Below are 210,051 nucleotides of genomic sequence, written 5' to 3'. Positions count from 1 at the left end.
CCCTTAAAAACAGTTGCATCTTTTCTCAGCCTTTAAATACGTCTCCCTCTTTGCTGGCACTGTGGTGTTAAAGAAAGGGGCCAGTGTGCTGAGGCACAGTCGGGTCACAGCTGAAGGTAATAACATCACTTACAAGCACATCATCACCTGCAGCTCATGGAGCAGCCTGCGGGCAATGGAATCTGGTGGAAAAGCCAACATCCACCTCATAACGCCTGTCTCAATACGTCAGTTCCTCTGGTTAGTAGTTTCTTTCAACTGTTAAAAATACCATAACAGGGATGTGTATATATATATATTAATACAATTTAAAACTCATAAAATGGAAATAACTATATAAAATCTCTGGGTATATTTAGAGTCTAATTTTACAATCAGGATTTAAAAATGCAAGAACAACAACAGAGGATAACCACTATATTAAACACATATTCCTCAAATTTGATGCATTAAATTTTACTTCTCATCAAAATGTGCTCAAAAAAGAAGAAAGTACACATTTAAAAGCAGATATTGCATGTGCATGAATTCACAATCCAGCCTTATCAGGTACATGAAAAGACATACACCAGCAGAAAGCACAAAGCACAAGATATATGTCTTGAATCAAAACATTACCAGCTTTTAAAGCTGCTTTTATTTTGCTCTCTGTACATGAGGGATTAAAACATGGATTAGAAAGATTAAACCAGATATGAGAATAAGCAAGTCAGTTCTATTCCTGGCCTTACCACTAACCTGCTCTGTGGTTTTGAGGAAACAACTGTTTTATTTCTTTTTTAGTTGACTCATCTGAGGAGGGTTATTTTTCCTAACCACTGTGCTTCAAAAAGTCATTAGACTCACTTATGTAATGCCACTAAAATGTTTATATGCCACTGATGTGTCTTATAACACTGGACTAAAGATCATATACAGAAGAAGAATCCAGACACAGTACTTATTGGCAGACTGCTTGCAAAGTAATCACACAACACGGCTATCGCTATTTCACACTTCTGCTGCCACCTGATGGCTTTTTAGAGCATCACCATTAATTTTTGAACAGGAGGGAAGCAGGTGCTTCTCCACTGCTCTCGTTAGTCATTTTGCCGATTACAGAGCAAGCTATTTCTGCCTAAACGGGGGCCGGGGAAAGATTTCTAGTTCATTCTACTGAGGAGTCGTCTGAGTACAACACTACTGAAATCCCTTTCTAGACCTTCTTACCCCTGTCTGTTGGTGACCTGTAGCTTTATTATATTAGGAAAATAAGTCTTTGATTTAAAAGAACATATAATACTTAGAGGAAATTATTATTTTTATACATAAATATTTATTGTTACCCGAAGAAACAAAAAAGAAAAAAAAGCACAAGACAGTCCTTTTGCATCTAAGACATACTTGTTATCAAACTGATAACCAAATTACTAAACGGTTAGTATCTTAGACCTTTGTTTTTGCACCAAATCTTTATGACTGTCATTCAGACAGCTATATATATATATGTTGTATATATGTTTTAAAATAAATAAATAAATAAATGTACACCAAAAACCCTATTTCTGGAACACCTGGAGCACCCGTCCCACCTAGACAGGAGGAAGAGTCTGTAGCATCCTGTGCTTGCTCTTTCATCCTGGTTTTACGCACAGAGCAGAGCTGATCTTGCAAAACATTTCCTCCAGCTGAAATCTGCCCAAGATACCTTATTCTTCAACCCAAACCCTGCCATGCACTTGAACATATCCTTATCTGGGGCACTGAAGAATAAAGCAGTAGGGCTTCACTGGACTAATTAGAACTGAAGCACACTTTAAAAAACAGGAAAAGAAATCTACAGCGTTGGTCGGTGGGAAGGGGCAGGCCCTCCCGCGGCCGCAAAGGCGGGATTCAGCGCGCAGCTAACGCGCGCGCCGGGGCCACGTCACCGCGCGGAGCGGCGCACCCCACGCGCACGCGCGGCGCACGCGCGCTAGGGGCCGGGAGGGGGGCGCCGCGCGCCGCCATGGTCTACATCGCCAACGGTGAGGGGCGGCCGCGCGCCGCGGGGAGCGGGCAGGGCGCTCCCGTGGGGAAGGCACCGCCTGACCCGGCCCGGCCCGGCCCTGCGCTGCCCGCCGGGCTCCGGAGGGGTCGCCGCGTCGCTGGCGCAGCGGGAGGGCGACAGCCGCGACCCGCGCGGGCCGCCGGGGCCATGGCGAGGTGCGAGCCGCGAGCCGGGCCGGCGGGGGAACCGGGCCGGCCCAGCCTGGAGCTTTCCCGGGAGCCGGAGAAGGCCCCGCACCGCGCGGAGGAACCGGAGCCGCCCGTGGGCCGTAGCTGTAGGGTGGGTTGTGCAGAGGCTCACCTGGCCCGAGAGTGGCGTTCGGGGCGTTTCAGGCACGTTTGGCCTTATTGCTCAAAACGAATCATGCCCCCGAGGGAACAAAGCTTACTCACAAAGAGCAGATCACCCATCCATTTTGCCACCTCGAGACTTACTAGATACATTTTTATGTAAGATATTCTGCTTATGTACTGATATATAAGTCACGGTGTAACTTACTGAGCGTTACAAGTAATCTATCTTCATATACTACAGGACAAGTGTTGGATAACCGGAGTCGGGCTCCTTGGCGTTTGTCATCAATAACAGATTTCTTCTGGTCAATAGCAGATTTTATAGTTCTTTTGTAAGTAGAAACTAATTCTTCTGATTCATCTTAACTTAAATTCATAATAGATAGAAGCTACTCACCCGTATAAGTAACAAAATGCACCGAACTATTAGTTTTGCTCCTTAGCACTGCATATCTACAGGATGAAAAAAGAAAAAAAAATATATGACTGGATGGCATTAGTTGTTAATCACTGGATTTGGAGAATTTCTAGTGACAAGTTTCTGGTTATGTATGGAAAATTACACAGCAGCAATCACAAGCTTAGATTGACGTTCCTAAGGAACTAAGAGTTCTTTTCATGTCTTTAATAGTCCTTCATTATTTCAGTTACCAGTTTGTATTTCAGTTACCAGTTTGTTATCAGTAATGTAGTTACCACTTTGTTTGGTAGAATACATCTCATAGTTTTTGAATATTCAACATTTGTGTTTTGTGTTTACTCCAGGTTTATTGGAGGGGGAAAAAATTACAAAGATTTATTAAGCTGCAGTAGTAAATTAATTGAGAAATTGGAAAGACACACTGTTCATTTCTGGACACTTTTTTTGTCCTGATTCTCATTATGCAGTCCATAAATGCTGAAACTCTATTTCTAGCAATCAATTTACATAACTCCTCCTGTTTTATTTTTCAGTTTCCAAAGCATCATTCAACCAGATTTGAGAAGGAGAGGCTATACATCTTCCTCCTATACTGGATCTGATGACAGAAGAGGGTAAATTTCATAGACCGTGTGAATTTCATATTCACACATCAGTCTGTCTGAGCAGAATGCCTTAATGTATTCAAATTATGGTGTGATTTGTTCTGAATCAGGTCACATACAGAGACTAAAAATGTTATATTTCCTGTGGCCTTTTCTCTGAAAGTTGTTGAATACAATGTATTTGTTCTAAATGGTTGAGGTAACAGAGTATAAGTCTAACTCTCAGTAATACAATGTTTCCAAACTGCCTGGTAAGTGATAGCATCTCTATCACTTGAAAAGTTTGTTAAACTTACTTATACTAAGTATTTAGTATGTACCACATCAGTCTTTGCATCTATTAGTTTAGCATAGATTATACATGAATTGTAGGGAAATGTTCTGGATATCATTTCTATTGCTTCTGAAGCACTAGAAGCAGTGATTTCCGAGTAGCTAGTTTATGGGAAACGCTCTGATTGCTGCATTTTTGGCATTACGTTTCTATAGAGTTACATGAAAGCCTCAGTTATCTGGTTATGAAACTAAATAACCTTTCTAGATGACCTAACTTTCCAATTACTATAATTTAAAGGTAGTGGGTTTTGTATTTAATAGTTGAACGGTGGATAAATAGTTGTGTTTTTTTTTTCTTTCCTTTTAAGAGCTCCAGGATACCCTCGCCGCAGGATGGGACGAATAAATCACTGGGGCGGGGGCCCCAGTCCGCCCCCGATGGCAGGAGGTGGATGAGGAAGGTAATTTCAGACCTGTGGATGCGCAAAGTGTGCTATAGATTCTTGAACACAGACTATAAAATAGATGAATATATATATATACATGCACACACATACATATATATATATATATACACACACACACATACCCCTGGAGCTTTTCCTTTCTTTTTTTTTTTTTTTTGCTAAGTTAGAGTTCAATTCAGATTACTAGTAGCTGAAACTTTTTTTTTTGCCTTTCTTTTGCTTGATATACAAAAAAAAAAACAAGATTATTTATAGCAAACATTTGCTGATGAAAAGGATGATTAGCAAAGACAATAAAAGATGCTTTTCCTTCTCCTAGTGACAGAGCTGTGTAAGCCTTGTAGCATACAAACCAGAATTGCTTAGAAAGGGGGAAGACCTTTTAGAAATTCCACTTTTACCTTGAATTTCTTGCCATTGATTCAAACTGTTAATTCAGTGTAAGCCTTGTTCAGTTAGTTAATTCAGCTGGGGCGTATTTCATCTGATGTTGAATTTATATAGCATGGTTCTAGCTCCTTAGCAGTTGTCTCTGACAAGTCCCATTTAGCCACATTAAAAACACAATTTATTTTTAAATTGTTACTTGCATAGTTTTATCTCATAAGGGAAGGGCATCCTTGTCGTTTCTGACGTGCCACCTCTTTCCTATGTCCTGCAGGTAAACGCCTGCTGCGAGCGGCAGGCGATGGAGCGTGCGCGGAGGAGCTCGGTGCCGGACCAAACGCGTTTGTTGTGGACGCGCACGCCAGCCGGACGCTGCCCCGCGGCACAGGCGGGCTGATGAAGCTGTGCTGGGAACTCCCGCAAGGATCCAGCGCAGCCGAGCTGCGGTGTTAGTGGAAACGTGTTTCCTGTCCGTCTAACGTCTTTGTATAGTTTCTGAACATTTTACTGTAGCTGTGAGATAATAACTAAATTATATTTGGCTTGTCACAGCGCTGACTTTCTTGTCCTTGTTATTAAGAAAAGCGGAATCCCCGGCGCGGAACGAGCCGCTGAAGGGGAGCGGAGCGGAGCGGAGCGGAGCGGCTCCTCCCGCGGCGCCGGAGCCAGCGGCGCGGCCCGCCCCGGCACCGCCCGGCCCCGCCCTCCCGCTTCCGCCGGCGCCGCGGCGGCTTCCGCCGGCGCTGGTGGCGGTGCCGGTGGCGGCGGGCAGCATGACGCAGGCCGAGAAGGGCGAGGCGGAGAACGGGAAGGACAAGGAGCGCGAGCGGGAGCGCGAGCAGCGCGGCGCCAAGCGGCCCATCGTGCCCGCCGCCGTGCCCGAGTCGCTGCAGGAGGTGGGAGCCGCCCGGGCCGGGGGGCGCGGGGCCCGGCCGCCGCCGCTCGCTCACTGCCCGCCCGCCCCTCCTCTCCTCTCCTCTCCCCTCTCCGCAGCAGATACAGAGCAACTTCATCGTGGTCATCCACCCCGGCTCGGCCACGCTGCGCCTCGGCAGGGCCACCGACACGCTGCCCGTGGGGCTGCCGCACGTGCTGGCGCGGCGGCACCGGCAGCCCGGGCAGCCCGTGTACCGCGACGCGTGGCTGCTGCGCGACGGCCTCAGCGTAAGCGCCGCGGGCGGGAACGGGGCCGGGGCCGGGTCCGCGCGGGGGGAGCCCCGGGCACGCGCCGGGCCGGGCCGGGCCGGGCCGAGCCGCGCCAGGCACTGCTCTGCAACCCGCATCCGCACTGAGCCCCCCGCCAAAGCCTCTGCCACGACACGGCCGCTTTGAACCTTCGAGAGCTCTTTGAACACTGCTGCTCGCAGTCAGTGCTCCACGCAAACACACACTACCCAAACGCACCAGCCTGGAGAGCAGCCTTTAAACCTTTAAAATCACTTAAAGCACTTGAGCTGACCCGGACAGATACGCATTGAAAGTTGTAATATGCAAAAAACAACTGATTTAGAAAGCTGTGTGTGTTCACCATACCAAGCTCCCCTTTCCCACAGTGTTGTTTGTATTTTGTTTGTTTAGAAGCCTGAAAGTACTGAGCAGAGACAAAATGGTCTTAAAATGGTGGACCAAGCAATATGGTCCAAAAAGATGTCAAATGGGGCAAGACGCATACCAGTGTCACCTGACCAGGTAACTCGTTCCTAAGAGTTTATCAAATTGTTCGTTCATATCATCATCTGGTGTAATACTCTATTTTAAAGGATGTGAATAGGTACATCCTGCAGTATAGAACAAATGCGGTTGATGCAGGTGTCTGCCTTAGCTCTAAAAACCCAGAAGAAAATGCAGACTTACCTCAGGTCTTCAATGCTGTTTTTTTACTTTTCTTGCATAAAAAATGACTGATTAAATATTTCCTAGTAACATTTGGCCTAATTACGTTTCAGGCTAGGTCATACAACAGACAGATGCGGCCAGCTATTTTAGATCACAGCTCTGGGGCCAAGTGGACAAACACGTCAAATCATCCGGAATATTTGGTAGGAGAAGAGGTAAGACACATGTTGAAATGAGGCTTAGCATTAAGTTTTAATGCAGCTATTTATTCACTGGTAATTTGCCACATGGTAGCAGCCATAGTATAAGGTTGCTATAAATGAGCTTTTGTGCAGGGACTCGTGGAGAACTTTGCATATGTGGGATAACTGAAGGAAAAGCCAAGAAACCATGAAACAAAGACCAGCGTAAGAAAAACTGCATTCCTCAGCTTGAAAGAACTTGTGAATTATTTTACTTACTCATTTGAGGTGATGCAAAAATATGCTGGTATGTCCATAGTAGATATCTATGGATGCAAAAAGTCTTTAAACCATGTTTTTAATATCTTTTAAAAATGCTTTAAAATGCAGCCCTGTTATAAAGAAATCCACTGTTTGTATTGTAACATCAGTCAGGATGCTGCCCTGTACTTTGTTCCATCTGCTTCTGAAATGACTTTCTAGTATTTGCTATTAACCTTTTGGAAAAGACAATGCACAGAATACACAGAATTTTCTTCCTTATTTCCAGGCACTATATGTTAATCCACTTGATTCTTACAATATTCACTGGCCTATTAGAAGAGGGCAGTTGAATCTCCACTCAGGACCTGGTGGCTCCCTCACTGCAGTATTAGCTGATCTAGAAGTTATATGGTCACATGCAATACAAAAATACCTGGAAATACCATTGAAAGACCTAAAGGTGAGCTATGAACAGGTTAACTTGGACAGTATGCACTTGAAGAAATGTCATTTTTAAAATTCAAAAGAGAAGCAACTTGATGTTATTTTAAAGCCTCTTACTATTGATTTCCTTAATGGATAAATTCTTTTTGCTGGTGATAAATGCTTTTTGCATGGTTCCTAAGATTTCATTTAGATTGGTGCCTTTGAAGACAAAACTTGATGATAATACATTTAACAAAGAGGTTTGGTCATCCGTTTCTGGAAATGTCACTGTCTTACCCCGTATTGACTACAAAGGAGGGGACAGAGGAATATACGCCTAACACTTTTGCATAATTTTTCTTCCTCGATAAGTGGGTGTTGATCTCCTGATACACTTTTAAACGTTTTAACAGGCTAGAAACTCTTAATTTGGTACTTATTCTGAACTGATATTTAAATTATTGAAAATGCTGTCCCCATAAATTCTCCTTTTTTATTTTTTTTCACACCTTCTATATTATGGTTTCTTCCTTGGCATCAGGTATTCAGTCATACAAAGAGAATTTTTAGCTTGAGAGCTGGCATTAATTCATTGTTCTTATCTCCAGTACTACAGGTGTATTTTACTAATTCCAGACATCTATAATAAGCAACATGTGAAAGAACTGGTAAATATGATCCTAATGAAGATGGGCTTCTCAGGTACAACCATTGTCACGGAACGAGTGGTGGTGGGGGGGGTGAGTGACACAATGCACTTCACTCGTGGGAAAGAAATAGGAATAGGTTTTATTGGTAATGACAATGCTTTCACGAGATTCTATGGCAAGGTCACTTATTAGTTACTGCATGGAGGTTCAAGATATACACAGAATTATCAAGGACACCCTCCCCTTGGGTCACGAGGTTCAGACTGGACCCCCTTGCTTTCCAAACTCCTTCTGAGAGGAGTCTGGGTGCGGCTGAATCCAGTCCTAGTCCCAGACCTGGTCAACGGTTTATGACTAAAGGATTTGTGCACAGTTACAAAGTAAAGTTTACAAATTCAGAGAGAGAAAGGCGCGCTATAGTCACTTACCACGAATCTGTAGTGGGAAGGATCTCTTAACCTCGAGGAGTATCCTTGAGAGGCGTCCCTGCTCAAGGGGAGATCCCGGCGTGCAGCCCGCTGCCGTGCAAGGAGAGCTCAATGGGCTCTTGGGCTGTCTCCGTATTTATGGGATAAGATGATTGACTGATAGTCATTCTTTCAATTCAGAAATGACTGTTGGCTGATGTACTCACAGTTAGCCTTATCTCCCCATCAGGATAGGGCCATCAGGACTGTTATTGATGGTTGATGTCTGGGTGGGGGAAGAAATCAGGGAGGCAACTACCAGGATCAGATAATGTGGTAGTTAGCACCTGAACAGGGCTACGTGTGAGAAGTCAGGATGAGCTGGGGAAAGAGCATATCCGTCACACTCCACCCCGTGACTATAGTCAATTCATCTTATCACAGAGTGGTGGTACGGTCACCTCTTGCCTCTGTGCCATAAATAGTGTGTTGATAATTTTTGCATTTACAGGTCCATGGCAAGTGAAGATAGTTAGCATAAAGTATTGCTATTACGTACTAATTTATACATTTTGGCTGGTTGAATTTTGGTTATTTGTTTTGTCATGTACCAGACCTTTACATACAATATGATTATAAGTAATAGACCTAATAACACTAAAGTTAGTAAAATTACAATTGGATGAAGCATGAGATTAAAAATTCCCGTTGCTGTTGGTGACCATCCGAGAAGGGTTTCCCACCAGTGGTGTTCTCCATCCCTTTTCACTCTTTTCAGAACATGGTGTATTTCTTCTGTACCGTGATGAACAGTGATCAGAGTCCTTTGTCCATTGTCCTGGATGCATTTCTGTACTTGATGCAGGCCATCATGGTGTAGCAGATTTTTTTCACCAACATAAGGTTCATTCCAATGGGGGCAGGCATTAGAATCAATTTCTGTACTTGCAGTATACTTAACACGAGCATGTGACCATGGCCACACTGGGGTTCTTTGATCACAGGTCAGTAGTATTGCCAGCGTTTGGAATAGCAACATGAATACAGCATTTCCATCTCTCGTCCTGCGTGCTGCTGCAAGAGAAAATAGAAACTTGTTTCGGTGGGGTGAGGCCGAACAGGTTACCCCATTTTAAAAAGAAGGAAAAATCCATCGTGCGCTAATTCTATGTTTTGCACCACTGTTATCAGTAGCTTCCCAGGCAAGTGGGCCGTGAGGTTTAGTTAGAGTCATAGGCACAGTACCAATGGATGGTAAATTGACCATCACAGGCTGTCCTGGCTGTAATGTTGTTGGACATTCTCTTTTACCTCTAGGTTGAGCACTAAGCTCAGTTTTCACAAAGAATGCTCTGCTTACAGGGCTTCCAGTAGGCCCATAACGATTATTTAATTGTTGGAGCACTTTGGGAAGTCGCATATCCCATTGGGTCTTGTGTGGGTTGAGGCTCCTTTTCAACAAGCCATTAGCTCTTTCTATCATCCCATTTGATTGGGGATAGTAGGGGGTGTGAAATACCCACTGAATTCCTTCTTGCTTTGCCCAATCTTGCACTTCTTTACATGAGAAATGTGAGCCATTATCACTTTGGATAAAATCAGGAGTAGGTAGGTGTGAGAACCAAGACAATAGTCCTTGCACAGTACTCCGCCCATTGGCTTTTCTACACTTAGTTGCCAGAAGCAACCCAGAGACCACTTCCACTCCTGTGAGGATATATTGATATCCTGCAGAGGATTTGAATGGTCCGATATAATCAATTTGCCATGTAGACCACAAAGGCTTTCCCTCATTGATATGTAGAGGTGGAGCTTTAGCAGGATGATCTGCTTGCAACCTTAATCTGCACTGAGGACATTCTGTGAGAATAGTTTCACAAGTTTTCCTGTTTATGGGCCAGCCTCTGCTCTGTGCAGCAAAGTAAAGTGCTTCCTTACCCGTGTGACCTAGGTTTTGATGTAACCATTCTCCCAACCGATACCACTCAGGATCTAAGGTGATTTTCCTAATTTTAGTCAACTCATCTACTTTCTGGTTCCACTTTGTGGCTGGTTGATTATCCTTAGCATGAGCTTTCACCCATCCCATTTTAAATGGTGGTTTTCTCGCTATACCCAGAAATAGCTGCCAGTCCTGTTTTCTCCAGACTGGGGTTCTAGAGATAATCTGTCCCTTCTCCAAGTCAGCTACGACTTCAGAGATGCCATTCCGTGCCGCAGCAGAGATTGGGTATTGCGGTACATTAGTAATTTTTGAATCAGGGAGTGCAGGGGCTGTGCGAAGTACACACACTGTAGCCTCCCAATTTCTACCCAGGTTGGGGTAGATGTTTGATCCAAATGACCATATACTGCCATCTGGCAAATGCCAGGTTCGTCCATTTAAAACATCAAAGCCTAAAATATTTTCATAATGATCTTTAACTGCAAAGCGAGTAGCCAACACACGCCTCTCACCCGGGAGCCATAGATTAACCTTGGCAGTTTGACACACAACACTTGCTCCATTCACACCAGTAATGGTAACTTTTTGCCGTCCAGGTTGCACACCCAGCTTTTTGGCATTCTGTGTTGTTAGTATTGAGATCTGTGCTCCTGTATCTATTAAAAACTTCACTAATTGTCGCTGAGGACCAACAGGAATTAGGATATATGGGCCATTATCACTTATCCACTGATAAGCCTCCACTCGCCGGACAGGCAGGCCCAATTGTCTCCCCGGCATTACTCGTTTTTTGAACTCATTTCTTGTAGTTCTTCTCTAAGGTGAGAGAAGGGATTGTTTCTTTTTCCAGGGTCTGGCACTGGAGGAGTCGATGTACGCTCCTTCCTTTCGCCATTACCTCGTTTCTGGAATGCTTCAATGAGACTGAGAATTACACCTGTGGGTTTACCTTGTATAGCAGCTCTTGGAATGCCTAGAGCCAGAGCTTTTCTCCATACTTCATTCCTACATTTCTTAAATTCACTGTGTGAGGGCTGCTGCTCTTTCCCTTTGAGCTTGTTTTCAGTTCCCTGCTTTACTGGTCTCACTCTGTGATGTTCACTTTGGGGTTTAGAGTTTGCATTGTTGTTAGGATCACACCAACCCATCTCACGGCCATAATTAGCTATGCCGTGCATTAGCTCAGCCCAAGTGGGAAGCTGTCGATGGGGATCATTAATACCTAATTGCTCATTGTGTTCGGTGTCCCGCCTTATCTCATCCCGTTTGGCCACCAGATAGTGCTTAAGGATGGCTGGGGCACCTCTTACCAGTGGTTTTAGCATTGCAGGATTCACTATAGCAGATATGGGCGCATTGTCAGGCCCTCGTTCATGCATGGCCTGGATACAGGCAGCTTTTGTGACAGCAATAGATATGTCACTTAATGATTTGATAGGAATTATAGAGGGTTCTCCCCGGTCCATTGCATCTATTCCTCCAGCCCAGTAGGCCACTCGGCTAGTGATTGAGTGGGGAGTAGCTGGTGGGTCAGGTCCTAGGTTTAGGAAAACACCAGGGCCCCAATAGCCGTTTGCTTCATCTCCACTCAGCATTATTCGATCTCCACCACTCAGGCAGATTCGCCACAGATATTCAGTTTCTGTTTCACCTGGTTTCCTGCTATACTTCTCTTGTAGGTTGGTTAGTTGTAAAGGGTCCCAGGGAATAGTCCTGGTAGTGTATCGCGGAGCACCACCTCGGGGTCCGTCAGTTCTTTCTGTTTTCACTATAGGTCGAGCCTCATATACAGGAGGTTCGGGGGGATATGAGGGGTCATTGTCATTGTCTGAGCTACTATCCTCAGAACTGAGGGAACTTCCCCAAATGTCCCCATCCCAATCCTCAGGGGATACTATCAGTTTCTTTATTTGTACCACATCAGGAGGGCGAGGAGCCCGTAAAAGCATCATTTCTACCTTTTCCTCCAATTTTTGCCTCTTTTCCTGTTCTTCTTGTAATTGCTTTTGTAATTGCTGGATCTTTAAGGATAACAGCAATTCAGTGTTTTTCCTTCCTTCTACTTCTACTCTAAGATCCTGTTCTGTTTTAGTCCTCTCTTTACGTTCTTGTTTTGCGGCTTCCAGACAAGTTCCCAGCATCTTACAAATAATACCCTTTCCTTTACCATCCTTTAAGGAACCTCTAGCCGACTTTAAATGTTCTTCCACAGCTTCCCAATCATGCCAGTTATCACGAGCCCACTCCTCTGAGAAGTTGGGACTCGGGTTCACTCCATGCCTCCGTAAATAATTAGTGATACAACTTGCCATCCTGCCGACTACGCCAATTTTGTCACGGAACGAGTGGTGGTGGGGGGGGTGAGTGACACAATGCACTTCACTCGTGGGAAAGAAATAGGAATAGGTTTTATTGGTAATGACAATGCTTTCACGAGATTCTATGGCAAGGTCACTTATTAGTTACTGCATGGAGGTTCAAGATATACACAGAATTATCAAGGACACCCTCCCCTTGGGTCACGAGGTTCAGACTGGACCCCCTTGCTTTCCAAACTCCTTCTGAGAGGAGTCTGGGTGCGGCTGAATCCAGTCCTAGTCCCAGACCTGGTCAACGGTTTATGACTAAAGGATTTGTGCACAGTTACAAAGTAAAGTTTACAAATTCAGAGAGAGAAAGGCGCGCTATAGTCACTTACCACGAATCTGTAGTGGGAAGGATCTCTTAACCTCGAGGAGTATCCTTGAGAGGCGTCCCTGCTCAAGGGGAGATCCCGGCGTGCAGCCCGCTGCCGTGCAAGGAGAGCTCAATGGGCTCTTGGGCTGTCTCCGTATTTATGGGATAAGATGATTGACTGATAGTCATTCTTTCAATTCAGAAATGACTGTTGGCTGATGTACTCACAGTTAGCCTTATCTCCCCATCAGGATAGGGCCATCAGGACTGTTATTGATGGTTGATGTCTGGGTGGGGGAAGAAATCAGGGAGGCAACTACCAGGATCAGATAATGTGGTAGTTAGCACCTGAACAGGGCTACGTGTGAGAAGTCAGGATGAGCTGGGGAAAGAGCATATCCGTCACAACCATGTATAAGAAAATCATTTAAAGGCTAACATATAGCACAAAGGTTTCTTTTTCCTCCTCTAAGGTACATTTTTGTGGGCCAATCCCAGTCTACTGTTCTAACATTAGCATCTTTTATCTTCCTATAACTTGTCTTTTTTACCTGGGCAAAATGATTGGCTAGTGATGAAGCAAGTTCCTTCTTTGCTGCTAAATACTCCAACTGTGGGCTTCTCACTTCAGCTGAGGTTAAAATGCTATATCAACAGACAAGTATTAATAAGCTAAAATGATAAAGAATAATTACAGGATGCTTGAAAGTACAACTGCTATCTTTTAATTTTAAATAATAAATACATAAACCTTCACTGCAGAGTTAGCCTGTTAGTAAATTTAAAAGATATTAAGATGTACTTTAAATGTCAGAAACATGACTTTGAGGTTTGACATGAATCTTTTTTTTTTTTTTTTTTCTTCCCTGTCTTGCTAGGGATTGTGGTACATCAGGAGTCCGTGTGTGCTACTTTTGGAAGTGGTTTAAGCAGTGCATGTATAGTAGATGTAGGAGATCAGAAGACAAGTGTTTGCTGTGTAGAGGATGGTGTTTCCCATCGCAACACCAGGTATCTTAATGTGCAGAATTATTACAAGCCTGTGCTTAGTTACTTATGCAAAAAAAATACTATAAAAATGAGGAAAATGTTTTACAAATACAAGGACTTTTTTGCTTTGATTTATGTAACAGACATTATTATGTCACAGTAATATGAACCTAAAAAAAAAAACATACACACACACACCACACGCTTCTGCCAAGTTCAAAAGAAAAATGCAGAACTGACCCTGCGCTCTGCAAAGTACATGGAAGTTGTGATCACTGCATACTTGAAATATTTCTTGTTTTCCTAGGCATGCTACTGTAGAAGGCTAAGATTCCAACAAGGTAGCAAGATGATTTTTTTTTTCCTCCATGCTTTAGGCTGTGCCTTGCATACGGAGGATCTGATGTGTCCAGGTGTTTTTACTGGCTTATGCAACGAGCTGGGTTCCCCTATAGAGACTGTCAGCTGACTAATAAGTTGGATTGCCTGCTGCTTCAGCACTTAAAGGAAACCTTCTGTCATCTAGACCAGGTGACAAGGGAATATGGTGTTTTTTCCAAGTTTCAAAATTTCTTGTGGTTAGTGGTTAAGTAAAATCATGCAGTGGTTTAGAGATGAGGTGAATGTGCACAAGGCTTGAAATGATGTGTTTTTTTGCATGGCATAGTTTATTTTTAGGTGTAGAATAATGGCCTCATATAGGCCTCTAATGTACATGTTTTAATTTACTAGATGAGTTGCAGGAAGTAGGTTTCAAATCATACAAAACATGATTTACTCAAGTGAATACTGGTATGAGTTGGAGAAGGCTTAGATTAAAGTGTTTAAAATTTATTTTAGCCTACTTTAGAAATAAAGTGGTTGGGAGTTTCTTTGTTTTTAGAGCAGCAACATATATATGCTGTTTAATCCAGCAGATTACCTGCCAGCAGGTCTCATCTTTCCACACAAAAACTTATTGTAGAATGTAATGCCTATAGAGAGGTGTTGTGGCAGATCAGACTATAAGGAAAAGACTTCAAAAATTTAGAGAATAGATATATGAAACTGAGTCTGAGGAATAGTTTTAGCTTTTAGGTTGTTGCCCACAGGTTAAATAGGTTAACCAGTTTGATATAGTGATATAAAATATTTTATTTTGTTACTTTTGAACCTCAGGATATTTCTGGACTGCAAGACCACGAGTTTCAAATTCGTCATCCAGATTCACCAGCTTTATTATACCAGTTCCGATTAGGGGATGAAAAATTACAGGTAACCTCCCTTCCCTTCCTCCAGGAAAAAAAAAAGCCTGTGGGATTTATAGGTTGTCTGCAAAACTAGCAGGTGCACGAGACTTTAACTAGCCTTAGTTAAAATGAGAGTTCTAACTAGCCTTAGTTAACATGACAATTCAATGTGGTGTTTATCCTTCAAGTATAAAGAATGAATGCTGATCTTGCAAGTTTTTCTAAGTTCTTTTAATTTTTTAACAAACTGTATATGACTGTCTTCATTATGCAATACCATAACCTGTAAGGATGTACAAGTGTTTGTTGTACTTCTTAAATAAACTACACAACTGGCACACTTCAGACTATAACAAACCTCTTTGAAAAAAGTACATTTAATTTTGAGTTGTTGGAAAATAGAATAAGCTTTTTTTCTTTCTTTCTTTTCAGTAGTAAGTGATAAAAAGGAAAAGCTATTCAGTACAGTCAAACCAAATCTCTTATTCTTCAGGCTCCAATGGCTCTGTTTTATCCAGCAACTTTTGGAATTGTGGGACAGAAAATGACAACTTTACAACACAGGTCTCAAGGTGACCCTGAGGATCCTCATGATGAACATTATCTCTTAGCCACACAGAGTAAGCAGGAGCAGGTATGCGAATGCTTGTTTTGATTTTCATAAAGTGTTTTTTTAACTGGAAAATGCAAACAAAACTGTTTACTCAGTTCTGAAAATGAAGTTTGTTAACAGCAGAGAGGAATAAATTTTAATTGCAGATATCTAGAACAAGTTCTTAATTTTCAGAGTCTAGGATGTCTTCATATATGATGCTAATGCATTTGATGCATTTCAAAATAGAACCCTTACTTTGAAAGTGAATTTTAAAATAAAAATAGGTGGTAATGCAGGTAGCAATGCAATGTTAAGCATTGCTGTTCAGTAACATAAAGAGAAGTGAAGTGCTTATTAAGACTTTGTATCATTTTTGTAACCTGCTCAACATCTTCATCCATCATAGTTTAAAGATAAGCTTCTTTTCTTATTTTTAAGTCTTCAAAAGCTACAGCTGATAGAAAATCTATGTCCAAGCCTGGTGGATTTGAAGGAGACTTGCGAGGCCCGGCCTCAGACATTTCAGAGAGAATCTACCCTCAAGAAGTGGAATTGGGATCTTCTCAGGGTGATTGTATGATGTCTGGAAATGACTCAGAGGAACCTTTAACTGCACACATGTCCAGGAAAACAGCTATCTCTCAGTTTGAAGGCAAAGCCTTGGGCCTTGACAAAGCCATTCTTCATAGTATTGACTGCTGTGGTAAGAATCCTGTTTTGTATACTCCTGTAAAATATGTACTAGACAATGTGGATTTGTAGTAGCACCCTGTATTTTACCAAAGTAATATCTTCTCTTTTCTGTAATATCTATTCTACGTTTGTTATATTTGAACTTTCGTAAAGTTTCTTTAGCTAGATCTTTTGATGCCTGAGAATTAGAAAAAGAGTTGTACGAGTAAATGCTTCTTGGTTTCTATATGGTTGGACCTGTACTATAGTCTTCATAAGTGAAGTACAAGCCTAATTACTAAAAATTAAAAATATTTTTTTGTATCAATATATTCCAGCATCTGATGATACAAAAAAGAAGATGTACAGCTCCATCCTAGTAGTAGGAGGAGGCCTTATGTTTCATAAGGCTCAAGAGTTTCTTCAACACCGAATTCTCAACAAAATGCCACCTTCTTTCAGAAGAGTTGTTGAAAATGTTGAAGTCATTACAAGACCTAAGGTACATCATTAACTGGGAGATAAATGGTTGAGTTAATTATGATTGGTCTACACCTTCAAAAGATGGTGTTAGTTTATTTTTTTCCCCTCTCCTTATTAAGGCAAAGGAAAGTATGGATTAAAACCAGCGAGTTTAATTTGGCAATTATCAGTTAAATCTGTAAAGTAAAAATCCAAGTATTTTTCAAAGGCTGAAGGAAGGATTTTTCATGTAGGGCTGTAAGACATGCTATAAAAAACAGTGACTCCTCAAAACATTAAATGGTCTCTACTTATATTTATCATATTATCATGGAAGAGTCTGAGTAAGTCTAGGAAATTTTGTCTTCTCCTAACCCCCAAGATTCCATGCAGCAGGGAATCCTGGAAGAATAAATAGGATGCAGGTTTTGAGAAATAAAATGAGTATAGACAGTCTGTGTTTTGTATTTAGGACATGGATCCCCGCTTAATTGCATGGAAAGGAGGTGCAGTTTTGGCCTGTCTCGATACAACTCAGGAGCTGTGGATTTACCAGCGAGAATGGCAGCGCTTCGGTGTCAGAATGCTGCGAGAGCGAGCTGCCTTTGTGTGGTAATTCACGGGTACAGCGGAGCATGGCTGTCTAAACATTCCTTTCCCAAACTGCTACTTTTTCCAGCACAGAGGTATACATCTTCTGCTGATGGGTGTTTTTCACTGAAACTTAAGTCTTGAGATTTTCCAGTAGTAATGCAAAAATCCCATCAGGTGAGAAGGTGTTACCTTCCACATTGCTATGATGCATACAGTCTAGAAGTTGGAGTAAAGTCTCTGTGTACAGTGTCACAGTCCTCTCCAAATTCACACCTGTGTAATATAGGTTTTTTTGTATATTAAAATTGCACAACACAGGTATTTGATATATGAAGTACTCAAATGGCAGATGTTAAGCCAGGATTCATTGTGGATGAACATAGGCACCACAGAAGTGGGATGCGGGCTGCACCCTGTGGACTTTACAAGTTACTGTGATGCCTATTCTGCAGTTATTGAGAGAAAAAAAAAAAGGAGTTCTGCAAGTGATCACCCTCATGTCAAACTTTTAATAATAAAAGCAAAAATAGTGAAGACAAAATATTGCTTTTGGTATTTTCCTTCTAAAATATTTTTATTATTCATTAAAAAAAAAAAACAACTTTAACAACAAAGTATTTTTCCTTGCCTGTTGCTGCCCTCAAGAACTCTTGATAACTTCTCACTATCCACTCTTCTCACTATTTAGAACACACAATACAGCACACCCAAAATACCACACACTGGTCTCAGTCCTGACATGAGCATACCAGCATTTGCCCCTTGCCATTAATCATCAGTTACAAAAGGAGTCAAAGACCAGGATAAGACAGGGTAAGAAACTCTGATAAGACAAGTCTAAGGTAGCATAGCCAATTTCTATAAGGTAATAAGCCCATCAACAAACCCAAAGGGTAATCTGCAAAAATTCTTCAAATGAGGTAGGAAACTCCTCCTTGACGGCAGTGTTCAAAGCAGGGATATGGTCAGATTTACACAGGACCCATGCTCCTAACTGAGGAAACTTCTCTTCTGCATCCTTCATAAAACTTAGAATTTTGGTTTTTGTTTGCTTTTAAAACAAACGGTTCACCAAAGGGAAGTTGTTAGATACCAGAAAGGAGGATACAGAAGCACTAGTGGAGGACTCCTAGGATCACTAGCAGATAGGCATTTCCAAACTCAAGAATTGTATCTGAGCAGTCAATTCTAGTAACTATTTCTAACTGCCTTCAGTATTGATACTTTCGATTATTTAGTTGATAGATTTTATAATGAAACTAAAATGATTTTTTCAAAGAAGTTTTTGAAAAGTCTGAGAATTGATTTTTCCAATACCTGTAAACATAATTATTGTACTAAATTACACAAAGTTTAGCTTCAATGGTGCTTTTTTCATGACATTTTACATGTGTTGGGAAAATATTCATAATTTTGGAAAGCTGTAGCTCATTTAAATACTGAAAAGCACCATCAGAAAACACTACACAGAAAGAATGCACTGCACTTGCAGAATTCTCAATTTCCTTTCCGGTTACATTTTTATAGCCTTGATACAGAAAACATGACATTAGAGCAAGTAAGTTAGGATGAATTAATTCTTGTAGTTCATTTCCACCAGGAGTCAATTATGGAACTTGTGTGTTTTTGACAGACATCAATAGCTTTGTAGATTAACCTTTGGCTTTTCAACATCTTTTTTTTTTCCTTGCACACAATGGCTAGAAAGAGTGTCCGAATCTTTAGTTATGATTTACCCAACATGAAAAGGGAAGAATAGGTGTGATATAATAACTTTCAAGACAGTCTTGAGTCTGTAGATACCAAATTAATCTCTGTAAAATATTTCATTGAAGTTCTACTAGCCAAGTATGCTACCATAGCAAGTGAGAACAAGTATACTAACAAGCAAGTGAGTTTAAGACATATTCTGGAGTAGCAATTACTACACATTACTAAAAAATGCAGCAAAATGAGGGCAGAATATGTTAAAGAAAATCCTGAATATACACTAAGCTCAGTGTACCTCTATAACTAATAAAGCAAGCTCAGTTTTCACTCATGCTGCTTTATTCAGAGCTTCTGTAGCTTTTATCCTGGTAACAATGATACTGTCCTGCTTTTGTTCAAGTTTCCGATACAGAAGATAACATACCGAAAAAAAGGAATAGAGGGGTAGAGGGATTCACATGATAAAGTTTTATAGTCATCATTTTTCTTGAAAATAGATGAGCATAAATCAGGATTATCCTCAATTTTATTCCCTCCAAAAAATGCAAGTTTGTTAGCTTGCTCTTCCTGTGGCTGTGCCCATTTATATTTCTACAAATCAATATATTATTTCTATGATGTATTTTAGGGCAGAACTCTCCCAGATAGTTGATTTCACTTTGCTGCAGGAAGCTTATCATCACTATTGATCATTGCTAGTATCATCATAGTGCTACAGAGCTCTAGTTAGGGAGCAGGACCTCACCAGAGTCAGTGCTATGCAATCCTCATTAAAAAAAAAAAAAAAAAAAGTCCCTGGCTTCGCTAAAATAAATGGATAATTCTCAAAAATGTATTGAGCACATTATATATATACACATATGCACTTTAACTTGACTGTTAACTACTTACTGAAGCTCTGAACACACATTACAAATTCTGGGAACACCTATGAGCTTAGTTTCAAGCACTGTTAATCACCACATAAAGGCCAGTTAAAATCGCTTATCTATTGACTACACATTCAGTGTAGTCCCTTGTTCCTTGTTCCTCAGTTACTTTGCAGAAGTTTACAACTAGGTACTCACTTCTTAATAACCAAACATCTAGTTACTATCCCTTCTTTTTCTGCTTATCCAAGAGCTAGAGTACTACCAAGCAATTAGGAAAAAATAAAAATAATTATCCAGTATATTTGCAACAGGGCTGTAAGGACTGACTTAGAAAAATAACCATCATCTACAACCCACAATGCAGATAAAGTAACAAAGAAAAGGGTCATCCCAAGATTTGTAGATAAAGTGTGCATTCTCTGTTTCAAGATAATAATTTTCTTGGTTAGTCGTCACTCCATCTGTGTTATGCTACCACAGACGGTGGGAAGAGCAAGGCAAGTGCATGCTGGAGCAGCCGCACTACCTCTTCACTGGATACTGGCACTTGACACGGGATTTTACAGGCCATGTCCCCCCTCTCAACAAGAGTTACTTTTGAGCACAGCTTGCCCTACGCCAGGATATTTACCGGGTCACAATCCCTTAGATAAGGGGTTCTGACACACCTTTCTGGCCAGACACCTTATACGGGCAGCTGGAGGAAAGAGCTGAGCATGCTGGCCACAGCCAGCACCCGAAATTAAGAAATAAAGTACTTAAATAATCGTCAGGAGCTAGGAAAGATGGGTATCCGTACTGAGCAAAGTGGTCCCTGTGCAATTATAAAGTGGGAGCCCCTTCACACTACATCTTAAGTGAAACATCCCACCACTATCCCAGTCACCTGACGTTTCCATTGGGAAAATAAATCAACAAATAATAGAAACAGTCATAAGAACAAACCAGGACAAGCGGCGGCGCCTCGCGGCGGGCCCGGCCCGGCCCCAGAGCGGCGGTTTGTAACGCGCCGCGGAGGCGGCTGCGGCCCCGCCCCAACGGCCGCGGGGGTCGCTCGGCGGCGCGGCCGTTGGGGCGGGGGGCGCCGGACTTTGCCCGCCTTGCGGCGCGGCCGAGCGCGGAAACCGCCGCCCCCGCCCGGCCCCGCCGCCCGCCCCGCGCCGAGGGACGAGCCCCCAGCTCGCGGGCAGCGCCGGGGAGAGCGGCCGGGCCGAGCGCGTGAGTGGGACCGCGGCCGGGGCGCGCGGGGGCCCGCGGAGCCATGCGCGGGGCGGGCGCAGGAGTTAGCGCGTGAAGGGGCAGAGCGGAGCGAGGGGAGGGCGCCCGCGGAGCCCCCGCGCGGAGCCGAGCCTCCCGCAGCGCTTTCGCGGGCAGCGGGTCGGGTTTTGCTGACAGAAGTAAAAACCGCTTCAGCTTTGAAACCGTTGAACCGCTTCGCCTGCGTTTTTACTGAAGTGAAACTTCGCTCCCGAGGTGCCCGCAGCGGGTCAGCGGGAGCTGCGCCAGCCCGCGGTCCTCCGCGATCCCTCCCGGCTCCGCTGTGCACGCAGAGAGCCCCTTGATCATTATTTTCACCCCGGTAAATTACAGAGGGTGGAAACAGAGCTTGGCAGCATCGGTGCTTTGTCCGGGGCGGCTGTGCAGGAGGGCAGCTCAGACACAGCTCCCAGGCAGGCCCGGGCTTGCTCTCCCAAACCGGCCTTTCCCCCAGGCCCCTGCGGCGGCCGGGTTCAGATTAAATCAGTACGGGTCGGTTTCTAGCGGCCACGCTTGGTTAAAGCCGCAGACATTCATGAACTACCTACGTACGAGGCTCTAAGCACTGTTAAACAACTTCACTTTCTACTCACTTTTTGAGCATTAAAATATAATTATCTCAGGTGCTAGGCTGCCACTATGGTTCCATTTAGTATTTTTCCAGCTTAGATGAACGTATTGATATGCAACAAAACAAAAACATGAAGTAGCATTTAAAGCTAAGTCTGATAGAGGTACGTGATGAAGTAGTCAAAGCCCTGCTCCACTTTCTTAGGGAACATTTCGGGTACCGCTCCTAGCTGGTGGCTCTGCCTTCTCGCCCAGGCAAGGATGGCTGTAACAGCCTAGACATGGACTTTTTTGTTTCAGTCTTATCTCCAGTTAGACTAAACACCAGGGCAGATCTGCTGGGCTAAGCACAGTGCTGCCCAGTGTCTTGTAGCTTTCCTAGACCTCCTCATTTGCCATGCAAGTCTGATACTACATTCAGTATGATAAAACTGTTTCCAAACATGTCATTTTGCAACTCCATAGCCCACTTCCAGTTACATGGCTTAAAACTGCACACATCACTCTTGTATTGCAGCAACTGAATTTTGTTGCTACTTGCTTTGCTCTTTCAAAACCACTGTCTTCAGGCCCTGCCTAGAAGCGTGGCCTCAAAGTTAAACCTCCTTACTGGCTAAATTCCCCAGGCAGCCGTCCCAGCACACCTGGGAGCCCCAGGGGGCTCTGTTTGTTGGGATAATAACCCCATGTTTCCAGGCCGGAAACCAGGAACGGGGAAACACAGATACAGCTTCTACAAACACTGCCACAATTCTTGACAAAAGAAACAAGTAAATCTGGACTTAGCAGCCAATGCCTTGGTCAGGAGTTAAGGTAACTTTGAACAGCCTTATGGAGCCCACATCAAACTGGACAGGCTGAGTCTGGTCCTGGAGTTTGTGAACTCCAACTATACAAACAGTAAGCACTAATCATCTTTAGAACCAAAATCTGAAAGTTCTTCCTTCCTCAGGGAAGGAAATTTGAGCACTTTACCTCTCAGAGTAAGTCTTCACCATCACAAACACCACTCAGCTTACAGAGCTAAGGGATCTTTTCCACATTACAAGAGCCCAGGCCCCTATGCCCCAACACTATAGACCCTACACCTGAAGCAACAAAATACCACAATCTGTCAATTCTGCAGTTAAAACACTATAGAAATGTACCACTCCTGAACACAAGTGAAATAAATTAGAAACAAGTAAAAACACCCTACCTTTTACGATTTTCTTCTGCTGTGTCACAAGGAGCCACCAAACTTTTTGCACTACCAAACTACCATGTTAAAAGCAGCCCCCTACCTTCAGCTGGGATCCATTTTGAATCTGCCATGTGAGAATCAGGTGTTTTCAATTTTCACTCTGAAATCAGACCGCTCTGCTGAATTTTTTTTAGCAGAGCGAACTCTTTTCCAATGCATTTGTTTGTTCACTTTGTAGAAGTCTCAAATATTGTATTTGCCTCAAAAAAATCATTTTTCACTTTTGAGATAGTTGAAAATGAGGTTCATTGTTAAGCATGTATTTTGTGGTGACATTGTCTCAGGTGAGGTCTGGCATTCTCATCATTTCCACTGTCGTGAATCGGCCATCCAGTATCACTGACTCCAGAGATCTTTTCTTAAATTCACTTTTACTAGAGGCAGATGAAGTGAGACTACTGGATAAGTAAAGGTTCCCGTCATTTATGGTTTTGGCAAAGGCTTGAAAATCTCATGGTGCCTCCCGTAGCCACCTCAGGAACCAGAAGCAAGTCAAAAGTCTGGGATAACACAAACCATTATGGAAAGATGTTTTGACCTGCTATATCTTTCCAACATCCACTGCCCTTTGCAGCAAAACTACTGTATTTTACAATAGATTAAATAGCTGCCAAGTGGCTAAGAAATCATTAGCACACGCACCTTTCATGTAGAAAACAACTGATATTTTAGACATCATACACTGCAATGAGTCTTACTTCTTCTTTGGGACTTTTCTGTTGTTTTTCTAGGAAAAAACATTGGATTTTATGACAGAATTCCCACAAGAGTGATGCTATTAGTAAGGATGTCGTATCTAATGAGAGTTAAATGTTACAGCCCTGTGAGTGAAATGCCCCAAGTAACAGGAGCGCTGCTGAGAGCGCGCAGACTAAGGCCCGTCTTGGGCAGCAAGTTTTCAGCGTTGCGCGCGCTGGCTCAGCTCAGTGCTGAAAATGCAGCTTCTCACGACTACGTCATCGTTGGAGCTGGCTCGGCAGGCTGCGTGTTGGCCAGCAGGCTCACTGAGGACCCTCTCAGTACCGTGCTGCTTCTGGAAGCAGGCCCTAAAGACACCCTTCTGGGGAGTAAAAGGCTGATGTGGAAGATTCACATGCCTTCTGCGTTGACATACAACCTCTGTGACGAGAGCTATAACTGGTATTACCACACAGTGCCACAAAAGCACATGGACAACCGAGTTATGTACTGGCCCCGCGGCAGAGTGTGGGGCGGCTCCTCATCCCTCAACGCTATGGTCTACATCCGCGGGCACGCGGAAGATTATAATCGATGGAGCAGGGAAGGGGCTGTGGGATGGGACTATGAGCATTGCTTGCCTTATTTTAAGAAGGCACAGACACATGAACTGGGACCGGATCAGTACAGAGGAGGAAATGGACCCCTGCATGTGTCAAGGGGGAAAACAAACCATCCTCTTCACCGTGCGTTCCTGGAGGCAGCCCAGCAAGCTGGGTATCCGTTCACAGATGACATGAATGGTTATCAGCAAGAAGGATTTGGCTGGATGGATATGACTATACACAAAGGTAAATCACAAAGGGTTCCTCAAGTTGTGTGTCTGAGGCATCAGTAGTATTTCAGAAAGCTCTGTGGAATACAGACCTGTAATCCGCACCAAATGCCATTTTGTTGTTTGGCTTAGCAAAGAACTACTGCACTCTTAACTATATTCTCTACTCATCTTGCAGCAGCTTCCTATCAGTGTAGTGTGTGTTTCAGTGAATATTATATTGGCTTGCAAGTCTCGATCTATAGTTAATTTTAGAAAGGAGGGTAGCTTTCAGAATGCCTTTGGGAAGTTCAACATGTTAAAATCTTTACTTATTACATTGCATCACATTTGCTTTGAATGCTACACAAGAATGTTTTCTCCTTTTTCCTATATAATTATCCTGATTGCTATGCAGGAAAATCTTGAAGATGATGAGCATGGCTATTTTGATATTTAATGTAAATATGCACTGCAGGTCAAAGATGGAGCACAGCCAGCGCTTACCTTCGGCCAGCCATATCACGCCCAAATTTGTCAGTCACAGAGAAGACGATAGTAACAAAAATCTTGTTTCAAGGAACGAAAGCCATTGGTGTTGAGTATATGGAAAATGGGCAAAGGAAAAAGGTAAGAAATTTTACTTTTCTGTATGAAAAACATTTGTCAAAACAAAACTGAAACACTGTTTTGAAGAAAAAAAGAGGTTTGTTAAAAGTGTTATCTTACTTCACAAAATGTGTGAGATCTTCTTTTAGGATGCTATATTGTAAGTTTTTTTTTTTCCAGGAGGTTATTCCTTGTGAATTATTTTACAGTAGGTGATATTTCAGTTGTATTGATTCAGATATTAATCTCCCAAATACATTTCCCCACATTCCTTCTTTCAGAACTGAGGGACAGGCTGTATCTTGAGATTACTCAAGAGTGTTTGGGAGGAACCTATCTGTAATCACACCCTGTCTCAGCATATTCACTGTTGTGCTGAAATGCTGGTCTTTCTGAAAAATAATTCTGAAAATTGATTTATTTTCTTTTGAGATTTTAATTTGATTATGAAGAAAAATCTCATTTGCCATCATTCCATATAGATGTGGTGTCATACAAAAATAAGAGAATTATCGCAAGTTAATATGCTTTCCTTGGAAATCTATTAACTGTCACTATACTACAGAAACAATTAACACTTCTCTTTTTTTCATGTTGCTTTAGAAGCTAAATATCCTAAAATAAAAACAAGGAGCAACTCAAGATAGCACCTTAAATTCTGCAAAAGAGGAGAAGCAGGCAGCTGAGCAATGCAAGATCCTTGCAGCCCTGTGGGTTTGGCTGGGTAATGAGAGGAGGTTCAGAGGCATCGTCGCATGCCTGGACTGCTGTGTGCCTGCTGTTACCTCTGTGTGCCTGCTGTTATCTCTGTGTGCCTGGTGTTACCTCTGTGTGCCTGCTGTTATCTCTGTGTGCCTGCTGTTACTCCCTTCGAGCAGGGAGAGTGGAGTGCATTGAATGTGAGTGTTCATGAGCCCTGTCACTGGAAAAGAAAGGGGTAGTTTGACAAAAGGCCAAGTTCACCCACATCCCCTTCTTTCACAGCAAAAGGAAAGGGGTGTGAATATGTTTTCACTGAGCACATATTTTTCTCTTTTAACAGTGAAAAGCACAACAGAGGTTTGTTTGTTTGTTTTTTTCCCTAATCCTAAATTTAGGAGTTGTAAGAAAAGGGAAAATGTAGTAGCTCCCCAGGTGTGAATGACACAGGGGACGATTTTGACAATGCAAAAGTGAGAAAATATCTTGACAAAAGTGGAAGGAAGATGTACCAGAAACATTGCAGAGAAGGTTTTAGAAAATGAACTGTGAAGCACAGAAAAGTCTGTTAACAAAACAGAATATATATATATATATATAAATAAAATATATGTGTGTATGTTTACATATATGCATGCATGCTGCCAGAGATTTTACAGTCGCGTGTGAGGGACTGATGGGCTTCTGAGGACTTAAATGAGCAGAGAAACCAAACATCAATCTTGGTTCAATGGAGGAAATAAGCTCTTGAGGATTTTTGAGCTCTCTTGTCTCTGAATTCAAAGTGTCCCTGAGAGTGTCAGTTTATGTTTAATAACTCTTACAGAAAATGCAGCAGACACTGGGCTAACTGATCCAAACATCGATACTTTTTTTCCTGGCAAGTAGCACAGGAGTTGCTGGCAGCCCTATTACTGACTGAACTACAGTTTGAGCATGTTATAAACATGGGAATAAATATGGAAATGTTCAAATTGAAAGCCTGATCATTTCTTTCTACAGAAACTTCTGTAGAAAAAGCACCTAGAGTGGGGAGGAGGAGTGGGGGAAAGGTGTCTAAATTGAACCCAAGTGGCATAGCCTAACAGGGCCTCCTTATTTGTTGCCTGTCTTCAGATCAGGCTTAATAACGTTAATTTTTTTTGTGCTCACTTCATTTTAGGCATTTGCCAGTAAAGAAGTTATTTTAAGTGGTGGTGCCATAAATTCTCCACAGCTGCTTATGTTATCTGGAATTGGCAATGCAGATGATCTAAAAAAACTGGGGATCCCTGTTATTTGCCACCTTCCTGGTAATATTCTTATTTCTTTTCACCTTTTACCTTTCTAAGGATGCAATTCAAAGACCACTAAGTAACGGAGTTGAGCCCAGGGGTTTTTGGTAGTCAGGTTGTGTGGACTGAAACTAACTAAGTTACAGCAGAAACATTCACTGGTTCATCTGAAAACTGACAGCAAGCAGCCCTAAGGAAAAGCAGCTTAGTTATCATTTGGAAATTTGAAGGAAGAATTTTCATCTGCAGCAGGTTGTCCCATCTATACTCAAACATGGAAGGAATAGCATAGATTTATGAAAAATATCCTGTAAACTAGAAAAACCGATACTATATTCAGAAATCATATCTGGCCTTTCAGAACAAATCTCATAAACATATGCCATTTAGCTTTCTATTTTCATCCTATTTATGTTATTTTTGTGTAAAACCTTATTCTGATATGAGCAAAAGACCATTATGATTCATGATTTTGGTGTTAGTCAACATTGCCTTTGTAAGGGGTTAGTTTAGTGCCCATTTATGCTGTTTTCTGGTAGCAATATTGTATATAGTTTTTCTGTGTGAAATAACTCTGTTTTTCTTCCTTTTTTTTTCTCTCCTCACCCCATTTTTAACCTTTTAATCAGGAGTAGGCCAGAACCTCCAAGATCACTTAGAAGTGTACGTCCAGCAGAGGTGCACCAAGCCTATCACTCTGTATAATGCACAAAAGCCAATTAACATGGTGAAAATTGGTTTAGAATGGCTTTGGAAGTTTACAGGTAGGAAATTTCCTCTGTGAATATCAATTATTTGTAGTGGTGAAGCAAGGGTTAAGAAGCAATTTCCTTGGATTTTTTTGATGTCTTTAGTGGCATTTTCCCTCTTGTTTACACTCTCTAGGTGAGGGAGCAACTGCACATCTGGAATCTGGTGGTTTTATCCGAAGCCAAGCGGGGGTTCCTCACCCTGACATTCAGTTCCACTTTCTCCCCTCTCAGGTGATTGATCATGGCCGGGCTGCTTCCACCATGGAAGCTTTCCAGGTGAGCTGCTGAAAGGCCTCCTGCACTAGTGTCCTGTGGCAATTAGCAAGGAGGCCTACACTTTATTATGAATGAGGATAATTTGGCTATATACTGATTTTTTCTGTATTATAATAAGAACTTGGCTGATCCCCTTCACCGGGGGAAAACTATGGACTTACTGTTTGATATGCTATCAAAATTATCTTGCCATTTATCTCTGGTAAAATACAGCTGTGTTGTCCTGTTTGCACTGTGCAGCACTGTGCCATAGTGCTGTGGATTTGGTTGCCATAGTGCTGGATACTGCACAAAACCCAAACGAGGTGGTCCCTTTTCCACCACCGTTTAGGCAGAGGTTTATGCTGGGGGCTGGATGTGGTGTATCTATTACTCGATGCAAATGCAAGACCTGTTTTAGAATCTTGTCTGTGTATAATTTTATCCATAATTTGTAATACCTTTATTTTCTTTTATATCAACTTTTGTATGCAGATGGCAAAAAATTCTGTCCTAATGCCAGGAAACTGTTACTGAATGTACTTGTTCATTCTTGCTAATGTATTTTCTACAGTGATGAAAGAAATTTGGTCCCCTGAATACTGAGCTACCACTAAACTGGAATGATTGATTTTAAATTTTTAAATTAAAAAATGTAATTTTTCATTTAAAAGACAATTGCAAGCATAAGTATATTTCTCCCTTCTCAGCATGCAATATCATATTTACAGCTTCTATATATAAAATAATGTTCACATTTTGGGCTTTTTCATTATCCTAACATTTGATTAATTTATAAAGGCAGTTTGAATTGCAAAAAAAGAGGCATATTGAGTTCTGAAATGTGTCGGGTCGGACTGAGTCACAGTGTTGCGGATGTTTTGCAGGTGCACGTGGGGCCCATGAGGAGCAGCAGCATAGGCTGGCTGAAGCTGAAGACTACAAACCCAAACGACCATCCTATCATTGAACCTAACTACATGTCAACCGGTAAATGCAGCTTCTCTTAGCTCTCATGTCAGCTTCATTCCTTCCTCTTTCCCTAGCAAATTTGCCTATCTATTCAAGACCAACTAGGAAGTGCTGGTTGGTACATTGTTATTTATTTTCTGCTTATAAAAGTCAGTATTAAAGAGATCATTGTGCAAAACACTGTGTGAGTCAAAAAGAATTCAGGACTGCAGCACCACCCTCTTTGCTCATCCCTCTGCTCTGGAGCAGTGGGTCTTGGTTCCCTGTGCTCTGACTAGTGTTCTTGGCTAGAAAGTGAGTACAGGGAAATAAAGAACAATTCTTAGCTCACTTAACCTTGGGGTGTGTAATGGAACAGACAATGAATAGAAATATCTGTGATTCTGAAAAAAAAGTTCTTTGATGTTATTTTTCATGTTATGTACAGGGAAGTATTGTTAAGTGAAGAGCGTACTTAAACTCATCTTGTTTTCTCTCCGTACAGAAAAAGATATTTGGGAATTCCGCCAATGTGTCAAGTTGACCAGAGAGATCTTTGCTCAAAAAGCGTTTGAAAAATTTTGTGGGCCTGAAATTCAACCAGGAGACCATGTTCAGTCTGACAAAGAAATAGATGCTTTCATAAGGCAGAAGGCTGATAGTGCTTATCACCCTTCCTGCACCTGTAAAATGGGCCAGCTTGCAGACAGCAGCGCTGTAGTGGATCCACAAACAAAAGTAATTGGAGTTGAAAACTTGAGAGTAGTAGATGCCTCCATAATGCCTAGTGTTGTCAGTGGGAATTTGAACGCCCCAACTATCATGATAGCAGAGAAGGCTGCGGATATGATTAAGGGGCTCCCCCCACTTCATGAGAGAAATGTCCCTGTGTACAGGCCCAAGACCCTGGAAACGCAGCGATGAACAATGTTCTCATTCTCGCACAGCCTTTGCTACTTTGCCTTTTAGCAGCATGTTGGGATCTCCTGCAGGAGATGCCCAAAAATAATTACCATGCAAAACAACATCTCATTGTTAAAATAATTATGAATTTGATCCACTAGACTATCACTAGGCTACCTAATGAATTTTTAAATCATTTGGCTCAAACGGTTCATTTTAGTTAAACATGGCTTTGGGGGAGAGGGGGAATTTTTTTTTTTTTTTTTTAAGAGAAACTATTTCTAAATGATGGGTGAGTTGCACATGTAAGCCAGATACACTGTATAATTGCATGAAGAGATGAATGCATATTGCTTTGAAATCACTATGTTATGCTCTGTTAGTCAAAGGAAGGATTTTTAACTCTTGTAAGCAGGTTATCCAGGATAACAGCTAGCCAGTAATCCCCACATCCTGCCAAGACTGGCTAAGGAATTGTAAGCATATATTTAAAACTCGCCCAATCCTGAGACAATGCACTTTGTTAGCATTCCCAGGAGAGCGAGGACCTATACGTGCCCAGAATTTTTATTTTATTTTTCTAATGGGAGCAATGCAGAGTTTACAAACCCTCACTGAAATTCAACTTCAGCCATACTCAGCATTCTTAGCCTACAGAAAGAAGATATACACTGTACTTACCAAACACTTGAATTATTTCTCTAAGAAGGGCAGAACAGGAGCTGAAAAAGTACATTGCAAAACTTGAATTTCTCCTGTCCTTTTGGTACGCAGCTTAGCAGCATTCCGTTCACCGTTTGAGCTGCTTTGGTTGTGCCACTTTATCACTGACTGCAGCGCCTGCACTTTCCATATCTTCCTTAAAGTTAGTGGCCTTTGCTCAGAGATGAGTCTCATCAAAAACAATTTCTGAGGAAGTATTCCGAATGGTGCCTGACTATTGCACGAGCTTTATTAAAACAAAAACAAAACAACAAAAAATTAAAGCCAAGATAGATAGGTTTAAAATAAGAAGTTACTCAAAATCACTGCATCAGATTAGATACAGATGATCTGTGGGTTTTTTTTTTTTTTTTTTTTTTTAAAGACAGGTAGTTTAATGAACCAATGTTTATACTTTAGTTAGGAATTATGTCTTTGTTTAAATATTTTCAGATGTGTAAAAGATGACATCATCTTTCATGGCTGTTTTCTGTGCAAGTCTTAACTTTCATATACCGAATAAAAGAAACTAAAGAAATTGAACTCAGATTTGTATGGGTTTATTAATTATTCTGAAACAACTAGTGACTAAGCAGTTGTAAAATCATAAAGCAAATGCTTCTGTGGCCTGAGTCATTACACTAGATAATGTAAATCCTAATCAAGGGACTGTTACCAGCCCACAGAGGATAACAAAAAACTCAGCATCCAACTTCTAGAAAATGCTGAAAATACTGTAAATACGGAATTTAGAGCTGTGAGTAACCTGCTTATAGTTTGCTCAGGCCTTTCAATGAATGGAAGAATAAAAGTTTTTTTTCCCCAGAAAAAAAAAGCATGGAATTTTACACTGTTAGAGCAGATTGTAAAAAAACTGCTGACTCAAATGCTGGCTAGAGGGACAACTGCAGATGTTTAAGGCAGATACTTCTACCTGGTGCTGCTGCAAAGCAGTAGTGGAAAGCCCTGCTATTAACTGAGGAGAAAAACTTAATTCACTGGAGTATCTGCAAAAAGAGTAAACGGAAACACTGAAGACAGAAAGCGACAGCAGTGAAGTCTGCCCCAGGAGGAGTCAGGTAAACCTTTTCTGTTTGATGTATTCCTTAGGAATCTAAGATGCAGCAAGAATATTTAAGTAATAGGTGATTGATTAGCTGTGTCAATAAGATACCTCATCTGATGCAACTGCTTTTGAAGAGAGAATGAACTTGTTTAGTCTTCCTTTCTATGGAAAATAGCTTTTATTTAGGACTAATGCTTTTATGATTTTCATTTAAGGTATCTTAGTCTCACTTGATTCCAAATACCAGGGTACTCAGAATAACACAATCTGGCACGACTTTCCAAAGTTCAGTTCAGTTGAAATGGGAAGTGGTTTGGAAAGAGTGACTATTGGAGTCTCTGTGTCTGCAGGTTAATAACATGGGTTTGCACACTAGGCATGCACCATGGGAATTGCTGTTACACAACTGCAGAGGAGTAACTAGCCCCTGGCTTACATAACTACAGGACACACACAGAGCCACACACATTATGTCAAGCCTTAAAAGATGAGGAAATTGCAAGCTTACGTATACATGTCAAACTGCATGCACAGGTACACACTGCTGCTCTGTGCAACCACGTAACTAGGCATTTCTTTCAAAATATCATTACCTTTTCTAGCAGTTCTAGAAATATATAGGTACCTGGCAAATTCTTCCCCTTCAAAATACTTAAATTATTTTCAGTGCTGTGAAGCTCCAGTTGCTTTATCTGTTTAGGTCCCACTGACACTGCTGAGTCTCCATTATATCATTCCTTTGATGCAGTCTTACAGAAACAGCCCAGTTATTTGGTAGTTTCAGCTCCCTGGGGAAATCTTTAGGTGTCCCAAAACCACAGACAGTTTCTCCTGCACTGTGTCTGTTGGCTGCTGCACATTTCCTGCTAAAACTGTTTGCCTCTGGGTGAGATGAGAACTGCTACCAGGCACTGTGCCCAGTTCTGTGCAGCGCCTGCAGCCTGCTAGCTCAGAGTTAGCTGCTTTGCTGCTGTTTTGCTATTGTGCAGAGGACAGGAGGAATATTTTAGAGTCTTATCTATTTAAGAAATGAGTATGGTGTCTAATTCAATCTTATTCTGAATTTTATCCAGATACTATTTTTTTTTTTTGTAAATGAAGAGATGCTTACATTAAGTATTTGAAAACAGTTAACTATAAAAGCATTTTGCCTTAAGAATTTGGAAGTTACTAGACCTGCCAGTGTGACCTGAGCCAGCAGCGCCCTGTAAGTGACAGTATCTGTGTTTCCATGGCAAGGGCTTCTCGCGGATGTTCCAGGCAGTTGGAGGGCTCCAGCTGGGGACAATCAGATTAAGAAAGAAAAGCTGACCAAAACAATTTTTTTTGCACACACAGTTCAAGTTACTTCAGTATAAGAAACACTTCCTTTTCTAAGGATTAACTAAAATATTTTCTGTCATTATATACACACACATAAACAGTCTGAAAACTCATGAAGTATGTTTTAATTATACAACATCTAGTTTTTCTCTATTTTGTAACTTCTATGACTTTTTTGGTGGGGGGAGGGAGAAAAGGGTTCAGCTTCAAGCTGCCATAAAAATGGTTGAATTTTCAGAAATCCACAGCATTTCAACAGTGTGTGGAATTGTGAACACTACTCACTGGTATTTCACAGTCATGTCAAATCTGGAGACTTTATTTTGCTCTCGTAAAGTTTGTTTTTGTAAGCTTGGAAAATGTAACAAATCAGAAGTGACTAATGCTGGGCCAGCTACCCACGTGTTTCCTCGCAGAAGGCAAGAGAGATTTGGTTTTGATATTTTTCAGGGGATTCATTCAGGAGTTTCCTAATTATTTTCATAGATTTGTATCTAGGGCAGTGATAGTGGTACCCTTTTTCATACCAAAACTCTAATCACTTTTTTTTTTTCTGGTTAATACCAATTATTCATAAAATACTTACTCTGAGAATGTAGACTAATAACTATATTCCACATATTCCCTTCCTCTGTCCAAACACTGCAAACAGAATTTAACTTTTTGAACTTCTTGGTGAAGAACTATTAGTAAAAGGAGTCCCATGTAAATAAAATTATTACACAGTTTTATTCTGAAGAACATTTTGCATTTGTTCTAATACAAAATGATGTAGGTCAAGAAATAATTTACAAACCTTTAAGTACTTATCCTGGCATTCGAAATAAGAATGATTCCAGAGGAAGTTTGTAAGGTATTCATACGAAATCATTATTATGTACAAAATGTTTATTGACATGTGTTAAACATCACATTTTTTAAAATGTGAGCTGGATTGCTTTCTAGCATATGAACTACAGGTAAAACCTGATAAGACAACTTGTTAGAACAAGTCATTGTTATCCAGTGCTAACAAAATAGACAGTAGTTTTCAACACTTTTGATTTTCCTCCAAGGTTATATTAGCCTCAAAGTCATACCACGGTTCTACTGCATTGTGAACAATATCTAAGCCCTCTTTTGATTGCATAAAAATAAATCTTTGAAATAGTATACGTAGAGCGACAGAAGGGTAGAGGCAACAAAATAGTATATTTTTCACATAATAAACTTTTTTGGTTCTGTGAAGAACTTTTCTACCATATTTTTTTTCTGAGCAGAGTAGTACACAGCACTCAATAAAGTAATGTCACTTACCTGTGAAGTAATTTCTGCCCTAGATGTTTCACATCGGAGTAGGTACCTCAGGGTCATACACTTGGTCAAAACTAATTCTGTAATGGCCAGTGATACTCTGGCATGAACCTGCTGATTTTTTTAAATGATTTTTAATATTTATAGCATGGGATTAATACAAAAATAAAATCACAGCTTGTCGTCAATCAAAAAGTTAAAATAATTTCAAATCTTTCACGTTTCGATTATAAGACTGCAGATAGTCAACTGTACATCCCTTATGTACAACGATGCAATCGACTCAAATATTTAAAAAAAAGATGTTGTCAAGTTTAAACTTGATAGTTTATCCCAAAAAAGAGATTTATACTGAGAAGTGGCTCTATTTAAATATTTATGCTATAGATCTATATATTCCAAGTAAAAATACTTATATCTAGAATTCTGTGGAGAGTTACAATAGTCAGGGTCCATAAATATTGCTGCAGTTCAATTACGGTACAATAATTACAAAATATAGAACATCTCTTTACAAATACAAATCATTGTATATTACAATTCATTTACAATAATTTCTACTATATAATTTTTAGCAAACTATCTTATCTAATTCTACTATAACCTGGTTGCAAGTGCATTAGTAAGAATGCAATTATTCCAGTATATTTTGCCCTTAACGTGATAGTCATAAAACAGACTATCTGAATGATATTATCCTATGTAAACTGGTGTTACATATGACAACAGTATCGAACTTCTTTTTTTCCATGATCTCTAACAGGTAGAGCATGACAAACTATTTTAGAAGAGCATTAAGAAAAGAAATCAGGAGGCAAGTTTGAAAACAGTATTAGGATGGATATGCAATGAATAGCTGATATGCTGTTGAGTGCTGAGGTAATGACACTATTGGTTGCCATCACTTATGTAGTCGTTCCCCACACAATTTTTTGCTGAACTTATACAGACATTTTCATTGACAACATCCTGCTCTACTATGACAGACAGCAGCACAAGTTTGAAGGACAGGCAAGATATTACACCTCAAAATCCCACTCTAGCCCTCAAAAAACTGATTGTCAGAATCTGCATGGTTTTGCAACAGCCTTTTCTTCCCATAGAGGAACCAAAGACTCCGTGGTAGGAGACTCGATGCACTGCAGCTCTCATCCCATTTCAGCAGCCTGGAGATAATCTGGTTATTAGTTATGGCTTCCTTGAGGTGTGACATCGCTTGTACAAAACTCAGTTGGTTCTTAACTCCAGCTAGTGCCTAGCATCTTTAAACTGTGAGGCACTTTTTTTTTTTCTGTTATTAAAATCATTTTCCTCACTATAAATACTATAAGCTTGTAATGCATATCATTTCATCCGCTAAGTCTTCTTCATATTGTCCAGTGTCTGGTTCTTCATCGCTGTATCCAGGACCAAAATCTTGAAGTTCATAATCTTGTCTGCTTAAAATGGGAAACATATCCCCATTGGTCCCATTGCTAATATTCCCATTGAGAAGATTGCTTGCTGCACTTTCCATCTCATCAATAGTCATGTCACAGGCATCAGCAATCTCATGTTTTGTAGCTGAAACAAATTTAGGGTCCTTTGCATACCTTCCTAGGCCTTCAGATATAAGTACCTGGTAGGCAGAGGGATGAGGGGGAGAGAATGAAATATTCAGTGCACTTACAGAGGAACAGCTAAATCATACAAATGTTTCTTATTTATGGAAAACTCTGGAAACTCCGTGTAACTCACTACAGAAACCCACAGCAAAACTGCATAAACGAAGAACAACCAAATAGCTCCAAATTGCACTGTATCAATTTAGCAATAACCTAACTGAACAACTTCTGAGCTAATATAAACGCAAGACACTTTGTTTGTTTGCTTAGAAACTTAGGAATCTCAATAAAATTCAAATGTCAGCTTGATGTACTGAAGACAAAAGTTTATAAATCTCAGATATTGTAATTGGGGCAACTGGCTGAATTGTAGAATTCTAGGTTCATTCTAGGTACTTAGGAGTTCATGAAAGCAAACTCCTGCAAGCAAATCCCATTTATAACCAAAATTAAACAGAAAGAAAGTGATAGATGGAAGCAAGAACAGTAATTAGGACCCTTAGAACTTCTATATACTTTTATCTTAAAAGCCCCCTCCCTCCTTCGAAGGAGGAATTCCTAATTTTCTTGAATACATCTATAAAGCAGACCTTGTGGTCCTCCTCCACTCTTCTCTTATTAACTCACAGAGTTCTTGTTCTTGATTAGTGCAAAAACAGTCATGAATTTGGACCCTGCACAGAAGGAGCAAATCTCCATCTGTGATACAGGAAATCTGACACTAATGTTAAGATTTGGATTTGGTGGAAAACCTTTACAATGGACAAAAAGTTCCCTTGTCTTCACCTAAAACATTTTGGCGTTGAAATATCACATGCTCAAAGAGGTAATGTGGACTGAACTATAAGCTTTTTACAGTTAACAACAATAACAAAGAAATAGAACAGACAGGCACTCTATTCAGAGATTTCTGTAACACTTACCGCTTCCACCAAACTGTCCGCACTCCTCTGTTTGTCACTATGTTTATGCCTAAAGTCATTAGGTACAGTTAAATTGGCTGGTGTAAATGTTCGGTAGGAAATATCAGGGTCATCTGTGTACCAAGAGCTCCTGTGCAAAGACGGCAGGCTGCCATTCATCTGCTCCGTGGATTCAGCCCTATCCACCTGGATCAGGGGTGTGTAGTACGGCGAACGGTCCCTGACAGGAGGGGTTGCAGGTGGGGTAGCCCAGGAACGCGTTGAACGACTCGGTGAGTGTCTGTGAGCTTTACTGGAATCCAGACCTGCAACAGCCATGACCTGGAAAGGGGAGGAATTTTCAAAGTTAGTCAGCCTCAAACCGCCAAGCTGAGGTTCGTTTTTCATTTCAGCAGTTAGTTCAAAACAACTGTTTAGGCAGCAATATATAAAGTGACACTTTCTGATATTTAATAGTCATATAAAGGAGAAACAGGACTGCAATTGCACAAAACACATGAGTTTGCCTAAAACTGCTAACTTAAAGATCTTGGTATTTCCCCTGAAGCAGTAAATCGGTGCAGGATCTTCAGGAATTCACCCAGGTGATCAAGTCAAAGGCAGCTGACTTAGTAATGTAAGTTTTTATGCAGGTATTGATGATTTCACAAGCATTCTGTGTGGATTCTCCAGGCTAGTGGAAATCACTAGCTTTTTAAAGATATTCAGAGCAGTTTGATGAGCCACGGAAGACGTGCATGTTGTACTTGCAAATTCTCACAAATATGACTAACTGGGGATAACCTCTTTGCTTTCAGTGTATTTTGGAAGGTATTTGAGAGCCTTGCAGCCAGCAACTACAAGAGCATGCCATACACATGCTTAGCAGCAGCGCATAGGCAAACAGCATAGCCCAATAGCACTGTTTCAAACTGCTATCGAAGCGGTACAATAAAGAAGCTAAAATGACATAATTATTACTTTAAAAAGGTCTTGGATTTACCTGCTGTTGCATTAAGTGAAGTGGTAAAGCAGTGCGGTGGTGGAAAGAAGGAGAGAGTGGTATTTCATCTTGACTACTTTGTCGGCGGAGGCATTCAAAGTTAAAGGAAGATCGTCTATTTGCTACAGGAGAACCAGAATTTATTAGAAAAATAAAAAACTTTTTTTTTTTCTTCTCAAAGTCCAGTATTTCAATAAATCTGGTGTGGGTCAAATGTCACACAGACAAAAAGATATCTCCCCATCCCCGATAAGAAATGTTAATAAATTATGTTGATTAACAGAAGCAGGCAAAAGACTACAAGGGAGAGTACAGATTCCTCATGAGCAAATATAGCTGCAGGGAGAAACCATACGAGCACCCAGCACAAGAATTTGAAGCAGTCATGTTTTGCAAAGCAAGCATTTGTTAGGCAGCAGATTGGCTCAGACACTTCCAAGTTTTGCTGTAAAATGACCTAGGGTTCCCAGAAGATATGCCAAATCCCCAGTTCCTTGCAAATATCAATAGGGAGAATAACAAAGAAATTTTTGCAAGTCAAAGGCAATTAATGTTATAGTTTCCTGATTTCTGTTCTGTTACTTATGACAACAGCAAACTACGATTTGTGCTGTTATGAAGGACATTCACTATTCATGTAAATGCTGGAAAGGAAAAAGCAGAAATCCTAAACAGATCAAGATGTTTGACTGATGCAGAAATGTTTCAGTTGGTCTCAGTGGGACCCTCAACACTGACTGGGGTGGGGGGTGCCCTGCAGCCAGCTCCTGGGTATCATTTCTCTGTGTCATTTTCAGCATGAACAAAATCATGATGTTGAACAGCAGCTGAAATCCCAATACAGCCTTGCAGCCTCAAACCCCATACTGTGAAACTGGAAAAATGCACAGCAAATAAATGAAATTGTTCTCTCTTGAAGCTATTGAAAGTATTCTTGCTGATTTTCAACATCCTGAATTTGTGAGAAGTATCACTACTTTGATTCCTCACTTATAGTCATGACGTTTATCACTAGACCTGTACTGCTGGACGCTAATGAGGAAATCTCTGAGGCTTTACAAGCTAAACCAAGAGTGTTTCCTATCCATGATGTATCAAAAGTCAAAGACACAAATCCAAGAGCTTTCAGTCTTTGCCTATTCATAAGAGGTTTTGGAAACGCAGATAATACAGTACTGCACTTGAGATAATGGGAAGCCAAAAATCTGAGAAGGAAAATTAAGGAAACAGGTGAAAAATCTGAACACTGCCCAGAATGTATACAAGTCTATTAGCTCATCCATGCAACAAGACAGGTCACTAATGCAACCTACAACTTCACGATGGAAATGTTTTCTCTCTCAGAAGGAATGTCCAGAGTTTTAAGCAGAGATGTTTCTGAGAGGGCAGAATGAAGTTCAGTGTGAACCTGAAATGGAATGCTTAGCCCAGGATAACAGTTTTATTTTTCACAGGAACTTGAGAAACTCCCATTAAAACCTAATGGCCTCTCAAAAGTACCAGGAGAGAGAAAAAAAACAATCACCATTAAAGTCACTCTTAGTTCTGCTTTCCCTGAAAATTATCATACTTCAATCTCTAGTGTTTGCTAAAATAGGTTGAGGTAAAGATGTAAATGGGACCAATTACAATGTCACTAGAAGTCTGAGTTAAAGAGCAATGGGAAGTGCCAGCAGGTGAGTCACTAGAGAGACAACAGCTCTGGCTGACACATTCTAGGTATGAATAAAGAGCATAGAGATCAAAAACCTCTGATAAAAGTTTTGAAAGAAACCACTATTGCATTCTACCTTGTTCTGTCTTCATTTATCAAATCAAGTCAGAACTACCAATTAAATATTTTTATATTATTTGATCAGTGATGCAAGAAATGTTAGAAAGATTCCCTCAGATGCTGGTGCAGGCCTCTGGCAGTCCGTCTCCCAGGCAGTTTCAGAGCAGAGCTGTGGTTCTATGAGCACTCTCCCATGGTGGTAGCTGCTTCTGCTGCATGCAACATTCTGCTAGCAAAGTTCATCAAACAATGTCATGCTTAAAATCAGAGGCACAAAGAAGCCTTTTGAACGAGAAGCTCTCAATGAATTTAAATTATTCTAGATTTGCAAACAAGCTGATGCCAAGCTACTTACGTGTTGGTGTTGGAGGTAGCAGACGTCTCCTAGGAGATCTTTTTGTATCATAACACATCTGTGAATCATCTTCCTCAGAAAACCCATGTGGATGATGATAGCCTTTTGGTCTCTCGAAATCTGAGTCACGACAGTGATATCTACAGTGGTAGTCATACATATGCCTGAGTTAAAATACAGTAAATAAAATATTATTTCAGTGAGTTTCCATAAGTTTACTTATTGGTATTTTTCTAGATAACTTTGAAACATTTCCTCTACACAAGATAAAGAAATAGAACCAGGCAGACCCATGTGGCTTAGTCATAAACATCTCATTTCTGTATGCAAACTGATTTTGAGAAAATGAAAGTTGATACAGCTTAGTTTCTAACTTACATAGACCGATTTTGAGAAGTCTGCAAAACTTAGCTTTTATGCAAACCAATAAGAGGCAGTTTAGGGAGCCAATCCTGTCATAGCCAGGTGGCAAAGAAAGATAGGAGGAGACACATGGCTGGGACATGAGCACATGCACTTACAGATCTAATACAGAATGGAAACAAGTTCTTCTTCTGAACTGGACCTCAAAGTAGAAAAAAAAAAAAAAAAAAAAAAAACAAGATAAAAGTGAAGGACACTCGTGTGGAGTTGTTTCATTTATTCTGCAAAGATGAAGCATATTTATTGCAAAGGAGGTGAGTCTTCTCATGAATCTGCAAGTGCAAATATCTTTCACTTCATAATGAGAAAGGGAATATTATTGAATTCAAAATTCATCAGGTATTGGAAGAAAAGGGGCATATTAAAAAAAAAAAAAAAAAAGAAAGAAAAACAAGTAGAGGTTCTGTTTCATAACAGGTATGTACTTCAAAAATACCAGAACAATCTCACTCTTCAAGACATAATCAGAGACTCCCAATCAACTGCAGATTTTCTTCTAAGTTTCTCCAAACATTTCCTGGACGGCTGCAACTGAATGGCTGAACTGCAAAGCCAGGACCTGCTGTTGCAGAAGCTGTGGCTTCCTGAAGGCAACGTCACAGTGATAGTGCTAGAGCCAAGGTTAACAAATGTCCTCACCTGTTTCCTGGCAACATACTGTCTTCCTCATAATATTCTTCTCCACTGAAATAATCCTGCTCTCCCAAACAATGATCATCATTGCAGTAGTCCTGAACTTCACGTTCTTCACGGCAAATAGTAGGATGACGCCCATCACCAGAGTCAGATCTGAAAGTGGCAAAGAAATACTTGGGACTAATTATATTGCATTCACAATTCTATTAGGCGCTTTCCAGGAAAAAAAAAAAAGAAAAAAAAACATTAAAAAACCTCTTTCAGTCAGAATGCAGTTGTACAGTAAATTCTGTGGAATGATAGAACATCATAGAATGTATCTAATCTCTTAAAGATCATCTCCCTTAATTTCCTTACAATACAATTATGAAAAGCATTAGTATGGTGATGATGAGTAAGGCAAATATATTTCAGACATTTTTGAAAAACACAAATTCAGAGTACTGTGAAGAAAAGTAGCCTCTATCAAATGCCTGAAGTTTGGCAACTTATTTTATTTTGGCAAGTTATTAAGGAGCATTCAATTAGGTCTTCCAAGAAAAATCTGAAACAGATGTCTAAATTCAGCCATTAAAAACTACCACAGGATGTAGATTGTTATATACTTCAAATAGGAGAACTATTAAAAACTCATCACGTATGTCTTGCTAAATAGTCATTTTTGAAAGTTATACTGCTTTTTCTCCCAGAAATTCAGAAAAAGGTGATTTTTAGTTATGTCAGGGTAGTTTAACTCACCTTATGTAGGTTTCATAGTAGCGAGTTCTGTCCAGGTGAGCCATGAAAATATGGAGAAAGTTATTTTTAAAATCAGGTAGTTCCCAGAAATTCACTGGTAATGACAGTGGCTGAGCTGCAACTAATTATTTTGTCTTAAAGAAAACTATTTTCAAACTTTAGTATGCCAATATAATATATACTTTGCTATATACTTTCTCCATACATAGTATATTTTAAATAAGTTACATATAACATAAGCAAAAAAAAAATAAGTACACCTATAAATTTATTTTCATGTAGCATACTATCTTTTCTTATAGCACAGTTTATGTAAACAGAGCAAGTATCCTAGGTTTACCTCCTACTGCTCGGCCTTCTACGCTTCTCATGCTCAGCTCTGGAGTATGAACGGTAACCGTTTTCCGATCTATGCTCATGATTTCCAATATTGATGTGTTTTCCGTGAACAACTTTGGACATGTTGGCATTATTAAGATTGGCATTTGTTGAGTTTGGAACATGCTTTCCTACAGAGTTGTGATTGTGGTATACAGAATTTCCTGCCTGAGAATACATGTTTTTCTCAATATCACTTGCAGAATGAATTGAAGGTCGCTGAACATGTAAGGGACGGTGTGTGGTGTTGATCTGTTGAAATGAATCTCGTCTGTCGCTGCTAATATGGTTTATGTGGTTGCCAAACAGGGCACCATTTCTCTGTTTTGGGAAAAGAGAAAAAAAATCAGATGACAGAACATATTTTTCACAGTGGTAGCTTATTTTTCATTCCTACATGCATACAAAAGTAACCGATTCGTGTGATTTTTCATTCTAATTTTATAATGCTTCAGATGAGATCTCCTAGAGTGATATCGATGTGATGGTGATAATGACGGTATTCGTACCTCAGAGTCAAATCAACACTATGAAGTGATCATTAATCTTTTTGCTTACAAGTAAAAGTGACACCCAGCTTTTTCCATGTCTGCATTGGCTGGGGAAGCCTAGATTCCCACACATGCACTAGCTGCCTCAGAAAAGAATGTGTCTGCTCAGCTTTGGTAACACCCTGGGGGATCCTTTCCCTTCCCTGGGGGCCTTGCTTTGCTGAGTGTCGCTCAGACAGAACCAAGTGCCATGCAACAGCTCACGAGTGTCTCTGCAGTAAACTAACTAAAGCTTCAGTGGTTCCACTCCTTCTCCTCACTGAGGTACAAGACAGAGCAGTAACTGCTTAGCAGCCCTGAGAGGGTAAAGGAAGGTGTGAAGGAATGAAGTGGTAAACTGTGTTGTCAAAAATACAGCTACGACATGCAGCTCTGTTTTACATCTGACCCAGATTACGTAGCCTCCCTGTCTAGCCAGGTGTGGGTCTTGGATGACAGCAGTCTGTCCTGAAGCTGAATATAAAGAAGACAGGAGGTAAGATGACAGTTGGCAGAGAAATGCATCTACTGATGGTAACTGGGGCACTGTCTCCACACCCTCGTCCATAGTTAAGGAGCTTGGAGACTTCTGACTTAGCTGCTGTACTGATTTTACATCTTCTTCTGAATTGCTTGTGGAAAACTATGCTTTCTTGCTGGCTAATGCCTTGCAATAGCTCCTGGTTATAATATTGACTTGAAACATTCATTGTTGGATTGAAAATCTAGAATGTAAAAAGAGAAGAAAAATATTTTTCTGTGATAGATTCTTACTGATATCCCTCACAGGAAATCAAAACTGGCCCTTATGTTTAGTTGGCTTCAGTGTAATTCCAGGCATTTGTTTTAAACTATACAGCCCTACAACTGTTGTGATTTGGCTGCCCAGAATTTCTTCTCTTGACTCTATCTACCACTGCAGAAGATAAGATACCAGCAGCTTCAACCATGCCACTGTCACAGTCTGAGATGGCTAATTTTCTAGGCTCATATTTTAAAAAAATAAATAGAGAGGAAAAATAGTGAAAAAGAATTAAGGGCAGGAGAATGACATTACACTTAAGAACTACTTTCTAAATTGTTGATGAAATGCAGGTGTATTAATGACATCATATGTGTGTGCATACATACACACGTACATATACATATGCCTTTGTTATTAGTATTTCATATTCAGGGATGATATCGTTCTAGAAATATCTTACTATATAATTAAATAATTCATCATGTAATTATGTTCTGACATTACTTTATACACATCTTCTTCTTCTTCTGGGTTGTTTTCTTCTGGTTCATCATCTTGCAAGTCACAGGATATAGCTCGGCGTATTTCAGGGCCAATATCATGAAGTGTCCTCAGTCCCGCCTAAATCAATGACAATATCATAGCATGTAAGGAGAACAGAATATTTTTCTAACCTTAATCACAGGCATGTATAATTTGTAATGAATAGTCAACAAGGGTTTGTATCCTGACATACACACAATAACTATATGTCTCTTTAGTATTATTAACAGCAGCATTATTTTCCACTATAACCCGTTGAGGTGGTCATGTCTTCACTATTGCAGTGAAAAGTCTTAGTAAAAGACCTCTGATGTTTATGGACCACTGTGGGGAAAATAATCTTACAATAAAACATCAAGAAATTGTCATCAAGAACTATAATAAAACATGTTTCAATGAGATGTATATTTAACTAAAAAAAAAAGAAAAGGCGCTAGCAGTCTCTCCGTCCATAGAGGAAGCACCAGGAGATTTTTGCTAGAACAGCAGCAAGTTTAACAGAGCTCAGAGGAAAAAGGAAGGAGTGAATAATTCCAGCTCATCTACACTGCACTGTGGTATGTGGATGCTTGATTTAAAGCTTCGGTTTAGGACATGAAGCAGTACAGCAGCAGTAGCGTGGACCTCAGCACATGCAGTTCGTTATCCTTCTCGAGCCCAGGATGAGAGCTCGTTCACACTGCCCATCACGTTCCTGGAGCACAGCACAGCATGCGGGCAGCTTGCACCCCAAAAAGGAAAGAGCTCTTTTGAGGGACAGCAAAACAGCATCAGGACCTGGAAAAGGATGAACCAACAAGCTACATATCCAGCAGTATAGATTTACCTTAAGTTCCTCTTCAGGTTTCATTTGTACCAGTATTTCACTTCCTGAAAATGGTGCTCAACTAAGCATATCAGTCTATGTATTTTTGGGAATTGTATTTTCTTCCCTGGGGATGAGCTCTGAGATTGATATTATAATTGAACATATCACAGAATCACAGAACGGTTAAGGTTGGAAGAGACCTCTAGGGATCATCCAGTCCAACTCCCCTGCCCCAGCCGGGGTACCCAGAGCACACGGCACAGGGTGGCATCTCTCTCAAATTTTTTACCAGTGGCAACATACAACACAATTTTCATGAATCCATTGTGCTTCCTCCCACCTTATGAAAAGACCTACCAAAGACTAGGTAAAACACATGCAAGAGACATGTTTAAACACTGTTTCTACAAAAATAACACTAATCAAAACTGCACATTGAATTATTCATACTGTTTTGCAGTAGGGCATCTGTTGTTGCCTCTCATTTTTTTTTTTTTTTTTTTTTTGGAAATAGTGAAAGAAAAGAGATTCATGTTACTGTGTTTGACAGCCTCTAAATAAATTTCTGAAATTTTACTCTACATTTGAAAAAATTAACATGTTTTCTTATTCAGACACCCTCTGTATGATGTATCCTTGATGCCTTCCGTGCTTAAATTTTCCTCCAGACATAGAAAAGATGAGATGGATCAGTCCAGTGGCTAGTTAGCAAACTGGGGACACTGAGTACAATGAAAAACATAATTACATAATCAAAAAACCTCATGTCCTTAAATAGACTTTCTTTTAAATGCACAAGATCAATTCAAATTACCACGATAATTCCATGCAGCTGTGCTTTACAAGGCGTAATAGCACCTGCAGTGTTTTCAAGATGGCATAAGGCATTAATACACCAGTGCTGTGTGCTAAATAGCATCTCGAGAGACAACTAATGATGCCCCTGTCTCTGACAAGGCATTGGGATGACACACATGTTCTTTTAAATGCTAAAATAATAGAACTGTAGGAGTCTTAGTGAAAAAAGTGTCATATGAGTAAGAGCTGTTTTTTCTGAATTGGTCATTTACAGAGAGACTATAAAGATACTTGAAAAGAACCTCGCTCAATAATACCCAGAACATTTAAAAGTTACATTTAAAAGTTACATTTAACACACCCCAAATAACTATTCATAATCAGTTTTATACATTTACAGTATGCATAAAGTAAAACCATTTTGTATATGCATTTTTTTACAATGTTTTGTAATATAAAACTGTACAATGCAAGTTTCTAATCAAAAAATCTTAGATGCTTATAAACACTAGAAGGACTCTAAAATGCAAAAAGATAATTTTCAACATATCTAAAGTAAACCCACATCATTTTTAAGATATGGTACAACCTAGATATAGATGGAGTTTAAGCTTAAGAAATATAATCACGATACTCTAAATAATAAACACTATCACCACAGTATTTTAAAATCTATCACCACATTCAATTAGAATACAACATAAGCAGCCCTCTCTCTTTCAAAATGTTCTATGGTGACATCAGGAAATTAAAGAAATATTTGAAAGCTTTAAGCTAATATCAAAAACCACAAAATGAACAAAATCCCCAACACTACAGAAACTTAAAAAGTAAGCTGAAGTTACTATGAACAGAATACCACGCACTAAGAAATTCAAAGAAAATAATCATGCAGAAAAATAGCAGAATAGACCTACGCTGTAGCAGTGAACATAAGAGACATAGTAATCAAGTCTCGATTCCCCGGTGTTATTCATCTTCACAGAGCCCATCTCCCAACACGGCGCCAAGCGCGCGCTGCTCTGCAGCCACCCCAGAGCGCTGCGCTGCCCGTCAAAGGCAGCTCCCTGCAGCTCAGCCTTTCTGTGAACAGTTCCATTGAAGTTGAGCAATGTTAACCCCTCAGCTGATGCACACGAGAAGTCTGTGGTGATGTTTTTTATTCTTTTTTTCTTTTTTTTCCCTTTTTTTTCTCTCTAAGCATAATGTTGAGCCAAAAGTTGCTTACCAAATTTGCATAGAAGAAAAAAAAAAAGGCTTAAATGAATCCAAAACATGCCCCCAAGATCAAGCTAAACTCAATCAGTGTTTTGTGAATTTGTGCCATGAAGGGAAACATCTATTGACTTTTATGTATTAACAAAGAGGGATACATGTAAATATATATGAAATACTTGTTTTACCCAGTACAGAGAAAATTATCTTTCCTAGGAAAAATAGAGTGAATGAATTAATTCCACACTGTGGAATTAGATGCAAGTAATTAAAGCTGTTCGTGCTTCACTTAACATTTATTTTACCAGCAATGTGACTGCTGTTAGGCTCAATACAAATTTCCATCACCACAAAAAGTCACCTCCTAAACTACTGCTACAAATATAACTTGTTCCAGTTTTGCTCTCACAGTGTATTCATAGCATAAAAAAGCACTATAAGCAATTCAGTCCAAAGGATTTTTTTGTCTCATTTCCAAACAGCATCTCTAACATCATAAAAATGTCAGTTGGTGCCAAACCAGGTAAGTTCAGACTCATGTCCCATCACTTCAGAATGACCTGCATTTATTCCTCCCGTAAGAAGGGCTGAAAAAGTGCTAGGCCGGCACAAGGCACTCAGATGGCTCCAAGGGTTTTGGCTATTTGAATTCTGAACATGATTTTGGTGCTAGCTGAGACAAACCGCAGTTGGTTATAAATTGAAGTGTCCTCTTTTGACTGAGGAAGAGTTTGAGACATCATGGCATTAAGGGAAGAATTCACTCTAGCCTGAGCAGATAATCCTTTTAGAGCCACCTCACTTTATAAAGTACTTCCTCTTCTGAGCTATGACTTTAAGGAAAACTAAACTATACAAAAGTAACATCGCCCTGAATGCAATTACTGTCAAGTAAAAGTGAGACCTCTGCCTACCACAGGATGGTATTTATGAAACAAATAGAATCCTGCAGGTTATTTGGTCCTGATTTCCTGACTCAAACCCAACTTTGATTCTCCTCCTCAAACACAATTTTCCTGATCCATTTTTCCCTGCTTCATTTGGGCCAAGGCTCTGACCCAAATGCAGTGGGACAGCAGCCAGTGCAATTCTTTTGAAAGGGTGGCAAATATTGGCCTCGTGTAAACAAGCAAAATTCAGCCAAAGAATGAGATTTGCACAGGCTTGCACAGGTCTAATTGCTAAAACTCTTAATGCCTTAATGATAAAACTAAGTATCTCTACTATCATATTTTCATTTCTTTCCCTAGATTAGTTTAATACATTAGCATTACATTATTAGCACAGTGCAAGGTAAGTAATTTATCAAAATAAGAACAAAGTCTCAGTATCTTGTAAAGGGAAAAAATCATGACAAATTATAGAGAAATGGCAGGTGGAGAAATAAATCTTTTAAAACATGTTTTTTAAACTTTTTTTGTTTTCCTCCTAGGGAAATCCAATACCTATTTCACATATATTCAATCATATTAAATAACCGTCACTGATCAAGATAATCTATAACTTCCTCTTACTAAACAGCTCTCAAAGGGCAAAGGCAGCAGTTTTAAGAGCACTGCATGAAGAGTAAAGCCCAGTTAGCACAAATTCAAAGTGAAAGAAGAATCAACAGCAACAGCTTTAAAGAATTGGTTCAATTTTGTTTGTAGTAAGGCAGGGTAAATCCCTGTTATCTATAATGCTCTCTGAACCTGGAGAAAAAAAACTTGCTATCTCTTCTTGATGTCTCGCTGTGAGGCCAGAGAAGCAGCAGCCAAAAGGATCCTCTTTATCCAATTCCTATAGCAATGAGGATTTCAGCACAGACCTCTCTCGATCAATATGTTTTTCTCTTTCTTTGCCCCAGAAGGTCGGGTATTGCTCAAAATCTTCACTGGACTATCCTGAGCTCACAAAATTTTACCTTGTTTTATGTACTTTTTTTGAACTAGCTAAAGAAGATGTACTTGACTCCTTATCTTTTACACTAGTATATTTCAAAGTGTTTATTTAAAGTTGCTGACATGTCTTTTTATGACCTTTAACCTTTGTTATGAAGATGTTGCTCTGCACTTCTGCAGAATTTTTATCTCTGATATCAAAGTCTTAAAGTTCTTAAATTATTGCTTATCGTTTTTCTCTACTGAGGTTAACAGTAGTCATTCTATCAGGAAGAGTAGCATGAGAAGTAAATATTTTAAGCAGGTTTAGCTAAGCACTTGGTATCCAAATTAATACCCCAGAATACAACTAAAGGACCAGTAACAACAAAAGTAGGCCTAATTCTCTTGTAAGAAGCAGTGTCTTGGACCATTTGACATTCACATAATTTTATCTACTATCTTCAAAAGTACCAAACACAAACCTCTTAAATATATATATATAAGAAGGGATCACAAGAACAAAGAATGACCCTATGTATGAAAATTTTGTCTCACACAGTTGCACAAAATAGGGAAAATGGCAACATGCATACATTTCTTACCTCAAAGTTGCCCTGAGAATTAAGGCAAGAAATATTCTTTTTTTCATAAGAAACAGGCACCTTCTTTCTCAAAGGGGAATTTTTCACTTTTCAGGCAGTTAACATCCACTTTGAGAAAGGATAGCATGGCCAGCTTCAGCAATGTGCATATTATAAACCTCTACCTGGCCTCTTGTACCATTTAATGGTTAGGAATGTGTTATAAAGCTTGATAGCATGCTGTTTTCTCCCTTTCCTGCAACAAAAATGAGATAAGGCCAGATTAGATAACTCAGTGACTGCAGGATTTATGACATTCTTAGGAAGCATGTTCTTAACTATTAATTGGTTTTGTGGGCTCCTTCCAGCTGTCCCGAGTGAAAAACTACTGATGGCAGCAGAAGTACAAGAATATTGATTGCTTGTATAACTTTGGCCACAAGCTGGAACAGGTGATGGTGTTTCTTATCTGCTCAGTAGTTTAATGATCTTGCAACAAGACAAGCGGTCTGCAAGAGAGTGAAGTGTTCACAAGAATGTGAAAATATAGCTCACCTAGTAGTTACAGATCCTATCGATAAGCTTTCTGAAAAGTCTCAGCTGCAAGGTGCTACATGACTCTTCATGTTTAGTAGTGGGTAGCAGCAGTATTCAATAGCTGCTCGGTGCACAACTGCTTGCCCTTGGTGCAGTGCCACATACCAACCCCACACGCCAGCACCATGAAGTTCAGACCTCAGACTGGTGTTTTTAGCCAGAGTCTCCGAATAACAGTTCCATGAAAATCCTCTTATTGTTCATCATCTTTTCAAAAAGCCTATCTAAGTAAGTGAAATAGAGTGAGGAACCCATAAAGTGAAAAAGCTATAACTTCCAGCTCTATTTAGTGCCTGCTGACTATTGACTCTAATCCTTAATGCCAGAGTAACTAACCACAACTGAAGATTTAAACTGCGTCTAGATCCTCTTCTATGAATTCTCCACGAGTAAGTAATTTCTTTTCCTCTTGACCCACTCTTCCCAGGCTATGGACAGTATTTCCCAGAGGTCTAGCCAACACTGAAATTAAATTCCCCCAGAAAATAGATGTGCTCAAGGCATTAATATGAGAATTCTATTTGTTTAACTGATAGCTAAAAATCTAGAGATACACAGGGTAGGCAGAGATGCCAGCCCTTTAAGGCTGGACTCAGAAGCTTTCTTTAAAATTAGAAGAAATAGCATAGCCGTCATTCAGTAAGAGCTCTATTTCTGCAATCAAAAAAGATGCTCTAAGAAGATTTACCAAGTTATTTTATTCTAGCAAAGAAATTCATAGAATCATAGAATGCTTAAGGTTGGAAGGGACCTCTAGAGATCATCTAGTCCAACCCCTCTGCACACGCAGGGTCACCTAGAGCACGTGGCACAGGACTGCGTCCAAGCGGGTTTTGAAGATCTCCAGAGAAGGAGACTCCACAACCTCTCTGGGTAGCCTGTTCCAGTGCTCTGTTACCTTCACTGTGAATAAATTTTTCCTTACATATATTTATTTTGGACATACATGTCCAGCATTTTCTACTTGCGAGGCGGTGCAGAAAGGTTGAGGTTTTACTGTGGCTATAGGATCAATTCATAGCACATATACATCAGCTCAACTGATGTGAATGGAGGTATAGCAATTGGCTTCTGAATAATGCTTTTACAACTAGTTTTGTCTGCTTTCGCTGTAAATGAAAAGTTATCAAGAACCACTCCTAGGCTAGTGATTTCTCAATACTGTCTGCCAAAAAATGCTGCATCTTAGATTCCTCTTAGGAGGTTAAAGATGAGTCCGCTTGCTTAAGATGACATGTTTGCAAATTATCAGTGTTCATGAATTAGCTTTACTCATCTGCTTTTGTAAGGGAAGATGAAGAGAGACTAATCTTATCCAGCTAGAAAAGGATGAATATTAGTTTCTTCATAAAATACTGAGATCGAGTTCAATAGCAAAAAAACAGGCACAGCAGCTTGAACACGTTAGGCAACTATACAGGCTGTCTCAGAAGCCTTCTGATAGCAAAAAGAGTAAATTCTCCTGCAAATTTCACTGGTTAGTCATGCATAGCAGTTACTATTATTAGAGAACACAGCAGAGCTCTGGCAACCTGGGCATTCCTAATCAGTAGGTCATCTCAGTGCTCCCCTCAGTGTTCTAACACATAGTTTGTGACCATTGTTTAGATATTACTTTTACTTAACGTCATTTATAAATCCTAAATAGCAAAAATTCTTACAATGGGAAGACAAGTAAAAAGCCCTTATTTCTAAGAAGCTTAAGAAAAAGGTAGATTTTATGAAAGCAGATACATGTTTACTATCCCTTACAAAGGAGTGGGAGCTGTGCTCTGTATCCACATTATGCTGGTATGTTTACAACTACCTACATACGTGTCCATTAGAAGCAGTTCACAAGATCTTGGTGAAAAGCCACTACACCAGGTGACTCACACATACTGCAAACTGCAGACAGCCCTGAAAATGACGAGAAAAATCTGAAGAATAGAACTCAGGAATTTTAAAACAGTGACTATAGAGTTTTACTAGTGTTATTACATGGATACATTACTTTAGATTAAATGAAAATTTAAAATGATTTTTAAAAAAAAACAGCCATTCCCTATCAAATAACACCATTTGCAGACACTTTTATTCTCACTAAAGAGTGTTCATTGATTGAGTGTACTGATACAGAATACACCATTCTTATTTTGAAAAGAGAGTGCCCATGTGTCAGGAGTCCACAGCATCACTAATCATAATTACTTGCATAAACAAGTCCCATGTTTACCAACAGATTTCCTTGACAGGAACATGTTTTCTTCAGAAAGGAGAGTGGGCATTTGTGAAAATAAAATAGCTGCTTTCAGTTCTTTACAGAGAAATAACATCCTCCAAACAAATATCCAACAAAATCTTTATAGTTGAAAAAACAAATTTGATGACAATGGCATATCCATAAATTATGTTGCCAAAGGTATAATTACGGACATAGTTTTTTGAAAACATTAGATTTTGATATAAATTTTAGAAAAAGACTGAAAATGAAGAGACTTTTTTATGCATTAATAGCCTAAAAGGAATCACTTGTGCTATTTTTTTTGTAATAAGTCCCGTAGAACTGCTCTAGGAGGCACTGCTCAAGAGAAATCAATTCCTCTTTGAAGTAGAACAGGCCTTTTAGAAGGACACCCAGACCTGACGTTTATCTGCATCCTCATAGAATTAATTAATCCAACGTACACGGCATTTTGACTTGGAATTTGAGTTGCTGTAGCTTTCAGCATTGAACTGTATTACTCTTTTATATGCTGTATTGAAAGCTATTAAGAAAGGGCTTTCCCCCAAATATACTCCTAGGTGTTTTGAAATAGTATTTATATTTTTATTTGGTAAATCAGATTGAATGACTACATGTTAGTTCAAAAAAACAAATGTTTGTTTAAAAAACAAAGGTAGAACAAAGCGAAAGGAAGAAAAAGAGGGCAAGGATCTCCCATCCACCACCCTGGATCATTTCATTACCATGGGAGTACTGTTTGAATCAGCAAAAACTAAATACCAGTCTTCAGGGCCAAATTTTTAGCTCTTGTGAACTGAGAAACATTTATCAAAAGAAGACCTAATTTATCCCAATTTCATTTTTCCATTCAGTATGGAATGGGGAGCAGGAACTGATAATAAACAACTGAGCACATTCCCATGTTTGGAAATTTAGTGTTTGTTTCTATACTGTTACATGTGCAACTTAGAAAACACAAGTGGAAAACCATAATGCTGTGGCTTAAAACTTACTCTGAGCTCCTTTTTATCAAATGCTTCTCAAATAAGAATGACAGAAGTTGCAAAGTTCCTACAAGTCTCTGGTGTCTTTCACTGTCTTCTCAACTCTTGTTTCTAGTCTCTTTTTCTTTTTATCACTTTTAGTCCCCATAATGTTTCTTTTCTGATATACAAATACAGCTCACACTAGGCTGGAAAGCCACTCACCCACACATCAATACCGTAAAGAATTTTTCTCTTCCTATTGCATGTCTTATGCTTATGGAGGGGTGGAACAGAAGGTTTTGGGGTTTGGAACAGACACATTCCTAGAAATATGAACGAAATGAATAGCCATTGGATACAAGTACAAACCAGTAACTTTCTTAACCAAAAAAAACCCTTCTGAATCAGGATGACATATTCCTGTCATAACCAGGTTCTATCCATTTAGAAAACGCTCCATAACATTCTCCTAACTTTTGACATTAAAAGAAAAAAAAAGCTATCAGAAACATCAAATATGTTTACTACTTGTAGAAATCTACTCAGTGTTAAGTGAAATTCAGAAAGTCCTAATCCAATACAAAAGGTGCAGTGTATGATGTCTGGAATTATTTGACAATAGCCTTCCATTCACCTGCTTCAAAGTTCATAACACAAAGGATATCAGAGGATAGCAATTTTCAGAATATAATCCACGAAACACTTATGCTCTATGGACCAATTGCTGCAGGACTGATGAGAGGTAGAGAACCAAGTAATACTATCAATTGTGACTGTTTCCATTTGATAGCTTGTTTTAAAAGACAGCAGAAGACATCAATGTAGGTGCTAATGTTACTTCTAAAAAGTAGAAAATGATGAAAATGAAGTACAAAATGTGCAAACATTAAAAAATACTAAAGGAAGATATCTTACAAGTAATTATGAATGAGAGGAAAAAAAAAGAAAGAAAGAAAAAACACGGAGAAAAAATACTCCACATAAAAACCTCTATTATGAGGCAATGCATGCATATTACAAAATCTTTGCAACTGAGAATGGACTTAAAATTGTAGGAACACAAGAAATCAAACAACTAACATAAAAAAAGAGAAACAATAGCTCTGAAGTATTTATTTTATCTGATTTTGTACAAGCAGCATTAAACTGTGAAGTTCTGCTGAAAAAAAAATGCTGTAATTGTTGCTACAGTTTGAGGAATCCACAAAAATTAACTTTTTGCACTTACCTTGTCAAAGATTGAAAGCAGAATTACTTTTTACTTTTCTGATGAATAGGGCCAAATGTGTCCCAGTTAAGTAAAATCCTGGCAGCACTGCACAATCATGAATATTCATCTCCCTGCTATTGCAAGCAAGCTCATAAAATGGTTAGTTAAAAAGTAAAAACAAAATCACCTGCAGGGCAATCGTGGTATTCTTCGCAGGATATTTCCCCACCAGTCCTTGTTCTTTGCGTTTCTTGAATTTCCTAAAGTAGTCCTGTATCAGGAAGGTGGCATAGAACTTCCCCACGGTTACCTCATCATCTAAATGAACAGACCAGACAGATCTCTCCCAAGTCAGCGCATTTTTCAATAGCCTGTACACTCATATCTGATTTGGGGGCAGAAAATGTGACGGTGCACTAGGCACTTCGCTTTCAACTTACAATAAATGGACCTGCCGCTAGCTTAAAGCAATGTTTTAGCAAGCGCTTTAGGCTCAGTCAGCTAAGTGACCATGAACATAACACTTCACCAAGTTTCACGTACCTCCAAGTAAGCTCATTTAAGTTTTTAATAAAACCAGGAACAAGTTTGTATATGCGTAAAAGATGAACTACTGTCTTTAGTTACTGGGAGCAACTGGATTAGCATCAGAACTACTGCGACTTGTATGTACTAATGTTCATAGGAGTGACTCTGGAAAAAAAAAAAAGAGGAGAAAAAGAAAAAGGCAAAAAAAAAAAGCAGCCCTGCTTGCAAAATATTTTACTACTAAACCAAACCTTCCTTGCTTTATTTTCCTACTAAACCAAATTTTCTGAGCCAGCACTCTTATCACACAAGATCTTGCCATCTTTATGGTCTTTTCCACTTTAAAGTTTTTGTATCGGTGTCATACCCTCACAATAATACCTGAGCATCTTTCAGATCAAATTTGCTCTGTGTCTCAGACACTCATGCTGGGCTAGTATCTTCAATTACCTTATTGTCATCAAATAACAGAGATTCTAGACTCAGTTCTGAAGCAAATCCCATAGCCTTTACAATTTCACATGTTTTTGTGAGCTTCTAATTTGACTGAAGATTTAGTCCTTAGTTACTTTCTAGAGAGATGATGGTGATAACAGGAAATACAAAATAGACATGGCAATTTCCCACATAATTGTATTGTATCAGCTCTGAAATGCTCACAGAAATGAAAACAACTTCTGTCAGTTAATTTGGTTTAAGTCACAATACACACAAACAATGTGTAAAGACCAGCACTTTTTCTTTTTTTACAGAGTTACTTCTATGAACAAAATACAAATATCTAAGTTTTTGAAGTTTAAAGACAGTTACCATAGGAGGATATTGAAATCCCCTGGTTCATAGTACATAGGTGCCTGTTTTACGTGTCCCGTTTGCTATTCAGCTGTACCGGAGGGACTTTGACAGGAATAATGCTTGCCAGAAAACCAGGAGCAGTTTTCCTTTCAAAAACATTGCTTTTATTTTCACACGCTCTATTCCCCTAAAGCTATCTTGCACGAAGTCAGCTTTTTCACTCTCTGCTGTGTTGCCTAGTCTCTTCATGTCAGTACCACACTGCCGTAGCTACTTGCAACGCGGTTACTTGTTCCCTAGTGGAAGCTGAAGAAATTGCTGTGCTCTAGGTGTCTGCGCTCACCCCGTTGTTAGGGCCCGTATCCTGACGGATAATACAGTCCTGTCATTCCGCTTCTCCTTGCTGTGACAGACAGGTGCTTAGTACATTTCTGGGTCACATTGTATTGTTGAGACTTATTAGGGCAAATACAGAAAAACTAATACATACCTTTGATAGAAACTACACTATTTTCTTTTAGTTTTATGCCATTTTCTTTATCTTTATTTGAACTAACTAATGAAACTTTAATAGAGAGCTTTTTTTAAAAAAAAACATATGAGCATCTCTTAAGCAAGCTTTTCTTTGTTTTAGCTAACTGAATTCTTGCTTACCATCAGGTGTACTCTAGGCTTAAAATTATTACTGCCTTGCCTTTCATAGTACTGGTGATGTAAGTAAATTCTCTAACTGATTATAATACAGAGTATTATAGAGTAACACATCATACAGTAACAGTTGATAAAAAAGGGCCTCCTATGTCTTTGCTTTACCCATGATATGTTCCACTGTATCTCACTTACAACAGCATTTTTAATATTTTTACCAGCAACATAACAGTTTTTGCTAATTTAAATTTAATTAACTTTCTTCTTTTAATAATGATTACTATAAAATTTCATTTTCAGGTTCTGCTTTCATGGCAATAAAAAGGATGGGGAAATCCAATCTAAGTGCATTACTGCTTAAACTTCATTGTATCTCCATGACAAAATCTGTTTCACAATGGATCCTCTACCATTCCAAATAATCTCTCTTCAGTTCATGGGATGTTTTTCAGTCTAATGTGTGAAGTGGGTTCTATTCATCTGAGGAAGCATGACAGCATTTAGCTTCAGTAAAAATGGAGATGGAGTCTCCCAGCATTGTATTTGTCTTTAAACATATCAAAGCAAAAAGAATTATGATAATTGTCTTAAAATATCTTAATTGGGAGACCAATCCAATACAGAAAATTATTTCTGGCATTAAGAAGTCTGCTTGACAAATACTTACAGAAGTATCACATGTCTTGGTCTCCCCAGCTCCCCCGGGAAGTAGCAGGGGTTAAAGAGCCCACAAGAAAAGCTCAGTGCTTTTCTTGTGCAGATTCAGTCTCACCACTAGAAAGCTTTCTAACTGACTCCTCAAATCTAATTTTTAACCTTTTGGTGAGCATTCCCTTTGATGTAATCTCTCTGTAATCTCTCTTGGCAGCTGCTCAGGACACTAATGGCTCTTTTTTATCAGGAAGATCTCTTTTACGCAGAATCTAATCTCTGCCTATTTTCCTTAGCTTAACCAAATCCACTGATTTTTGCAATGTATTCTTGGTCAAAAAAAAAGTCTTTCCCCATCCTTTATTTTATTTTCTTTTTGAAGTATTCAAAACAAACTTTTCAGGAAGTGATATAGCAAATTGCTCCTAGAAAGAACAAGCACACAGAAGTGACAGACTTGATAAAACGAATACTATGGGTTGCACTGAGAGCATGTCTCAAGTCAGGCTATGATGTCGCATGACTACTGACTGTACCTGAGATGACAATACCTGCAAAATTTCAGTGTGCATAAATGAAGGTCCCTTCTTGATCACTGTGGACATGCACCATCTCTTTTATTATCATATTAGATGAACGTAGTTCCACTTTCCTGAACTGTGCACACCAAGGTCTGAATGCCCCAACAAGAAGCACGTGTGCTTCACAGGCACAGTCAGTTGTACTGCAGACACGTGCACACAGGAACTGAAGCTTGGTCAAGGGAGCTTGACTTAGTTTTTTGAGTAACACACACATAGCCAGACATGGACAGATAGGGAGGCAGCTAAGCAGAACTGATCACAGTATAGACAGATCTTTAACTACAACTAGTGGCAGCAAAAGGAATCATTTCAGTAGGAAGTTTTCAGATGAGGGCAAAAAGTATTAGACAGGACTAAATGGGCTGGCAGGCAGAGACTGGGAAATTTAGAGAAGAGAAAGCAGGTGAATCTTTAGTTGGTGGTATGAAATTCTCTTACTCTGTATTCTTCTAAAATCACTAACTCTTTCAGACATTCACACATTTTACCCACATTTTTTTTCTGCTTTTGAAAAGCAGTTTCAGCTTTCTATAATGGGAAGTTGTTGCTATTAACAATTTAACTACAGTTACGACTTACTTAACCAATACCAAAAAATTAGCAAACTGTTCATTTCTAGTACGTGTATCCTTAATTCAGTAAAAATACTGTAAAGATTATTTTCCTTCTGCTCTGCATATGTTTCTGTTCTGAGGCATAGTCATGAGCTCATGAAGGATCTAGTGCTCAGTAACACAGCAAAAGTAATACTGGACAAAACCACTACACACTAGTCAGCTCAAAGCTTGTAAGTGCAAATGATTTTAGTATACTGAATTTGGATGGTTTATTTATTTTTATTGAAGACGGTTTTCTGTCTCCTAGCAGATTTCTACTTATTATCTGGTTATATACCTGTGTTATTGTTGTATACAATTTTCTGTTGAGTAGTAAGCTTCAGTAGAAACTCTGACATATGTATTTAAAATGGTAGTGGGGCTTTTTGTTTGTTTGTTTGTTTTAGATAAGATGAAATACTTGCAATTTTGAGGTAAGTCATATCAAGGTCTACAGAGAAATAGATTCAAACTGAAATAGAAATTTCATGAATCTTAAGCATTTTCCAATGTGTTCTTACTTATACTAGGCCACTGAAGCAACAACTCTTTCTATCATTTGAGCAATGGTCCAGATTTTCAGACTTCTAGCTACACTGGAGAGCTATATTTGCAGAATTAATATTAGCAATGAATTTTAGTATAACTGAAAGTAAATAATCAGCTTATATTGAGCAGCAAAATGAAACTGAAGTTAACGGTGAGTTATTATATAAGATTAATTCCAGGAATGTAATCTTTAACGATTCTGTCAGATTGATTTAGGCAGGCACAGCTTGCTATTCTGAAGCATGCATCTCTATTTCAATAAAAAAAAGTAGGGGAATGAAGTTGGCAAGAGGCAACACTAATTCCATGCCACCACCCTAAAACAGAATTGCTTCAGAATATTCGGAAAGACTGAGAGTTGAAAGGAACAGAGGCTGCAGAAAAAGCTCAAGCACATAGTTACAACATTAACAAAGCAGTTCATCTATGCCATGCAAGCACTTGGGTGTAAGGCTAAAACAACAGAGTAGAACAGAAAAAGTTGTTTTAAATGTGCAGTATCAGTTCCCCTTTGGATAGTCAAATTTGCTAGATTTTTGTCTTCACCCCCACTCTGAGCTGGCAGCGACACCAGGAGCCAGGGGCTGCCCCCAGCGACAAAGCTGATGCTGCTTCTCGGGGCATGCTGAGCAGCAGGGCAGCCAGCATGCTCCTTCTCCCCCAGAGACTCAGAGCATCACCTTCAGAAAGGGAGCAGCCTCCACCACCATCGGGCCTGGGATCTTGAGTCTGCTTCCAGACCTGAGTCTGATCAGTCTTGAAAGCTGCTGTAACACTATAAAAGTACAATAAACTACAAAAAATACCAGATGGTTACAACGGATAGGCATCTTGGAGAGCTAGGTATGCAGATATAGCCTGGGTGTGGATGACACCATGCAACAGATCCTGCACCTTTAAAACTTGAAGAAGCAAGTAAAAAACAGTCACTTAAATCTATACTACAGCATATTAATAAAAATGTATATAGGCTAAATATATTCATTAGTGTACATATATATATATTTTAAAAGTGATATAACCAAATATTTGATGTTGCATTTTACAGCACATAAGAATGAGTAACATACATGCCCTGTAGTTCTTGCAAACATATTAACACCATTGGAATTTAAGTATCTGTTTACTTGGGCCATATTTATATCTCAATCATACTGGCATAAATCAGAACTAATTCCATTTTCCTTTGGCAATGAAATTACTCTGGTTTAAACTAGTATAACTGGAATAATGTAGTCTCTTGCTTTAAGGATTTAGCAAAAATGTTATTTTTAATTTGGCAAGTTTTTTTTTTTTTTTTTAGGTTTCTCACAGAATTATTCAATATATATAAGCTAAAATGTGGTGCACATTGTCAAGCTTAATTAGTACAAAACAAGGGTAAGTGTAGGTGTAAGAAGGCATTTTTTTCAAGCAAGCAAATAAACACAAAATATATCTTCCTCTTTTTATTTAAGAAAGTTGCATTAATCAGCCCTATATATATTATCTAACCTGGCAGGATATAACATTCTCTATATTTATTGTTGTTTGTTGTCTTTTAATGGTATTACAATTTAAATCTTAATAATTATATTTCTTTGACTCCTAACCATCTGTAAAACCCAAAATGCACAGAAAATCGCACATTGCAAAGTATCACACTCACCGCCAGCTGGAGGGACAACTTGATCAAGTAATTTCATGCTGGTTTTCTTCCATATCTTCTTTATAACTGCTCTAAGTTCTTCATTTGCTTGCTCTAGGTTACCTGTTGCAATGAAATAAAAAAATGGAGGATGGCAATTATGTTTCAACCAGATGCAGTAATGATCCCTTGGACATTAATAGCTGAATAGAAATAAAGGCTGTGATAAGGACCTTTTGCAGCAGCCTAAGCTACCTAAACACATACAGAAATAATATGACAATAATTAAAGGAAGAAATAGTAAAAGAAAGTGTGCACCTATGAGATTACCACCTCTGTCTGGAGGATTGCAGAGGTCAACAGTTAGCTGCAAATCTTGACTCTACTTTGTAATTGCTTAATATTTGCACCCTAAATAGGGCATGAAGTGGTGACTTGATCTTTGTAAGCTATTCTGCTTCCAACCCAAACCAAGTCATTATTTGTTTAACCACAGTTAATTATTAGCTAGTATAGGCTTGCAAGTTCTAGCAACCAACTATTGAGGAAATATTTTCTGCTTTGCTTTGCTTTCACCTAAGCCACAAAGACATCTGGGAAACCGGTTCTAGTCAGCTTGTTACTGGCTGTGGAACACACAATCTGCTGAGAATAGAAGAAAGGAAACAGAGCAATAAGAGAGAGTAAAATAATGAAGAAATATGTAGTGACAGAAACTTAAGTTCTTTGAAACATAGCATTTTTTTAAAAAAGAATTTCTCTCTTTGATGTAAATAATAAGTTTATCCAATTAGGTAAGAACTGGCCTCTGTCAAACAGGGAATTTAGCATTCAAGTGTGAAAAGCTGCCATCCTAACCCACTAACACTGGGCTCCCAAGCTAACAAGCTAGAGCGCAGTGAGGAAGCAGCATCTTGGCTGGACTCAAAGGGAACCCCATTCACTCCTTTCAGTAGAATTCCTGCTTTGCCACTGTTAAATGTTTTTACCTGGCCAGTTAAAAGCATGGAATGATTTCTGAGATTAGTTAGGTTTTGGCATCAATGTCTCTCTTCCCTTCCTTTTCTAATTAACTATTCCCAGCAACAGTAAAGACAATCCATAATCCAAAAGCAAACCAAATCCAATTAGAGGAAGACAGCCTCACTCACACCCACTCCCACAAAAAAAAAAAAAATACAACTTCTCATTGCACCTTTTGACAAGTGCAGTGAAGACTTCACATGCAAGAACCTTACCTTCTGTTTTGATCTTTAGAGCAGTCCTAACTAAAGCAAACAAAGTAGCATTGAACATGACGGTTCCATCACTGTTCAGTGGCATATTCATGGCTACTAACCTCTGTAAATGAGAAAAGGAAATTTAACTTTGATGGCTATGTTCATTCCGCAAAGCTGATGTGCCCAAAGAATAACACCCAGTGAGAGACCTAATAATCTTGCAACTCTTCAAAAAAAATGATAGGTCTTCCATCCCATCCTTCAATCTCAGCAAATGGCAGCAAAATTCTCATGGTTGATTACTGTATCAGAATGTAATAGTGAATTAAAGTAAAAAACTACCCCTTTTCTCCCTAGGATCAAAGAGAAACCAGAAAGACCACTGAGGCTCACAGGACCAATGCTGGATTGACAATTCATTGACAATGAATTAGCGGCAGATTTACAGATCACCTCCTTTCCTTTTGATCCTCTATAAACTATGAAATAAACTCACAACTGGAATAGAGCAGAACCTACCTTGCAGGCCACTCGGTGAGGACATAATTTGCCAAAACCAAGTGGGGGCTGAATACGTCTTAGTAATGTCACTACATCAAGATGTTTTATTCTTCCCCTAGAATCAATATATGCCATTTATTAAATACACATGCATTCCCAAAGAACACACTATATTCTGCTTTTATCATTAAAAGCAAAAGTTTTATCAGAGAAATGATCTAACTTACTTGGCTTCAGGATCATATTCTGACCATATCCTTTTGAACTCATCCAAATGATGGGGACCCAAAATAGACCAGTCACGTGTCAAATAATCAAAGTTATCCATAATAACAGCCACAAACAAATTGATAATCTAAAAAAAGCATGTGAGAACACAGATTTACCTTCCTCTTCTTTTTCTTCATGTACAAATATTTTAGCTATTCTAAAACATAAAGCAGCAGGTTTAGAATTCAAACAATCAAATAAAATGATCTTATAAATAATGCTTTTTGGCAGATGTTATCAATTACCACAGAAAACATTTGCTGATCATTTAACTAACTAGTCCTCTACCAAGTACTTACATGACAAGAATATTATTCTGTCATATAGCATTCAGTCACTGACAGAGGCTATAACATGATTTTGTTTCTGTTCCTGAATTTGTTAGGCTAAACTGCATTAAGTTAAAATATTGAATGATATGAATACATATATCCAACAGTTAGGAAACAACTTTTGACTTTTGTATTAACAGGATTCCATGCCATGCCAATAAGACCTCTGCATATGCTTTTTTAACATAAAAGATTTTACAGAACAGAAAAGATCTTACAGAAAACACATATGCTTAGGGTAGTTCAGAACTCTTTTCAAACACTCTCCTCTCGCAAGGACAAGAGTACTGCGAGTAGAACAAATAAACCAACCTACGCCAGGCACTTGAGATGAGGAAAGCATATATCAAAGACTATTTCCATACAAATAATCCATCTGCCATAGATTAAGAAGAAAGTTTTTAAGTTCACATCTCATGTGTCATAATTTGAACACACTTATAGATACATACATCTATCCAAATTTGGCTAAGTTTAAATAATTCTAATAAAGATTAAATAATTCTAGTAATATTAGCCATAAGTCAAAGGACCCACAAGTTTATTATTAATGAATAATGATCCTATTGCAAAATACCTGAAACAATAGTTGATGAAAATACTGTTAAATTAGCTTTCAATTGGGCAAACAATCATTCCTGCATGCATGGAAGTACACAGCCAGAAGAACATCTTGCACATAAGTAAGAGCTATGGGATTTAGGCATGCATATGACAAATATAACGCTGCAAGATATTATTTCAATAAGGGACTTAAAATTATTTTCTCACCCAAATACTTTGTTAAGTCAGACAAAAAAAAAAAAAAAAACCAAAATGACCAAAATGCTAAAAACTCACTTCTAATAAGCACAAGCTGAACTCACCAAAAACGCACAAAGCATATAAAAACTGATAAAATAAATTATGGCAAAATTGCTTCCACAGGTGTATTCTTCCCCTGGATTATAATCAGATTCTGGATCACAGCGTTTTCCAGGCAAACATGCCAGCATGATTTCCTGCCAGGCTTCTCCAGTTGCACACCTTTAGGTCACAAAGAGAAAGTAAGTATTATTACCTCAAAATGAACTAAAGATGAATTGATTTCTTAGGTTCTGACAAAATGCTTGCTGCTGCACAAGGACAAAGCAAGATCGTAAATTCCAGAGAGCTAGAACTAATAAAAAAGTACAGCAAATGTTTCATAAATGATAAACTTAGATTTGACATTGTAGATCCATTTCATAGGGCACACCAGAAAGATGTAAAAACTGACCCCCAAACCATCATTTTCAAATTACATATTTATAGCTATGGCATATGGTTATGTACAAAAACATGAAACAGAAGTTAAAAGCACCTGCTGGTACCTACTGGCACCTCTGCATGATTAGAGAAAAGCTTGCCTAATTTCTGTTATTGCACTTTTGGCATAGCTGAGTAATGCTTGTGCAAGGACCTATAATTTTGAATTTTTACAAATAATCACACACCTATGACATTTTTGGTTGTGTTCATTACCTAATTTCAGTTATGGCTAAAGTTGTGGCTATAAGCATAATGATCCCATTGGGTGACGCCCTTGGGCTGAGAGAAAGAATGACCTTTCAGTTTTGTTAACCAGACCAAGATAAGCGGAGGTAGGAGATGGTTTCTACTGCACCCTCTTCTGGCTATACCATAACACCATGAGAGACAAAAAGCCAGTACTACTTCCATTTTCAGGACTGAATCCCACAGGTCAGCAGTCTTCAATATCTAAAATCTGCATCATTGTTGTGGACTACAGACGTTGAACCAGTGGGATTCTCGGTTCATCTTTTCGGTAACGTACTCTCTTCTTTTTCTGTTTTTACTCAACTCAGCTGTAATGGGGAAGGTTGTGTGACAGAACAAAGGTTCCTCTTCCTCCTCCTGGTCCTCCTTGGAATCTATCCTAGAAATTCAAAATGACTCACAGAACCGAGCACAGAACTGTCTCAGATAGGCTAGCTCCAGAAATACATACACCGTTAATGCTGTTAGCTGTACTGCTTTTGAAGTCTGTACTCTGCACTACACCATGCAAACACATCTACTTACTTCTGGTTTTGGTATCCTCACATAGCCCTGAATTGTATCTGCTATCTTTTGATGTTCTTGCCAAACATCTGCTGCAAAAGAGGATCCCTCCTTAGGATAGGCTAGCAACAACACATAGGAACCAAGCAGAGTTACAGAATCCCTGCAGATTGAGTTCTCCAGATACTCACTTTTAGAGGCATTCCTGACCCAGGTCATTCCCTCTCCTTGATCCAGGGCATTTTGAAGCACGCCTGGCAAATGTTTACTCTGTTCTTAAATTCTTTGGTGATGAAGATGCCATCATCTCCCAAGATTATCTACATAAAAGCTTAGCTACCCTTATTAGGAGAAAGTTTTTCTTACTGCTTCTCTGAAATTCCCCTTCTGCAAGTAAAACCTACTATTTCTTGTCATAGTTTCAGCAAATGTAAAGAGCTTATTTTCTTCCAGCAACCTTTCACATTTCTATTTGTAAAGCTAGTTGGCCTGTATTTATGAAGAATAAAGTGAGCACACTGTCTTTTTTTTACTTTTCCTAACAGTCACACAGTGACATCAGAGCTGACCATATCTGGGTTCTGTTTGATGACAATTACTCTAAAGATGACACGCTTCACTATAACTGTTACAACTTTAGGTCTCTATAACCTGGTTAGAATTCAACTGTCTCAATGACCTGTATCTACACAACTGAAGAGATCCTGTACTTGTTATATTAAATTGCTTCTAATTTGAAAATACATTTTGAGCAAATTTTTGGTGCAAAAGCTTCAGTGTTTTTCCATAGATCAATTAAAAGAGATGCATTAAGCAAAACATTAAGCTTTGCTCACCTGAAGAGAAGCAGTACAGCTTGAGGAAAAGTCTGAAAATTGTTGTTTCTGTTTATTTGATTGTTGTCCCTCATGGCCACTTTTCCAAATACCTACAGAAACAGACAAAAATTTGACTTTCAGCCCAGTCAGTTAGAGCGTCTTATGCTGTAACCCTCACTTCAGTATGTAGGAAAAACACTGTCACAAATATCCTTTCTACTCTCTTTAGGATTTTTTTCCTTAGAGTAATGCAAATGCATTAAGTATATCACATTTATAAGACAATTTTTATGCCTTTAAATTCACCACTGCTACTTAACCATTATAATAATAATACACAAGCCTATATTTTAAGATAAGAAAATAGTATTTGTTTTAAACTAGCACCTACAGCGGCCCACTCAGACTAGAGCCCCACTATGCTAGGTGTTGTGCATACTTGTAGTAAGATATTATCTACCATCACTCTCCTGAAATCTTTGAATCTAAATAAACAAGAGATATAAAGATGGAAGCCAAACACGGAGTGTCAGAGCACCTAATCCTAGTCAGACTTGGGAAGTGAGTTCAGATCTCTAAAATTCAATTGCAATTCCTTGCAAAGGGCACATTTGTTTTTTAACATATCACATTTATATACTGTGCTTACTTTCAAGATTAAAAAAGTAATTACCTGCATTCCAATGACAGCATAGATGAAGAACAGCATGGCTATCAAAAGGGCAACATAAGGCAGAGCCTAGGAAAGGGACAGGTTCATTGTACTTTAATACTTTCACAGCATAATTCCATTTCCACTTACAAAAATAATTTCTCTATGAAACAGAGGTTTTTCCAAGGTTTTTCTTTTAAACAAGTGCTTAAAATATTATCGCCTGTCATACTTAATATTCTCCCACACATAACTAACGCAAGAGCTATCGTTATAACCCCATTATGTTTTAATTTATTTCTGTCAGGAATCCAGTGGGAAGAGCCCTCTTCAGCAATTTTATATTTCATTTTTAGTATTGATTCTGGCAATATGAAATACTTCCTGCAATACAGTTACAGAGTTCCATTAACTTCCCATTCTTTAGAGTTGTCAGGGGCAGGGATTCAAAGATCTGTTTGCTATATTCATGAAATTACTTTTATAAAATCAGATTAAAATCCTCTCAATTTCTTCTGTAGCCATTCAAGATGTCTTCCATGTATAAAGCCCATCTTTTAAATTAAAAGAAAATCCTATTTAGACTTACAAAATAACTTTGTTGAGTACTGTAAAAATATCATGGTAATATTACATGACCCTTGGACTCTCAGAAGCAACCGGTAATGTTTCTTAAGGAATTCATGTGAAGCTATTTTAAATGTCTAACTGTGTGTAGCATTACTTTCCAAAGAAATATTATTTGCTTCATAAAATGTAATGCATACATGCTTGCAATTCCGAAGCAAATGTAAATGAAATTTACTAACCTGAAATGACTTAATAAATGTCCACAGTAAAGTTCTGATTCCTTCTCCTCTGCTAAGCAGCTTCACCAACCTCATCACCCGGAAGAGACGGAAAAAAGTGATGGAGATTCTAGCGCTGTCTTCGGAGTTCTGAAGAGTATCATGGAGAAGTCAAACCAAATACAAACCCAAACATGCAACACTTCCAGAAAAACAACATCAAATGCAAAGGTGGAAGAGGTAAGATTTGAAAATGTATCTTGAGGGCCTTTTCACCTTGATAAGCATGATATGAAGGGAAAAATTACATGCTAAAAACACAGGACCTGTAGAAATGCTTCACACATCACATGCATTTCCAAGTTTTCTGGTTTGTTAATAAGGATCATGTTGGGTTCATTTGTAGTAGACTTCAATAGTACATTGACAACAAATGTAAACCACTGCATACACCTTTCTAGTAAGACAATTATGAAAAATACAGAAAAATTGGTGGAAAATAGAGACATGGTAAAAAGAATAAACTCAAGTAGAGGTAAAACCACTGGGGTCCATTTACTAATCTTACCCCAGACTCATCAGTTGTGACTGTTTCAGTTGGCTTTGGCTTTAAAAAATTAAGAACATTAAATATTAAAATCAAATAAAAGACCAAAAAATCAGCTTCACTATAAACAAAAAGGAAGGACATTTTCATTTCTAAATGTAAATGAACAACTTAAACTCAATATACTTTCTGAATAAAACAATATTCCTATTAAAACTTTCTCTTCAACATTTCATGTTTGTTGACTCATCATAAAACACTATTGGCTGACTCATTCAAAACTCTACAAACATAAGACATCTTTGAAAGATTTATTGTAGACTAAATATAAAATAAATACCCTCTCTCATGTAAGTCAATCAAAATTAGCTAGTAACTTTCGCTGAATGTTGGAAATTGTAGCAGTAAGCCTTAAGTAAGATTCAAGAACAAAGCTTAAGATAAAACTAAGTTTTCAAGATTCCTTTACTGCTGTGCTTAATTTACTTAGGTAATTAGATACTGCTGTGCTTAATTTACTTAGGTGAATTACTCTATCACTAGAACCCATATTCAAGTAAGTGTATTTTATATTACATGAGGAACTCCTTTAAAATGAAGTACTTGTGTGAACCTCACTTCTTTTTCAAAGTTTGCCCTCTTTCTTTGGAGAAACTGCCTCAACATACAAAATAGTTGGACACCCAGGCAAAGCAGCTAGCAGAGTTAAAGGATCAAGTGTCTACACTCCTTGTGTACCGAGCCATTCACAGCAGCTTCCTCCAGACTGAATGGGAAAGTCCTTAAAAACTTTACAGCACTAGTCAAGTGTTTTGCCTAAGTCTGTTGCTTCAAACATGTGCAGCATCCTTTGAAAGTAGCATTGTTGAACAACTCTTGTCACATATTGAGGCTCCCCTCAGTGCTGCATGCAACACGCTGACTATATGAGGCAATTTCTCTATGTCAGCCTTTACTGAGTAAAATCTTCAATATCAGTGCCAGGTAGCACCTGGGGGCTTCCTAAAAAACTGTTTTGTCTATTACTTTTTTTGGAAAACATATAAAACATAAATGTACCACTAGGTCAGAAGTACTCTTTGTTCAACTAAATGCAATTTATTCATATATTAATACCCTGTCAAAATTCCAGTGATTTGTAGGGTGGGAAGGAAGGGGTTTAAAACTGTTTAAGGGATTATGACTGAATTGCTGCATTAATGATAATCAAAACCCAGATCTTCCAAATAGACTTCAGTAAGAGTATCTGTAAAATCAGTCATAACATCTGAATTTTGTAAGCATTTTTATGAAACTTACAAATATAGGTGGTACTGATAACAGTTGTTGCATTAGAAATTCTCTGAATATTTAAACAATTTTTAAAAAAATCAAAACATAGATTGAGAAATTCATAATCACAAACACCATAAATGTCAAAACAAACATATCACATGGAAACAATTTACAATGCTGTTTACTTGCATCAGTCACAAACCTGTACTATAATATACTGACCCATACTATTATTGGTTTTTTAAATTATTATTCTGCAGAAATAATTGCTTTTTATCTGAAATTTTTAAGGAAAAAGTGTTTCATTTCTACTTTCTGCAGATCTGGCATGAAGCTTCACATTAATCTCTGGCAACTCACTCTCTGAGATAGATACTGTTTTAACAAAGGGACTTTACTAGCACTGACTACTTTTTGTTACAGAAAAAAGTAGTATTTGAAAGAATACAAAGAAAACAAGGTAAGTTACAGTATCAGTACATGTGATATCATCAGGATGAAATAAAACAATAGGTTTTTCATTTAGGAATTTTTCCACTAGCTTTTAAAGCAGCATTAGGTCCCAAATAAAGGAGCAAGAGTGTAAGGATATCAGTGTGCAAGGGGATATATAAGAACTTTTTTTCTACAGATTTAAACTCAAATTCTTTCTCAAAAAAATTCACAAAGGGGGGCTATGCAAAAATCAGTATGCATTATGATAGCAGGATTTCATTAAAAAGCTGCTAATAATCTCAATCAGGTATTTATTGCCACTCACGAAAAAAAATGTGCATATAAAAGACATGGAGCTACTGCCATGAGTCCAGCAAAGGGCTACTGTAATGACCATTCCTTATGAGTAGAGGCCAAAAGATGGCTGAAAAGAGAAGGCCTAGAAGGATCTTATCAATGCATCCAAATAGCTGTAGAAGGATGTAAAGAAGATGGGGCTGGACTCTTTTAGAGGTGCTCAGTGACAGGACAAAAGGCAACAGCCACAACCTGAAACGGAGGAAGTTCCCCCGAGCACAAGAGAGCACTTGTTTAGTGTGGGAGTGCCTGAGCACTGGAGCAGGGTGCCCGGAGAGGTTGTGGAGTCTCCATCCTTGGGATGCTCAAAAGCCACCTCACACAATCCTGGGCAACCTGCTCTCAGTGACCCTACTGGAGCAGGGGGTTGGACCAGATGATCTCCAAAAGTCCTAGCCAACCCCAACCCTTCTGTGATCTGGGCATTTCTTAAGCAATAGCTCATTGTTACACTGCTCACATTGCAATGAAAACAAAGTTCCAAACAAACGTCCTAGCTTTGGAAAAAGTCACCAAAAGTCAAAACTGTGACCAGTGTCAAGCTGATTGCATCATGCATTAGAAGCTCTGTGGTTAAGAAAAAATAAGCATGGTACAAAACCAGTGGATATTAGTGTACTGTGTTGATCAAAACCTTCTTGATAGAGATCGTGCCACAGGGTACTAGCACATGCCAAGATAAATTAACATGTAATAATGATGCAGTTGTGATTGCAAATATAAAGGAAACATCCGAATGACAAGTATGACAACAACATAGATGGGAGAATATTCAGGTTGCCAAAATATCTTTAGAAACACGGGTGTGTGTGTGTGTGTGTGTGTGTGTGTGCGCATGTGCGCACACATACACAATTTGCTCAGGGAATAACTACTGGAATTCAGTGTGCTAATAAGCATTCTTTTTCATAATCTAATGACAGCTCTCTATATTTCCATCTCAATATGAATCAAATACTCATACAAATCATTTAATACAAATTTTGAAAAGATATTGAGTACCCAAAAGTAGCTTTAAAATTGCATTTTTTCTAGTAAGAGATGTACTCTCTATTAAGAGATAATAGATTATGTTCATGACATGACATAGCACATTATTTTGGTTACTAACATAGCCTTAGTTGTATAATCAAATTACTAAATTGTCAATACCTTCATGGAGGCAACTCAGAAATTTACCTCTATTTCCAATTTAATACTTTGACACCAATTAAAGCAGAATATTTTTCTCTGAACTGGCCTGAGGTTTTAAAAGATACATTTGCAGAAGTCTATAAAATGTATTCACAGTATTCACAAAAATGAATTTGTATCAACAAAGCACATGATCTAACAGGTGATAGTGATGCATGAGGTGTGATCCAAACCAAATGCAGTGTTTTTATTCAAAACTGGAACCCAAAAATCTCTCGCTGAAGGTGGAAATGAGGGCCTGTACTCCATGTAAGCAGTAGCATGAACTGTGCCACCAATTACTGCGCAAGTGGGAGGTTACAAAAATCCCAGTGTACACTGCCTAGCTGTCCAACCAAGAAAGGAAAAAATTAAAAAATTGTGTCCCACTGTTTGCAAGTCAGTACTAGTGATGAGGTGGTAACGATGGTGCTTCTTCATACCAACTCACAGAAGATCCAATTCTGCTTTTTTCTGAGAAACATTTTTGATTTATCACATTGCTACTAACCAATATTAGTTGTTATGGATGCAAAGGCTTTTAATATTTTTTTCGTGCTTACAATGGTGAGTTCAAGACAATTTGATATTCCAGAGGACTCAGGAAGACAGTACCAGTGCTGTTCCTTTAAGTTCTGTTTCAGCAAAGAATTTGAGTTTTACTTAATTTCAAGATAAGAGGAGACCCATGGGGTCTGCATAAAATTTTTACACTAAAGAGGAGGAAAACGAACTCGCCATTTCTTGACATTTTGGCAGCACATGAATGTTAAAGAGATGAAAATAAAAACAGTGAATTAAAACCTTTGTATCTATTACTGTAACAATGTGATCATGCTGTTAAGTAATTCATTGTTGGTCATCCAAATGGCTTTTCAGCAAACATGAATAGGCCAGATTGAAACCTCTGTTATTTCCATTTAAGTCTTTCATTTACGTATTTCATTTCATTTATTTATCTGTCATCCTCTTATCTGTAAATTACATACTTTAATGTTCCAGAATGACCATACCTTCTGTCTCACAATCACTACTCTGTTTTTTTTTTTTTTTTGGAAGGAGCCGTTTTATGACCATTTTTATGACCACATAAGATATTGTGTCATGTGAAACTCTCTGAAAACAAATGGTTACCAAAAAGCAAAAGTAACTATATGGTTTTTAGTAGTGCTTTTAAATTTTGTATTGCTATACCATATATGTATTTACTTGTATATACTTGCCTCTAAAAATTTCTAAAAATAAAATGAACATGAAAACCAATTAGATTCAGAAAAGAAGAACTGGTTAAAGGAAGGGATATTAAATGACAGAGTAAATAAATTAAAAAAAAACAATCATAGCAAATGATGCACTGTCAACAATACATGTTGCACTGAGGTGGAATTTATTTGGAATAAGTCATTGATCCAGTCCTTCAGGATGCTGAGCAGTCCTGTAAATTGCTGAACATATTAAACCTATTGGCTTCCATGGAGTTTGAGAACATTCAAAGGACAGTAATTTCCTAGATACTGTGCAAATGGGAAGTTACTGGATCAGGAGAATCAGCCTCAGGGCACCATATACATTATTATAAAGCTTTAAATAAAAATAAGGATAGAACAAGAAAATAAAGAGATGACATTTAATTTCCTAGATTTAATACTGAAATTACACTGATATGTAATTAAAAAGTCCAATCCATTTGCTTGAGGAGAGAGAAAAAAAAAAAGAAAGTCAGACACAAATGCAATAGGTATGAGAGCAACCTGCTGGCTATTGGAAATAGTCTAAAGTTACACAGCTACAACACCAGAACAATGTCTAATTGGTTCCACCATGAGGCAATTTTATATGCCAACCTATAAGAATGTTTAGTTTATCTTAAAGTTGTGTAGGTTATTTTAAGTATTTACATTCTTTAAATTCTAATTTACATTGATCAACTTAGATGGCTCTACCAGTGCAATTACAAGTCCAACAACATATGATTTTACATTAGTGCTAGCACTTTACATTGTTTCAAATCATCCCACTTTCAAACAAGACTGAGCATCCTCAGTTTAAGTCATTTCTATAGTGGGTATTCACATAGGTGCCATTTCAATGGTGCCTGAAATCCTATTGAAAACAAGGCCTTGTTAGCATCTTAGTGGGATTTTCCAGGACCGCTGTTATTGTTAGATAAAAAGTACAGGTAGAATGGCACCTTTTAGAAGGTCAAAGAACAGATTCTAAAATATCAAATTTGGATGGTACAAATTTGCACAAAACTAACAATGTAGGAATAATTCAACAGAATCAAAACAATAAAAGTCATGTGCAAACGCACAGACTTCCTTAAACAGTTTGAAGAATACCCTATTTCATGTTCAAAATGGGAAAGCAAGCCCAGGAACACATTGAAACTACGGTACAATGTTGATTCACACAAACAAAGCACAATAACTTGGAAAAGACCAGAAATGAACAATATTTAGTACACAAATAGAGGAATCTGCTGTGTGGTACCAGCAAACATCAAAGATGAGTCTTTTCTCTAGCGACTATAGCATGAAAAACTAATAAATGACAGTGTTAGTTCTTGTTACCTAAAATCCAGAGTGTGGTATATATTTTAGCTGAAGATCACTACTTGGATCTTCAGAATGTCTTCAAGACAACTGTGTGAATTGCTAAAAAGACAGTGTTCCTCATAGCTGAGTGCTCTGCAGTTGTTAGTTCCTAGTAATGCTGTCAAATCAACACTTAAATACAGTTAAGTATAGGACCAAGGGAAGAGACATCTTGTATCATAACTGGAACATCCCTTCACCACGAGTTATATTTTTCAGCTATTAGGGAAAGTGATATTCTCCTCAAATACTCTTTCCAGTAACACAGTCATGATATTCTCAGTTTAACACAAAATCAGAAGGAAATTTTAAGGTGAATCAGCCTTACAATTGTTTTGGTCATATATATTTATTGAACTGTCAGTTTGCAAAATTTGCATCTGAATAAAGAAATCTGAAGTCTTTAGAGTTAGTAATCTGTGTATACTTGAAGGCATTTTGCCATCTTCAAAAAAAAGTCAGAGCCTGTTAAAAGAATATATACCTTTTTCATATTGGGTTTAAATATATTGGTAACATGTATTACTGTGCTTACCAAACAGACTAGAACCCAAGAAGATTAAAAACTCTTCACATCACTGTTTCTCAACAGCAGCTACTGCAAGTAATGGATGTTGTCCAGACCAATGTTAAAAGGCTCTGAAGGGAGACCTGTATGGGCACAGTATGAGAAGTATTTCTTTTGGCAGCAGCCCCATCCTCCTCGCCTTGTCCGCTCATTCTTGCCCCATCGTGCCCCACACGTGTGCCAGTACCTTGCGGCCAGTACCCCGATCCAGCCAGCTCCAGAGCCCCACAAACGCTTGTGGAAACACAGTAGCCAGAAGGGCTGCAAGTAAAGGCTGCTTAAACTTACAGAAATGCCAAAAGAAATCCTCATCAAACCATAGCCTCAATCTAGATCAGCCTGACAAATCCAAGCTTCTGGTCATGAGGTTTGTTGATCTGAACCAAGCACTGAAAGCCTGGAACTGTCTTCTAGATAGATCTTAAGAGTATTGCCTTTTTCTTCTTTTCTGATCCTGGAATCCTTGGAACAGATCACAGCCTATTCAGCTACAATTCCTATTCCATGTTTTGGGACACCAGTATTATCCTCGTAATTCACAGCTGCACAACTCAGTGTCCAAGGGAATTACAAGCTATTGTTTCTGCTCTTGACTGGAGTGATAGGATCCTAGGATTTGGGTTCCTGACACAAAGCACTGTGGAAAACAAATTTTAAAATGTGTTTTTTTCCTGAGAAATTGTTCCAATAAAATGACAATGCTAATGACAAGATGGATCTGGATCTTTAACTTTTAAAAATTTACAAAGGCTTGTGACCAGTCTTTGCATACTTTCTAGTTAGGCTTTACAGAAATGTAGGCATAGTGTTGAGGCTTTCCTCTATTGTTTTTGGATAAAATGTGTTTAGAATCAAAATCTTAAGACTCTGCGGACTCCTTCCTTGCATTGCTAGGAGTTTTTTAATACATAGGATTTACTAGTGACTGGACTTAACTGAATTCCCCTACTAAGAGTTGTAGGGAAAGTTTTCTGCCATATTTCCCCTATATAAAAAATATCTACCATCTGAGAATATTATTTATTTAATATTTAGGTTATTTTGGGAGGATAATAAATAATAAATATTAAATACCTTGCCCTTCTCTTTTTTTGCTAACTTTCATTTATCCTTTTCATCATAGAGTTCTCCTTGTTAAAGCCAGCAAGCAAGGCAGAAAATAGCAAAACTAAGTGTCTCCTTATTTGTTTCTTGGAAAGGGATCTTGCCATTGTCCAAATGTCTAGCATGTAAATATATTACTACGAACTTTGGTGAAAAGATGCAATTTTGAAAGCAATTCTACATCAACTGTCAGAACATTCACTGCAGGGGGGAAAAGCGAGACAAAAAATAATTTTTTTTTTTCACAGTATGGAAAGCCTATTTTTTTTGTGCACACTTTCTGCTACATGTCATAAGACATGAAAGCAACGATCAAGCTAAAATCCAGTTTTCCTGCAGGAGGGTAAAAAAATTAGACAATTGAACCTTTAAAATAACTTTATGCTTGAATTACCAGGGTCAAGCTACCTAAAGAAATCACTGGACTTCAAATAAAATGATAACAAAGGTCTAATATTTCCTCTTCTATACATAAAATGAATTTAAAATATTTCCTATATGTCTATAGAAAAATGTCTTTTTCATTGTTTCACTATGCTGTGTGTAGGCGTATAAAGTGTATACTGATCTATAATAAACTGCTTGTATAAACATCTATACCAACAATTTGGCCTTTGATTTCAGAATATAACAGATTTCTTTCAAAAAAAAAAAAAAGGAGTTTGGGGGATAAAATTTACATTTTCTGTATTTTCTGTTGACAGCAATTACTTTTTTAGTGCATGAACAGTTGCTACTTACATTAACTTCTGTTATAGCAATATCAACGACGCTACCAACAACAATTAAGGCATCAAAAGTGTTCCATGCATCAGTGAAATAGTGCTGTTAGGACAAGCATTCAGCAGAAAGAGAGCAAGAGAAAAACACAAACAGAAAAAGAGAAGAAAAGGACAGTGTTATAACACAGAAACATTCTAGGCTTCTCCGATGTACCACTACACAATCTTTCCCTTTCATAGCTAAAAAGAAATTGGTAGAGAAAAAGGCTATTTATTTCCCATATCAACATAATTGACCTATGACTGGTCTGTATTCAAAGTTTAGAGGTATCAGATCAAAATCTGTGACTTGTCCAGATGATGGAAATAGTGGGGAGACAGAGAAAGAGAAGTAGGGACTGAGGAAAGTAAGCTGGGGTATACTCACATCAGCTTCACTGAGAACGACGTCTACTATGCTGCCAATAACGATGAGGGAGTCAAACGTATTCCAGGCATCACTAAAATAGCCCTGAACAGAGCAGGCAGGGTGCAAACGTTTGTGATTACACATGAAATGTCAAATATTTGCATACTTCTGTTTAGTTTTGCATAAACAGAAATTAGTTAAACAAAACCTGTGGTCTAATGAGGAAACAAAACAAAACAAAAACAATATTGCCTACTGAAGGAAAAGCAACATATGTGTACATGTGTGCATGTGTGTGTATATATATTTGTATATATATACACGCACAGACACGCACAGCCACACACATACAAACACACACATTACACATGCATAACGCACCATCATGTAAGCACAAAGTTGGCAAGCAAGCCATCATCCAAAACCCTGTTTTGGACTCCCAGCAGTGCTGAAAACTCCTCACCTATAATATACGCTCTCAATAGCACAACAAAGTCGCTCTGATAATATTTCTAAAGGACCAAGCCAATGGAAACCTCCTTATTGTCAGTGACTTTGTCACAGCCCTATATATGTGACTAATACAGTCTAATGGTCTAAGCTCATCACTGGTTAATCACACACAATTATTATTCAAGTAAATGAACTGTGCATAAATATTAGAGGATTAACAATCTTTTATTCATAAGCTTTTATTCATAGGCTTTATTCATAAGCATTCACAGGCTTAAAATTTAGGAACTTGCACTAAATTTGTGGTTAGGGCCTGATTCTATAGCCAGTGAAGACAACGCTATAACCCACAGGAACTTGAAAAAGCTTGTGGTGATATAAATGCTATTACTCCAGTGCCTGAAAAGTCATCTTCATAAACTATCTATTCCTCCTTCTGACACATTCTGTCTTTAACTATACTCCTTAAGTGCATGTTATGAGCACACTGCTAAAATGGTCATAAAGCACTATTACCAAGAAGCACATTCAGCACTGTCTTTTGGCGTCAAAACTGTGCATGTTTGAGCAATATTTGGAAAGAAACTTTCAGGTTCCAGGAGCAAACAGTCATCAGTTATGAACACTGGAAGCAAATCCAGATTATTCATTTGTTGAGGGTGACTCTATAGACACAAGGTATATAGGTTTTCTTCAAAATGTGAATTCTGCCTAGTTGCTACAGAATTTCAGAAATGCAGGTATTATTATTATTTTTTTTTTTTCCTTATTCACATCCTGATTTACCAGCCAACTATGGCTAAGGGACATTCCTTAAGTAACAATAGCTAAATAGTAAATATTGAATATGCATTTTGCCTTCCTAGTAATTCATTTTAAAATATTACCTTGCCAGTTGCTATTGCAATTTTTCAACATATATTTACAAAGAGTTTAAAAAGAAGCACGTAAATCTAACATTAGGTCTTGTTACACTTTTAGACTCAGTATGTTTTTTTGCTCAGTATATTTTCAGTTATTTCTAGCACAGAAAAGCAAAATCTGCTAGAAAGTTGTAGAACTGGACAATTTTTTTTCAATATTTTAAACTATCAGAATTTCTAACAACTTTACAGTTTAAAGTTCACTCAAGTGAATGATGATTCAAAAACGCTAATTTAATATGAAAATTTGCTCTTGGAAGCTACGAAAGCACAACTACAGAAGGAGACAGCTCTACACAGTATTCTAAAATGGTTAGAACTGGGCAGAGTATCAGGAAATTCTCATTATATTTATATGCTCCTCTGTTTCCCAGACTTACTAATACTATCCTATCATTAAGTTTCACCTCCTTTAAAGAGGGGATTGCTATAACCCCTTCTTAAATTAAGGAACTGGGGGAGGTCAGACTATTGCTACAGCCCTTGTTGCCGCGTGCTTTGGTTCTTTGGGATTAGACATCAGTTCCAGTTTGGGGGCAAAAGGCAATTTTCATTGATTTATCCTCCTAAACAAAAATATCCACTTCTGAGAGCTTCTGCACAATTCCCTATCACTCCTCTTTTCAGCTATCCCACTTCATCAGAACAAGCCATTCCTGAAGTTTCTGCTAAACATCAGGATGGACCATCTCAACAGTCCTGAGATGCAAGATGCTAAAAATGTTAGTCGTTGCCAGCTAAGCAAGGGAAGCTACTCTCACAGTATTCATTCATATTCCCCTACTTCTCTTGCTTAAAAGAAATTTACTTCTTGCCTTTTAAATAACGATAGCTATTCATAAAAGATAAACAACTACTATCAAGCAGATAATCAACAAAATTCCAAGGCGTGCTACCCTTCTTCCCCTACAACAATGGGAACCAAAGAAAGGTCCTCCAAAGAAAGGCTAATTTCACCTACAGAAAAAAATAACTTTCCTAGACATGCTACAATATAAGGCTCTTAAATAACATATTCGCATTCTGTTTCAGTACTGCTAAAATACTTTAAACATTTAGGAAACCTTTTCCATCAGTACGGACAAATATTGTTCAAATAGTATGTAAAGCAAAAGCATACAAATAAATAAAAAAACTAAGAGAAAATAAAGATGGTTTTTGGAAAAGGGAGGAATGGACAAGTCACAGCAAATAAACATCATGCAAATAAGTTGTTTTCACCACTGCAATGACCCAAGATCAATTCACTTACTAGCCATCTTTCCTTTTTTCTTACAAAAATCTGATACAAAATGACATTGAAAATCATTACAAGTTTAAGTAACAGTTGGCTATCATGAAGCTGTATATATGGTATGTGCTGATGTCTTAGATTTCATAGATACATTTTATAATGTACTGACCATGCTAACAGATTTTAGCGTATGTGAAGAACAACATGGATAGAAAAAAGCCTTTCCTTTTAACTTGCATTGTGAAAAAGTTAACAACTGAGAAATGCCAAAGAGGAAATCACAAATCCTAGGGCATATACAGGCATACAGAATTACATACAAAAATATGTTTTGGGGTTTTCTTTATATATAAATATTTTAGTCCTTGTAATGCTCTGTTGAAAACTTTCCATCTCATCCTTCAAAGTTATGTATGTTCCAATCTCACTGTCAATAAATATGGCACACACTAAGCATCATATCTGCCACTTATCCAAGTTTTATATATTTCAGAGCTGGATGGCTGTCTTCAGAACCTTAGCTTTATACAACACAAAGTCACGCCAGGAGTATCAATACTGATAAAAGTCCTAGGTTTGAAGGAACAGCAGAAACAAGAGATCACATTTTTAACAGGATTTTTGACAACATATTAAGGGGACACTGTCAAGCAGATCAGATAAAAACTGGTTTTTGTATACTTTTAGTTTTACACATTAAATAACAGAGTTTTCATTTGATGCCTTGAGCACCTTCAAAATAACTTTTAAAATATATTAAAAAAAAAAAAAAAGAATAAAACTCTTAATTGTGTCAGACTAGACTAGGCAACCCAGCAGTAGCACAAACAGAATTTCCTCATAGACCCTAAAGCAAAAGGTCATGCTTGGTTTCAGATTCTTCTTAGTATTAATTCAATTTAATAATAATTAAAACAAGTCACTATTTTGTTAAGCATATATCTTTAAACTTTTAAACTGACTTTAAACTTGCTAAAAAACATTCACTTTGTGCTTAAGATTGCTGATTTGCAACTATTAAAAAATTATACATGGTAATATACATTGTTAATAGGTGTGTTGCTACAAAATACTTCACAATAAAAAGTTACAAAGAATATCAGGAAACATCTTAAATATAATTAATTCCATTCCCTTTCTGCCGATTAACCTCTGGCTTTAAAAATCTGATTAATATTATGTTTTTTTAATCCTGTCCTGCTGATTGATAAGTTTAAGGTCTGCAGCACCTAGGAGGGAACATAATGAGGATCTTTCACTGACAGGGTCTTCCCTTCAACAATCAACGCTCAGATCCAGAGATCTGCTACAGTAAAGGCATCTGATCAGACAGGAAGCACATTGCAACAGTTAGAACCCCAATTGTACCAAGTCTTTGAGACTAGTTTGACAGCATGAAATATCATTCAGTACTGAGTCCATAATACCACCGGAGCACTGTGCTTTATACACCTATGATCAGACCACTGTATTTTGCATTATCTGCTATTTTAGGACTGTAGTCAGAAGTGCATAGAGAACCAGATGGCAAAATGCAGCAAAATCTTCAGTGTGAAACAAGGATACAGAGGAGGAAATGCAATCATGAAAAACAATCAGCATACTCATGGTGATGAAGGCTCTTAAGTATCTCCTCTGAGGTTTCATTATTTTTGGTGTGAAATCCTTAGCAATTAGGTAAAATGGGTGATATAAAAATATAAATAAATTCATCAGAAATACATATAGTGGTTTGGCCAGGGTAGAGTGAGACCAATGAGACTGGGTAAGCATTCACCCAAAGTTGCACACTTCACATCCCAACACCAAACCTCAGGGGAAGTATAACTTGTTCACTTATGCAAGCAAATACATAAAGCTAGCTTTAAATCAAGTAGCTCGGGCTCCACAGCAGAGCTAATGGCTAAATGCAAGCTCAATAAGTAGTCTTGAAAGCTGGATAGTAGTCACACATGTACCCCATGCTGAGCTCGGGGCTGCCAGGGCTCTGAACCACCAGAGCTAATTAGTTTAAAGCAGCAGCAAGTTTGCCCAGCCGGCCTGCAGCCAGCCAGCCTCCTGCGACAGCAAGGGCAGGGCCCAGACCACGTTCACATCATGGATGCAGAAGTCCCGATTACTTTAAAAGAAGGGCAGCAAAAAAAGAAAAATGTCAGGCTTAGATAGTGAGATCAGTTAAGAGCATGACTGACTTTTTTCATATCATTTGCACAGCCAATGACTACATTTTACTTATTTACATAGATATACGACCAGAATAAATATTAATTCTATTGTAACCGAAAGTGAATTTCGGTTTAGTTTTTCTTTCTTAAATTTCATATTCTCATAAATGAGATGTGAGAACTGAACAAATAAGACTGAATGAACTATCATAACTGATTTTCATCATTCCTTTTCTATGAGTAATTATAGTTAACAGTATCTTTATAAAAATCTACTTCAGAAAACATGCTTGCATGCTCGTTGCTTGTTCATTTTGACAGTGTCCCTTTAAGGCAAGGAATCTAAACTGCTTCATTGTGGGTCCCTCTGCCAAATACCATGCATACAGAGTTGAAAACAAAAAAATTAAAAGGTTACTTGAAGATGTGAAGTTATCTATTTTCATATTTGTAGTACGTGGCTATATTTTATTAAAAAAATACAATTTTGTATTTTAGAAAGTGAAGTATAACACAACATATAGGTCTTTACCCTTGATTAACTTGGTTTAAGGTTATGAATGCAGGACCATGACTAGGAAAAGTGCTAATGCTTGTAACAGGAAATGACTTATCTGATTTAGAAAGGGACTTTTTCATTACCTCTAAGTATTTCAGATCTCATCAACTACTTTGTTATATTTTTCTGATATTTGTATCTCATTTCCTGGAGTTACATATAAACACATAATCAGATGGACACCTTCCACAAAGATGTCACCGAGAGCTGAATGTAGGAAACACGTAGGTTTTTCTTGTTATTTGAATAATATATAAAGTGAAACTTGTTATACTTATTTTTTTTCGTAATAACCTTATCAAAGCACATCTAAAACTTACCTTGGGCTTGAACGCAATCAGTTTCAAAACCATTTCAACAGTGAACACTCCTGTGAAAACCATATTCATAATGTCCATTGCATCATTAAAGAGCTTTGACTGTCCATAGTGCTGTGAATGAAAAATATGACACTTTTAAAAGTGAAGGATTGTAAATATTAAATGCAAATAGGATATAATAGGACATAGTTGGCAAAACTGCAGTCCAGGAAGATTATTTCCCTTGGTATTTATTATGGAGGCTTATATGCATGATGACTAATTGAATAGTGCTGGTCAATAAATGGAGTTATCTAAAATTGTTTCTATTAAGATACTTAGTTGAACAAATTTGCCATTCCTCCACATACAAAGAGGATCTCCAGAGGCGGTTTTGAGAAGAAAACTCGTCCCTCAAAAATAGGGTATTAACAATCCCATGTTGTCTATGATACACTTAAAAATTTTTAACTTTGTGTTGCACTTATTCAGAAAGCCTGCAGTATGTTAGTCAAAGAATAATTTGTATTGTGTAGTAATGATATTTTTAAGGGATAGAGCTCCCACAAGCTCACAAAAAAAGCTAGCAGAATTAAGCTATTTTTTTTCTTATTAAAATCTAAAGTATTGGGGGAAAAGAAAGAACTGCAAAAAGCAGATTGGGAAAGTGGTCAAAGATAGAGCATGTGTAGTGCTGAAAAAAACAAAAAGCGAAAATTAAATATATATACACACAGAAAAAACATACATGCAAAATATGCTCATATATATACAATGAATATATGAAGAGAGATATTTGTATGAGATTAGCATTATCGTATAGTTCTGCAAATAGTTTTAAGTTTCTGAAGAAGATACAAACACTAGAGGTATAAAGATGGTATGCTACATATACAAAAAAACACAGAACTAGTACAAAAGTTACAAGGAGGTGAGGTAATTCTTAAATGCATTATGTAAAAGATGCATTATGTATTAGATAAAAGATCTAATTCACTAGAAATCACAGAAATGTTTGTTCACAAAACCAAACGTTTATATGCTTTTTAGATTTTCTTGCACATGCATGGTCTTGGGAATACACAAATGGAAATTATGTTATGCTGCAGTATGGCATAAAAAGCTTGATTTTAACATAGTTAAATCCAAAAAGAAATATTTCTACACAGTACTTTTTAGTGCAAATAAAGCATTTAACCAAACAAGTGGCATTAAAAGTATCTTCCAAAGGACACTTGGGCAAATATTGATGTTTCACATTTTTGAACATATAGGTCAGAGTACAATGTTACCCTTTGTATATTCAGTGGTCTTTCTATAGGAAAGGACTGTGGAATCCTGCATGAAGTTACTCTCTCCATTAATTGCTTTCAAACACTGACTGATGCATTTCACCTTCAGCTGCCCAATATTATTTTGAGATTTTATTAGTATGCACTAATTATAGTGTTTTCTTTATTGTACATTATTAATAAGTATAATCAATTACTATTTTGATCTATCATTAATAACACAACTGCAGAGCATGACTGGGGAGCAGTATTGTGGGGGAGCATTATATACATAGAGAGAGAAACTTTGACAGAACTGTAAAAAATAGCCTGTTCAAATCTTTGAAGCTTATCTAGTTTTCAGGATACCTCTCCTGTACTTCACCCTTTTATCTCCAGCTGCTTCATCAGCTATCTCTGATCTACCATCCAAAGGAAAAGTAACCTTAGAAATGGCAAAAGCTTAGAAAAAGAATAGCACCCAGTAATTTTCCTTTGGAATGCTGTCATGAGGGAGGCAAGTGAAGGGAGGGAATCTTTTCTCATTCTCACAATTCCTGTTAGGAAAACCTTTATTAACATCAAGCAGTATTTAGGAATTCTACTTAACAGAGCTAATACATAGATTGGAACATGTCATAGAAGAGTACTATGACCAGAGCGATTTGTTGTTGTTTAATTTTTCTCTACACTTCAACGGAATAAAAAATTAGATGTTGTCATAAATTAAAGGCACTCTATCTCCCATATTCTTCCTTGCAGTTCATCTCAAAGGCTTCAAAAACTCCTCTGGTTTTCCTACCTGCATAGCCAAGCAAAGTGTGTTCAGCATGATGAGGACAAACATGATATATTCAAATCCAGTAGAGTTCACCACATACCAGAACTTGTACTGGTAAGGATTTTTTGGAATATATCTACGAAGAGGGCGGGCTTTCAAGGCATATTCTACACACTGACGCTGTAAAAAGTAAACACATCAAAAATGATTAGACTGTACATAACAGTGGATCATTATAAAATATTGCTTATGATAAGTATAAACTGTTAAATAGAAGTCTGGAAAACAGGCAGTCTATCTACTTCGTAGAATTTTTTTTTTTTTTAAAGTATTAATCAAGTAGCTTTCTAATTCTGACTTGGTCCTTTACAACTGCAGCTAACCATGTGCACTGCTTCTCCACATACCAAGAAGTCAAATAATGTGCATGGAAATTCTGAAATGTTCCCTTCATATAGTGTAGTAGTACACTATAAACTGTGTGCATGCATATGTCTATGTGAGTGTATATATGTATAGTGTATATAGGATAGACATATTCTGTAGCATGGATATTACTCACCAGGGTGCTATTCAGCCATCCTAACTCTAATGAATTACTTAGAATTAATTCCAAAGAATCTTAGCTAAATAATAAAGATGAGTTAATAAAGCGATCTATACGCCATGCTTTGCCTTTACTCAATTTTCAATCACATATGTAGTAGCACAGCATAAAACCATGTACTCAGAAAATAAATACTGGATGAGTGTTATGAATAACTGTTAAATTGACCAATAAAATCATGTTATAGAGATGGAAATTTCATGGATTCACCTCCAACTCTTACAGGTGTTTGAAATCAAAGAGGATGGGTCTTTCCCTTTGCTTTTGAAGGATGCTTACTGGATGCTACTGGTAGATCACAAACTGAAGTATGAATGCTACTCAAAGTTTCATGGTTAACTTCATTTAAATATGTGTTACAATAGAATATGAATACCTGAAAGATCATGACCTGACTCATGAGCTTGAGTCAAAGGATTAAATAAAAAGTCCACAATTTATTTAGACCTGAATATAAACCATGATATAATTTTCTTTATAAATACAGAAAAAAAGCATAAATATCTACTTTGAACATTTTCCTTAGTATTGGATAAATATTAGGAAGGTAGTATTTATATTTCTATCTTACTGTAAAAATACATAACACCCTTCATAAAAAAAATAAAATAAAATCACGGCTGATAGGTTAGGCTTATAGAGAGAGCAACATAGTGACTTGTAGACTTATTGGCAGTAGTATTTACTTGCTGTTTCATTTGCTAAGATATCTGCTTGGTGCCCTCTTCTGACCCAAGGCAGAAAGGAAGCTCTTCATGCACAAACAAACAAGGATACTTTCAAAAATTAGAGAGTTCATTATTTATTTTAACCTGATTTTTGTCCAGCTCACAGTTCTTATATTCTTGCTCTCCCTGTTCTTGGAATGTAACAATGACAAAACCAACAAATATGTTCATCATAAAAAAAGCAATAATGATGATATAGATGATGAAAAAAATGGAGATCTCCACTCTGTAATTGTATACAGGTCCTACATTCTCGCCATTTGAGTCAATGGCTTTGTACAGCAGCCTGAAAAAGAAAAAGTGTAACTTTATTATCATAAAAATGGCAAAAGACAGTAAAACATACCAATTCAGAAGATGAATTTTAGGAAGGGCCTATTCTTTTACAATTTTTGTAGTACAGTTTTTACTCAAAGGCTAAAATTTTCAGAATGAACATCTAAATGTATTACTTCCAATTAGAGCTGAAGAACAGTCCATCAAAAGTAGTTGAAAGATTAGGAATCAAACAATATAACACTAAAGAGTAGATGGATTTTAACAGGTACACACACAGAAAAAAGACAATACATATCCAGAAACCATATAGTGCTTTTATGTTATCCTTTGTGGCACTCAGATTTTAAATTGATTTTACTGGCAAAAGGATGCTTCAATGATGAGTATTGTCAGTATTCAGTTTAACTAATATGCACTAATCTTGAGTCTCAACAGGATACTTGGCATACTTGGTCTATTCTGTATCCATAATGAAATTCCAAAATATAAAATGAAGACTGAACTCTCATATTGTTGAATTCCTGAATCCAATATTGCTCACTCACTGCTCCATTACACACCACAAAGGCAACGAATTGCTGAAATACAATTGCAGGAAAAGTGCATAAAGACTTTATAAAAGAGCACTAAATTCACAATGATTATATGCTTTTTTCTCTTCCTCCATTAATAAGTTTTTAATGTCATCAATAAAGACTATTTTGCTCTCCAAGGAAGCCTGGTAAATTAGAGAGAACTGTTCTGGAAAATGTAACTGGGTTAATAATGCCATGAACACAAGGAGAATTCACTCACGCTGGCCAGCCTTCAAAAGTAGATACTGTAAATAGAGCCATCATTGCAGACAGAACATTGTCAAAGTTGAAATCACTGTTCTGCCAGACCCTCTCTTTGACCATTGGATTATCAACATCTCCATCTTTATAAACAATATATATCCCCCTGTGGGAAAGGGAAAGAAACAAACTGTGATTAGTGAAATATTAAGGGTAGCCTCAGAGTTATTACATCTTCCTATTCAGAATAGCTGATTTTATGCCATCACTTACTTTATTTATTTTTTATTTATTTTTTTAATTCCCTTGATGACCTTGGCTGATCACTTTATGTTTTAGTTTACTGTTGGATTTTAAGATGATTATTCAATGGCTTGAGACATGCCAGCCCAACTGCTACAGTCTAAACTATTATGTGCAACATTCATAAATCAAAGGAATTCTTACCGACATTCCTCAGGATTCTGTTTTGCCTCATCAGTGCACTTATAGAATTTTCCCTGCATATAAAACAACAATAAAAAAAGGTAAAAATGCAGAACATATAAAACAAACACATTTATTCTATGACAGGTTCAAAACAGAACCAGCCCTAGCAGCACCAAATCACCAAGAAGTCTTTGAGCTTTGTTGTTCTTGATGCAATGTAAATTGTGAGTCTATTTACCTTGAACAACTGCACTCCAATACAAGCAAACATGAACTGCAGCAGAGTTGTAACAATCATGATATTACCAATAGTTCTAATGGCCACAAAGACGCATTGAACAACATGCTGCAAAAAAAGAAAAACAGGTTCAAACACAAGTTTTAGTAGTATCATTAAATACATACCATAAGAGTATAAACACATATTCTTACACAGAGTATTTTTTTTAAATAACTATTTGAGTTATGACGGTTTTATAGCTAGACTTATTTTCTATTTTTTTTCAGAAGTCTGTTGAAATATACCCATTAACATCCACTGATTAAAAATTACAAATGCACAGTGGAGCAACAATAAAAATATGGCTCTGACACATTGGCTCACACCAAGTGCAATGCCCCAAACATGTGCTCAGGGGCAAGCCACACAAATTTTTATAACTGTGGATAGAATCTGGCCTAGCATGCTTCAGAATCAGGAACTAACTTCTAGCCCTGCCCTATGATCTCTTTTTCAGTATGCTTTTTAGCCTGAGGCAAGACTGAAGAGACAGGCCAAAGTAAATAAAAATTAGAAAAAGATAAAAGTAAAAACCTTAAGTCCTTTTGCTCTGTTTATCGCTCTTAGAGGCCTCAAGACTCTTAAAACTCTGAGGATCTTCACAACTGAGATAGCGCTTGACCTAAGGAAAAAAGAAAATTTATTTGGTTACTTTTCAGTGGACATTCAAATTCAGGAAAGTCTTAAAATTTTTGAAGTCCTTCTTTATTGATCTTTTATTAATATTAAAAAATACTATTAATCTTGTAATATTGTAAGACTGATTTTGATTTCTGGAGCAACTTGGGAATTAACAGCTCAAAGGCTTGTCCGATACTGTAATGCAGTTAAGTTAGGTCACAAGCAAAATACTTGTTTTTTTTTCAGTGCTGACAAGTCTATCAAAGACATAACGCAAGCCCTGTAAAGCAATGAATGCCTTAATTTCTAATCAAATAAAGACGAAAAGATCTCAAATGACTCATACGTTCTTTGTTTAAGTAGCTAGGCCTGCATTTTGAGAAGAAATAATAGCAGATGGCCTTTTAAAGAACATACTGCAAAATTGAAAGCTTGCATAATAGGTGTTCTAGTACAAGTACAATACAAATTGGGAAACAGCTGACTGACACTCAAGGAAGAACTGCTCCTTTAGCGAATCAGTAAGCACCTTTATACTCTTAGATTATCATGCTTTGCCTGATCAAAAAAAATTTAGCTACCAGTCACATAATCAATTCTGATAATAGTATAAATTTTCCCCCCTTCAAATATTGTCAGGTTATATACCACATCATGGCAATGCAGAACGCACTTAGGTTCTTTGAAGTGGATTGTACGTTTGGCGGTAGCAAAAAAGAGGGAATCTCAGCCTCCTGAAAATCCAGGAATTACTTGCTATACAGTACAGAGACATGGTATTCTTCCATGTTCTCTTGGTAAAAGGGCATAGTAGTAATTTGTTTCCAATCTGTAGTATTAATGAGCTACAACACTCTCCATATAAAGCACATCTCTTCCCATTCCCAATGCAAAATACTGCACTTGCACCCCTACATAGAACAGGGAATAAAAGAAGCTGAAAGACCAAGCTAACTTTAAAACCCCAAAGTAAAAAAAAAAAAAATCACATTACAATTATCATACTTACTGAATACCAAAGGATACCAGTGAAACACCCACAACCAGCAAATCCAGCAGATTAAAATAATTCCTGCAGAAGGACCCTTTATGAAGGAATGCTCCAAAAGCTGTCATCTAAAAGAAGAATTATTACACATTTATTCTCTATCTATATTAATTGAAATTCACATTTAGGCTGTTTACAAGACACTTGCCTAGAGTGTGAATATGTACAATAGTATCTCACCTTGCAATTAAGATACAAAACAATTCCACTATATACATAGGTAAGTTTCATCTAACTAAACAGTCTACATGTTCAAACAATGTTGTTTTGTTTCAGATATCAATAAACTAGTTATTCTTTTGTTTAAGAACTGATTAGGCTGAGCTGTTTGAGTCTTTGTTAGAAAAATGACTAGCGGAACCATAAAACTTCCAAGCTTACTGAAATACTAAAATTTAGGAACAGATTCTGGCTCCTGATGTTTGTATGATCTTTGGAAGCAGCTGAAGAGCTACTCCAACAACCTGAGAGCAAAATCTGGTGTGAGTTCAGTTCAGGCACATGGATTCGAATATCTCCAGCTTTAAGTGCATTTTAAGAAGAGCTGAGTCCTCTCAGCTACTTGTTTTCCAGAGCTAACTAACTCAATAGCACTCAGAAAATCTCATATCAACTGAATAATGAAATAATAAAGGGCAGAAAAGATCTCAAAGGGATATATTGTTCTGTGATTCCTGACATATAATTTGGCTAAAATTTCCACTTTAGACAATCAAGATCAGTCTTACTAGCTTTGCCATTAAAAAAGCTCATTTTTTTTCCCAAAAACTTTCTCTAAATCTCCTCTGCGTCTTTGAAGCCTGTTACTGCTTCAACTTTTCTCTCCTGCAATACATATAATAAAATTTCCAATTGTTGCCTCTTACTGCCTTATAGAAGATGGCTACAATTCTGAAGGCAAGTGCCTAGCATTCATTAAAACTGGTGGAAGTTAAAGATCAAAATAATCTTGAATAACACACCTACAATTATTCATTTATACTGTATGTGATCAGTTAATTGTATGTAAATGTCAATGTATAAATGCTCACAAATGCTAGGATACACTGAACTAAAAGTACTGGTGAAATTTTTATTTCCATGCATTCATATGGTTATTCATGCTTTAATTATTATAAATCACATATATAGCATCTGACTAAAAGTCTGCTACAACAAAATCATTCTAACTGTCCTACTGATCAAAGGACAAAACCAAGTCCTAGCCCACACCTGATATGGTGAGTGGTGTTACAGCCTTCAGTGGAGTAGATGCTGGAGAACCCTCCCTGCTTCACAGCTGTGGATGCACCAATACTGCTCTTTTCCTTATGACCACAATTCCACTTGAGTGGGGGCTGCTTTACGTGGTTGGAGATTATCACAGCTTGTATAAGGTTAAAAGCATAAGGCCCTAACCTGACCTTCACTTGGATGTTCTCACATTTCCCAAGTACTGCACACTAGACAGTAAGCTGGATTTAAAAGCCATCTATGAGTTATGTAACAGAATTCTGAAGTGCTTTAAATTGCAATTGCAGCTTTTCTGTTATTCATATTCTCATTCGTACCCTGACCCCTGCCATATGAAAATCCTCATGCCTACAGAACAGCAAATAAAATACAGCATAGAGAGACTGTTTAGATGTCGTGTTGTTTTGTTTTGATGCTTGCTTTTTGGACATTTACAAGTTTCCTCCCAGCAGCTGACAATACTGCCTCTGGTTATTTAAATACAATTCCACACACTTTTTGTCTTGAATTTTAGGAAAGCTGGTGTCACTACATATCTAGTGCCACTACACATCTAGCCTTGAATTTCTTCCTTGAAGAACACACACAACTTCCATAAGACCAGGTACTGTGGAAAGTACAGCACAAAACCCAACACAATCAAGGACTTCAGCCATAAGCGAGCAAAGCCAGTGTCTCAAACATTAGTAAAGCAGATTAACTTCCTGTGGTAGGGTTAATTTTCCTCCATAGACACGTATGACTGCTGAGCTTCCTAGACAAAGCAGTCAGGAGCACCAACACTTTTGGCTATGGTGGTGCTTCCTGTTTCTTTGTATTATTTTACAGTGTCAAATTTCAGTAGCCTCCACTCTAATCTTTCTACCTTCCTTGAATAATTTTGAGTTACTTGATGTTAGAATCCTTTACAGTTTGCAGGTATGTTTTCTATACAGTTACAGCTTGTGCCACGCTTAACTCCCCTGGCTGCTTCACAAACGCAGAGCTGGGAACTAGTTTAACCCAACAGTACTTCATTCCTTTTAGTACTTCATTCTTTCCTTTAGTTTGGCCATTCTCTAGCTGAATGCTTATTCTAGAATAACACTAAGGCCAAAGATTAAATAAGTCCTTAGAAAACTCCTCACACGGGAAAAGAGAAATAAGGGCATAACACAAGATAGATGTAAGCTTGCAAGCATAAAAATAGTTTACAATTGATAGTACAGCTTATCTTGTAAACAGCCCAAATATTGCTTTAATTAGTATTAATCAAACCACACTGTGAAGAATATGCATAGCAATATGAGCAAAAGCTGGGAAAAGAGTTTTTGTTAAGCTTAATTCTCAACAGGAAATGCAAAGTTTATGTACAGATTCTTGGTGTATTAGAAATTTGTAAATATATATACTAGGGTTACTCAACCAAAAATTCACGGCACGTTTGTACTGCATGAAACTTTTAATAAACACATGTAGATCTCCGAAAAAAAAGTATTTCACCTGTTTTCAAAAAAATTTGATTTTGTCCTGCATTTTCCCATATGTGAACCTAAACCTCAGTTATATGGCTACTTTGCCAGAGTAAGCCTCATACAGCCCAAGTGTGAGTAACCCCAATGGGTATACTTAATAATCAGTACACAAACTATACATTAAAATGCCAGTTTTGGACTCATGCATGGGTAATACATTTAAGCAAGCATATTTATGCCTTTCTGTGTAGTTAAATGTATGCCCAAGTTAAGATCAATGCAAAGTATCTTAGTATATAGATAAACGCAAGATATCTTGCAAGTCCTATTGCAAGAAAATAGTTATCTACTATTTTAGCTCTATGAGTATAGTTCAGCAAGAGTAATGAGAAGTTACATGCTCCCTTCTGAAAAGACTGATTATCTTTTTTGGAAATGCCAGAGCAGGGAAGAGGAAAAGCTCATGCGCAGTGAATAACTTTTCCCTTTTCTGACAACTGTTCAGTTTAAAAAGGGTAAAAAGTGAGTTGATGATACAAAAATCAGCTTCTACATGCACCCAATGGTAAAAAAATGACCAATAAAAATTATGAGAAACTGTCAAATTAAAAAAAACAATCCTTTGGTTTAAAAAAAGTTTGGCTTTGATCATTTAGAGAAAAGGCGAAGAAAACTTTGAGTGCCTTTTCTTGGCAGGTGACACACAAGGAAAATCCTTTTAAACAAACTTCCTTTAAAAACCTGTTACCTTCAAAATGATCTCAAATGTAAACATACTAGTGAAGACATAATCTGCATACCCTAGGATCTGGAAGGTAAACAAAAAGTTACAAACATTATTGCTAAAGCTGCTTTTGCGCTAACAAGGATCAATTAACAATGCATTACCTTTAACAGGATTTCAACAGTAAAGATGGCTGTGAAAGCATAGTCAAAGTAACCAAGTATCTGCAAGGTATAATATGTGCCAGAGTAAGAAATTCATCTATGAATCAATTTATACAGTTTAGACCACAAACAAAAACTAATACATCTAAGTAGGCAGATAGGGAATTCAGACAATTTAGTTTAAACTTCCAGATGTTGTACAACCATTTTTGTTTACTTAAAAAAATTATCAGATGCCGCTGTGCTTAGATATAAGATTTCTGCACCAAGAGGTTAACAGTACCCAATAGGCAAAATTTTCTTTCAACTCAGATTTTCTTCCATCAGCTTTCACAGGAACTTTCTTCACTTTTAGCAAAGATGGAGAATCTTCCACAAAGAAAAACTGCTTATTAGTAACAGCTTTTTTTTATCACAAAAATGCATCAAAAATTAAATTTCAGTGGATGTTTCTAGACACTACATCTGTCTACTTTCTGCTGCATTATACTGTTCCTGCCTAGATTTGGCTTCAGTGTCACAAAGCAGATAATGAATAAACACATTATTTGAGACAAATCCTACAGCTAGTTTTTCCTGAAAATTGAAGTGATTTATTGGTTGAAGATTTAAAAGAATCAATAATAGTTGCATGGTGATATGCAAACTTTTAAAAACGATCTACAGTTGATATCTACTTTACTGCTGTCGGTAGAAACACACTGCTGTCTATATTTATGTTGAACCAGAATCTCACCCTTTCAAGGTTGTAGTACTGTTAGTACCTAATTTAGTGCACACCATATAGTGCAGTGGTGTACTAGTTTTATTTTCAAGGGAAGTACTCTACCAAAGAGCTCTGCACAGAAACATCACATGTGCAGTTTAACAGAGAATTAAATGTGAAAGAGAAATAAGACAATGGACAACAGACAGCAAAAAGTGTTTCAAATGCATGAAATTTTTTTCTCCTCATGAAGATCACATCCTTTGGTGTCTTGCTGAAAAAAAACAGGTAAATATTAAAATCATTCAGTAGAGATCAATCAGGATGGAATTCATTTTTAAATAAATATTCAAAGAAAACATTCAAAACCATTCCAGCTTCTAAATCTGTTTTGTTCACTCCTGTTCTGTGTGAATGAATTTACCAGAGAAATGATGTTGAAACTAAGAGACTCCTCAAGACGGGTACCACCATGTTCAGCAGTGTGTTCAGCACAGTGGGATTTGGGCTGTGGCCAGCAGCTTACCATGGTAGGATGGCTGCAAACAACACAATCTTCCGTGAAGAACACAGCATATTCAGCATGAAAAGCCCAAGATTCTACACAGTGACTCGTAGGAGTAACTCCTGCTGTTAGCAGGAAGCAGGGATTTTTACAGAACAGATCACATCTGGAATAAGCAGAACCAACTCTTGCAGAGACAGACCAGCCAACTGTTGACATCAACTGTTGACACTATTTTTGAGCCTTCCAGCTTCCAACTCAAGATCACCTCTAAACTCTGCCCACTGCCATTCCACAGCAAACTCTCTCCCTTGCTGAAATGGTCAGCTGAAGAAACCATGATCACTCCAAGTAAAGATAAGAAAAATATGAAAGTCTAGTGCATTTGTGAACATCCTTAGCAAAGGCTCTTTCTTTCTTGAAATCACTCCTACATTTAACATGTCTGCGTCACAAATAAAAACAAACACTTCCGTTACTACCACTCTGGAGTTAAATACTCGTAGAATTCTTCTAGTTATGAAGAAGTAGTATCAGCTCTTCAAGTCATACAATAACAATTGCTTTTCACCCTTTAAGAAAGTTTTCACTTTTTGACATTTAGTGTTGCTACTGAACAATGCCCAAAGAGGAGTGCAGATGTTTACTTATCACACCAACTACTCTTTTACTGAAATAAACACATTTCTCAAATTGATATTCTAATACAAACATTTAATTTCTACAACTATATTTGTATAGAGGGATGCAGAAGTGCCTCTAAACTTTCAAGTCCGTATATAGACTGAAACTGCATTTTGACTCTGTAGGACCTTGTGCCCAGCAAGAGTGGAGTATGCTCTGATTCTCCTCCCATGCACAAGTTCAAACAGAATGGAAACTTGACTTGTTTGATTTATACAGCCATCAATTCAGGATGGTCAGGCATGCTGTGGTACTAAAACAGCAGTGTGGGTGCATCTTAATCTACTACAGATCTAAGTATTTACAGTACTGTGGAGTAAAAAATAAAAAATAATTTTTTAAAAAAGGAATATGATATTCACAGCACCAGACACTGGGAAAACTAATTGTGCTCTCCTCTTTGAAAGGAGAGACGATATCCTTACAAAGACATACACTTTCTATCTGAGCTCCTCAAAATCAGGTAATAGAAGTAGTGATGGAGAAGAAAGCACAAGCCAAAGACAACTCCCAATATGTTATAAATTGATATTTTTACTATTGCTTTTAAATCAGTGTCAAACATTGATAAGCAGGAAGAATGACTCAGAAAATGCACAGCAGGAACAGCCAGCTGCAAAAATTATGCTCAGTTGGAGCATAATTTTATGCTCAGTCATAATTTTATTCTGTTATTTTAATATGCAACATAGAAAAAAAGTTCTGCAGACAATAAATGGTAGATGGTTCTAATATCTCTGCCGCTTCAGCAATAAAGTTACCTTTCTTTAGAGATCTAGTGGAGTTTAGTTGGGCTTTTTTGTTTTGTTTTCAGCAAAATATATAAATTTATGACTCAAAAAAGGAGAAGGAAAGTTTCTTTCTTTGAAACTAAAAACCAGGCACTAATTCTGAGACTTGTTACTGTGTGAGGATACATTTATCTTCAGATATAAAAATGACACACTTACATTATTTCGAAAAGAGTGGCTGCGAATTGGATCTTCTGCTGCTAGGGAAACACTGCTCAGCATGATGAAGACAAGGATGAGATTAGTAAAGATGTGATGATTGATGAGCCTGTGACATCCCACTCGAATTCTGAAAAAGAGATACAAAAATACATGCATACATGCCAAAAAAAAAAAGTAGATGGATTTTATACAAAATGTTTCCTATTGCTCTGCCAACAATGACAGAAGAGAGCAATTATCAGTTAAAAGCAGGGTAAACACTATTGCCCTGGCTTCTGAAAATGTAAATGATTCACACGTTGTGAAGGTGGACTTACTAAAGGAGCTCAGGAGAGAGAACCTCACAGCTCCTATTGGTTTTCAGCGCCTTATGAACTGTTATTCTTGTTGCTCCACAAAAAATATCTTCTTAGTGCTACTAGGAATCCTATGTTATGTAAAGAACGCTCAAATCTTACCTCGTGCTGTTTAATTACACAGGGCTACCACACTATATAATTAATATAACACATTAAATGGTATTTTCAGATATTTGCAGGCCTGACAGACTATGTGCAAAATAACCTAATAATCAGGAAAACCAATCTCTCTGCTTTTGAGGACTTTGGAGTTCTACCCATAACCTCACCGAGAGCCTGTCCCTTTCTTCAGGGCTGAACCCCAAGGGGCTAAATAAGTACTTTGGTAAACGATACATACGGATTGGTGCTGCTGAAGATGAAGAAGGCACTCCCTTCAGGAATCGGAGTTATCTTCTCCTTCATATTTAGTTCCGAAATTCTTCGGGGACGTGGGCCTGCTGGTACCTCTGGTTCATCCTCCTCATCTTCCTCATCTTCACCTACTTTAAATTAAACATTGTTTTTACTATAAAATAAAAAAGATTGAGTTTTTGTTCATAACAGTATAAAAACATGACTTGTATTAAAATATATGTATATAGCATGACTTTAAAGATGTATGACTCAGTATCCATATAGTTGTCATGAACTTATTTACTTACATTATATATATCTATATATATGGGTGAGTATGTCAGTATATATTTGATTTAATATTAGGATCTCTGGAATGCTCCTTTTAACCAAACATACGCAAGAAATTTATAAATATTCTCACATACAGGTAAGTTCAATCACAACAGTCTTCAGGCTTACGGTATTAAATCCCTTACACTGTTTGTATTGCCTAGTGAGCTGCAGAAAAATATAGTATTTTGCGTCTTACAGGCCCAGGTACAACATCACTGACTTCAAAGGAATTAATTCAGAATTTAGTGAGATTAAGCTTAGCATGTTTCAGCAGACAAATGTTTGTTTTCTGGCTGGTAGGTCCCATACCTGGTACATCACAGGGTGGATAGGGATCTTTATCCTCATCCTCTCCTTCTCCATATTCAGCAATTGTCACCTATGGCAATGAAAGAAACACATCAAAAGAAAAAATACATTTCAATATAGCTGGAAGTAAAAAGTAATCCCCTTGTTTACTCTCTGAGATTCTCAACACAAGATAATTGAGAGAATAGAGAAGAGTTGACATTTCAATATATATATTTTTAAAAGATTATTTAAATAATTCTTATGGCTGTGTAGATTACACCAAGAATATAACTAACAAGCTTATTTGGAAATTACCTAGAGCATTTAAATAAATCTATAACAAGTTTATCATTCATTAATCTCTTCCATTAGATTTTTTGGCCAAAACGCAAACAGAGCTCTTAAGGTTATGTCAAATATGCCCAACATTAATTACTCCATACTCTAAAAGCTCTTCTTTTCAATATTCTTTGATTCTTTGAAACCAAAAGGTTAAGAGATTCTTTGAGGATATAAACTACCAGAATAAGTTTCCTGAGCATTGCCTGAGGGGAAAAAAAAAAATCCTTTCTTTTATTTCTTTTATGGATTTCTTTTATGAATCCATCTAAGTGCACTGTAGACTTAAAGTCTTCCTTAGCGGAATTACCAAAACAGCGTCTTAACTAAGATACAGTTTTTAAAATAAACACCTTACTATCCTTGGGTTTCTTCTGATCGCTTTCTGACTTCTCACTTTTTTTATTTTCCAGACTTTCTTTTCTACAAAAGAAGCACAGCAGATTAAGACAGATTAAGTGACCTACACCATTTCATGAAAAAAATATATAGTTAAGTATCTTAAGTGATTTGAAATGTGGTAAATACAAGAGCAATAAAATTCACAGCATTTGAATGCACTTGATCCATTTAAAACATTATCATTTTGACTGAAATTCCAGAAGTTAATCCTCCCAAAAATGTGGGGATACAGACAGATACAGGACAGTTGGACAGATACAAATAAATTGTATTGATTTCAATAGGTCAGGACTCATTTTAAATGAAGGTTTTCTTCTTTTCTACTTATATGATAAATTCCCAGGGAGTGTGCACCAGCAACAAAATATCTTGCACAATTAGAGCAAGAATGTAAAATCCTACCATTGCCATATGAAAATATCACCTGGCTTATCATTATGTCCTTTATTCCTACTATTTTCCCACTTACTAGCCAATCTTTACCTAAAATCATATTGTCTCTTGTTTAACGCTTAGGTAAATTCTTTTCAGACTTTAGTGCTCTCCTCCTCCCCTCTCCTCTTTCAGTGCATTTGTGCAACTTTACCTTGCATTCTTTTTCCGTTCCTTTTCTTCTGCTTCTTCTTTTTGAGCTGTATTTAGACTTTCAGCATCTGCTAAGTTATCCACAGCAATAGCCAAGAAGACATTTAGCAAGATATCTGTTTCAAATCAAATTAAGGACATTATGTGTTATTATATATTTTTGGTTTATTACCAATGTAAACACTGACACTATGAGAGGCATAAAAACCATGTTTCCAGCCTAAGTGTACACATATGTAATGCTAAAGTGTAGTATGAAAAACACTCACTTAATGATGAGATTAGTACTGAGTGTAAACTAAGCAGAGATCCAGTAGAGTCACCAATTTTAAAATAGATGTATAAAATAAAACCTATTTAAGGAGCCTAGCATGGGCAGAATGAGCATGCACATCCACAGCAACTTAGCCCTAGACAAATTCTGCCCATGTCCTTGGTGTGGTTATGCCCTGGCAGACAACCCCATCTGGAAATGTTTTCATGAGTGCAAAGGATACAGTTACCACAGATGAAGAGGATAATGAAATATATACAGACTATCATTCCTGAGGATGATGGGCCACCATACGCCATGATACCATCATACATAACAGCATTCCAGTCTTCACCTGTTAGAATCTAAGCAATAGAAACATGTATTATTAACAACTCAACAAAAACAACAAAAAAGGATTTTCCTCTGTCAACAATACACAGTAAAGCCGGCCTTTTTATTCAAAAGTAATGCCATAGTCAATTTATTGATATTGGCAAACAGCAGAAGCCTGATTTTAGTAAGGCAACATATCTAGTGATACACCACATTCATCTATCTTGATAACTGTTTTAAGCAGAATAGAATTCAACTGCAGTGAGAGAATTACATGATTTTCTTACTTCCTGTGGCTTCACACAATTTTACCAAAGTCTAAAAGAAGAATTTTCTAAATTTGCTAATCCATTAGAAGAAGGAGAGTTTATATTTGGGCAATTTCACTTTTTTTCCTGTACTACTCTTTTGTACTACTAGGATTCTGAATATTACAACTTATAAGATATAGAGATATAGTTATAAGTTATAGAGATACTCCATATACTTCTAAGTAATTTCTTAAAAATCACTAGCTCTACCTTGGCTAAACATGTCATAGTAACTATCCTTCCAAGTAATTACATAGCTGATCAAGAAAACCATAGGCATGTCATGTTCCGAAGTTCATCCCTAGAGATCTAAACTTATCATCCGATTTTCATAGCTGCTGGGTACCCAGCAGGTCGTTCCAGAGCATATTCTGAAGACAAAGGAAATTTTCTCTGAAAAATCAGCTGATATAAAATTGTACCACCTTCGTTTCTTAAAAGGGCAATTTGAGGTCTAATGTGGTTACTTTTCTTCTTAAGGAAGTTTGCTCATGTTAAAATGAGAGGAAAGATTTTTTGCTTGTTCCACAAGTCACCAGATAAAAATGATATGGAGATGATGGGAAGCTGACAGAGTCAAGTCTTGCAAGGTCAGCTCCAAACACACACCCACAACGTCTGAAACCAAATATTGTGGCAATGTGCAATGCCTGCGAAGCTGAACATGAACATGACTACAAAGATAAACTGATCAGCTTGATTCCGGTGTCCAAACTGAGAAGGTTAAAAAAAGGAAAAAAAAACATGAAATAGTGAAAACTGCAAGCATGGCTCTGATTCTAATAATCTTTTCAAAAGAAATAGAGATGTTTTCAAACATTAAACCTGAGAGTGTGTCTTTAAGATATTTATACTTATTTTATGGTACAGTAAGTGATATGACCACATGTAATTATGGACTCTGAGCGCTTCGCAGTTTTTCCTGCTTAGGAATAGCTGAACTTTTAGATAGTTAATGAACTTAAAGAAAACATTTCAATTAAAATAAAATAACATTCCACCTCCTTGATGGACAAAGAATTAATTTAATGAAATAATATGACAGCTATGTGGCATAGATAGATCAAATAAGACATGAAACAAATGGTACAAATGGTGTGGAATTACCAGAGTACTAAATTTTATGAGCAGAATGCTACTTAAATGTAAATTGAAAAGAGTATTTGTGATTTTTTTTTCAGGAAACATGATCATTTAAACAGTTTTGTTGATCAAAGGTAAAATGTTTCATAGGGGGTGAAAGAAAGTTACCTGGAATACAGTTAAAAGAGCTTGTGGAAAATTATCGAAGGTGCTCCGTTTTGTTTGAGTTTCATCAAAATTAAATTTGCCTCCAAACAGCTGCATTCCAAGCAACGAGAAGATTATGATGAAGAGGAAAAGCAGAAGCAACAGTGAAGCAATGGACTTCATTGAGTTTAACAAGGATGCTACCAAGTTGCTCAGGGATGCCCAGTGCCTATAAATTAAAATGCGTGTGTTAGCACACACACACACACACACACACACACACACACACACACAAAAAAAGAAAAGAAAAAAAAAAAAGAAAAATAACAGTAAAAGAGCAGTGCGTGATGAAGTATTACAAAAGAATTGCTGATCACCATTCAACTATCCTTAAAATCAGCAGTATTAATCTTACCTTGTTACTTTAAAAATACGCAGGAGACGAACACAGCGAAACACCGAAATTCCAAGGGGTGACATAATTTCCAATTCCACCAGAATGGTTTCAACAATGCCACCACAAACAACGAAGCAATCAAAGCGGTTAAAAAGAGATACAAAATAAGCCTGCAGGCCCAAGCTGTACATCTTTACTAACATTTCACAGGTGAATAACGCCAGGAGAACTTTATTTGCAATATCTGAAACACAATATTAAAAAAAAATGATATTTTTGAATTGGCCTACAGACTCCATTTTCCCTTTAACAGACTATTTCTACACTTTTGCCTGGGAGGGAAGTAAATCCTGCTTCTTTGGGCAGTAATTTTGAAGCAAGGATTTACATTTCTTTGCAGCCTCCTGCCACCTAAAAACTGTGCATCTTTCCAATTTATTGTACGGTATGTTCACAGCTCAAGTCCACACTGGATCTCAAGCAATACAGCCCACAGTATATTCTGCTGTGCCAGTTACTATTCCTTTTCCCATCCTTCAAGCATGGTTAAATGACAAAAGTACAGGTATTTATAATCCAGCATTGTCAGATTTTTGCTAGTATGTCATTAAGCTCTGTTACAGTTGGGGAAACATAATGTGTTCAGTCATTTTTTGCATCTCTCTGGCTAAATATGCTTTAGGACAGCAACAAATAAACAAACGGCAAAGTGTAAAAGTCGGAATTGATGGAATGTAACCACCATAGTTAAGAACAGGACAAATAAATTTTGATCATACCTTGGATTTGGGTCAGCCAGTCAGGTTGATTATAATGCTCCGATGAGATAGTTAATGTGTTCAGAAAGACCAAGACAATAACAAGCCAATAAAAAGTGACAGACTTTACTGCAGCTCTACATTTTCTTCGATTAAATCGATTCCAGCGACGCCAGCGTCGACTGAAAGTTCAAGTAAGAATAAATGTATTAGCATGTAGAAAATGTGCATCAACTTGGAAAGGGCTTCTTCTATGCAGAAAATATAGTGCAAATACATATGCATGCGTGGGTGTATTTACATAAATATGTACACAACACTTACACAAACCGCAGATTAAGGGGCATTCATTTCTTCATTTTCTATATTTGATTAAATCAAGCTACAACTGTTGGGAGACTCAAATTGCCTGTGACATGACTAGATTAGGTAGTACTCAGCACAACGTTGAGCAACAAGATAAACTTGCCTTCCCAGGCCCCATACAATTAACAGCCATAAAAAAAAGCCCAAAAAGCACTGTGATCTGAATTTAGATTAAATTTGATTGGAATGATCTGAATTTAGATTACATTTAACCTGTAATAACCTGTTGGCCACAGGTTAATTCATGGACACAATAAGGGTAAGATTAAAGAAGGCAGAAATGTTGAAGTGAACTTTTCTAAATCTACCCCATAATGTTAGAAGTATCATACAGTGACTCCTAAAGGTTTCTACTGATACGCCTTGAAATAGTATCACTGGACAGGCATTTGTGAGATGACAATCAAGGATGAGAAAATAGTCCCTATCTAGTTATGAGTTAGATTCATAGAGAGGACAATAACTCGGCTCTCATAAAACTGGATCAAATTTCTACTCCATCCCTGGGAACTTTGGGAAACTAGCTAGTCTCCTTGGGCTGTATTTCCATTTGTGAACTCTTTTGCTGGCTCATAGGAAGCGGAGAACTAGGAAGTACTAGATGTTACCCAAACAGTGGGAAACAGGGACCCAATCCAGTAAAAAAAAAAACAAAAAGCAATTACATGCGATCATCATGATATGTAAATAGTAACATGCAAAAGTAATGAAAAGAGACAGGAAAATACTGACCTGAACTTGGATTTTGAGATAGTTTGACTAAAAAAAAAAAAAAAACATTTTTAGAAAATACACTGAAAAAATAATGAACACAAATTCACTCTCTTTAGAAAAATGCAACTGAAAACACACTAGAATTATTCAAAGCTTATGCATAAAAATGAACTTGCAACAAAAACCTTGAAGAATTGTGACTGCGTTTGTACTATTTTCTCTAATACCATTCCAAAGCCTTGTAAATTTTCCAAGTGAAACAAAACAAAAACCATAAAGCCAAGCCTGATGCTAAATAAATTGCTCATGTAGAAGCTGCTTGGAAGCCATGAAAATTTAAACAATTGAATGGTTAATAATGTGGAATCACAGAAATACTCGCATTCATTCAGTTATTGCTAACAAAATACGTATTCTTCAGAGCAGGCATAAATATGTCATAGGTGACTTCTGTATTTTTCTTTATTACCTATCACATACTACAAAAGCTCTCAGAAAAATAGGATCCAACTGTAAAGTTGGTGGCATTTATGTCCATCTACCTTAATTGAAATTTTATTTCAGTGTTAATGTAATAGTGAAATTTTGATGTGCGTTAATACTGTATAATTATCGGTCTAATATAAAAGTAACAAAGGCAAATACCATAGGTCACACTTTGTCTTTTTGTGTGATTATTTGAAATTGAGTCGTTTTTTTCACTATTTGAAAGCAATTTCGGCTCAAAAAGCAATGGGCTAATTCCCTTTTATTTGGAAATGCTGAGAGCAGGTGGGTGCAGTCTTTCAGGCTGCCCGTACTCACCACAAGCTCCCGCAGCAGGCGGGGTTCTCTCCTTCCCCACTCACGTTCTCGGTGTTCACTGACTCCGTCTCGCTGGTGGGCATGCTTGCTGTGGGGAGAGAGGAACCGCTTTAGACTGAGCGCTCAGCACAGCGAGGGACCGCAATCTGCTCTCCCATTCTATTACCAAAACGCCTCCAATTTGTGCAGATCTAATGAGTACTCTGAAGGGCTGAAGAATATGAAAGGTGAAAAGATCCTTCATCAGTCTGCCTCTTATAACAAAAGAAACACAATTCCAGAATGTATTACAGGTTTCTTTTTTTTTTTTTTCTCCATTTTGCTTTAATGATTCAACATAACTGTTGAAAACGTACTGCAGAAAAGGCACTTCTACAGAACATAATATAGAGGAATTTCATAACAAAAAGCATGCTGTCCCTAATCAAGATGGATTTTAGACCTCTTTTATAGGACTTTCATTAACACTTTTGAGGCGCTTATTAGTCTAAGTTGTCTCACTAGTATGCCTGCCGATTCCCCGAAATGCCACCAAAGTTCCTCTGAAAGCAGGCACTATCATACTCTGATCATACTGAACACTCTATGCTTCTCTTACCATTACAAAACATTGAGGCTAGGAAGTAATTTTGCAGGCCCATATTGTAGGAGTAAACAGAAAGTAGCACTAGGAATGAGAGTAGGTAGTGTAAATGAGGATAATGAGGATTACTAATAACAACAAGGGGACTACTGCATTTTTTTACATATCAGGGAATTACTGTACATAGGGTGGAATAAAAGCTGAACAGTTAGCAATTGTGGCTAATGGTTTGTTACACAGAACTCATTTGTACATTGGCCTTTTTTTGTCTCTAGATCAACTGAAACACACAGAAGGACATCTTGTCAAAAGGTGTTAGGAAAGTATGAACAGACTTCTCAGCACTTTCTGGGGAGAATAATTCCATGTCTGCAAAGCATGAAAGGAAAATCATGCTAAAAAATAAACAAAAAAAATACAGTTCGCTGTTGGTTTTATATAAGAAATATTATATAAAATAGGATAAGGAAGATGAAGAATGTGCACCAAGAGTGTAAGTGAAATAGAGTATCTTAAAGGGATGTTCAGGGATGTACATGCTACTGTTTAGTTTTTTTAAGTTCCTGTGTCTAGAATGACAGCACTGAAGGCTGAAGGGCTATATGCCCATTTTTACTTCTGCTTTCTACTGTGGTAGCCTAAATGAGCCTTAAAGTAGACTTAATCACACACACCATATAAGTGAAAATCAGGCCCTGAATTTTCTGACTTCTTTATCTATGGGTCAGGTACAAAATGAAAACTGAGGGTAACAGCTTCTCCCCACAACCTGTACATTGCCTCAATACTGATCTAGAGATGCAAATAAGCATTAAGTGGTAGTTCGGTTTCCTTGCCCATTAATTCCCCACCGAATGCCAGCAGACCGATAGTTCTGTGCAGGCCAGATGCCCAGCTGGGATTTGCAAAAAGCTGAGAATCCGTCCCCACAAATGTAAGTCTGCATGACATGAAATTTCAAACACAGAATTGGCATAACAGAGAGAAGATGCAAGATCCAAGATGCCCATGCAGGTAGTTACATAAAACAAGGCAGTCCAGGCAGTAAGCACAGCAAAACCTTCATTCACAGTGTTCTTTTTCATTATTATTCTTTTAAAACAATACTATAGTTGCTTTATTCTGAGATTGCTGGTTAGCACCTGCAAGTACCTTAACTAGAGTATCAATCTTCTCTTTATAAACCCAAATGAAAAGAATGAACACTGCTAGCCTTTTGCGAACTTGATAGTTTGCAAGCAGATTTCAAAAGGCATTTTATTTTAATGCTTATCATTAAAGCAAGCAGTCTTTGCTAATATCCAAATCCAAGAATGAGAATTCTAAAAGCTTAAGAAAAAAATGACAGAACGATTTTACACACTGTCTCAGATCTTCAGAATTAATACATTTTACTTAAAAATGAAAGGGTCTTTTGCAATGAAAGCAATTGTTTTGCCTCTCTGAAAAAAAAAGTAGAGAAGCGTAGAGAAGCGAAAATGTTTCTCTTGTCTTTTTTGAATTGCATGCAGATAAGAAACAACAATATAGCCACCTATCAATGAACTTCCCCCCACACACACACATCAGCAACTCTAAAATACAAGACCAGAGGTCTCCTTTTGTACATTATTAGCTACTGCTACATGAACACAGAAGTATGCCCATTCCTACAAAGAAGTATTACATATGCAAAGTGTTGCACTTGTGAAATCAATCCTCCCTTAGTCTAAAAGCAGTATCTAAAATTCAATTCCTCATAAAGCGTGACTCAATATCATATAAGTGTTATTTGCTTTTAATAAATGCCAAATAATTTAAGTGTAATGAAATATTGTTTTAATTCAAACCCACCCAGACTTCATGACTTAATCTAAAATAAGAAAGATCAGCCCTTTTGAGCATGACTGTATTAAGGAAAAACAAAGTACCAAATCAAAGGAATTTTATTCATGAGGCCAATGTTACTATTGTTAATTATTAAACACAGTCAGAATGTCACCCTCTATTTCATACTGCTGGACTGCTGCTCTAGTTGTGCTAGTGACTTGCAAGTACTCCAGAACCATTAAAAGTTCATTTTAAATTAGAAATCCATCTATTTTATACTGTAATTTATATACCAATAGAAAACTTGACAGAAATACTGTGAACATGAGAAAGTCTAGCTCCATGCTAGTAAATTATCAGCCAGAAAAGAACAGGCACAGCACTGCACCACATCCACGCCAGCTAATGCAAGCACTTGACAAGCTTTGAAATGACTCAGAACTAACAAATTTTAATACGCAACTTTTTAAGGCAAAATATATCACATACAATGAATTTCTGAAAAAAACATCTGATCTCAATATGACAAGTGTTAAGATTGTTAAACTGGTGCTCCAGTATTCAGAGATAGATATCAATATACAAATCTCAAATTAAAATTATCTTTATTCTTCTCTTTCCCCTTGTTTTTCTGGTGGTATTCTGGAAAGATTATCTACGAACCCATATAATATCAACCTCACTTCAAATTTGTTTTAAAAGAAAAAATGCTTGCATTAGCAATATAAACAAGACACATGCAACTTGATACTTTCCTGAGTATCTATTAATTAGGTCGAGCACACTGGCTACTGTCAGGTGCCTGACTGCTACTAAGCTTCAGGTTGTAGCACCTTCTTCAGGAAAGCTGACTGCTCCAGTTGTGTTGTTACATATGGGATTTTCAACAGTGTTCTTTTCTAATAGCACTTTAATAAGTTACTATTTCTTTCATTTTTCTAAAAAAGAATATTTTAAGGCCAAGCTTATTTTGTTGACCTAATATTTTTGACTGACCACGTGTGGGCAATTTACATCATTCAGAATTGAAGCATCTTGTAACTCTGAGCAATTTTCTGGACAGCCTTCCAATACCCGCATATCTCCTAATTTCTTAGATTAAGAAATGCTGTTCAAAGCATGGGTGAATTGGTCAAGAAGAGCTACTTGCTTGATGGAGGTGTAATGTTGCTATGCTTGTCAGTTCAGGGCCATCTCTTCATTACCTCTTTCCTGCCTTTGAAGGTAATGGATGTTAAAAATCAGAACAGAAGACAGTTCTGAATCTGAAATCCTACTCAATATTAAGTGCAATAAATGCAACACTGAGCCTAGCTAAAAGGAGTTACTGCTTTCTTTGAGAAGTAGTGCCTATTAGTAAAGTTGTTGAACACATTCCAGGAGTAGTCTGCTTATAGCCTCAAACCAAACTGTAATATCTTAACTGTGAAATTTGAATGCTGGGTACTTGGAGAGAATTTCAAATGAAGCATTGTATTTATGATGATAAGACTTTTTTTCATGAAAAAAATATTCGATCTTTAAGCTGCTTTCAGCTTTTGGAGTGGGAATCTCAAACTCCCATCCACAACAAAATAGTGCCTAACAGAGTAGGACAGTGTCCATCAGAACTGATATATCTAAGCTGGCTGGAGGCAGAAAAATGAAATCCAAATCTTCCTACTATGTGACAGTTTAGGGTCACTATGGAACTATGACTAAACTACAGTCTTAATCACTAAGTCTGGTCATATATATTTTTGTTGCAAATGTTCTCCTCTAGAAAGCATATCATTTTTATTTTACTCGGTTTCAACATCACTTATGTATTCTTCATCCGTCAGCTAACCTAATTTCCACACTGACGTGCCATGCTGGTAGCTGACTAGTGATTATGTGCTAAATGAAAGAACCTGCACAAGTGCAGTGATTGCAATGATCTGTACATATAATACAGAGTGGTAATAGCTACCTGAGAGTGATTTAACTATGATGCTATACTGGCATCCTTGTATATTTTGCAAACGGCCTTCTTTTGTCCTCTACTAATGTACAGTTACTTCTATGAGCTACAAAATTCTTTCTCAGTTCAGTACATTGATTTTCTGAAATCTGTACACAGATCTTGTGAGTAGTCGGATAAGAAAGCATAATAAAAAGATACACAATCCTCAATATTTTCATTACAAATTCATCACACATTTTCTTAAATGTGATGTATCTCCAGAAAATACACATCAGGAAGAAGTGGTTCTATATACACTGACTGTGAAGCTCTTCAGGATGAATTCAATTCAAGGGGAAGCTGCTTAGAAGGAAATATTCCACATGATATTCCATCTAGGCATCTGTTTAAACAGTGCAGACTTAATTTTGATCCTATCAGCACTCATTCTACTTTTTTACTGGTATCCCATGGAAATTCAAGATACAGTTGAACAGGCTTGGCTGCACAGCAGTGGATGTAGCATGAAATAATCAGTTCTCCTTGCAAAAACATCACTGAAGCAACAGCTTCTAGCTTGAAGAATGACATTATAAATCTTAGGAATGTTGTATAGCCATTAATATGGACAGTTCTTTCTTATATGGAACTGGCTTAGAAAAGTTCTTCCTGCACGTACCCGCAATTTGCTTTTTTTTTTTTTTTTTTTTTTTTTTCTCGATATAGAAATAAAGATACAGATAATATGAAGCTGGATGGGACTTCTAAGGACATCCCATGTCAAACAAAGTTTACACTACTCAGATCAGCAATAATAGTCTCAACAAACAGAAAAAGGTTTAGGCTTACACTGATGTGTAGTCTGGAAAAAATCCAACTCACCAAATGGATGCCTGCGCTGCAAGACACAGGTGAAACTGTAGAGTAGGGCACATGTGCCTCTGAATAGACTTTTAAAAATCAAGGGCAGGTTTTGGCAGCAAGACAGCCTGCAGATATTTAAGCAGCAAGTACTCTGCTGGGCTCCACACTACTTCACAGCTCTCACTAGAACCAGAACCTGATTGTTTAAAGGCTGTGTTGAGATAGAAGTAGTACCTAATGCAAAACTGCTAGCACTGTCTTTCAGCAATTTGTATGGAAGAAAAAATCTGGTCTATAAAGCTGTGCAAGCCATTAGACAATATATGCAATAAGTACACTAGCAATTTTAAGCAGACTCAATATTTGTGGAAAATCAGACCGCCAGACAATATCAGTTGCCATATTTCTGATGTAATGTTTTGCATTCTCTAAAATAACTGGGTCAGATTCAGCCTCAGTCAGTCTTTTATCTGCTATTTAACAGAAGTGATTGTCTCACTACAGCGTGCCAGTCAGTTGCTCCGATAATTCTGTTGTAGGAAGGTTTAAAACTAGATCTCCTAATTGCTACAACTGTGATTTTGTCAGATCTATGTTTGTCATTATTAAAGGCTGCAGATTTGAAAATAATTTCCTCATCCTAAAAGCTCTGTCCATTCCCATTGTGGATGACAGAGAATCACAAATCGAAAACTATCAATTTAAGAAAAAAAAAAGCAGATGCACAAGAAGCTTATTTCTTTTGTTAGATTCTACATGAAAGATGTAATCAAAACAATAAATAATATATTCATGCTGTTCTAACTTAACACTATGATCAGCTACATAGCTTGCGAAGCACTGAAGTGGACTTCTTCCCTTGAATTTGAGACACGGTTGCAGATCTGTTTCACCTGAATAGGAAAATCTACACTTAAACAAGAACAGTCACAAAGATAATTCAGTGAAAATCTAAATCAATTAAGCAAGTAGAGCACTGCACAGTCTATATGAAACATGCACTTGCAGCAGAAAAACTGCATGCATTACTGTTTACATGCTACAGACGTTTATAACTCTATTTTAGAAAATGCATACAATATGTGCTTTCAAAAGCTTACATATCAGATGCATTATTGGTAGAGAAGTTCAACTGCAAATCAGGACATGTTTTACCATGTTTATTGGAAGAACGGCCAAAGCAGCTAAACCTGCTTTTCTTCTTTTCTTCCATTAAGTCAGCCAATGTAACCCCTTCGTGTTAAGTACATGTAATCCCAGCATTTACACAGGAGATGGCAGCAGTTACAATGCGAAAAATAAAAGTGTCCATATACACAACACAAGCAACGTTAGGTGAAACAAATTGAAATTACCAGCAACATAATCAGAACTAATAAATCTTTCATCTCTCACATTGATTTCTGCATTCTGAACTAACTTCTCATGTCTTTTAAGTCAAAGAAGTTTTTCAATTATTTCAAGGGAAAAGAGCTGCTAATAGTAAAGACAACAGCTTACGATTTTTAGTAGAGTCATGTCTGTAATTCTAGGTTAAAAGGTTCAGCATTCTCTGCCGACCAGCAGCAATATGAACATGCAAATACATGAATTCCATATATAAATTATCTAGTTTAGTGGCAGTGGAGTTCTTTAGTTAGAATGTCTAAAATGCTGAGGACACGGGAACTTAAACTACATTTTTAAAGGTCATGTAAGAAAGCAATAATTACTAACTTAGTTACCTTTAAAATCTGTACCTTTTCTTGCCATAGTGAGAAGAATATTTTATATCTTAAAGCTGGACCTCTTGCATATCAAGAATTATCTTTCATCCTCATAATCATCTGCAAGCTTGACTTTCCACAGCTTTAGATATTAAAAGTAGGGTCATTGCTGTTTAGCAGCTGGCATCTGCTTATCTTTCCTGTCTTTGGACCCAGACCACCTACTTTATGAATCAAACACAATCCTAAAAAAATATTATTAGTGTATTTGGAGAAAAAAAAGTCTTTCTTAAGTTTACTAATCTGGTGCTAGCTAAACTTCACCTGCCTCCCAAATGAGCAGTTCATTATCAGAACTGCCCTCCCAACCCAAAAGCTTTTTGTGGAATAACTGCATAGAGCGCTTGTGCTCTCTCTCATCACAGCTCCTCTTGCCCTGCGACAGGTAGCAGAGCACTTTCTTGAATGCAAGCAGCTGGAGCAATTGAGCAACCCTTCCTCTGTTAGACCCTGTTGCAGGTCACATTAACAATGAAATTCCATGCAACATTTTTAAGCACATGTGCAAGAGCCTAGAGCCATGCTAGGAGATTGTCTGTTCATTCAAAACTGCAGCTCAACATACATGTGTGTGCTTGCTCAGCGCCGAGAGAACACTGGCCAACGGATAGACCAAGCAGTGAGCTTGTGCAAAGCGTGTCAGGAAACCTCTGTGATTCAGTCAGAGGACACCTGGTTTCTACAAGGTAGCTGAAAAGTGCAACTTTCAATCCATCCCAGAAAGTCACATGTGCAGTGCCTGCTTTGCACAGGAAAACTGATTTGCAAGAAACAGATCACCAAATCTTGAGTCTCTGAGGATCTAGTATATTGATGCCTTCATCATTCTCGTTTTTTTCGCTCATTTTTCTTCTTAGGACAACATCTACAATGCTAGCAGAGCTAGGGAGGTAGGATTTCCACCAGGTCTGTCAGCTTTCCGTATACTCTCTATTGCTAGCGTAGTGCAAATCAACTACTTGATAGTCAATGTATTATGGCTTGAAAGATTTAACTACACATTAAGTGTTCATTAGAGTCTACTACACTGATTTAAACCACATCTACCATTTCTTGGCATTTCTCATGTTAATGAATTGGTTTTGATACTGGATGTTTAAAATAGAAACAGTGATCTAAAATACAATTACGTATTTGCCTATTATTTGTTTTAATTATATTCTCTAGCCTATTGTCACTCTCAAAGTATCCCCGATATGATATCTAAAAAGACAAAAACTTTCTGACATTCAGTCACTATGCAAACAAGTATTTTGGATTCTTAAAAGACCTACACAAACTAGGAGCTATTCAAGGAGTGCTAGGGCAAAAGGTTCTGTGCAACACATTTAACAACCTGCAGTATGCACAGAATGCAAAAAATCCATGGGATTACAGCTGCAGACTTGCAAACCAACTCCCTAAGCACTGCAGGTTGTCTAATGCTTTGTCTAGCCTGGCATCAACTACAGCCCTGTTTGTCTTTCAGTCAGTAACACAGATTCTGCTCCTATTTATATTGTGAGCTAAAAGGGTAAATTTCTGAAACTTAAAGCTAAGACTTTCAATAAACAGATACAATAAAGACGTGACTCTAAAAACAGCTCAGTGTCAAACCACGTAATTTTTACTAGCTTTTAAAATTGTTGTTATGCCTAGATATCACTTTTAATTGCAATATTGATACTGATGCTCAGTATCTTCAATAGTCAATATTTAAACTTCTCATAAGTATATTGATTAAATGAACGATTTATCACAATCAAGTAACATCACTAATGCAATAAAAAATGATTAATTATTTTGGCAGACAAAATTATTTTGGCAGACAAAATGGTGTTCTAGTCTGCCTTTGATAAACTACTTGTAGATACATTCTATAACAGTATCTATTTGTATAAGCACCAGTACCTTTTAGCCTAACCACCTGAATAACAAGATGCTACTCAACATTAGCATGCATATTTTTCCTTGGTATTAAATCATAATACACATTGTGAATCTATGCTATCATTCACATATATAGAATGACAAAACAGTTCACAGGAAAATTTTAAACGCTTCTATGTAAACACAGATAAAATGTTCAAATTCATCTACTAAATTATCATATAGAAATACTGCTGGTTACTTGAAATTTCTGACATACAGAAGCCAGGTGTAATATCATGAAATTAATTTGTTCTTTTGTTTAGGCCTCTGTTCAGAAGCCCCAGAGGCCCATTATTGAATAAATTGCCTTTCCCTTAACACAATGTATATTAGTCATAAATAAAAGTGACAATGGCATCTCTTACTGCTGACTAGAAGTCCCAAAAAGTTTCATGTATTTCACATTCAATTCATATGTATATATAATAAGAAGAATAATAAAACTTTTCATAGTTCTCTTGCATAGTAGAACGAAAGAAAGATCTATAATGTTATTTGCTTGTTTAAAAACTCATGACAGTGCTATCAGCATAAGCATATTTCTTGACTGGAATTTAGAATGCTTTTAATGGATATTTATAACTTATTAATTTCTAGGCAAATAAACATTCTCCTTCATCAAGGAAAGTTTAGACTTGAGATGTCATTTAGTGCTACATAGTTGGAATGCAGTAACTTTTTAAAGAATAAAAATAAGAGTAAATGTTTAAATCTTTAGTGATTTATATCAGAAAATAATTTTCTCCAGGCAATGATTTGTACATTGACAACTCAGCAGAATTTAGTTGTATGATTCTAAATCCTCTTCCATGACTGTAAGCAACAGTAGATAAACCGAGGTTCTGGTTGCTCTGGTAACAAACACTTTTTGCATCCTGAAAATCAGACAGGCTTCATAATCCCCTAGTGTAATTTCCTTAAAAGCAGCCAAACTGTCCCCCATAGAAGTAGCACAGAGTAAAGAATACGTACTGTTCCGTTTGCCTTCTTCATCAACCTCTTCATCATTCTCAGGGTCAATGTCTTCTGCCTGTGTAATCCAATCTAAATATCCCTTCAGATCTTCTTCAAGCTGCTGCTTTTCACGTAGCTTTTGAAAGTCCCCTCGGGCTTTGGCTTTTTCTCTTTCCTTGGAAAATTCTCTATCAAATTCAGATAAACAGATAAAACACTGGTTGTGAGACCACCAGACATTTTGACCTAGGTTTTCACATTGCACTAACGTAGAAAAATGAACTAAAGAAACTACACAGAAGATTTGAGAGTCTGAGAACAAGACAGTGGTGCAGAGAAGCCACGGCAAATTCCTACCATATATAATATCAAAACTTTCAAAGCTTTTACAACTTAATTGAATGTTAACCAGACTCTGGACTTTTCCCACACAATTTATATGCCAGCATTTGGTTATGTGCTCCTAATTGATTTTAATATCATCTTGTCTAATGGTTATAAAAAGAAGCTGGCTTGTAAGAATGTAATGAAATCAAGTATTTTCAGAGAGCTTATGCTGAGCATGGCTTTCAATGCAAAGGAGATTCTGGCAACCAGTTCTAAAGGCTTCCTTCCTCTTCCAAGTGTGGCTTACTGTCCATGTCCAAAAATACATATTTCAGTGCACGGTCCACACAACTTCATTAAAACCTTCAACACCTGTGCTGGTTAAGATCTGATATTTTGTCCTTTTTCTCTACAACTGAACCAAAAAATCCTGCTGCTCACATATCAGTTTTTTTTTTCCCTTTTTCCTTCTTTATTTTTTAAACAAACTGAATGCCCTATCTGCTTTCCCACTTCAAGACAAATGAGGTATTTGACCTTCTTGACTTTTCTAAAATACTACCCTGCTATGAACTTAATTTCTGAAATTTAGTAGTATTTATTTCATTGTCCAGAAACTGAAAAAAATAGATAATCCAAGCTAACTAGTAGTTGTATAAGGAAGTACCACTCCAATATTCTCATACCAGGAAAGTTATTTTAATTTTCTCTTTTAATTATTACAAAAAGATAATTATCAATAACATCTTCTAAAGTTACAGAGAGTGAGTAGGCACTATGAAAATGGTCAAATGAAGCTTTTCTGCTAATTCTTTGAAATCCTTTTGTTAGCCTAGGAAGAAATCTATTAAGACTATTAAGGAACTTGCATTATTTGAAGCTTTTATGACATTAAAAAGTATAATCAAGCAAGCATATATATACCTATCCCAAACCTGTATCAGAATTCAACTCTGTATTAAGAGATGTAGGATCTGTTTTGCCCTCATCTCACTTCACTGCCTGGTCTCTCAAAATATTTACTGAACTCCCTGAGAGGGCAAGCATTGTTGCCGGTTTCAAAACTTAAACTTATTTAAAAGAGAATAAGACAGAAAACAGAATTAAAAGAAAAAAAAATAGAGCTAAAGCAGGAAGTAAACAAGTGACAAATTAAAAAGACTCAGACAAATAATATGGCACAGATATTTCGCACTCAGGCTCAAAGCCCTCCTATTTGTAGTATATTTTATGAACATGACCCTTCTATATATTTGTGAATCCTCAATGCTTAGGCTGCATTTTTTTCAAACTTATTTATTTGAAAATTATCACCAGTCAAGCATGGCACAAAAACTTCTGTTTATACGTTTATACTTGCAGACCCACCCTTCCTCTAACTGACGGCGCTCCGGTTCAGGTTCTCTACTACAACTAGTGTGGGCTGAGACTGCAATGGCCTCTCTGAACGTGCACTCTGAAGTGCTGGAGCACCTTTCACTCTCTTCATTTACATACCTCTTCTGAGAGGCACCTAAAGCAGTACAGAGAGCTATTCCATACTCTCTACTACCCATATCTTCAATCTTGCTCTGCAGAATAATTCACTGGTGTGAGTCTGCTCAAAAACCCTTCCTCCAAATATCTTTTCTCTGAAAAACAGCAACTCAGATGGTAATCTCCCTGATAGGCTGTTATCATATTCCTGTATTGATATGAAAATTTGCTTTTTCTTTTCAGAGCAAATCTTAGTTACACTTGGTAGTCTAGATTTGTTTTTTAAAACTAACTGCTGTTATTATCTTGTTTAACTTTCCATAAGGCTGAAATTAAACAACAACAAAAAAAAGGAGCTACAGAAATTCCTTTTAGTATGAATTTGATAACTATTTCCTGTAAACATTCACTTGAAAACATTCCCTGATTAATATACTGCCAGGGGAAAAATTATTAAAGCACTAAAGATAATACACTATTTCTAATATAAGAAGATATTAGGAAATCAGGGGACTCAAAAGTGTAAAATTTTGGAAAATATTTTAACCAAGTGAACACAATCATCATTGTGATGGTGCACTAATAATGGAATATAACAGAATAATGAAAAGTCAGATAATTGTTCAACATACTATTTCACTTGGGTGATAGAAATTACTTATCTGGAACAGCATACAAAAAACTTCTCTAAATTTTGAGATGTTCATCTTACTTGCCATCTTCAAAAGTCTGTCTTCTAAACATTGAATTTCTGCTTCGACATTAGTAAATTTAAAAATTAATCTCTTTTTACATGCAACCATTCAGGCCTGTTTTTAATGTTCTGTTATAGAATTCAACAACTTATGTTGCAAAGTCAAAGAGACAGACACCGCACTTTTTCTTATTACAGTCTTATTTCAACAAAAATTAAGTTCAACATCCTGTTTTATCTGACAACATCTTCATGAAACTGAAGAATACCAGCTTCAAAATACCAGAATGCTTATATTGTATTTGCTGCCCTTCACCTGCTATCCGAGCACAACGTCCTGCAAAAGGCCATCTCCTTTCACGGAAGGGCTCATGACAGAGTTCAATAGATTTCTGATCTGCTCCATCAGAAACATGAAGAGGGGTTGGTCATTCATGTTTTTTTTGGTAGAAGATGGCATAAGCCTTTAAGAAACTGCTTGCTTTACGGAATACTGGTTTTAGATTTATCTCAGACACAAATTACAAAAAATACTGCCCTTTACATGGAACTGAGGCAACACCTACTAGCTCTCCCGCCACAGGCAATATCTTGGAACAAAAGAACTACCATGGTGTAGTATGAGCTCAGAGGTAACACTCCTCTCTAGCTCTTATTAAGCATTCCTGCTTTGATCAGTTAAATCCTTTTGCTGTTTTTTTTTTTTTCACTAGAGTGAATAAGATCTGTGTGGGTAAAATCAAATGAAAGCTACTGTTATTATATGTACTGAAGTAAAAAAATCATTTAAAAATGAAACAGTTTGCATGGTTACTACTTCCAATAGCACTTCACCCATGACTGAACCCCCTTTTAACTTTAGCTTTTTATTAAAACATTGTATGCAAGAATTCGATATAGTTTTCTATATATGCAGCTAACTACTGCCTTTCTTTTAATACAAAAGAGAAGCCAAATGTTCTCAGTAAAAATCTGCTGCAATTTATTGGCAGGGAAAGATGCAGTTGTGCTTAATTCCCACAGTGTTTGTAAGTTTTACTTTTAAAAGCTTTTCTTTAGGATCTCTAACACATCTGAGAAGACTGCATATTCAACTGCTCTCCCTGGAAGGGAGGAATCTGGCGCTATGGTATTTTTTTTAAACATCTATACACTATGTGAAAGCAGAAGTAAAGATGGTTAGAGATTAAATATTATTCTGCTTGTAGAACAAAAGCATTTTTTTCTAAGAAACAAACAGTTAATCGGAAAAGGTACCAGTGAAGTGACAAAGTAATGACAGAGCCTCTTTCTGGTTGCTGACAAAGGTATGCAGACAAGTGCACTGGCTTTCTCCTGGGAGCAGGAGCAAACAAGGTGGCACTTCTTGGCTATGGAGCGTTAGCTCTGTTCTGGGCAGAAGCAAAAAGCTTTTGGCTATCTAGGCACCAGAGCAGTGACAAGTTAGACTGGCCTTCCTTCTTCCTGACCATGATCAACCCAGTTCACAAGCTTATGAAGCCAACACATTTGGGAATTTGTACATTAATTATAATTACTAGCCTTAAGCTGCACAAATATTCAGTTTCACAAGCACCTATGCTACAGGCCAATTTCGTAACAAGTATTTCAGTCTTGTTTGACAAAAAACACTTGAATCTCTTATTCAAAAGCATACCCTTGAGGTTTTTTGCTCACTGACTACTAGAAGGTTATGATCACACTGCAGGCAGAACCATCACCCAGACAGCCTAGACTCATTTATTCAGAGCAACAGGAAAGCATTCACTTCAAAACATGAATGTTTCAGGGTAGGACTATACTCCACAGACTCCAGCCCTACCACTGTGATGGGCACTTGTCCAGTTCTGGAAATTGTTGTGGTTTGTTATCTGCCAGGGGCTGCTCAGCACTTCACAGGAACCCATCCCTCAGACACCCCAGTGCAGTGGGTACGGACAGGACATGAAATGAGAGTTCCCTTCAAGTCCAAAAGTGTTTTCCAAATTATTCGTCAGTGTTTAATTCGGCAAGAATACTGTTTCCTTTTTTTTTTTTTTTTCTCTCCACATCTGTGTGCGTTTGAGCTTTCTTTTTGCCAGCCACACAGCAATCAAAAGAATCCACTTTAGATCTTAATCTACTGAGTTCTACAGCTGAATTCCTTTCCCTCTTTTTTAATGTATACTATGTTTATTCATATCAGGTAGTTGAATTTTTATTTATTTACTCTTTTTGGACTACGCCTTCCCTCTCCTTTGAAAAGGAATGCTGTCAAAACCTTCCTTTCCCTTTTGCTGAAATGACAGTTCACTGCCATTTTCTACTTTGTGCATCATTATCTCAGTGTTTTTTTCCCCCACATATAATGCAGACAACAGTTCCTAGGTATATAATCTTATCTGCACTAACATATTTTACCTTACATTGACTAATGTATATGGCTGGTGAGATTAGCATAGATGAGTGTGTGCTCTTAGCTTTTAGGATCATCATATATGTATACTGCAAATAATATTGTGAGATTGAAATGGAAAAATCTCTTAGTAAGTGACAAGACTTATACGTAGGAGGATGTATATAAGGACATGTCAAAACTTACGCTTTAGTGTCCTTTAGCGAGGAAGTAATTCAACTTATAGAGATTTATTAAAGTATATTTGAAAGATCTTATTTGCTCCCATGGCTACCCGAAGAAGTACTAATGCCTTCAGGAGAAAAGGCTGTCAGTGGAAACCAGCTTCTAATGATAAGGACTGTCTTGAGGAATAGATTATCATGTACCATTAAAGGCATGCCTCTTGAAAAATATATTATGAAGTTTCATCATTTTTTTTCTCTTTTCATAGTAGAAAAGTTTAATGTATACTGAATTACTGACAAATTTATTTTAAATTTCAAGCACTTTAAAAGATACTTTCAAGGTTGGTGGGTTTTTATGAATGCTCGTCTCTTATTTTCTTTATTTATTTTTTTTAAGAGATAACCTCTAACTTTCTAATTCCTAAGATAATTGAGCTGAACATCTTCTGTACTGATGGCGATTATATTACATTCTGGTCTTTTATCCTGGTATATCCTGGAACCCTGCTGTCATGTCCCAATTTCTGCTCACGGTATTTTTTGTGGTTCAGCATAAGCCTGGTAGACAAGCACTGGAGCAGGTTGTCCAGAGACATTGTAGAATCTCCTCCCTTGAAGATGCTCAGAATTAGAATGGACACACTCCTGGGCTCTTGCTTTTTCTATAAGGGCCTTTTCTAAAATTGTATCCAGACCCTTTCCTGACAATCTTCTCCAGAGCCTTTCACTAAAGCTGTGACTAGAGCTATTTCTGGAGCTGAATCTATTTCTAGAGGCCACTCACCTTTGAGCTTATAGAGACTAGAGCCAATTCTACAGACCCTTTCTACAGATCCTTTCCTTTTTTCCAGTACCGTGTCCAGAGACAGATTTTTCTAGATGCCTCCACCCTCTAGAGCAGCACAAATCACTATCTGTACAGCACTGCAAACAGAACTGGTTTGCCGTCTTTTTTTTTTTTTTTTAAACTTCAGAATTCACTTTGAGAATAACGTGAATGAGTGTTTAATATGAAAATTTAAAAATGTAATATTTTGAATAAGGTGAATTCCTTGAAAACAGTTTATACTGATAAAATCTTTAGTCCATCAATTTTCCTCATCCTTGTTAATAAATGGAATATTTAGAAGAAAAAAAACCTGTCAACTTCCATCTAAAATTAGAATATTTACTAGATACAGATTCCACACAAACATTATTTCTGTTATTTTACACATCTACTACTAAAGATATGAACTGAATTTTTATGAATATCTCCTAACACAGACAAAACTAGCATCACTGGGACTGACATCACTGATCACCAGAAAATACTCACCTTCAGAAAGGGCTAAATGTAAGATAAAAGATCTCCCAAATCATCAATGCACTATAAAATATATCAAACATGCAATGCACAGGAGGCAGTACAGAAATACAAAGGGGCAGACAGCCACAGAGTACCACAGGAGTGCAAAGAGAATGAATATTTTAAAACAGCAAACAGATCAAAACAGCAGACAGATTCAAACATATGCAGCATAAGGTAACACTACAAGAAATATTATTGTCATAGGAAAAAGGTGTATATTAAGCATTCAGATTCTACTTCCAAAATCTGTATGCACAGACATGCTTTTCAGGTAAGCTGGCACACTTTTGCATCCTCAGACTTTAATTTGTTTAGTAAAATTTGACTTGCTTTGTCAATTTACCATGAATCAAGTTTCATGATATGGTTTGAAAAGCATAAAATGTAGAAGTTAACAGCTTTTAAATAAAAGCAAAGAATGCATGTGTTATACATTCTATGCCTTGTTCAGAATCAAAAAAAAAAAAACAAAAAAGCTTTATGACAATACCAACACATTAACTAGCACAAGTTTTCAGATGTAGAATTTAGACAGTTTGTCTAAACAGAATTCATGTGGAAAACATTTAGAATTTATATATAAAGACATTCAGTGATCAAAATAAATCAGTGTAACAGCATTCCATACTGGCCCCTGACAGTTTCAAACAAGTAGGCCAGAACATTTTCTTTCCTTGTGTACCAAACTTTAGCATAGTACAATAGCTGTCTTAGAGGAAAATTATCTTTTCCTTTCTTCTACGTGTTCAGTTGCAATCATTGGTGGTATTTATCACTATTTATCATGAACAATCCATTTCACTTGCATCATTTTCCCCTCAAGACAGAAATCACAAACTGGATATTGGGAAGGCCCTCTCACATGTTTGGGACAAGCACTGATTCTGACATCCCACAAGTTTTCCAAGTGCTAAAATGACACTGTAGTTCCATGACAATGTGCAAGAAAATTAATTTCAGGAGAGATCACATGATACCTGCCACCACCTTTCAAGTTCACTGAAAATTGATAGCAAGTGGGCAACGACTCAAAAGAGAAAGATCCGGATTTATGAATCAAGCAATATTTAGAAATCAGTGGTCATTTCTCATCCACAGAATGGAATCAAAGGATAAACAAGCACCTCCTGCTTTGCATTATAGCAGTGGCTGTAGAATAGCTCCATATTTCAATAAATTTTGCTTGATGAATTTGAGAAAATGGGAACAAGGGAAAGTTCTCAAAATAGTACCAGCACTGATGCCCTAAAATTCAATTCAAGACCTGTGGATCACTAAATATAACGCAACCGTGAAAGAATGCATTCAAAACCTCTACTGTAATGTCTGTTTGTACGTGTAAAAATGGCTCTTAAAAACATGTGATTAAAAAACAGACACTATGCAGTCAAAACATCTAACTAAAGTATTATAATATTGGAAATCCTTTAAAATATTTTAAATATTATATATATATATATATGAGGATCTCTCTAAATTTCTAAGATTTCACTGGAGGAAATGAATGTGCGCCTCCAAACATAAAAACTGGAATTACCCCCTTCCCCCCAGTTGCTTTCTTTTATTTAAAAAAAAAAAAAAAAGGCAACCAAGAGCTATTAATTTGAGCCATGGAAGAAAGAAGGGAAATACTTAGCCAACTTTTCCCACACCTTCGCAGCAACAGGAAAAAAATTAATTGCTGCCTATAACCTGCTTAAGTGTCAGGCAAAACGAACTGTGAAAATCTAACTCTCTGGTGACTTCAGTGGGATATCTAGTCAAATGACTATGTTAGGAGACAGGATCAAAACTACAGAGATAAACTAGACAGCAACCAACCTTGTTGATCTTTTCGTTCAGTGTAGTTTTAGACACGAAAACTGGACCATTATTTTGCAACAATACGCATATTTGCCCATATATAAAATAAAGCTAATTTAACTGTGTAAATAGGCCTTTACAGGGTGGATGCTGGTTGCAGAAGAAAGTTTAAATCCATAAATCAGCAGTGTTCTTAGCAATCTCTCTCTCTGCTTTTAAACATTCTATTTGGAAAGTAATTCTGACAATAAGGTAACCAAAGACCATAATTTACCTGGTGTCCTAAGAGTAATAATAATAAAAGATAAATGACTTGTGAGTCAAAAAAACACACTGTAGAGCCTCTTATTAGATAAAAATGCCTCCTTAATATAGTTATCTTATCAGCACTTGAAAATTTTGTTTCTGATTGCCTGGTTCCCCAGAATAGAATAAGACATTATAACAGGTTTCACTCCAAGACAGGGCAAAGCCCTGAAAGGGCTGTGCACCCTTATCAGCAGTTTGATGACACCATCAGCTGTAAGGCTGCTTTTATTGCAAGCAAGAGAGGTTTTTCTGTTGGTTGCAAAGGCGGCACAGATACTCTAAGGTTGCTACAGCAATGTCAAATGTTTCATAACTCATAGCATTTTCTGTTAAGGCCTCAAATGCTTGCAGGATTTTTTTGTTATTTATCAGAAAATATCTTTACCACAAACTGAAGCTAAATCCAAAATGAGTAACCAGGAAAAGGCAAAGGAAATAGCCAAGACCTCAAAACGGATTATGTAAAAATAAAAGCTTGCAAATTGTTGCCCTAAATTACAGTTCTAAGTCGCGATGTACAGCTACAACTGCCATCAGTTCGGCTCTTGGCTGGAGTGAAACTGCTGTGACAACTTCTGCCGCTGACAAGTGTATTGCACTGTCACTTGATTACTGATCAATACATCTGCTCGCCAGTTTAAGTCATCTTAGCTCCTACTTTAATCAATTGGAGCCAACAGTAGCCAGCTCAGCAGTATGGGAAACACTGTACAATTTGTCTCATGGTATCCCAGTCACACTTTCTCTGTAAGGCCTTGAAACACTCTTTAAAAATATTTTGATACATGAGCAGTAAATACAAATAACGCTCTGCCTTATCTATGTACAAAAGTGTAAGTTGAGCTTTCAGTAAAGGACATTGACCTATAACTAAAGTGGGGAATGTTCGTAGAGGTGCCATCCATCTCACACTGAGTGCTTTATGTTTCTCCCTGCTAGAATATTAAACAATGAGAAGAGTAGTGTCTCTAAGGACAATTTTTGGCAAGCATGGTGAATGTGATGTCAGACGGATACAGGCACTAGGATCACACGGTTCAGTCAAAAGAGCAAACATCGGTAAGATGACATAAAAATCTCAAGTGCATGCAGAAAAGCCATCACTGAGAAGCTGGAGTAAATGCAGAGGCCGTCTCACAAATAGCAGTAGCAGGCACAATGTTAACTCAACTGCTTACCCACTAAGTACACCAAGAACCAGGTTAAGTACGAAAAATGAGCCAAGGATGATAAGACTAACAAAATAGATCCATGGCCATTCACATCCTATTGCATCATTTACCTGTAAAATGTAAGGAAATAAGTTATGATACAGTCATTCATTAAACAGCAGAGTCCTTTTTGCAGCTGCCAGATCACGTAGGTTTCAACATTGAAACTTTTGGCTTACTTCATTCCTAAAATCACTGTCATTTAATTTCTTTACTTACCAGACTAAGTTGCATATGTAATGCCTCATAACAGAAGATACAAATTAACATATTTAAGTACAGCAGAATTACCTGTCTTTTTCATCATTTTGCCACAATTGTAGACACGAAGAATATATGCTAAATATGTGTATATTTAAAAGATTTTGGCATTTATCTGTTATTCTCATGAAAGCTACAGAAAACTGTTTCTGTTTTAATTATAGGAGGAAGAAAATGAGTTTCATTAAGAAATGTCATCACAACTGAAGTCTCACCTGTATAAGATAACCTGTGTGTTCATGGCAACTGTATTCAGGACTCTGCCTTCATGATGAAAAAGGTGTATGCTTACCCGCTCAATACACCAAGAACAAGATTTAGTACGAAAAATGACCCAAAGATGACGAGACTGACAAAATACACCCATGGCAATTCAAATCCCATAGCATCATTCATCTGCAAGAAATAAGATGATCTTATAGAGTAGATCACTGTAGTAATAGTAATGAAGAGTCAGAGAAAAAATAATTTAATCATTCAGGTGAGATAGCGTTCTACGCATTCCTTCAGTATTCATTAAAGAACAATATAAGCAAAGGCACTGACGACATTTACTTTGTGTTCCTAATAAATGTCCTAAAAGGAAAACAAATGAGGCAACGTAGCATTCAGATTAAAAATACAAACATAAATAAGCACAGCAACAATTCTGCTCTTTACCTTCTAGTAAAATAGCTGAATTTGAAATATTGTTCAATTAAATGACACAGCGTATACTGAAATTTTAGAATTTTAGATTACATAGCTATATGAATGATCCTTTGAGAAGTGGCAGAAATATATCTCAACAGTACAAGTAATACTATTTTTTCTGTAACCAAAACTTCAATAATTTTTTCCTGAAATACTAAATTTGTATGCAGTTAGTTTACTAATCACAACAGAAACATGAGAATTCATTTGTACAAAAACATGAATGCAAATGAAAAACTAAAATCAATTTTTAGAAATATAGTGGATACAAGTCAATATTCCAGAAAAATTTCTGAACCAAAATTATACCAAAATAAAGTTGTCCCTGGCATATTTTATATAAGATTAAAATGAGTGATCTTTAAGTATATTATTATACACTCGCACAACTTATATAAAGACATTTTCCACTGTCAATTCTTAGAAGCTCATTACACATATCAGGGATTTAAGAAACATACAGAGAAATCTAAAAAGCCCTATTCAGGAAAGAGGGAAAAAAAAAGGAGAGAGAAATTTTGAAGCACAGAAGACGGTTGGTGTATGAAAGGCATTTCATAAGTTACCAGTCACTTTTGACTTGTAATCTCTTGGACATTTCTCTTATGAGAGGGGAATTATTCTGGCTTTTTTTTTTTTTTTTTCATTACATGGGCAAGTTGGCATTAGATTCTTCTAAAGCTGTTTTTTAGCCAGGAAATTCAGCAGACCTAAAAATGATGTGAGGATTACAGACTCGATATATTATTTTGAGACAAGGTTGGACGAGCTTTTTCCTCTTCTGTGAAAGTCACTGTATATCTGTATGTTGCATCTCGAGTTTGCAATTCTACTTTTATTTTTGTAAACACATGAATCAAGTTCAACTTCAGTCCTTAACAGCTCTGTTAGAACATACAGTCCCACTGTAAATACGGGAGCAAACATCTGACAAACAATACTTCTTTATATACATGATGATACAAGTACACGCATTAAGTCTTTGCAGGTTAAGGCCCACAGATACTTTCCTTCCATGGTGAGCTGCCATGACACCCACTATTTTACACTAAACTGGTATTTCCAAGCACTAAAAAAGATGGTTAATACACAGTCTTCATGTTTCTTTTAAAATAATCCCTATGTATATCATCTATTACAAGGCCTTGGTAATTTACAGAGGCATGGAGAAGTAATCTACAGTTAGTAGACTTGCAGGAAAAAGCCAAAAAACTAAAAATGTGTATTTGATTTGGATGTTTTCCCCTCAATTTCAATGAAATTGTATTTTGGGAGAAATTCAAGTGGAGTAGGGCTACAGCCTTTTGGAAAGACAAGAATCATTGCCTTCAATTTAAAAGGACATCAAGTTTCCACTATCCAACCCTACAATGGAATGTTTGTGTGAAAAATAAGCTGGAGATATTTACTACTCCAATCTAGATACTTAAATTCTAATCAAATAATGCATTGTACTATGAATAATATTTTCATTACAGTAATACCAGGGAGGTGATAGTGTAAAAAGAAGCCATATCCATTTGGAAAACTTTAATATTAATTTCAGGGATACTAAGAGGTATTTTCCATAAATATCAACTACAGAAAGATTAAAGAAATCAGTTTATCTTCTGATTGAGAATGGAAGCAGTTTAATTAGTATGTGACCACAGAAAGATCTTTCTCCTCAGAAACAAGGCATTTCAGTTGAAAAGATTAATGCTAACTTCTCACCTGAAGTACAGAATAAGAAATTAAATGGAAACAAATTCTAGATCCATTGTAAGTTGTAACTAAGAAGCATAAAACAATAAAACTCCTTAAAATATGTTATAAATAAAACTAAATTGTCTTGCACATATGAAGTCTCAAATCCTCAAACCAAAAGCCTTGCAAAAATCCCACCAGCCCTGGCTCATTGATGTACTACATCTCTAATGCCTATCGCAAACACGTTCCTATGTGCCATCCCTCTTGCCCTTCTCTGTGTCTTTTCCAAATTTAATGTTTTAATTCCATTTCTTAGTTTGCATGTTATGTCACCAAACAACAGGTTAGATGCTAGGAAAGACAAAATGAGTATTTTTCATATCATTTAATTTTGTTTCACAGGAGTGAAAGGACATCTCTGGCAACATCTTAAAATGACTAAGAATTACAAACTCAGTCTCTTGAGGGGTCCTTCAGAAATCAGTGTTCTGTGAAATTAGAGTGATCCTGCTTTACTGCTTTTTTTTTTCTTTCAAGTCTGCACTGTAGATTAACAAACCCTTAGATCACAAACTATTCATTCTATTCATTTTACAGCATACCAGGCAGCTTTTCAAAGTCTGCTAGCTTCAAAGATTGTGTCCTGATATATTCTTGGCTGAAGTGGAGTTAACTTAAAGCAGGCTTAAAAGGGGCTGTGCTTGAAGCATAGCAGCCTCCAGACTGGTTTGTAAAAACATGTGCTTTTATCTTCATTCTTCTGTGGGTTCTGGAGTTGCAGCATAAATTCCCTGGCGCTCTCCTGGTTCGCCAGGCTCACTTTTATTCTTCTTCTGACATAGAAACATGCCCAGATATGCACTAGTTGTGTGTGAACTCTTGGATCACTGCTCTGTTAAGCATCTCAGCTCATCGGCAATTAGTAAAACAACTCTATGGCTGGAGCATTAAGGCTAGCTAAAGAGAAATACAACCCCTGAAGAAGTGGAAAAATTTGTTTACAGTAACTACAGCCTCATAACTGGTCAACTTTCAACTTGGCCTCCATCATCAGTAAACACACTTAATATGTCATGTTCTGTATAATACACACAGAGATGAGCCCTTCAAGTTAATCTTGTAAGAAATGGCTTCAGTTTTATTAATTTGCTTTTATCTACCCAAACAGATCTTTCAATCATTTTTAACTGCTGTTAGCTACTATAGCATATAATCATTTATTTCTGAAAGATGAATAAAAAAAAAAAAAGGAAAGTTTGGTCCAAATCATTACCTTAGAGGTGCTTCTTTTAAGCTACATTTTAACATGAAATTGAATTCAAGTGATCAACACCCAAAATTCAAAAAAATCAAGTTCATGGCTCTTAAGCGTGATTTATGCAATATACTGTCATCCAGAATTTCTATTGCTCTTTCTCTAGCTGGATATCGTGTGTTAAATTTCTGGTTACTTAGTCATCAAAGGCTGGGAGTACAACGCAGCGAGCACAGCAGTGCCTTTGGGGATGAACTGCCTTGTTTCACTCGAGACTCCCTTAGATGACCTGGGAGCCATGATGACAGATACCCAGAGAAGAATTAAAGCTAGTCTCACTACATAACCAGCAAATGCATACAGAAATCAAAATTTTGTAAGATTTCCCCAGCATATTCCCTCAAATATCTTCATGTTGTCTATTGAAGATTTGCAGCTAATCTACACAAGGGCAAGGGACTGCCAAGCATCCTTTGTCTTCTGTCGGAATACAAGCTGAAATTCCTTGCTGACAAGTACAGTTTGGATTCAATAAGCAGCCATTCCTTCCTGGAGCTCTCTAATATCACTTAGCTCAATCTATCTCTAGATCATTCAATTCAAGATTTTAGAATTTTGGTGCTTATTAGAGTGTTAGTTGTAGTTTTTTGATTTTTTTTTTCATAAGAGATTCCTGCTTATCACCTGACGACAATTTGGATAATGCCTCAAATGCTGTCTGAAGAATTTGCTTATGGGCTGACAGTACACTTTGTGCACAGTCAGAGGGTGGTCTTATGAGATATATTTGCAAAATATTTGTTTGTTCTTTCAAGTGTATTATATTCCCTAACAATTCTTTTTAGTAGGCTGTCCTTCAAGATTCTTAAGCACAGAACATACTAAAAAGTGTCATGATCATTTGATTTCTTGATTATTGATATTTTGAAAAAAAAAAATTAAGTCAGTCATTTCTCTTAAGGAATGGTATACTTCTAGTATGCATCCTTGAGAGAATATCTTGTTAAAAAAATAGTATTTGCATTAATAGGCAAGAGCATCTAAGACAGCATGTTCCATTACCTGGCAATGCAAGCCTGAGGGTGCATCCCCCCACCCCTCTTCTGCCCTAAAAAATCACTAGATAAACCTGACTGGTGCTTTCAGGGGAATGACAGTGACTTAGAAAGGCATTAGCTGCTAGTATAACTGCATCTCTGCTAATGATCTGTCATGCCAAGCAGCTTGACTCTCACAAGAGGCAGCCTCTACTTTAAGCTACAATAGTTAGCATGTACATAACTACCACCACTACAGAGAAAAATAATTTAATACTCTAATAGATTTTGTAATTTTTGAGTGCTAAGGTAAATTGAAGAGGAGGCAAAGACCACTAACCTCTCAGCTTTAGCATGTGAGCTAGAATGTTAAAGTGCTCAGGTACAGGGGAGCTGCCGTGTTGCCAGCACAAGGGCTGCACTGGGCTCCAAAGCTAACGGCACAGGGCTGCAGCTGGAGCTAGAGAGCAAACAGACAGCGATCTGACTGGGAGCCAACAGGGGCCTGATATAAATGGAGATGCACAGATGTGCATCCACAAACATATTGCATTCCTCTGGAATACATATGCTGCACTGGCTGGTGAGAACAGCAAGGACACTAACCCTTAACCTCATATTGCAAGTCCAGAATTTGCCAATAAAATTCAGATTTTTCAATAGATGAAGTATGTACTACACACTAGGCTGTGGGTTGCTGATAGATTAAAGAAGTGGCCAGACACATGGGAATTGGATGCAAATTGGCAGGTAGCAGAATGTCCAATGCAGTCACCAGAATCCAAAGGATGCCCAGCAGTAGCAGGATCAGGTCTGCAGTCCATACTGGGTGTTCAGAAGAGGAAGATCAGTACTGAAGTTTGGGGAATTCTGAAGCAGAGTTTACTGTTGCTGGCCAGGTGCTAAGGAGCTGCGCTAGTGAGAGCTCCTGGAAGCTGTCACTTTCAGCTGTCATTCTTGCTAGCAGAATGCCACATAACAAGACACAAAATATTGCACATATTTCACCCACTCAGCTTACACCTGCTAGCAAGGCAAGCCTACATAGCTTATTTTACTGTTCACATAGTGAACTAATGGAAATAAGAATCTTGTGCCATTTCTAGTATTTGCGTTTATATTTTGCTTAAAGCTCATCCTCTATGGGTCTCATCAACAATTTCTAATGCAACGTAGGGGAGATAACACAAAAGCCTTACACTTGTGGGTGTGTATATGTATAATATACGTGTGCACATATCTATATATACACATATATAAGGCTTCCTTTGGTTCTTCAACTGTTTTATTAAAATCTGATATATTCTTAATATTTTATTACTGAAACTAAATCTTTCCTTTAACTAGCTAACAACTGCTAAATTTACTTCAAGGGATTGAAGGGAGGAAGCTAAATTTACTTCAAGGGATGTAAAACATCGTTTCTCCTGTCCAATGAAGTCAACTTGACAATGGGCAAACTACTGAAAGAATCCAGGTCCATAACTTAATTATAGAAATGTATGTTAAGAGAGATTCAAAAGTAGGTAGGATATCTGACTTGCATTACCTTACAGCATTATTGAAATTGAATGAATATTGGTATCTTTGCACCTAAAATGACTTTGGGAAGTTACTAAAGAGAAATACATGAAATAATTCAGGTGTGCAGTTTTTTCAGTTTTGAGCTTTCTTTCAAAATAGTTTGACTGTGACAATTACCAGAGTACTTGGTCTTTCTGGGGTGATGCTGATAGAAACTTCACCAATCTTGCGATAGCTCATCCCTTTTTAACAGTTTCCTTATAGGGAAGTTAAGCAGTTTTCTTCTTTCATAATAATTTTCCAGTATTCAAACCATTAGAGTTATATTTGCTATAAGGCCCTGATTGCTGCAAAGACTTACTGCTGAGTACTAAGAAGTACAAAATACTCACACTAATTTTCTGCAATTATATTAGGAAAATCAGAAATCCAGAGTTTTGCGGTTCAATTTTTGATTCTGGCCTAGACTTCCAGTATGCACTTGGACAAGTCACATCAGATATATAAGTGCTTAAATACACACATAGGCACCTAATGCCCTTTGACTGGAACGCAGCTAGCCAAAGCGCCTATTTAGGTGCACCTTTAAAAGTCTATGTGTTCTTTTTCTCTATTTCATATTTATAAAATGAAGATGGATATCTGTGGTTTCCCACTCCAGCTATGTTGCAAGATCATGGCAGCCTCATACCTTGATGCTAAAGTAGTATTTAAAGGTAGGGGCTTACACAAGCAGCAGAAGCCTTTGAATATCTTTTGCCACTCCCATGGAAACAATGTGGGGCTTACAAAGCTTATGAGCTTTTTTGTTTCTGTGTTTAACAAATATTTTTTGGTTCTCAAGGCAAGCAATGACAGCTGAGAGCTCGTCTGGGTCTAATTTATGTTAATGTTGTGAAATATTTTACAAAAATTTTGTAAAAAGACAGCTCTTAAGCTTAATCAGAAAAGACATACTTAAGAACTGTAGGCTTGCATGAAACATGCTGGTTCGAAGGACATAAATATAATATTATATTTATCCAAATGGAATAGGCAAAAACACACACATGAAAAAAATCACATACCAAGTAAGCAGTGAATAATTTGTTTCTAAAGGGTCTTTTTAGCCTGAGGAATCCACTAAGATGATGTGACTGGAAAAATAAGGCAGCTGGGCTCCTTTACTGCAAAACTCACCAAGATTTCTTGTTTATGGTGTTAATAGTTTATTTCTCATCTGAGCATTGAAGCTTATTTAAGAACAGCCAAAGCTCAATGTTTTATGAGGTTACTTACCCAGTATAACACATCAGTCCATCCTTCCATGGTTATGCACTGGAATACAGTCAGCATTGCAAATGCAAAGTTATCAAAGTTGGTTATGCCTCCGTTTGGTCCAACCCATCCACCCTTACATTCAGTGCCATTCATGACACACTGACGTCCATTCCCTGAGAATGCACAAGGTGCTGGGTCTTCTTCAACTAGTATATCTGAAAATTGACAAGGACACAAACACGCACGCACACTCAGAACTCAAGTTTTTGTGAATTAACTCTTATGTGTGGAAAAAAAAATCAGAACACAAAATACTTCAAGTAGTTAAACAGTAAAAAGAAATATGATTACAGTTGTAATAATACAATATAACAATTACTTTAGAATCCTCCCTGGCTGTTCACTTTGTTTTCACTGCTCTTTCTTCCCTTCATTACACCTCAAATTAACATATTCCTTCCTTTCACCATGAAAGGGTCCTAGGCTAATGCCTACCTTTAGTCCATTCATTTCAAGTTTAGCTATAATGAAGCTAGCCTTACCCTTCGAATAAGGCCTCTCCCTCACAACATTTCAGTCCTTTGAAACTCAGAAACCAAATGCTTTGGTTGCATCATTGTGACTTGAAAGAGGAAAGAATTAAGTCCTTAGCATAGTTAGCAGCATCATGACTTACCTGAATCAATAAGAAAACAAGATTTGTGCATTTTTCCAATAAAAAGTTCCAATCCTATAATAGCATAGATTATGATTACAAACAATACCAAAAGGGCAATATGGAGCAGGGGGACCATGGCTTTTATAATGGAGTTCAAGACAACTTGTAAACCTGGAAGAAAAAAAAAGACACAAGGTATGAACAAGACTTCAATGCCTTGTCTCATATTGATCAAAAAATCTTTCGTACTTACGCATATCAAAACTTAATTATTTCCTCAGTTAAATAAGGCTTATGTGGAAGATGACAATGCTTGAAATGTGTCTGAGAAATGGGGAGGAAGGTGTTTTGGTTTTGTTTGTTTTTTTAATTAAAGAAAGAGGTTATAGTCAGTGTGTGGCTGCAGGTTATTTCATATGACCTTTAAAAGCCATGTGCTACAACTGTGACTTTCTTACAAGTCCAGAGAATAGGTACACTTACACAAATGCAGAATTGTATCTTTCACCTGGAAAGACATCTAGAATCTTGCTGCATGGGAAAATACATCTTTAAGCTAAATAAACTTACACTTTAGTTATTTATTCTTCACATTTTTCAGACTAACATGTTTTCTCATCTTCTCCCCTTAATTACAAATCTAGTTATTTTTTATTCTTACTAAAGTAGTAAATCCCAGACTAATTATGTTAACAGCAACAATAAAAAATGGCTTTTTTTTTTCAAAAACATTTATTTCCTTCCTGGCTTTTCATGAGAAAGCTTCCTTCTATCACAACCATTTCCACATAGTAGATAGATGTAATACACACAGGGTTAAGATTCTTCTCTCAAAATCTATTGAAAAGAGCTGAACTGTAAGCCATGAAGAACTTGTTCAGCACAAATAATGTCAGTAATTAATAATGCATGGAAATAAAATAGAAAAAAATAGAAAACTCGATTGCTTTTTTTAAAATAGTATTGCTCTACTTTTCAGGTTTCTTAATTTATCTGTTGGATATATCAAGATTAACAGAAAGCATTTATGTGGTATCAAAAGGGGCTATCAAATATGAAATGTGTAATGTGCTTTGGCATATACTTACCAACATATAAACTGTTTTAGGACCACCTACACCTTTATATCTCCAGGATTTTTGGTGAAAAATAAAATCTGAATTTGAATTTTCTGGTGCACATGCATTTTAACATGCAATTTACTTTTACGTAAAGCTTCCAAAAAATCAAGTGCATTCCCTTGTCTGCTTACTGAACTGTGAAAGAAGATCATACACCGAATGAATTCACAATCCCCAGTCTGAGATGAAAAAGGATACCATTCATCTTGAAACTCACTTTATCTGCATAACCACAGAACAACAACCAGCTTGATAGTATTACATTTATGCTCGTGCCTGGAACAAGAATGTTTAATAATTTAAATCGTTATAGTGTGAATTCCAATTGAATTAAATAGAGAAGAGCTTACTGGGCACTCCTGATACAAGCCGGAGAGGTCGCAATACACGAAAGGCTCTTAGGGCTTTGACATCAAAGCCACCAGGTTTGCCACCTGAATGACTGCCACCTTCTGTTTCTTTGGTTAATTGTTCCAAAATTACACTAAATAATCTAGAAAAGGAAATGAAGAGAAAGGTCATTATCATGCATCTATCATGCAATCAAAGATACTAGTAAGTTACCTGAACAGCAGATAATTCTTATATGTTCTTCATCTGTGAAAATGACACATATACTTGAGGCTTTAAATCATAACAGGAAGAGATATGAAGTACAGGAATTTCTAATCCCATCAGAGAGGGATGATCACACAGTATCCAATAAATTAGTATTCTGCTAGTACACAGTCTCTTCTATTTTTAAATACATGAAGTTACTTTGCCACTTCTCTTTGTTCAAGCATTTCAAATGTAAGGTTTGGAGAATTAGCCTTCCTCTTTAGAACATGAAATTGATAATCACAAGCAACCATCTGTTTTAATTTATATGGAATATATGAACTCCAAGTGTCGCCACAGTTCAATATTTAAAACATAGTCAGCAAAAACTGAATATATTAAAAATAATTAGAGTCCAACTTTTAATAAAGTCCAAAAGATCTCTTACTCATAACAGCTTTGAGGATAAAAATATTCCTAGATGAGTCACTTAATATATTGCATTTCTTGACTGAAGAAATGAGCCAGTCATTCATTTAAAACAGTTGGAAGACAAGAATTTTATTTTTCTTTCTCACTTTTAACAGGAATTCAAAGTGACCCAAGCAGTTAAATTTCAAATAATCTTGGGTTTTATTTTATTTTAGGATCTGCATTTCAAGTAGCATGGTTTTAAGACTGCAGGTCTGGACCATTCAAACTGCTTTGACTATTTTATCCTTGGCAAACAGCCTCTTATAGCTTGCAGATACATATTTCTTAACTTGTAAAAATGAACTTTTAGTGAAAGGATTATGAAGTCAAAAATTGATGATGTTACCATGTGCTTTATACTTGTAAAGGACTCTTGAAAGATACAAGTTTTTGATTTTGTCAAGAAAGATTTGCACAACTCTGGTTATAGAATATCTAACATGACAGAGTTGCTAGAAATCATGCAGCCTTTCAAAGTGTGCCCAAGGTAGATTATTGAAGGCTTTCCTCTTCCCCAGTAAGCAGTCAATCTGAGTCAGTCAATTCCCATCATCATCATTCCTTCTCATTCTCCTCCAGAATGAAGTGAAGCCACAAGGAAGGAGAATGATAGGGCTCTCAGAAGGAACACCGGTCCAGCAACCCACCTACTGTTGTAGCTGGAGAAATCCTGGCATTTACTTCTTCGGGTCCTGATTCAACAGCTTAACTTAACAGAACCATAATTCTAAAAAAAATGAGCCTTCTCAATGAGTTCAGAGTGACTGTTCATGTTCTAAAGGCAGACATCACCTAACAGACTTCTGAGTCAATCCTGAATTAAGAGAAACCACTTTCAGGCTGTCAGTCCAAACATCATTGAGAGAATTAATGGGCTACAGGTATAGAAAAGGGCTGTGAAAGCATCCCTTTTAGTCTCTTACTGTTTCACGGGAATCAATGAAAATGATGTGGCAAAGAATGCAGGCCCAGGCACTTGGTAGGTTCCTTAAGTAACTCATGTTCTGACTGGTTTTAGAGAGATGTGACAAAGGAGAAAAAAGCATGACATGCCCAGCTCCATCTACAGCTCTGTCATTTGATGCTAACTCCACAAATCCATTAAGAGTGTCCAGAGCCTTGCCTTTTGTATTGTTGTTGGTTTTTTTTTTTTTTTTTTTTGGGGGGGGGGGGCGGGGAGCAGTACTTGCCAATTTCTGTTAAGTTTCTGCTGAGAAAGCCCACAAAGCAAATTTTATCTACCATGCTGAGTATAGGGCCTCATGGCAGCCCTTTTGAAGCTATAAAAATACACAATAAAATTTCACACTGACACTAGTCAAATAGAATCAGATCCAGAACTGGGCCTTCTCTTCCAGATTAATTAAACGGATCCATGCTTGCTTACTTGCTTATGTGTTTTTCTACTAATTATCTTAAAAGAGTCCAGTGCAGGAGCAAGAATATTGATCATAGAACTGAGTCAGTGCCTTAGAAAGGGACCACTTGTCTTCCAAGTCAGACTGATGACAGCCAAGAATATAATTCATGCTCCAAAACTGCTCTCTTAAGCTAAGATTTAAATCTTAGTGTGGTATTTTGAGTATCTGATAAAACACAGTCTTTTTTCTATTTTCTATGGATTCAGTGCAAGCATTTCATAAGCTTTCCATATAACTAAATTCAGCCTCTAATAATGTCTGCTTTATGAGTTAACAGAAATTTTTTAGTTATCATGTATTTAGGACAGAGCCAAGGATAGAGGTCATGTTAATTAGACTGCTCCAGGGTTATGGCAACTCCATGGTCACTTGACAAAAAGTAAGAGGTCAATTCAAGTGACTGCCTGGCAAGAGAAAAGAGCTTTTGTTTGTGCTCTCTACACCTACCCACCAAGCTTCCCCTTCAGGCACAGAGTCCAATCTGTTGAGAATGACTTGACCCGATGAAGGACCTATTTATGTACAAATTTTATCCTGGATAAGAACTGCTTGACTGCCAAGCAACTAGCCTATATGCTACCTTCTTGGTAACTTTTACTATCTCAGAATTAATTTTTTATAAATTAGGCATTCACACATTTTATAAAACTTCACAAAATTTAATAACGCTTTACTATAAATTTCTTTAATTTGTATCTTTTCTCTACCTTCCTAATATAATGACATGTTAAGGGCAGTAAACTCTCAAATTCCTGGTCCTTTCTAGCTACAGCTTGATTTTAAAAATAAAGTTAGAATGGCACATTATGTGCCAAAGTCTTCTCAGCAAGTCAACCACAACACAAAAGTTACTTGTAGAGAATGTCCTGGATGTACTATCTATCAATAATACATTCCATTAGACATCCAAAATCTTTTAACTAAGCATTACAGTACTGTAAAATACTTGTTTCAATATTATCTCCTTCATATTTACAGAATTACAATCTATACGTAAGATTAATTCTCTTAATAGCTAAAGGTAGGATGTTGTAGTCAACAAGCACAGTAACTGAACCAAAGTTGTTGGCACAAACAGCCAGCTGCTTCATGGATCACAAGCACATTCACAGTACAAGGGCAGCACATTGCACTCCTCATGCTTCCATGACCTGCATAAGGCCTGCGCAGCCCCTCCTCAGAGGAACAGGACAAAACCTCCAGGCTTCATTCTGTTGTTCAGAGATGAGAAGAAGAAAACAAAAAAAACAGCCAACAAAAAACAGTGCAGCGCATTTTTAGCATAAATTCTTCTCCAGGCAAGCCTTGAGCTTATACGTCAGACCTCAGGAAGGTCAAGGAAGCGCTCGGTCCCACTCGCTCTCCGCAGACCATTCTCCTCCACAGCCTGTGGTTTTTTCCAGAGCTCTATGTAAAATAACCGAACTCTGCACCACCTTCACTATAAGCACAGGAAAAAAGGGGACCTAACATTGCCTGGATCTAACAAAATAAACCTTTATTCATAAAGAAAGACAAAAGGGATCATCAGGGAACACTCAGGAGAAAAATATTCAAAGGACAAAATCTGGAGAACATCCATCTTGCTGGCGTGTTTTTTTTTTTTTTTTTTTTTTTGGGGGGGGGGGGGGGCAGAAGAAGTCACTGGGAACTTCTGACAAAGCCAATGCAATATGGCCCACAGCACCTATAGCCTGAAAGCTCCTAGGACTTGATTTTGAATTCTTCCCTTATATTCTATGCTCTAGCCAAAAAGACCTATATCTACCATTTGGTGAAGAAGGTTTTGAGATCTTTTCATTATGAAATATGTTACTTACCCTACTACTACTATTACAAAATCCAATAAATTCCATCCATTTCTTACATATGCGTTGGGGTGTAATAATAATCCGTATGCTATAATCTTCAAAAATGTTTCAACTGTAAAAATTATCAGGAAGGCATATTCTACTTTTTCCTGTAAAAGACAAGAAAAATGCAATGAAAAAGGAAGCAATGTAATAACCATATTTCTAATTAGAATTTCTTGTAAACAAGCAGGCATATTGATCAGGATTAAGAAGATATAGTACATCATTCTAGTTTGTTTTATGAGTTTTAATTGAGTAACATTTAACAATAGTTTTACTGACAAGGTTATAATTACATGATAATTTTCCTGTTTTCACATTCCTTGAGAGAAAGGCTCTGTTTCTGCAAACAGGTAAATATACTGTACCTGCACTTAAGCACATGGTCCCACGTAGATTTCAAGAGCTACATTTGAGCTGGAATCAGTGTCATCAAACACTAAGGAACTTCCAAAAGCAAAATATTTTCTAGCTCTACTTTGTTTTTAATTTTACACTTTCTTTCAACCTTTTTGTCCTGACATACAATTTCATATTGATTTCTTCCTCCTTGTACAACACAAGAATTTCTTTAGATAATCCTAGTACAGTTGAAGGTGCAAGGTAGCAACATCAGCTTGTATAATTTATCACATTTGCATCAGCGTTTTTTTTTCCTCCAAACACTTAGTTTCTTTATTTTACTAATATTCAAATCTTAGAGTTATATGTAGAAGCTCTTTTCATAGCTAGCTAGATGATGTACTTTTGTGGCTTCCTCTATAACACTTTTGAATTTTGATAAATTGTAAAAAAGCATTGCTATCAAAATAGATCAGTTAATGCATTTCTTTTTACCTTCAGAAATCATCATTTCACAGCCTGCATAATATTTTGCTTAGTTATCTGTTGCTATGCAAATATTAGAGCATATTAGAGCAGTTACTTTGCAAATATTACGCAAGACAGTCTTTTAGCATATATGTAGAAATATGTATATTTATATATGTGTGTGTGTATATATATTTTTATATATATATATAATTGTTTAGGAATTCATGGATGCTATTTCACTAATCAAATACCACGTTGATTATTTGGAATTTAAACTGCTCAGTGAGAATTACAATCATAGACTCAAGTAACACACAAAACTAGGTATCTGCTATAGATTTGTTACACAGCATTTGCACTATCAGACAAAACCAAATAAAGAACCTTGACCATTCACAGTTTACAGGAAAGATCCTGTGCATGTCCGCATTTGGAACGTGAGGTTTCTTTTCTTATGAAAAGGCCATCAGGTGTTGGTTACCGCCCCACCCAAATCTCACATTAGTGCATTTAATAAGTGGCATAAGTTGTCAAGAAACTATGTACTCCCAACGAAGGCCCTTGCTCCAACATATGACAACTGGGTGAGAGATGCTGTTTCTCCCTAGTACAAAGCACGGTCCCCGGATCTCATCTCATCTGTTCATTTCAGTTCCATTCACCTGCCTTTTCCAAATTTCAAAATCATCCCTTCCATTTAACTATCAACTTATCACCAAACTGGAATGACTCCTGGACAATAGGAGGAAAGGGAACAAACAGAAGCAATGTGAGCAACTTGTGCACTGAGAGACATCAGAGGTCTTGGGCTATAGGGGACCAAGGAGGTTATAATAATATGAGTTACTACAAATCCTGAGAAACAAAATGTAGAAATGCTGGAATTCAAGTAAGTACAACTATGGATGCCTTCCACAAGAAGGGCTATTTCTGTGTCTCCGCATATAACTAAGTCTGTGACTCGAATACAGAAAGATAAACAATTTAAGACAACATAAAAAAACACAAAAATATTATAGCTGGCATTTGCTGCAGGCAAAATGCATATCAGTTATCACAGTAGTAAAAGAAAAGGTGAAACAAAAAAGATGAGGATTTTTAATATATGCAAATCTGAACAACTGTTTCGCATGATAGGAACATAGGATTGAATAGGTCCTTCTGGGCCAAGACGACCTCACGGCCATCCTGTCCAGTGTCCTGCTAACACATTGCACACGTTACATCCCACCACTGCTCTCCTTTGGAACAAATGCCAGTTCCTTTCACTAGGATATCTCCCTGCCTTCTAATGGCCAACAGTATGAGTACAGTTACCTATATCCACTACACAGGCAACAATCAAAAGCCCTGATGTCTACACATCAGGGCTGAATTCTGCCAAAATTTCCATCTCTTCTGTGAAAGGATGGAAAAGTTTTCACCCATCATTGTTTCCCATGGTAAAGCAACCGTATACCCTGTTTCCAGAATTTCCCATAGGTATGTACATTCATAATGGTTAAAAGACAGAATCACAGATATAGGCTGCTAGCTGAACCAATCTCGCAAGGAATAGATGCTTAAGAAAAAGAAAAAAAAGAAAAAAAGAAAAAGAAAAAGAAAAAAAAGAAAAAAAAGAAAAAGAAAAAAAGAAAAAGAAAAAGAAAAAAAAGAAAAAAAAGAAAAAGAAAAAAAGAAAAAGAAAAAAAGAAAAAGAAAAAAAGAAAAAGAAAAAAAGAAAAAGAAAAAAAGAAAAAGAAAAAAAGAAAAAGAAAAAAAGAAAAAGAAAAAAAAAGAAAAAGAAAAAAAGAAAAAGAAAAAAAGAAAAAAAGAAAAAGAAAAAAAAGAAAAAGAAAAAAAAGAAAAAGAAAAAAAAGAAAAAGAAAAAAGAAAAAGAAAAAAGAAAAAGAAAAAAGAAAAAGAAAAAAAGAAAAAGAAAAAAAAAGAAAAAAAGAAAAAGAAAAAAGTGCCCCATGGCAATTCAAGAGGCAGATTTCCGAGGAAGTCTTCAAATAAAGGAATCCAGAAATTATTAAATTATTATCTGCCTGCATGTCTGCAACCAAGGAAACCTATTATTTTCCACACTATGCTTTTTCTTTCTTTCTTCCTCTAGTCCATCATTGCTCTCTTCTTCCTTTCATCTTTTTCATTGTTTTTCTCATGCCTTTTTTTTTTTTTTTTTTTTTTTTTTTTTTTTTTAAATCGTGGCTTGCCTTTTTTGCAGAGGCAGGAGGAATGATTTGGCCCAGTCGCTAATAACAGTATCCAAAGTACAGGCTGTGCTTTGCTCACAGACTGTTTAGTAAGTGGGCAGCCAACAGATGTTCTAAGACAAACTGCAAAGTTGACAACCTGCTCCCCCTCAAGAAGGTACTGGCAGTCCTCAGACACTCTGCAGCTTCTTGCCAGTCAGTACAGACATCAATCTTCTCCTCTCAAACGTAGATATGTCCCACTGAATCTACCATCCCATTTCAGTATTACCAAAAAGGCTGAAGAGGAAGGTTTGCAGTAAAATGAACTAAGCAGTAACAGGTTAAGTAAGAATATACACAGAAAACTGTTTTAACAGTTTGAGATATATACTTATCTACTTTTTTACCTGTCTTTACAATGGGTAAAGCCACACCTGCACATTCTTACTCTGTTCACATTGAAAAGGTCTTTAAGCAAATACTTGATTCTGACAGAAAACATAGGGGACCATTAAAAAAAAAATGACTGAACTCTAAAAAGAAAATTTATATTCAACAGAGAGGCAGAGCTAATTCTATCTCTGAATAAATTAATTGAAGCTTGTTGACTGACTTCATTCCACAGAGAGCAGGGTCCTTTCTCTTTATTCTGCAGAGGTAGGATCCGATTCCTGCAAGGTATAACTGACACTTCTGTCAACATGGAAAAGACTGATGAGAGCTGTTTTGATACTGAATACAACAGATATATCTATTTTTTGACATTCTGTATAATAGTACCAAACCAAGTCTACCTTTAGCCATTGGGTTTCAGCATGATCATTAGAATTTTTTTTTCTCTGAAAAGACAACACTCCTGCTTCCTTATTTTAACTAAACCATCTTAGCAGAAACTCCATTGCTCAGGAAGAAATTCCACACACCCCCTTCCAGCCAGATGGTGTATATTAGTCATCATTTATTATCTTTAAATTTTAAAAAACCCTGATATAGGCAAAGCTATTGCTGTATGTTGTAATGTGAAACACTGAAATTCAGCAATTAACTTTAAGATGTCTCACAGGAAAATTGTTTCAAAACTACTTTAGTTTTCAAAACTCTTATCACATCCTGCAGTTAAGAGTTTCTCATTCAAATTGCCTACTATCCAGACACCAGAGATCTAGATTTCTGTTAACTAGCAAAAATACATTTTTGCATCCATATACTCACACACACATATCAGAATGCAAACGGCTCACTGGGTGAAGTGACTCGCTTAAACTAAGCTGATCAATTTTGTGCAGTTCAGACGTACACGAAAGAAAAACAAATGATTTTATATTCCTGCTTGGGGAGGGGTTTACAATCAATCATGTGCTAGTAAACAAGACAAGCAACTTGCTGATGCACATATGTAGCCACAGATCTTGTCGACAAAGAGCTTATTTTTTCAAGTTATAATATCTGTCATTTTGAAAAGACAGCATTTACTGTAAGAGGAAAAAATAAGCAAGTCTGAAATTTCAGAATATAATAAGATCATTTGATTTTTCAAATCAAATATCTAACTCCTTGTTAAAATCATTTATGAATTGCATGAAAGCAATACTAAAAAAATGCAATGGAAACATTGCTTTTTCCAACACTTAAAATGCCCTTTTCACATTTAAACGCTATAAAATACACTATTATAAAAGCAATAAAGCTCTTTGTCCCTTCAAAGACGAAGAAATAGTTTTCTTCCTGTATTAAACTTAGAAATCGCTCTCCCTTTTTTAGAAGAATTAGTTGAATTACTCCCATTATCACTCAGGTATTGGATACTAACTCTTAAGTAAACCAGCTCTTCACATTTGCTGTGGCAACCTAGGTAAGCATTCAGAAATAATGATTTAAGGACGTGTGTTATGACCAATCTAGCTGAACTGTGTTCTATCTTCCTGATCAGCCGTGTTCTCCCTGGAGGAATGCGGCCAGTGCTCAGCTATGTCAGATGCCCCAATTAATGTCTGTAAGAGCAGCTTCCATCTTATCACAGAGGAGCTCCACAGCAAAGCTTAAAAAAGAGGGGGGAGGGGGAATCATTAATGGATAAGAAATTATAATTCTAATGATATTTCTATCTAAACTCTGCTTAACATGGACACAGACCCCCTGCTTCCATAAGTTATGTGCACATGATACTCAATGTACTTGAGACCATTTTATGTTTCACTGGCAATGTCTCCTGGCCATAAATTTCTCCAAGGAAAAAGCATCCCCACATTGTCCGAGCACCAAGAGCTGACTTGAACTGATGCCTTCAGTTGTGCAGAACACCTGAGGCCTAAAATTCCAGTGAGGAAAGGAGATGGCTGATGCAGACTGCACACATGGATTCCATTTTTGGTGGCTCAGTACTCTGCTCCTGATTTATCAGCAGTATTCTTCCCTAAATGCTAACTGCTGAACAGATGCTATTACAAAAAAGACACCTCATCTGGAAGTATATGCTGAAGAAAAGAAATGTTTTAGAAAGTTATGGACAAAGAGCTGAGCTATTGTTTCTCAAAATTTGTAGATTTGGAAGACTGCAGGAGGAAAATCACTGAGAAGGCTATGCTATGATAGGGTTAATTTATATTACGCTTTTATGCAGTAAGAAACCTATCTGAGGAAACCCAGAGAACATATTTGCTAACCATTCTGATTTTATGTATTAGTCAGAATATTAGTCTTTAATTTTATCTAGTTTAGATTTTCTCAAACTAGCTTCTACAACAGGCTCTGCCACAGTTGTAACAGTCTTGAAGAAAACTGAAGTGAAAACATTAGCTTACATTTAAAATCCAGGCAACTTTGGGCAGGACTTTGGCATTAGGCCTAGAACAATTTTTAGCTTTCTAAAACTCTTTATAAGACACCATCATAATATCACAGACCCAGATATTTAGGCTGTTAGTACTGATACATGTGAAAGCAAGTTTGATGCTTAAGCAGTCAGTACCATGCACAAACTCTATGATTACTAGGTACTCCTGACAGAACAGTTGCTATACGTTTTAAAGATTCATAAAACAGTCTGATATAAATCTGAAGTGATTTTGCATTCCATAGGAGTACTAACACGAAGTCTCACTTGCAGATTTTTCACTATTTACCGAAGAGGACACAGAATCTTTTCATACCATTTGAACCATGAATTCACAAATATTTGACCCAATTTCACAACTTTGATCAAAAACAATTCCCCTATCTAGAACTCAAATAGGCACGTAACAGAATGAGCAAGAGGAAATCTCAAAAATACTGGGCACAGTAAATGGACAAAATGGATGTGTAAGCTGCCTGCTGAAGTGTAATTGAGGGCCTTAAACTCCCTTTTTGACCAAAGCAGTCTGAACTCCCATTTGAGTAACTTATGTCACTCAGATAGCATCTTGTATCTTCAAAGACTGCTTTAGGCAGCACTAATGCTTTTGCTTTTATCTGACAGATATTCTGGTTACCAGAAATAAGTGATTAAAAAGCTCATATTACTTCTACTGACTTTTTTTTTTCATTATAACCTATAACCACATTCTCTATATGTGCTGTAAGCATACATTTCATCTTTTTTTGAGTGCAATTTCTTCTTTACCATCTACTGAAAAAATTATCAAGAAAGGAACCTGATCAAGAAGGTATTTCTCAAAGAGAAGGAATATTTGACCTGTTTGCATATAGAATATATGCAACGTTGCAGAAACAGTAATAGGCACTGAGTGTGTGAGCTCCAGTTCTGAATCCATCTCAGATTCAACTCCTACTGAAGAGCGAGTGCAGTATGCCAAAAACTGAATTGCACAAGAGAAAGCAGGGGAAGCAAGCAATAAATAACTGGAATGCAACTGGGGTGCCTTCCTGGTGCCAGCTTTTTTAATTGGTGACATTCAGGAAAATAGGGTCAGCAAAGAAGAGAAAGCAGCAGAGATTATACTTGCATACACTTCCAAGCAGTTTTACCTTACATAGTTAACTAGATTCAGTGGTAAGTGATTAATTATACCCATATCTAGTCATTAAACAGCATTAAAGATATATTAAATGTGTTTTAGTTACTCAGAAGAGATTTTGGCTAGAAAATTTTTTAAAGTAGATGTCAGACACTTTAGCGAACAGCTTCAAAATCTCATAGAAGTAATAAATTGAGAGGTTTCACTAATCTCTGTAAATTCACTTCGGATCATCCAAAACCCCATAAGCTGGAAACAGAAACACTGATAGCAGTAAACACTCCACTCAACTTGGCCTTTTTGATACATGGTAGAGCTTGGAAAGACTCTCAAAAGTCATGAGACTAAGCCAGCTCGCTTCCTGTTCTCTAAAAGCATTTCTTTGAGGCAGACTGACTTTCCAAAGCTTTCAAAAAGAAAACAAAGAAAAAAGAGGACAAGGTAGGTGAGTCCTCTAAAAAACAACAAAAAAGACTTCTTTCTTTGGAACAAATCCAAACTGATTCATCCATTCAATTGTAAATCAAGTTTCCATCTGGATTAAAAAAAAAAAAAAAAAAAAAAAAAAAAAAGGTAAAAGTGTTAAAGTAATTTCATCTATCTTGATGTATTTGATGAAATAATTTGATACATTTTCCTAAGTTAGCAGTATGATGTTATTTCATGAACAAGGTGGGGGGGAGTTGCTTTTTTGTTTTATTTGTTTTCCAGAAAGATTTTCTCAATATATATTCATTTAAAGTACACTTACTTTACATTTGTTAGTGCAATCCTGCACTACAAAAAATAACTCAGAGTAAGTCTAGCAAGACTGCGTTACTTATGAGTAGACATCCTGTCAGAGCATGAACAATAATTTCAAGAGCAGTGACGTTAATGAAATGAACTTTCAACTATGAGAGAAGGCAGCACAGAATACTCCCAGTAGACATTCTCTAGAATAAAGATGTGAAGAACAAGAAATGAGTTTATCCAAACTGACAGGAGGATGATCTGCAATATCCCTGAAAATGTTAAGAGTACAACTTTATCCTTGACTGTCTTAGTTTGCTGAACAAGTTGTTTCTACTGCTTTTGATTTGCTGCTGTGTTTGTTTTTGGACCAAATGCTTGAATTCTCTGTTGAATAAAATTGATCCCTCAGTTTACACAATATCAAAAAAAATCCATTAGATACCTATGTGATAATATCTTATAGTAAGTCACAGACCTGAAAAATTTAAATTGACTGAAGAAACTCCTGTAGTTCCCTGCATCACAATGCTGCAGGGATAATTCCATTTTTTGTGCTTCACAAACCAATTTGGGTAACAGTGAAAGCAAAGACCTCTTCAAGCCTCTCGGCTGGAACACAAGAACTGCATGACATGAGATCTCTATTTCTTTGTGCAGAGCACTGCTGACCATCCAATTGTTCTGGCTGTGCCATAACCAAGTAAATGAGAATTTGTATGGAAAATAAGACTGCAAAGAGAAATATAGTCCTGTAATGGTCATATTCAACGGACCTCCTTGACTCCCTCAAATTAAAGGATAGCAGCCTGTCCACGACACTGCAAATGTAGAACTTAAGGGGAAAATGTTGTAGGAGGATGAATGTCTCCATGAATATATCAAGGAGCTCAAAGAAAAATTTAAATAGCATAACACCAATTTGTACTCAGTCCACAAACAAAACCAGTGATATAAACACTGACTTCAACGCTGTTATACTACTTTTAGAGTTACTGTAACTGCAAGTGCTTGCGTTAGGCAGCAATGCTCAAATACTGATAATGGACTACAACTCAAAAATCATTAAAAAGGAATATATACTCAAGTGGCTTCCAGTAAGGACACTATCTGAGCCTTATTCTTGTCTTCATTTTAACTTGTATATCTTGACAGCAACACAATCAACAGAAGTAGCAATAAGTAGACTAATTTAGAAATAAGCACCTGCAATTCTACTGACCGTCGATGTTAAAATATCAGAACCTCTAGGACAAGCATAAACAAGATTAAAACAAATGGAATAAAATTGAAAACTATTCCTGTTCTTCATTCAGTATCCAGCGATACTTTTAAAATATTTCTCTGAAATACTGTATCAATATTTTTCTTTAAAAAATAAAGAAAATAAATTAGACTTGTTATGAAATAACACTTCACTTCTTGCAGTCTACAGATTAAACCTTTGTGATATAAATCTTTAGCTTCTGATAGGAAGGAAAGTATGACTCTGCCTGCCCTGAAGCCAAATTTCTTTCTTCTCTATAGATGAGTCAGTTCTTCTATCCTGTGGAATGTTACTAACATCAGTTAGTGCCCCTCCAGTGACTGCTACAATTACAGCTCCAAAATCAGCAAACCACTACTCATTTTTTTAAAAATCCTTTAATCACACAGACAGCCATGTTCAAAATATGATGCTATGTTCAAAAATATGATGCACTTCCAAGTACATCCCCAAAAAGTCATTCCTACGATAGAACACAAAATAATTTTCTTCCTTTAACTGTTGTTAGTAATTGCTTTAATTTCCAAAGACAATTCGGCAGCCCAGGCAATGTATTTGGATTTTTAGTTGCGTATTCCTTTTTTCATTATTTTTCCCCACATAGAACAGTATTTATCAGGCAGATTTTCTCTTCTCACATTGTTTCTATCTGAACTTTATCTAGGTATCTACATACTATTGAGGTACTATCTGTATCTATTCTTTTCTTTGCTCCCCTATCTTGGGAATCAGTTTTAATTTCCAGAGAAGTGATTTTAACAGTATATTCTTAACTCTGTCATGGTTTCTAGTTCAGAGCCATTGCTACTATGGGACCATCTGAGTATGGCAACATCTCCTTTGCCACTTCCCATACATAAAACAGCTCTTCAAAAGATGCAAAATGTTACATTAGCTGTGATATTCTAGAGAACTGTACCCAGGACTACCTAAACAAGGAAAACATATTGTTTTCATCAGATATAAGACAGGAAGATTATGAACCCTAAAAAAGGGGGGGTTTATGCCTCAATTACAACACACACAGAATTTCAGTGACACCCATTTGCTTAAGATGCTCATGTACAGTTAGTCATATATTTTCTAAGTTCTCTTGCTATAATACTTGGAAAAATAAAACAGCAATTATTAGACATTTCCCAGAAACTAGATTAGACAAAAAAATACTTAATTCTTACAGGCAGAAATGTGCCCATAAATTCTTACTAGCCAATTACATGTAGGAAAGAACTTGATGAGTCCAGTGATAATCCCAGGGCCTACAAGCCCACATGGAGAGTCCCTGCAAATTTTGCCATTTTGGTGAGTAAACAAGAGCAACTGTTAGGCACTATGTAAAGCCAAAAAAACAAATGCTATGTACTGCAAGTAAAAGCAGTCAGGTACCATTAGCCCATTTTAGAGAATCATAGAAGCACTGAATGCTTAAGGTTGGAAGGGACCTCTAGAGATCATCTAGTCCAACCCCCTGCACACGCAGGGTCACCTAGAGCACGTGGCACAGGACTGCGTCCAAGCGGGTTTTGAAGATCTCCAGAGAAGGAGACTCCACAACCTCTCTGGGCAGCCTGTTCCAGGGCTCTGTCACCCTCACTGTTAAGAAATTTTTCCTTAAGTAGTTTCTGGCCATTTCCCCTAGCTCTATCAGTGGCCACCAGTGAAAAGAGACCAGCACCATCCTTGTACTTATAGACACTGCTCAGGTCTCCTCTCAGCCTTCTCTTCTCCAGGCTGAACAGGCCCAGCTCCCTCAGTCTCTCCTCACAGGGCAGATGTTCCAGGCCCCTCATCATCCTTGTGGCCCTGCGCTGGACTCTCTCCAGCAGCTCCACATCCCTCTTGTACTGTGGATCCCAGAACTGGACACAATACTCCAGATGCAGCCTCACCAGGGCTGAGTAGAGGGGCAGGATCACCTCCCTCGACCTGCTGGAGATGGTTTTCTTAACGCGTCCCAGGATCCCATTGGCCTTCTTGGCCACGAGGACACACTGCTCCCTCATAGTTAACTTGTCATCCAGTGAATCACATTGCTTTGAAATGTTCTCCCTGTTTTAAGCTTGCAGGATCTCAAATTTCTACTTAATGAAACAGGAACCTTTTAACATGATTATTCTTTTCACACTGTGAGCAAATTCCAAAACAGCACATCAAGAAACTAAATGCTACATGGACAAACAAAGGGAATGGGAAGGAGCACAGCAAAGCAGCAGAACAGACTATATGGTAAACTGATTCCAGCTATGCTTTTGACCTATAACAAAAAGTAGCCAAGATGACTACTCCTACCCCAGTTCCATCAAGAAGCAGATTTACTGTAGATAAGAGTTTATTTTAGTTCTGGAGAAGATTGAAGATAATAACGGTCATGCCAAGGACATGGAGAAAAGGCAGCCCCTAAGGTTCCCAGAAGTACTCCAATATGCCTACCTACATATGTGTTCAGTTATAAAGACACCACTTTGTTAGAGCGACATAGATTATTGTTCTCATTATGGACTTATGTACAGGAACAACTACAAAAAAATCCAGTGCTTGGGACTTGCTTGCTTTGAATATACATACAAGCTTCAACATATTGCTGGCTGTTTCTGTGCCTCAATTATATGCACCTGGGCTTATAGGGCTGTGTTGAACTGTAGCAAGAGTTTGATGATGTGAAGCTTCTCTTTGGTTTGAAAGCATGAAGCATCATCATTTCTTTAAAAAAAAAAAAAAAAATCAGCAATAGAATCTTTTCCAGAGAAAAGAAAGAATCAACTACAACATTAACCCAGGAAGTCACCTGTTAACCCATCCCTCTTTGTCAGTACAGGTAGGAGATATTAGGGCTGGTTCACGAGCTCCTTTTTATTCATTTTTTATTTGACCCATTCTAACTCTTTTAGTTATCTCACTGATGCTGCACTGCTTACAGCATTCAAGATATTTGGATTAGGTACCAATTCTTCTCTGTTGCACAAACATACAATCAAAAATAATCATCTTCAGTTATAGAGAATCCAACTACCTAAGTGAGAATGTTCTACAGCCAGCATAGCTGAAAGCAAAATGTCCTCTTTAGTGATTTAAAGAAAGCTTGTAAAATTAAGTGCAATTTATGTTTTAGTAAGTATAATAGCTAAAATACAAATCTTTTTACCTTAATGGTCTTGAAAGAAGCTCAGATATGGAAATAAATTTATGCTGCAGCTTGATTTTTAAAATAGGTATGGAATACATTTACAGTTATCACAATCCAGTACTACAACGTGCAGTGGCTAGTGTAAGTCCTGAAACAACTGAAACCTAACCCCTAACATGGGCTAAAGACGAAGAGCAATTTCCCTTACATGGCCTTAAATCCAAGTCAGTCTAGAAGCTACAAATGGCATCTTCTACTTTCTTTGCTAACTGCGAAGTTCCAAATTTTCTGCCATTTGAAAAATATTGAGGATCTTCATCTTTGCAAAGATGCCCAATGCTCTGCAAGATTTAGTCCTCAAAACAAAAATAAAGAGTGCTTTAATTAAAGCTCTTTCCCTCGCTCAGTTTCTAACTTATGACTTGCCAAAGGCGCTGTTTTACTCATGTTTCAATGAAGTACTTAGCACAGCGTGAAATAGATGGCATCGCCTTCATAGCAGAAGTGAAAGGTTGACTTCTGCCTTGGGCATCTTTTATTTTGTAGCAAAGCTCAGAGGCAGAAACTGAAGCATGATAATTGAACCTTGAGGAAAGAGTAGTGACATTACTGTTTCCTTCAAGTGGTGTAAGTATCTGTACTGTGATATACTTAATTCGTAAGAATAAACTGTTAATAAGCACGAAACAACTAAGCCATATTAAATATGACATGCTGGGAGATGGTACATCTCACTTATGTTCCAGTAAAGGTACAGGTTACTAATTGACAAAATAATTATTCATCTTATCTGCAACATCTATTTTTATAAATTTTCAAAGTTCACATTTATTATACATGGCATAATAAAAAGGTGGTGCTGATACTCTACAGTGCCCAAGGCATAAACCTGAAAGTGCCAGTGGAGATAACAAGTGATTTAACAGAAGTATGTATGTAAAACCTGAGGCCAAAACCATCATGGCCAAAAAACAATGTTTTTTCTTAAGTGACCAATGCTTTCCCTCTCAAATTATGCCTTTCCCCCCTGCCGCCTTTCTCTCTTTTGGTTAAAGCCTCCAAAGCAGAAGTCTCCTAGTGAGGTGTGTCAGAACTAATGTGCCTGAATGTAGTTCACCATAATTGAAAGTAATTCATGTTGTCACATTTACTGTAACGAGAGGTCACATCTCGAGGGCCGTATACGCTGTTCACGTTAATCGTAACTGACACCCTCCTCCTCCTTCAGGGAAATTCAGCCATATTACACGGCTTAGTACACGTTTTAAGATTTGAACTTCTTTGTGTTTTCAATTGTTTTTTTTAATTGTGCCTTGCACAGACAATAAAGCTATCTTACAGAAAAGCATAAAGTAATAATTACAATTACCTGCAAAAAAACAGTTATGATCTCTAAAAACTCCATATATTAAAGATTATTGCTTAAGATATGTCTATTTGGGAGCATAATAATTCCTTAAATTATATACAAATATAAACTATACTCAAAAGTATTAATTAAGGATAAAACATACTGTGACCAGTTCACATTTATCTTTCTCTAGTAATGGAATCTATTATGATTTTGCTACCAGAAAGTCACAGAGTAAACTGATTTTTTTTTTTTAAGTTGAAAAACTGTATTCATATACACGCTTCTAGTCTCAACAAGATTATGCATGTTAAAAAATGGATTTAAACTATGATTCCATTTCCTTTCTGAAACATAAACCAAACATTTAGGATCCCTCCTCCTTCCCCCACACATAGCACTACTATTTTTTTCCCCCCATCTGACAAAGCCACAAGGTTATTCTGGTGAAGCACTAAATAAATACACATGCATACTACGCATAATTAATATACTTTATAGACACCAATGGATTTTTAATCTGTATGCCTAGTGCATCTTAGAAGGGGAACAAGGCTATAGGGAAAAAAGCAGAAAAGAAAAAAGAGCACACGAAAATACACAGAGAAGGTTATGATATGACTATTGAACAGAGAATAATCTTGATTTAATTTTTGTTGAGTACGGATCTGACTTTTCTCCATAAAAACATTTTTACCAAATACAAGCCCTAAAACTGACAAAGAAGCCTCTTAGCTCAGAATCAAAAAAAAGCAGGGTTTTTTTTGCCCCTAACAGGTATGCATGGGAATGTAAAATAGAAATTTTTGTTCCTTCACAGGAACAGATGATAAAAGCTAGGCTGCCAAGGATCCTTGATGACTCTCAGAGTCAAGTACAAAACCAGTGTAGAAGACTGCAGACGACAGCAACACAGACAACTTCAATTCTACACCAATTTATACTTTTTTTCCCCTCAAAAGGCACATTAGCTCTAAAACTACAGTTATTTTAAATAGCCATACAGCACTTCAAGAAAATTGGATGCCCAATTGGAAAATTGGATGCTCTTCTGGTATAAATCTGTAGTAACAGATTATATTGCTGATACTACATGATTACATTATATTACATGCATTAGACAAGTATATGAACTCTGAGAGAACCAACATTCCAAGGTCACTTTGTATCACAGATCATAACTCCTCAGGCATAAATAGAAGTGAACCTTTAGAACCTACTTTTTTGATTCTTCTTTATGGCAATAAAAGCCACTGAAATAAAAAATTCAACATATAAACTATAAAAGCAAGTGGTAAATAGTTGACACAATATAATTAATAATGAATAATGTTAAAGTGTTCTTCTTGTGCAATGTTTATTATTTATCAATATTCATTTTATGTTGTTTTACACAACATTTTTTTCCCTTTTTTTTTTTTTTTTAACAGTATTGACTGCATCTCACTAACAAACTCCAAACATTTTGACAATATCGTTTAGTTTTGCTGAAGCACGCAGCAATTGCATAATTTATACTTCCTATAGTAGTATTTGGTGGAGATAAATAAATACATAAAATATAGCTATGATTCTGTCAAAGTGTGCAGGGAAACATGGATTCACTGTTTTCAGTAAAATTATTGAAAGGGAAAGAGAAAGAACAACAAAAATGCCTGCATTTGCTCAAGTGAAGGGCAATATTATGTTTACTCTGTTGTCTATAATTCATCTTAGCCCTATCCTTACACCTCAGAATAAGAGGCCACGGGCACAAACTGAGACTCAGGAAGGTCTGTCAGGACAAAATACAAAACTACTCGCTGTGAGGATGGGTTGTCTCTGTCACTGGAGATGCCTGAAAACCATCTAGACATGGTCCTGGGCCATTAATGATCCAAAGCTTGAGAATCTCTCTCCTATTCTTTCAGGAATTAACTAAAAGGCAAAAATACATTTACATGATAAAATATGCACTACTATTGAGGCCTAAGAGATTAAAAATTGCATCTTACTTTGTTTCAATAGGTAGAAGTATTCTCAATATACTTCAATAATCTATGAACTACTGTAATCCCAAAGTTTTTGGTGAAAACAAGCATCAGAACCAATCAACTGGCTTGCATAAACTCTTGGTATTATGTCTTTTTGCAGATATAAGTCTACTTTTTATGCAATCATATTCACAAAAATATGCAGTCTAGTACTTTATTAGCTTTGAGGGTGACTCAAGAGACTATTAATAGCTTGGGAAACATTTGAGATTTGCACCTTTTTTTTTCCTACTTTATTCCTTGATTTTATGCAGCACTTTTTTTCCAGTGGAACTGACAGCATTTAGCTATGCAAAATTGTCACAGTTTTGGGAGCCCAACCTCAGTGCCACGAGTGTCCTGCTTACTCCTACCAGAAGCCTGTTGCCAAATCTTATCCCTCTGATATTTAGAAATGATCTTCTAATCTCTAATTTAACTTTGCTCATTGCTAGTTTATACCTAATTGTTCTTGGGCCAACATTATTTTTCCAGTAGCTTTTCTCCTTCCTTCATATCAACAACCCTTGAGATTCTCCATCTTCACTCCAAGTTGAAAAACATCAAACTGTCCATAAAAAGAATCACCATTAGTTCTTCTATCATATTTCATCTAAATTCCTTACATTATTTTTTGAGGCACCACAAGTTTACATTTCAGCTAGGTCACCTTAACCATTTATCTTTTCTATATAAACATATAACATTTCATGTGTAGGAGGCCTTTGTATGGAAGTCCTTAAAAACGTAGATGAGTTTTGTTAGAAAAGGGTTATTCTGACGTTTGCCTTAAGTTTTTATTTTTGTGTGTTTATATTACACTTATAAAGGAAAAATGATTTTTCACCTTTATCTGTAATCATCCAAAAGTATTATTTTCAAGGAGAGCCCTATATAGCTGTTTATTTTCATATAATATTTTCTGTACTGTATGTCAATATAGAATGCTTAAAATGCCATTTTTTAAATCTTTTGAATCAAAGTAACCTCTTAGATTAATTGCTTCTCCAAGCCATAATAAAAATAATACAAATAGGGCTATTCTGATACTTAGCCGAGTGGAAAGAAAAGAATTTCAAAATTAGACTATAGTTTATTGCAGCTGTTATTCGATCTAGACTACTAAGAAAACATGATGCTTTATGCCTCGATTATCTCATTACATTAGCAAGTACAGTATAGATATGTTAGCAAATAACAGGATGCAATTATAGGACATATTCTAATTTCTTTAAGATTTCCGTGCTGCAATGCCACGACTTTCCCCTCAGGAGCTTAGCTCAGCTGCCGGGTGATCCTCAGCATTGTCCAGACTGAAACTCACTGTTCTTGATAGAGCTGCTGGCTGTGCAGAACATTGCTCCTGATGACCTGAGAATTTACACATCAGGTAAAACCTGATGTAAACTCAGGCAGGAAATTATTAACACAGAGACGGGACAACATGAGTATCGACATTCCTTTGACATTGTCTCATCTTCAAGACAGCAACTGACACCAACCTTGTTTACTTCTCTAGGAAAATGCACCAAAAAACGTCTGGAAGAGTATACTGGAGGCTGCCACTGAGAAAGAAAAAACATACCATACTTACGACTATTACATTTTCTCCAAACAGAGACAAATACTTCATGTTCACCAAAGGTCTCATTACTCTGCAGTGTCACAGTAGGCATTTTACATGTGCTAAGGTGTCCTCATATTTCTTCGGTCATTTAAACCAAGTCACGTATGATTGATACACAAGTACTGTAAACTAGACTGCACCAAGAATACACTGAGATACATATCTTACACATATAAACACATACATATATAATTTTACCTACAGTGCCAGTGAAGAAGTGATTGTAGCATACATAGGTGGTCTACTGTCAACTTGAATCTAGTGGAACACCAGTAGCCTCAAGGTTGCAAAGCAGAACTTCGGCACGGATTAGCCATGTGTGATCTGGATAGCCAAGTCTGACACTGCAGCTGCACTCCTATTCATCACCAAGGCAGGTAGCTTTAAAACTAGTCTAAACACTAAAATCCTGCAGCACATACCAGCTAGACATTGCAAGTTCATGGAAACATAAAATCTGATACTGGTTGGCAAATGTCTGATTAACAGGATCATTATGGCTATCTAGATTTTCTATTCCAGCTAAGAAATACACACTCTCCCTGTAGCAGTAGCACACCTGGCAGTGGGGAGAAGGAACTCGGATTAAGAGCAGGAATCCGACCCTACACCACTCAGCTAAATTGCAGATTGCTACGACACTCCTAAATACTAATACTACCTTTCTTAATAGTAGCTTAGAAATATTTCTACCATACAAACTATTGGTACAGCAAAGAACAGAGAGCAGCAACAGTTTGTAGATACTATGGGTGATAGTGATTCCTCATGGCCATACCAATATGCTGCAGATGAATGATTCAAGAGGGGAAAACAAAAAGTTTTTTTTCTTCCTATTATCTCCAGTGTCTTTGCTCTTTCAGAGTAAAAAAAAAAAAAAAAAAAGTCTTTCACTTTCCTCCTGTGAGATAACGGCAGTAACTGCTGTAATTATCACAACTGTATTAGCACTATTCTCTTAAAAGCTATTCCCCCACCCCAAGAGTAGAACTGAAATTATGGCAAAAAGTCTAAAAATCTACGTGTGTTCTTGGGATGAACACAGAGAAAACTCATACAAGTGAATGCCAGCAGAGAAGTAATAAACTTGAAAATAGAGAAGTAATAAACTTGAAACAGGAAGCAAGCTGCAACAGAACACAAGCCCTTTCATCTATCAATCATTTGCTCAAGAGCACCTTAAGTTCAGAGTCACTAAACACGGATTCTTTGAAAGTTATTTTGTAGCCAAATATCTGACAGATGAACTAATACACCCAGAGCAGCTTCTAACACGTGAGCACTAGTTCTAATGAGTTGGACAACTTGCTTGGCAGTAACAGCAGAAAAAACAATTCCCTCCTACTTCTCTCACCTGACTTGTGAGAGAGTAAGGTTAAGTAAATACTATCAAAATATATATTACAATACATACTAACATTTAGAAATAATTAATATTTAGTTGCTAATAGGAAGAATCAGCTTGTCAGACAATATTCAAAACAGAAAAAACACCTACTAATAAAGATATCCTCCAACATAAATGATCATATATATGCTTACAGAGAATATAACTGTAAATCAAAGTCCCTATTTTCTATTCTCTGTTCTTTACCAAGACGGAAAACAGAAAAATTCAGAGCACGCTAAATCCCTCTGGTATGCTGAAGAACAGCCTGGCCCAAGTTACAGATTACATGGCAGAAACATTAGAATCTTTACACTGAATCCAATTGAATACTGGCAGTATATCAGTTTCATAAAGTCAAGATCAAGACATTTAGAAACCAACCTGATATCTGTCTTCAATCATTCACCCAACTAGGTCAAGCCTCATAACCCAAGTACTTTAGGCACACAAAGAAACATCTGACAACTTTCATAGAGACTGCCTGGATAGTATCTTTTTTGTAGATAAAGAAGTTCAGCTTGCTTCAAGCAATAAATTCACTTTCCATAAAGGCAGATGGTTGGATACCATTATGATGAACGCAGTCAAAATCTTACATGAAAGATATAAGGAAGCAGCTACTCTGCTCACCCCATATGAAAGAAATTAGATTTATTTGATATTCAAATTTAATTTGTAAAAAAAACATGGATTAACATGGCATTACACACCTACACATGACAAGTGCTTTATTGTGCTGATATGTTTGCACACTAAACTTACCTCATTTTTCTAACAAGAGTACATTAAAAAAAATCATGAAATTATGTTAGCATTTCAAAGTGCATACACTGTTAAAGACTTTTGATCCCCGAACCACAGAAGGTTCTGTTACAACAAAAGCATCAAAACATTTCATGTTCTGCAACTACCTACTGTAGTTTGTAAAATACTTTGAATCAGTGAACCTCATAGCTGTAACTACCAGCGACACACTGATCACTGAATTCACCGATTAGTTCCAAACAAACTCACCAGCCCTCAAGACTTAAAGACACAGAAAATAAAGTTCTACAATACTGCTTCATGAAGAAAGACTGAGAGAGATGTGATGTTGCATTAAACCATGAAGCAATCTTCAAAGATATTCTTCAAAATATCATCTAGCATGTACTCATTGAAACATCAGAAAACCAGGGCTGGAAGATCTGGATTCGGAAGTTTATGGAGTTACTAAAGAGAGTTCTTCCCTTAAAACTCTGCTCCCAGACTTAAAAACTGGGACAAGCCTGAAAGCTGAGGATGTAGTTTGACGGTGTGAGATCTATCTGCTCACCCAGTAATAAAATTTGATTCACAGGAGAGACACAGTCCATGAACACGAATCTCTTCTATTGAGAGCTTATAGAAGTGTTTTGACAGCTATAGTAGGCCCTATGATCCCAAACCCAGTATAAATCCTAGAAGGCCCAAGACAATACTCGCACTGCATAAGGTCCATCAACGCAGAACTGATCTGTCAGAAGAATATGTTAACAAACTTGGAACAGTAAAATGATTTTCCATGAGTTGAGGGTGCTACACCATGTAACCATGGCATTACTGTTCCAGTAAGGGAAGTCCCTTACCAGGCTGTTTCACTGAACTTTGTCAAAAAGGCCAGGTTTTTCAGTTTCTTATTTTCTATTCCTTTTAAGTGCAATGAAACACCTGTGATTTTAGGCTCAGTTTTCAAATAAATAAGGAACTCGAGGTGAACCTTGGCAAGCCTTTCTTTCAACAGTAAAACTGTATTTACAGTTGATGTTTCTCATTCGCACTCAGGCACTACTATTTCAATTACATGAGCAAAGCAGCTACTGAGCACATATTGATCTTGTTAATAAAAATTGGGGAACTGCACCTGTTTTAACACAGATGAGTTTGTTAAACTGTCTCAAACCCACCAGCCCACAGAATTACACCAGCACAGTTCAAGACACAGAAAGAGTGGGGAGTGCAGGGCATGCTTACGTAGACAGAAGACCTCAAGTACTAAAAAAGCCAAGATCTCAGATGGTCTATCTCTGGGCAGGGAGAGGGGAACACATATATGTTTTAGGAGATACAAGGGAAACTCCAAATAAAAAGTCACACCATCTAGCAAGGAAATAGAGTCTGATCTTTTAAATAACTTCAGCACAAGGACAGAACAAGAAAAAAAGAATAGCTTGGTAACAAATGCCTTCTTACAGAATTTGAAGGCAGGGACCACAGAAGTTACCAACATGGGCAATAAGGCTGTAAAACCAAGTAGAAGTCTCATTATCTGATTCCCCATACAACAAAGCACAGACAGGCCCTGGCCACCCTGGAAACACAACTGCCACAGTAATCCACAAAAATATTATTTTATTTATTTTAAAACCAGGCTTTACTCTATGCCTACAAAACAAACAAAAAAGTGTAACTCAGCTCAATGACTAGAACAAGCTTCTCCTTTCCTTCAGCTTCTAGAGCAGTGTCTTTTATTCAACCCAGATGAAAGGGCATCTCTGAAGTCTACGATTAACAGATCTGTGGGGTTCAGGTTTTGAGGCCTTGGATGGAAAAAGGCCTCACAGAAGGCCCCAAAGAAATCTTTCTATTATGTGGCCATCAGTATACCCTGAAAACCTTTTCTTAGATACCCTAAATCAGATTACCTTGAAAATCATAGAATCATAGAATGCTTAAGGTTGGAAGGGACCTCTAGAGATTGAACGAGTAAGAATACACAAAGAATACACAAAATGAGTAAGAATACACAATAACCAGTCTAAAGGTACAAGCTCGGCAAAAGGCTGCGTGTTAAAATGAGAGGTGGAATACTCAGGGTTAAAGACAACACAAATCCCTCCAGTTATATGACAAGAAAAAAATTCTGACTCATAAATCAAAATTGAAGAACCACCACAGTTAACAGCAATTACAACTATTACAACTAAGTCAGCCTACACAAAACTTGAAGTTAGAAAAAACTAGTGATTTTGGAGAACAATTTACACTAGGCCAAGCAATACTACCTACTGCATAGTGGGAACAAGTTGGATTAGCCCCTGATTGCATAGGAATTAAATGCAGAAGTACTCAAGGGAAGAGACACGCAAATTGCCCTCATGGAATGTGATTTTCTTTGGGACTCCAGAGATCCAACTTTTAAAGCCTGGTTGGAAAATAAGAATTAGGTAAAACAAGATTTTGAGCAAATAACCTTTTCTTCCTCCCCCACTTTAATTTGTTTCTAACCTCCCCTGCCCCCACACCCCAAAACTCACTAAAGTTAATCCTTATTCTTATGGGTAAACATATAACCTCGCTCAAACATCATGTCTTACAAGGTTAAACTGAGCAAAAAAGTTATGTTCTTCCTGAACACTGTTCTTGGTGACTGCTTCAACACAGAATGCTTCAACACACATATAAGCCAAAGTCTGGCTTTTAATTTACTTATTTGAGTATTTTTATTTTGTTTTAATGCCTTTGAAACATCTGACTCTACATAGTAAGAACCCAAAATCACAAATACAAAATAAAAAATTTATCACACCATTTCACTCTTGTCTCCATACTAGTGAAATTTAAAATATTAAGTTTCCAAAGTTTTTTCTATTACTGTCTGAAAGGCCAAGTATAGATAACAAGGAACATATTTTTGATGGTTTAATGCAATAAAAGTTACTGCATACTTTGCCCAATAGTGAAGTCTACAGAAAATAGGGAAGTTAGCTGTCCCCAGAAATTTCTTGTGTTGTTTTTTAAAGTCTGTTGTCTTTAAACAAAACAGCAGCCTAGCAGAACCCTCCTGTGAGGCACACAACACACGTAAAGTCAGTGTTGGGATCCTAGAGACCTCTCATTCTCATGCAATAGGACCCTTAAATCCCTCTATACAGATGGACAAAATCTTTTTCTGGAATTCTGGCAGAACATTAGAAAGCCACCAGTGTCAAACTATTTACTACAGACTATAGAGTCTGGCCCAGTCAAAAAAAAAAAAAAAAAAAAAAAGTAACATTTTCCACTGTGATCATACAGTCTTCTAAGCAAATGATTGAAAACATGGTAGAATGCCGAGATATTTAACAAAAACATATTTAGAAGCTGTTGTTGCAGACAACTTTACTTGTTAAGCTTGTTTTATAGTATGAGTTTCATCCAATTCTCAAATACCTGGAATACTTAGAACAATCTTAAATAGAAAAAAAGTTCATAAACTGGACAGGAGGAGGTCATCAGGTAAAAAGCAGTGAAAAAACACTCAGCACTTATGATATAATCATTAATTACAGTACAATGACAGACTAAGGTAACAACAGCTTCAGCATTGTGAAGCACATTAGCACAAGTTTGTGCAACATAAAACTGAGGACAACCACCAAATGGCCTGTGCACTCAAAGTAACAGCAGTGCAGAGAAAAATACTCCTACCAACTGAACAGCAGCAACACAACGTATGTCTGCAGGATTGCTGGTACTTTCCTGAGATGCATGCTTTATATGTATGTTCCAAAACAGAAAGGACTCGTTCACATTTCTATGTAAGACAAAATTTACAATAAACACAAGCATACATTTGTTTTTCACAGAATTCTTCTTTACTTTTTTAAGAACTTCAGTGATTTGGTCAGGTATTCCACTCACTTGACAATCCAAACATTTTATTTAAGTAAATGTGTAAAAGCAGCTTTGAAAAATCTGAGAGATGGTAAATAGATCAGTTTGAAGATTTCTCCAAGCCTGGGTTGAGCCAGAAAGTGAACGATGATTTTACATACTGAAAGTCCCTGCTGTAAGAAACAGTCGCAGCTAATTGAGGCAGGACAATAAAGCATGTTACCTATTTCTGATAAAGATGATTTAGTTCTTTATCATACTGCTAAGGACAATGTCATTTCAAGAGCAAAGTGCCATTTGCAATCAGGTAAAATTTACAAGTCATGTCCAAAGCAACTCCCACTACATAATTAATATAGGTCCCTAGATTGGTATCTGCACAAAAGAAAGCTTTCTTTATATAGAGATCTAATTACAAGATCGTAGGAAAGGTTGCTGGTTCAGCAGGGCAGGCCACTTTGAGACAAGTAAAAGACAATGAATGCCAAGAAATAAGAAAAAAAAGAAAAAAAAAAACAAGTATTGGAGCAGAAACGCAACGAAGTTTAGACTGAAAGGTACTATAATAATGTTTGATTCACTGTATCAGTAGAGGAAAAAGTTAATTGATCTCCAAATAACATTTTTGATGAAAGACCTAGTTGATACTCTTGCATTAACTGTACATCTTAAAACATATAGAAACACTTTTTTCTTTCTTAGGTTAGCAATATATTATCCTTTTTCCCAAATTAACTATTATTAGTAGTCTGCCCTTGTATTGCACTCTCCTTATCAGATCTCTTAAGTCCTATAAGGTCCTATATGGAAATGTTATTTCTGTTTAACATACACAATTATATTCTCCTGTAACGGTGTCCTTTGAAAAGAAATCAGCACTTGGAATTTCAGACATGAACAGTCCAATAGACTCATGCTTTGTATTCTTTCAGGACTTCTTAAAATAATCCAATCCAAAATATTAATTCAAAATTATTGCAGAAGGGATGACAATTTAAAACACCTTTTTATGACCTGCACAGTTGGCTTCTTTCCCAGAAAGGCCTGGGGGTCACCTGTACTATAGCATATTTTTCTCAGCAAAATACAAGAATGGTTTCCTGAAAATCCAGGTCCCTACTGAACCATATCAGCCTAATTTTCTATGGAAAAAAAATCAATTTAAAATATACTGTGATTAGAGAAAGCCTGGGATGCTGACCACTCACATCCTCTCCCATCCCTAAAAGGAAGCTAGAGCTCTCTCTTATGACCCCAGAAGGCAGTGGAAAAGTGCAATGGCAGAAAAAGAAAGAGATACCAGGAAGGATGCATTTTTAAAAACTCTGACTGCAAAACTGAGACTTTTAATAATTGTATTCTTTTCTTCTTCTGTAATAAATAGAGCTGGACTGTTATTTGATAAGACTGTTAAGATTTCAATTACACTAAAATGAATTCTTAACTTTGCCTATCAGGTATGTTTTCTTTTTGCCCATAACAGAATTTTGTATATCACAAAACCATAATATGATGACAGAAACAACGTAACAGGGCTCTGGAAAAGCTAAGCAAGTAGTTGATCAAATTATCCAAACTGCATTTTGTTCCTAAACTGCCTCAGATAAGAGGATTGCTGGGAGAAGGCCGCGAGCCAAGTGATTTGTCCTAGTAGGCTGCAGACAGCTAAGACAATTTAAAATTACTTGAAGTCACAGGCTGTCTTTTCACTGCCCTTCATTTGCCAGAGAGAACCTATTAAATCACAGTATCAAAAACTTCTCTTCTTATCCGGGCACTTGTTGATACCAGCCCCACTTCTGAGGCTGCTACACTTATACAAGAACGCAGGTACTCGAGAGGTTTTCTGCAAACACCAACTTACGCTGCCTCCTAGATATTCAGGCTTATCTGAATTTACTTCGAACACCAAACAAATTAAAAAGTGAACCCTCTCTGATTTTAAAATTAGAAAAAAAAATAAGAAGCTGAAAACCAGTAACACAGACTTAGAACATACCTATTCATACATACTCCCCACCTATTTTCAACAAATTTCAGAGCATAATTGCATCCAAAGAAGCTGGGCTCGAGCCCCATTGTTCTTCCAAAACATTCCTTCAGAACTACTTTTAATTAAGGAGATAGAACAAACATTACAACCACTTCTCTTGAGGGCCTAAAACTGAGGGGGGTCTCTCATTGTTTTTTTTCCACTTCTTGTGCAGGCAGAAGTCTCCATGCCCTTTTCTCTTCATTAACTTCTTGCTCCTCCTACCCTGCTCCAGGAAGGAAGGAAGCCCCTGGGTCCTGAGGGCACTAATAGGATCTACTGGTCACCATCCTAAGAATGATTACTCACAGCTGCTCCAACCTCTTTGAAGCTGGGTTTCTTTCCCAACCCATTTAAGAAGGGGAACGAAATCTTCAGTGGCTATTCTTAGGCTTGAACAATGCAGATGAAACACACAGGGCTTATGGGGAATGACAGGTGGATATTGGAAGATTTGCAAAATTGTTAACAACTCCTTCTCTGGTTCTTACCCAGGCCTTACTCACAGATTTTAGTTCACCCATATTTGTTTATACATACTAACATATGTGGAATACTAATAAAATCAGAAATCAGGCAATTAAAAAAAAATTGAAGCCATCTTGTCACTTTTGCAGGGTGATGCTGTCATACCCCTGAATTATATATGTAATACAATATAAGCTTTAACACTGCAGGCATAAAGAAGAACATCCCTGCATTTCTAGTCAAAGACTTCAGGAGTATAAATACAAATGCAGGTGCCTAAAATGAGACTTTCATGCTATGGTAGTACCTAGGCTTTAAATGAAATAAATGTTTACCTAGTTCCAAGTGATGGGAAGAGTGACCAATGAGGTCCAAACACACAACCTGCTCAAAAGACTCCTGGTAACACTTAGGCTCCAAGTTCAATCATTTTCTGCATGTGCCTAACACGCGTGAGCATAAAATCATAATCGCTCCCCTCTGCTCCCCCAGCTCCCCCTTCGCTCAGCAGCCACATTACCAGCTCTCCTCCACACAGGCCCCAAGGTCAGTGCGTGTGTGTGTGCGTGTGTCTGTACACATCAGCTCCAGGGCCCCAAATTCATAAATCTGATAATGTTTCAGACAGGGTCCTCTTTACTTCCTAGAGAAAGATATTCGTTTAAGACATCAAACTCAGTACCTTACTAAAGAGTACTGTCTTCTCCTGAGCCTACTTTTGATCACTAGAACCACTGCTACAAGAAATGGTACTGCCATTTTACAGCCTCAAACTAATAATTGACAGGAACGTAATTACTGCACAGTAATATAAGGTCAGAGTGCCTCCTGTAATTATAAAATAGTCTTTCAATTAGAATTAAGGATTTTGACCTATTTTCTTCCCAAATACATTTAACTGAAAAAGAATCTGAAATAATAGCAAGGCACTGAAGCATCTTTTTTAGTTTACTATTGAACTACTTAAAAATCTGTAACATTGAGACGACAAAACAGACTCCAGTAACAATTACACATTAGAGAAAAAAAGCAATTCCTTATGCTTTTTAGTAGAGATGCATAAAATATTAATTTCTGCTGGCATATACCTGAACAACAGTTCCATGATACCAGACACCTATTTTATTTTTAAGACACCTATTTTTCCTCCAGAAGCACCAGCACAAAGTGCTCTAGGAGAGTACTCCTTTGCCGTACAATTTGCCACGGCCGCAGCTTTGCTACGCGGGCAGAGCAGCACCAACACAACAGCAGCAGTTGGCTACGTTCTCTGATATCTCTGTGACACGAGGGGCTGTGCTCTAGTGGCCCACATCTCACCTTCATTTCCTACCTGCTGTCTAACAGCTCTCATTGATGGCACTTAATGCCTCAGAATTGCTCCTCAGCTGCTCCTAGCTGTCAGCTTTGGTGTGATACAACCCTGCTGAACACAGACCATCATTTCCAAGAGCTATGTTCCTGCAGAGGAGTTACATAAACAAGGAAATTATCCCGATGAGCAAACAAGTTAAATTCACCGAAACTGCATGCCTTTTCCAGCATTTTTGTATTTATGTTCTTATTAATTAGATCAAAAACTACATAGTAAAATCAGCACCCAAACTCATAAAAGGAAATTATAAACAATACTGTTTTTATAGTCAAACTCATATATGATGATGCAGGCAAGCATCACTCACTAAGTGTTAGAAACTAAAAGCTTTACCTTGCTCTTCATTAAGTATACAGTAAACCGTAAGAGGCCATTACTGACCTAAACCTCTGACAATGTCAACAGACAGCAGATGCTCTAACACGTTACTGGCAAAGCACTCGGTTCTTTACATTAGAGTTCTGGCATAACATGCTTTGAATAGTACCTACACGGTAAAAGAGCGAGTGTGTAGATTGTTACAGGCTTTTGTTGGATTACCTTGAAAATACATATATTAAAATAGACAAACTGTTCCCAGATGAAAACTGAATATATTTAATGCGGCAGAAATAAAGAAAAATAAATTCCCGAGAGCAGACTTGAACTCACTCCATTATATATATTCATGGCAAGATATTTTCTTACTACAGGATAATACAACTGCACCATTATTTTGCAGTAAGTGAATCATCTGTTTGCATCTATACCCCGAGAAAGAAGTGTAATGATTTTTTTCCCCACATAATGTGGTCTTTTACATGTTTTTTCCAAAGCTAAAATCAGATATAACTCTGGAATTGCTACATTTAAGTCAACATTGGTATTACTAAAAGAAGAATTTGGCAACTTGTTACTTCATGCCTTGTATAGCATTAGAGGACCATCTGCGTGCTTAACAAATTGATAATAATGTCTCATTACCAAATGTTGCATGCTCATGTGTATATTAAATCTTCTACACTGCATATGCACCGAGGCATTAAAAAAGAGACATTAATTCTGAATTACCTGAACTAGTACGATTAACATCTTAGCCATGTGCTAATGTAAGTACCATTTATCTGTAAAACAGAAGTGGTCCACAAACAGCAAGAAAAATTCCAGAGGTTCCCATTCCCATAAGATTTTTTTTTAATTTTGATGCTGAAAATTGCATCCTTCTATTTTAAGCATACAGGTATTGTCATAAATATGTTGAGAGAATAACCTCTACAGACCTCAAATAGTCCATCAGAGCCAACTCGTGCCAGACCCTTCCTCAGGGGCTTCTGCCTGCTTTCCTCTATCCCTTGCTGCTGTGCAATAAAATGGAACCTCTGACACCTCCTGCATGCCCAGTCTACAAAAAAGGAGGGAGATTCTGGTTGTATACTTCACAGAAAGGAAACCTGGTCATGTTTTTGTGGATTATTTGTCAAATTTAGATGTGAAACTGTGGGCAGACATCCTCTTCTGGATCAAATTGTACAGCAGAAAGGAATACCCCACTCAGTCTATTCTTAGCTGCTCATCACTGCTTAGTTTGAGAAAAAAAAAAAAAAAGAGCCTTATCATTTAAATTATCTCTCACATTTGACTGAGACATTAAGGTTAGGAATCAGAGCAACATCAGTTCAGCTGACAGCACAACGGATATGGGAATCTCAGTTCAAAAGTACAAAAAACAAGGAAAAACAGAAAAGGTAGAAAAAGGAAGAACAGAGAAATAAGACAAACTCAAGTATATAAACAAACAAACAAGATAAAAGAACAATACCAATGTCAGGGATGACATTTGCTTATTTGTTCATTCAAAGCCTTTTAAATAGAATCTATAACAAGAAATTCAGAAAAGCACATAACAAAATACATCTTCAAGCTACTATCATTTAATCAATGTTTAATGTCTTCTTGAGCCAGATAACAATTCTCTAAATTACACTGTGAGCAGTACCCCAAACAAATACACTCCTTAAACTGTCAAATAAGCCAGATAAATGGTTGCTACATTCAGTTTTGTTAAATAGCTAACAACCATTCCTATTTAATATACTCAAAAGCTAGTGCAGATCACCTGTTTAGGCAACATAAGTTCCTAATAATGTGGCTAACGATTCACCTATCTTGCCTAATTTTCACAGTGAATGGATATGAAGTTGACAAAATTCACTCTCCTAAACTGCACTGCTTATCCAAAGAACTGGGAAATTTAAAGGGAAAGCTGAAGCCAAAAAGAATAAGGAGAAATGAACCAAGGGTGTTGGTTCATAATTACAGACTCCAAGTCACACCAAGTAATTACACCAAGTATTGGTGATTGCTGAGTAACTTTTATATCATTGACACTTCAATTTTTAAAAGGTGATGGACCAACTTTTTACAGCAGCTACCTCTATGCACACAGTCATTTCAGATATACATTCACCAGTGATCCCTCCAGTCATCAGTCAGTCATATAACTAATTTTAGAATAAACACTAAAATATGAAAATATCTGCTTTATAAGCTTCCAGTCATGAGCTTCCCTTTGCTAACTGCTAAACCTTGCATTAAAATGAAGTTTATTATTGCCTTATTTTTCTATATGTTATCAGTCCCTAAAACAGGAAAAAATAGATTATAGTTTCAGTGTATCACTTTTGGTGAATAACTTGCTATAAAGCAACTGATAAAACAACAACACCAAAAAAATCTGTAATGCTACAGTCAATTAAATGTGACTATCAAAAGGGTATAACTTTAGAAAAAAATACCAAAAAAGAGAATCACAAACTAAACATAAGCATCTTGATTTGGCATCATTTAACAGGTTTTAACACTGCAAAACAGACATCTAGCTATGCAGAAATCTGGACCAAAGCTTTGCCATAGAAAATTAAATGTCAAAAATTTTATGATCCAAAGCAAAAAGCTTCTATACTCTCAAGTAATTCATTTTTATATTCACTACATCTTGTAATGGACATGGAACCAATTCCATGCAAAGCATCCACTAAGGTGTTTATATTCCTCCACCACCACCATTTCAACCAAAACTGAATTAATGTAAGGAGTTAGAGTTGTAAGTTCAATGTACAACCTGTTGTTTGCAAGATGCTGATGTGGGATAAGATGACTTGATCACTGCTGAGTAAAATACCAAAAAACTGAAGGCTCATTCCTCCCAAGGTACTTGGCAGACTTATAACAGATAACATTAATGCTAATGAGACACACAACATCTTTTACATTCTCATGAAAGGATAGACAACAAAGCAGGATTTTTTTCTCAGCATGAAAGAGCTTTCTCTTTAATGATTTTTGAAGTATTTATCAGCAATGAAAGCAACACATTGCACTCCTCTCCCAGCTATCTGAAGATAAAAATTTAAGTTACGGCTAACAAACTGTATGAAAAGGTTCTTCTCACAAAACAGACAACTTCTACAGTTAACCTTCAACACAAAATAAGTCTTTTATTTTTCAAAAATGGGAAGCTGTACTACATAAAATTTATGGTAACACCTTTGCCTCTGATCTGTATTTTGGAGGAAAACAAAATACAAAAATATGGACTACAAAGATAGAAGTACTATAAAATATACTAATTTATAAAGACTGGAAAAGATTCATGCCTTCCATCATGTGTTTTCCCTTTCTCTAGTAACTTCATAACTTCTGGAAGACATGACAGAGATCATACTGCATCCTGCTGCACAGCACACGTAGCTTTACAATAAAATTGTTTATTGTAGTCAGGAATTAAATAATCATTTCGTATGGTCAGTACCAGCATAGCAGGGCAACATCCATATTTTCTTTAGGTACCACTCAGTGCCTGAGCCTCTTTGTCTTATCTCTGTACCATGGACCCAGCAGGTAGTGTGTCCAAGGCACAACAGATGCGTAGCCTTTTCCCAGGAATCTCTTTTCCTGTCCTGTTCCCAGGATATAGCTAGTCTAGAAGACTGGGGTCACAGTGAACAGATGGTCTCATGTGCCCTACAGCCAAATCAACTTGGACATCTTTCCTAGATGGATGCTAACCCTGGGTGCTGAGGCTGCTGTAATCTGTAGGCATTCTGCGTGCACCCTTCCCAACAGTGGCATGCCAGTGCGGAGCAAGCAGTGTCTGAAGGGCAGTAATGGGGTTACACCAAAAAGGGCAAATTAGTTGAGGGGTTCCTGGTCTTACCTCCTAAAAGATGCAGATTTAGAGACACACACACACAAGGCTTGACACAACTGAAATTAATAATCAGTCAGATTCCTCACTGGTTCTGCTGGCCTTAGACAAGCAATGCGGCGGCTTGAGAGCTTTGCGCTCAGATGGCTCCTTATTTAGTAATCTGTGCCTCTTAAAGCCAAAGAGTTTCCTTTACAAAGGCATAAAAGCTACTATTATTGGCCCAAAAACATCTCCATGGAAAAAGAAATTCCTGTAACATACGTAACGTTTTTCACTAAAGCAGGAGCTGCTCAGAAGATTTTTGTTTTCAAGTTCATAGAATGATCTTCCAGCTAATTAGAAATATATTCAACAGTCAAGATTGTGGAAAGAAATGGAGGGAAGGAAAGAGGAAAATTCTGTCTACTCTTTCAACAGGTTAATTAATAAATAAATAAATAAACAATGTCAGTGATGAAACCCCAAACTGAAAAAAAAATAGCAAAGAAAAGCATGTGCACAGATTTGTTATTGGTTAGGGGTAAATATATAAGCAAGAAGCTCATACTCAAATTGCCAAAGAGAATGCATTTTTAATCTTTACTTTTTGGAAGGCTTTGAAGTTATCAATTTTAGAGTTTAGAACAGTTCTCTGGAATCATCCATCCCTTGCTTGTTATTCATCCTCTCTATTTCTTTGTTTAGCAACCTACTCCAATAGGATCATAAAGAGAAGAATTTGAGGAGAAATAAATGTTCCTTCATGCTGCCTTGCTTAATCAAGGCAAGGATAGCTGAAGTATGATACTAACAGCTTGAAAGGCTGCAAAAAGAAAAGTCCAAAGAGAATGAAATGTATTAACAGGGCAACACATCTTTTCATGTCTTGGCTAGACATTCATTCATCGAGATCACTGCAGTCTTGAAGACACATAACATTTGGCCTGAAGCTCAGAATAAGGACCCAATAATGAAAGTTGCTCCTCAGAAGACAAGACATTGCCATGATTTCAGTTACAGGACTGCAGAAAAACTGGAACAGGTTCTTAAATCAGGATTGAAATACTGCTATTTGGGCACTTTATGGGATTCTTATTTTTTAGGAAGCAGAGCGAGGTTAAATTTCTTAATGAAATAGAAATGAACAGTTTGGCACAAAGTGCTTCTAACTAAATTCTGTTTCCTACTCCAATTTCTTATTTTCCCCTTAGATACTTACACTGTCTACTTGATTAACTAATTCACCATTCATCAGTTAATGAAGATAGTATAAGGGGCCTGAAAACAACAGAACAGTTCATTTTCTTTTAACATTCTATTGTTAACAATTTCAGTCCAACTGTGTTCTCCTCCCATTTAAGCTGGAAGTTTAGTTCAGTATCTTCTAAAAAACAGAATATGTTATTAGCTTACTGCAAGTGTAACTTGCTTGTGTAAGTTAAGTGTAACTTAACTTGATAATTGGGTAACAGAAAACAGTTAGGAAGAGCAAGAGCACACTGTAATCAGTATTAAAGATAAAATGAGACTTGGAAACAAAGAATGAATTAGTTGCTAAATTGCATTCACCATACTTTTTTTTCAGGGATGAGTGTTTCAATATTCTATTATTGCTACTGGACATCTTCTGTGTGAAGCGATTATGAACAAATTCACAGCGGCATGACACAGAATATGTTTCAATTTACTAACAAGGAAAGTACAATGACATTTCACTAATCTACAATATACTTCTGTGAGAAGTCCTGCAATCATGGCTTATACTACAGTCAGGAACAGTGTTCTGAACCATTGTTATACATGTAACGTATTGTATACATGTATTGTATGTGTATATAAATGCATATAACAAAAGCAGTATCATTAGCAATAATGTGTAGAAACTCAATTTGTATACCTGAAGGTAATTTCAGTAAGCAAAAATCATTACAAGAATATGTACAGTGAAATGATATCTTTAAAATACAAAATTTGTAATAGTGTGATACCTGACAAGAGGCAGAGCTAACATAATCCTAAATGTTTCAGTAAATTGCACACAGATTTTCTATTTATTTATGATATAGAAGAACCAAACACCAAGATGAACTTTTCTAGCTTTCCCTTCTATTACACAGGAAATACTGCTGTGGCACAGAAACTCTGGATGGGTGGAAAGTTGTGGCATGTAAGAAGCAACTCTATCTTAAAATTTGGAAGGAAAAAAACAATCAGGCCACTACTTGCTGTTAGATTCAGTGTCTGACAAAATATTTTGACTAGTTTCAATATTAAGCTTTTAAAAAACAGCACAATACTCTAGTAACCTAGATATTGACTTGATAAATACTGGGTCAGTATCACCCTGATATCACACACTATTCATGACTGCTGCTGAGCGCCCTTTCTTGGGGAATCCAAATGTGATTGCACCATGAATACGCTCTTCTTCCAAGTATCTTTACCAAGAAATAATTCTGTAACAACAACCATGTTCCTACACTAAGGAAAACCTTGCTAAAACACTGAGTTGCTACCAGTATGACCAAGTTCATTTAGGAGCATGTACAGAGAAAAAACATGACACTTCACTTGGCCTACTAATTATAATGCTAAGATAATTGCTAAAAATAACTTTCTGAACCTCTTTAGAAGCAACAAATACTTTCCAAATTCCTATAACAACAGTGTATGCAGACTAGAAATCAATAGCTCAGACCAAACACAATTCTCCATTTTAAGCTGATGTATGTAGAGTATTTTAAAATAAAAGCAAACTGAGTGCTTGATCCTGCCCTTTGGAAGGTCCGTGTCCGTCCAAGCTGAAAAGGTCTCCAATCACTGTGCACAATTAGGACAGCAGAACACACACCAGATGTAGCTCTCTAAACAAACAATTTCTAAGCCTGTCTTCAATTCTCCTTACAATTATTCCAAGCAATGAAGGCCCAGACAAATTGTGTAGTGCACATTTACTGTGCATTATCACATATACTAAAAAAAATCGCTAGCAACTATGAACCAAAATATTTTATATTTTTCACAATTGAAGTGTGGCGTGTTGTAAACACATACTGCATCATGTCCTCCAGTAAATAGCATGTTTATTACTGGCAGCATCTAGTTATTAGTGAAGTCAAGGAAAACCACTCCCTGATTTCAATGCATTTTGAACACAGTATTGAAACTATCAAAATAACACAACATAACAATATGATGCAAAGAACAACTCTATTAATAAAACTCTATAACAAAATCCAACCGTTCTGATAGAGTAAAAATATGTGTGTAACATCTGGCCAGTCTGCAAATTGGGGAATGACTTCTCTCTCTCTCTCTCCCCCCGCCCCCCGCCTTTTTTTTTTTTTTTTAAATATCATAGTTACTAACAGAGCAGATTCCATCATACAAATTGATCAAGATTAAATCCACTCCGATTTTTCCTGCAACTTCAATGTAGCATATACTTGTCTACAGGTTTGAAAGGCAACCAAAATGCTGAATCTTTTGGAGAGCACAGCCTCTAATATTTTGCATTAAAGCAATAACTCTTCATTGGTCCACAGCAGTAGCTGCAGATTTCTCAGCTTGTAGCCACAGACCTATAGGAGTCTATGGCCTCTACGTAAAGGATCAATAAATTATAACTAACCAAAACAAATTGAGTAGATTTGCATTCTCTATACAGAGCTCCAGATTACCACTGAAAAAATCTGTAGAGTCTGGAAAGTCAAAAAAGCTAAAAATTGTTGCAGAGGAGACATTATCAGTAATTACTATGTTAGTATACATTTATATTAAGTATCAGGCACTGCATAGCAATCTAACAAGCATAAATACACATACATGTGAAAAAAATGACATCGGATAGACTTAACTCTGTATGTTTAAAATACTACTATACACTGTTGTCCACTATGCTGCTCTGCAGCTCATGTTGACACTCGCACCACAGAATCACAGAATCCTTAAGGTTGGAAGGGACCTCTAGAGGTCATCTAGTCCAATCCCCTGCACACGCAGGGTCACCTAGAGCACGTGGCACAGGACTGCGTCCAAGCGGGTTTGGAAGATCTCCGGAGAAGGAGACTCCACAACCTCTCTGGGCAGCCTGTTCCCGTGCTCAAAACAGGAAACAGCCTTTATTTCAACCACTACAATTCCTAATCCAGAATTTTAGCTTGGCAATTGATGATATTTTTTCTGGTTTCAAATGGACAATTCAAATCTAAAGTCAAAGTCAAAACATCTGTGAGATTTAGCTGAATCTCCTGAAGTCCATAACGACTCCCCCGACTTTTCAGCACTTCACCAGCATTACTTCCCCCAAAGCACGGGGAGGAAGCAAACATCCCCCCATCTCATCTTCTGCAGTTCATGGGACAGCACCTCTCACCCAAGCACTGGGGGATTAAGTCAACATGCCAGGCTCTGAACTGCAGCAATGAGGACTCTGTCTCTCTGTCATTCCCACAGTCAGGACAACAAATTCAGGCAGAGAAATTGGTCGGGTAGCTAAGGGTAATAACCTTTCAGCCACTGCATATAAAAAAGTGTGAGCTGCAGCACCTCTAGCAGTTTCCTTCCATGCAATTCCATAAGGACTCTACCCATTTGCAGAGATGTGTAGCCCAGTCTTTTCTCCATACACTTTTCAGCAGGACCTTACTGATCCTGCAATCCATCACACCTTTTATCTCTATAAGAAAATGAGTTGTTGCTTTTGATACAGTAAACCCTGCAGTAGGCTCTTTATGGATTGATTTTCATGCATCTTCTCAACTACCTTTTTCTTTTTGTCATAACTTGTCACTAGAAATCAATGGAAATGCTTAATTTGAAGGTGATTGCACCCACTTTGCTAGAGGGTAGCACTGAGACATGCTCAGCAAGCAGCTCAGGCCCCTGGAGGTAGTTACTACTTTCACATGACAGGAGTTATTTGTTGATCCTTACCTACTTTCCAGCATATTACAATATTCCATCATATTGCACACTGTGCAGAACAGCACAGAGTTGACTTACTGGAAAGGAAACTGTAGTCGTCTAGAAGTATGTCACATGCTGTGCTTTATCAATAACGATATTTTAGAAATTCAGAAGCAGACTACTCAATTCAGCTTACTGAGAGGCCGTAATCAAAATGAGGGAAGTGCGCTCGAGTTTACTTTACACAAGACAAGCAGTGCATGCATTTTCCAAGGCCTGGGAAGGGTGTCAGTGCACTGTAGAAGCCCTGAGTGCTTCTCCTGTGCTTTTCCAGGGAGTGTGCAGAAGAGAGGAATATTAAGCAGCACAGGAGCTTATGCAGCAGTGCCAGAGATAAGTCAGTCTGGGACTTCAAAGGAAGGACAAGCACCCTGTGAGTCCAGATCCAGATCAAATCCCTTTATCTAACCCTGCTTAGAGGTTGAAGTGGATGAATACGGAAGATGGAAGGAAAGAGTTAACCAGATGAAACAAAGTACTCACAATATCCGTAGTGCTACAAAATGACAGAGTATAAACTTCTTTTCCTAATTTGAAAAATGTTCAGAGGTTGAATTATGAAGTTCATTATTTAGAAAGCCAAGTTCAATTTACAATGTCCACACCTTAGGCTTGAATTGAAAAAGTACAATCTCTTGAGACTCTATAACCTACTCAATTTTTTAAGTACTATAGCATTTAATTAATTACAACCTTTTCATTTTTAGAAAAGCAATTCCACCACAAACTAAAAAAAAAAAAAGAATATACTATTCACAATTGGCATAAAGCAAGTAAGAGTGAGAAAGAGTCTGTCGTGTTTTAAGTCCTTGCTAAAATTCACAGCTTTGAAGACTCTCTCCTGAAATGCCCCTCCATTGTGTGAGCACAGTAAACTCATGGACTTTTTACTCACGGTTACTCCTCTCAAGCTTAAGAGGAGAAAGGAAAGGAAAATTTGGATTCTTATATCCTAAGATTTTCCTCCAAAATGCCTTTTCTCCACATGCTAAAAAAGGGCCATCCATAGAAACAGTGCCGAGGTGGCATGCGCCCTGTGTTGCGGTGCCTGGCACACGGCACGCTGCTCGCTAACGCAGGAAACGCCTCCTCAGGACAAATGGGAACCTACATATCTGCCCCTTCACCTATGCATTTTAGTTTCCTGGGCACTGCTGATCTCTCTAATAACTCAGCAGAGAGAAATATCAGCACAGCGCTCCAATTAGGCAGAGTATTAATACATAGACTGGTTATAGTGAGACATTCAAGACTGCTAAGTTTTGTGATATCTGATGTTTCTGATATCTCACTAATCCATATCCAGCTTATGAGTGTTAACTCACAGAGGAACAGATGAGCGCTCTTTACTTGTCCAGAAAAAAAAAAAAAAAAGGCATTATTACAGTGGAAACATCAGTTTGGAGCCTCCACTCCCAGCTTTCTCCTCATGATACACTGGTGAGCGGGTGTCACAGCAGATCCAAGGCTGCAATAGCATTTACAATCCTTCCTCAGGATGGAAAAGCGAAATAAGAAAACAAGTAGGTGGCAAAGAATATAAGTACCTGAACTGATCTGCTCCAGCTTTGTTTGGTAAGGTTTCATTTTATGATTATTGTGTAGTTATAGAACAGACAATAAATATCAAGCAAAACTTCAAAATATCAAACTAGAAAAGCATCAAAAATCAAATATAATATTTTTAAGTATGCTATAAAATGTCTATGTTCACTTACATTTTTAATAGCTTTACTCCTTTAAATAAAGTGGTTTTGGTTTTAGGCTCCCTTTTTCGCCCACATTCAGCAATAGTAGCTTACGTGCTTATAGAAAAGCTTGATGATCTGTTCTCATAACTAAGATACATTTGTTTAAAGGCAAGAGAGAACACAAATCTAATGTGTTTATGACCCAGGCTATTTAACCCTTCTTCACTGAACACCCACTAATGTCGAGGCCTCAAAACCATCTGTAAATCTTGACCTTATTCTCAGTGGAACTGAACAAAGCACATTCAAGACAAAAAGGAAAATAATCTAACATATTCGTATCTTAGTTCAAAGACTGGATTATGATCATTCCAATTATTTAAGCAAGTTATGTCTAACATTAAAAACACTGTCTTTGTGCAGTTGTTGTTTCAAGCTAGCCTTTCCAGTTGTTGTACTCTTTTGACGCATTCTGAAATAGCCTCATTAATAACATATACAACGAGGGATTAGTTAAACACTTGCACTAAGTCCCTCTGTAGACACTAATTCCAGTATTCACAGTGCTGTTTCACTTACTTGGCATTGCTTCAGAAGACAGTTCACCTAAACCATGCTTAATTGATTAGGTAACTTTCCTGAAAGTTCTCATGTTTAAAGAAATATATACATATTCTTTCTACATCTTGTCTTTTGAATTCATTTTCTATTCTGTATTTAATGCCCTACTCTTCTTCATGCTTCTCCTTTACCTCAAAACAATTATCATTACAAGAACGAAAGTTTTAGCCGCATGATTATTTGTTTGGTCCCCAGGCAAAAGTCCTTGCATGATCCCAGAATCTGCCCTGAGTAGCAGACAGGCAGAGATGCACACATAACTATGCAATGCCTCACTCCTATTTTTCCATTGAGTAAAGGTACTTACTAAGGTCTTGTGTCTGAGCATTCATACAGCTATTTAAAACAATTATTTTGTGCTAATATGTATATAATATTTGGATCAATAGGAGCATTGCTGCAAGGGTTTCTAAAAATACCACTGTCATCTGTGTGTCATGTGGTCATGCTGAAAAGGCCTTCTGTGGTACCATTCCCAACCAGCTGGACGGTTCACATGAGCATATTTGTGAGCACTCCGAACATCAGGCTCCTTTCGCTACGTGCGGTTGCTGCTGACAGGGACATTGCCTCTGCTGGCTCATGGACCGATCACCTGCTTGGGGAAGCTGCTGGACACCCCACCAAACACCGAAGGGGGCCTGTGCTACTAACACAGGGAGCAGAAGATCCACACTAACATTTTCAGATACACATGACACACCGTATGGAAGCTTACTGTATCTTCTGAGACATCTAACATTAACTCCCCCAAATTTCCTTTCCCACTGCTGTTTACCTAAATGTCACTGCTTTTGCTGTATCACTATGGGAACGGTGGCTGTTCCTTCTGTTCCTATATCGCCACTACCAATCACTTTTCCTTCACCAAAATTTGCTGCCAAAATATGCTACGTTCTCAACTTTGAAATATAGCCTCTGACAACAAAATCAATGCTGATTTTTGGTGTTCACCAGAAACTCAGCCAAATCATTTCCAGTTAAAAAGAATTTCAGAAACTGTGTTTTGAAAGAACTCAGATTTCTTCACCATATTTATGTTCACGTCTGAATACTTCAGTTTCGAAATTCCTTATTCTTTTGATGTCATTTTAGAGCAGAAAACTAATTTATATATGGGAATCTAAAATAATAAAAGATAAATAGCCTGTCCAAGATAACAAAAATTGGGGGCGAAGCAGATAGCTAAGAACTTGAGGAATGAGCCTTTAACTATCATCCTACCCACTTCCTCTTATGCTTTCTGCTATGGTACCAAATCATTTGTCTCCTTAACCAGAATAATTCATTGTTCCTCTTAGAGGAGATAAGCAGTTCTATGAATACGGAAATTTATGAAGCCTCATCCCTGCAGACTGGCACTGCTGATGGGCTCTGGTGTGACATGTGGGTTCCTGCAGTTGCCTACCTTGGAGGAAAAGATGGAACAGGGATAATTTTTTTCTCCTCCGCCTATTCTCAAAAACATGCAAAAATAACTTATAAATCTTTATTTCTTCTGCATTCGGTTGAAACGAGGAACTCCAGAAATCGCAGGGCACAAAGAGATACATATACACAACCTCTGAATGCAAGGGGGTGGCAGGGGGGTGGAAAACGCTCCTTTTTGATAGGAAACTCTTAAGAGAATGACCTTAGCTACCTCACAGCTTGTGACCTATGTATTTTTCATCCATATTGATTAACACTGTCATTCAGAGCCATACAGTCCTTAGGGAAAACATAGATGTGAGAGGCAGCTGACAGTCTCTTGCTACAGGAGACAGTCTTTAAAATTGTCATCCATCTGAAGATACGTGCTGACAGCCTGGGCATGCTCAGCCCACCTACGTTCACCCGCATTAACTCTGTGAATGCCGAGCGCGCCAAGCTTCGGGGTTCGCGGCAAGGCCTCCCCTTTGTGCTACCGACACAGGCAATAGACGTGTCTAGGCTTGACACAGGCTCACGCCAAGACAGCCTTGACAAGGCAAACACAGGACTGAATCACTGGCCAGTAAGACAACATGGAAGGGCCCTAGTAAAGCTGTGTTTTGGAGAATATCAATTTAATTTAACATTTTTTCATTGCAAGACAAAGCTGTGTAACTAATACTATGACTACTATTCAGTATTCCTTTTTAAATGACTTTTAAGGATCAGGTAGCATAGACCTTAAGAGTCCATCTTTTATATGGGATGAAAAAGTAAACATACTGTCCAAAAGCTTCCCAAAATACGCAGTTTCAATCACATCCCAAGGCATCACAGAAAATTGTTAAGCACCATTCAAATTGGCAGTAAAATGTAGAGAAACTTCCTGTTCTGGACCAAGCCTCAAGAGCTGCGATAGCTGAGGCTCTTCTAAGGGTGACAGAGCAAGCTGTACTGCACTGCTTGGGCAGGCCAGACATAGGGGCTCCTCGTCTGAAAATATTCATCTTGGCTCTAGCAGTCATGCAGAGCAAACTGCAGTGTGCATCACAGAACGCTACATCTTTTAGCTAGGGTTCAGTTAAACACTGTATTTTATTATTAAGTTTCTTTTATTTAGTTTAAGTTAGTAGTGGCAAGATATTTCAAGAGCTGTCTGTTTTTAACAGGAAATGCATAAGGTCTATATAATTTGGTAGGTTATTTTCTTCCTGACTTTTCCTTTCCTTCTAACAAGAAACAATTTACTGAGAAATAAAGTCTACTTGAATTTGGAACTATTAGGGAATGAAAATATTATATATTTAAAATATAAAATAACTAACTGATTTTATGCCACCCATCATCTGCATGTGTTTTAAAAATATGTAAGTAATACTACCACAATAAATTCATCAGAGTGAAAACAGCACTAACAAGATGTCCAATAAACATAATACGGTTTTGGGGCATTCGCTATTCAGTCCTGTGGAAAGACTGTATTTTTCTGATTAGCCGAGTGGCAGAAGATGCCATCTTCCTGGAGGCTGCCGCAGCACTGGAGAGCAGCTCTAGTCTCTGTGAACCAATCCTTTCAGCAACTGAGCCAGAAAAATACAATTAATAAACTACTGAACCTTATTAATACAGATCCCTTATGTTTATGTTGTTACATTCAGATGATCTTTCCTGCCTCTACGCCCTACAAGTGTTACTGACCCTATATGCTCCTTTGTGCCATTGCTGCTGCTGCAAAACTTCAGTGAAACCAAATATGATAGTTCACTATATTTAAGCTGTTAGGTAAGATAAAATATAACATGCCACTTTTTTTAGTCAAGAAGTTATAGCTAGGAAATGATTGGCCAAATTAATCTTTGGGCTTAACTACTATCCCAAATTAAAACATACCAAATGTTAGTTTGTTAGAAAACATGCAATAAAAACATACTTCTAAAAAGATCCAATTCTGGTCTTTTGCACTGGTGCCAGCCTTTCTGCTGTGGTGATCGACCCCAGTAACAACTTGTATCATATGATTTATCCACTTACAAATTTAAGGATTTGGATCTTTGATAATGTCCCCTTCTTAAAGTTTTCCAACTTCAACGCAGTTCGTCATCCAAATGAAAAGTAACCACCATGAAAACAGCCATGTCATAGCGACACAGGAATCAAACTCTACCCAAAATTTAGCTATCCTGTTTTGTTGCCTTAGCAGAATATCTTTAATATTAAAAAATGAAAGAAAAAAAATCTTGGTTAATAACTATGAAAATAAATCAGTCTGCTCAATCCACTTATCACTGAATTTTTATATTTCTATTAATCACTACAGGACTATTTTGAATATTACTTACCAACACTGAATAGAAAAATAATGTATCCTGGCCAGCTGTATTGATTTTTTTACTGAAAAAAAGTTCTTGTCATAGCTAAATTGTGAGCATAGATCTCATGTCTTTATTTAGGCTTTTATTTGAAATACTGAAAATAAATTCCAAGATTTGAGAAGAATCTGCAATATTACAATAGGATTGTTTAATGAAAGAATTGTTCAAGAATGGAAATCTAAAAGCCCTTTTTCTTCATCATAGAAGTAGAAAAACAGAAACAACAATAATTACACTACTAATTATTACCGCTACCAAGTGAATTTTATGGGAGTTGGGACCAACGGAGGATATTTGAGTTATAATTCATTGAATAAGGTTTGTATTGCAGAAGATTATGCAACCACCAAAAGGGACTAATACCTAAAAGTCAAACCATCCTAATTAACACTCTCTCACTTGCATTAAATAGTCATTTAACCTTTTTTTCTTCAGGTCCCTGTCCTTCCAGATGACCCAGCAAGAGAGAAATGTTTTGGAGCTTGGTATTAGGATAAACACATTAGAACTATTCCAAAATGAACAGTGAACCAAGTCACACATTCAATAAACCATCACTGAAAACAGTTTCATTAAAACTTACCAGATTAGAAAATATGTTTTAGTTGATGTCAGCAGCTGCATAATGAGCGCTTTGAAGTAACCAGAAACTGTCTTTTCAAAAACACAGAACTGTTTTGTTTCTGCTCAAATGAATTAAGTGAACAGGCCCTTGATCAACATCTTCAAAAGTCATGGATTCCAACTCTAAGATTTCAAGAGACAGTACTTTCACATACAGACAGAAATGAAAAACAGTTTTCGGTATATAATATGCTTCTTGAGAGAAATAAGTTTTAAAAGATAAGCCCACTCAAAATAACCTGGTGTTTCTAAAGGGTTTTATAAAGCAATTTCTACCAATGTTTTTGGCAATCTAATTTTCGCATAGAAGAAATAAATGACCATGTATAAGAATTTTTTATTTTATTTGTACATTTGCAGAGCAAACTCTTTTTTTTTTTTCAAAGCATAGGGACCATCCTCAAGGAATAAAATCTGTGGATTAATGTTTTGTCAAATTTTCATATATTAGTATTGCAGTAAAATTGTAATTCACATTGTTTACCCTTATTCGGTAAACTGGTTTTATAAACTAGGGTTGTTGATATTTTTCATAGTATTTAAGCTTGTACTCTGACTTTTACAAGAGTTCGTATGAAAAGTACAGAGTTCTCCCACTCATCTTGAATGTTCACTTTTAAACTTGAACGACAACAATTTGAACGTCAACATCTAACTACTTTCCCACCAACAATTCAGCTGGTAGGTTAACTAATGAGACTATTTGGAACATTCGGAAGAACACCAATTTATTTTCACTTGGACAAGCCTATACTTTAAAGTATTCTTGTCATACCTTTTCCATCTGGGAGAGTATAGAGGTAAAAATAAAAAGCAAATAACCTGCAACTCAAACTAAAGGAAAAAAAAAAAAAAAAAGGAAAGAAATACAGTGTACACTATCTTTTGGGAAAATGATTTTAGACTAAATAGAGAACTCTTTTTATGGTATCTGCTGTATCTCCCTAGGCAGTTTGCCAATACAGCACCAACAGCAAATCTTTTTAAGAAGAAACAAGCACTTAGTAGGAATTCCTCACAGGAGCAAGCTTGCAACTTTAACAGGGAAAAACATTTCCTTCCAAATGAAAACAATTAAGAACATCTTTGTGTGGAGTCTTCTGCTTTGGACAGATATCTACAGCAGAAAAGAGAGGAACCGGGGTGGGGGGGGGGGTAGAGAGAGAGAGAGAGAGAAATGGCGGGAGGAGGAAAGTATTTTTGCAGTGCCATTATCTAAACGCACACAAGCAAGTTGAGGACCTTCTCTTCAATTCCTTGCTCTCAGAACAGTCTTTTTTATCTGTGCTAAAGAAACTAAATCCTAATGAAAATAACACTTCATTCCCTAGGAGCAGATTTGGCCTAGGCTATAATTCAGATGAATTTGAGGACTAGTGCATGTTGTTCCAAAACATCTACAAACACAACTGACGCTCTGACCAGCTGAAAATTGCCTGGCATCTTGGTCATATCTTTCCTCCATAAATGCCTCTTTTCTAAAAGCAGAAAATGAAATAGAATTTTCATTCACCTCTAGAGATAGAGTTGACACATAACAAATCTTTTCACCAAGAAAAATTGAGAACCACCTGTTTTATGCTACTAGCACAGTGCAGAGTAGACATAGTATGCTTAAAAACTGCAGGCAGTACCAAATGGGTGTAAAATGCTACCAACACAGTCTTCTTTTACTTTACAGAGGTGTGCACTACAACAGAAAAGGAAAAGTAGGTTTATCTGATATTGCAAGCTTCTAAAAACCATGATCTGCACTCATAAAAGCAATCCATAATATTACGGGCAACTTTGGCCCTGTAGGAATATAAAATGGAATATGAAGATAGGCCTGAGTTCAGCATTATAATATTTTTTAATAATCCCCTTGCAGAAATGTCATCTATGAAGGAATTCTTGCAGCTGTGCAAAGGTTACTTGCTGATGCATACTGTCTCAGCTCATAACCATCAAACTGCCTTACTGTTAATTTTTAGAGAAAAAAAAAAAGAAGTCAGGCTGCTCCAGTAGTTAAACAGTTACTTCATGTTTTTTCATGAGAAAAAAAGATGACATGGTAATCTAAGGAAAAAACAGCAGAAACCAAAAATGAAAAAAACTATCCCTCAGAAAATTTACGTACGCACATAGACACAAAACTTGATGAGAGAATTCAAAGTCTGCTCATTTTTTAAGCTTGCATGTGAAAGGACAGATCCTATCCTTTGATTTTTCAAAAGTAAACTACTGACATTCGCTCAGGCCCTTCTGACTAGTCATATACAGAGATATAAATACTTTTTACTGACTTGAATCAATAGGCAACATAAAATTCATGTTGTACATCAATTACAATTAGACGCAATATTTTAAGGGTTTTTTTTTCCTAGATTAAATTTACTGACATTTTCCCCCATCAAAGAATTAATATATTCCCATTACTACCAGCAGTTAAGCAGTTGCCTAAATAAACCAAACAGAATACTCATGTTTTTCCACATGTAGTGAAATAGAGGGCAAATTATCTTCCATCTTTCCTCTAAGTTCCCTTAGGTGACTCATGCCACCTATTACAGACACCAGGAGAGAGTCCTAACTAAGATCCAGAAAATACAAAAATATCTGAACCATGATGATAAGTATTATTTATACTGAAGCATGTTCCAAGTGAGGGGTGAGACATCCAAGATCCCTAAACTGAAGAAGTAAACGCAGCAAAAACAAAACACGCACACATATATACACACACACATTTCCTAAAATATAATCACAGAACCAATTCAATAAGTGACTTAAACTTATTTATTAAATGGTATAACAATTAATAATAGTATGCACCAACATTTTCAGATATTTAATTAAGGCTCTATATAGAGAACTTCAATGACAAGGTGCAATGTAAAAAAACAAAACCTTTCCAGCAGGTGTATTAGTCATGTGGCCTTTGGACTGAATGAGTCATGGGACTGCTAATGGGATAAGGATAGGAAGCCTGACACTTCCAGGTCACAAGTTCAACTGGATCTTCTCAGAGCCTTCTCCTGCCATGCCCTAGATTGCAGACCAAATTAACAGTCCTGGGACAGCCCTGGACTTGGCTATTGTTAAAGGCCACTGAAAGATCCACATAAATCTACTAAAAACAATGAAGGAATACAAACAGGACCTTTCTGTAACCGTGTCCTCCGCTATGGCTCTCCCAGTCCCAACTGGCTGGGAAAAGAGGTCGGAAGAACAGAAGGCAGCCAGGTCATTGCACAGCAGGCAATGTGTACACCACCTTGTAACTAGCTCTGTAAGTACAGCACATTTTTCTAATGCAGAATTCCACTCTTGGGGAGAGTCCCCCACTGATAACTCAGAAACAAGGCTGAAGAACCCTGGTATCTGGAGCATAGGGTCATTACTGAGGTCAAGCTCTTTATGCAGATGACTCCGCATTTGCCAGCTCACTGTAATTCATTCAAGTCTCCAGAAACACACAGGCTTTCACCCTCTCCTCAAGTAGAGCCCCACCAGTGAGAGCCTTTGTGGTCTAGCTATAGGAGATGCAACGCACACAAAGCACACACCAGTCAAACTTCAAGAGGTCAGTTTTCATGGAATCAGAGATGGCTTCTAACTGCTTATTTATTTATTTTTAAAAAGAATAAGCAAAAGAGTCTTGCTCATGGCAAGTGTTGTGCAAATATGCCTGTACATTGTAAGAGTCCAGCACTAGTCAGAGAAGTGCATAAAAGACAGAACATGCCACAGTACAACAGGATAATACAAGAGAAGAAATTGAGGTGGGAGAGTGAGATGGAGTAAAGCATGCTGCAGAAGAGGATGAACGGAGGAGTAAACACAGAGGGAAGCCAGAGGGCAGAGCCAAAAAATAACAAGGAAAGAAAGAAATGAGTGGGAAGTTAAAGACGACAAAAGACATGAAGAGAAATAACGTAACACAGATGGGGGGAGGAAAAAAAAAAAAAAAAAAAAAAGACAGAAACAGAAAGAAGATATATACAGGAAACCCATCCTGCCAGAAACTGTGTTTCATCAAGCCTAGACAGGAGACACTGCAGAAGTAGAGCTGAATCAAGCACAGGAAACTTTAGATACCTGGAACTTCTGAAAGGCAGGAAAAAGACTACTCAAATATCTGAAGGCACATTTAATTCAAAATTAATCTCAAAATATACAGTCCAGTTCTCCTGCTACAGAGCAGAAGTAACGTCCTTAGAACAACAGCAGTTTCATTACATACTGGCAGAAGAACCAGTTTCCAACCAATTACAAACTGCCTGTTCTCTCTTTTTTTCACTAGCCAGAAAGAACTGGCTAGTTCTTGGCTAGAAGGTGTTCAAAGAGTGCAGCTGCAAACATCAAAGCAAGGGACTGCTATCCTCCCAGACCAGTAAGAGCTGACTCTAGTCTGCTGAATTTAGAGTGATACGAAGCAATCTTATCTTGTTTCCTTAAAAGCTATCATAAATATCTCAGAGTGCACTGCTGGCCACACTGCAAAATTCTCAATAATCACACCCTGTAACTCAGCAAAATGAGTGATCAACATAGAAAACAAACAGCTTTCCCAGCCTTACGCTTTATCTGTATTGTCGCTTTTCTGAAAGCGGGCTACTGTTCCAACAACAATGGCGCAGAGCCTTCACACAGATATCTACGATATGCTAAGCCAAAACAGACTCAGATCCAGGAATAACAGATACCCAAGATATGGCCTACTTTCAAAAGTGCATTAATATGCAAAAATACGATTTTTAACTTAAGATAGATAAATCTGTTTCTTAATGCCCACCATTTGGGGTTAATTTATCATAAAACTTACTTTACTACTACTACAGCAGTCTATAATTCACTGCTGATTATACAAACCAGCAATATGTTCTCAATGTTGAAACGCTCAGGAAAAAGAACAGGGTTCCCTGACAGCTCAGCCAGTAGTTAAGTGATATTTGGACTAGACTTCACTAAGTCATAGGCAAAACCACTCTGAACTTGTATCTTAGGTTTCTCTTACATGTCTTAAACATCATCATACAGAAGCTGCCTTCTAACAGCCCACCACAAAGAACACCACCTATTCTGCCCACCAGAACAGCTTTGGTAGTTCTGCATGATGAGGAAGGGAGAGCACAAGAGGTAGAATATTCCTGCACTCCTCTCCACAGTCCACAAAGCGCTAAATGAGAACAGTGCTGCAATCCATACCCAGTGGATGCCTGTGCCCAGAGAAGAACGGCTAAAGAAAAGGCTGTGAGGTTGAGGGAAAGAGAGAGGGTGCCATCTCTCACTTCTCTCAGCTTTTTAATTGGTTTTAGCACCAGAATAGCAGGGTACTGTCCCCTGTAAAGATCAGCCTGGTAATGTAAGGCTAGCGGAAGATAAGCGTGTCAACAAGCAGGGCACTAAAACTCTACCAAACTTTCTTTGAACAATTTAATCCTTGAGTAATACTATGATTATTTTTGATACTGTTGTTCAGACCAGTAACAAAACTCTGAGCATTATTCAACAGAAGCAGAGCTTCAGCAATAAGAGAAGCCAGTTATCACTCTCCTAAACTATTAGATTAGGCACACAAAATGTTTACGCATATCACCCATCTTACTTAGCCTGTCTCAGTACCTGCAAGTATGCTGTAAAGATTAACTCTGTTCTTCGCACAAACTGAATTAATCAAAATTTTATTCATTATAAACAAGATGCAGATTCAAATCAGTGAGAGAATTTAAAAGGGCAAGTTATAAACTTTATGGCATTCAAGACACTTTCTACTGAAAATGGATAATAATCTCTTACTAAAAAAAGGATCATTTATTTTTGCTTAGACTGCTCTGGCCACATTAGTTTAAAAATAAAACACATACAAAAAAGATGCGCATTTCTAAATGCTAACAGCTTGTAAAATTAGGTCAGAAATATCAGACTTTGGCCTAACAAATCTAATGCTAAAAACATTTCTTTCAAAATGATTAGCCTCTGACATAAATAACTGTTTTACCCTTTTCATATAATGCTTTATGAAATTAGTTATTAGCGGATCTTGTCATAGACTGACAGTTATGGAGATTTGTGTCCCGAATTTCTCAGAGGAGAGAAGGAGGGAGGAAAAAAAAAAAGCAAGAAAAAACTGTCGGTTGGCTAGAGGCTAGACAGCTGCATAACTTGTTCTTCACAGTGTTCACACTGACCTGGATTATTCTGCCTTTTGCTAGCATTTTTTGTCCATAATTGTTTAATCTTGATAAATACATGACACAAAGAAGTACATATTAAAATCGAAAAAGCAAGGCAATGGCATTCTCTAAACATATTTTATCTCAAATCACTATATAAGTTTTTATTAAAATTATTATCCATACCCCTATGTTTTCAAACACTGGCAGCTTATAACTTGGCCATCAATAGCAAACATATACAGAGAATTAAAATAATAATAATAATAAAAGTACTTACCAAATTATGATTAGTTGAATTAGAATCATCTTCTGGGAATGGGATGTAAACAGCTAAGGCCACACAATTGGCAAAAATAGACAGTAGTATAAATATGTCAAATGGTCTGGATAATCCTGTTAAGGAATTCATCAGTTTTAAATATCTACAAACTTTCAGTTCTGTTCTCTTTTCACTTTCAACATCTATAAAACAATCCTTGCTTTTAAAGGCATTATTTCACTGACACCTGTGACAAACACTCCTGCATCACCCTTAGTTATATCACTACATCATATTATTTTCTACCATAATGACTTTTTCCATGACTTATGTTTCTTTCAGAAAGCAGGAAAGCAATACCCTTGCTGCCTCAGAACACTCTATATTAAATTCTAGAGACAAATTTAGTGAGACTGTCTTAACTCAGTATGCAGGTCATTATGGTGTGTAAAGAATACTTATGGAGCTCTTCTGTCCTCAGATATTCATCTATGTCTCATTAATGTTAATGGCAATTATATGCTTGTTCAAAGGAGAAAAACAGTTTCAGATCTCATTCATACAGGAAAGATTCCCAACAAAGCACAAGAACCATTCTCTTCTGTGACTGTTGTAGAGGGGCATAATGCACAGAGGAGAGTTCTGAGCCTCTCTTCCTATCTTTGACTGCTGGACTCCTGAACAACTTCATCTTGGGCAGAACAGATAAAAGCTGTCTTGTAAAAACTGTGGAATATAAGAGCCAGTAATTACTGGCTCTTCAGCCATACAGATTGAGATCTAGATAGCAGCGGTTTAAACCAGGAGATAAGTTTCATCTTCCCCAGAGGAAAAAAAAAAAAAAAAAAGCTCTTAAAATTAACATGCATAAAGTTCACCTTCAGTTTATCATTAAATGCAATTAACACTTCCTCCAAAATATTTCATTATTTTCTGTAAGAACAAATATAAGGATACTTGGATGGAACTATTTGTCGTAATTTTGGGTAGGAAGAACTAGTCTTAGATATTATTTTTTGACATTTTTCTCCTCAGTTTAAGCTACAGCTTTCACATATATCCATAACAGCTACACAGAAGAGTAAGGGGACTACATAAAAATTCCATTCCCTCAGAAGCAGTGCTGACAGTTTAAAATATTTTTGTGAAGGAACTACACTAATATGTCCCTTAAAGCCCTTTAAACCCTGTTTGTTTTGCCGCCAATGCTGAGCTTGTGTTTGTAAGGCTAATCATCATTAGTTGCTCTGTCGTATATAAGACAGAGATAAAAAATACATCTAAAACTGTAGCATCCTCCTGAGAAATGAGCAAATAATAAGAGATTGGCAAGTTTGTTTTATGACATAGTGCTACTGCGACAAATTTTGCCCAGAGTTATTCCATTTTAAATCCACAGTAATTTCATCTTACTGACCTTAGCCAAGGAGAGGCCAATTTACTGAAATTAGTTGGACTTATACCAGTTTAAATGAGAACAAGATCTGTTTCACTACCTTAAATTTGTAATTGAATTATGTTCAGAGAATTGAAAAAACAAGTCTTGTAAAAGAGTAACACTTCCTACTGCCAGATTGGGTGTTCCGTTTAAAGTAACAGAATCAGTTTTACCTTCAGTAATCTCCTGTCTTGACCAGTTGCTTCCTGGCAAAGGTACGTCACCAAGACTAATAGTCAAACTGTTTTTTTCCTCTTCCCTCAACAAAGCTGTATACTTCATTTACTTTCTTTTTTTTTGAAAATTAAACAATACAAAAAAAAATCTACATGCTATTAGCTATTCCAAAAGAAAATCAATGTTCTTCCAACCTATAACCACTGAAGCAAAGTAAAAGCAATCTTTCCCCACCATATTAAGTCATGATAAATACATGCCAGTGTAACTGATCTTCAATCTGCAGATGCTCCTGTTCTCAAAATACATTTCACAGTAGATACATGTCATAGAAGTTGAGAAAAGGAATATATTTCAGACACTCACATATTCTTATAGCGAGTCCCTCACGTGCTCACATGACTCAAAATTTCTGCTACTTCTAGCATTGGCAAATATCACTTTTGAAAGATTTCTAGGCCAGTTTTACCTGGCTTAATGGTAGTACACCAGATTGTCATATGGAAGATAGAGGTTTGACATCTTAAATCATTAGGAACTCTCTCCCATCCATTCAATCATGTGTGAAAGGGCAATTAATGCAATACAGAGATTTGCTAAATTTGCTAGAATAGTATATCGTAGAGGAAGTTATAAGAAGGGAAGTAAAAAAATCCAGAGGAAGAAAAAAAACAAAAAAGGAAAATGCATTTGTGAGATGGATGTATCAGACTGAGAAAGCAAAATGACTATTTTATAACTGTAAAATAAGTGAAAAGATAATTTTTTTTAAAGACATACCTAGAATGTTCTCTAGAGATAAGAAAATAAAGTTCTGAATGTGAACTTCTCTTTCCCAAGAAAAAAAGGAACAGTTATGAGCTGTTCTCCCAGTTACTTCAATGAAATCATACACTGTGTCATAGTGACACAGACTAAGAAGCTAGGGTCAACAGGATCTTAGGCAAAATTAACTAGCAGCAACATTAATGAGCTACCCATACACATCTAGGCAAACTAATACATGTTTGCTGAAAAGAGACATTAAGCAAATCTTGTTGATACATTCGGAAAACTCAAAGAAATTAAAAATAAAATGCATCAAAGGATACTTCCATTCTACTAGACTAATGCAGGCTCTTCGTATTGGATTGTTGAGGGATAAACAGAAAAGAGCACGGGGTGGCCGACTGTTAGACGTATTACCCTGTTTTTTGCTCTTGGCATATTGCTGGCGTTTTCTTTGGGACAGAGATCCTACAGGCTGGGTTGTGGTAGCACTCATATTTTGGGCAGCCTTTGCTTGTCTAGCAGCATCAATTGCAGCTTGCCAAGACAGAACAGTTTGCTTGGATGGTGCTGAACTGTTTGACTGAATGGTTGGTCCGTCACCAGGGAGAGGAATTCTGGTGCTACTTGCATAGTTCGTCTCTGTAAGGAAAAAATAATAATAATAAAAAAAAAGAAGATAAGAGTACTCAGTTATATTTTTATGATAAATTATGTCATAATATTGTTGATAAAAACATTTTAAGAAAATGCTTGATGGTGTGATGCTTCCACTACAAATACTACATAGCATTGAATATACATGTAATGGCAAAGTAAAATAAGGTTCAGGAATTAGTACTATGAATTTAAGTTTAATCTAAGTCTCAAGACAATCGCCACACAGAAATATCTTACATTTTGGGTCTGCACTTTGGTTCCTAGTTTCCAAAATGGATGTCAATTTCCTTGTCACTGTTTTTAAGTCCAAAAAACATACATCTCCTTACAACTCCTTATAACAACCTCCTTATAACTTTGTTATAGCACCTTAACATTTACTATTTCCTCGTTCCATTTTGGTCAAAAAGAAGTGGTTTAAAGTTCTTGCACATTCTTAATTGAGAATATTCAGCACTGTTTGAAACACTACCAAACCCCAAAATCCTGTAAGTAACTTAAGTCTTGCCCTATTCAAAGGAACACACACAGGTGCCTCCAACAAGTCAAAATTGGATATTGCCTGGTGATAAAGACATTCTTATGGTACCGTTATCTTTCACACTGCAAACTCTCAGAGTGAAACTGGTACAAAGGATTGCTTTTGTTTTTAACAAGGAAAACAAAAACAGAAACAATCTCACTTTCAAAACATTTACTATTTCCGTCAATAGAGATGGCAACACAAAAGACTCAACATCAGCGCCTGGCAAAGAGCCCTTCCGAGCTCCGGAGCACCAGCCGGCTCCTCCGTGCACCTGTGGGAAGCAGAGGCTCCAAAGGAAATTGGAAACTTGAAGATGCCTCGGTGGGGAGCAACTAAATGACGGAGGAACGGCACAGTTACGTGTACGGCGAGTTTCAGAGGGACGATGGAGAGATCGCTGGCGAGGCAGAAGGGGAAAACAAGTGCTCAACAGTCGCTGTTCATGAAAGATGAATGAATAAGAAGTGTCTCCTGCCCCCCGCCCCCGGGCCGAATGACCCCCCATCTCCTGAGAGGGGACATCGGGCGACGCGAGGGCCCCTCGTCCCGCGCCTCAGCGCGAGGGGCCGCGCTAAAATGGCTCCCGGGGCCGGCGGCGCGGGGGGCGCCGGGCCCGGGGCGCCCCCGGTTCGGCCATCGCGGTCCCCGCTGCTGCCAGCGCAGGTGGCAGCGGGCAGAGGGGCCGAGGCAGCCGCGGCAGCGGGCAGGGGAGCGGGAGCATCAACAGCTGCTCCCTCGCCGGGGGCCAGGGAGGGAGGGGGCGCCGCCTCGGGCTGCGGCTGGGTAGAGGGGCAACGCGTGGATTTAACCTTAAAGGGCTTCTTTTTTTTTTTTTTTTTTTCCTCTCCAAAGGAAAGATTATTGCTTTTTTTTTTTTTTTCCCTAGGCAATGGCATAGCCATCCCCCTCTCCCTTTTCTCTCTCCCCCACCGGCTGCCCTTTGGGATGCCATGAAAACGCGGCTCGGCGCAAATAGACCACCAATCTATCACGGTTTTAACATCAATACTCGAAGTGAAGCAAAGCCCGAGTGTCCGCGCTCCCCAGGGGAGCCCCTGCTCTCCGCCAGGCACAGAAACACAAACTTGCTGCTCATTTCGGGAGGGCTCAGGATGCATCAGCAGGGAAAACACACGCGCACGCACCACCATGGGGGCTGCAGCGCTGCCGGAGCCTGTTTGCCAAGGAGATTAACGTGCGGCAGCCTCATGTGTCGCCTCCCGGCAGCGACATTACGGGGAGCGGGCTGAGCGCGTCGGATCCAGCCCCTCCGGCACAGGGAGCCCCCGGGAAGCGGCGTCTCTGCTCAGACCCGCTCCGTGGATCCGAGGGGAGCCATGTCCTCCCCAGCTGATCCCAACCACGAGCGCGGAGGGACGCGCCCAGACCCGTGCTCCTTAGCCTGACCCGTGCCCTTCCTCATCCCCCAGCCCTTTCCCGCGGTGCCTCCCGCAAGGCCAGGCGCTCATCCCAAACCTGCCCCTTCCCTAATCCCCCCCAATCCCTCGTCTCCCAAATCCCTCGCAAATCCTCCCCCGCGCGCCCCTCCCCGCAGCCCCAGGCGCGCTGCTGCCCTTGGTGGGCGCTCGGGCTCCTACCTTCATGGTGCTGCTCCTGCTGCTGGTGCTGATGCATGATTCTCACTTTCTCCGGTGTGTGACAGGAGGGAGGGAAAAAAGGGGCAAAAAAAAGGCCAAAAAAATAGGCAGAGCCGCCCCCCTCCCTGCCCCAAGCCAGGTGCTCGCTGCCCCCTGCGCTCCTCTATCCGATCCCCATGGCAGCGCCTAGCGCCACTCGAGGGGCTGCGGCTGCTGCTGCTCCTCCCGCCGCTGCTTCGCCGCTGCTGCCGCCGCTGCCAAATCCGTCCGAGTTTCGGCCAACATGACACTCACATCCGGGTGACACGGGATCTCTCCATCCCTAGCAACCCGGCTGCCTGCCGCCGCCGCTGCCTGATCCCCGGTGCCGCTGCTGCCCCCGCCGCCGCCGTGGAGTTAACTCCCTCGCTGCTGCCGCTGCTGCTGCCGGGGCCGCCGCCACCTGCTGCTGTTGCGGCCGGCGGGCGAGGGGGGAGCGGAGCCACGCGCTAATCGCCTGGAGCGGCAGCAGCCACAAATAGAAGCGCGGTGGCTGCTTAACCCCTTCGCCGCCGCGTGCGAGCCGCGCGGCGCCCTCTGAGGCACCGCGGCCGTTACGCAGCCGTTACGTTACGCCCCGCGCGCCGCTCCCCCGAGGAGCTCGCGCCGCGCGGCCCTCGCGCTTACAGCGACGCAGCCCCTGAGCCGCCCTCGCACCTTCCCGCCCCCGGCGCCGCCATTTCCCGCCTCCTCCTGCCCTGCCTTCTGCTCCGCGGTTGCGTTCGGACCGTAACCCGTCGCGGGCGCCCCCGGTGCTCCCTGTGTGAGGCGACCGCCCGGCCAAGCGGGGACCTTTCAGGATTTTGTCTAAAATCCCTGCTGGAATAAGTGCGGAAATTTCAGTGTTCCTTCAGATTTTAATTTTGTTTTCGGTGTTGCTGAAATATCCAAGGAATAGCCAATATACAAGTCGTGTGACATGATGTAGAAAAGAAAATAAGGAAATACCTGTCAGGATAGCTAGTACAAGGTCACTCTAAAACCACTCATCTTCCCACCACCGTTAAACGTAGTACATGAAATCAAGTACGATGCAGAGAAATCCTCATTTGAGAGAGGGTTGATGCTTCAAAACCAATATTCATTTTTTTTTCAACTGAGAAAAGACAATTTTCATTTTTTTTCCCCCAAGAATATCTCAGGATATTTTTCTGAACAATCTGTTGCAGAAAGCAGTCTTCTAAACCATTTTGATTTGTCCAAAGTGTGGTTTTGTTGAGAAAACATTTCAGTGAAACTCTTTCCACAAAACCCAGTCCCCTGCCATTTGCTTACGCATGTCTCCATCGTCTCTTTTAGCCGTCCTTCATCCACAATTATCTCCATCTAATTAATAATAAATAAAAACTAAACATCGTAATTAGACAAAGAGCAATAAAGCCTTAATGATGCTGAAATTCTCCGGGGAAATGGTGAAGAATACCCATCTTCCAGGTTTATAAAAAGCTCTCAATTACATCCCTGTTGGTTATTTTTGTAAATTAGAGGATAAAAATCCCTATTGGTAAAACTGGTTGTGAAGTATTAAGAGAGAAGGCTTTTAAAGGAGGAAAATTCCTGTGCCCACGTGTCTTCTTGGTCTTGCTTTGAGCACTTTCTTCTGCATGACCTTCTGGTCGGATTCTCCTGTTGCAGTTCTGAGTCAATCTGCTGCCATGGGGTTTTGTTGTTTTGACTGGGAAGGAGCTTTGAGTCACTTATGGCATCTTTTTCCATAAAAAATCTCAGCAGTCAAGGTGCTTAGGCACCTGCCTTGTACATCCATGAAAGGCGGTAGAACTTTCATTGTTTACATTCAAATACACAAGGGCCTAAAATGTCTGTTACACCCTCAAAAGGATCAACATCAAAGACCAGATGCCTAACAGCGACTGCAGGCGCTGTGCTTATTACCAGGGGCTAGGTGCCTAACCTGCTTAGGCACTTAGTACCTTTGTAAGTCTAGACTTAGGTATCTAAACCATTTTTTTTTTAAATGAGGCTTATAAACTTAAGCACTGGGACACTATTTACAAATTCGTAACTAATAAGAACCCTGAGCTAACAGAAACGAAGAACATCCTGTGGAAAAAGGCTGCCTCTCCTACATTCTTTTTTTTTTTTTTTTTTCCTCCATGAAATTCCAGGCTCTTGGCCTTGCCAATGCTAATCCTCCATCCTTATGAGGGACCACAGCAATGTGTACTGGAGGCTGCCAAATACTCCTCAAAGCAAAACTTTGTAGATTCTTGAGCCTCCCAGTCTGAGCAAAAAATCAAATAGTTCTTGCATTTAAGAAACTACATTTTTCACAGTTGGTCAAAATCTGTAACCATATAGTCTTCCTAATTTTAAAAGTTACCTGGCCCTTGACTGCAGGATCAAATGATCCACTCTGCTTTAAAAATCAAAATGGTTGTTTTTTCAAATAGTTGCAGTAAAAACCTTGTGTCATTTCTATTCTTCTAATATTTTGAGACCACATGTAATTAATGTCCTATATAGTTAGAAATGAAATGCAAGTTCTCTTAGAAAGTTTTGTGAAAGTATTTAAGACTGATACTGCTTGATCTAGAGGAGCTGATGCATCAGTATAATCTGAAACTGTATATATGAAAATTACTCAAACCATTAATTCTCTTGCTAAAAAGCTATTTCCTTTTTCTTCTACAAACTAATGTCTACTTATTTCATTTTCATGGCTCCACTTTGATATCAGTTTGATATTATTATTCTTGAATGAACTGTCTGGTATTACATTGATGGCTAACACTGTTTACTAGCTATTGTAATTAGTGATGAGATTTTGAATGAAAACAACAGTTTGAATTTAACTTGAGAGAAAAGTTAAATATGAATGTCCTAATCTGCCTTACAGTCTGTGCTATGCCCTTCTCAGTATACTCGCTGAATATGTGAAAGGACAGAGAACAAATGCTGCTCTACAGCAGAGAACAAATATTGTCATTATTATCATTCGATTATTGCATTTTCCCACTAAATTAGTATTATTTTCCCCTTGATAATATTTATTGCTTGTCAGAGATTTATTCTCTGTAAGGGAAATAGATAGCCAAAGAAGAAGCCTGTTACAAACATCACAGGAGCAGAAGCTCTTAAGATTTAACGAGCATTGTGCATAAGGGTAAATTTAACCCAAACTTGAGCCACCTATGATCTTGTTGAATAGGGCACAGCAACGCTGAACAGGGGTTCATTGCAGGAAGAAGGAATGAACAAATGCAATTGAAATATATGTGGGTGGTAGTTATGTAACAGATGATATAGTTTTATAAAACATGTGAAGCTACAGAACTAGCCTAGTCCTTCAGCAGCAAGTAACTCTCACTCATGCAGGTTAATCCATTATTAACTGTAAGAGTCCTGCTGTAGTTATTAGTATACTAAGGTGTACTAATCCATTTCTAAACTTATACGTGGGAGGAATATATTAATGAAAGATATGTTGGAGAACAAGGACTTGCAGAATTCATTCTCATCTGTGTTATGTGTTTCCTTCTAACTTTGTACACATTTTCAGATGCGTTGCTTTTTTTTTTTTTTTTTTTTTTTGCCTAGAGACTTCTATTTTCATTCTTCTAGCGTGAAGTATGGTACAGCTACAGTTTGAGTCTGGAGATGTTCAAATTTTTTATCTAAAAAAGATCATAATTAAACCTAAATGCATCTGTAATTTTGTTTATGGTTTATGTCAGATCAGTGAACACCGTCTTTCTGAAGTCAGTACAAGTAGTGGTGACTCTCTAAAGAACTTAAAATAGCACTTAGCTATTATGAGTGTAGTTTACAAGGACAACTATAAAAAGTGTGTACTTCTGAAAACCTATTAACTGGAGATCTCAAAAGTAGATAAAAATGTGCACAAATGGATTTTAAAATACATCAATTCACCATAGAATAAAAATGAGAGGGAGGCTTAGTCTCTCATATTATAGACCTTATCAATAACCAAGATTTAATAAGTAAGAAATCTTCCAAGAGGAAATGACACTTGATTTTAACTTTTTCTCTAAAATAATAGTCTTTAATATTTTTTTATAATTATCTTTTTATAAATTTGGGTGAGCAGAGTATTGTAATAGGAGACGAGGCACAGTTCTGATATTATGTTCTCCCATTTAGTGCTTGACAAAAACATTCAGGATTCCAGAATGATACTACACTGAGGTCTTACCATGTAACTATTTGCATTTAAACTTATCAAAATACAAAGGTCCTGAAAGATGTAAATGAAGTAAGTTAGGTTAATTTAGTCTGGCTGAAGATCAAGTTGTACTTTTGATGAAAAAAGTCTCATTGTGAAAATTTGTATGGAAACAGGGAGGGAAGAGAGGAGGGGAAAGAGGAAGGAGGGACAGAAGGAGAAAAGGCAAGAGAGGACAGGAATTGTGCAGACAATGCTCTTTTAATTTATTTGACCAAACAACTCTTTCAAGTATGTCTTAGATTGCTTGTAGACTAGATAAATGGCTGGTGGTTTCCACTAATGCTTACTAGCTCAATAAAAATCCTAATTCAGTTTTTCCCAACCTCTCAGAATAATTTTATACAATGGTACCCCAATAGAAATGGACACAATTTTATATAAAACACAATAGTGTTTATGTCTCTGAAGCTGTATTTCTTCATTACTATGTGCTTCCGAAAGCACTGAAGGTCTCTCAAACTTTCCACAACTAATTGCTAAGAGTTAATGAAGTGTGCTTTCCTGACTTGCTAGATTCTTTGGCGTTCTGTGGCATGAATTAGGGTGTCACTACTCAACAATCCAATTTATATTCTTCCAGGAGTTTTTCTCTAGCTTTATTTCTCTTCTTAACTATTTTCAGTGTTTACTATATCTTTTCACTAAGTCGCTTTGAATACCCCAGTGAAAGTATAGCCACTTCAAAGTTATTAAATATTCCATTATTTATTTATTTTATCTCAAAGCTTCATTTCCCAGTAGTTTTCTTTCTCATCTTCTCTGTGTTCCCCTCTTATTTACTGTCATGGATTTTCTTTATATTTATCTCCAGGGATCCCCTGCTATTAATAAATACTTTCAACCCTCTGCACTATCCATCTTGCAAAATTTCTTATATTCCTATGCAAGTCCTGGTAATTTGAGGCCCAAGTGAATTGGCTTTGGTGGGCATTAGACTGTATTTCTAGACAGAAATTATTTCCAAATATATTACTGAACTAGCAAGGTGATTTGAAATGGTGACAGCAGGACTACATCACCTTAAATTTAGACTATCCATATTTAGGATACCAAATATTTAAGCTGTGGCCTGCATGAACACATTTCAAACTGTCATTTAAGTAGACTCTTTTTTTTTTTTTTCAGAAGAGTTTCATCTCTATTTTTAGTACGCAGTAGAATGATGATTTCACAGATGGGCAGCATAGCCAGCTCCCAAAAAAATTCCACTACACATAATTGTGCTTGAAAATGTCACAGCAAAATGGACGGATGACTCACAGTATCAGCACATGTGCCTCATGCAAACAAACAACATTTATAAATACAAGCCACACTTCAGCTCCTGCAGGATATTCTGACTGTGGTTTGTCATGGAGTTTCAGAACCCCAAGCTGGAGGCTGAACAACTGCGAAAAACTGCACAGATTTGAGACAGAAACACACATGTCTGTGTGTGGGTTCCCCTCCATGTAGACACCGGGCAGGTAGCCACAGCTCCAGAGGAAGCTGGGGGATCCCGGGATGGGGCAGCGGGGCTGGCCCCTGCAAGGGGCAACTGCATCCCAGGAGCTTCTCCCCTCTGCTCCCGTGGAAGGTGCCCACGTGCTGGCCCAAAGAAAGCGCTGGAGGTGGCCAAGAGCCCTGCCCGTGGCGAGAGCCACCGCCGCTCCTGCGGAACCCCTCTGGGCCCCATCGCTCCTGGGAGAGCACAAATACATCCTCTAAGAAAGAACATTACCATGCACCTTTAAACCAACATTTTCCACTACTTTTTCCACACTTTTAGCAGCATTTAAAAGCGTTTTCTGCCAGGTGAAGTACAAGTACAAAAAACCCCTCCATTTTAAATATTCAGGCACGGAGTCTTACAGAATTCAGTGAATAAATAAAAAGCTATGCTTTTTCATAATCACATAATGGTGTACAGAATGAAATCAAATTCCCAGATTTACCTATCTGTTTCGTTTACTGAACACAATGCATTACCTGGGCTGCAAAAACAGTTTCTCTCTTGCCAGGTACATGAAGACTGAACTCAGCAAACTTTTCTGCAGAATCTTTCCCAAACTGATTTTAAATGACTTTCAGAAACATCCTCTGTCAAGAGCAGCTCTTTAAGAAGACAACAGCTGCATGGTTGAGCACACCAAGGTCAAGAAAAGTCCTACCTCCTCCCATGGCTGATCAGGACACAGTTTCATGTGATCAGTGCTGCCGTTTACAGGAGTATGTGCTGTTTACCGTGTGAGGTAAATACACTTAGAACATTAAACTGATGATAAATCCATATACTTATCTTTGGCATCCAATTAACTTATATAATCAGCAATGGCGACAACACAAAATGCATTCCAAACTTACTTTGTTGCAAGGCAAAATGCCTCTACTTCATGGAAAGGCTTGTCGGATTTGGTACATAAGGAAACAGAAATATATGGACATGTTTTCCAATACTTTAGGCTAGCAATAGCTACAAACCAGGTTTTATTGTAAGCTAGAGCTAACAGCAAGCAGAAAAAGGCATCTTTTTGTGTGTTCTAGTTGGTACCTACTGGCTAAAATGTTGTCCTGTCTCTTAGTTGACTTTGGTACACCACAGTGAATGGGAATGACACATAATGAGAAAATATTAACTATATAGAATGAAGAAGGAGTCACAGTAGTGAATGAAAAAAATGGTGTAAAGCGTTACTGAAGTAAAATGCAAGTCCAGATTTTCAGATCTGTAATGTGTTTTTCGGGTCTTTTATCTTTAAAATTTGACACTCTTTCGAATAGATCCAACAAGCTGCATTATTCACAGAAGTAAAGATTTACAGTCATTACATATTTTATGAGCTGAAAGTGTGGTATAATCAGTATAATCTCAATAGCAGATACGACAATCATTTTTAAGATGCCTCAATGCTTAAGTAGAATGGAGACTATCTTGTAAAGATCCCATATTTGGTTTTGAGGTGAATATCTCATATATTCCCTCTTCCTTTTTATGGAACCCTAAAAACATCTGTCAGTTGCATGAAGGTCAGAAATTCCTTTCCTTGGCTTTCTGAATCCTGTAGGATATCAAGTTTGCTATCCTACCAAAAATATTTCTCCTGGATTTATGATTACATTCAACAAGACATGGAACTATGTTTGGTCAAATCTGACCACTGTGCTTTCACTGGAGTTCAAAGAGTTTAAAAAAAGTCTAAATAGGGAAGAAAAGTAAATATCCTTGCATATCATGAGACTAAATGTTGTAGTTCTTGACAACACAAAGAGTAGCTTAATGGACTAGGGAAGCAAATCCCTATAGAAAGCTGCTGAGGGATCATGCTAGTAATAGATGAGACAACAGAAGAGCTTTCAATCAGTAATAGATCTGCTGTGAATAACAGAATTCCTTCAGGACACAAGGACACTCTCTTCTTATGATTTTCAGTTAGCAGGTGAAATTATGAAGAGGTATTTGTGGAGTAAGGTTTGTTACTTGTGTGGTTTGTGACTGTTGCATTTTCATCAGAGACTTCACTGCTCAAGCACCTCAAAATGAGGATGTGGTATGATGTGTTTTAAAATAATGGAAATATTCCAGTTTTGCATCATTTTAATATTTCTAAAACAACTAACAAATGCTGTTACTCTTTCACTGCCTTCTGCATGCCCTTGAAATTAATTGAAAATCAGTGAGTGCAGCCAAATCTCAATATTCTGTGATCACCTGCCTCATACAGTTGGCTTGTTGATGCAATTCAGCATCAAAAAGCTTTGAACTTATGTGCAAAGATATTTTCAATGACCACGGAACTGGCATCTCAACACAGGGTCCCAGTTACCCCAGAAGGGGTGGATCCCAGTATGGATATCTGCCTGAGATAGCTGACAGATCTGTCAATACACTCTGCAATTTCAAATACAGCAGAGCTCTATTACAAATGCAAAACAAGTTTAGGTTCAGGTGCATTATGCTGGAGCTGTGTTTTCCAGTTTGCTGTTGTTTAGCAATTCTTTCAACACTTCTTTATGCAGAAACATACCTATGAAAACATTGGACACTAATATCTTCAGTCATTTAATATGCATGTGGTTTCTTTGCCTGGGGTCCTTTTTTTTTCCCTGTCAAATAACAGGATTATTCCTGAAAATGACTCACAGTAAACTCGGCAAGATTTTTATCCATTTCAGCATCAGAAAGGTTTGCATCATCAAATAAGAAACTAGAGATTATGGCTATGAAAATATGTGAATAAAAGCAAAGGGACAGATGCGGAACCCATAAAAATTACTAAGGCATAATCTGTGTTTGCTGTTCCGTATAAATACATAGATTTTTTTTTTAAAAAAAGTACATTCTCACAATTTATTTCCAGCCTCTAGCTGACTTAATAAATGTTTCTGTTTTTATATTGTACAAAAGCCAGTGATTGAGCTTATTTACAGGCAGATTTTAATTCTGTAAAGATACAGATTGCTTCCTCATCTTGTACTGAATTTATAATATTGTAAACAAACCAAATGGCGAATTTCACTTAGAAGTTCAATTTAGATTAAGTTGATTTAGGTTTAAGGGCTCTGCTTTGCTCTAACCCATTTTGACCTACTTTGTGTATTAAATAGTGGGTAAAACAGTGTGTGATGAGATGGAAATCATGCTTAGTGTACCTTCATGAGAGGCAATATAGGTACCCAGCAATCTGAAACATACTTTAGTGCCCTATGTATGCAAAGCCATGATCTAAAGTCACACAAAGTGGGCATGTTGCAGCCATAGTTTGTATGTTGGCTCCCATTAATTCCAGCACGACTTTGCTAAGAAATTCAAGGTTTAAACAAAGTTGGGAGTGCCTAAACACTATCATTAAAAAGCCCTAGCAAAGACCTTGTCTCAACTATCACTGTTTTTGAAGTTTTGATGTCTCAAAGGAACCTCAGAGCTGATTTAGCCCTCAGTACATCGTGTTCTCAAAGGAAACGCAAGTGATTGCAACCTTTGCCAAGGAGATCCCAGGCTAACAGTACAGCTTCTTAGCATCTTACAGTCAGGCATATATTTGAATAGTCTCCAGAGTAAATTAATCTAGTCCCTATCTGTATTCTTATATTTCTGGAATGTAAAGACAACTGAAAAGTATGTTTTTCCATTGATAACATCTCCCTCCTGACCAGTTCTAATTGGAGGACAGACTGTAGCAGGACATTATCTTTCCAAAGTAGAAAGGGGAAAGAAGAGCAGAAAAAAACCCCACCACACTAGATGCAGATTTCTTGTTATTTTTAATACCTGACACAAGGAAATGAGAAGGCTAGTGCTGATGCTCACATTCTGCATATTCAACTGCAGGCACATACATGCAACATACTTATGCCCACACGTGAATAATCACCCAATCTAGGGAGTACTTTATTATAATGAAGCATAAAGGGATTCCTAGCTGAGGGAAGTGAGACCTGGTGCTGAGATGCCAGAGAGCTACTGCCTTAGGACTATGGAGAGAGCAAATGTAATAGAGACTCCTGAAAAAGATTGCTATGGACTTATTTTTTAGAGTAATAAGCTGTTAAACAGCTGTTAATAAGCTATATAAAACTAGACAGGAATGCTTCTTCAGAAAGTTGTATTTTTGTCATATTATATACTAATATACTCCACTATTATCTTGTAAAAGCAAGTGAAATATTCCTTTTCTCCATCCTTCAATTCTGTATTTCAGATCTAATATTTCAACATTATACATTCATCAGCAACACTGGGGTTAAAAGTGTGTGCTGCAGAAAATAAACTTGATCTTGTTTCTGATACACAGATGCCCTCTGTAAAGTCCGATGCCATTTATGCATGATGCATTAGCTGATATACTATATTTATACAGATAACAGGAGAGACACCTTTTCTGGCTTCCTAGAAATACAGCACACCACTATCCAGCCGTTATCATACATAAAGTCTGTTTCCCTCTGCCTGCTTACATGGAGATTTACCTTTTGGCAAGCAAAATCCCTGCTCATTCAGCGTGTGCCGGTGGCATCACCGTGCGCCACCTTCTCTGCTCCCAGAGGAGGCGGCAGCGCCGCAGCGGCCTCCAGGCAAAGGCTGACTCAGAGCCACTGAGGCCAACATTGACGCTTCCCCCAGATGGGCAGACACTTCAATACCATTGACTTCAGCAGGACATTTCTTTCAAACCAGCCACATCCAGTGTTAAATATATAGATATATTTAAAAAAAAAAAAAAAAAAAAAAAAAAAAAAGGGAGTTGGGACACAAAGAGGGAGTCGGGAACAAAGAGGGAGTCAAGGGATTGTGAGAGCATGAGAAAGATCAGCTATGCTGGTCATAAAAGAAGGATAAGACTGATATGGATGACTAAGAATGTCATAAGAGCTCTTGAGGAAAAATAGAGGGTATATGACATGCATAAGAATATGAAATCTGGAGAGGATTAAGAGAATTGTGAAGTAAACCTCAAAGGGTGCTCCAACAAAGTCCAAATCCAACAACAGTACTGATTAAGGCTGCCAAAATTGACAAACAAGAAGATAATTTAGAAAGGGAACAAAAACAATAAAGGGCCATAAAATATTTAACTGCTAGGGAGATATTAGCTGCTGAACTGCTAACGGAACCTGTAGACAACGAGACTTCACAAACAGTGAAGTGCAAATTAACATTTCGATTCAATTTTCATGCAATAAAACGAATTGCTTGAAAAGGGAATAGAACTTCCAGAGGAGGATACAAGCAAAAATAAGATTTTAGTATCAATACTGTACTATCTGGTATAACCAATAACACTGAGAAGCTGTGAGCGTAGACTCTTTGTGGCAAAAATTTAAAACAATTCAAAAGATTATGACCCTTTAGTTGTGATTTTGCAGAAAGAGCACAAGATGAACATATACACACACACAAAAAGTTAGTGTTATTCCAGGCCTCCAAAACCAAATTTGAAAAAGCTAGCAAGGCAGAAGTGACTCATGCTAACCTGGGTGGCCAGAGTGAGTCTCCCAACACTAAGAGCCTGAGATCAATAAGCATGGGTAGCATTAAGAAACAGAAAGCATTTCATATTGCTCCACATGAGGACAATCTTTGCAACTATGACACATTTGTGACTTGATTTTACATTAATCTAAACTGAAGTTGATCCCCATGATATTTCACTGAAATGTTTTTGAAGTAATGGTTTGCAAACCCCCCTGAATCGCTATCCCTGTTTCTTCATGCAAACCAGTGGCTCATTTCTTAGCCAGTCTTTGAGAGCAGCATCGCTCATACTCACAATGTCAGCAAAGGCTTAAAATTAATTCTGTTAAAACGTGATGGCAGATCTAAAAGAACTGGTATGTCAGGATCAGTCATGAGCCCTGTTTCAGCAGTATATAATAACCTCAAAGCTGGAAGACCTTCACACAACAGCATTTCCTATATATTCCACTAGCTCTTCATATAGCAGCTCACTGGGCCCAACCTGCATCAAACCACTGAAGTTAAATTCCACAGCATGAATGAAGGAAATCACTAACCCCCTTAGATTCCAGGGATATTATCAGACAATACATATAAATATATAAACTTTTTGTTCTGAAGTGTAAAATTAGTTTAAACCATGAAGTAAATACCATGAAGTAAATTGTCATCTTTTTCCCACAGAAAGTGACATTGCTTTTTGGCTTCTCCCTATCCTGATAGGCAATAATACTGCTTAGTTTCTATAATTAAAATATTTCCTGCCCTAGAGAGATTATTGAAGGGATCCCTAGAGCCTAATAAGAACTTTCAAAGTAGGCTGCAAAATATATTTCGTCCGGTTATTCTCTTCATCAGATTTGGAACACTTCTGCACAGAATTTGAGTACGAAATAAATTCACCACTACGCAATTTGCATTTCTCTTTCTCTACAGATACCTATCTCTCTGAATGCACATTCTAACAGTCTTGTGAGGTTTTTTTTCCCACCATTTGAATACTGCTCAGTTTAAATAACTGTGGATATGCTTCTTGCCCACTTACTGACCTTTCCCGAATATCCCACACTATCCTCTGTTCCAGGCAGTACTGAGTCTAATAGGGATGCTCTATTTCATGACATTAGATTAGAAATTCATGCCAAAACCCTTTGGCCACCACCACCATTGCTGAGGTCAGCACAGCTTTAAGAACAAGGCTAGTTAGCTAATTGCTTTACAGAGCAATCACGGGCAACACAGGACATGGAGCCAAGTATTGGCAAGCCAGCAAAATGCCATCCAAGGCATCTATTCCATCAGCCTGAAATTCATGCTGACAATGACAGCCAGTGCCAAGGTTTATGTACATGGTTATGAAACCATAGAATAAGGTTTCAATAGGCTTGCATCCAACACAAGCAGAACACTAACAGCCTATACTAGGCCCAATGTTGATTACAACCAAAGTGAAGATTTGTGGACACCCCAAAATAGCCTTCCTTGCTTTACACTGACTTCATCAGTATCAGAAAAAAAAAGCATGCATTTAGGATGAATAGAGGAAATTATTATATCCAATGGGTGTTCTGCTATTAATTTCAATAACTTTCTGCTGCCAAAAATATTCAGACCATTTAATGAAGCTTAAATGGAAGATAAGTCACTGATGTTAGTTAGTAAGTCAGTGTCAATGCAATCAAATCACGGTAGGAGCAAGCAGAATTCAGACTCATCTTTTTAGTAGTTTTATTTATTTCAAAGAACTACTGTTACCTCAGAACTGTCACAATAGACTTCACACACTGAAATGTACATTGATCTCATAGTTGCGACAGAATCACTGTTAAAAGTGTAAATAAACTAGGTCAAATAGTATTATTTAAAGAGGTAAAAATGGCAGATATTATATTCAGTGATCTTTCATAGACATGGAAGAGAAAAAGCCAAATATCTCTACTGTCTAATAAAACTGTGAAGATTATTTGATTGTATTTATGTAATTTATAATAATGTTAAACTACTAACTGTGAGGACTGGAGTAGAATGGACATGATAATCTAATTTTTAAAGATAAAACAAGACATCTTCAGCATAGTATATTTTAGAGTAACATCAACATTTTTAAAATGTAAAAACAGCCTTAAGATTACAGTATTTTGGCAAAGAAGTGACAGCTAGGAGAAAAATTACAGCTCAGTTTTAATTAATATACTATTTTGTATGAGGCATAAAATATTAAACTCTCTAGAAGACTATAGAGAAGTCTAAGAGATTGGCATATTCATTTTAAGAAGACTCTTAAACATTTTTTTTCCTTTTGCTGTTACAGAGTTACAGTGACTCAAACACTGTAGTCACTGTCTGTGATAATGTAGTTTACTGTAAGCACTACTAAAGCTAAACACTTCATTTGTTCGTATGCAAGGAAGAAAGTGTGAACGCGGCAAATCCAGGGGAAAAAAAAAAAAAAACCCACCACAACCTTAAGTGTCTTTGACTTATTTGAAATGTATTTCAGTACTTTGGTAAACAGAGATGCGTTCTTGAAGGACAGTCACAACAAGTTCAAAATCAACCCATGATCATTCTCCTGATATTCTCCTGAGGACTAACTGGTCTTTACAAATTACTTAATAACTAGCAAGGTGAACGTTTTGTTTTAATTTATCATTTGACCTCTAAATGAACCACTGCAAATGCTTAAATGTAAGAGAGCCTACCATTCCACCCTGCACTTCCGTGTGCAAAAGTTTCAGTGCTGCAAAATCATCCAGTGCTCGGTGACCACTGAATTAAATATATCAAGAAAATAAATATGCAAAGATAATTAATAAAAATAACAAGATATCCTACTTTAAGTTGTTCTCCCTTCCTACAGGTTTTCTTTTGAGATATAAAGCTTAGCTACTTAGAAATCAGTTTTACATCTCAGTGACATGCATTTGTGGCCAGGTATAATTTAAAAAAAATCCAAGGACAATTTCCTAACTTGGAAGGAGAATTCAATATTAAAATTCAGCTTGAAAGAAAAAGAACTAAATTGTGCCAAATTTAAACAGGGTAAATGAAAGGACCAAGATAATTATAGGTCTGTCAGCCTGACAGAAGTATTGGACAAAATAACGGAACAACCAACACCTGAATTTTTAAGTAACAAATAATTAAAGGGAAAGCAATATAAGTCATGCCAGTCAGCACAGTATGATAGAAAATAAATCCTTTCAGTCCACCTTGCTATGTTTTTGCTTACGAGTCTAAGATTTTTTGATAAAATTAACTTTGTTAATGTAATATATTTATTCTGCACTGCATTTGACCTGCCTTTTTTATTAAGAAAATAGGTGATGAAATATGTGTGACATACAATGTATTAAAAATTGTCTGATGTACCTTGGGATAAAGAGAGATTCAGTACTGAGTAGGTGTAATTTTGGGGCCTGCCAAAGGACTTTTGATGACTTTTCATTACTGGCAATCTTTAAATCAAGACTGGATACTTTTCTCAAAACCTGTTCTCCTTCAGCCACAGCTATTGGACCTAATTGTACCTGATTCATTCATAAAATTGGATAGATCAAACTAGACAATCACAATGGTCTTTATTCCTTCAGAAACTAAGATTCTACACTCCATATACATGTAGAATCACTTTAACTGAAGATTGTTCTTCCAGACACAATTTAATGATTCATATATGTCTACACATTCAATGGGTATTAGTGAAAATAGGAAAAATCAATTAATAGATAAGTGGAATTGTGGCATTTTCATAGAATATATTGAAATGTCTTCTTTAAAATGAGCATGAAATCCCTTGTTTTGCATTTTGCGTTTCAAAAAATAAACAACCTCACTAATGCCATGAATTCAAGCAAGAAAATCAAAATTATTCTGTTACAGGTCAGTCTAAGAAATGCGTTAGAAGTCTGATAGATCTACAGATATCCATTTGCATAATATTAATGCATCAGTATAATGACTTTCCTATTCAACAGAAACCTTATGCTCCATAACAGGCAGCAACACAGCTGCTCTATTTACCCTCCACAAGGCATAAATCCTGGATTTCTATTCAAAAATTTCTAGAGGAACAAGGAAGTCATCCCTTGTTAAGACTTCCTCCTGAAAAGCTACAGTACAATATTAACCTTTACATTTAATGGTTTTATTTCAGCAATTAGGCAGTTGCCTCAGCCTAGGAGCCTTTGGTATGACAAACTACCCCTTAAGAAAGCCTAGGCCAGAGGGCAGCTGGGAGAAACCGCTCGGAGTATTTTCAGTAGTGACCCTAGTAGCTGACAGCCGAAGGAGGCCCAGGAAGCGGCACAGGCCTCAGACAGGCCCTCAGCTCCATTAGCAGGAGGTGGGGCAGCCACGAAGCTGCCGAGCAAGAACGATTCAGAAGCACCAGAATTCCCTTGGGCTCCCTCTTAGCAGAGTTCGCATAAACCAACCTGACTGCAAAAAATAAAAAAAACCCACATATCTGCTTGCCCTGTTGGGTGAGAGTAACTGCACTGCAGTGAAAAGATGCGAGAGCTTTGCTGTGAGATGGTTCCCGTTGTGTTGGGCTCCTCTTATTGCGGAGCTTTCCATCTCTAGATGGCCTAGACCTTCTTGAGAACTTAATTGTTGATTCTTCCTCTCCTAATAAGCTGGCAGCCTGTTACCAAGGCCTATTTGTTATTAGTAGGTTTGCAAGCTTTATATTTCAGCCATGCGTGATTTGTTTATGGATTATAGACTATGTAGAGATAATCTGTTTAATTTACTTATCTACATTGCCTTGTACTTTAGCTACTTATTTTTTCCTAATTTTTTCTTTAAAGTTCTTCTAAACCTGTTATGATAATTGCCTAGTTCTTTTGGGATAGACACCTCAGAAGCAATCAGTGCCCAGCTCCTGTCTGGAAGTCAGCATACGAGTGGGCTTTCTGCAGCTTCCTGAGCTAAACATATGGCTAATCATTTAGCTGGAGACTGTCTGCATGGGAAACCCAGTCAGCAGCATTTACAATTAAAATACATTGAAAGACGGGAAGATATATGATGGTTGTGCAGAGGGTTTATATGATCGTGTGCTTAAATTGATCACTTCACACACAGTGTTGAAGATGCAAATTAGTAGGTCAGTGCACATTTACACTGAGCTAGGTTAAATCAATAGTAAAAGATCGCATAATATGTGTTATACATATAGAGCTTTGGTTAAAATAATCACAAACCATTTTTATACACATTAAATGCAAAAGTGACTTGAAACAGGCTCTGTGTATATAATCATGACATGATTTTATGTCTCCTTACTTTTGAGATTACCAAAGTGAGAAAGTTATATCGATTAGACTTACAAAAAGCAGGTAATTATCCCTTTGTGATCATGTCTTTTTCCAGTCCTCAAAACAGCAGTAATGGTACATCATCTGTTGCTGTCTATTCTCATTTCAAAACCTACCTTTATGCATTTATGCATAAATGCATAGTGGACATGGCAATGTATATTTGCATAGAAAATAAAAGACATTTTCCTGAAGGCTTCTTTTCAAAAAATCTTTTCCCTGCCCAAATCTATTAAAAATCTAGAAGAAGTGACTATTTGAACTTCCCATCATTTCTACATAAGCGTTGCTTAGTATTGAAGAACTGTGGCAATAGAAGGTGCAGAGGGAAAGTAGTCAAATATGTACAGAAAGAAGAAAAAAAAAAGGGTTATTCCTTTAATTTTCAGGGCCTTTTCCTAGAAATTTTGCCCACAATGAACACTCCCTTCTTCAAAAAGTAGTTTCAATTATGCTAGGCAATCAATCAGTGTAAATAGGGTTAACGTGTAGGATACCAGAATAGATTACTAAGGCTGATGTAGTGATGATCCCTTTAATTCCTGAATTGTGGCTGCATTCTCCACTGTTTTCAAACATAGGAATCTCCTGCCAAGTAATCTAAGTAATCTGGCTACATCATCAATTGTTTCTCATTGACTGTGGTTTTTTAAAATCTGTGAATCAACTCAAAATTATAGGGTTTAAATTCTCTATCAACTACTTATTAGCATCCATCCTAAGTATCTAATAATTCTGAAGAATATTAAAAGAGATGCTTTCTACACATTTTCCCTCCTCTTTTTCTACCCTGTCTCACTAAACAAAATTCTTATTTGGCTTACTTGTATTTGACATAACCGACTGTACAAGGCAGTGAAAGATAAAGCCATCCAGATAATTCGGTAGCCAAAACTCCAGAGAAGACTGCTAGTTCTGGCAGTAGCAAAGTCAGTTGCAGAACTGATCATTTCATTTATACTTATTCTGCACCAAGTGAAGTAGCTATGCTCCAAACACCACTGGACATTCGACTTTCAGCCCACCCTAAACATTAGTCTCCAATGGAAATGGTGCATGAAGCTGTGCAGCTGCCACAAGAATGAACCTTTTCTAAACCGCCTTGAGACAAATGTCTCAGAGCCTTCCCTGAGATGCTTTCCAAGCTCTAATGTCTCAATCATTGTCCGAGCTGAATAAAGCAGTTGTTCATAATCAAAAAAATGCTAAAAAAGTTGAAGAACTTTCTCTTCTAGGGGGCTAAGTGAGTTTCCCTGCAGTAAGAGGGCAAGCACACCCAATGGAAAACAGTGCCACTGAAAGGTTCATTGGATGCAATAACTGTGTTAATCTTTTGAACTCTTTTTTCCCCCCCGCCTCTCCCCTCCCCTCTCTCTCTCCCAGAGGGGACTTGTGGATATATTCATATCGCCCCGTCTCAGGAACACTGACTAATAAAACAAAGGTCAACAGAGAAAAGAAACCTCCGCAGGTAAATAGGTATCACCAGATACCTATTCAACTGGGGAGATTCAACTCCCCATTCCTTCCTCTGCCTCCATCTCCTGTCTGTGTCTGCAGGTGTGAAGGGTGCAGTGTGTGCAAATACACTGGCTGTCCTGAGCCACAAGGCTTTGCATGGAAAAAAGGGGTGGAAATATTGGGTCGAAAACCAAAGTAAATTGGATTTGTATGAGACTGATTCTCTGGAAAAGGATTCTGAAAACAAGATCTACTGTACAAACGTTCTGATTAACAGAAACTCTCTTTCTGTCCTCCTACATTGAAATCTGCAGGGAAAAAAGACAACATGGCTCTTTCTTGGAAGAGCTACTTCTCAATAGAAGGATGCCAGGTCTTCCCTGAAGAGCCAGAAGAGTCCCAAACCCTTCAGGGAGAGGAAGACATTATCTCCATGGTAAGTGCCCCAAATTCTCCTTTAACAGCAAGGATCATCTGGAAACCAACTGCCCTGGGCTTCACCCAGACCTCTGAAATACAAAGCCTTGTATTTCTGGCCTCTCCTCTTCGCTCCTAGTCCATACTCATAGTTTTCCAGATGGAAGGGGATAGGTAAACTCTAGATTTTATAGAACAATTTCACACTTGGGAGGAAGTGGAGTGGGCTAACTGAAAACATCTCTCCTTTAATAACCTTTATTCTTTTCTGCTTTCCATAATGATTATGGGAGATCCAATATATGAATGAATGGCTGAGCCACAAGTGAATTAATGTACCCCAGTAATGGAGTATAATACACAGAGGCAGAAAATGTAGTTCCGCATCTAATTTCTTTCTCATAAGAACTGATGCTCAGTTTAGAGCGGAAAAGCATACTAATGATGCAGCTAATGTCTTGTTAGAAAATATGAGAACTGTGACCAATTTTTCTTGACAAGAATTTTTATTCTGTTTAAAAGAAAGATGCTTAATCACTTGGAAAATACAGACTAAGTCAGTGATGTAATTTCATTCAGTGGTGGAATTTCAAAGAGTTTTTTCCTTTTTAATCTCTTAAAGCAGTCCATTAATAAGCCTTTTTTTCTCATCAGTATCAAAAGAAAGTGAGAGCAGAGTGCCTGGAGGATAAACAAGGAAATAAACCCTTTTTTTACTGTTTTTAAATTCAAAGCTTCCATGTCCCTAAATAAGGCTGCATATGTATTTTCATATACAAGTAAGACTGGCAAGCAACAAATATCCTTGACAATTTTTAGCCTCTTGCTGTACATAAATGAAGGGCAAATATAGAAGAAAATGAAATGTGACAGACATCTACACACTTTTTCTCCCTGAAAGATAGACAGTAGTTCTCTGTAGGGAAATCTGCAGGAAAGTAAATCTCAGAATAGAATGCAGAGACCTGTTGATGATACAATACATTTGTTTAACTGGGAAAAAGGAAGCTAGCTAAACTAGTCAGGGCCAGTTTTAGCAACATTTTTCTAAGTTGGGCAGTGAGCCCCAAGACAGAGAGGCAGCTCAAGGAACTGCTTTCTCACAGGTCTCTGTGATAGTCCCTTTGAAGCCAAAATTAATCCCTTTGAAGACAAAATTCTAATTTCCTTTTTAGCATCCAGGGAACAGGAGACGGCCAGAAA

The 210,051-nt window shown here is 37.5% G+C and overlaps 4 protein-coding genes across 6 annotated transcripts; 3 read left to right on the top strand and 1 right to left on the bottom strand.

Annotated features, from left to right (window-relative positions):
• The first annotated feature begins 1,987 nt into the window (after nt 1-1,987).
• On the top strand, nt 1,988-4,089 carry SELENOK (selenoprotein K). The gene is made up of 4 exons (XM_088532028.1): nt 1,988-2,297; nt 2,564-2,654; nt 3,277-3,357; nt 3,993-4,089. The coding sequence occupies exons 1-4, from the start codon at nt 1,988-1,990 to the stop codon at nt 4,087-4,089; spliced, it is 579 nt and encodes a 192-aa protein (XP_088388154.1).
• Nucleotides 4,090-5,250: 1,161 nt separating this feature from the next.
• ACTR8 (actin related protein 8) lies at nt 5,251-17,468 on the top strand. Of its 2 annotated transcripts, none has more exons than XM_088532039.1 (13): nt 5,251-5,374; nt 5,475-5,642; nt 6,057-6,167; nt 6,425-6,529; nt 7,047-7,220; nt 7,795-7,888; nt 13,743-13,875; nt 14,232-14,385; nt 15,013-15,108; nt 15,577-15,717; nt 16,117-16,381; nt 16,689-16,852; nt 17,285-17,468. In XM_088532039.1, exons 1-13 carry the CDS (start codon nt 5,252-5,254, stop codon nt 17,426-17,428), a joined length of 1,872 nt encoding a protein of 623 aa, XP_088388165.1. In that variant the 5' UTR covers nt 5,251; the 3' UTR covers nt 17,429-17,468. The 2 variants fall into 2 exon arrangements, with proteins under 2 accessions (XP_088388165.1, XP_088388164.1); XM_088532038.1 differs by having other exon boundaries at nt 5,472-5,642.
• Nucleotides 17,469-23,753: 6,285 nt separating this feature from the next.
• CHDH (choline dehydrogenase) lies at nt 23,754-30,054 on the top strand. The gene is made up of 7 exons (XM_010228211.2): nt 23,754-24,587; nt 25,029-25,180; nt 27,021-27,150; nt 27,762-27,896; nt 28,018-28,160; nt 29,027-29,129; nt 29,596-30,054. Exons 1-7 carry the CDS (start codon nt 23,831-23,833, stop codon nt 30,012-30,014), a joined length of 1,839 nt encoding a protein of 612 aa, XP_010226513.2. The 5' UTR covers nt 23,754-23,830; the 3' UTR covers nt 30,015-30,054.
• Nucleotides 30,055-34,577: 4,523 nt separating this feature from the next.
• On the bottom strand, nt 34,578-190,782 carry CACNA1D (calcium voltage-gated channel subunit alpha1 D). 2 transcript variants are annotated; one of them, XM_088532046.1, is made up of 49 exons: nt 190,470-190,782; nt 188,009-188,327; nt 185,321-185,426; nt 136,052-136,191; nt 132,147-132,289; nt 130,694-130,846; nt 130,036-130,232; nt 122,266-122,369; nt 112,584-112,753; nt 102,755-102,842; nt 101,969-101,995; nt 100,892-101,052; nt 100,131-100,356; nt 99,737-99,944; nt 98,083-98,203; nt 97,587-97,701; nt 96,952-97,021; nt 96,278-96,347; nt 95,637-95,781; nt 94,935-95,064; nt 92,090-92,149; nt 88,476-88,582; nt 87,380-87,467; nt 86,804-86,911; nt 86,584-86,636; nt 86,156-86,302; nt 85,166-85,367; nt 83,768-83,926; nt 81,716-81,826; nt 76,080-76,163; nt 75,672-75,755; nt 67,443-67,481; nt 66,896-67,024; nt 66,108-66,173; nt 65,453-65,544; nt 63,440-63,599; nt 62,199-62,326; nt 61,990-62,086; nt 61,489-61,591; nt 60,271-60,372; nt 54,459-54,589; nt 43,970-44,086; nt 42,153-42,511; nt 41,813-41,839; nt 41,078-41,227; nt 40,016-40,179; nt 37,887-38,008; nt 36,905-37,225; nt 34,578-35,995 (listed from the first exon to the last, which is right to left on the bottom strand). In XM_088532046.1, exons 1-49 carry the CDS (start codon nt 190,504-190,506, stop codon nt 35,702-35,704), a joined length of 6,534 nt encoding a protein of 2,177 aa, XP_088388172.1. In that variant the 5' UTR covers nt 190,507-190,782; the 3' UTR covers nt 34,578-35,701. The 2 variants fall into 2 exon arrangements, with proteins under 2 accessions (XP_088388172.1, XP_088388173.1); XM_088532047.1 differs by lacking the exon at nt 92,090-92,149 and adding an exon at nt 91,950-92,009.
• Between the last annotated feature and the right edge of the window lie 19,269 nt (nt 190,783-210,051).

Source organism: Tinamus guttatus, unplaced genomic scaffold, assembly GCF_059628265.1.
Source record: "Tinamus guttatus ecotype Peru unplaced genomic scaffold, ASM5962826v1 Tinamus_guttatus_pri_ptg000451l, whole genome shotgun sequence".
NCBI classification, from domain to species: domain Eukaryota; kingdom Metazoa; phylum Chordata; class Aves; order Tinamiformes; family Tinamidae; genus Tinamus; species Tinamus guttatus.
The sequence above is the reverse complement of the archived record's forward strand: the minus strand, read 5'-3'. Positions and strand labels throughout refer to the sequence as shown.

What these genes read in the sequence shown, in the direction of transcription:
- ACTR8 (XM_088532038.1), top strand. Translation starts at nt 5,252, where the DNA reads ATGACGCAGGCCGAGAAGGGCGAGGCGGAGAACGGGAAGGACAAGGAG. An exon ending in TGCCCGAGTCGCTGCAGGAG is followed by an intron (nt 5,375 to 5,471) that starts GTGGGAGCCGCC and finishes CCCTCTCCGCAG; the next exon opens with CAGATACAGAGCAACTTCAT. An exon ending in AATGAAGATGGGCTTCTCAG is followed by an intron (nt 7,889 to 13,742) that starts GTACAACCATTG and finishes CTGTCTTGCTAG; the next exon opens with GGATTGTGGTACATCAGGAG.
- CHDH (XM_010228211.2), top strand. Translation starts at nt 23,831, where the DNA reads ATGCTATTAGTAAGGATGTCGTATCTAATGAGAGTTAAATGTTACAGC. An exon ending in AAAATGGGCAAAGGAAAAAG is followed by an intron (nt 25,181 to 27,020) that starts GTAAGAAATTTT and finishes ACTTCATTTTAG; the next exon opens with GCATTTGCCAGTAAAGAAGT. An exon ending in TGTTATTTGCCACCTTCCTG is followed by an intron (nt 27,151 to 27,761) that starts GTAATATTCTTA and finishes CCTTTTAATCAG; the next exon opens with GAGTAGGCCAGAACCTCCAA.
- CACNA1D (XM_088532046.1), bottom strand. Translation starts at nt 190,506, where the DNA reads ATGCATCAGCACCAGCAGCAGGAGCAGCACCATGAAG. An exon ending in CACTTTGCTTGGCTATGCAG is followed by an intron (nt 81,827 to 83,767) that starts GTAGGAAAACCA and finishes TTTCATTCACAG; the next exon opens with CACTATGGACAGTCAAAGCT. An exon ending in GAATATGATCCTGAAGCCAA is followed by an intron (nt 62,087 to 62,198) that starts GTAAGTTAGATC and finishes TATTGATTCTAG; the next exon opens with GGGAAGAATAAAACATCTTG.